The following is a 288,358-nucleotide window of genomic DNA, read 5'->3' as shown; positions in this document are numbered from 1 at the left end:
GCACGGTTGCTTTTCTGATATGGTGCAATTATTAGAGGAAAGAGACGTGCGGACGACATAGTAGTGAAGTAACTGTTTAAAGTATGCAAATAAAGTACGGGCGTTGCTTCAGCACTTACAGTACACAGAACGATTCATTATTATTTATCTGTCACAGTCATCCTATTCGACTTGGTGGTCTTTCTAGTGTCGGGTTCCAGGTTGAATCCTGCCTCCTTAGGTCTCCATCACTTTTCTTACCACCTATATACGCTGTTTCTAGTAGCACACTCTTTTGCATGAGTCCTGGAGCTACTTCAGCAGTTAGTTTTTCCAGGTTCCTTTTCAGAGACCTTGGAATTGTGCCCAGTGTTCCTATGATTATGGGTACATTTTCCACTGGCATATCCCACATCCTTCTTATTTCTATTTTCAGGTCTTGATACTGATCTATTTTTTCTCTTTCTTTTTCATTTACTCTGGTGTCTCATAGTATTACGACATCAATGAGTGATACTTTCTTCTTGATTTTGTCAGCCAACATCACTTTTGGTCTATTGGCACGTATCACCAGAGGATCTTTGCCTGGTCGTTTTCTATCACTCCCTCAGGTTGGTGTTCGTACCACTTATTACTGCACGGTAGCTGATGTCTCTTGCACAGGCTCCAATGGAGGGCTTTTGCTACTGAATCATGCCTCTTTATGTACTGGTTCTGTGCAAGTGCCGGACATTCGATTGCTTTGTGGTTTATGGTCTCGTTTTTCATGTTGCACTTCTTGCATATAGGTGAGGTGATATTTCCATCTATAGTTCTCTAACATATTTGATTCTTAGGACCTAATCTTGTGCCGCTGTTAGCATCCCATCTGTTTCCTTCTTGAGATCTCCCCTCTGTAACCATTGTCATGTTTCATTGCTGGCTAGTTCTTTAGTCTGTCTCAAGTAGTCCATGCATTGGTTTGTTGTGCCATTCCTGCGTTCTGTTTGCCATTGCCCTGTCTGGGATATTTTTGGGTCTTTGTCTGCTTTATCATTCCTTCTTCCCGTGCACTCGTTAGCCAATCGTTTTCTCTGAATTTCATATTTTGCCCCTCTGCTCTGCTGTCGATGCTGACGCAATCCTCTATGCTTAGCAGTCCTCTCCCTCCTTCCTTTCATGTTATGTATAGTCTGTCTGTATTTGCTCTTAGTTGAAGTCCTTTGTGTATTGTCATATGTTTCCTAGTTTTCTGGTCTGTGCTGCGGAATTCAGCCTTCGTTCACTCCACCACTCCTGGGCTGTATCTGATTACTGGTACTGCCCATGTGTTTATGGCTTTCATTATATTTCCGGCGTTAAGTTTTGACTTGAGTATCGCCTTAAGTCTGCATATATATTCTTTCCTGATTGTGTCCTTCATCTCTCGGTTTTTTGTATCCTCTCCTATTATTCCGAGGTATTTGTATTTTAGTATGTTGACCAAGACACACATTTATCTATTCCAGACTTCATCCTGATGTCCCCAGATACAATCCTTACAGTCTGGATTAGGGTATCTATTTCCTAGGTGCTCTTCGCATACAGCTTGATGTCGATTAATATTATTAATACGTATGGTTATTATTATTAGCGAGATACTGGGGAATAGTATTCAAAACATTGCAGAATAAAACCATATAGACCTGGGAAACTTAAGTTCATAAAGAGGATCCCTTCTATTTAGAGAGCCAATAGGTGGCCTGTGTTATAATTGGAATGATGTAGCATAAGAAAAAAAAAAGTTCTCTAGCAAATCTTGCTATGCAAAATTCATGTTCCCCTGCTTAATTTAGGAGGAACAGGATCGGGCCGGTGTAGTTCTTAGTAAATGGTTAAACATCATAGAAAAGATGTTAGAACTCAATCAAATGATGTACTACGCATACATAAGCACTTTTTTGATGAATTTCAAGTACTAATAAGCGCATGTCTTTTGCTGAAGACCGTCAAGAAATAGTTATAATACAAGAATTGAAAGACGTTCTCGTGAAAATGTGTTCAAAGGGCAATTTCCTTTTTAATGAGGAAAGGTAATTAAAGTGCCGTCGAAGTGAACCAGATGAGGAAAGTTTACAATCAAGTACAAATTGCTCGAGAACCGGAGTAATTAACAGGACAAGGTTATATGTCTGAGATGGAAAATTAGTTAACATTTCAGCAATAGTAGAAATTGGTAGCGCCTCAGTGGCGTGGTTGGTATGGTGTTGGCGTGCCACGTTGGTGGCTGCGAGTTCGATTCTCGGGCATTCCTGACTATGTGTTCACTTTAATAACTGCAGTTCTGGTAAGTTTTTTAAGATGAGAAAATGTACCTTCATAGGGAAACTCGCAGTAGTCGTCCCTATTATGAGATTCATCGAATTAGTGCGCAAGTCGAAATGTCTACAGCACTGTAGTTTGGAAGATATGGATTGGAATTGGTATCAAAAGTTTGAAGACACGTATGTCTGCGTCTGCGGTACTGTGTTGGCGAGAATGTTCAACAGTTTTTAATCACTTCCTGGTCTTGTAGGTTAAATCCTTATTCTTATACTTTTCATCGTCGCTGTAGTATTGTGTAGATTGTAATGTTCGGAGGTTACAAGATATTTAAGGACAAAATATCCCAATGAGGTAGTATATTTTGCGGGGAATTTTGTTTGCACTTGAAGACTTCTTGCATTAATTTTAAGTCAGTGTATAGATTTTTAAAAAAATATAAAAAAAACAATCGGAAGTTAAAGGGCCAGGCAGATAGTGTGGTAGGCAGTCAGCTGTAATGTTCCGGATTAAATCAGGAATTCCAGGAAAGACCTGGATAAGCTAAATGTTGAAATTAGACTTTGTAAAGAATATTGAGCAAGAAAAATACGGCCATTTTCTCTAAGCACACAAAATCAAAGGAAAGTCGAAGCATAGAGTAAATGGGGTGATGAAGTAGATCTTTCATTATATATTTCCCTGCAAGAAACCAAGCCTATGAACAAGCTAACAAACTTTAATGCCCAGAAAGATATTACTAAACTCGACGAATCGTTGTGACTTGTATTATTTGCAGGCGAGCAATATGGTGTGAAAGGAAATTTCTTCAGCTTGAAGTGACCAAAACATGGCTTTCAATAAGGCGGTGGAAACAGAAAATAAAAATAGCAAGTAATAAATTTAACGCTTGACATCTTAAAGCATCAGATCCACAGGCTTTTCTCCTCACCAACATTGAGTTTAGAATCGCATTAGATTTCGGTTTCCATCGTGTTCTATGCCTAGAAAGTCATGCACAATTCTGAGAAAGTTAGCAAGTATGACATCTGGTATCTTTGTTGACTAGTGCTGGGAGAAATAAGTAAATTTTTTGGTTAACTGTTCACTTAACAAGACTGCGGGAGAAACAGCAAAAGCAGCCGAATTGTTGGAAGTAAGATTTTCTAATGGGGCGTCAAATTCGGTGCGGCTAGATTGAAGAGGCTGGTAATATCAGTGCTGTACTGTGTTTCAAGGAGTAAGGACATAAATATTCCAGATACAAAACAGAACAAACAAACAAACAAAGTAAAATGCTCTTGCAAATTTTACAATTCTTCAATTCATCTTTTTCAAATTTGGTTTGGTAAAAAGGCAAAGAATGAGTAAGAAAAGGCAGACCGTCAGCAATTTTTCATTTATACCGAGTTCAGATTTCAGCCAGCAGAGCAAACAAGCTTGAAAGAGTTCAAAGGCTGCAGCATAACAGTGATAAAAATATAAAAGCAACAGGATGAAAATCAGAGGAGACAACCTCAGTATCGTTGTAAGAGCCTTTCCCTAGAATTGGCATCGGTGAGCGCTTAACGAAGGTGAAATAAATAAGAAACAGCGGGAAAAATAACTTGGCGAGGCAGCTAAAACTAATTTATTTTTTAAATGAGTTGTGAAATTATTTTTATGGTCAGTTACGATTTCTGTCGCTGAAAAGAAACTTGCTCGAAAGAGACGTGAATTTTCAAGTTAGGTATTCCATTACCAAGGTGCTTATTGATAAGCAAGCGAAATGCCTAATATACCAGGACCCACTTCGAGATGTAAGTAGGTCCTGGCCTATACCAACCTTGTTAATCATCATCGATCTTCAGGATGCACTGTGATGAAAGACGTTGTCATCTGTTTGCGAGTACGTCTGTGCCAGCTATAATTTTTTTTTTCTTTTTTCTTCGCAGGCCACGTTTTGCTTATCTCCGTGGTTCGGTGCCCTGCAGTAATTCAGTAGAGATCTCGATGGTTTAAGAAAGTGCCATGGGGTCTTTCCAGCGTTACTGCTGGAGCATTTTTACCGATATATTCGTGTAATTATCGTTAATATTTCTGGTTATTAACTAATGTATATGTATGTTTAGCGGAGCAAATTCAAACTAAACTTCGAGATAAGGGATGGTTCCCAGTGTGATTTAGTCCTGGAAATACGCAAGTAACATCCTGTCCTTCCAATAGCCTAAATATATATATTTAGGGTGGAATTACAGTGATTATGAACGTTTTATCTTTCCTGAGTGTAAGGTCACTGGTTTGTTCTCGGTGTTGTTTTCGTTAGTACGCTGGGTGGTCATAAACTTTTATGACTGTCCATTCTACGAGACCCTCGACTAGGGCTCTTTGACCATGCCTCTGTGACCCTCAGGAATACTTGTCTCTGGCACCCCTCTCATGTCTCAAAAATAGCAAATGCATTCGCTCGCTGTTTAAAAATGTCAGCAAGTTTCGAAACTGGGGTTCCAAGGTTTCTTAGTGTCAAGGTTCTCTCTCTCTCTCTCTCTCTCTCTCTCTCTCATCTCTTATCTCTCTCTCCTCTCTCTCTCGCTCTCTGCTCTCTCGCTCCTCAATCTTCTAGCCAACTGGACTTCCCATCCCTTTTTTTCGGTCTTTTTTACCTCTCCCCTTTTTTTTTTTTTTTTCTTTTGGAATAGTTTTCCCCTTTTTTAAAACATTTTTTCTTGGTCACTATTAAGAACGATACAGCGAAATACATTTTTCTTTTGCCAGCAGACTTGACGAAGATTGTCCAGTTAAATGAGAAAAAAAACTGTATAACCCATCCCCAGGGGTATATTTGTTTAATCTTGCCTTTCTTTGGAACTAGAATTTCCGTATGAATAAAAGATTGCGTAATCGTTTCATGGGGTAAAAGAAGAAAAAAAAAAGCATTGATAAAAGGTCATGGTAATAAAAGTGGAGCATTGGGTACCACAGAATGGTGGCTCAGCTAGGCTTTCCCCTTTACATTACTAAAAGCTTCAGTCCCGCTCTTATTTTTGATAACTGCTCTCCACAGTACTTGCAAACAACGTACCTCCATGATCAAAGGGGGAAAAAAGTAGTGGTTTTCACTTTCTCATTTATGAATACTAAGAGATCTCCCCCTGATGGAAAAGTCATACTTTGCAGAGAATAGAAAATTATAAGTTTGAGCTGTAAAAAAAAGAAAAAAAAAGCAATCGGTAATCAGGAGTGGTAGGTTGAAATAATTGCAGAACCTTTGAAAAAAAAAAGTTTGATTATTGATTCCCAGGATTGGAAAAAATCAGCACATTGAACATAGCGATATTGAAATACATCTGCAAGTAACGCATAAAGTTTATTTAAAAAGGAGCCTGTATTTCGTAGTCAACGAAAGGCAAAATTTTGGTACTGATGAACAAACGCAAACGTGTCTAAGGGTATCTTATTTATTTTCAATATCATCCTTATCTGGCAAAACCAGATCTCTGAGGATGACTACTGGTTTTTGTTATCTTCTATAAAAAAGTCTCGTTGTATTGAGTACCCAACTATATGTATGTTGAAGAAATAGTCCTACTGTACAGTAGAACTGAGTGGAAGATATATACCATAATGTTGACAAATTTTTATGTATGGAAGACTACTTTAACTGAATTGTAAAAATGTTTCTTTTATTATCTGTTTTTTACAAGTAAAAGACAATCTTGGATGCTTTCAAAAGTTTTGTCTGTTGTCAGCCCCCATCGTCCAGATAACTTGAAATTCATACCACATTTATTATAGTGTGCCCAAATCAGTTTTACTAATGAGTGATAGCCCACTCACTCCTAATAGACTGGTAGGAGAAAGGTGGAAGTGGTAACAAATTCCTGCTTAAGCTTTCTTGGTGTCATTTGATGTTGAAATGTGTCTTGAATCACATATTCAAAATCCCCATTATTTCACTTTGGGGGGAATTTTGTACAGCGCCATAAAAAGTTTTTCACCATTTCCGCTCTTACAAGTTAGGGTTGCGACAGGGATAAGCAACATATTTTAAAAAGTTATGAACTGAAGTTCATGAAATTTAGTGGAACAGTAAGATATGTACCAAAGAGAATGTGGTGTATATTAGAAGATTATTGGTAGTGTGCATACCCCTACCAAGTTAAGGCCATCTCAAAGTTTTGAACCAATATTACAACATTTAGTTGACAGAGGAAAGGTTCCATCTATAATGTGGTTTGAATAAGGATGTGGTATATGGAGTACTTACTCCTCCTCTGTTCTGACTTAGAATACTGGTTTTACCCACCTTTACTCGTGGATTCAAGGCGTCCAGTGTTTGAATCATTTGCTTCTTTTTAATTTGGCACCTCCGTAGGACTGACTATTTAAGCCTCTATGTATCTCAAATCCAACAGCCTCAGTTTCATCACAATTGATAACATCACTAGCTGCCAGACTGCTGGATAGGGATCAGAGTTGGGGTAATGTTTTATCAAGTGGGTCATGGGAATGGAACTATTCCAGCGTCTAGTTCATGTCTCCCATAACTTGTTCTCGCCTTTTTGCTCCAAATTCCGCATGTTGAGGACTGATATTATGCTACTTTTCAGTCAGTGATGTCATGGCATTATGAATTGGAGTACAAGCAGGCATGCTATACACCCACTGCTGCCGTATGCTTTTTGCCATACCTCTTCCCCGTGATAAGTCCCCTCGACTTGTCAAAGACCTCATCAGGACTTGTTCAATTACCAAATCTGTCCATAATCCTGCCAGTTTCGCTCACTCCTTCAAACAGTATGAGACCCTTCCTAATTGAATATTGAGTATAGCCAGGGATGCTTAGTAGGTAGCTTGCGCATTTCTTGAACATAGAGACGGGCACTCTTAGCATAGTGAATGTGTCATGTTGCAGCAAAAAAGTTCAGCAATTTGTCAAAGAATTCAAATGACCATCCCACAATCCACTTCTCTCAAAATAGATGAAATCTTTTATAATGTTGACGTACTCAGAGCATCTTGGCCAGAGTTTTGCAGTTCGTGATGCCATACTTAATATATTCATAGAACTCTCCATGGCTTTGCATAGACTGCCAAGCTCTGGAGATTCAACTAATGAATCTGGTGAAAGTTTCTGGGCCAGATTTTCAAAAGTTTTTATCTGGTTATGGTCCAGTAAAGTTGAGTCTTCATCTACCCACATGGTCTCACTGTTATTCCCTGAAAGCGTCTCAGATTCTTCATTCATCTCTGTTTGTGTTCCTTTCTACAGCTTTAGGAAGTCATGTTGCAAGTACAACTTTTTTTGTCAATACTGCCTCAATTAGAAAGAGTCCATATAGGGTCCTTGCAATTGCCACTCATCATATGCGATACTGTTTTGTCCCTAGGTTTGCTCCAAAGCTTCTTCAATTCCTGATCATTTCATCATATGCAATGCACTTCCACAACACTCATCAGAAGATAAAATCACCATAATTGCAGAGCATTTTGATCTGTCTTTTGCTGTGACTATTTCCATTGCTTTTAGTCACAATGGTTGATCAAAAGTCACACAAGCTGATGGTAAGTTTAATCGACTTGCCTGACCTTCAATGTAAAGAAGGGTTGAGTAAATACATGTCATCACTAGGACTGAGATCAATGATAGGCAGGATAAGCACATCTGATTTCCTTGTGACTTGAAGATATGCTGCATGAACCCTGACCATTTAGGTGTTGATAGCTCTTCCTTACTAAACAGTCATGCAGACCACCAGAGGAGGTTTAATAGAAGAAAGATGGTAATATGTGTCTGGGAAACTGCAGTGTCAGTATTAGGTCAAATACGAGTCCATTCCAAGCAGGTGACTGGTGACCAGTGAATGGCCTAATTGGTATCCCCTTTTTGATGACGAGGTCTTCAGCAGTGATCCTTGCTTTTCGCTTGATGCATATTGTTGCACTTGCAGCCTGGCATTTAGAGTAAATGGCAATTATTCCCATACCATGAGTTGTTCCTTCACCAGGTTGCATACATGTACTATGGTCTACTTTATCACTAGCCCATTGTGTGAAAGTCTGGTCCAGAGGAGGCATTGATTTATTTATTATAATTCTCATCTTGCACCACAGTCAACTTAAACATGATAACCTCATCTTAAGAAATTGAAAAGCCAAGCTGATGCAGTTTATCAATGAGCCATTTTGATCCAAACACATAATCCGTCTCAACACATACGCCAAACATGATGGGTGCTAAAATTGTCTTTGGTCTCATGGTCTGTAGAATTATTTGGCCAATGCTCACTTGTTTAATATGACTTGATGACACACACTCGCCAGCAGTGCTTTTTAAGCTTGGTGGAATGTATTCTTTCTTCTTTTCATACCTCGAATATCACAGTCTGATGGGTGCTCCCCATCTGGGAAGGTAGCTACACATACTTCCTCTCTTATTAGTTCTGCAGCTGCAAGAATGATTCTGTAGGCTGCTTCTGCTCTGTCCGTCATAGTACCATTTTTCACTTAATATGGAGTTTGCCATGTTGTGAAAGCAACTTAATTCTTTCTCCCTTGTATTTCTGCAGAGAAAACATGATCACCATAGTAGTCTTGTAGTCTTTGTTTTAGTTGGTTTGGACAGTACACTTCACCACCGTCTGCTAATTCTCACATTTGCTCGTGGAGTTCGTCAAGCGTGTAAAATTCTGCATCTCATTCACTTTCAAGCCAGGTTCATAGTCTAAGCGCCTCAGTGGCATGATCGGTTTGGTTTGGCCTGCCACCTCGGTGGTCGCGAGTTCGATACTCGGCCACTCCACTGAGGGGTGAGAGATGTGTATTTCTGGTGATAGAAGTTCACTCTCGACGTGGTTAGGAAGTCACGTAAAAGCCGTTGGTTCCTTTGCTGAATAACCACTGGTTCCATGCAACGTAAAAACACTATATAAACAAACATAGTCTACTAGACGCGCCTAACATTGAATCATCATTTGATTACCCTACTGGTTTCCCAGATGAAATGTTAAGCATGAAGGAATACTAATAGCCATTGCTTTGGTACCTAGCTTCTGCAGCCACAAAGTCAATATAGCACTGAATTGTAGCATGAACCTTACTTCCCAAAGTGTCGTTTCTCATGGCAAATTGCTCGGCAATTTTGTCAACTAAAGGTAATGTTTCTGCTTGACAAACATGGTTTCTATCTGGGTGTTTCTCATCGTGGCGTGCTGTAATTCTGCACAGGAAACACTTTTTTTTTCCATCCAAAATCCCCTTCAACTTCTGATATTGAACGAAGTCGTTTTTGGCATGGAACATCCTCTTCTACTCTTGCCATACCTTTTCTGTGAGTATTTGCATACTTTTCCTTGCAACTTGCAGGCAGGAGAACAGGATCAGATCGGGCAGCATCAGAAAGATCATTTTGGAGACTCATTGCCATGAATTTCAGTTAATTGAATGAGGCTATTAATGCCCTTTTTCCCACAGTCACCGATTCTATACCAGTGAAAGGCTCAAGGCATATTGCACATGCACAGTCCTCTTTTATGGTGACTCCAGCTTCCTGCAAATCGTTTGTGTCCGTCAGTCAAATTTTCACTTTTCAGTTTACTCCAACTGGAAAGAAGAAACTATTTACATATATATATAATATATATAATATATATATCTATATAATATATATATATATATATACATACATATATATATATATATATATATATATATGTATATATATATATATATATATGATACATACATATAGTTGATGAAATTTTTCAAAGGACACTGCTGCTAATCAACCAGAGTTAAATATGTAACATCATACCATAACATTGTGAACCACTTATTTAAGATTAATCAAGATCTCGTTGAGGCATGCACTCCTCAGATCACCTCCTCATATAAATCTCATCGCCTTTGGCACACTTGTTATCAGTTAACCAATTTCGCCAATATCCAACCATCAACTTTGAAATTTCGTATTCACCTGTGATTAAAGAAACAATCACAATGAAGAAAACAAGACAAATACACTATGTAAGTTTATTTGGTGAGTTAACATGATGAACTTAAGTTATTGGATAATTTATCCGAAAAATATGTCCAACAATTCAGATATTAGTACTTGCAGTTGCAACCGTTTGAAAATGATTTCTTGTATAATGTTGTTAAAGATTTTCCCCAAAGTGAATGACGGGGTTTTTTTGTTTTTTGTTTCGGCATCATTTGACACCAAAAAAAGCTTGTACAGAAATTTTTTCCCTCTTTCGCTAAAAATTGGGGTTCTACCAGCCTATAATATGGATAATTTCTGGGTCGTTTTTAAAAACAGTATGGTAAATGATGATGAAAAATATGCATTGCAAATATGGCATTACAATACTTCTTTACCATTGTGTTTGTGAGAGGGAAATGAAAGCTGACAAATTCAAATCAGAAACAGGTTGTTGCAGCGTGCTTCCTATTTTGTGAAATATTTGATTTTTGAAAAGCTACTTCTAGATGCTCCGATTTTGACTTGCCTAATTATCAAGGTTTCTATGTCTTGGTTGACAACGCCAGATGTAACCGCATAATGGTAAATCTTAAAAATTACATGTTTATGACAGTTTTATGTGTAGGAATGAAGGACTTATTTGGAAGGTTTTTACATAATATTATAACTAAAGTACCCCCGTAGGGCGGTAGTGCTATTAGTGCACTTCACTTGGTGTAATGTAGGCATTACTTAAGGGTCATTGCAGTGTCGCTTTGGCCCCTAGCTGCAACCACTCTCATTTCTTGTACTTTACCTCCGTTCATATTCTCTTTCTTCCATTTGACTTTCCACTCTCTCTAAAAATTGTATCCTAATGCAACTGGGAGGTTTTCCTCTTATTACACCTTTCAAACCTTTTTACTGTCCATTTCCACTCCAGCACTGAATGACCTCATAGGCCTCAACACTTGGCCTTCGGCCTAAATTCTATACTCTATTCTGTTACTAAAATATGAAGATGTTAATGACCACTACCATGATTTTCCAAAAGCTCTAATTATGGGAGTATTTTGCAAAGAGCTGAACATTAAGGTCTATTAATACCTGGCCAATAAGTATGACAGTATTTTTTTTATGAAATTACGATTTTTTTAGGGTTTTGTCTTCAAGTATAATGTCTCATGTGCGGTTCATCACCTGAAAAACTAACTGCGAATATTCTTTTCATAATGAAACTATGTAATATATTTAGTTTGGTTGTTGATGTGTCTTAGTGTTATTGTTTCATGCCTTTTTCTTCCGATTATAACCTGCACTTGGTGCTCTCCCAGCAGGACTTGAGTACTGGAGCAACGTGTGACCGGTGTGGCAAAATGTTCCAGAACAAGAGCAATCTGAAGATCCACATGCTTACTCATTCTGGTGTCAAACCCTTCAAGTGAGCCTCCATTCTCTTTTCTTGCCCTCATTCCTCATTCATTACTTGTTTGGTTAATTTTAGTAATTTATTGTAAGTATGCCATTCACCTTGAAGTGAGAGAAGTATGTAATGTTTTTATGCTGTTCAAAAATATTACTCGAGTTTGTCTTTCAATAAAATGTTGGTTTTCAAAAGGATTTAATTGTCAATCAAATGCTGTGTCTAGAACCATCTCAGTTGTGAAATGCATCTTAAATTTCATCTTATTAGTGGTCATGTTATGTGCTCCCCTCTTCTGATGTTGATTAATGCCAAATAAATAATCATTCTTACATAATACTTCAAATTCTAAAGTCAGTGGTATATTTTGTATTTCTTCATATACTGTATATTATACCCAAGTACTAATGTCATTTTAGGCTTTGTAGAATTTTAGATATTTCTAGTACTATACTTATATCGTCTTTGCTTGTAGGTGTGCAGAAACTGGTTGTAATGCTGCTTTCACAACAAAACAGTGTTTGCAGTTCCACTACAAGAAAGTACATGGTTACTCAGGTGACAGCATGCCCAAGATAGAGCGATGCATTCCCTACACATTTGACTCCTACTCTGGAGGACTAGTGAACGACCCTGGTCGAGGGAAAGTACCAAATTTACCTGCTCAAGAAGGTGTAACAATTGACCAACAACCTACTCCAGCAACAACACCGGCTGAGCCACCTGCACCAGATGACTCATCACATAGTGCAGATCCTCCCTTGGGCTCAGTAAGCTCAGCAGAAGAGCCACCAACCCCTAGACCAGAGCTTTTGCTTGCTGCTGCTGCTGCTAAATTACCACCAGCAACAACATTACACAGCTATGTTGCGAAGTATGCAGCAGCAGCTACTCGACTTGTTAGTAAAGGCTCAAGAAAATGGTTAGGTGATCCACTGGATATGCAAGATAGAGATTATGATGCATCTCGTGATGTATATGATTTTGATGACAGATTAGAGGAGGAACTACTCCAAAAACGAAAGAAAGATGATGACTATGCAGGAGAAGAAAAATTGTACAGACGAGAATCTAATGCATCTCTTCTTGTGGAAGCAGCTCTTAATGTAGCAGAACAAAACATGAAAATGGATGGTCGAGGAGGAGTGGGGAGTCACGATCGACTTTTGGGCTACAGCGGTCGTTACTCTCCATTACCACCAACTACTGTGGTTACTTCTATGGAACAGATACTCCCACATGATGCAGCTTTAGCAACTCACATAAAGTACACAACTAGTGCTGCTGATGATGAGCGAGCACACTTAGAATATACCCTAGAGAGAGAGTATGATCCTCGAGACTTGCCGGAGGTCATGGTTGTACATGAGACCATTGGAAGCCGTGATTTACATGACCAGCTCAGTCATGACTTACAAGACAATCTACATGCTGCTTTGGACCACCTTCCCCCTACTTCTGTCAGTGATGAGTTGCATCACGCTCACCAGACTCAGCACTCAGACCAGGCTCATAATTTAACGCTTGTTAAGTCAGATGATCTACCACCACCCACTCCTGCTACTCCTGCAGATCCTGGTACACCAATGGCACCCCCAACACCATTAAGTTCTAATGGTGGGTTGGAACCATCATTGCATGTATTAGACCAACTTCCAGTTACTCAGGGTCTGCCAGTATCACTGTCATCTTCTCTTTCTGTTGGAGTGGATATGAGTTATAAGCATTACCGCCATGCAGAATTAACACCAGTAAGTCATGAGCAGGGATTACCAGGACAACTAGACGACTCAGAAGCTTCAATGGGGTTGGACCCTATGGGGGATGGTGGTCATCTCTCACCACGTAATGATCACCTGACTGATCAGTTACCTCTGCCAGAGTTACAGCCTCATGACTTCCGTGGGTTGGCAGCATTAAGATCACCAGAGCCTCCAAGATCACCATATTTGTCTCCGAGCCCAACCCCAGATGCACTGCGCTCATATTTGGTGACTACTGATGGTCTGAGATCTCCATTACCCCTTGATCAATGTGTTGATATGACAAGAGCCAATCTTTTCCTTCGTCCTGCTGACCTTGCCAGTCTTCAGCAGCGATATCATGGAGAAGTGAGTCACCAATCAGGACGTGCCCAATTATATGAGCTTGAAAGGGTACCAGCCCATTCTGTGGATTTCAGTGTCTCAGGGCGTACTCTTACTTATACAAGTGAGGCATTGAGGTCAGGTTCTGTATGCACTACTGTTTATGTGGCAGATTCTCATCCAGATGACCGTCATTCCTTGGACCTCACCCTTCCACGCCATGATCCTGATCTTCACAGGTCAAGTTCTCCGAGTCACAATCACCCTGCTGCTCGTGGAATGTCTCCGCACTCACAACTTTCTCCCCATAACCAGCTGTCCCCTCATAATCAGTTATCTCCTCACAACCAACTATCGCCGCACAATCAGGTATCACCACATAACCAGTTGTCCCCACATAACCAATTATCCCCACATACACAATTACCACCTTATTCACAACTATCTCCTCATGGACAGATGTCACCATTGGTCAATTTGGGAATGGTTGAACGAGGAGTGGGTAGTCCCCCTCTTTCTCCCACTGGTAATCCTTTACCCCCTATTAGTAGAATTGTAGCTCCTGCTCCCCACTCCCCAATTTTAAGTTCCCGCCAAATGTCTCCTGTGCCAAGACCTGAACTGTCTCCTTCTTTCACTACTCATACTCATGGGGAATTATTTGTGACAGGTGGTGCTGTACCTTTGCAATCAAGTACCCCTGGACCACCACTTACCCCTGGCCCACAAATAAACAAAGACAGATCTTCTCCATATTCTCAATACCCTTCTTCACCCTACCCTAGACATCAACATCATTCCTCTCCACCTCCGTCATACCATTACCAATACTACTGACCACGGCTTTCGCCAAGTCCCCCACGGCTGGTTGAAAACTCTGATGATCCCCTAGTAATTCAAGATTCCCATGTTTCCCCTGCCCTCTTTGCCCACTGTTCCTAGTACTCTACCAACGACGATACGCCTTCTTGACTTACCAGGTGCGGCCCTATCCACTAAACCATCATTGTTCATAACCCTTTTTCATATGTGTTACAACGACTGGGGATTACCTCACTGAAGGCCCAACACTCTTACGGCCATTTTACTCAATTACTTTTAAGTAATGTTGTTCATTGTGGGTATTTCCAGTTTAAACATCCATTTTCATAATTTATAAGCTCAATTCAACAATACTGTACTGATAACTCAAAGATTTTAATAGCCGTGATATAGAGTTAAATCCCAATGAATAGTTGTGCTTTTTTATATCCTATGGGTAATCATTATCTTTACAATTTGTAACTCACATTCCTTCCTCTCAATCATCTACATTGTCTTCCCTGTTCTGTCCCATTTTCCTTTATTGTGTAGGGCTGCCCTATATGAGATGGTTGCCCTATTGGGCATTTGAGTGAACTGCTAGAGTAATGATATATGTTAAGAGGGGTCTGTAAACGTTCATGTTTCATAAAAAAGGAACTCTCATTTCCTCTGTCTCTCTGTCTCCTTCTTTTTCTCCTTTCATTTCTCATATACCTAACCTTCTTGTCTCAGTTGTGATGTGACCTTAACTTTAATCGTGTATACATGATTGCCTCTTCCAACTCAGGGAGTGCTGTTTTAACGGAGTTCTTTCCAGTGATCTGAGAGGCATGACCCTCATGTGGGCCTAGATGGTCACAGAGCAGTAGACAAACTGAATTGCTGACACACTCCTCCTATGCACTCAACCGTAACATATGCAAACGCAATATATATGCAATGTGAAACGAAGTCTGGTCGTTGCCACAAGCTGTGTTTGTGTCCCAAGCAAAGCCAGGCATCAAGCTGCTAAGTCACTCTGAGAGGCTGAGTGATAATAACTGACTGATGATGTATGTGGGTTTGCCTTTTCTAATCTTCTACAATATGACTGCTATAATGTGGTTGGTGTGATGAGGAGGATTTGCCCACCTCCACATATGGCACCCATCACATCCTTCATATTTCCCATTTCGTGCCAAGACAAGGTACGAGGAGGCCAAGCCTCTCTTGTGCAGCAGTGGTCGCATTTCACAGGACCCTGGGACTGTTGTTTGAACCAAAGGTTGTAGTGAAAGGAATGAAATATATATATTTTGCTGTTACAGTTTTTTCTTAATTTCTTTGGCTAGTTTTCTGAACTGTGAGTTGTGTATATTTTAGATAAACGAGAAGTGAACTATGGAAAGTGTACCTTAAAGGGACTAGAATTCCCAGGGCAGCCTGTCCTTTTCTTTATTATTATGTACAAAGGGAGAGTGGAAAGCTCGATGTGAACCTTATGTGCCAATGTTTCTAGATAACACTTGTTAGCTACTGTGTCGGAATCATTCATGTTGATGATATTTGAGGTGTTGCAATTGTTTTATATGTGAAAATGGATTATAAGTGTCTCCTCTGGATATGTGTCCTTTCTGGACTGGGATTGAATTTAAAGCAATAACGTAAGATCGCTGTCAGTGCAACAGGACTTGTGCCCGTCAGTGACAGTGGACCATTGGCTGGGGTGAAATGCATTTCTCTACGAGGCAAACAGCAAAATGTTTCAATCAGAAAGCTTTACAGTCTAAATGTGCTAGTGGTTGGTTTGTAACACTGGTAGCAATGTAACGAATATTGGTTTCTTATTGTCATTTATTATTATTATCATTGATTGCCATCTTTACTAAATGTATGTAGTGTTTATTTGATTATTTGTTAATGTTCTGTTAACATTATTGTTAATGGAAATTTTGTTAATACGCACAATTTTCAAAACTTTATTACTGTTAAAAGTTAGACCAAAGAATGGGTATAATTAAATGTTTTTGAATGATATAGAGTACAGGTTATTTGTCTGTAGAATTATTGTCATGTATCTGAATTTTTGAATAGTGTATATTTGAATATTTTTCCTAGGCGTTTGAAATTTAACTACTCTATGTAGGAGTGGAAACTATTTATAGTTCAGATCCACCTAATCTCTACAGAGATAAAAGTAGTGTACTATTGTGCCATACCTAACAATGCATCAGTGAAGTTTCTGTGCTTCAGTACTGTTTCCCATCTGTGGAGGACTGATTCGAAGTGATATATGTGCAGGACTGATCTACTCATGATGGTAATAGTAACTCACAGTAACATGAACATGTTCCACTGCCTCTGATGAGCCCTATTCCGTGCGATCCCCCTTTACCAGCTCCTGTGGACGTTGTAATGCGTGTCTCTGCGTCAATGTTGCCCAGTATGCCCCTCCCTATCCCTATTGCCACCCCCACTTTTCCCCATTGCCTCTCCTTGGCAAGCAATGTCAACAGTATTAAGTGCTAAAAGTAGAATCTGTGTGTTCTGAAAGTGATCTCATCATTACGTACAGCTACATGTGATTATTATATATTCTTGGGAAGATTGAAAGTTTTGTACATTTTAATGTCTGTTTTTGATTCAAAGAATCATTTGCACTATGTGATACATTGTACAGTTACTTTAACGGCTATACTGTATTCTCGTGCTGTGAATGCGAAAATGTGTTCAGTCAGATGTGTCATATGCATTCGGGTTCATCATTCAAAATTAGAGTGATATGGATATATCACTAAATCCTTGAAGTTGACAGTCCTTGACCAAGGCATTAGTCCCCCATCAGTCCTCCCCCTAAGTCTTGGAAGTCATCCTCAGAAAGTTTTACATAGATAATGTCACTTTGGAATCTAACATGTCAAGATACGCGCAAACACTATGCCTAAGGTAATGTTAGGAATACTTTTGGTAAGGTCCTTTAGGACAGTCCCAAAATGTTTTCCTTCAAGGTGTTTATGGTAATGAAGCAATAAATATGCACCCTACAATTTGATATTTTAATAGTACTCATGTGTTGGGATTCCATGTGACCAAATTCTGGTAATGTGAGGCTTTAAATAAGGTCTGTAATGCATCCTAGTTGTTATTTGCACTCTGGCATAACAAATAGTTAGTAAGATCTGAGTGGCTTCCAGCTCACCTTTATCGAGTTTCGTTCTGCAGAGAATGGTCGTCAGTTTCTATGTTTTAGGAGGTTAGAAAGATCCTGTAGTTGAGCTCACCCTCAAACAAACAAACAAACAAACCTCATGGATCAACCAAAGGTTTCCCCCCCCCCCCCCACCCCCAAACCCTCAAATCCCCCAAAACGTAGGAGAAGGTCAATTTACAACATTTAGGTACAGTCTGACGTACTCAGCAGGTTTGTACCTTGCATGGAACCAACAAAATTCTTTTTTATTTTTGTGCTAAAGATTAGAATCGAATAGTGGTTCCTTGCAGGGCTGAAATTTGCAGACAGCGTCTTGAATTAGGAGTCTTTGTAGTTTCCTTTTGTGGTGTTTTAGCGTGATTTTTGTACCTGGCTGGGTGGTGAAACGCGACACTCTAAAATATAATGATAAAAATAATAAAAAAATAAATAACTTTGAAAATGAATGCAAGACTTTCTAGTTTTTACATAATCTGAATGGTTCAAAAGAAGTGTGGTGAGATGAAGTTAACATTATACACTGAAGTGAGAAAAGTTTAATTTTCTTGCTAAATTTAAAAAAAAAACTACAGGGAAACAAATACATACACAGTCATGTGTAGAACTGCCAAAATGAAAGTTTTGATATATCAGTGAAATGGCAGGCAATCTCAAGTCTTCTGGAGGATGCCTGGAATGGTCGTTTCTCTTTGTTCTATAATAGTAACAATGACAACGAGCCTTCTTAGGACTACGGTCAGCCTTGTGTTTCATTCATTTGAGTAGCTAATTCCTTAAAACAAACTTGTTTCTCTTCGTCTAAATTTATTCATCAATAAAGACACTCGACAGTCTTGAGATGTTTCTATAGTATGTTAATTAAATCATACTCATTGGATTCATGTAGTCTGTGTAATATTTTACTAATGAAATGGAGAAGATTTTTTGATTGTAAAAGGTATGACCACCACAGAATGACTTGGGTCGCAAAGCCCGTCACAATCAACCAACCTACCAAATGAATGAACATTTTTTCATTTATTTTCTTGGCCCATTGTACCCCTTATGCCAAGTTGCTCACGTGACACACCAAGCCAGCTGAGTGACCGGTGTTCGACTCTTTTTCCCGAGTTTAGGGAGACTCCTTACGAGCCGGGAAACTATTCTCAGCAGTGTTTGGTATATTGAGAGCTCTCGAACTCAATTCTTCCATGTTTTAGATTATGGAAATGTTGAAGTTTTTTGGATTTACAGATCTTTGTACCCCATGAATTTTTAAATGTTGTCATTAAATTCCCTCGAAAATGAATATTATTTTCTTGTCTAAAGTGTTCAGCATGACTAATGGATGTACTAACGAGATGTACTTCATGTTCTCCCAATGACATACACCCATGCTTGACTCTTGTAACGAAGCTCAAATATTTGAATTTTAATGTTAAATGATCTTTATACATTTTCCCTGCTATTAAGTGAACATTTTATTGTTTGTTTCTGTGATATAAGTTACATTAAACATTATTATTATAAAACTGACTGTCTGTTTCCTTCTCCTGAATGTTGGGGCTGATAAAAATGGCGAAAACCTCTTTGTTTTATACAGGAACAGTTTAATAAAGATTGTCGTGCTACATAACGTAAATATCTTGCACGGTATTAATTGCCATTCTGCATCTTTTAACAAATGAGCTCATTTATTTGTAGGCATGTTAAATCGTTCATTTCTTTCAAACTAAATTTTGTCTGTGGTGCTGTGTGATCATTTTCACATTAATTCTCTCTTCGTCTTGTCGAAACACGGATACAGTTCACCGTATTTGACTTAGCTTACACGTCATGGACTAATGTCATTTTTTATTTGGCATTTAGATGCACGCATTCACTAATTCCGTGAGCAGAAAAATCAAATTCATGGCATGAAATTTTTGTTACGTCAAACAAGACTGTACCTATCTCTGAAGATGACGGACTTTTTACCTTGCGCCAAGGGCATCGGTATTTGTAACATTTGTTGGTTCAGTATGATAATTTCTGGGAATAGATATTGAAGTATGAACATTTCTAGGAATATATGCCTATTTTAATGGGATTATTTTTAGGAATTAATATTTTAGTGTGAAAATTTGTATGAATAAATATTGTAGTGTAAAAATTCATAGAATAGGTGAAGCGTGAACTCGTGGATGCTGTACGTCGCCGAGTGACAGTCGCTTTCTTGGGAAATGTTTGTTTTCGCATCCGATTCCTTGTTCGTCAGTCATTGCTGTGTTGGTGGTGGTGGTGTGGTAAGGAATTATACCTGTTTAGTGTTTTCACTAAAACAGAATGTAAGTTTTTCATTCCGCTGTCATTCTGTTTTCTCATTAATTTGCTGCAGTGTGAGAAACATTTTTACCTTATGTAGGACTAATTGTAGAGTGTTTTGTGTTGGTTTTTTAAGAGACTGGCTAGGCCTATGCCATACCCTAACAAGCTAGCTCTCAAATCGTTAACATATAACGTTATGTATGATTTTTAATTTATTCCGGTAAATAATTTATGATTAAGTAACTGTCCCTAAATATATTTGTTGTTTACATACTAAATCTTACAGGTCACTGGTTAGGTTTATGATAACTTAGGTCTACCCTGCATGGTATGTAACTCGGACAAATTTAGGTATGTTCGTTTCCACTGGAAATAAATAATTAACCCACTTTACACCCCATGGTTGATGACTTTCATATTCATGCAGCTGTTTTCTTACAGTCCATGCGACTTAAAAATACCCACACGGTACAGTCGATTAGATAAGGATGTAGCCTATACCTATAATGCAGTACAGGTGGTATTGTTTGAGAAACTTCACTGCGTATAAGGAATAATTTTTACATTCATCCTCAAGGGTCTAGCACCCCTTTCCCTGTCTACTTTGCTCACAAGACTTGTTTTCCACTATCATGCCCCAAGTATTTAAGTAGCCTATATTTGAAACCAAAAAGTGAACTTCAATGGGTTACCACAGCAACTCAAAAAAATGAATGTCAAACTCATCGAAATAACATAAGCAATAAAATTCTTAATCACCTCTTGAGTAATTCTTATTTTCAGAACTTATACACATCCAAGTGCTCTGCTCTTTTATGAGTGTGCAGTCTTTTTGACATGAGACCCAGTCAATGAGTCCATAGACAGTCAATTTTTTGGAATTATAGTGCAGTGGCACCAATCTTAAAATTTAATAGGAAATTATCAGTTAATGAGTTGTTAATCAAATATTGTGGGCCCATGAATTAATAAAGATAGCTAATGCTCTATGATACTGAACACTTCCACTTAACACTTCCTAGTGGCCAAAGTGCAATAGGTATTGTATTCTTGTTTGGTTTAGAATAGTACATTTTAGGAAGCATGAATCACTGGCTAGATTTAGTTTGGCAAGTATGAAACTGATAATAAATGCAAAGCACTAAGTTACTGGCATTAGGCAGAAATTGCAGTCTTTCGTTTACCTATATATACATTGCAATATTTTGGAGATCTGTTCTCATGATTAGTTCAATAACCATTAGCTAACGACTGATTGCTGCCCAAAATGTTATTGTGAATCAACCAGTGATATTCATATGATTTGCCCAACAATTGGTGTTAAGTTTCACATGGCAATTGCAACAAGTTTGATGCTGAAAAGAAATATTATAGCATTGACTAAAATACTGTAGTCTTGCTGGATAGCAGGAATTCTTGGGTATGATGAAAAAACATAGATAAATGTAAAATGGCCGTTTCATAACCTTTTCCTAAGTGAAACTTGCCTCTCTATTATGCTAGCTGTATTCTTATGTTAGGCGGGAGGACGACAGAGTGAAAAGTAAACAAAAAAACAATAGTATCATTTAGTTTGAACCATCTCTTCTCCCATCCCTTTTGGGTGATTTGAGTTGCTATAGTTCTCCCTTCAGTTTTTTTTCTCTGTCGTTGCCCTGCGTAGACACATTTGAGATAGTTTACATGATTTCATTAATTAGATTGTTATCAGAACTTGGGTTAAGTTTTCTTGTGTTTTATATTTATTACATAGGATATCTTCCAAAGAGGGGAAAACTAGTACATACCTAGTTTCCAGTCTGTAAGGTAAGAGGATACATACCCAGCTTTACTCATCAATTTACGATGGTCACAACCAATGTGTTAAATGAAGGAACAACTATCACTAGATCAGTGTTGGTTGCCAGATGAAAACATATTTATTTAAAGTATAAGTTTGGTAGATGTGAGAAGCAGATAAGAATAGCAAAAGACAGAGAAGATTCTTCAAACTCTAGGACAGGAAGTGAGGTTAGGAGTAAGTTTCTCAGTTTTCACAACCTTTCATATAGCAGCTCTTGCTGCTCTCTTCGTTCTCCCTAGTAATGCTTTTCCTTAAAAATTTTTTCTTAAAGCTCCCCGTATTGATCGGGATATGAGGTTTGACGTTTAGAAGCGATGTACATATAGTTATAGTCTTAGGGATACTTGCTGCTATTTTGGCCCAATTATATTCTACCATTTTTGGGTTTCCCCCATGCGACAGAGGAAATGCCAGTGTCGTCCTTCCCTGTTAGCCATATCCTAGCCACACCTTGACGCTTCTCATATTGTTGGAGGTACTGTACAGGGAAGCTGGGTATGTCCGTAAGTGGAAGTGGTTTGTGCCTGTTATCTTCTTCCTCTGGCCAACCTGGCGCATGTCACATGTGTTGGCACTCAGTCACTGAAAGATAAGCACACCGAGATCAAATGTATTTCAGTAAAATTAATTTAGTAATATTCTTGTTGCAGAAAACGGTAATGTTCAAGGATTAGAATAAACTGACTGATTTTCTTCTTCCCCGCTGGTGGGGGTTCCGTTCCCAAGGTGGTGCCGATAAGCGAAAACCTCTGTTAACTGAAACTCGGCAATTTATAGTGCTTATGGCGCTTCTGTTAGGTATGTCATGGCGCCATCTTATGGTGTGCAGATAACTGGAACTCATCCTGTTATGGTGCCATAAATCTCCAATTTTATGGCGCTAGACAAGTGCCATAAAACCGGATCGGCGATAACCGAGTACGCTGATAACGAGGGACTGCCTGTAATGCTAAAGGCAACTTATTGTATAATAAGGGAGTTAGTTTCTATACATACTGTATTAACAGTATGAAAGAAAACTATAAAGTATAAAGCTGGGTATGTCCATAAGTGGAAGCGGTTTGTGCCTGCTATCTTCCTCCTCTGGCCAACCTGGTGCATGTCACATACAGGTTGGTACTCAGTCACTGAAAGATAAGCACAAGACCAAATGGATTTCAGTAAAATTAATTTAGTAACATTCCTTTTGCAGAAAACAGTAATGTTCAAGGATTAAAATAAACTGACTGATAAAATATTAAATAAAGTAATGCTAAAGGCAATTAATTGTATAATGAGGGAATTCAGTGTCTTAATTGTATAATGAGGGAATTCAGTGTTAGTTTCTATAATGTATTAAGAGTATGAAAGAAAGCCATAAAGTATAAAACTGTTTCAATTTATATAACTTTGCACATAACAAACAGTGTAGTGTGCCCACATCTGTTAGTGGAGTGGGCACTTGGGAACTAGGAACCAGACAGGATGTAGGTATGCCGAGTAAGGATAAGCACACTCACTCTATCCGATTTTGGATCCCATAAACCTTGCCGGAGGCCATGTATACTCCTAGCAATCCCTATCCGGGTTCTTCCTGCCGTCTTCTTATAGGATTTGCACCCTAACTTGGCAAGGTTGTGGAGGATGGCTTAGCTGAAACTGCTTTAGTTCATGGGCACAACTGTTATTCCTTAAGTCACCCACTTCTACCTCTACAGCTCCAATAACAACAACAAAAAGGCAGCAACATGCTGAGTGTTGCTGAATGTTCCCAATAATTACAGATAAAACATATTATAGAAAACTATTCCTTTTAAAATATTAAGGAACACGTACACTGCATCCCTCCCCTTGTACAGTATTCATATTACTATTTCAGAAATCATTGAAAAACTTACCTGTTACTTTCAATACAAAATAAAATCAGAAGTTCTTCAAAGAAAATATTACCACACTCCATAATAAGAATACATACACTGCACTGCATGTTACAGAAATCAATCTCTATGTACCTCATGTAGTACAACATCATACATGGATAATATACTGTACTGGATATATACAAAATAATGTACAGCATTACCTTACATAATCTCTTAAATAACTGTGTGGTTTCCTTAGTGTAGTAGACCTTTCAACATGAGTATCAGTGGATGTTGGTCTACTTAATTCAAGACTATCATCATGATTTTGGAGTACAGCATTTGGTTGTTCTTGCCCTGACTCAGTACAATCTAAATTGAATACATCATCATTTCTACCATGAAAATTGTTCTTCATAATTATTTCAAAACTTGATATATATGTCTCTTTCATTTTCAAAATTCATTTTTCTCATATGAATCACATTTCTCCTCCCTTGTATTTCCTCACTGCGTTCGACTTGCACACTGTTAATCCTATTTCTCAATAACTATAAGGTTTCCCGGAGAAATTTAGTAACAACTTATTTTTTCTACTTGTTGCAATACTACTAAGTCACCTTCACTTACTTTCCCCTCTCTAACATAAAATTTCTTATCATAATACTCTTTCCCCTTTTCTTTACATCTTTTGTCACTTATTCTAATTTCATCATCACAACCAGCATATATTTTGAACATATCTCGGGCAATTTTGTTCTAATTTTTCTACCATACATGAGTTGTACAGGGCTAACATTGGTTACAGAATGTGGAGTAGATCTATAAGATTTAAAAAAAAATATTAAGTTCCTTTCTCTAATCTTTACCTTTTGCTCTAGTGGTTTTGATAGCCTTCATGATTGGTCTATTTTGTCTCTTCACCATTGTCTTATGGTGAATTTTACTATATTGGTAGCACTGATAAAACATTGGTAGTACTGTTGGAATACAATATACTCCTACTTCAAACCGCTTAGTCTACTGCAACTAATAAAGTATCACCACTCGGGAAAGGACCACACATATGTTGCCATAGTCTTTCTGGTAAAGAAGTTGGTTTCAGTGGTTCTGTTTACATAATTTTTCACTTCGTTGTCAATACCAGACCATCAAACTTTGTCTTTAATCTACTTTTACACTTTGTAATGCATACCTTGATATCCCTCATGAGCCAAATCAAGAATCTGTCTTCTCAAAGATTTAGGAATTATGAGTCTTTGTCCTCTTAATAGTAAACAACTAAGGATACATACTTGCTTAAAAGCTGGAACTTAGTTCCAGTCACCAGTTCTAACAGCTTTGAACTTTACTCAACTCCCTATCAACACCAGACTGTTTTTCAATTTCCTTAGTAGTTAAGGCTATAGGTGTTGCACTTATGCCAAAAAAATAAGCATATTCCTCAGCTACATCGCTTTTAGGAATTTCTGTTACGGGTAGCCTAGACAAATGCATCAGCTGCATTAGTCCTTCCTGGCATGTATTTTACTTTAAAGTTGAAAGGCTGTACTCTCAAAGGAGGTTTTGACTTGGGAGAATAGATTACTTCAAGTGGTTTGTGATCACTTATCATTTCAAAATGAATACTACCTAAAACATAATCTAAACCTCTCATAAGCCCGTACAACAGCAAGTGCCACTTTTTCTGTCTAAGAGTAATGATGTTCAACATCAGCCAGTGACCTACTAGCATGCATTGCTGGTTTGAGATATCCATAGTTCTGTTCTTTTCACTAAAATAGCTCCAAGTCCAACTGGGCTAGCATCTACAATCACTTGGGTATGTAATACAGGATTAAAATATACCATGCTTTCAGCAGTTTAAGTTATTTTTTTAATTAATGTTCCTGTTCATTTCTCTATGGCCAGAATACATTCTTTTTAACTTTCTTAAAGGCTCTTCTGCAGTTGAAAATTATTGATAAACCTACCACAGTAATTTACAAAACCAAGGTAACTCCTAACCTCATTTACATTCCCTGCCCTTTTAGCCTCATTTACAGCTTTAACTTTATCATCAGCAGGTTCAATGTCATTCTTTGAGAGAACGTGTTCCATGAAAATTAACTTTCCATTCCAAAGCTACATATACTCTGGGCTTTCAGTTAAATTTCTATTGCACAGTGTTGCCAATACCTTTTACAATCTATTGTCATGCACATTAACATCATTACCACACAATTATGTCATCAGCTAATCCTACAAAACTTTTTGCAAAATATCCTGATAAGCTTCAGGAGGACAGTTAACTCCAAACAACAACCTTTTGTACTTAAACAACCCTTTATGAGTAACAAAAGTATTCCAATATCTACTTGTTGGATCTAATTCAATTTGATGGCATCTCCACTTGTTCATATGCGGAACAAACCTTAGGTCTTAACAGGATAATCTTCTAGTGCCAAGCTGGAAACTAGTTAAAAACAATCAAAGATTGTAAAACAAGGAATCTGTGGCATCTGGCAACTCATGCGTATACAAGGTGGATGTTGGTCACTGACCAGGCTTCGAACCTAGTCACTTTAAGTTAAGTTTGGAAATAAAATAGCCTCATTAGCTCTCCTTGTATCAAAATACAATCTCAATTCATTACTGTTACCTGGTTTTGGGAAAGCAACAGGAGCTGAAACCCTTTCAGTAGGACCTTGAACACTCAATAATATCTAAATCTAACAAATCATCAAGAGTTTTCTCAACCTTTTCCCTTATATTAAAAGGAATTCTCCTCAAAAGTTGTGCTATAGGTTTCTCATTAGGGTTTACATGCAATTTCAAATGGAAATCAGTCAACTCACTAAGACCTGAAAAACAAGATTTATACTTCCCCTTTAAATTTGAATAGATATCACATACAGTATGTATGAAAGGGCTGTTGCCTTATATAATAAGGTGCCCTATGAGGTTATGTTAGACTTGCGATAATCTTACGCTAAGTCGGTTGGTTATGCACTTCCATACTCATTGGAGTGTCTTGGGGTTGAATGATAACTTTCGAAGTCGGTATCTTCTTTGGTTATGACGACGATGTGTTAAACTCATGATGATATCTTCTTTCTGTTGTGAGGTTTCTAGTAGAAAACACGAAGTATAAAAAATATTTCTATTCTCTGAGATTACATGATGAAGATCAGAGAAAATTTGTACAGGTCTGCCAATGATGATGGCTAATTCAAATCTACATGATGAAGCTTAGATAAATATGTACAGGTCTTCTAATGACGATGGCTTGATCGCTTCTGCCCGTGATGATGGCTAATTCAACTCTATTCCGAGTACCATCTCGGTTACAAATCATAAAGGAAGCAGACAGTAGCTCGAACATATGAACATACATACAGATGACATAGTTACAAATCACGTAGGCCGTTTGAATTATAGGTCGCGGTAGTTGTCTCAAGCAGGAAGCTTGGACTAATGTTTTCAAAACAAATGAAGGACCGCAGGTGACGGCACGTCATCTTAGCCTACTTTATTGTATACGTCATCTTAGCATACTTTATCGTCTCTGGTCTGATCACATTCCTGCAAGCAATCTGGTTGACCTCATAGTTTTAGTTTTTTATATATATGGAATAACATTCCATATTTTCAAACATCTAACTCACCTGGTAGTTATATATATAGCTAATGTCCCTGACATCACGGCAGAATTTCAAAACTCGCGGCAATCGCCGATTAGGTAGTCAGGTGCACCACCCGTGCTCCCTATACTTAGGTACGTAGAACCATTCCAACTATTCCTCAGATCTTCCCTGCTGCCGCTACGGTGACATCGTTGGAACTTCGCTCGCTTAGCCCGTGTTTTTGCAGTATTATTTGGTGAAGTACACTTTGGCTTTGGCTTTCGCTTGATTTGGGTTTTGAATTTGGATTTCTCTTGGCTTTCGTTTGGATATTGTTGGTTTGACCTTTGCTTGCTTTTTTATCTCTCTTTTGGAATTCCCATCATGACTGACTCTGCTTCAAGTGTGAGAATGTGTGTGAGAGGTTGCAAGACTCGGCTTGCTAAAGCCTCGATAGACCCTCATTCTATTTGTAGTAAATGTAGAGGAAAAGTTTGTGAGTCGGGTGATAGGTGTAATGAATGTGTGGGCTTGCCTGAGACTGAATGGATTGAGTATTACCGCTATGTGCGCAAATTAGAGAAGGATAAGATAAGGAGGGCGAAGAGTACTTTGTCTCGCTCCTCCATAGATAGTCAAGGAATAGATAGTCCTCTATCCCTCAATAATCCTATTGATCCTCCTTCCATTGTAGCAGTACCAGATCCACTTACAGAAACAGTTAAAAGTCCATTATTACAAGACATGATGACGGCCATTCAAGCCCTTGGTCAACGGGTAGAATCCCTGCCACAAGACAGGGATAGATTATGGTCTAATATGAGAGATATCAAAGGGAATAGTGACACAAAAAGTGCAAGTGCAGTGGAGGGTGCGGCCGCTCGGACTTGTCGTGCTCCTAGTCCTAGACCACTTCCAAGCTCACCAACCCCTGTGAGAAGGAATGTCGACCGACGAAGGGAGGCGAGAGGTTTTAGCTCCCGAGCGGTCGTCCCCTCGAGCGTACCTGTTGACAATCCCCAGGACGCTCACCCTCGCTATTGGAAAGGCGAAGTTAAAGTGTTTTCTTCGTCGTCTGACAACGCAGTACCCAGACGGGGCTGGCGTCAGACTTCGAGATCTAGACCCATTAAAAGAAAACGTTCAATAGAGCAGGACGCCAGGCGTCTAGTGGCTGGACGCCGAGCGTCTAGAGGCTGGACGCCAGGCGTCAAGTGGCTGGACGCCAGGACGCCGAGCGTCTAGAAACTGGACGCCAGGATGCTAAACGTCAAGAGCTGCCAGGATGTAGCCATTGGAGCAGCCCGGAGCGCTTTCCTTCAAGCTCCGATATTTGCTCCCCTACCAAGCTAAGACGCAAGATGTCGCACAGGCGGCCGTCGTCTTTGGTAGGAGGCAAGGAAATATCGGACAGGGGGAGGCCTTCGGTGTGAACTGCAACTCCGGATCGTTTCTCTTTCGATTCCGATGCTTGCTCTCCTGCCAAATTAAGACGCAAGATGTCGCACAGGCAGCCGTCGTCTTTGGCAGGAAGTAAGGAAGTATCGGACGAAGGGAGGCTTTCGGTGCGTGCTGCAACTCCTGACCGCTCCCCTTTCGACTCCGATGTTTGCTCTCCTACCAAAATAAGACGCAAGATGTCGCACAGGCGGCCGTCGTCTTTGGTAGGAATAAAGGAAGCATCGGACGATTGGATGCCTTCAGTGCATGCTCCTGCTCCTCCTTCGGATTGGCATTCTTCAGGCCCTTCGTCTCAAGACAAACAGGACGAAGAGAGAGAGATTGACTTTGCGGCTTCCCCAGTCTGTCCCCAGCAGCAAGAAGCTCCAGAGATTTCCTTACTGCAAGATTTGCAGCAAAAGCTCTCCTCTCTTATGCAGTCATATCAACCTGCTACCCTTATAGACAAACATCGAAAGGATAACGAGGGTCAAGAGCCTGGACGCCAGGACGCTAGACAGCGAGATTCTGGACGCCAGGACGCCAAGCGTCTAGATTCTGGACGCCAGGCGTCAAGATTCTGGACGCCAGGACGCCGAGCGTCTTGAGGCAGGACGCCAGGCGTCAAGAGTCTGGAAGCCAGGACGCTGAGCGTCGAGAGACTGGACGTCAGGACGCCAGGCGTCTAGATTCTGGAAACCAGGACGCCAAGCGTCGAGAGTCGGGAAGCCAGGACGCCAGGCGTCAAGATTCTGGACGCCGAACGTCGTGAGGCAGGACGCCGAACGTCATGAGGCAGGACGCCAGGACGTCAGGCGTCAAGAGACTGGACGCCAAGACGGCAGGCATCAAGAAACCGGAAACCAGGATGTCGATCATCAGGTTTCGCGTCGACAGTACATCAAAGAAGATGGACGCCAGGACGACAGGCGTCATGAACGTAGACGCAAAAGCTACAGGCGTCAAGTGACTGATCTTCAAGACGCCAAACTTCATAAAATTCCGCACCAGGAAGGCGAACATCAGCATTCTCGACTCCAAGACTCCGAGCGTCAAGAATTTGTTTTGAATGCACAGAAGAAACATGACATCGCTACATCAGTTATGTCTCAATCAGAAGAAAGGAATGAAGACATCCCCCATTCTCCTTTTGGTCCGATGCAAGACGTTTCCGAGGAGGACATTCAAACAGATCTACAACCTTCGGCAGATGTTAAAAGACTTATGAAAGTTTTTGCGGAACTTTTTCCGGAAAACTTTGTTCCAGCTGCCCCTCGTTCCCCACCTTCAGAGTTCACTCTAGGGAAGGCTTCTAAAGAATCCGACTTCACGAAGATGGTATTATCGCGCTCTTCGAAGAGAGCCTTGAAAATCATGAGGGAATGGATGGACTCTAAGAAAGACCAGGGAAAAACAGCTTTCTTATTTCCTCCGGCCAGATTAGCTTCCAGATCCAGCATCTGGTACGAGACTGGAGAAGTTCTCGGTTTGGGAGTTCCAGCTTCTTCCCATGGGGACTTCTCTAGTCTTGTGGACTCTTCTCGTCGGACAGCCATGGGAAAGACGAAAGTTTTTTGGTCTTTCACTGAGATGGACCACCTCCTCAAAGGGATTTTTAGAGCCTTCGAAGTCTTTAACTTCCTAGACTGGACTCTGGGTTCTTTGGGGAAGAAAATTGAAAACTTGAAGGCTACCAAAACGGAAGAGCTCGTTCACCTTATGTCTTGTATTGACAAAGCTCTTTGAGACGGGTCGAACGAGCTAGCAGCTCTTTTCTCAGCTGGAATCTTAAAGAAAAGGGCCCAATTTTGTTCTTTTCTTTCAAGTGGGGTAACACCCACTCAGAGAGCGGTACTGCTTTTTGCTCCCCTTTCCACGCATCTTTTTCCTCAAGCTTTGGTGAAGGAAGTCTCCTCTGCGTTAACCCAAAAAGTGACACAGGATCTTATGACTAAGGCAGCAAGGAAAGTCGTTCCGTCGAGTTTTGGAGTGCAGAAACTCAAGGAAACTACTCCTCTGCCCCGTGGTTCTCAGCCCTTTCGAGGTAGATCCCTCAGGAGAGGGAATACAAGACCAATTGCAAAGAACTCCAAGAAAAGAGGCTTCAGACGAGAGCGTAACAAAGTCTGACAGCTATCCTCTTCAGACAGTGGTAGGAGCCAGACTTGCAAATTTCTGGCAAGCATGGGAGGAAAATGGGAGCAGATCTTTGGTCAATTCAGCTTCTCAAGGAGGGATACAAGATCCCTTTCTGGAAAAAAAACCCCCTTAGCAGAAAGACCGATCGATCTGTCAGCCAAATACAGAGAGAAGTCCAAGGCACTAGCGATACAGCAAGAGGTTTCTATGTTGCTTCAGAAGGAGGCAATAGAAAGAGTTCGGAATCTGGAATCTCCGGGGTTTTACAACCGATTATTCCTGGTCCCCAAGAACTCGGGCGGATGGAGACCAATTTTGGACGTGAGTTCCCTGAACTTTTTCGTGAAGAAAACAAAGTACACGATGGAGACAACGAAATCAGTTTTTGCTGCAGTCAGACAAGACGACTGGATGGTTTCGTTGGATCTCCAGGATGCTTATTTTCACGTCCCGATCCACCTGAACTCCAGAAAGTATCTAAGATTTGTTTACAAGACAGAAACATATCAATTTCGTGCTCTTTGTTTCGGCCTAAATACCGCACCTCAAATTTTCACGAGACTTATGAGCAACGTAGCAGCAATGCTACACAAGAAACACATCAGAGCCTCATTGTATCTGGACGACTGGCTCCTCAGAGCCCATTCCTACACTGACTGTCTGGAGAATCTTCAGAAAACAATTCAGTTATCAGAAGACCTAGGCCTTCTGATAAACCATCAGAAATCTCAAATGATCCCATCCTAGGAAATCCTGTACCTGGGTATGAGGATTCAGAGTCAGGTTTTTCGGGCTTTTCCGTCCACATTGAGAACGGAACAAGCTTTAGAGAAACTAAGAAACTTCCTAAGGAAACAGAAGTGCTCCGCAAGGGAATGGATGAGTCTGCTGGGGACCCTTTCCTTGCTAGAGCAGTTTGTCTCCTTAGGAAGACTGAACCTTCGCCCTCTGCAGTTTCATCTAAATCAGCATTGGGACAAGAAGAAGACACTAGAGTCAATGTGTATTCCCGTTTCGGACGACATGAAACACTGTCTACAGTGGTGGAACGACCCCGTCAAGCTCCAGGAAGGCCTCTCCCTAAAGCAGAGGAACCCAGACCTAGTGTTGTTTTCCCGGCGCCTCGGACTCGGGCTGGGGAGCAACACTGGGGAAGTTAGAAGTCTCGGGCTCCTGGAACAAGGAACAGGAAAAGTTCCACATCAATCTGAAAGAACTGACTGCAGTTTTCATTGCTCTCAAGGAATTCGAGAAAGCAGTACGGAACAAAGTGGCACAGGTCAACTTCGACAACACAACGGCGTTGGCCTACATCAACAAGCAAGGCGAAACCCACTCCGAGTCCCTGTACAGAGCATCAAGAGAAGTTCTTCTCTGGACGAAAGAAAAAAGCGTGACTCTGGTAACACACATCATTCAGGGAGAAAAGAATGTAAGGGCAGATATCCTGAGCAGAAAACATCAAGTCTTGGCGACAGAATTGACTCTCCATCAGGAAGTATTCAAGAGTCTATGGCGAACCTGGGGGCGCCCTTGCATAGATCTCTTCCCAACAGCGCAGACGAAGCGGATGGAGGCTTACTGTTCTCCAGTCCCAGATCCCGAAGCAATCCACATAGATGCGTTCCTCCTGAATTGGACCCATCTAGACGTGTAAGCCTTTCCCCCATTCAAAGTAGTACACAGAGTGTTGCAAAAGTTTGTGGCTCACGAAGGAACCAGGATGACTCTAGTGGCACCCTTCTGGCCGACAAGAGAGTGGTTCACAGAGGTACTGGAATGGATGGTGGACACCCCAAGAAGCCTTCCGTTAAGAGTAGATCTACTCAAACAGCCCCACTTGGAAAGGTATCACCAAAACCTCCAAGCTCTTCAGCTAACTGCCTTCAGACTATCGAAAAACTCACAAGAGCTAGAGGTTTTTCGAAGGAGGCAGCTAGTGCAATCGCAAGAGCAAGGAGGTCCTCCACCATTAAGGTATACCAATCGAAGCGGGAGACTTTTAGAGGATGGTGCAGGGACAACTCTATTTCCTCTTCCAGTACCTCTGTGACTCTGATAGCAGATTTTCTGCTATGTATACCTTAAAAAGAGACGTAACTTTTCTGCTTCTACTATCAAGGTTTATAGAAGCATGCTAGCAGCTGTCTTCAGGCATAGAAACCTGAATCTATCTGATAATAAGGATTTACAAGATCATCTTAGATCCTTCGAGACGACTAAGGAAAGACTACAATCCTCACCATCTTGGAATTTGGATGTAGTCCTGAAGTTTCTCATGAGTGACAGGTTCGAACCTTTACAGGAAACATCTTTTAAGGACCTCACCATGAAAACTCTCTTCTTGATTAGTCTAGCGACAGCGAAGAGGGTCAGTGAAATCCATGCCTTCAGCAAAGCTGTAGGTTTCAGACAGGGCAAAGCCATCTGCTCGCTACAGCTGGGATTTCTAGCCAAGAACGAACGCCCCTCTCAACCCTGGCCCAAGTTGTTCGAAATTCCGAACCTCTCGGATCTCACGGGTGAGGAAGCAGAGAGAGTTTCTTTGTCCGGTAAGGTCCCTGAGGCATTACCTGGAGAGAACGAGACAATTACGTGGCAATTCAGAGGGGCTTTGGTGCTCGGTCAAAAAGCCCTCTCTGCAAATGTCGAAGAATGCGCTATCCTTTTTTATAAGGCAATTAATTAGGGAAGCGCATTCAACATGTACTGAAGCAGATATGAAGCTACTTAAAATTAAGGCTCACGAGGTTAGGGCCGTGGCAACCTTGGTAGCTTTTAAACAAAATAGATCCCTTTAGAATATCCTGGACACAACATTTAGGAGGAACAAGTCAGTGTTTGCGTCACACTACCTTACGCAAGGGCAAACTTTTTATGAGGACTGCTACACACTGGGTCCGTTTGTAGCAGCCCTTTCAGTAGTGAGAAAAGGGTCTACCCCTTAAAACCCATAATCCAATACTCTTTTTCTTACCTTGGAACTATTGATAAGTTTATGGTTGTTTGTGGAGACTGGATGCAGTCTTCCACAATCATTGATCTTTAGTCAGGTGATCAGCTTGTTCCTTGGTAGCGTCCGGAACAAGAGTATTGTAGGGAGTCTAGTCACATAGAGGTTTGACCGGTTGACAGCCTCCAAGAGCTCTTCAGCCCCTGGGTGGATCGCTGGACCTCATAAGGAAAGCAAACATAATGAGGCAGGATATCATTGAAGTCACTTCCTTAACAGGTACGAACCCGTAAGTTTGTTTTTATTAACACTTATGTCAATTCCAACGATGATAGCTGTCTCTGACCCTCCACCAAAGGTGTTAATCAGCTATATATATAACTACCAGGTGAGTTAGATGTTTGAAAATGTTATTTTCATGATAAAATAAATTTTTGAACATATTCACCTGGTAGTTATATATAATTAAATTCCCACCCTCCTCCCCTCTAGAGACTATGGGCATGGAAGATCTGAGGAATAGTTGGAACGGTTCTATGTACCTAGGTAGAGGGTGCACGGGTGGTGCACCCGACTACCTAATCGGCTATTGCCGCGAGTTTTGAAATTGTACTCATATAATTGCATAGAATAAAGATTAACATGATAAAAATCATATTTTAACTGATAAAAATTCATATATGAAGTGATAAAAATTATTTATTTTTATGCTAACGGATTCATTGATTTTTATGCTAACTTTTATATAACTGCAGTTATTGCTAAGATAAAAGGTAACAGATTGATTAAAGGCTACCTGATTTATTTGTACATAATTATATATATATATATATATATATATATTTATATATATTATATATATATATATATATATTATATATATATATATATATATATATATATATATATATATATATATATATATATAAATATAAATATAAATATATATATATATATATATATATATATATATATATATATATATAATTATACATATATATTGATTTCATGTAATTATGATCAATATATGTGTGCACTTGATACAACTGATTAACATAGATGACTAATCTAAGTGATTAATCTAGGTGCACTTTAAATAGATTCCTAGTGCGTAAACGCACAGATATATTTCGATTCTGTATTATATATGGGATACGTGATACTTTATATATAGGATACATGACCGAGGTAATACCCACTACACATTCTAGCGTTTTTGAACAACTTTTCATCCATTACACAGTTCCAGACAACCACCCATAGCCAAATGAAATGGCCAATTCCAAATGGTTAAAAACAAGGGGAATTGCCTGGGCAGGGTCCAACGTTCTATTTTGCTCCCACATTTGTCCTCTGCATCCTATGCCATACGAATACGTTCGCGATGAATAAAATCATCCCCAGCACGAGTCCTGCGCCAGCAATGTAGAATCGAATATCCTCTTGGTCGTAATTGTTGGAAGTATGTCCCCTTGTAGTCAAATCCGCCGGAGCATTCCGCATTAAAAACGAGATTAACGACAGGATACGGGTGTCGGTCCAAGAAGTCCACGAAATAAGCTTGTTCACTTATGATGGTGCTTATTCCCTTCACATTGTAGGTGGTTGTTACCTTCACTGCAGTCGTCCACAGCGACAAACGATTTTTTGAAGTTGTAGACGATCTGTTCGGACGTGCGATGTGAAACTCTCGTACTGCAGGATACTGTAACCAGGTTCCATTAATCAGCCTGTAAGTGGAATTATACTTGTCACAAGGGCAAAGTAAATTCAGACAACATCCAAATACGGGAGGGAGAAAGCCATTAACCCTTAAACGCCGAATAGACGTATTAAACGTCGAGTCAAAATGTCTCCCGTTTGCCGAATGGATGTACCATACGTCGACTCAAAAATTTTTTAAAAAAAATTTGCGGAAAAATACTTATAGGCCTACCAGCCGAAAACCTTTGAATCACGCGCCTTGGGGGATACTGGGAGTTCACGGATCAAGGTGTTGTTTTGTTTACAATCGTTACGCAGCCGCGTAAGCGTGAATTTCTTTCTTATCGCACTAAAAAGTATCAGTGACACATCTCAAAAATTATTTTGTCACTTTGACATAATTTTTGCACCGTTTTAAATTATCCTTTACATGAAGTATTATATATGAAAATGTGCGCAATTTCATTTAGAATACAACAAAAAATACTCATGATTTTAGCTTTTATCAGGTTCGAAATATTTTCATATAAATAACGATGTGCCAAAATTTCAACCTTTGGTCAACTTTGACTCTACCGAAATGGTCGAAAAACGCAATTGTAAGCTAAAACTCTTATATTCTAGTAATATTCAATTATTTGCCTTCATTTTGCAACAAATTGGACGTTTCTAGCACAATATTTCGATTTATGGTGAATTTATGAAAAAACTTTTTCCTACGTCCGCGCCCTGGCGGTTGGGGTAACTATTTATGATAAATTTTTTTCGTCCTAATGTTTGCACCATTTTAAATTTGCCGTTACATAAAGTTTTATATATGGAAATGTGCGCAATTTCATGCACAATACAACTAAACACAACCCATGGTTGTAGCTTTTATCAATTTTGAAATATTTTCATATAAAAAATGATAAGTGACAAATTTTCAACCTTCGGTCAACTTTGACTCTACCGAAATGGTCGAAAAACGCAATTGTAAGATAAAACGCTTATGTTCTAGTAATATTCAATCATTTACCTTCATTTTGCAACAAATTGGAAGTCTCTAGCACAATATTTAGATTTATGGTGAATTTATGAAAAAAATAACATTTTCTTTACGTCCGCGCGGTAACTCTTCCGAAAAAATCATACGTGCGATTGTGGTAATGTTTGCACCATTTTAAATTAGCCGTTACATAAATTTTTATATATGAAAATGTGCACAATTTCATGTGGAATACAACGAAAAATAATTAAAGGTTGTAGCTTTTCTCATTTTTGAAATATTTGCATATAATTCACGATAAATAGAAAAAAAACCACGTTCGGTCAACTTTGACTCTACTGAAATGGTCGAAAAACGCAATTGTAAGCTAAAACTCTTACAGTCTAGTAATATTCAGTCATTTATCTTCATATTGAAACAAATTCGAAGTCTCTAGCACAATATTTAGATTTATGGTGAATTTAAAAAAAAAAAACTTTCCTTCCCTCCGCCCGCGGATTCTACGCCACAAATCTCCGAAATGCGTACGTCCCATTCTCGGAATATTTGCTCCGTTTCATATCAGGCATTTCATAGAGTTTTATATGAAAATGTGCGCAATTTCATGTAGGATAAAACGAAAAATATTTGAAGGTTGTAGCTTTTCTCATTTCTGAAATAATTGCATATAAAAAATATATATATATAAAAATTCGACATTCGGTCAACTTTAACTCGTCAGATATGGTCAAAAACTGCAATTGTAAGCTAATACTCTTACAGTATAGTAATATTCAATCATTTGTCTTCATTTTTAAAGAAATTGGAAGTCTCTAGGACAATATTTAGATTTATGGTGAATTTTTGACAAAAATATTTTTACGTCCGCGCGTTACGAATTCATGCATTATTTTGTGATAATATTTTCTCTGTGTTGCTTTTATCATTTACAATGTGTTATATACCAAAATGATTGCAATTTAGTGTACATTACAACGAAAAAAAAGTAACTTGTTACCTTTAACCGTTTTGCGCACAACGCGATTTGAATACAATTATATATGAAATTTCGTTTTTGCGCTATCATATATCGCATTATTTATATATGATAATGATAATTTTTTTCATTTCTGATGGTTGCAAACTAAACTTCAGCCAATGACAAAAAAAGGAGCCAAAAATGAACTCTTAATCTTGAAAACTAAGCGCGCTGTGATTTTTTGAAAAAAATATTTTTTCCGCTTCCACGCTCACTCTGAAACACCACCGGCACACGGGAGACAATTTTTTTTTACCGCTTCGGCGTTTAAGGGTTAAGAACCAGACTTAACCCACATGAATTCGCTGATATTTTATGGAATTCAAAAGAGTCAGCTGTACAAACTTTTTTATCCATGGCATTATAACAATGAGTGAACCTATCCAGGTCTCTGACAACCGTGAAAATATCCAGATATCAATACAAATCCCAAAGAAAATTCGTTTTTATACATTCAACTTCCCTGTCAGATATATACTTAGCTATCTACTCTGTCGTCCCCGACAGAAATTCGAATTTCGCAGCACACACTACAGGTAGGTCAGGTGATCTACCGCCCCGCCGCTGGGTGGCGGGAATAGGAACCATTCCCGTGTTCTAATTCAGATTTTCTCTGTCGGCCGGGACATCAACATTGTTGTTGTTCCTCCTGATTTGATTTTCGTGTTTTTTCATCGCTATTGATCTTCTAGACCGGTTTTATTGGTGATGTATTGGATCTTTGGTTGGGCATACGCTTTCGTGGACTGTTAATTGATTTTGAATTTGGATTTTTCTCATAATGTCAGACTCTAGCTTTTCAGTTAGAAGACTGTGTGTGAATGAGGGATGTATGGTGAGGCTACCGAAAGCTTCGGTAGACCCTCACATGGTTTGTAAGGGGTGTAGGCAGAATGAATGCTATGTAACTAACACCTGTAATGAATGTGTAGATTTGAATGAGGAAGAGTGGAAGACTTTAAATTTCTATTTAAGGAAATTAGATATGGATAGGGCTAGGAAGGCTTCCTCCAGAAGCATAAGTAGGTCTCGTTCTAACGAGTCAATTACTGTAGCATCTAATCCTAAATTTATAATTACTTCCTCATGTACTACAAAGACTGCAAATTCTGCAACGGAAATTGCAGATCTGAAAGCTGCACTCAAAAGGATGGAACGTCAAATGCAAACTATACAAGGTAAGCGGAGTGAAAGTGACGTAAGTGTCCCCAGTGCAGTGGATCAGCTTCATCTCGCTCCCAGGCCTAGACCTCTTTCAAGCTCCCAGGCCCAGAGGAGAAGGAATGTCAACAGCCTTACGGAGGTGATGGAGAATCCCCACTGATCAGGCGTCCCCTCGTCAGATTCTGTGGCATCCCGAACTGCCAAGGATAGCTATAGGAAAAGCATCCTAAAAAAGTGTTTTTCATCATCTGATTCTTCGCCTCAAAGAAAGGGCTGGAGTTCTGACGAACTTTCTCGCCCCTTGAAAAGGAGTTGGAAAGCTCCAACTTTGGATTCAAGTCCAGAGTGTTTTCCTGAAGAATCGCCATGCAAAAGGAAAAGAGCTAAGAATATACCAGCTCTCAACTCGGAGTCTCCTACCTCCTCTAGACCTCCTTTACCGACCTCGGACTAGGAAGAAGAGAATGCTGCTACTAAGATTCTCTTAAAAATGCAGGAACAGATCTCCTCTTTAGTAGGAGTTCTTAAAAAGGATGCTCCTAGAAGAAAGGACTCTTTCCTGCCGATAAAGAGATCGACGGGAAGAACGGACGTTTCTGGCACAAAATTTGCGTACTCTACTCCTCGGACAGGAAGTAGGAGAAAAGCGCCAACCTGGCGCAATGCGCCAGAAGAGCCAGAAGCGCCAGCCTGGCGCATCCAGCCAAGCGCCAAAATTGACATCCAAACGACAGACACGAGGATCTTCAATTGTTCAAAGAGACATTAACCAAGAGGCTTCTTTTAGTTTTGAGCAGGATCAGCCTTTACCTGACAGGGACTCTAGATGTCGCACGGGCGGCCGTAGCCCCTGTCGGGATAGAGCTTTTCCTGTTAAGAGTGATTTGAGAGGACATCCTTCTTCTGACAAGAGAGAGAGATGTTGCACAGGCGGCCATCGCTCTTGCCAGGAGAGAAATTATGATAGTCTTTTCGCAGGATCAGCCTCTCCCTAGTAAGGACGCAAGTTGTCGCACAGGCGGCCGGCTCTTGCAAGGGTGGTTTAGATGTTGCGAGAGACTCGTCCCCTATCGATAAGAAACAATCCTCTTCGGTTGCTCCCTCTTCCCCCATGGAGATTGAACAAGAGTTAGAAGATGTTTCGGACTCTGAAGATCATACAACTGCGGGCTTATCTGACTATAAGACGTTAGCAGTCCTGTTACTTCAAGAGTTTGGAGATTCTTTAAGTCCTGCTGCTCCTCCTTCGCCTAGATCTTTGTTCACTAGCACCAAGATCTCGAAATCGTCCTCTTTCTTAAAGATGAAACCGACCATTTCCATGAAGAAGGCTCTGCGGTTTGTTGGAAACTGGCTTAAATCCAAGGAGGAGGCGGGGAGAACCGTCTTTGCCTGCCCTCCTTCCGAACTATCAGGAAGGAGAGGTATTTGGTATGAGACAGGAGAATCGTTGGGTCTTGCTCTCCCGACCTCGGCCGAAGCAGACTTTTCGAATTTGGTTGACTCTTCGAGGAGGCAAGCTTTGTCATCAGCTAAAACCACATGGGGGACTTCAGAAATGGACCATCTCCTCAAGGGATTGTTCCATGTCTTGGAAGTTTTTAACTTCTTAGATTGGTCCCTTGGGGTTTTGGCCAAGAAAACTCAGGATACGGAGTTTCTGAGCCCAAAAGTCCTTCATAGTGTCCTGTCCTGTATGGACAAAGCAGTTCAGGACGGATCAGGAGAAGTGGTCTCTCTCTTCGGAACAGGAATCTTAAAGAAAAGGACTTTGTTTAGTTCTTTCCTAACAAAAGCAGTCACTCCTATCCAGAGGTCGTCCCTGCTTTACGCACCGCTTTCGGATCAACTGTTCCCTTCTCAGTTAGTAAGGGACATTTCCCATTCATTGACTGAGAAGGCCACACAAGACCTTTTGGCCCAATCCGCAAAGAAAGCGAGGACCTCCGTTCCTACTATGAAGAGAGAGTCACGTACCCCTCAACAGCCCTTTCGAGGGAGTTCCTCTTCTCGACCCTCCTCGAAGAAGAGAGGAATGGCGAAAAGAGGTAGGTCTGCCTTCAGACCTATCAAGAAATCTAAGTGATATTTCAGTCCTTCAAGCACCGGTAGGAGCCAGACTTTTGAAATTTTCGGAAGAATGGACAGTGAGAGAGGCAGACAGCTGGTCCCTCTCCTTAGTGAGGAAAGGATATCTTATCCCCTTTCGAGACAGACCTCCCTTAACGACGACCCCGAGGGAACTGTCGGCGAAGTACAGGGACCCTGCCATGAGAGAAGCACTTTTGCACCTTGTAGAGGAAATGTTGCAAAAGGAAGCCATCGAATTGGTCCGGGATCCGCACTCCCGGGGATTCTACAACCGTCTTTTTCTGGTTCTGAAATCCTCGGGGGGGTGGAGACAGGTTCTGGATGTGAGCACATTGAACCGATTCGTAGAGAACACAAAGTTCTCTATGGAAGCATCCAAATCAGTTCTTGCGGCTCTCCGTCCCGGAGATTGGATGGTCTCCCTGGATCTACAGGATGCTTACTTTCATGTCCCCCTGCATCCCGCATCGAAGAAGTATCTTCGCTTTATGATGCAGGACAGAATTTTCCAATTCAGGGCCCTGTGCTTCGGCCTATCTACAGCTCCTCAAGTTTTCACGAGCCTAATGAGGAACGTTGCAAAATGGCTACATCTGAAAGGGATAAGCATATCTCTTTATCTAGACGATTGGCTCATAAGAGCAAAGTCGGAACATCAGTGCTTGAAGGACCTGGAGACGACATTAGAACTGACGCAATCACTCGGACTACTCATAAACCTCGAGAAATCACAATTGATCCCCAGACAGAACATGGTCTATCTGGGGATTCAGATGGATTCTCGGGGTTTTCGAGCTTTTCCATCGCAAGATAGAATTGCTCGAGGCTTGGAAAAAGTCTCGAACTTCTTAGGGAAAGAACGAAGCTCGGCGAGGGAATGGCTCAGTCTCTTGGGTACCCTTTCCTCATTGGAGCAGTTCGTTTCCCTAGGGAGATTGAACCTCAGACCTATGCAGTTCTACCTGAGAAGAATGTGGAGTCAGAAGACAGGAGAATTGTCAGATTCATTTCCCATTCAACAGGAAATAAAGTCGCACCTGAAGTGGTGGTTAACCCCCTTGAGAAGAAACGAAGGAGTGTCCCTCTTGATTCGGAACCCTCTCCTAGTGTTGTTTACCGACGCCTCGGAAACAGGATGGGGAGCAACATTGGGTCCAAAGGAAGTGGCAGGTACCTGGACAAAGGAACAGGTAACATTGCACATCAATGCAAAGGAACTCCTGGCCATCCATCTAGCCCTGGAGTACTTCGAATCAGAAGTCAGAGGAGTGGTAGTCCAAGTCAACTCGGACAATACCACGGCTCTGGCTTACATCCGAAATCAGGGGGGCACTCACTCTTTCTCACTATACGAGATCGCAAGAGCTCTATTGATTTAGATGGAGGAACGGGGCATAATACTCCGAACAAGATTTGTTCAAGGAGTGAAAAATGTAAGAGCAGACAGGTTGAGCAGGAAACCAAGTACTTCCAACAGAGTGGACACTCCACTCAGAAGTCTGCAAAGAACTTTGGTCCCTCTGGGGAAAACCTCAGATCGACCTGTTTGCCACGTTCCTCTCCAGGAGGATGGACAACTTCTGCTCTCTAGAAGAAGATCCCAGAGCCATAGCAATCGATGCTCTCCTCATGGACTGGTCAGGCATAGACGCCTATGCCTTTCCCCCATTCAAGTTGCTGGGGGAAGTGCTAAGAAAGTTTGTTGCATCGAAGGGAACAAAACTGACTCTCATTGCTCCCTTCTGGCCTTCCCGAAGCTGGTTCACAGAGGTACTGGAATGGACGGTGGACTTCCCCAGATCTCTTCCAGAAAGGAAAGATCTGCTCAGACAACCCCACTTCGAGAGGTTTCACAAAAGCATCCACGGTCTCTCCCTGACTGCCTTTCAACTATCGAAAGACTGGTCAGAGCGAGAGGCTTTTCTAGGAAAGCTGCAAGTGCAATCACTAGAGCCCGCAGGTCCTCTACCCTGCGGGTCTACCAATCAAAGTGGGAAGTCTTCCGTAGATGGTGTAGGTCGAAGAAGCTGTCCTCTTCCAATACCTCTGTGACCGAAATCGCCGACTTTCTTCTTTTCTTAAGAGAAGAGTCGAAGTTGGCTGTATCTACTATAAAAGGATATAAGAGCATGCTTTCAACTGTGTTCAGGAACAGAGGCCTGAATATAGAAGAGAATAAAGATCTTCATGATCTCATTAGGTCTTTCGAGACCACCAAATTGAGATCTTCTCTCCCCCCGAGTTGGAACCTGGATGTGGTCCTCAAGTTCTTGACTTCTGACAGGTTCGAACCTCCAGATAAAAGTTCGTTTAGAGATCTTACGAGAAAGTGCATATCCCTTTTGGCCCTCGCAACTGCCAAGAGGGTCAGAGAATTGCATGCTTTAGATACTCGGGTGGGATTTAAAAAAGACTCTGCAGTGGTTTCTTTTCAACATCTATTCCTAGCTAAAAATGAGAACCCTTCTAAACCTTGGCCTAGAAGTTTCGAAGTCAAGGGACTCTCTCCCCTCGTAGGTAGAGAGTTGGAAAGGTCTCTTTGCCCAGTCAGGGCCCTGAAGTTCTATCTAAAAAAGAAGACACAACTTCAGGGATGTCGCCAGAGTCTCTGGTGTGCAGTACGAAACCCCAAGAGACCTATGTCAAAGAACGTACTGGCGTTCTTTGTCAGGAATGTGATAACAGAAGCTCACATGAATTGCCAAGAGAACTCCTTAAAGCTGCTTAGGGTTAAAGCTCACGAAGTCCGTGCAGTTGCAACTTCCCTATCTTTTAGTAAGAATATGTCGATGAGGGACATTTTAGCAGCAACATATTGGAGATGTAACTCAGTATTTGCATCCCATTATTTAAAGGATGTAAAAGTAACATACGAGAAATGTTTTCCTCTTGGTCCGTATGTATCAGCGGATACTATGCTGGGGCAGGGAGTGGATACTGATCCTTAAATAATTTTTGTTTTTGTTTTCTTTAATGATTATTTGTAACAAAATTGGTGTTGAGTTTTTTTTGGTTGTTTGAAAGGATGTTGGGGGATGACTCCTTTCAATCGTAGTACTAACCCCGGTGATAGGATCAGGTGATCGGGATCAGTGTCGTGCTCTTTGATAATGCCATTAGGCAAGGTGTTTTGTCTTGTAAGTGGATAGGACCCCATTGACAAAGATCCTAAGGTTCTGTCGAGTAAGTGGATAAGACCCCTTTGACAGACCATCAAAAACTCTTAGCAAGAGGTCACTACCTCGCTGAGGCTCTTGAAGCGATGCAGGCTCCTTGGCAGTAGCCATGAAGTCTTTCGCTAACACAGGTAGGAACCAAGGTTTTTTATTTTTATTACCTACAACGTATGTTGTTTACCTGTCTATTCAGTAAATAGCTGTCTCTTACCCTCCGCCAAAGGTGCCAATCAGCTAAGTATATATCTGACAGGGAAGTTGAATGTATAAAAATGTTATTGTCATGATACAATAGAGTTTTATACATACTTACCTGGCAGATATATACGATTAAATGGCCCACCCAGCCTCCCCTCAGGAGACAGGTGGAAGAGAAAATCTGAATTAGAAAACGGGAATGGTTACTATTCCCGCCACCCAGCGGCGGGGCGGTAGATGACCTGACCTACCTGTAGTGTGTGCCGCGAAATTCGAATTTCTGTCGGGGACGACAGAGTCTATAGCTAAGTATATATCTGCCAGGTAAGTATGTATAAAACTTTATTGTATCATGACAATAACATTATTACTGGTAGTAAGTTACTAGACAAAGAAGTGTGAAACAGAGCTATTTGTAAGATTGCCAGGCAACATAAGAGTCAAAGAGAATATTAATCATGATTCTGTATTTCTCTATGCTTACTGAAATTAAGCTGTGATAAAATCCAATCCTATGTGCCCCTAAAAGTTCTTATTCAATTTTCTCGTGCGCATCCTCTGAGGTTAATTTTTAAACTTTAATAGGCAGGAGATGCAACGAAAGAACCCACTATGTAACTAATTTCTATATAAACTTTGGGTTTTTCAAGAAAATGTGACTTTTCCCATGAATGTGATTTACTTGAATTGTAATAGGCTATTTTTGCAAGTAAATTTTTCATAACCATGACCTGATACTTCTAAATATCCGTTTACCAATGTTATAAGCTGATTTATTGACTCTAATTGTCTATGAGGTTCAGAAAAATTATTTCATTTTGATGTTATAGAAATTCTGTTTGCTTATTTTGTTCATTAATTTTAAAACGATTGCAATTCCTTAACCCTCTTACGTCGAAGCGGTAAAAAAAAATTGTCTCCCGTGTGCCGGAGGTGTTTCAGAGTGAGCGCGGAAGCGGAAAAAATAGTTTTTTCAAAAAATCACAGCGCGCTTAGTTTTCAAGATTAAGAGTTCATTTTTGGCTCCTTTTTTTATCATTGGCTGAAGTTTAGTATGCAACCATCAGAAATGAAAAAAATTATCATTATCATATATAAATAATGCGATATATGATAGCGCAAAAACGAAATTTCATATATAATTGTATTCAAATCGCGCTGTGCGCAAAACGGTTAAAGGTAACAAGTTACTTTTTTTTCGTTGTAATGTACACTAAATTGCGATCATTTTGGTATATAACACATTGTAAAACGATAAAAGCAACACAGAGAAAATATTATCACAAAATAATGCATGAATTCGTAACGCGCGGACGTAAACAACTATTTTTTTCAAAAATTCACCATAAATCTAAATATTGTCCTAGAGACTTCCAATTTCTTTCAAAATGAAGACAAATGATTGAATATTACTATACTGTAAGAGTATTAGCTTACAATTGCAGTTTTCGACCATATCTGACGAGTTAAAGTTGACCGAATGCCAAATTTTTATATATATATATTTTTTATATGCAATTATTTCGGAAATAAGAAAAACTACAACCTTCAAATATTGTTAGTTCTATTCTACATGAAATTGCGCACATTTTCATATATAAAACTCTATGAAATGCCTGATATGAAACGGAGCAAATATTCCGAGAATGGTACGTACGCATTTCGGAGATTTGTGGCGGAGAATCCGCGCGCGGAGGGAAGGAAAGATTTTTTTTAAATTCACCATAAATCTAAATATTTTGCTAGAGACTTCGAATTTGTTTCAAGATGAAGATAAAAGACTGAATATTACTAGACTGTAAGAGTTTTAGCTTACAATTGCGTTTTTCGACCATTTCGGTAGAGTCAAAGTTGACCGAACGTGGTTTTTTTCTATTTATCGTGATTTATATGCAAATATTTAAAAAATGAGAAAAGCTACAACCTTCAATTATTTTTAGTTGTATTCTACATGAAATTGCGCACATTTTCATATATAAATCTTTATGTAACGGCTAATTTAGAATGGTGCAAACATTACCACAATCGCACGTATGATTTTTTCGGAAGAGTTACCGCGCGGTCGTAAAGAAAATGTTATTTTTTTCATAAATTCACCATAAATCGCAATATTGTGCTGGAGACTTCCAATTTGTTGCAAAATGAAGGTAAATGCTTGAATATTACTAGAATATAAGCGTTTTAGCTTACAATTGCGTTTTTCGACCATTTCGGTAGAGTCAAAGTTGACCGAAGGTTGAAATTTTGGCAATTATCGTTATTTATATGAAAATATCTCAAAACTGATAAAAGCTACAACCATGGGTTGTTTTTAGTTGTATTGTGCATAAAATTGCGCACATTTCCATATATAAAACTTTATATAACGGCTAATTTTAAAATGGTGCAAACATTACCACAATCGCATGTATGATTTTTTTTCGGAAGAGTTACCGCGCGGACGTAAGGAAAAAGTTTTTTCATAAATTCACCATAAATCGAAATATTGTGCTAGAGACTTCCAATTAGTTGCAAAATTAAGGTAAATGATTGAATATTACTAAAATATAAGAGTTTTAGCTTACAATTGCGTTTTTCGACCATTTCTGTAGAGTCAAAGTTGACCGAAGGTTGAAATTTTGGCAGTTATCGTTATTTATAAGAAAATATCTCAAAACTGATAAAAGCTACAATCATGAGTATTTTATTGTTGTATTCCACATAAAAATGCGCACATTTTCATATATAATACTTCATGTAACGGCTAATTTACAATGGTACAAAAATTATGTCAAAGTGACGAAATAATTTCCGAGATGTGTCACAGATACTTTTTAGTGCGGCAAGAAAGAAATTCGCGCTTGCGCGCCTGCGTAACGATTGTAAACAAAACAACACCTTGATCCGTGAACTCCCAGCATCCCCCAAGGCGCGTGATTCAAAAGTTTTCGGCTGGTAGGCCTAAAAGTATTTTTCCGCGAATTTAAAAAAAAACTTTTGTAAGTCGACGTAAAATACGTCCAGTCGGCACACGGGAGACAAAAAATGTTGACGTAAAATACGTCCAGTCGGCGTAAGAGGGTTAACTAAAGTTGCATTGCACACACGGATAGACACTTGTACCTAGCGACCTGCCTTACCCATGAGAAGTTCGTGCTAAGCATTCCTCTCTCCAGGCAACCTGCTTTGCAAGCGGTTTATTGAGGTTAAAAGCAACAATGATGATTCGGCAAACGCGCCAGGCACCTTCAGGACTGATGACGACGTAACCTGGCAGGAGATTGCTCTCAGCCAGCTAAGAGTTACGTTACTTGCTGTAATAAATACGACTTTAGTATAAATTGGGTATTTTTGGTTTTAATTCTCCCCTCACATGAGAAGAATGTCTGAAAAAAACAGTACCAAAATTGGACAATATATTAGTTTCATGTTGGAAATCTGCATGATTGTAAAATAAATGTAATTATGTTAAATTAGGTATTCCTTATTCAAACTAATGAAAAGGGTTTCCATACAAATTTTATATATACTATTTACCCTGAAAGATCCATATAGGATTATTCCATAGATATACATTTTCACTCCTAGACTTCCTGACTTTAAAATCTCTTTTATTTTATTTTATTTTATTTATTTATTTATTTTTTTACTACAAATATAAATCACCGGGACAAACAATATGCTAGTAGGTTTTGATATGTGTTTGAACTTTTAGCTGATTTGTCGTTACTAAAGCGTTAAGTTAGAGTCCAAATCTTTATGCATATGTTTTTGGATATTTTATATAAACACTTGCTGCATATGGTTACGTTTTGCTTATTGATTTTATCGTGATTCCTTTTTTATTATAATCTGCAACCCTTCCAACTTCTTACAGAGTATATTATATCGACTCCACTTGTATCCATATTTTTTATTTATTTATTTTTTTTTTATATATATTTGATAAATTAATGGCTGGCTTGAATATGTGGAAAAGTGTTCTAGCGGCGTACCGTATAAGGCTACTTGCGGTATCAATTCTATAGATACAAGATATGAAATATAAAGGTATTTAAAACCACGAGAACCGCTATAATCCAGTTCGGATCCAATATCACGAGTTTAACTCGTAAGATATGACACTTTCTTATTTATCCGCTCTACCAAACCTATTGACTCTGGGTGATAAAATATATTATTGGTTTTCTTAATGGAAAGGAATTCACACAACGAGTTAAGGAGATTATTATTGATTTACACCACCCGAGTCAGAGATTATCATGTGTTGAATTCCATGTTTACTAATTTAGCACTCATAAATATTCCTAGCGCACTCAAATGCGGTGTTTGTTTTTTAGTGCTATTAATTCTATATAACGTGTCAAGGGAACTATTAACACTAAGAAGTGTTCATTTCTTCTGTCAGACTCGTAACTGTTAATAATTCTACGTGTATTCTTTCAAGGATTGATTTGGCACGGGATAGGCCCTTAAACTGACAGGTGTCTTAGTGTGTCCCTTGTTTTCATGACACGTGTTACGATTAGATATGTGCTTTTTATATCTGTAAGCATTGTAGGCCAGTAAAATAGTGATTTTGGCTTTCTGTGACATAATAGAGAACCCTGGATGACGAAATGCAACCAGTTTATGACGATTGGTATGAAAGAGATTACTACTACCTGATCGTTAGTCACCTGCTGTGTTCTTCGGGTTTTCCTCGTCACGGACCTACATACGATATTACATTTGATTACATAATTCTGATACACATACTTTAAATATACTTTTGCTTTAGGGTTTCCGTTCGAAGTGTTTATTGTTTTGCTTAGCTGCTGACCCTGTTTCCGTTCGAAGTGTTTATTGTTTTGCTTATTGCTGTTGACCCTTGTTTTGTTCAGTTTGTAACAGTTCAGCGCTCCAACCCAGGTATTCAATGTTCACGATCTCTTGGGTTAATGAATTTTTTTGTTTAGATACGGTTTTAACAATAGGCACGGATGTTCCTATATCTTTTAGTCCAATTAATGGTTCTTTGCAGTATGGTGCGGGATTGCGGGATAATGCGTCAGCTATGATATTTGCTTTCCCAGGTAGATATTGTATCTTGGCTCCAAAGACCTGAATGATCATATGCCGCCGAGTTCCTTTGGGACTTTGATTAAAGCCTTTGAAAAACTCGTTAAGGGACTAATGGTCAGTAAGGACTTTAACAGGATAGCCGTAGATTATGAACTTAAAATGTACTAGTGAGTTAACGATACCTAGCCCTTCCTTGCCTATTACTGCATATTTACTTTCAGATGGCTTTAGTTTACGTGAATAAAAAGCTAGAGGGAAGAACTGTTTATCATATAGCTGAAGTAGTACCCCTCTTACCCCTTGGTCTGAGGCATCTGTTGCAATGAAAAAAAAAAAATCCTTATTTAAATCAGGGATTTTTAAGTTAGGTGAGCTGCGTTATTCCGCTTTTGAGATATCGAACGTCTGTTGATGCTTTTCAGACCATAATAAATCTACGCCCTTCTTTGTAAGATCTGTTAAAGGAGCTGTCATGATTGAAGAGTTACTTATTTACATACGATTGTAATACCCACTACAATGCAAAAGTGCTGTATCCCCCTTATGTTAATAGGTACCAGAAAGTTATGAATAGCCGACACCTTACCATGGACTACTTAAGACCTTGACTCTACACATAAAACCTAAATAAACATGTTCGGTTTTTAAAACTCACATTAAATATTTTACTCTGAGATTATTTGTCTTTGTCTCTGTAGCACTAGCTCTAGTTTATGTGAATGTACTTCTAAGGTATTAGAAAAGATTACAAGACTAACTATATAGGCATGTATGGTATCCCCTAAAAGTCTCCAAACACTATATTGTAATTGGGGCGCAACGTAAGCCGGAGGCATACGTAAAAATTGATTATGTCCCCTGAGTGTGCTGAAGGCGGTGTATGAGGTACAATCACTTAGGTCATGGTATCTGGTGAAAGCCTTTAAGTAAGTCCAAGCTGGTGAAAAATTTATTCTGACCTAACAAAGATAAGATATCGTCGGTACATGGCATTGGAAAACGATCGGGAATCGTTTCCTTGTTTAAGCGACAAATCTACGCAGATGCGCCAAGTCCGATCTTTTATGGCATGACGTTTGAGGGAAAAATTATATGGGCTATTTGATTTCCTAATGACTCCTATTACTAACATTTTTTCAACTTCATCATTTATCTCTATTTTGAAATTTCATTGAGAGTCTATATGAAGGTACGTATATAGCTTTATGTTTGTCCTTAGACTGTATTTTGTGTTCGATGACATCCGATTCCCCCAGAGATCACTCGCTAGTGGAGAAAAACATCCTGCTATTCAGATAAAGGATAAAAAAAATTTTGCTGAATCACCTCTGCTTGAATGACTTTACAGATATTACTTTAGATAGAGTATAAGAGAGATTCATCTACGACTGGTTGGGCGTGATTAAAAATGAGCAACAATAAAAAATGCGATATTTATAACTTCCGTATCCACGATATGTATAGGTTTTGTGTTAACTTGTTGCTGCGAGTCAACCGTGTATAGGGCTTTGTTCGCGGAAATCGTTATATTTCAGTGTCAGGAAGGATTAAAATTTCAGATCCCAGCAAAGTCTTTTTACACGCACTAAGACATTCGAGGGTGCATGCTTCAACTGTTTCTGAATCTGCATCAGCTTCGCCGACGTTGAATCCCTCGAAGTCTCGGGTGGATACGGCATCAGGCCAGAGTTTCATCCATGAAGAATTCAAGGTTCACCTCAAAACCTCCTGCCAAGCTTGGTTGATGAGTCGGATGCATATCACAATATCAAAATGGTCCTTGCAAAATTCACGCAAGGTGAGGTTTGTGGTACTGGTGATGTCGAAACATCTCTTGAAAAGATGTTTTGTATACAGCTTCTTGAAGTTCGATATCACTTGCTGGTCCATGGGCTGGAGGAGAGGGGTGGTGTTAGGCAGAAGATAAAGAACCTTGATAAAAGAATACTCCATTAGGATATCTTCCTCGAGGCCAGGAGGGTGAACAGCGCCATTGTCCAACAACAGCAGACATTTCAGAGGGAGGTGCTTCTCTTCCAAGAATTTCTTCACTGTCGGGCTGAAACAGAGATTTACCCACTCGGTGAACAAAAGTCTCGTTACCAGGCTTTCGCATTAGCCCTCCACATCACTGGAAGCTTCTCCTTTAGCACTTTGTGGGCCCTGAAGGCTCGAGGAGTCTCGGTATAATAGACAAGTAGGGGCTTCACCTTACAATCCCCACTGGCGTTGGAACAAACTGCGTATGCCAGGGTAGCTTCTTCTCATGAAGACTTGCTGAGAACTGTAGCCTTCCATGATCATCATCTCGTCGAACGTCTTAATAAAGGCTTCGGCCGCTTTCATGTCCAAGCTGGCAGCCTCCCCATGCTGCACCACCAAATGGATGCCAATTTATTTACGGAATTTATCAACCACCCCCCGAGAAGCCTTGAAGGCTGGGGTTGCCGTCGATGTCCCTTCTCCTCCGTCGTCTCCAGCCTGGGCAATCAGATCACCGAAAATAGCGCTGTCCTTGTGGGAGATTGCCGTCTCGGTTATCATATCGCCAGCGATTTCTTTGTCTTTAATCCATACAAGAAGTAGCCTCTCCATCTCATCATGCACGTGGCTCCTCTTGTTGGACAAAATAGTCATGCCCTTGGAAGGTGTAACTGCTCTGATGGCTTCCTTCTGCATAAGGATGGTGCCTATCGTCGACAAATTTCGGCCGTATTCCTTAGTGATCACACTCAACCACATGCCAGCTCCATACTTCTTAATTATCTCCATCTTTGTTTCCATAGAAAGCATCCTCTTCTTTCCGTGAATTTCAGCAACATTTTTGGGACCCATGGCTAATTAAGTTAATTAAGTTCACACACAACATGATAAAGTAACTTACTACGAAGAAAGTGAAATCACTTAACACGAATTTCTGTTAACAAACGAAATCTACGTGAATGAACGAATTCCACGTGCGTACGATAACGCTGATGCGACAAAGTGGTCGAAGGATGCCTTTACGTACAGGGATGATGGGACAGATGCTGACCAATAGGAGAGCAGGATCTTACGGTGGTGACTAGCATCAGGAACCAATGGGAGAGCGGGAGGATGGTGGCGAGTCTACTCAGTTGGCGGAGCGCGAGTTTTAAAATTGTTCTCGGCAGTCCGGGCGAATCTCTGACTTTCGCAACCTGAACTATTCGGATTTGCTTTCGTAACCTGGATTTTTCGTAAGTAGGGGCTTTTGTATGTAGAGGTTCCACTGTATAGGGAACCAAAGAGAAACTTTGACTCTCCAATAGCAAACCAATACACCAGGGTTTGTACTACTCCCAACTCCTCCTTGCCAAGGAGTGGAGCATATGCTACCGAATAGAGAGTTTGATATTTGTATATTAACCCTCTTACGCCGGAGCCCTAAAAATCAAAACCTCTCCCGTATGCCGGGCCTGGTTTGGAGTGAGCGCGGAAGTGGAAAAAATAATTTTTTCAAAAAATTACAGCGCGCGTACTTTTGAAGATTAAGAGTTCATTTTTGGCTCCTTTTTTTGGCATTGCCTGAAGTTTAGAATGCAACCATCAGAAATGAAAAATAATATCATTATCATATGTAAATAATGCGATATATGGTAGCGAAAAAAAAAAAATTCATACATAATTGTATTCAAATCACGCTGTGCAGAAAACGGTCAAAGCTAACCAGTTACTTTTTTTTGCGTTGTATTGTATACTAAATTGCGATCATTTTGATATATAATACATTGTAAAACAATAAAAGCAACACCGGAAAAATATTATCACAAAATGATGTACGAATTCGTAACGAGCGGACGTAAAAAAATGTTATTTTCAAAAATTCACCGTAATTCTAAATAATGTTCTAGAGACTTCCAATTTGTTTCAAAATTAAGACAAATGATTGAATATTACGATACTGTAAGAGTTTTAGATTAGAATTGCAGATTTCGACCATTTCGGACGAGTTAAATTTGACCGAATGTCGAAATTTTAATATATATATTTTTTTTATATGGACATATTTCGAAGATGGAAAAAGCTACAACCTTCAATTATTTTTTATTGTATTCTTCATGAATTTGCGCACATTTTGATATATGAAACTCTATAAAAAGGCTAATATGAAAAGGAGCAAATATTAGGATAATGCCATGTACGTATTTCGGAGACTTGCGGCCGCGAATCGGCGCGCGGAGTGAAGGTAAATATATTTTTCAAAAATTCACCATAAATCACAATATTGTTTTAGAGACTTCAAATTTGTTTCAAAATGAAGAAAAATGACAGAATATTACTAGGCCGTAAGATTTTTAGCTTACAATTGCGTTTTTCAACTATTTCGGTAGAGTCAAATTTGACCGAACGTGTTTTTTTTTCTATTTATCGTGATTTATATGCAAATATTTCGAAAAAAGAGAAAAGCTACAACCTTCAATCATTTTTAGTTGTATTCTACATGAAATTACGCACATTTTCATATATAAAACTTTATGTAACAGCTAATTTTAAATGGTGCAAACATTTCGACAATCGCACAAAAAAATTCTGATTTTTTCGGAAGTTACCGCGCGAACGTAATGTTTTTTTTTTTCATAAATTCACCATAAATCGAAATATTGTGCTAGAGACTTCCAAGTCGTTGCAAAATGAAGGTAAATGATTGAATATTACTAGAATATAAGAGTTTTAGCTTACAATTGCGTTTTTCGACCATTTCGGTAGAGTCAAAGTTGACCGAAAGTTGAAATTTTTGCACTTAACGTTATTTATATGAAAATATTTCAAAACTGATAAAAGCTACAACCATGGGTTGTTTTTTGTTGTGTTGTGCAGGAAATTGCGCATTTCCCATCATATAAAACTTTATGTAACGGCAAATTTAAAAGGGTGTAAACATTAGGACAATCGCACGAAAAAATTTATCGGAAGAGTTATCGCACGAACGTAAGGAAAACAAAAAGTTTTTTCATAAATTCACCATAAATCGAAATATTGTGCTAGAGACGTCCAATTTGTTGCAAAATGAAGGCAAATGATTGAATATTACTATAATGTAAGAGTTTTAGCTTACAATTGCGTTTCTCGACCATTTCTGTAGAGTCAAAGTTGACCGAAGGTTGAAATTTTGCACTTATCGTTATTTATAGAAAAATATTTCAAAACTGATCAAAGCTACAATCATGAGTATTTTTTAGTTGTATTGTGCATGAAAATTGCGCACATTTTCATATATAATACTTCATGTAAAGGATAATTTAAAATGGTGCAATAATTATGTCAAAGTGACGAAATAATTTCCGAGATGTGTCACTGATACTTTTTAGTGCGATAAGAAAGAAATTCGCGCTTGCGCGCCTGCGTAGCGATTGTAAACAAAACAACGCCTTGATCCGTGAACTCCCAGCATCCCCCAAGGCGCGTGATACAAAAGTTTTCGGCTGGTAGGCCTATAAGTATTTTTCCGCGAATTTTTAAAAAAACTTTTTTGAGCCGACGTATGATACGTCCAATCGGCATACGGGAGACATTTTGACTCGACGTTTAATACGTCCAATCGGCGTAAGAGGGTTAAGTGACCGCACTATCAGTATGACTACCTTACTCACCTGTATCAGACCAGTCCAGCAAATGATGTGACTATTCCTTAACCCGCCCAAAGGAAGAAGGAGAGGTACAAGAGAAAGGAGACCAGCCAACTCTCTCATTCACACAATCATCTTAGGTAAGATACAAAAGTGCCCTGTTAGGGCAACTATGAGTTACATAACCTGTTGGGCAGCCACCACAGGACCCAGGGAAAATGTGTCCGCAGGTCTGTGGGCAACATCCTTAAGATAGAAAGAGGTGAACGTGGACTGGCGTAACCAAGTACCAGCGCTTAGCACTATGTACAGCCAAGTTCTTTTTGAAAGCCAGAGAGGGACCAATACCCTTAATGTCATGTGCTCTAGGCTGCACAGATGTGGTGGTGGAATCATCAAGAGTCAAGTATGTCTGTCTGATGGCTTCCCGTATCCAAAAAGAGATAGTATTCTTAGACACACCTTTTTTTCGTACGGCCTGTGCTAACAAAAAGTCTGCGGCAGCCTGGTCTAAGGTGCCGAATCCTTTTAAGATAGCAACACAGGGCAAAGACAGGGCACAACAAAAGCTCTTGAGCATCACCACCCACAAAGTGATGGAATGGAAAACGAAGTGAACCTGGCATTGTGCACAGAGGGATTTTGGGTCTTTGCCATGAATTTCGGGACAAATTCGAAGGACACCGACCCCCAACCCCTGGTTTGCTTCACATCATAGCTCAGACAGTGGAGCTCTCCTACCCTCTTCGAAGATGCCAAGGCCAGAAGGAAAACTGCGGCAGCCTGGTCTAAGGTGCCGAATCCTTTTAAGATAGCAACACAGGGCCCAGTCAGGGCACAACAAAAGCTCTTGAGCATCACCATCCACAAAGTGATGGAATGGAAAACGAAGTGAACCTGTCATTGTGCACAGAGGGATTTTAGGTCTTTGCCATGAATTTCGGGACAAATTCGAAGGACACCGACCCCCAACCCCTGGTGTGCTTCACATCATAGCTCAGACAGTGGAGCTCTCCTATCCTCTTCGAAGATGCCAAGGCCAGAAGGAAAACTGTCTTGAGCGTCAAGTTCCTGTCAGATGAGGCTTGAGCTCTCTAGGATAACTCAACTGCTCAAACCCCTTAACTAGCAAGGAAAGTTCCCAGGAAGAGGAGATGTTGATACCTCTAAGGTGTAACACCAAACTCAGGGCCGCCCTGTAGCCTCTAATGGCAGAAACAGACAAACGTTTCTCATCTGTGAGGAAGGTTAAAAAGTCTGCTATTCGCTGAATAGAGGTTGTGAGTGGAGAAAAATGATCTTGTTATGATACAATAAAGTTTTGTACATACTTACCCAGCAGATTTATACTTAGCTATAGTCTCCGACGTCCCTGACAGAATTTCAAATTTCGCGGCACACGCTACAGGTAGGTCAAGTGATCTACCCTCCCGCCTCTGGGTGGCGGGACTAGGAACCATTCCCGTTTTCTAATCAGATTTTCTCTTCCACCTGTCTCCTGAGGGGAGGCTGGGCGGGCCATTAATCGTATATATCTGCCGGGTAAGTATGTACAAAACTTTATTGTATCATAACAATATCATTTTTGTACATGCAACTTCCCCGGCAGATATATACTTAGCTGATTGGCACCCTTGGTGGAGGGTAAGAGACAGCTAAATAAATATATAAAAAACAGGAAACAACACATGTTGTAGGTTATAAAAACCTTGTTTCTTACCTGATTGGGCAGAAGACTTCATGGATACTGTCTATGAGTTTGTTTTGCCTCAAGAGCTTCAGCGAGGTAGTGACCTATGACTGAGAGCTCTTCTGGATCTTGTCAATGGGGGCTTACCTACTTACACGACAGAACCTTTTTAGGATCTTGTCAGTGGGGGCTAACCCACTTCCATGACAGAACCTATGCCTCTAGCAATATCAAGGAGCACAAAAGCATCCCTCAAGGCACGTGATTAAAAAGTTTTCGCCTAGTAGGCTATAACTATTTTTCCGCGAATTAAAAAAAAAAAACTTTATGCTAGGACATCTTGGGTGCTTGGTCCCTCACCAGCATCCAAGCCCATAATGTCTCACACGATCCCTCCCGAGAGGTAAAATGCACCTTTCGCGCTCCATTCGACGTTCAGACATCTCTACGTACGTCTTGTACCACCACAAATACTGAAACTCTCGCAAAAGTTCAACAAAACACGATTGCGGCAAAAGATCGCTCTCGGACGATGCTTGCTGGTGCAAGAAGAAAGCATTTCGCACATGCGCACCTGGGTAACGCTTGTAAACAAAACAATAGCTTGATCTGTGAACTCCCAGCATCCCTCAAGGCACGTGATTAAAAAGTTTTCGCCTAGTAGGCCTATAACTATTTTTCCGCGAATTAAAAAAAAAAACTTTATGCGTCGACGTAGCATACGTCAATTAACCCTCTTACGCCAGAGGTAAATAAAAAATTGACTCCCGTATGCCGGAGGGGTTTCGGAGTGAGCGCGGAAGCGGAAAAAATATTTTTTTCAAAAAATCACAGCGCGCTTAGTTTTCAAGATTAAGAGTTCATTTTTGGCTCCTTTTTTTGTCATTGCCAAGTTTAGTATGCAACCATCAGAAATGAAAAAATTATCATTATCATATATAAATAATGCGATATATGATAGCGCAAAAACGAAATTTCATATATAATTGTATTCAAATCGCGCTGTGCGCAAAACGGTTAAAGGTAACAAGTTACTTTTTTTTCGTTGTAATGTACACTAAATTGCGATCATTTTGGTATATAACACATTGTAAAAGATAAAAGCAACACAGAAAATATTATCACAAAATGATGTATGAATTCGTAGCGCGCGGACGTAAAAAAATATTTTTTTTAAAAATTCACCATAAATCGAAATATTGTTATAGAGACTTGCAATTTGTTTCAAGATGAAGTTAAATGATGGAATGTTACGATACTGTAAGAGTTTTAGCTTACAAATGCAGTTTTCGACCATTTCGGACGAGTTAAAGTTGACCAAATGTCGAATTTTTGTTTAAATTTTATTTTATATGCAAATATTAAAAAAATTAGAAATGCTACAACCTTCAAATATTTTTTTTTATATTGTGCAATGTTTTTGCGCACATTTTCATATATAAAACTCTAAAAAAAGCGTAATATGAAAAGACAAATATTAGGAGAATGTGACCTACGCATTTCGGAGATTTTCGGCCGAGAATCGGCGAGCGGACGGAATAAATTTTTTTTCAAAAATTCACCATAAATCGATATATTGTTCTAGAGACTTGCAATTTGTTTCAAGATGAAGATAAATGATTGAATATTACTAGACTGTAAGATTTTTATGTTACAAATGCGTTTTTCGACCATTTCGGTTGAGTCAAAGTTGACCGATCGTAGTTTTTTTCCTATTTATCGTACTTTATATGCAAATATTTCAAAAATGAGAAATGCTACAACCTACAAATATATTTTGTTATATTGTGCATGATTTTGCGCACATTTTCATATATAAAACTCTAAAAAAAGCGTAATATGAAAAGGCACAAATATTAGGAGAATGTGACCTACGCATTTCGGAGATTTTCGGCCGAGAATCGGCGCGCGGAGGGAATAAAATAATTTTTTTCAAAAATTCACCATAAATCGAGATATTGTTCTAGAGACTTGCAATTTGTTTTAAAGTGAAGATAAATGATTGAATATTACTAGACTGTAAGATTTTTATGTTACAAATGCGTTTTTCGACCATTTCGGTTGAATCAAAGTTGACCGATCGTAGTTTTTTTTCCTATTTATCGTACTTTATATGCAAATATTTCAAAAATGAGAAATGCTACAACCTTCAAATATTTTTTTGTTATATTGTGCATGATTTTGCGCACATTTTCATATATAAAACTCTAAAAAAAAGCTTAATATGAAAAGGCACAAATATTAGGAGAATGTGACCTACGCATTTCGGAGATTTGCTGCCGAGAATCGGCGCGCGGAGGGAATAAAATAATTTTTTTCAAAAATTCACCATAAATCGAGATATTGTTCTTGAGACTTGCAATTTGTTTTAAAGTGAAGATAAATGATTGAATTATGTAATTTGCTTACCCAAAAAAAATACCAATATTTTTATGTATATAATATATAATACTATATATATATTATATATATATATAATATATATATATATAGATATATATATATATATTATAATATATACTATGGATATATATACATATAGAAAATTATATATTTATTACATTTTTTTTCGGATTCTGGTACCAATACATAAATAAAAGGAATGCAGGTGACACTTCTCTTTTCGCATACAATGAAATGTCTTGTTATTATTTTATCATGCATAGATACGGATATATAAAAAATTTTAATAAATATAAAAATAAATATAAAATAAATGCAGAATACTCACTCGTAATCCTGACTCTTCGTTCTATTCTTGTTTTCTCCCTCCTCCATTGAAGACTCTTGCATTTTTTTCCACTCGACATGACGAGGTACAGGTGGAGGAGGGAGACGCGCGCCCTTACTGGTGATGGACCCGGCGGCCCCGTGCGCCCTCCGCTGTCGGTTTAGGGGGCGCGCTCCAATACGTGACCTTAGTGTGGTATTTACGGTCACAGTCCCCTATCCCGCAAAGAGCAGCTTTGCAGAGACGACAGAAGAACCGGGTGTCTCTCCTTCTGCCATTCATATGGCACATCCGGCACCGTTTCTGCCTTCGCCCTTCTAAGGCCTCCAGTATGTGATCCCCTGGCTGCAGCCGACACACAGGGTCCACTACCCGACGAGAAGCGGTGATGGCGGGGCCGGCACCAAGAGGGGCGTTGTCAGCAGGGGCGGCGGCAGCAGGGGCGGCGGCAGCAGGGGCGTCGTCAGCAGGGGCGTCGTCAGCAGGGGCGTCGTCAGCAGGGGCGGGGGCAGGTCGACTGAAGTTGGCCCTCCTATCTGCCCTTTCCGCTAGGAGCAGATCTGCAGCTCGGGGCAGGGGGTCAGTCATGGAAGGCCACTCATCGGGATCGAAGTTGATGAGGGCATTCCCGGCTTCCTCTAGGAACTGTAAGTGGGTCAACCTCGGAAGATTGTCACCGCGGTACCCACAGTACAGTATGTAGGCATTTTGGAGGGCCAACTGAAGGATGTATTTGAGGAGCTTCTGGGTCCACCTTCTGGTTCTCCTAGCAAAGGGATAATACTGGATGAGCTGATCAAAGAGATCAACTCCTCCCATGTGCCTGTTGTAGTGCCCAATGACGGTAGGCCGCTCGATACGAAACTCCTCAGACACAACTCGTCCTGTCGACGTGTCTTCTTCCGCTGTACGATCTCTTCTTGGATGGGTTCATGACTCGTCGTAATCATGGGGACGAGTCGGACACCTTTCCAACAGATGACGAAGACAGCGCCCTTCCGCCGCCACTCTGTCTCCCCTCTTGCCAGGTGTTGCGGATGACTAGCAAACCTCTTGAGGGAATTCGGGGCCCCACGCACCAACCGAAGGGTACCACTGACGTGCACACCAGCTTCATACAGTTCCTGGGCCAGGGATACTGAGTTATAATAATTATCCATAAACAGGTGATATCCCTGGTTACGGAAACGTCCCACAAGACTGAATACAGTGTCACGCAGCGTGGAGAAGACCCTGGAATACACTGAAAAGTCCACAACGTATCCAGTGTTGGCCTCGGTAATAAGAAAAAATTTCACACCATATTTCTTCGGCTTCTTGGGATTATACACTTTTATACTAAGACGTCCTTTGTAAGGCATCATCCCCTCATCCAAAGAAAGGTTCTATCCAGGAATCACGAGATTTCTACACCGATCACGAATATAATCCAACACTGGGCGCACTAAAATGAGGCGATCACTGTTATTCCGGGGTATGGCCCTTCGGTTGAAGGCGTTGAAATACCTGTCCAACGCCAGGAAATTATGACGGGACATAACGCCAGGCACATTGGGCATACATAAAAAATTATTCCTCCTCCAATATTGCCTGACGTCGGAAGCAGGTGTCATACCAAAATAAATGTGGAGCCCCAAAAAATGCGCCATGTCAATGAGGTTGCAACCCCGCCAGTAATAAGACAAGGTCGTCCTTAGTTCATACCGGCAGTACCGAGCGTAGTCCACCGTCTCGTGTACCAGGTATTCCAGCAATTCCCGCGTAAGGAAAAGCTGGATGAACCCCAAAACAGTCAGGGGTACTGGTACGGTGAGCCCAGGGGTTGCCGTGAAGGGGTGCATGTTAGGAGGGGTGGGGTCCTCCGTCCACCCCTCGTTGCTCTCCGACGACCGACCTTCACCTTGGCTGGCGCGACGAGCCGACCTTCTACGTGCACGCGCACGGGCACGATATTGCACACTACCCTCCCCCGTTGGCCCATCACCCTCACTCAGGCCTTCGCTTTCTGTATCGTCCTCCGCGATGAAACTAGACCCCATATCCCCATCCTCCCCCTCCTCAGATTCCCACTCATAAGCACTGAAGCCACTGAATTCGAGCTCACTTTCGGGATGTGAGCCTTGAACGGACATTGGGGGCATATATTCGTCCTCACTTTCATCGGGACTGATGTCCTCATCACTCTATGACCATCCGCCATCAAAATGAGGACTTGCGACATGTTCCCGATCAAGCTCCGAAAGATATTCATCTATGTCCCTTGGTTGGAGGCCTCCCAAATGCCTACGAATGCCCCTAAGGACGCCCACATGCTTCCTAGGGGTAACCAAAGGCATACGATGTGTTCCTGAAACACTTACATCCACACGTGGCCGCACAGAACGGCCTTGAGGGGTCATGCTGGGTGCTTGGCCCCTCGCCAGCATCCAAGTCTAAAACTCTCCTTACACGATCCCTTCCGACGGGTAAAACGCGCCTTTCGCGGTTCACACGTCGTTGAGACATCTCTACGAATGTCCTGTAGCAACACAAATGTTCAAAGTCTCGCACAAGTCCAGAAAAACACGCTTCCGACAAAAGATTGCTCTCGGACGATGCGCCGCTGATGCTGGCTGGAGCGAGAAGAAGGCATTTCGCGCATGCGCACTTGGGTCACGCTTCAAAACAAAACAAGGCCTTGATCCGTGAACTCCCAGCATCCCCCAAGGCGCGTGATTCAAAAGTTTTAGGCTGGTAGGCCTATAAGTATTTTTCCGCGAATTTAAAAATAAAACTTTTGTAAGTCGACATAAAATACGTCCAGTCGGCACACGGGAGACAAAAAATGTTGACGTAAAATACGTCCAGTCGGCGTAAGAGGGTTAAGCACCCGACAGACAATTTTCGTCAACGTTAATACTTCCAATAGGCGTTTAAGGGTTAGTTAGGTTCCAATGAAAAGTTCGCGCTATTGTGAATTCGCGCAAATCGAATCGCGTAAGTTCGGGGTATTACCGTATTCACGATCATGTCTTGAAGAATTTCCTTGAGTTTCCTAAAGGTTATCAAGAGGGAACAGAGCCGGTCTATTTCTTTCTCTAAAATCTATGGCCTCTTCTGCTGCTTTTTTGAGTTTTCCTTTCCACCAATTTTTTCTAAACCTCCTTCTAATTCATTACACAATCTTCTTTATCTGGTCATTCTTCAGAGATCGCTTCAGAGTCTTCTCTCGTTCATCCTGTTTCTTTGCCATTAAGACATTATTGGTGCAGTCCTGCAATGTTGGGGTTTCGGCGGCTCCGTCTCTCCCTTTGGGGTTGAGGGAAGGTGTACCTTTGGCAGGGCTGTCTTCTTAAGCACCTTTTAAGTACTGTACCAGTTGGTATGTTCTCCACCTGTCCAATGTCGATGGTAAGTGTTCCAGTGGTTACTCAGAGTGTGGCTCCTTAATTTTTCTCTCTGTCTTCTACTTCTTTCTCAACTTTCTTGAGGCTATTTCTGTTCCTCCTATGGTTTTTAATGTAATCAATGCCACTTCAGCTCCGGATACATGTCTGGTGTGGCGTTGGTTCAGCCGGGGTTGGGTGGATCGAGTGTTGTGGCCTCACCGCTCTGAGGGGTGGACGTTGGTTGCCCAGGTGTTACGTCATCATCGCTGGGTGGTGTGGGGTTTGCTCAGTTGAGTGCAATTAGCTCAGGAGTTTTATCATCGTCTTTAGTTGGTACAGGGTTCAAGCATCCAGGTGTAGCGAGGTTCGGGTTTCGGGTGCAGCTCTTGCAGGTTGGTCAGCCTGCCTCTCTTCCTGTTCCGGTTCAGTTGGACCTGTCTGGCATAGAATGGTCTTTTGTAGAAGAGGAACCAGTACCAGTTGTAGTTTTTTTTTTCTCCCTCCAGCGAATACTATAAGTGGATGGTGGACTCTATCCATTCTCTCTATCCGTAGCCAAAGACTCCTGAGGAACTTACACAAACAAATCAAGCAATGTTTGAAACATTGTATTCTACCTTGCTTCTTAATCGGAAGGGGTTCTATGGGGTAGCGGGCAATCCTTCTGCAGGTGTCAGAGTTCCACTCTACAAATCTGTTGAGGCTCTTCTCTCTCGGGTGCCTGTGTTGAATCGTTTGGTAGTTCCCGGGGTTCTTTGGGGTAGTGGGCAATCTTTCTGCTGGTGTCAGAGTTCCACTCTACAAATCTGTTGAGGCTCTTATCTCTCGGGTGCCTTCGTCAAATTGTTTGGTAGTGGTTACATCTTGTGTGACTTGTATTTTAGAAGACACCTGACACCTTTCGCAGCCAGTCCGAGGCCTTGTCCCACTCTATGTGGATGTTGTCTGGGTTGATGGGATTTCTTAAACAAGATAGATGTACTTCTTCCGATCATGTACTGTTTGACAACCTCATCACTTTCACTTCGATGGTGTTGGCATACCAGGCTAACATTTTGGCTGGCTGTACAACATTCTTTGGCAAGAAGAGGTGGGACTTCTTTTTAAATCATCACTGCCTCACTACCTGGACATTTATAAGAGAGTTTTGCTGAGGGCACCTTTTGTGCTCTGCAACAGTCTTTTTAGGGAGAACGATGTTTCCTTGATAGTCAATTTCTTGTCGTCGTCGTCAACAGTGAGTTGCAGCAGGCTAGGATTTGTGTTGCGGCTCAGGGTTAAAGATCACCTATGGATCCATGATACCATCTCCAGCTAAGCGATCGAGTTCTAAGTATCCTGTAAGATCGCTGAAGAAAGTCTGTTTTGCTGCTTAGGGTTTGGCTTTTGCCTCTAGTTCAAAACCTTCTTCTTCCAGGAGGGGTTGTCAGAAATAGGAGATATTCCCTTTGCTAGGACCAGTAGGAAGTTGCCTTGCTCCTCCCTTTTTTTTTTTTGAATATCTGGAAGGAGTGGGGCACAGAGTTGGTTGGTGGAGGTGTTCAGGAAGGGGTACAGAGTCCCGTTTCATTCTCATCCTCCTCTGTCCAGCTCCCAGATTTGCCTTCCCAGTTATTCCCCATCCTCCATCAAAGGGATAGCATTAGCTGTGGAGATCCAAGCCCATTTGGAGAAGGGAGCAATAGAGCCCACTCATCCTTCTCCGGGGTTTTACAGCCGGATCTTTGTGGTTGCAAGCAAGAGAGTTTTGGAGACCCATTATAGGTCCTTTAGCTCTCGACCAGTTTGTAGTTTCAACAAAGTTGCACATTGAAACTTTGCAGTTGATGCTGTGGTCAGTTCAGAGAGACAATTGGATGGTTTCAGGGGACCTCAAGGATGTGTTATAACAGGGTTATCAGAGAACAGTGACGAGATTGGAGATGACGATACTGCCAAGGTTAAGAAGGTATCGAGGCAACTGGCTATGTGGACGACATGGAGATGGAGCCGGAAAAGTGGCAGATGAGACGTTTGGCAAAGGAAAACGATCGGTGGAGTAGACCCATTCATGTCGTGCTTAACGACCGGCAACAACGGAACTGTATCTTGGAGAGAGCAAAAAATCTGAAGAACTGTGAGGGACTCTTAGCTAGGATATTCATCAAGAAGGATCTACATCCTGCAGTAAGGAAGGAGATGGCTTGACTTAGAGAAAGAGAATGAGAAGAGAAAAATAAGCCAGAAAATGCTGGTACTAATAGTATTAGATATGATTGCGTTCTTCTTTAATTCATTGGCAAAATGAATTAAAGATATGTTCCTGGAATATTGCAGGTGTGAAAGAGAAGTTGCAAGATCCTGATATTTTGCAGTTTGTCTTGAATTATGACATTGTGTGGCTTTTAGAAGCAAAAGTAGTAAGCAATTTGAGTGTGCCAGGTTTATGTTTATATCACAACCCTTCTCAGAAAGGCAAGCATAGAGGTGGTGTACTTTTGTTGGTCAAAAGCAACATCATGAGATTGATAAGACATGTAAAGCTAGATTGTGAATGCCAAATCTGGGTTCAGTTGTCTTGTTGGCCAGGTGTCTTTCTCAGTGGTGTATACATTACACCAGAGGATTCTCCGTACTTTAATTTATTGCAATTTGGTAGTCTTAAGTCTGTGATAAATGATCATGAAAAAATAGTTGTTATGGGAGATTTTAATGCCCCGTGTAGGCTATCCTAATATTGTTAATAAAGGTGTTCCTTATGTCTATGAGAATATTCAAGATAATCATGTTAATAATAATGGAAGAAATCTTGATATTTGTATGTAACAATAGATCGTTAGTTGTAATGAATCATCTCTCATATGAAGGGAAAATAACGGGTGGAAATCTGTCATATAGAAAGAGAATGGGTATCACAAATTGGATTTGTGTATAATATCAAGAGAGTGTATTCAATTGATAGAATGCTTAGAAGTAAATCAAAGCATATGAGGGTCTGATCACTCCCCCTTAGGCGTGGCACTTAAGACGGGTGTAAAAAATTTGACATTTAAATTTTTGTTCGAAAGGGCAGAAAATTTGGGACACGTACATAAAACCTGGTAATTATCTGTTGATTAAAAAAAGTATTCCACATAACAGTGTTAATGTTGATAAATTTGTACAGTACACGAGTCAAATTCAGCCTCCGACTGTGAGTAATGTAGACAGGGACTGCATAGAAATTATGACTGAAAGCTTGGATACGATCAGTAGAGTTGCCGAAAAATGTAAAGTGAGAGGTAGAAGTGTTGATTGGGATGTGACAAAACCTAGATGGGAGCGTTTACTTGAGTGTAATGATTCTAAAGCAATCTGGAGAGCTATAGACTGGAAGGGACAGATATTAGAGGCAAATGCATTGCAACCAGTCGACAGGAAATTCAAGACCCATTTTGAATCGCTTTTAAATCCAGGTAATACGAATAATCAAAATGAAGGTGTAAATGATCTTGATGACGCCCCTTATATCCCTGTCCTTGACAATCCTTTTACTTCACAAGAACTAGATGGGGCTCTAAAGGACATGAATATGAATAAAAGCCACTGTGGCTTATGCCCCGGATTGTTTGTTCCCCTGCCCACCTTGTGGCTGATGTTTTTCTTGACCATTTAATGCTTTGTTTTTGAGCTTGAATGACTTTCTCATTATGGGGATACAGTAAACTTGTACTTTTTAAATCTGGAAACAGAATGGCATGTGGAAATTATAGAGGGATAAGTATCATGGATACGATAGGTAAGATATATGACGTATTGCTATTGAACAGACTGAAATTATGGTGCTGTATAGATAAGTGTCCAGCTGGAGCACAGGAAACAAAAAAAAAAATGTTTAGAACAAATATTGTCATTAAGATTGTTAATTGATATAGCTATTTTTAAGAAGAAAAAACTCTATGTAATGTTTATAGATTTCAGTAAAGCTTATGATAGAGTTCCCAGAGGAAAACTGGTAAGTTTTTTGAAAGAGCTAGGATGTGGGAAAAGAATGTTGTCTGCAATTAAAGAGATATACAATAGCACTAAGAATGTTTTAAGAACAGCTGTGATAGATAGCTCTGTCTGTGTACAGCAGGGAGCTCCCACTAATTGTTCGCAGTTTGTCATTTATATGGATAAAATGTTTAGGATGTTAAAAGATGCAATACCAGTGGTCAGTTTTTTGGGTAATTTACATGTGCTTTTGTTGATGGATGACACAGTGATTGTTGCCACTTTGCGAGAAATGTGTATTAAAAAATTTGCTATTATGATGAATTATTGTAATGTATATGGCATGCAGATAAATGAAAAAAAAAGAGCAAATTTTTCGTGATAAACAAAAGTGTTGGTGACCAGTTTTCAATAACAGTTCAAGGTCAAACTATAAATTACTGTGACCATTATCTTTACCTTGGAACTTGGTTCACAGATGACGGGAAGTTAAAACCTTGCCTCTCTCTACATCAGCCAAATTGGCAATCAACCTTATAAGTTCTCAATATTCTGTAACACGAATATACTAAAATGCCATTCTATTTCGAAAAGAAAGTTTTTGAAGCAGCAGCAACTTCATCCTTGTATTATGGGTCAGAAGCATGGTTCACAAATGCATGACAAAAACCAATAAGTAATTACAATCATTTAGTAAAAAGTCTTCAATGTGTAAGAGTAAATATACCTGTACACATTTGTTTGAGTGAGTCTGGGATACCCCCAGCACAATTCATCATGGCATCAAAACGAAAAAGTTTTTTTTATGTCCAAGTTGCCTGATCCTGATAGGAAGAGCCTTTTCATATTGTATATGCAATGTGTAGGGGGCAGACTCCCCTGGGTATAGATTTATTCAAGATTCCCTAGCCTTTAATGATCAAATTGATCCACTAGTTGACATCATAACATCAATTAGAAATAGTCCAGCTTCAGCAACAAAATATGTGACTTACAGAGACAAACAGAATCCAAACTTAGTAATGCATAAATTATATACTGATAAATTATATTTCTCTAATTATATCTGCGTAGCTTTCAGTCGTTAACGACTCGTGTCCCTTAGCCTTCGTATAGAAACAGGTAGGTGGAGCGGACCTCCTCCAGAATTTAGTGTGTACACTAGTGATAATAGCTCTATTCAGGACAAGTCACATGTTCTGATCAATTGTCCTCTGTCAATGCCATGTAGGCATAAATATCCAAACTTATATTACGAGTCTATGAGTACTTTATTAAATGGAAATGGTAATATTGTTGATTTGGGTACATATGTTTAGGAAGTTCTTTGTATTTATGAGTTATGTGTGGCTTTGTCTTCTGTGTTATGGTTTTCTTCATATGAACTTTTCATTTTTTTCAAGCATTATGTGTGTTGGGACTTGATGCTGGATAGTAAAGGACTACGTTTTTTTTCTCTATAGTAAGTTCCTTTTTTTAGTTTTTTGTCTTATGGGCTTATGTGATTTGCACGAAGTTGTTTTTTGATGTATTTTTTCTTTGTAGGCCAAGTACCTGCAAGAATAGAAGAGATTACTGTCCACTTAGTTTATTTGTACCAATAATTGTATAATTTTGTCAATAAAATAACTATCTCCAGGTTCTGATTCGTCAGGAATATCGGAGGTTCCTTCGTTTCTCAGGTCCAGCTGGAATGTTCCAGTCCAAGGCCCTCTGCTTTGGTCTCCTATTTCGGATGTAATGCATTGTTGGGGATTTCGAATGGGGAGATACCTCAACGATTTGTTGGTTCAGGCTTTGTCTGTGGGTGGTGTTACAGGCAAGGACTCTCTTACTGAACCTATGTCAGACCTTATGAATTCGAAGCAATTCAGACAACACTCCCAATTAGGGAGTGTTGTCTGAATTGTCTTTACCAGCGCAGGTAAAGACATATTTGGGATTGAAGATTCAGACACATCTTTTGAGGGTTTTCCTAACAGAGGAATGGATTCTTGTGGTTCTAAGTCATCTAGAGGTATTCTCGTCAGACAGGTCTCTACTAGTGAGCTTGTGGAAGAGCTTGTTGGGCCGAATGTCCTCCCTCTCGCTACTAGTTCCAGAGTTCCAGGGTCTCGTCTCCAGATGCGTTCTCTGCAGGTGTCTCAGGAATTGCTAGGGCTTTCAGGAAGAGAATGCAGTTGTGGTCTGGGATGATTCTGGACTGAAGTATCTTCGGTGGTGGTCAGAACATCATCTGACCATTGCCGTAAGATTGGACTCCCCTCTTCCAGATGTTCATCTGTATGCAGATGCCTCAGATTGGGGTTGGAAGGATCTGGATCAAGAGGAGTCCACAAATTTCTGGGATTTGAGAGCAGTAGAAGAGGTTCTAAGTTGCTTTTCGGAGCAAGTAAGCAACACGGTGGTAGCTCTCTTTTGCGACAACGTTACAGCTGTCATATCTAAGAAAGATGGAGGAACAAGATCACAAGTCTTAAATAACATAGCATAGAGTTCTTCATGGGTGCAAGGAACACGAGGTTTCTCTTATCCCTCAATTTGTGTCGGGGAAGTTCCATGTTCCAGCAGATGCATGGAGTTACTCTCATGAAGTTCTTGGGGAAGAATGATTATGTTGATGGAAGTTCCAGTATTCCCTCCTCTCTGGAAGGATTACTGGAACTCCGTCACCATGTCTCAGACAGACTAATTTCCATTTCTTCCATAGGAACTTCCGCATGCTGAAGACTGCCCAGTGAGCAGCTCACCATTCAGGACTCTCAAGGCAGTAGCTTGCCAACTGTTTTTCTGTCTAAGATGATCAACTAGGAAACTATACCAGACTAGGTTGGCTATGTACCATAGTTGGTGCCATAAGAGGGGCATAGGATTTCATTTCCATCAGTTGTGAAAAGTGGCAGATTTCCTCTTGTTTTTAAGGAAGAAAAGAACTTGTATTCTACGATTGCTGGATATAGATAAATGCTCAGTAGCACGTTGAGGTTTCACCTGTCTGAGCTTTAGACCAGTAGAATTTTGCACAATCTATTAAGATCTTTTAGGGTAGAATGTCTAGTTTTTCACTTCAGGCCCCCTCGTGGGATTTAGTGGCTACTGTGAGACTGTTGAGCTCTTCACCTTTCTAGTCTTTGGAGTCATTATCCTGAAGAGAGCCAACGAGGAAGGTATTATTTTTAGATGCTTTAGCTACAGCAAGATTTGGTGAGATTCAGGCAGTAGTGTGGAAGGTATCTTTTCGGGCAGGATATTTTTCTTTCTTTCTTGCCAGAATTTGTTGCGAAGTCTGAGTCTGAAATGAATCCTCTTCCTAGATCGTTGAAAATTTCATCATTGGATGATTTTGTAGAAGGTAAGAGATATGCAATGCTGCTGTGTCCATTTTGAGCTCTCAAAGTTTGTCACTTTCTAAGAAACTTTTACCTCATCTGAGAATCTTATTTGTTTCCCTTGGTTGTCCATCTTGTTCCATTTTCAAAAATGTAATTAGCTTTTTCTTGCGAGAAGTTATTAGTAAAGCATCAGATGGTTCTCCATCGCTTTCGGAGCCTTCGAGTTCTTCCAAGGGTGAATAGTATCGGGTATGGCTACTTCTTCAGCTTCTTTAGGAATCTTTCATTGTCAGCGATCTTGGAGGCAGCTACTTGGAAGTCTGTGTCGGTTTTCACGATATTCACCTTAGGGGTATTTATGTATGTTTGTTTGTATGGTGCTTTTACAATGCATGAACCAGTGGTTATTCAGCAACGGGACCAATGGCTTTATGTGACTTCCGAACCACGTCGAGAGTGAACTTTTATCACCAGAAATACACATCTCTCACTCCTCAATGGAATGGCCGAGAATCAAACCCGCGACCACCGAGGTGGGACGCTAATACCATACCAACCACGCCGCTGAGGCACTTAGGGGTATTCAGTTTTCTTCTGAGAATGGTTACTTGCTGGGTCCTTATGTTGCGGCCAACTCAATTTTATAATTAACTTGGTATTGTTAGTGTGTTAGGTGTTTGGGTAGTCAGTGGTAGTTTAAATATTTAAACTTGAGTCTCTCTGTTGGTCTGGGTTCTTATTGAGTGTAATTTTTATTTATGGTCTTTGCAGTTAGGCAGATCCCGATGGTCAGGTTAGAATATCTTTAACCAGTGGTTATTCAGCACAGTCATTTGCGTCAGCGAGCAGTAGAGAACTTGAAGGTCCTGCGCACTCAGCTTCTCCTCCAGACATGAGAGGCTGGATAGCCACATGGGAGGTTCGACTTTTCCCCTCCATCCATGTGAGGTATAGAATACCACATGGGAGGCACTTCTGACTCACACGGTACCTTAGATACGAGACTAATGTTGGGGTACTCTCTTTGCAGCATCCTCACCTACAGAGTTGGACAACTAGGTGAGGACACACAGTAGGTTGAAAAGGAGTTACCTGCTTATGCTCCGTTGACAGGTTGAGTTGAGTAATATTGATCCCACCTCCATTAAAATTTTGTTAATTGGGCTAATTCAGGTGTTCAGGGAGTTAATGCAATATGAATTTTTCATAATGAAAGTAATATTGTAATACTTACCTGAACACCTGAATGATTCCTACCCTCCTCCCAGTTCAATTTTAATAGCGACTCAATTGGGGATGTTGGCTTCTGCGGGCTGATATTTGCAGCAGCATTGCCAAAAATGGTACCTCAGATAACTCATTTGACAAAATTTTACCTGCAGTGTTGGTGGGGCTGACAGTTAACCCTTAAACGCAGAGCCGGTATTTCCGAAAGTGTCTCCCGTAAGCAGGCGGCGTTCGCGAGTGAGCGCCAAAGTGGAAAAAAAGTAGTTTTAAAAAAATCACAGCACGCTTAATTTTCAAGATTAAGAGTTGTATACCAATCGTGCTGTGAGCAAAACGGTTAAAGCTAAATAGTTCATTATTTTTTCGTTGTATTGTACACTAAATTGCAATGATTTTGGTATAAAACAAATTGTAAAACTATCAAAGCTACACAGAAAATAATATCACAATATGATGCGTGAATTTGTAACGCTAAGACGTAAAAAATTTGTCAAAAAATCACCATAAATCAAAATTTTTACACATTCAACTTCCCTGGCAGATATATACTTAGCTATAGACTCCGTCGTCCATAGCTAAGTATATATCTGCCAGGTAAGTATGTATAAACTTTATTGTATCATGACAATATCATATTGTGCTAGAGACTTCCAATTTGTTGCAAAATGAAGGAAATTGATTTAATAATACTAGACTGTAAGTGTTGTAGCTTACAATTGCAGTTTTCGACCATTTCGGTCGAGTTAAAGTTGATCGAAGGTTGATTTTTTCTATTTATCGTTATTTATATGTAAATACTATTTCAAAACTGATAACAGCTACAACCATGGGTTGTTTTTGTTGTATTCTACATGAAATTGCACACATTTTCATATATAAAACTTTATGTAACAGCTAATATAAAATGGTGCAAACATTACGACAATCGGACAAAAAAATTTCAGATTTTTTCGGAAGAGTTACCGCGCGGACGTAAGGAAAAATTTTTTTTTTTTCATAAATTCACCATAAATCGAAATATTGTGCTAGACTTCCAATTTGTGGCAAAAGGTAAATGATTGAATATTACTAGAATGTAATAGTTTTACCTTACAATTGTGTTTTTTTACCATTTCGGTTGAGTCAAAGTTGACCAAAGGTTTAAATTTTGGCACATCATTATTTATGTGAAAATATTTCAAAACTAATATAAACTACAACCATGGGTTGTTTTTTTTTGTTGTATTCTACATGAAATTGCGCAAATTTTCATATATAAAACTTTATGTAATGGCTAATATAAAACGGTGCAAACATTACGTCAATCGGTCGAAAAAATTTCTGATTTTTTCGTTAGAGTTACCGCATGGACGTAAGGAAAGAGTTTTTTTTTTTCATATGTTCACCATAAATAGATATATTGTGCTAGAGACTTCCAATTTGTAGCATAATAAAGGTAAATGATTGAACATTACTAGAATGTAAGAGTTTCGGCTTACAATTGCGTTGTTTTTACCATTTCGGTAGTCAAAGTTGACCGAAGGTTGACATTTTGGCCCTTATCGTTATTTATATGAAAATATTTCAAATCCGATAAAAACTACAACCATGGGTTGTTTTTTCTTGTATTATACATGAAATTGCAGACATTTTCATATATAAAACTTCATGTAACAGCTAATATAAAACGGTGCAACTATTATGACAATCGGACGAAAAAATGTCTGATTTCTTCAGAAGAGTTACCGCGTGGATGTAAGGAAAGTTTTTTTTCCAAAAATTCCCCATAAATCGAAATATTGTGCTAGAGACTTCCAATTTATTGCAAAATGAAGGTAAATGATTGGTACTACAATGTAAGACTTTTAAACTTACAATTGCGTTTTTTTTTTTACCATTTCGGTCGAGTCAAAGTTGACCGAAGGTTGATATTTTGGCACTTATCGTTATTTATATGAAAATATTTAAAACTGATAAAAGCTACAACCATGGGTTGTTTTTTGTTGCATTATACATGAAATTGCGCACATTTTCATATATAAAACTTCATGTGACGGCTAATATAAAACGGTGCAGACACTACGACAATCAGACGTAGATGTAGGAAAGTTATTTTTCAAAAATTCACCATAAATCAAAATACTGTGCTAAAGACTTCCAATTTGTTGTAAAATGAAGGTAAATGATTGAATATTACTAGAATGTAAGTGTTTTAGCTTACAATTGCGGTTTTCGACCATTTCGGTCGAGTCAGAGTTTACCGAAGGTTGATATTTTTACACTTATCGTTATTTATATGAAAATATTTCAATACTGATAAAAGCTACAACCATGGGTTGTTTTTTGTTGTATTCTACATGAAATTGCGCACATTTTCAAATATAAAACGGTGCAAACATTACGACAATCGGACAAAAAAATTTCTGATTTTTTCTGAAGAGTTACCTTGTGGACGTAAATAAAAAATTTTCAAAAATTCACCATAAATAGAAATATTGTGCCAGACTTCCAATTTGTTGCAAAATAAAGGTAAATGAGATTGAATATTACTAGAATGTAAGAGTTTTAGCTTACAATTATGTTTTTCAACCATTTGGTTGAATCAAAGTTGACAGAAGTAGATATTTTGGTACATATTGATATTTATATGAAATTTTTTCAAAACTGATAAAAGCTATAACCATGGGTGGTTTTTAGTTGCATTCTACATAAAATTGCACACATTTCCATATATAAAACTTCATGTAACGGCTAATATAAAGTGGTGCAAACATTACGACAATCAGACGATAAAATTTCTGATTTTTTCGGAAGTTACCGCGCGGATAAGGATAAAGATTTTTTCATAAATAGAAATATTATGCTAGAGATTTCCAATTTGTTGTAAAATGAAGGTAAATGACTGAATATTACTAGAATATAAGAGTTTAAGCTTACAATTGCGTTTTTCGACCATTTCGGTAGAGTCAAAGTTGACCGAAGGTTGAAATTTTGGCTCATCGTTATTTATATGAAAATTTTTCAAAACTGATAAAAGCTACAACCATGGGTGGTCTTTTGTTGTATTCTACATGAAATTGCGCACATTTTTATATATATAAAACTATGTAACAGCTAATATAAAATGGTGCAAAAATTATGTCAGTGACGAAATAATTTCTTAGATGTGTAGCTGATGCTTTTTAGTGCGAGAAAAAAGAAATTCATCCTCGCGCGCCTGGGTAATGACTGTAAACAAAACAACAGCTTAATCCATGAACTCCCAGCATCCCTCGAGTGCGTGATTCAAAAGTTTTCACCTAGTAGGCCTATAACTATTTTTCCGCGAATTTAAAAAATAAAATTTTTTGCATCGATTCATACGTCAATTCAGCACCCAACAGACAATTTTCCATGACGTCCATTAGGTGTTTAAGGGTTAACTACCGTAATTTTATGGGGCTATAGTTCAGGCTGGTCAGTGACCAGGGCTAATTCAGGTGTTCAGGCTTATATTACAATATTGCTGAGAACAATGTATCTGTTTAAGAGTGGGCAGGCAATTCACCCTACTTAAACCTAATTGAAAATACCTGGTGCCTGGAAAGTCATTAAAGACAAAGATGGACCCTTAAAATTCCATGATCCTTGCTGATTCCATGCCTAAGCGTATCCAGGCTGTATTGCAGGCTAAAGGAGAGATGACAAAGTATTAATTCATGTACAGTGTATCTGAATATTTAAAGTACAGATTACTGCTTTGTTTATTTATCCACAGTAGTTTGCTATTATGTATTTTGTGAAATGTCAACATTATTTTTGCTGCCACTGTAGTTTTAAGTAGACACTCAAGAGTACAGAACAGGAATGGTTGTGGATCACTCTACTCTTTGGCAATTAAAACAAGCTTTTCTTCATGTTCTCTCTTTAATTTCATCAACTCAATGTTATTGCTTACTGTATTTAAAAAAAGAAGAAGAAAAAAAAAAAAACTTAAAAGCACACTTTCATAGTTTTGGCAGGAATTCTACATTTGCTTTGTGACCTCGCACATCCAAATGGAAAAAAAAAAAATATTAATTTGGTTTAGTTGACTAGAAGAGTATTTCTGCTAACATGACAATCCTGCAAGTATAACGTTCATAAAACTAAGACTTCAGCGAGTCAACTCCTACCTCTCGCATAGTAAAAGAAAATGGTATGAAAAAAAAAAAAAAAAAAAAAAAAAAAAAAAAATGTAGCATTGAAATAAGAGAGAACAGGGATCATGTTTTGGGGCTCATGTCAGTAAGGTCAAAAGTCAGGCAGCTTCATTATGTGCCAGCACCACAAACTGGGATAAACACAGCACTATTGTCCTTGTGTGGCTTACCTCGTACACCAATCCAGCTCAAGTCACATTCACTCGTTCTTTGAGAACGAATTACAGTCTTATTTTTCAGTTATAACATTTTCTTTTCAGTACATCAAATCCTATACAATCAAATACCACACAACATATTTCACATACTAATCCAAACTCACTGAGCCCGTTCTAAACATAAGCAAGGGACATGATCACCTGAGCCCTAGCTTCTGCATCATCAACCTTCATGGTTACATGAAGAGCTGGAAAACTGTCCCTGGGTTAGAGCAAATATCCCATTCCTATTGACAAACAGGATGTCATACACATTCCCTTACGCCTTTTAAATTTAATTTTTAAACTAATTAAATTTTTTTAACCTAACCACAGCATAAAAAGCATGAGGCTAGGCTAGCCATGTGGTTATTTCATGAAAGGCAGCAGGGGATATAGTGCATGACTACCCTAATGGACAGCAGTTAAACAATATGGTTGCAAGCTGTCTACTGTTTAGGGGTCACTGAGACCCATCCCCTATTGCTGTAGCTCGCCCTACAACACGAGAGGCCAAAGAAAAGTTAAAAGGTACGTTTTGTTCTCTTTTTTTTATAATTTTATGCTGTACCTTTAAAAAAATGGAACTTACTGTACCTTCAAAAATAAATTATTCTGCCTCAAAAATGTTTGCTCATTTTCAATACAGCTACTGCTGAATATAATTATTAGTGTAACTTACCAAGATAGGAGCAAACAATGAACTTATCATTGCATAAACAGAGGAAGGTAACAGACTGTAACAGGTTGTACTGGCCACATGATTAGGGGAGATATGTACAAACTCTGTACTAGACTGGGCCAATGAAAATTAATAAGGATTACTAGCTACTGTTCACAACAAATAAGTACTGGATAAACACTTTGAAAGTGAAAATTTTCAATCGTCATCTGCCAGGTTCTGAATAGCCGATCAATCAAAGAGAATGGCCATTACAGGCGTAAAAAGTTTGGCAAAGAAAAATAAATTATATGAAAAGAAAATAAAGCATAAAAAAAATTACAGCAATTTGCAAAACTTATGTGAACCAAAATTGGAGTGTCCCTACAGCTTTATATATAAATAAACAAAACCTATGGTACACTGAAATATTGTATAAAAAGAAAATGATCAAAGTACAGAAATTACAGTCCTGAAAAACATTTTCTCTCAGATATCATACCTGCAATATTACATGCTGTAAAATAGGGTCACAACTTTATAAATACAAAATGAATTTTACTGAAAACACTGTGTACACAGCCAAACACATTGCTTACTACTCATGTAATTAATCTTACACTATACATCCACTTCTTTAAAAAGAGAAATAAATAAAATATTTAATCCTAGTGAAGTCATAGAAAAAAATTCAGCTACTGCTGTTATAACAAACCACGATTGTAATGATAATAAAAGTGTGGTGTCCTCACTGGAGTTCAGGTTGGCACCACTGGGTAAAACGATACAGTACTGTAAAATATATATAAAAAATAAAAATCAGATTTACAGTACTATAAATTTGAGAATAAATTTCAAATACAGATTAGCAACTAATGAAGAGTACTGTGATTATTTAGTTGAATTATTACAAAGATCATTGCAGCAAAACAGCATGTCCATAACTTGAGGCAAGGAGCTTGCACATGAAATGTAAGCATACTGGGTTATCCAATTTTGCATCAATTTTTGTTAAAAAAAATTTGGCTTGAATAAGTATAAATTTATCAAAAAAGCTTTTTATCATGTAAATTAGGAACTCCATGCCATGCTTCTTCAAACTTTGCTTATACAACATTCAAGACATACCTTGAAAGGTTGCAGAAATTCCATATATTAAATGTAGTTGTTAAGATTCTGTACTATTAATGCTTTACAAAATATGAGCACCTCAGCCCAAGGTTACTTTGTACAGCTGCAGCCTTACACCAAGAACAATTAATTCTACTTCTGAGACTTCCATCAATAGCATATTTTCATTGCCATTTCACCGTTAATAATCTGATACTGTGCCATCATCATGTCCAGAGGCTGAGGCACGGTGCCGTTCAGCTTTTCTACGCGAGTTGGGATTACGTTGCTTTGTTGATGGTGCTTCTGTTGTAGTGGTTGATGAGGCATCAGCTGTAGAAGAAACTGCTTCAGTGTGACGTCTACGTCGTTCTCTTCTTGTTGGTAACCTGCGGCGGAGAGCTCTTTCAGCTTCAACACTTCTAACCTATAAAGACAAAATACTGTGATAAGGGGGCAATCATGAAATGGACATATGATCACTTTTTTCCCCTCAAAAAAATATAAATGCCCTAAATGTTTTTGGAAGGGCTTCATATTCTCAATAGTAACTGGCGAACAAAAAAATATAAATGGTTAAATTCCATATTATGTTAACCCTCTTACGCCGACTGGACGTATTTTACATCGACATTTTTTGTCTCCCGTGTGCCGACTGGACGTATTTTACGTCGACTTACAAAAGTTTTTTTTTAAATTCGCGGAAAAATACTTATAGGCCTACCAGCCTAAAACTTTTGAATCACGCACCTTGGGGGATGCTGGGAGTTCACGGATCAAGGTGTTGTTTTGTTTACAATCATTACCCAGGCGCGCAAGCGCGAATTTCTTTCTTGCCGCACTAAAAAGTATCTGTGACATCTCGGAAATTATTTAGTCACTTTGACATAATTTTTGTACCATTGTAAATTAGCCGTTACATGAAGTATTATATATGAAAATGTGCGCATTTTTATGTAGAATACAACAATAAAATACTCGTGATTGTAGCTTTTATCAGTTTTGAGATATTTTCATATAAATAACGATAATTGCCAAAATTTCAACCTTTGTTCAACTTTGACTCTACCGAAATGGTCGAAAAACGCAATTATAAGCTAAAAATCTTATATTTTAGTAATATTCAATCATTTACCTTAATTTTACAACTAATGGAAGTCTCTAGCACATTATTTTGATTTATGGTGAATTTATGAAAAAACTTTTTCCTTACGTCCGCGCGGTAACTTCCGAAAAAAATCATACATGTGATTGTGGTAATGTTTGCACCATTTTAAAATTAGCCGTTATATAAAGTTTTATATATGGAAATGTGCGCAATTTCATGCACAATACAACTAAAGACAACTGATGGTTGTAGCTTTTATCAGTTTTGAGATATTTTCATATAAATAACAATAATTGCCAAAATTTCAACTTTCGGTCAACTTTGACTCTACCGAAATGGTCGTAAAACGCAATTGTAAGCTAAAACGCTTATATTCTAGTAATATTCAAGCATTTACCTTCATTTTGCAACAAATTGGAAGTCTCTAGCACAATATTTAGATTTATGGTGAATTTATGAAAAAAATAACATTTTCTTTACGTCCGCGCGGTAACTTCCGAAAAAATCATACGTGCGATTGTGGTAATGTTTGCACCATTTTAAATTAGCCATTGCATAAAGTTTTATATATGAAAATGTGCGCAACTTCATGTAGAATACAACAAAAAATAATTGAAGGTTGTAGCTTATCTCATTTTTTGAAATATTTGCATATAAATCACAATAGAAAAAAAACCACGTTCGGTCAACTTTGACTCTACCGAAATGGTCGAAAAACGCAATTGTAAGCTAAAACTCTTACAGTCTAGTAATATTCAGTCATTTATCTTCATCTTGAAACAAATTCGAAGTCTCTAGCAAAATATTTAGATTTATGGTGAATTTAAAAAAAATCTTTCCTTCCCTCGCGGATTCTCTGCCACAAATCTCCGAAATGCGTACGTTCTATTCTCGGAATATTTCATATTAGGCATTTCATAGAGTTTTATATATGAAAATGTGTGCAATTTCATGTAGAATAAAACGAAAAATATTTGAAGGTTGTAGCTTTTCTTATTTCCGAAATAACTGCATATAAAAAATATATATATAAAAAAATTTGACATTCGGTCAACTTTAACTCGTCAGATATGGTCAAAAACTGCAATTGTAAGCTAATACTCTTACAGTATAGTAATATTCAATCATTTGTCTTCATTTTGAAAGAAATTGGAAATCTCTAGGATAACATTTGGATTTATGGTGAATTTTTGAAAAATTTGTTTACGTCCGCGCGTTACGAATTCATGCATTATTTTGTGATAATATTTTCTCTGTGTTGCTTTTATCGTTTTACAATGTGTTATATACCAAAATGATCGCAATTTAGTGTACATTACAATGAAAAAAAAAGGAACTTGTTACCTTTAACCGTTTTGCGCACAACGTGATTTGAATAAAATTATATATGAAATTTCGTTTTTGCGCTATCATATATCGCATTATTTATATATGATAATTTTTTTTCATTTCTGATGGTTGCATACTAAACTTCAACCAATGACAAAAAAAGGAGCCAAAAATGAACTCTTATCTTGAAAACTAAGCTCGCTATGATTTTTTGAAAAAAATATTTTTCCGCTTCCGCGCTCACTCTGAAACACCTCCGGCACACGGGAGAGAATTTTTTTTTTACCGCTTCGGCGTAAGAGGGTTAAAAATAAGTTAAACCTGTCATTTACATATTGAGCCTGAAGAACTACAGCACAGGCAGCCACTGGTTATCGGTGTTTCGGTTTTAAGGTGCTTGTCAATTATATTCATAACTGGTTTACAGCGCCGTTATCCGATTATTGGCAGCTTAAGCCCCGTGAGATCCTCATAAAATACAAACATATTAAATATGCATCTTTTCAATGGATCTTTTAAAAAATTATGCTTTATTTCACTGTAATAATAATTATGCATTGAACTTGGGAACCCCTGTAACGAGGCTATAATACTGACAATTAGAAGCCATGGTAGTGTTAAAATATATATATTTTTGTAGAAGGTTAAAAATGACTAGGAGAGACTTTTTGGATACTGCTCCATATCCCTCTTCAGTCCTACTGATGGTAAAACTATAGAGGGAGTGTTAGGACAACACAAGAAACTGGTTCAAGGCAGATTCTTATAACAATGTTGTCAGGTAACCACTGTTGATTGTTTCTGTTGGGGAATGGCTGGAAGGATAAAGTGGTCATTCAGGTAATTCCAACTCGGCACTCTCTCCATTGGTCCAATGAATTTCAGCTATAGCAGCATTAGTCATCTGGGATAAGAGAGGTGGGAGCAGCAACAGGGTCTCAAAATCACCGGACACATGTATCTTAAAATCTTCGACAAAGTGGTCAATTATTAACGAAGGTTTTGTTCCGTCAAAAGCAATCCCCTTTCTTAAAGCAGCCCTTTTAACTTAGTGATGAATACCAACATATCCACTCTTAAATATGAGAGGCACCATTCCAATTGATGTTGTGACCTGGAACGAACGAATGTGAAACAAGGGCATTATTCATTGCATGGAGCTCATAGTGCCTACAGTGTTCAGAAAGTCTTACATCCAAATCCCGCCCACTTTCTCCCAAGTATTTTGGAGGGCAATAGGCACAGGATTTGGTAAACAACTGGCATTTTCCTAATACCATTGTTGTTATTATTACACACTAACCTATTTCTGATTGTATTTTTAAAATTGAAAGCAATTTGAATATCCTTTTGATGACTATTGCTAGATAGCAGATATTTTCCAATTTTGGATTACGTATAAGCAATAAATAAATCTAAGTATTTTTTTACCATATTAGGATTACATGTTGCACTCACACTGTAACATATTCGTTTTGCTTTAGAGATAGCTCTTTCTATAATGTGAGTGGGATACTTCTAGCTCTTTCTATAATGAGTGGGATACTTCAAACCCTTAATAACATTGTAGATATGCTGAAGCTCAAGTTATAAAGGTTCAATATCACAAATACGAAGGGCCCTAAGACAAAAGTTGACCGTAATAGTATTCACTTTTACGCTCAACGAATTAAGAGCATAAGATAATAGAAATGAATACAGTGTGCCCCTGTATTCGTGTTCTCCAGATTCATGGTCTCGCAGATTTCTCTCTGGACCATATCTACCCATTATTCACGGGAAATTTGCCTATTAGCAGTATTTTTCTACGAGAAATATCCAGAAATTCCTGGTTTCTTCATCAATTTCATCATAAAATGCACATTTTATGATAAAACTATTAAAAAACCAGGTATACAAATTTTTAGTGGTTTTTTTCTTGACTTTTACCTACCAAAATAGTCTGTTTTCAGCACTAGTACACATCCCCCACAAATACAGGGGGCCCACTGTATACCCCACAGCATTAGTAGTTTTACTTAACACCAACAGTAAATTTATTAGATGGTACAATGCTATTGGCACGGTCAACCAGCTGTTTCAGCTGTGTGTCGTACTCTTTATGCATACTCATTAATGCCAAAAAAGGTTCTAAAGTAATGGGGATGTGTAATTATTCTTCTAAAATTATTACCCTAAGGTTATCCAACACATATTCCAGAGGAACATGGGGAAAAAAACTGTGACGACTAAACTAACTATTTTGCAGTCGGTGTCAAAAGTTGTTATTAACCTTTCAATAAAGTCATATGAGTGGATCAATTGTGGAGACTTGCCAAGCCCAAGACAATTTAGCCGATGGCTAGCTTTGATTTTTGGTTGTTTTGTCAGAAAAATTTCCAACTCATTTGATCTAATTAAATGACTTTATTGAAAGGGTAAGGAACAACTTTGACACCAACTGCAGAATGGTTAGACATCACAGCTTTATTCACCAATGTTCCTTTGGACTATGTTTTGGATAATCTTTGGGTAAAAATTTTAGAACAACAATTACATATCCCCATTCCTTTAGAACCTTTTTTAGTATTAGACTGCGCATCTACTAATTATTTTTATTTTTAACAATGGTATAAGCAATTGTTTAGTGTGTCTATGAGCTCAAAATTACCACCCATCCTGTCTAATCTGTGCATGGAGTTCATGAAGAAGAGTATTTTATAACATTGTGATCCACACATCAAGTCATTAGTCTGGGTCAGATTTGTTGATATTTTCATTCTTTTTAAAGGGGACAACACATATTCCATCTCATCGTGCATGTGGCTCTTCTTGTTGGACAAAATAGTCACGCCCTTGGAAGGTGTAGCTGCTTTGATGGCTTCCTTCTGCTTAAGGATGGTGCCTATCGTCGACGGATTTTGGCAGTATTCCTTAGCGATCACACTCAACCACATGCCAGCTTCATACTTATTGATAATCTCCATTTTTGTCTCCATAGAAAGTATCCTCTTCTTTCCGTGAACTTCAGCAACACTCTTGGGACCCATGACTATATATACTGTACGTAATTAACCCTCTTACGCCGAAGCCCTAAAAATCAAAACCTCTCCTGTATGCCGGCGCCGGTTTGGAGTGAGCGCGGAACCGGAAAAAATAATTTTTTCAAAAAATCACAGCGCGCTTAGTTTTAAAGATTAAGAGTTCATTTTTGGCTCATTTTTTTTTCATTGCCTGAAGTTTAGTATGCAATCATCAGAAATGAAAAATAATATCATTATCATATGTAAATAATGCGATATATGGTAACGAAAAAAAAAAAAAATCATAGATAATTGTATTCAAATCACGCTGTGCAAAAAACAGTCAAAGCTAACGAGTTACTTTTTTTTTCGTTGTATTGTACACTAAATTGCAATCCTTGTGATATATAATACATAGTAAAACAATAAAACCAACACCCGAAAAATATTATCACAAAATGATGTACGAATTCGTAACGCACGGACGTAAAAAAATGTTATTTTCAAAAATTCACCGTAAATTTAAATAATGTTCTAGAGACTTCCAATTTGTTTCAAAATTAAGACAAATGATTGAATATTACGATACTGTAAGAGTTTTAGATTAGAATTGCAGATTTCGACCATTTCGGACGAGTTAAATTTGACCGAATGTCGAAATTTTAATATATATATTTTTTTATATGCACATATTTCAAAGATAGAAAAAGCTACAACCTTCAATTATTTTTTATTGTATTCTTCATGAAATTGCGCACATTTTGATATATAAAACTCTATAAAAAGGCTAATATGAAAAGGAGCAAATATTAGGATAATGCGATGTACGTATTTCGGAGACTTGCTGCCGCGAATCGGCGCGCGGAGTGAAGGTAAATATATTTTTCAAAAATTCACCATAAATCACAATATTGTTTTAGAGACTTCAAATTTGTTTCAAAATGAAGAAAAATGACGGAATATTACTAGGCCGTAAGAGTTTTAGCTTACAATTGCGTTTTTCAACTATTTCGGTAGAGTCAAATTTGACCGAACGTGGTTTTTTTTTTCTATTTATCGTGATTTATATGCAAATATTTCGAAAAAAGAGAAAAGCTACAACCTTCAATCATTTTTAGTTGTATTCTACATGAAATTGCGCACATTTTCATATATAAAACTTTGTGTAACAGCTAATTTTAAATGGTGCAAACATTTCGACAATCGCACAAAAAAATTCTGATTTTTTCAGAAGAGTTACCGCGCGAACGTAATGTTTTTTTTTTTTCATAAATTCACCATAAATCGAAATATTGTGCTAGAGACTTCCAAGTCGTTGCAAATGAAGGTAAATGATTGAATATTACTAGAATATAAGAGTTTTAGCTTACAATTGCGATTTTTCGACCATTTCGGTAGAGTCAAAGTTGACCGAAAGTTGAAATTTTTGCACTTAACGTTATTTATATGAAAATATTTCAAAACTGATAAAAGCTACAACCATGGGTTGTTTTTTGTTGTATTGTGCATGAAATTGCGCACATTTCCATATATAAAACTTTATGTAACGGCAAATTTAAAAGGGTGCAAACATGAGGACAATCGCACGAAAAAATTTATCGGAAGATTATCGGACGAACGTAAAGAAAAAGTTTTTTCATAAATTCACCATAAATCGAAATATTGTGCTAGAGACGTCCAATTTGTTGCAAAATGAAGGCAAATGATTGAATATTACTATAATATAAGAATTTTAGCTTACAATTGCGTTTCTCGACCATTTCTGTAGAGTCAAAGTTGACCGAAGGTTGAAATTTTTGCACTTATTGTTATTTATATGAAAATATTTCAAAATTGATAAAAGCTACAATCATAAGTATTTTTTTGTTGTATTTTACATGAAATTGCGCACATTTTCATATATAATACTTCATGTAAAGGATAATTTAAAATGGTGCAAAAATTATGTCAAAGTGACGAAATAATTTCCGAAATGTGTCACTGATACTTTTTAGTGCGATAAGAAAGAAATTCGCGCTTGCGCGCCTGCGTAGCGATTGTAAACAAAACAACGCCTTGATCCGTGAACTCCCAGCATCCCCCAAGGCGCGTCATACAAAAGTTTTCAGCTGGTAGGCCATTAAGTATTTTTCCGCGAATTATTAAAAAAACTTTTTTGAGCCGACGTATGATACGTCCAATCGGCATACGGGAGACATTTTGACTCGACGTTTAATACGTCCAATCGGCGTAAGAGGGATAAGTTATGTAGTATACTAATTAAGTTCTCACACAACACGATAAAGTACAAAGCGAAATCACTAACACGAATTTATGTTAATCGTATATGTGAACGAACGAATTCCGCGTGTAAGATAACGCTGGCACGACAAAGTGGCCGAAGAATGCCCTAGCGTAGAGCATGATGGGAGATGCTGACCAATAGGAGAGCAGGATCTTATGGCGGTGACTAGCATCAGGAACCAATGGGAGAGCGGGAGGATGGTGGCGAGTCTACTCAGTTGGCGGCGCGCGACTTTTAAAATTGTTCTCAGCGGTCTGGGCGAATCTCAGGACTTGACAACAACCACCTTTCGTAACCTGAATTATTTTCGTATGCAGAGACAAAAAAATCTTCGTATTTGCTTTTGTAACTTGAATTTTCGTAAGTTGGGAATTTTGTATGTCGAGGTTCCACTGTATCATATTACTACTGTAACTACACTATCACTGAAATTTCTGAAAGGTTACCGAAATATAAAAGGTTGGTGCGAGCGCAACCGTAACTTGATGTTTACAGTTTCTCAGTGAAATCACATAGACAAAAGTTTCATTGATATAGAATTATTCCTCAAATAGGCATTTGTTATGGAGATATGCCAATACAGGCAGTCCCCGGGTTACGACGCTTTTCAATTATATTCATCAGACATTATTTCCAGGGTTATGACACCTACAACGCTCATCTGGCAGATGAAATATGACACAAAAAATGCAAAGTAATCAATATTTGAAGGTTTTTAAGATGAAAAATGCCATAAGAATGCAGTTTACATAGTTTTCAATGCACCCAAAGCATTAAAAGTGAGGTTTTCTTAGGATTTTTTTGTTCGGGCTTACGACGAGTCTCAAGAACGGAACCCCGTCGTAACCCAGGGAATCCCTGTAATATGTAAGGTGAAAATGATTTTATTACCTCTCTTCACAAACGACCGCTAAAAACAACATACAATGTACGATAATTATTGTTAATATAGCTGAACTGTTTTAAGTTACAAACAGCTTTGCCCGCTGCCTCACTTCACGTTGGCTGCAATTTGATTAAAAAAGCATGGGGGAATATGAAAGTAGAGTCTCATAAAATAATTTTAAAAAATGCCATGGATGGCAACAAAGATGATTGGTATGAATAGCGATGACGAAGCCAAAGTCGACTCCAGAATCAGACGGGAATCCCAATGCTGGTGGCATTACGTGATGCATCATGTGATATGTACAAGACATTTAATGAAAAATGAATGTTATCCTAAATGTTACTACTATTGTAACTCCACTATCATTGAAATTTCTGAAAAGTTACTGAAAGGTAAAGGTTGCTGTGAGTGCAACCGTAATGCTATGTTTACAGTTTATCAGTGAGATCACATATATAAAAGTTGGTTTCATTGACATAGAATTATTCCTCAAATAGGCTATTTGTTATGGAGATATGCCAATAATATTAAGGTGAAAATGGTTTTATTATCTCTATAGTCAGTTGTTCTCATAATGTGAATCTTCATGTATGTTGGTGGTTATCGGGCCGAGGTTAGCCTAGCAATACACATCTTAGAATTGAAAGTTTGATTTTTAGAATTGTAGTATAAGACAACCCCAAATTTTTAGGAGAATTTTAGAATTTAAAGGTCATCTTATACACAGTAATATATGGTATCTATAATTCTGTCTTTCTCTTGCAGTCAATTCTGTCAAACATGAAATGTAAATTTGTCTAAGTTTATGACAATTGCAGTTATGCATCTCTCTCAATCTCAGAAGTACTTATCATGGGTGAATTTTCCTATTTTAAGAGAAGTTGGCATGTGTCACTTTGCTTCTATAAGTTACCCATATTGAAAGTATGAACTTTATATACTGTACAGCCTTGCTCAAATGTGATGTAACAATCTTATTGCATCATCCAAAATATTGTGTGGTTGCCAAACAGTGTTAAACTTTTTTTTTCCCAATGTCATCTATGTTGGTAAGTATGTGAATTTAAAGCTAACATTATTTCCCCTATGGATTAATAGATATTATATCTTTATTTCCTGGTATCATTCATATTAATACTTTCTTTGCACTGGTTAGCTTAAAGCATGGTGCGACAAGGTTATAAGTGCTGCCATAGCCAACTGACACACTTTCTACAAAAAGTGTGCATCATAACAACCACTACAGCATGTAATAACACATAGGCCTAATAGGCTGGCCTGATAAACTGTCACTATCACCCAGTGACGTCATTTCAGTTTTTCAAAGTGAGCCCTATCAGCTTGGGGTAAGTGGGCACTGTAAGCCTTATGAGAAATTTTTGGAAATTTGTGAACATTTTGGAGGAATTTTAAGCCATATAAGATTCACCTTGGACGCTAGAGGGCCATCAGTCTTGGGAGGGTTGGCAAGTGGCCCGACCAAATGATGCCCCTGCTAACACTTTGCTTTAATGTTCCTGAGATAGGGATGGGAGCACATACGTCTACTTGCTTAAGTCAATAGCCATTTACTTACTAGCCTAGGCACTGATCATGTGTTATCTTCAGTCTTTATGGCATTTTGTGACTGTCCCTCAAGGGTTTTGGGGAATAGCAACCTTTAATAGTTTATACTCCTTAGGACAATACTGATGATTTACAGAAATGCTACTCAAATCTGACTTATAAGTATACTTTTCACTTACACATCTACATTGCTGACTAGAGTTTAGTACAATGTGCCTGATAATACTTTGGCTAAAAGCTTACCAAACCATGTACGTATATAATGCAAAATTTTTACAACCATTGGATCATCAAATGGAAGAACCCAGCACTACTCAAGCTTAAGTAAAGGCACTTACTGACCTATGTCACTGCATATTCTACCAACACAATAGACAAATTGACTGTGGATTTTGCTTTAACAAGTGTGGGTTTAGGATAGTGGTGACTGGGTTGAAAGAGTATGAGAAAGCTTGGTTTGGTAAATAAATGAATGTGAGAAATACATATAATTTCTTATTAGGTATTTGCTAGGATACAGCTGGGAGGATGTTCGTTCTCACTACGAAGAATGGCTGGTGATGCTTGAATAAAGGGGATATCAATCTCCGAGGCCTTCAAGGAAGATTGGATGACGATAGTGGTAATCATAGTAACAAACCACATTTGATGAGACTGCTAGTATCAATATCCAAGACAATATCACAATCTGGCTCACTAGCAGAACAAGTTAATGAGATCCTCTTGGTACACCCTCCATGAACAGGAAGTGTACAAGCCCATATCTGTGAAGTCTTTTTAAGATTTATTGACTGCTTTGTTGACTTTATCCTTAAACCCTTAAACGCCTATTGGATGTATTAAACATCGACGAAAAGTGTCTGTTGAGTGCTTAATTGACATATGAAACGTCGACGCAAAAAAAGTTTTTTTTTTAAATTCGAGGAAAAATAGTTATGGGCCTACTGGGCAAAAACTTTTGAATCACGCACCTTGAGGGATGCTGAGAGTTCACGGATCAAGCTGTTGTTTTGTTTACAAGCGTTACCCAGGCGCGCATGCGAAAATTTTTCTTCTAGTACTTGAAAAGCATCAGCGACACATCTCAGAAATTATTTCGTCACTGACATAATTTTAGCACCATTTTATATTAGCAGTTACATAGAGTTTTATATATGAAAATGTGTGCAATTTCATGTAGAATACAACAACCACCAACCCATGGTTGTAGCTTTTGTCAGTTTTGAAATAATTTCATATAAATAACGATAAGTGCCAAAATTTCAACCTTTGGTCAAATTTGACTCAACTAAAATGGTTGAAAAATGCAATTGTAAGCTAAACCTCTTATATTCTAGTAATATTCAATCATTTACCTTCATTTTGCAACAAATTGGAAGTCTCTAGCACAATATTTTGATTTATGGTGAATTTTTGAAAAAAACTTTTTCCTCATGTCTGCGCAGTGACTCTTCCGAAAAAATCAGAAATTTTTTTCGTCCGATTGTCGTAATGTTTGCACAGTTTTATATTAGCCGTTACATAAAGTTTTATATATGAAAATATGCACAATTTCATGTAGAATACAACATAAAACCACCCATGGTTGTAGCTTTTATCAGTTTTGAAATATTTTCATATAAATAACAATAAGTGCCAAAATATCAACCTTCTGTCAACTTTGACTTGACCGAAATGGTAAAAAAATGTAATTGTAAGCTAAAACTCTTACATACTAGTAATATTCAATCATTTACCTTCATTTTGCAACAAACTGGAAGTCTCTAGCACAATATTTCAATTTATGGTTAATTTCTGAAAAAACTTTTTCCTTACATCTGCGCAGTAACTCTTCTGAAAAAATCAGAATTTTGTTGGTCAGATTGTCGTAATGTTTGCACCATTTTATATTAGCCGTTACATAAAGTTTTATACTGGCGACCCGCGGTTAACCCTCTTACGCCGATTGGACGTATTAAACGTCGAGTCAAAATGACTCCCGTATGCCGATTGGACGTATCATACGTCGGCTCAAAAAAGTTTTTTTAAAAATTCGCGGAAAAATACTTATAGGCCTACCAGCCGAGAACTTTTGAATCACACGCCTTGGGGGATGCTGGGAGTTCACGGATCAAGGCGTTGTTTTGTTTACAATTGCTACGCAGGCGCGCAAGCACGAATTTCTTTCTTATCGCACTAAAAAGTATCAGTGACACATCTCAAAAATTATTTCGTCACTTTGACATAATTTTTGCACCATTTTAAATTATCCTTTACATGAAGTATTATATATGAAAATGTGAACAATTTCATGTAAAATACAACAAAAAAATACTCATGATTGTAGCTTTTGTCAGTTTTGAAATATTTTCATATAAATAACGATAAGTGCAAAAATTTCAACCTTCGGTCAACTTTGGCTCTACCGAAATGGTCAAGAAACGCAATTGTAAGCTAAAATTCTTATATTATAGTAATATTCAATCATTTGCCTTCATTTTGCAACAAATTAGACGTCTCTAGCACAATATTTCGATTTATGGTGAATTTATGAAAAAACTTTTTCCTTACGTTCGTGCGATGACTCTTCCGATAAATTTTTTTGTGCGATTGTCCTAATGTTTGCACCTTTTAAATTTGCCGTTACATAAAGTTTTATATATGGAAATGTGTGCAATTTCATGCACAATACAACAAGAAACAACCCATGGCTGTAGCTTTTATCAGTTTTGAAATATTTTCATATAAATAACGTTAATCCTTGAACGCTGACTGGACGTATTTTACGTCGACATACAAAAGTTTTTTTTAAAATTCGTGGAAAAATACTTTTAGGCCTACCAGCCGAAAACTCTTGAATCACGCGCCTTGGGGGATGCTGGGAGTTCACGGATAAAGGTGTTGTTTTGTTTACAATTGTTACGCAGGCGCGCAAGCGCGAATTTCTTTCTTGCCGCACTAAAAAGTATCTGTGACACATCTCGGAAATTATTTCGTCACTTTGACATAATTTTTTTACCATTTTAAATTAGCCGTTACATGGAGTATTATATATGAAAATGTGCGCATTTTTATGTAAAATACAACAAAAAAATACTCATGATTGTAGCTTTTATCAGTTTTGAGATATTTTCATATAAATAACGATAAGTGCCAAAATTTCAACCTTCGGTCAACTTTGACTCTACCGAAATGGTCGAAAAACGCAATTGTAAGCTAAAACTCTTATATTTTAGTAATATTCAATCACTTACCTTAATTTTTAAACTAATTGGAAGTCTCTAGCACAATATTTCGATTTATGGTGAATTTATGAAAAAACTTTTTCCTTACGTCCGCGCGGTAACTCTTCCGAAAAAAATCATACATGCGATTGTGGTAATGTTTGCACCATTTTAAATTAGCTGTTACATAAAGTTTTATATATGAAAATGTGCGCAATTTTATGCACAATACAACTAAAAACAACCCATGGTTGTAGCTTTTAGCAATTTTGAAATATTTTCATACAAAAAATGATGTGACAAATTTTCATCCTTCGGTCAACTTTGACTCTACCGAAATGGTCGAAAAACGCAATTGTAAGCTTAAACGCTTATATTCTAGTAATATTCAAGCATTTACCTTCATTTTGCAACAAATTGGACGTCTCTAGCACAATATTTCGATTTATGGTGAATTTATAAAAAAAAAATTAAATTTTCTTTACGTCCGCGCGGTAACTCTTCCAAAAAAATCATACGTGCGATTGTGGTAATGTTTGCACCATTTTAAATTAGCCATTACATAAAGTTTTATATATGAAAATGTGAGCAATTTCATGTATAATACAACAAAAAATAGTTGAAGGTTGTAACAAAAAAAACCACGTTCGGTCAAATTTGACTCTACCGAAATGGTCGAAAAACGCAATTGTAAGATAAAACTCTTACAGTCTAGTAATATTCAGTCATTTACCTTCATCGTGAAACAAATTCGAAGTCTCTAGCACAATATTTAAATTTATGGTGAATTAAAAAAAAAAAAAAAAACTTTCCTTCCCTCCGCGCGCGGATTCTCCGCCACAAATCTCCGAAATGCGTAAGTCCCATTCTCGGAATATTTGCTCCGTTTCATATTAGGCATTTCATAGTTTTATATATATGAAAATGTGCGCAATTTCATGTAGAATAGAACGAAAAATATTTGAAAGTTGTAGCTTTTCTTATTTTCGAAATAATTGCATATAAAAAAATATATGAAAAAAATTTGACATTCGGTCAACTTTAACTTGTCAGATATGGTCGAAAACTGCATTTGTAAGCTAATATTCATACAGTATAGTAATATTCAATCATTTGTCTTCATTTTGAAAGAAACTGGAAGTCTCTAGGACAATATTTATATTTATGGTGAATTTTTGAAAAAAAATATTTGTTTACGTCCGCACGTTACGAATTCATGCATTATTTTGTGATAATATTTTCTCTGTGTTGCTTTTATTGTTTTACAATGTGTTATATACCAAAATGATCGCAATTTAGTGTACATTACAACGAAAAAAAAGTAACTTGTTATCTTTAACCGTTTTGCGCACAGCGCGATTTAAATACAATTATATATGAAATTTCGCTTTTGCGCTATCATATATCGCATTATTTATATATGATAATGATAATTTTTTTCATTTCTGATGGTTGCATACTAAACTTCAGGCAATGACAAAAAAAGGAGCCAAAAATGAACTCTTAATCTTAAAAACTAAGTGTGCTGTGATTTTTTGAAAAAAATATTTTTTCCGCTTCCGCGCTCACTCTGAAATGTCTCCGGCACACGGGAGACCTACCGCTTCGGCGTTTAAGGGTCAAGTGCAAAAATTTCAACTTTCGGTCAACTTTGACTTTACCGAAATGGTCAAAAAACGCAATTGTAAGCTAAAACTCTTATATTCTAGCAATATTCAATCATTTACCTTCATTTTTCAATGACTTGGAAGTCTCTAGCACAATATTTTGATTTATGGTGAATATATATATATATATATATATAGACAAAAAAAAAAAAAAAAAAAAATCCTTACGTCCGCGCGGTAACTCTTCCGAAAAAATCAGAATTTTTTTTGTGTAATTGTCGAAATGTTTGCACCATTTAAAATTAGCTGTTACATAAAGTTTTATATATGAAAATTTGCGCAATTTCATGTAGAATACAACTAAAAATTATTGAAGGTTGTACCTTTTCTCTTTTTTCGAAATGTTTGCATATAAATCACGATAAATAGAAAAAAAACCACGTTCGGTCAAATTTGACTACCGAAATAGTTGAAAAACGCAATTGTAAGCTAAAACTCTTACGGCCTAGTAATATTCCGTCATTTTTCTTCATTTTGAAACAAATTTGAAGTCTCTAAAACAATATTGTGATTTATGGTGAATTTTTGACAAATATATTTACCTTCACTCCGCGCGCCTTTTCGCGGCCGCAAGTCTCCGAAATACGTACATCGCATTATCCTAATATTTGCTCCTTTTCATATTAGCTGTTTTATAGAGTTTCATATATCAAAATGTGTGCAAATTCATGAAAAATACAATAAAAAATAAGTGAAGGTTGTAGCTTTTTCCATCTCCGAAATATGTGCATATAAAAAAATATATATATAAAAATTTCGACATTCGGTCAAATTTAACTTGTCCGAAATGGTCGAAATCTGCAATTCTAATCTAAAACTCTTACAGTATCGTAATATTAAATAATTTGTCTTAATTTTGAAACAAATTGGAAGTCTCTAGAACAATATTTAGAATTACGGTGAATTTTTGAAAATAACATTTTTTTGCGTCCACGAGTTACGAATTCGTACATCATTTTGTGATAATATTTTTCCGGTGTTGCTTTTATTGTTTTACTATGTATTATATATCAAAAGGATTGCAATTTAGTGTAAAATACAACGAAAAAAAAATTAACTCGTTAGCTTTGACTGTTTTTTGCACAGCGTGATTTGAATACAATTATCTATGATTTTTTTTTTTTCGCTACCATATCTCGCATTATTTACATATGATAATGATATTATTTTTCATTTCTGATGATTGCATACTAAACCTCAGGCAATGACAAAAAAATGAGCCAAAAATGAACTCTTAATCTTTAAAACTAAGCGCGCTGTGATTTTTTGAAAAAATAATTTTTTCCGCTTCTGCGCTCACTCCAAACCGGCGCCGGCATACAGGAGAGGTTTTGATTTTTAGGGCTTCGGCGTAAGAGGGTTAATGGCGAAATCGCTCAACGGCGAATCAGTTTTACAGCTGTTGTCAAAAATATTTATTAAAAAAATAAGGCATTTTAAAGGTATTTTTACGGCACAATTTTCAGTTAACGGTGCCTCCAGCGCTGTTGTCTAACGAGTTCATACATTTGTAGAAATTCTGTTCAGACCATAAAGGTTATGCAAGTTATATTAACAAATTTTATGGAGAGTTATTACATAGGTATTAGGGTAAAACATATGCCTCTGACGCTGTTCTATGCCAAAAATATAGTTACATAAGTGCAAATTTAGCTATGGATGTGTCGATTTATAAATGTTCATGCTTTTGTTTAAAATGTGTATGAAAATGTATGACGTAAAAGGTATTTTTATTTCTGCACAAAAATATGATACAAAGGCAGCTTTTGAAACTGCCCTTCTCGTTATCAAATAGGATTTTTTTTCATGTTCTTTCTTGTGAGCCGCTGCCTGCCGCTCTTCCAAAAATATAATTTTAAAAATGTGCAAATTAGCGATCGATGTGTCGATTTTACAAATGTTTATGCTTTTATGTTTAAAATGCGTATGAAAATATGTATTACGAATAGGGTATTTTTATTTCTGCATAAGAGGAAGCTTTTGAAACTGCCCTTCAAGTTATCAACTACAATGTTTATTCATGTTCGTTCTTGTATGCCGCCGTCTGCCGCTCTTCCGAAAATATAGTTAAAAAGAGTGCAAATTTAGAGATCAATGTGTCGATTTTTTAAATGTTTATGCTTTTATGTTTAAAATGTGTATGAAAATATATTACATAAAGGTATTTTAATTTTTGTACATAAATAAGATACAAATTAAGGCAGCCTTTGTAACTACGCTCCAGGTTGTAAGGGGATGTTTTTTCATGTTCATTCTTGTCCGCCACTGTTCCGAAAAATGCTTGGTGTTATTTTATAAATTATTCATCTTTTCCATACATCCTTTAAAAAGTTATACATTATTTCACTGTATCCAAGAATATTGTATGTATTCCCATATTATTGTATTATAAAATACTACGGCAAATTTAATCCAGAATTCCGCAGAGCGGCCAATGTTGTGGTTTGAATTCACCTGATGAATACCACACTGAGTTTGTTTCACCATAACGCAATTCTGAGCAAATTCTCTTGCTTCTAGTTAGCATAAACGAATATCTAGATACTTGACTTATATGAGACAGGGTTAGTTTTCCTTACACGACGTGTTTTTAGGTGGAAATATTTATTGAATATGTCTTGTGAATGTGAACTAATTTTTTTTTTTTTTGTTAACAGATTACGTTGGCGGCATGTTTATTGCATAAAAATTTACGTGATTCTGTTCGCAATAATTCTTTACATAATTGTAATATGAACTTTACGTTATTTATCTTATATCAGTGTGAAACCAACAGTAAAATGTGTTCTTTCAAGCACAGTAGTTTTGATTAAAATATTATCCCAATTTTATCTATGGTTGTGTTTGATGGCATACGTTTACTGCAGTTTTATCCTTGTTGCCGATGTACGACAATAGTCATTAGCAGCTTGAACAGTTTTCTCAGCTTCAGTTATAACTAGGTTTAAATTTAACAGTATATTTCCCGATTGATCTTTGATCTATACCGATCTTTGATCTATAGTGAATAAAGTTATTACATTAAGATATCTCAGTTCTATTCTATACATAACGCCATTTATAACAACTACGGTAACAGTGTACTGTAGTACGATGATTGAAATACAAGCCAAACAGATGTTATCCAGTTCGGTTGTACTTAGAAAAAAAAAGTCGTTTCTCGTTCGGTTGTTCATGGCTGTACACATTCGCACAATGAGTATAACGTTAAAACCATACTTTCATCATTCTCTTTTGCTGTTATTGAACTTATGTAACTAGAAGATGGACAAAGTTAGGCCATTGTAATTTGATCTCTCATAAAATCGGACTATTGTAAGACTAATGATCGTAACTTGAACACTAGCGCTACCTGTACACTGTATAAACTTTATTATATCTTTACATACTCTAGACACCCAAAGGATTAAAGCTAGCCTTTTTTCCCTTTACAGTATTTACAATGCTATAATGTACTACTGTACAGTAAATTATATACTAATATACTGCATAAATATAATTTTACTTATTGCGCCATTGTGGCATTTCGGCTCCTTTGACTGGTCTTGAGTTTTGAAAGGCGTGCGGTGGAACCCCTGCCGCTAACCGAGGGCCGCTTTTATATGAAAATGTGCTCAATTTCATGTAGAATACAACAAAAAAACAACCCGTGGTTGTAGCTTTTATCAGTTTTGAAATGTTTTCCTATAAATAACAATAAGTGCCAAAATTTCAACCTTCGGTCAACTTTGACTCTACCAAAATGGTCGAAAACCACAATTGTAAGCTAATCTCTTACATTCTAGTAATATTCAATCATTTAACTTCATTTGGCAACAAATTGGAAGTCTCTAGCACAATATTTCGATTTATGGTGAATTTAAAAAAAAAAACTTTTTCCTACGTCCACGGTAACTGCTGAAAAAATCAAATTCTTTCGTCCGATTGTCGTAATGTTTGCACTGTTTTATATTAGCCATTACAGTGGTCCCCCGTATTCGCGGGGGTATACCAGACCCCCCTGTCAATAGTTAGAACCCGCGAATGTTTGGAACCCCTATAAAAACGCTAAAAACAGCCTATTTTGTTAGTTAAAACTCAAGAAAAACCACTAAAAATGTTCATACTTGGTTTTTTAATAGTTTTATCACAAAAAGTGCATTTTATGATAAAATTGATAAAAAAAACCAGGAATTTGTGGATATTTCTCAGAAAAATACCGCTTATGCGCGAATTTTCCGCGAATAATGCGGGGAAACGTCTCCCAAGAGAAATCCGCAAATCCGGAGAACGCGAATACGGGGGGCCCACGGTACATGAAGTTTTATATATGAAAATGTGTGCAATTTCATGAAAAAAAAAACCATGTTTGTAGCTTTTATCAGTTTTGAAATATTTTTAAATAACCAACGATAAGTGCCAAACTATCAACCTTTGATCAAATTTGACTCGACCGAAATGGTCAAAAAATGCAATTGCAAGCTAAAAGTCTTACATTCTAGTAATATTCAATCATTTACCTTCATTTTGCAACTAATTGGAAGTCTCTAGCTCAATATTTTGATTTATGGTGAATTTTTGAAAAAAAATTTTCCTTACGTCTATGCGGTAACTGCCGAAAAAATAAAAAATTCTTTCGTCACAGACATAATTTTTGCACCGTTTTATATTAGCCTTTACATAAAGTTTTATAAATGAAAATGTGTGCAATTTCATGTAGAATACAACACAAAACAACCCATGGCTGTAGCTTTTATCAGTTTTGAAATATTTTCATATAAATAACGTTAAGTGCCAAAATTTCAGCCTTCGGTCAACTTTGATTCCACTGAAATGGTCGAAAAACGCAACAAATTGGAAGTCTCTAGCACAATATTTCGATTTATGGTGATAAAAAAAAAAAAAAAAAAAAAAAAAAAAAATTCCTTACGTCCATGCTGTAACTGCCGAAAAAAAAATCAAAAACTTTTTTGTTTGCAGAGTTTTATATTAGCCGTTACATAAAGTTTTATATATGAAAATGTGTGCAATTTCATGTAGAATACAACGAAAAATAACTCGTGGTTGCAGCTTTTATCAGTTTTGAAATATTTTCATAAAAATCACGATATACAAAAATTTTTAATTCATGCATCATTTTGTGATATTTTCTCTGTTGCTTTGATCGTTTTACAATTTGTTATAAACCAAAATCATCGCAATTTAGTGTGCAATACAACAAAAAAAATAATTAACTCATTAGCTTTAACTGTTTTGCTCACAGCACGATTCGTATACAATTATATATGAAATTTTTTTTTGCGCTGTCATATATTCCAATATTTATATATGATAATGATATTTTTTTTATAATTTCTGATGGTTGCATACTAAACTTCAGGCAATGACAAAAAAAGGAGCCAAAAATAAACTCAATCTTGAAAACTAAGCGTGCTGTGACTTTGAAAAAATAAAAAATAAAAATTTCCGCTTCGGCGCTCACTCCCGAACGCCGCATGCATATGGGAGACACTTTCGGAAATACCGGCTTGGCATTTAAGGGTTAATACACTTGAACATTTCTTCAGGATTACTACCACACAGAACCCACCTTCCCTTGAGTATGATATTGTTAGAATACAATAAAGTTTTGTACATACTTACCCGGCAGATATATACTTAGCTTATGTCTCTGACGTCCGACAGAAATTCGAATTTCGCGGCACACGCTGCAGGTAGGTCAGGTGATCTACCCCCCTGCCGCTGGGTGGCAGGAATAGGAACCATTCCCGTTCTAGAACCAGATTTTCTCTTCCACCTGTCTCCTGAGGGGAGGCTGGGTGGGCCATTTATCGTATATATCTGCCGGGTAAGTATGTACAAAACTTTATTGTATTCTAACAATATCATTTTTGTACATGCAACTTCCCCAGCAGATATATACTTAGCTGATTGACACCCTTGGTGGTGGGTAAGAGACAACTATTTACTGAATAGACAGGTAAACAACATACGTTGTAGGTAATAAAAAAAAATAAAACCTTGGTTCCTACTTGTTCAGGCGGAAGATTCCATGGCTAATGCCTAGGAATCTGCTTCGCCTCAAGAGCCTCAGCGAGGATGTGACCTATGGCTAAGAGTTCTTGTGGGTCTGTCGATGGGGTCTTATCCATTTACTCGACAGAGCCTCTTACATGACAATATGCCTATGCCTAGTGGCATAATTAAGGAGCACAACACCGATCCCGATCACCTGATCCTAACACGAGGGTTAGTGCTTAAGTTGAAAAGAGTTATCCCCAAACTCCTTTCAAACAACCCAAAGAAAAAACACGACGTTAAATAAAATTTAACTCACTAGTTAAGGATCAGTATCGGCTCCCTATCCCAGCAATGTATCCGCAGACACGTATCAACCAAGAGAGAAGGATCTCTCGTAGGCTATCTTGACATCCTTCGGATATGGGAAGTCAACACAGAGTTGCATCTCCCGTATGTGACAGCTAATATGTCCTTATGACATATTGTTAAGGAAAGAACAAGAATTCAGAAAAGCTCGCACTTCATGCGCTTTTAATTCTCAGCAGTTTGAAGGAATCATCAATGCACTTGTCAAGTGCTTAGGAGATCACATTGTCTCAAAGAAGGCCAGGGCATTCTTTGATATAGATCTCTTCTGGGTGAAGCCTGGAGCCTGGCTAGCGCTTCGTGCCTGGCAGGCGCCTAGCGCCTGCCTAGCGCCTCGCGTCTGGCTGGAGCCTTGCGCCTGAATGGCGCCTAGAGCCTGGCTGGAGCCTCGCGCCTGGATGGCGCCTCGCGCCTGGCTGGCGCCTGATTGGCTCCTCCCTCCTGGCTAGCGCCTCGCGCCTGGCTGGAGCCTTGCGTCTGGCTGGAGCTTGTCAGAAGACTTCATGATTACTGTCTATGAGTCTGCATGCCTCAAGAGTTTCAGCGAGGTAGGGACCTATGACTGACAAACCCTTCTGGATCATGTCAATGGGGGCTAGCCCGCTTACACGACAGAGCCTTCTCGGATCATGTCAATGGGGGCTAGCCCGCTTACACGACAGAGCCTTCTCGGATCGTGCCAATGGGGGCTGACCCACTTACATGGCAGAGCCTTACCTGTATCATATCAATGGGGACTAGTCCTCTTACATGACAGAGCTTTAGGTTTCTCTTTACTGGAAGGAGCCTTGCGCCTGGATGGATCCTCAATCCTGACTGGAGCCTAGCCTTGAAGGAGCCTGGCACCTGGATGGCGCCTGGCTGGCTTCTAGAGCCTGGCTGGCTCCTAGAGCCTGGCTGGCGCCTCGCGCCTGGCTTGGCTCCTCCACACTTGCTGGAGCTTCGAGCTTGGAAGAGTCTCTAGGCTGTCTGGCGATGTCCACATCGGACACTCTTATATCTGTCCGATTTGTTCGCCTCTGGCGCATTTGCGCCAGGTTGGAGGCCCGCTCCTTCTCAGTATCCGACCATGACAGAGTTCCTTGGAACTGTCCGCCTCTGGCGTTTTTCGCCTGTATTGGCATTTGGCGCCTGGCTGGCGCTACATTGTCCGAGAGTCCTGAACAACCACATAGTCTATCAGGAGACTGGAGAAGGGTGGAAGAAATTCTTCCCCTTTGATCTTTTGGCCCCTGGCAAGGGGAGGTGATTGTAGTCAGCTACATCCAGTAGACGACAGGATATCTAACAATACGAGAGAGAAGAGTCTTCCTCCGAGGAGGATCCTTCGTGAATACTTCCTTTGCTAACGAGATCCCTTCTTACATGTTGATGAGGTTCCTCGTTGCAGAATCTTCCCTATCCTTGCCCGAAGGAAGGGAAGGAGTCTGGAAGTCGAAGGAGACTCCGAGCTGAAATTGGGCGGAACCCTGATTTCTAGCTCTTATTGTATCCTTCTGAATACCTTCTGGGAAGCATTTCGAGCCCTCATCGCACCCCGAAGACTCTGTAGGCAAACGTTTAAACCATCTCTTCTTCTGTAGATGAAAAAGTAAGTACCCTGCCTGGGCAACGAAACTTCTATCTGAAAGCGTTGCGTCAGGAATAGAGGGTTTTAGTTCTTTTGCCAGACATACTATGCTGGCAAGAACCCATTGCCGAGTCTCCATTGAATCTGATGCGAGATTCCAATGCACAAAAAATTCACTTGTCTTCTTGGTCGTTTAGGGCTAAGAGAAACAAAGAATTCCTTCATAAACTTTCTCAAAGAAGTTTGATGAGGAGCAGTTCCATTTTGTCGGAACACGGAATCTGTGGCCACAAAAAGATCCCATTCGAAGTACCTGATATCCTACTCTTTGTCGTATTGCGGTATCGTATAAGATCCCGAAGATCTTAATCTTCTGTTATCTCTAATTCCCCTTGTAGAGACAGAGTATAGCCTTTTACTGCGTTCTTTGATAGCAGATATATACCTAGGTGATTCTTCCCTCTGAAAGTGAAGAAAGAACCTCGCTATGTGGTTCACAGAGGTATCGGAAGAGGACAGTTTCCTCATTCCATCTAGCACGATCTGCAGCAATTCTATGTCTTAGCCATGACTATTGTCATTTACCTGAAAAATCCTCTCATTCATGTCCACTTCTGGTCAGTCTGCACGCGGAAAGACTCAGAGTGGAGAGGTTTTTCAGGTCTATTTATAATAGATTCTGATAGAATATCCAGATACTCTTGGAAAAGCCTTACGAAACATGCTGTGAGAAGAACGTGACTTCTGTGAATCCAACTTCTCTAAGGCCAAAATGAGGCATTCATCCTCTCTTCCTTTGACGCCCATTTATCTTAATATCTGTTAAGAATTTATAACTAGGGGAAAAAAGACTAAAGTTTATTCCCCTTCTTTAAATTAAAGATGTCGTATATTGCTACCTCTCTTGGTTCGAGGAAAAGGAAGCAGTCTATAGGAAGCCTGTTCGTCTTCTACCTTGCGAAGAGATCTATGAAGAAGACTTCCCGCAGGTTCTCAAAACTCTTTTCAATAAATGTTAGACATACGTTAACAGTTATTATCTTCGATCGAGAAGGTTCTCACGGACATGCAAAATCTTGCATCGAACCTTTAAGGATCGTTACGTTCCGTGTCTGTTCCCAAATAGGTTCTCTTTTGTTAACGCGAACAGGGGCGAAAAAAGAGATTCTCGATGCTCTTTGCGATATGAGAGAGTCGTGGAATTGGCCTAAGTGATTAAAATAAATCATTTCATCATTCCTTGTAAGCGACCCCTTTCCGATTAAATGGGTAACGAAATCAGGAACGAATCTTGCCGTTACCGAGCCTCCGAGAGGCTACTGGTTTGTTTGTTTGTTTGTATGTATGGTGTTTTTACGTGACTTCCGAACCACGTCGAGAGTGAACTATCACCAGAAATCCACATCTCGCACTCCTCAATGGAATGGCCGAGAAACGAACCCGCGACCACCGAGGTGAGAAGCAAACACCAAACCAACCACTACTGGACTCTTAGGTTAATAACTCGCTAAAACGAGAAAATATCTTGGATGGCGCTTCTGACGCTTTGCGCCAGGCTGGCGCTTCCTTCTAGTTCTTTTAAGGTTATGTGCCAGAACATCTGTGCCCTTATGGTACCCGACATCCTTCAAGTGTTAATTCCGTTCTTAGTAGGAAAAAACTTTTATATACGTAGTATAGTCCATTCAGGGAAACAACTTCTGCCACTAAGAGAATGTTTCCCATCCGACTCACCCATCTTCTCTTGAGCAATATCCGATTCTAAAAAGGTTGTGTGCGTTTCTCGAAAGGATGAGAGAATTATATTATATCGTGCTCTGCCGTATTAGAATCCTTTATTATACTGTCACATTGTGGTAAACAGCATTAATCTAGGAAACCTTTGTAAGGATACTAGGAATTCTGTAGTTAACCTCGGTATGTGCATAAGACTTGACCATACCGTAGTCTAAAAATGAATTCTCTTCTACTACATTCATCTTCTCACTAAGCATGTACTCTAATAAGCCATGCTTTCGTAAGCATGCGAGCATCATATAATATAGAGTTCCGCTGCGTTAGAATCCTTTAATAATGTTACCTACGGTAAACAGCATTGAAATAATGTAATATCTTTCTTATTGAAAGCTTCTTAGCAAAAGGCAGACAATATTTTATTTATGTTTGCTTAACTATCCCCTCAATCCGAGATTGTAGGGGAGAGACACGGTTAGTTATTCCATCCCGCAGGAGAGAGACATGTAACCAACCACTCATGACCGACACCTACATGTTACTGCGTTGGTCTCTAACTCTAAGGCGCGATAGTAAGGCGCGATAGCAGTCTCCGTTAGCCGTCTGGCCTTACTCTTCCAGAGTTGCCAGCTACTCCATTAAATAAAGGAATCTTATAAAATTATCGAACTTCAGGAAGTTCTTATTAATGCATATTTAAGCGAAACAAGACTTCGATAAATCTAGAAGCTAAGTAGGTGTTGTCTTAACAATCCCTTTAAGCGTAGTCCTTCCTAGGAAATTCCTGGAAGGATACTGATAATTGAGTTGCTCTACAAAGAAGTAACTACGGTATGTGTGATTTGCCGTATCGTATTCTCATACAGCAGATACTCAACTACCTTCTTTCCCTGCCGAGGCAGATAAAGGAAAAATTTTTACTGTCTTCGTTCTTTTCGTTAATAGAATGATAGAAAGAGTATATATATCTCCTTAAGGAAGGAAGTTAATCCAGGAACTCTTTAAATCTTCGTGATTTCCTCATAAATCGAAGGAAGAGACAGAATTCCTGTTCGTCTGTAGGGTTTACGGAAGGAAGTAGATATTTCCTATCCGCCATCATACCCAAACGTCGATGAGATTCTTATAAGAAAAACTCCCAAAGCGCTTGCCTCTTCATAACGAGGGAAGAGCATGAATGAAGGAGTGTGTCCGCATTACTCAAAGAGGAGCCTCGCGACTGACCTCTCTCTCTTAAGAAGATTTGGAATATTCTGGCGCCTGGCTCCTTGCGCCTGGATAGTTCCGCGCGCCTGGAATGTTCCGCACGCTAGAAAGGAAACTCGCTCCTGGAACGTTCGCTTGTGTGGAAGGTCCCGTGCGCCCTGATAGTTCCGAGCGCCTACTAGACCCCTTTTAGAAAGAACCTCTTGCCCGGAAACGTTCAATGGAAGGATCGTTCTGATTGCCACTGTACTATAAGGCTCCTTGCTCTAGCCGTCTGTTTTTCTGTTGCAATTTGCGCCAGGCTGGCGCTTCGTCTCTTTGAAGGCGCCTTGCGCCAAGAAAAAATTTTCTAGAACGCGGCTCGCGCTCAGTTGCTAGAACGCGGCCCGCGTTTGGTTGTAGGAACGCGGCTCGCGCGAGTCTGTTTTCTGGAACGCGGCTCGCTGCTGGCTGTTGGAACGTGGCTCACGCTAGCTTGCTGGAACGCGGCTTCCTAAGTTCCTGGCTGGCTCTTGCTCAGTGTTCTCTTAGTTTTCAGAGAACGCGCTAGATCATCAAAACTATACCTTCTTCGTCTTTTCGGATGTAAGATGAAGAGACGCACTTTTTTAAGGATGCCTTTTCAATGGCTATCCTTGGCAGTCTGGGACGCTCTACAGAACCTGCCGAGGGGACGCCTCACCGTGGGGATCTCTGAAACCCCACCCCCTTACGGCTTTCGACATTCCTTCTCCCCTGGGCTTGGGAGCTTGAAAGAGGTCTAGGCCTGGGAGCGAGACAGAGCCGATCAGACGCACCCTCCACTGACTGCAATGGGGAACACTAGTAATCACTTCTTACCTTTCAATAGCTCGCATTTTGAGCCACAATCCTTGTCTTCAAATTGCAATTATGAATTTGAAGTTTCTGCGAAGTAAGAAGGTGATGAGGATGCAACACTACTAGTACTGTTAATACTCTAATTGCTCGTTAGTACGAGTTTCTAAAAAACTTTTAAAAGAAACTTATCTAGTTACATGCTTTACTGACTCCCTAAAGTAGGAAGTCAGTATATTTCCTCAATCAATTCTAACACTTATTACACATATTAATGAATAAATATTAATATTTCCCTTTCTTGCAAACTATGTGAGTGTCTACCGAAAATTTCGGTAGTTACACGTCATATATTCTTCGAAATTTTCGAAGCCAAATCATTAAAAAGTTAATAAAAGCGTATGCCGAACCAAAGACCCAGTACTTCCCTGCAAAAGACAGCCCAGAAGATCGATGGCGATGAAAAACGAAAATCAAGTCAGGAGGTAGCAACAACATATGTTGACACTACCGCGACAGAGAAAATCTGGTTCTAGAACGGGAATGGTTCCTATTCCTGCCACCCAGCGGCAGGGGGGTAGATCACCTGACCTACCTGCAGCGTGTGCCGCGAAATTCGAATTTCTGTCGGACGTCAGAGACATAAGCTAAGTATATATCTGCCGGGGAAGTTGCATGTACAAAACATAATTTTACCTTCGTTATCCTGGGATTACACTTTGTGCCAGTGTTGACTGGGACACCACATGGCACTGAAGCAGTGTATAAAGCCTTCATGTTACCACTAGGTTTACTTAGGAAAATTTCTCCAACTGGATGATCAATGGAACACCAATTATCTAGAATCATCTAGAGTAGCACACTTTAAATGGCAACATCACCCCTGCCTACAAAAAAAAAAAAAAAAAAAACTAAAAAGGCAAATAAGCCCCAATCAAGGGGAAAAAGAGAGAGAGAGAGAGAGAGAGAGAGAGAGAGAGAGAGAGAGAGAGAGAGAGAGAGAGAGAGAGAGAGAGAGAGAGAAATGTCAAGTATTCTAAAACTACTCTAGTAGTAGCTCTAAACATCACATTTTGCAAGTCAACTTTGAGAAAAGCCTATTTCTCTAACACACACCTTCTACTGCAAATTAAGGTTTGGTAGTCTGATGTACTCACTCCAAGTCATCAATTTCTTTATATAAATTGATATATCATTGCTGAAATTGGTTGGCAATATTTGATTTAAAAATATCTGCCTGGTTCATGCAATATTTTAACCCTGACTGCCAGCCCCCTCTCAGTTGCAGGCCTAGAGCCACTTCACCAAAATGCACTGTGAAGACCTTCAAAAAAGTAAAAGGGCCAAGAAACTCTTCTAGTTTCTAAATCCTTTAAAGATTAAAATTCTTCAGCATACTTCCACTCAGTTTTTTTTAATCCACCTATCCCATCACTATTGCAGCAGAATACTTCAATCTTGGTAGCTTCTGCAGTCCTTGTGCAGCAGCCAACAATGAAAGAAAAATATATAAAAGTTGAAAAATCTCCAATGCAACTACAAACTGCTAATGCAGAACACTTGAAATTATGGCAGCTTCTGCAGGAACAGCTAACATTTCATCATAACTTTTATATTTCTGAATGAATGTGTACCTTAATCCCTCCCAACTTAAAGGTTAATACTGCAAAACCAAGGCAGTAATTTAAAGTAAAATAGTCACCCTTCCAAACTGTCCTTCAATTATTCATGTTTGTTCTTTGTATTATGAGGTGACAATTGTTCTGTTACCGCTCCTGATTACTGTTGAACTTTGATTCATAACCATAAAACCACTCCATCATACTACTGATTTCTTTGCTTTGTGTTTATTCAGCAAACTCCTAAAATATTAGTTTGATTAAAAGAAAAATAATAATCTTCTATTAATAAAGATTAAAACTTAACACTGACCTGGCCTAATACATTCTTTGTAATGGTGATAAATTTTCGTTTCTTCTTCTTTGTGGTTGTATAATGGCTGGTATTTACACTTCCACTAGATCCACAGCTGCGTTCTTCAGCGAACCCTGCCTGAAATGAAATAATGTTTATTCTCCAGTCTAGTAATTTTATGAAATTAAGACTCGATTACTCAAGTTTAAAATGACAGCCCTTATGTCAAGTGCTAACTCAATGAGAATTTTATAAAATCCAGATCTTCCTCAAAATCATTGTCAAGCATGAACTTACTATAACAAAATCTATTTTGCAACATCAATAACCACTGAAATAATTCATATTTATATACATAGAACTTTTGAGAAACCCAACTTTGCTATAAGTATACTTATTTTATAAAAAAATATCCAGTCACTTCTGGACCACCTTACAATATGATTTTTCACAATCAGACAAAATGCAAGATAAGCTACTTCTGACACCAAATTACTACTTCAGTCTTCCCAAATGAGCATTAGTTTTGAAAACCCGCCAAAATTTCTCTGCTTTGCATGGTTTCAATGAATGGACTAGAGGCTAAATTAAACACGAGCCAATAGTCCCTTCAGTATACAATTATTTTAAACTTTACTGGTTTCCAGCTGGCACTGAGTATTTATCCTAATGTTAAGACCGAAGGTTTGTTTCGTATATGAACAAAGATTAATTCAGTGAACTCTAATCAGGCAGGAAGGAATACACAAAGTTTTGTAAATGATATAGAAATGACAGTAATTAACTCTACTTATTTATTAGAAACTGTGCCATGGAGCTACTGATATGAAGAGAGGACTTCAAGGGGTTGCTGTCCTACCACCCCCCTGAATGGCTGAAAGTGCTTGGTTTTATACCCACAATTTACTTAGTCAAATCAAACAGTAGGGTACACAGCAAATCCTGTGCATGAAAACTTCCTCCCCAGCATTCAGTGATGACAGCCAGGCTCCAGTGTCAGTATTGTAGCCCACTTAATTTTTTTTCCCTAAGTCTGCTGATGATGTTGACAAAGTCAGGGGGTGGAACACATGCAACTTCAGTCCACATAATTATTAATAAAATAAACATAGGTGAAAACAGACATATTAATATCTGTCAAAAAGAGAGATGGGTTAATAACATCAGAAAAATGACAACACTGGGCAGAATATTTTTTATAAGGTCAAGAATAACATTAGGCATCACTTGACTGATACACTAAAATCTGACAAAGATCTGAACGTACTTATGAATGAATTCACAGTTCTTAAAGTGGAATTAACAATACAGGAACTGTGATGGAAAACACCAAGTTATGATAAAACCATTGATAAGATTGTTTTGGTTGAAACTGGAATTACATCTTATATGCTAACTAGACAGTTTTGCAAAGTATGGAAGTTAGAAAGAGCCTGAAGATGGGGAATGGAAATCACAGCAATGGTACAAAAGAAAAAGGTGACCTTTCAATGGGGTAACTATACAAGGATTGCTCCTGCTTTGTTTATGATGAAAATATTCAGCCTATTCTTAATAGGTTGGAAAATGAATAATAAAAAGCTTAGTGACGTTCAAGTTGGTTTTATAAAAGGCAAGAGTTACACAGCTTAAATACTCGAGACATAAGCAACAGTGTATGAACTATTATAAAATCTTCCACTGGATCTTGTTAATTGTGACAGGCAGTACAGTAATACCTCAATCTTATGTTGTTCAAATTTACAATGGTGCGAACTTTACATTGGAACCTAATTATCATACACGAGTTTTTCACACACACATTAACACTTGCGAATCCTTGAGAAACTTGCAAAAGTGTTTAATTTTTTATGTAACTTATAAGTTTTTAAGCTTTTATGTATAAATTAAATACCATTAATAAAAATATTAATTCTCTCTCTTTTACTGAGATAAGAGAATTTTTAATGTACTTGGGTGATCCGTAAAATAAAGTTCCCAAGGAGCTGCAGTCGCGAGGAACGCTGTTACGCAGGATCTGGCGACACTGGCGTGTAGCTTGGTTCCCCCTCTCCCAGTCCCCCCCCTTGGTGAGCTGTCTGCAATGTTCAGTCTTGGCTTGCCAGATTTTAGAGATGGAGCTCCCACTCGCTTCTCCCGCCATGTGCGAATTACGCTCTGATTCGTTTTTTGTGTTAAAAAAAACACTGCGCTGGTGGACATTCATTCCCAACTGTGTGAAGACTACGGAGAAAAGTGTATGAGCATACAACACATGCGCAAATGGTGCAGAGAATTCAAAGACGGACATACAGACGTCCACGACGAACAGCGTTCTGGACGGCCATCGGTTTCAGACGAAATTATTGCGAAAGTGCAAGAAACAATGCTGAAAGATCAAAGGGTGACAGTTCAGGAGCTCTGCAAGATGATCCCTGATGACAGCAAGACCTGCATTTTGAAAGACCATTTAGGGTATGCCATCTCTTCCCTGAATTGAAGAAACACCTGGGTGGGACGCATTTCAGAACCAGAGAGGAACTGAAAGAGGTTTTAAGCTACCTTCGCAGCGCGGCGGGAGATTTCTACAATTCAGGCATAAAGAAGATGGTACTCCGCATGCAAAAATGCATTGATCTCAACGGCGATTATGTTGAAAAATAGGAAGAAGTCTAAGCTTTCCAAAAATGTATTATTCATTGCCAATAAACATGTTTTTCATTGTGAAAAATCTTTGGAAATCTTATTTTATGGACAACCCTCGTACATGTATATGTTCATTCTTCTTCCTGGCTTAAACCCATTTTTATATGGGGTTGCCATTGTGAATGAGTCGTCTCCATCGATTTCTGTCCTGTGCCTCGTTCTCATTTACACCTTTAAATACCATATCTTCCCCTACACAATCACGCCATCTCTTTCTTGGTCTTCCCTTCTTCCTTCTACCCCGCACTTCCATTTCCATGGTATGTCTTCCACCATGACGTTCCTCTCTTCGTAACAGGTGTCCATACCATCGAAGCCTTCCTTCCTGTATTTTCTTCGATATTTCAACTATACCTTTGTCGATCCTCTTATATACTCATTTCTAATCCTATCTTCCCTTGTTACTCCCGATATCCATCTCAACATTCTCATTTCTGCTACATCGATCTTCTTCTCCTCTGTTTTCCTCATACTTGCTGTTTCTGTTCCATATAACATTGCTGGTCTGACCACCGTCCTATGGAACTTTCCTTTCAATTTCAGAGGGACCTTCTTGTCACAGAGGACCCCTGATGCAGACCTCCAGTTATTCCATCCTGCCTGAATTCGGTGTCTCACCTCTTGGTCCATGCTTCCACTATCCTCAAATACGAACCCTAAGTACTTGAACTTCTGTACTTTCTTTATTTCTTCCCCACCCAATCTTATGCTACTTCCACCGCCCTCAGCAATACTGGAACACACATATTTGGTTTTTGATCTGCTTATTCTCATTCCTCTTTCCTCAAATGCTGCTCTCCACCTCTCCAACTCCTCCCTCCCCTCTGAACATAACACAATGTCATCCGCATATAATATGCACCATGGCACTGCTTCTCTAACATCCCGGGTCATTACATCCATCACGATGTTGAAGATGAATGGGCTAAGTGCTGACCCCTGGTGTAATCCAACTCCTATCTCAAATCCATCCGTCTCTCCAACACTGCTCCTCACTCTAGTATACACATTCCTGTACATCTAAATAATTCGGACATACTTTTCCGGCACCATCTTCTCCCTCAAACATCTCCATTTCTTGCCTTGGCACTCTGTCATAGGCCTTTTCAAGGTCTATGAATACCAGATGCAGGTCTCGCTGTTTTCTCTGAATTTCTCCTTCAGCTGCCTTATGCAAAATATTCCATCCGTTGTGCCGCTTCCCTTCATAAATCTTAACTGTTCCTTCCCTATTCTCACTTCCTCTCTCAGCCTGCTATCTATTATTCTTTCCAAAATCTTCAACGTGTGAGACATTAGTTTTATACCTCTATAATTACTGCATTCCTGGACATCACCTTTACCTGTAAATATGTGTATCAATATGCTTTCCCACCATTCTTCTGGTATCTTTCCCTGTTCGAATATTTTTACCATCAGATCATACAAGATGTCTACCCCTTCCTCTCCTAAGGCTTTCCAAACTTCGACTGGGATTAAGTCAGGTCCTGTTGCCTTCCTATTCCTCATTCTTTTTAAGGCTCGTATCACTTCATCCCTAGATATCCCCATTACCATTCCCATGTTTATTTGTCCCTCCTCTCTTACAAGTCTTTCATTTTCTTCATTTAGCAGTTGTTCGAAATACTCTTTCCATATTTTCAGGACGTCTTCTTCCTTTTTTATGACCGTACTATTCCTATCTTTCATTTGCTTAATATGGGCGATGTCCTTTGTTCTTTCATTTCTTACTTTTGACAGTTTGAGCATCTTACTCAACCCTTCCTTGGTTTCCAGTTCATTATAAACCTCTTCATATGCCCTTGCCTTAGCTTGAGCTACTACCCTTTTTACTTCTTTGTTTCTTTCTCTTAATCTTTCTCTGTCCTCCTCCAGCTGTGACTCTTCAAATCTCTTCTTTGCCTCCCTTTTACCCTTCACCACTTCCCCACCTCTTCTCCCCACCACCAGCTCTCCTTTTCCTCCCATACTACTCCAGATGTTTCACCTAGTATCTCTTTTCCATGTCTTCTAATCACTGATGCATTATGCCTCAACCATTCTCCCAAATATCTTCACTCTCATAATGCGGTCATTCTTTCTACTCACTTCCGTCACTGCATTCTTCATTTCCCCCGACAACACTACACCAACGCCATTCCTACCCTGCTCATTTGCTCCACAATAGATTAGCTTGTAGCCTTCCCACAGTTCTTTGGCTTTATTACCCTTCCATCAAGTTTCCTGCACACACAAAATATCCACTCATTTTATCCTCATCAACTCTGCCAACTCTCTTCCTCTTCCTGTCATAGACCCAATATTGAGCTGGCCTATTCTGATCACATTTAGAGCTCGCTTCTTTAGCTGCACCCGCTCATGATGGAGTAGCCCTCGCCTTGTCACAGAGTTAGGGCGATGTGTCTGTGCGTCGTTTACGGAGCACGCTCTAGCAATATTCTCATCAATATCACTACTCATTTCATTGGTTCTGGAGTGGGTTTTTACAGTCGGATGCCCTTCCTGACACCAACCCTCCCCATTTATCCGGGCTTGGGACTGGCACCCATTGAGGCTGACTTGCCCCCACAGATGGCTAGATTGTACATGTATATGTTCATTAATATTCTTAAATATTAATAAGATTACATAACAATAGTAATAACAATAAAACTGTAATTTCCAAATTTTGTATGTGATACTATTTTCAAGAAACAAAATATCCTTTTCATTATGTTTTGCTCACTGGAAGCCAGAGCTATCAAATATGTCGATTTAATGACAGGTGGTGAGTGTTGGATTAGTAAGTCACAGGATTCTTGTAATTCTCTCTCTCTCTCTCCATAATAATTCATAAATAATTTCACTCTTAAATAAGGCCAACTCTCTATGTAATAATTTATAAATAATATCTCCTCTCACCGAGATTAAAGAATTTTTATGGTACATGTATATGTTTATTGACATTTAAAAAAAAAAAAAAAGTTTTATTAAAGTTAATTGCTGCATCAACTGCATTAATTTTATGAAGGTTCTTCTCTATTTTTCTAATTATGCTTTTCTCATTGTTACTCAAAGTGGTGAGCAACACACCGAGGTTGGCATGTTGAAAGAATGTAATTATTAGCGTAAATTTTATTCAAGCACCGGGGCATTAAATAAACTTTCAGGGTATAACCCATAAATTTTCTTAAGTGTAATGTCAATTTTGAATTTTGAATACTCCTTGGTAGAGGCCATGACATTTTGTCTGAGACTTCAGACATCCTCTAGGCCAGAGGTAGGTGATGGAATAGGGCTGAAGGGTGAATTCATCTGCTCATGTACCGGCAGTCTTCATGCCACTGCTTTTTCATTGGCTGTCGACTGGGAGTTGATTTATGATTGGCTGCCGAGCTGTCTGCTCAAACCAGTGCCCGAGTGTGCATTGCAGTCGTGCTGATCTTCTCAGTAGTATGATGTTACGGCGAGCTAAACTTCGATTGGCCAGTGGTTGATCAGTTAAAACATTCCACTTGTGTGGGATATAACTGAGATAGTTTGACAATACAAAAAATGCCCACTCATGCACCTGCACTTCAAATTAACGAAGAGGGAGACAAATTGTACCTTCGTTTTGCTTCTTGTTGGCTTATGGCCCCACAGTTGAAATGAGCTGCTCAATAGTGGACCATCGCTCTGCTAATGAGAGCCAGAACAGAAACCTCTCTGCTGATGAGGAAGGGTTCAATAACTCCACCAAGAAGGGTTTTGTCCTCTGTCCACCAAGTGCGATCTTCCTTCACTGCCCAGTTTAACAGAATGGGGGAACATCAAAAATGCTATGACAAGTGACCAGTTGCTGTCGAACTTCTCAGTTCAGAGGTCCTTTATTCCTCAAACTGTTGGACTATGGAACAGCCTCCCAGAGGAAGTCATGCAATTGGAACTTGAAAAGTTCAAGTGAAGGCGCAATACATTAGTACCCTAATACGATTCTCCTTGCTTTTTAATACTTTTTTTTTTTTAATAAGTGGGGGCTCCTCATTCTATATTTCCCTTTACCTCATCATACTTCTTCCTAGTGAACACCATATTCTTTGGAGACTTGAATTCCTAGTCATTAGCCCCTGTGGACTTGTTCCATATGAATAGATTTCATTTTTGATCATCATCATCATTATTAATAAACTAATAATAATAATAATAATAATAATAATAATAATAATAATAATAATAATAATAATCATAATATGCTATTCGATGCCCGTCACACCTAACCATTAACCCTCTTAGGCCGATTGGACGTATTATACGTCAAGATAAATTGTCTGTCGGGTGCTGATTGGACCGTATCATACGTCGACATAGAAAAGTTTTTTTTTTTTAAATTCGCGGAAAAATACTTATAGGCCTACCAGCCGAAAACTTTTGAATCACGTGCCTTGGGGGATGCTGGGAGCTCACAGATCAAGGCGTTGTTTTGTTTACAATCGTTACGCAGGCGCGCAAGTGCGAATTTCTTTCTTATCGCACTAAAAAGTATCAGTGACACATCTCAGAAATTATTTAGTCACTTTGACAATTTTTTTGCACCATTTTAAATTAGCCGTTACATGGAGTATTATAATATGAAAATGTGCGCAATTTCATGTAGAATACAACAAAAAAATACTCATGATTGTTGCCTTTTTTTATCAGTTTTGAAATATTTTCATATATATAAAGATAAGTGCCAAAATTTCAACCTTTAGTCAACTTTGACTCGAACGAAATGGTCGAAAAACGCAATTGTAAGCTAAAACTCTTATATTCTAGTAATATTCATTCATTTACCTTCATTTAGCAACAAATTGGACGTCTCTAGCACAATATTTCGATTTATGGTGAATTTATGAAAAAAACCTTTTCCTTACCTCCACGAGGTAACTCTTCCGATAAATTTTTTTGTGCGATTGTTGTAATGTTTGCAACATTTTAAATTAGCCATTACATAGTTTTATATATGGAAATGTGCGCAATTTCATGCACAATACAACTAAAAACAAGCCATGGCTGTAGCTTTTATCAGTTTTGAAATATTTTCATATAAATAACGATAAGTGCCAAAATTTCAACCTTCGGTAAATTTTGACTCTACCGAAATGGTCGAAAAACGCAATTGTAAGCTAAAACTCTTATATTCTAGTAATATTCAATCATTCACCTTCATTTTGCAACAAATTAGAAGTCTCTAGCACAATATTTTGATTTATGGTGAATTTATGAGAGGAGGAGAGAGAGAAAAACAAAAAAAATTCCTTACATCCGCGAGGAAACTCTTCCAAAAATAATAAGAAATTTTTTCATGTGATTGTCATAATGTTTGCACCATTTTAAATTAGCCGTTACATAAAGTATTACATATGAAAATGTGCGCAATTTCATGTAGAATACAACAACTAAGGATTGAAGGTTGTAGCTTTTCTCATTTTTGAAATATTTGCATGTAAATCACGATAAATAAAAAAAACCACGTTCGGTCAACTTTGATTCTACCGAAATAGTCGAAAAACGCAATTTAAGCTAAAACTCTTACAGTCTACTAATATTCAGTCATTTATCTTCATTTTGAAACAAATTGGAAGTCTCTAGCACAATATTTAGATTTATGGTGAATTTAAAAAAAAAAACTTTCCTTCCCTCCGCGCGTGGATTCTCCACCGCAAATCTCCGAAATGCATAAGTCGCATTCTCGTAATATTTGCTCCGTCTCATATTAGGAGTTTCATAGAGTTTTATATATGAAAATGTGCACAATTTCATGTAGAATACAACAGTAAATAATTGAAGGTTGTAGCTTTTCTCATTTTCGAAATATTTGCATACGTATAAATAAAATATAAATAAAAAAATTCAACATTCAGTCAACTTTAACTCGTCCAAAATGGTCAAAAACTGCAATTGTAAGATAAAACTCTTACAGTATAGTAATATTCAATCATCATTTATCTTCATTTTGAAACAAATTGGAAGTCTCTAGAACAATATTTAGATTTATGGTAAATTTTTGAGAAAAAAAATTTTTACGTCCGCATGTTACGAATTCATGCATCATTTTGTGATAATATTTTCTCTGTGTTACTTTGATTATTTTACAATGTGTTATATACCAAAATGATCGCAATTTAGTGTACAATACAACAATACAACTCCGAGACCCCCCCCGGTATACGGGAGACAATTTTTATTATACCCCTTCGGCGTAAGAGGGTTAATAGCAAACACAGTCAATTGTCATGGAAGTAAAACTTAGCCCATGTTCATCTGTGCCCAAAACATTCACTATCTATCTTCCAAAGGAGGGATTATTCACACTGCATCATATATCGCAAACACAATAAGCACAAGCTGCAAATAAGCCAAAGCATTCAAACAAGGTCAAACAAGAATTACCAAGTTTCGAAAAATAACCATGATGGCTGAGTTGGTGGCACTCCATACTGAGTGACTGGACTGACTTTTGCCAAGAGTAATCCACACAAAAGATTAAAAATTAGTCATCAGTTTAACTAGGCAAAGTAACTACTGCCACCACTACATCACCACCAGAATTTCTTAATGAAAATGCTCCATTGAGTTAACTCCAGTTGGGGAAAGTCACAAAGAAAAGGCAAACTTGATTACAATGTACCTGGACCTTATACATTACGCAGATGGTCATCATAACAGTTTGTCTGATTAAATTTCACACCATCAAATGTTGTAATGGATCAAGTACATTTCACCACTGGCAGATCAAATTCCCAGAATGTGACTCCTATTCATCATTAGGCCTAACTTGACAGACAATGCTTCTTGTGGTTTAGAAAGGCATTCCAATTTTAAAATGTCACAAACTCAGCCCAATACCTCATGGAATCCCAGAGACTCAGCCCAACACCTAATGGAATCCCAGAGATCCTGCGATGGATGGATGGAAGGAATTTTGTGCCCTATCTCAAGGACTGGAACCCTAAGCTGTTCAGCTCTTTGTATCAGATGATTTGGGTATGTTTAACAACCTAGCACAAGGTTCTCCATACATTGAAGAATGTATGTCAGCTGTCTGTTCCTATGGGTGAACTGATGGTCTGCAATGACAATTCCCAAGTACATCTTGCCAAGCAGAGTTGGCTTTGGATATGAAAGATTAAACTTGTAGTTAAGGGAAAAAATTTTCAATTTCTTCAAGTGAGAAATAAAGTGAAAAGGCACTGGTTCTATACCTGCAATAAGAGCAGTCTCTGTGTTGGGACAGCTCCTTGGAAGTCCACAGTCCAACCAATTAAAATACCAAATTTGTAACTAATTTGTATTTTTCATAACTAACAAACCTGAGGTCTTAACATTAGGATTTACTAGCGCCAAGCTGGAAACCGGTAGAATTAAAATTACACTTGTGAGAACCAGGGACTAATGGCATCTATACCAGGTCACGGGGCATGTATACCCAGAATGCCCACGGCTACCTGTGACCCACCAGTTATTTTCCTACCGCCTTTAAGATAAGACGTGTTACTGTCTATCTCATTTAACGCCGGTTCTTCAGTTTGCCCGTTCTTTATCCATTTCATTTTTTATTTTTCATTCCTTTTCTTTCTCCAAGTGTGATCAGTGTGTGGTAAGAGTGTATACGTGGTATGATGGAGAATTTTGCCTCAACATCGGGATCGTCTACCGTTTCGAAGAGGAGACAAAGGAAATGCCCAGGAGTCAGTGGCTTTCCATGTTCTAGGTTCCTAACTTCGGTGTCGACGGATCCTCATCCAACGTGTAGTAGGTGCAGGGAAAACGTATGTACGGTTACTAATCCGTGTTCTGTTTGTCTCGGTTGGTCGGTGGAACAGTGGAAGAAGTTCTATGGGAAAAACCAATACAAAAGGAAGGGGGTGACGCCATCTTTGGATGACCAAACCTTACCGGCTTCTTTTGTATCGGTAATAAACCAGGCTGCTCCATATGTTTCTCCACCTGCTTTTGATTTGTCTCATACCCCTTCGGTTTCTCCTAGCGGTTCTGTATCGGAAACGTCAGGAGGGGCCTTGGGTAATTTTATGAATAATTTGCACTCTCCTTTGTTCCCAGCAAGTAGAGGGGGAGATCCGCCATCTTTGTTCCAGGCTCCTGCTACTCAAGCGCATAGGTTAGATGGTACGTGGTCAGCGCTAGGCCTACCAGGCGTACCAACCTTGGATGGTCTGCTTGCGCATTATATGATGTCACGGTTCCAGCAGGGTCCGGCAGCGCTGAATGTTCCTCATCCCCCGGACTTGCAATTAATGGGAATTAATGCCGCGGCTTCACCATCCCACTCAGCATTTACAGCGATGCAGAACGTGGGAGGTAGTTTGGCAGCAAACGTGCGGTTGCCAGCAGAAACCTCTCAGTCTCTCCCTACGAGAGGGATGACGTCACAACATACGTCACACTCCGATATGGCAGGCGTGATGACGTCACAGACCGATTCTCGCCCTTTTTCGCTGCACCCAGACGCTAATACGCCTTCTGACCTGTCAATGCAAACTGTAATGCAGAAATTACAGGATATAGAGAATTGAATGAATAAGAGAGACAAAAAGAAAAAGTGTGATTCGCCTTCTTCGTCTTCTTCCTCTAGTTCGGCGTCATCGCTAAGTCCGATAACGTCACGGCGAGCGCCAGTCAAGCGTTGGAGTAGGATTCGGGAGTTCCTGGCGGATCCTCGGGCTAAGAGGAGAAGAATCAATTCTTCCTCTTCTTCGGACCAAGACTGTCATTTCCAAGTCAGTAAGAAGGTCGGAAAGTCAGTGGCTATTAAGCACAAGGTTGGCAGACGAAGCCGTTCGCAAGAATCCGAACAAGCGAGAGAGGTGACGGCCGGCGAGCTAGCGGCCGGCGAGCTAGCGGCCGAGGCGGAGTTGCCAGTTCGGATCGCAATAACTGCGATACCTCTGGTAAAATCGACGTTGGCGGCGAAAGGTGCAGCAGAGGATGGAATGCAGGTCCCAGTTTCGCCCGTAAGGCCGTTCAAAATACGTACGAAGGACGATAAGGCTCCTATTAAAAGTACGAAAAATAGAGAGTTGGCAACCTCTGCGGATACATTCGTGGAAGGCAGTGTCCATCTGGATAGAAGGTCGAGGCCGGGCTCGCCGACGCTCGAAAACGATGCCAATACTAATATGTAGAGACGAACTTATCTCTGTCTTAAGGGAGCCTTCATCTTGGAGATCTAGACGAGATTCTCGCTCTAGATCCGTGAGCAGAGAAAGAGTGAGACGTTCTCGTTCCCCTGCTGACTATCCAGGATCGAGCCAACAGCGGCCAGCAAAGATCAAAGAGACCGCGGCCGTAGGGGCAGGCGGCCGTGGAATTCCGGGCCGTCTGTCAGAAGATAGAGGCGAGACAACATCCCTTGTGACGGAGATTGGTACACTAGAGCCGGAGGAAGGAGAAAACCAAGAGTTTCTGGCCTCGTATGCAGAGGTGATTGATTTGATTCGTCAATTCAAAAGCCTTTCGGAGAAGACAGAAACACCGGCCAGTATGCTTCCTCCTGGAATTGACATGGCATTTGGACTAAGGAGGGATACCAAGGTGTCGTATGAATTGCCTTGTTCGAGTCACGCGGAATCAGTCTTGCAACACGTAAACGCAAAGATTGCAGGGAGGGATAATTCCTTAAGATCTAATAGATCATTTAAATTTATTCCCCCTCCAATGATAAAGCAAAGGAAATATTATACGACACCGAAGGTCCCTTTGCTGTCTAGACAAATGAACCCTAATGTTGTAAGGTTAAGGCCTGGATTAACCTTGGATCAGGTTAAAATGGAGTGCCCTTCGATGACGTACCAAGAGGCTGCTACGTTAGAAGCAACAGCTTCTTCTGTCTTTCAGGCTGCTTCTTGGTTAGACCTTTGGTCAACAGCAGTGGTGAAAATTGCATCCTCGGAAGCAACAAGGAAAGTAGTGGATGAACCATTGTTCATTAGATTACTAGTCAGGTTCCAAGGCGATTGCGTACATGACAAACGTAAGTGCCAATGTTTGGGCAAATATCCTGCTAATGAGGAGAGATGCAGCATTGGCTAGACTAAGCCGCAATGTGGATTTGGATTCCCTGTTAGCAATGAGGAATGGGGATATCTTGGAATCGCAACTGCTGTTGCCAGAGGTCATACTGGAAGAGGCGATAGATAGAAGAAGGATGGACACTAACGATAGGTTGGTGCAACAGGCAGTTAGGAAAACGTCTAACAGTCAAACTACTCCTTTGGAGGGAAGACAACAGCAGATGTCTCGAAAGAAGACAGTGAGACATAGCATCCCTAATAGAGTCACAAGACCCTCTTCCCCAAAGAGGATAACTCATCGGCCCTTTCACAATAGAAACAACAGAGGAAGGGGCAATAGGGGAAGAGGGAGAGGCTCAAGAAGATAGGATGGGCGCCTCCCATCACTCGGCCACACCAGTGGGGGGTTGCCTGGCAAATCACTGGAAGGTGTGGCAGGAACTAGGGGCAGAGCAGTGGGTGGTGGATGTTCTCAGGATCGGGTATTTGATCCCGTTCGAGGTAACCCCGCCCCTGACAGATCAACCATTACCCCACGTCACTTATGCCCACAAATCTCAGAAGGCCACTATTCTGCAGGACGAAGTGAAGATGATGATGGAAAAAGGAGCTGTGCAACAAGTATGCAGTCCGACAAAAGGCTTCTACAGCAGGATTTTCCTGGTACCCAAAGCCAACGGGGAGTGGAGGACAGTAATAGACCTGTCAACGCTGAATCTGTTTATAAGGAAAACCAGTTTCAAGATGGAAACTCCGAAAACGGTTCTACAAGCAGTCAGAATCGGAGACTTTATGCTGACAGTCGATCTAAAGGACGCATACTTACAGATACCAGTCCATCAGTCTTCAAGGAAATTTCTCCGCTTCAGTCTTGCAGGGAAAGCTTTCGAATTCAAGGTCCTGTGCTTCGGATTGACAACGTCTCATCAAGTTTTTACAAGAGTGTTCACCCTCGTGTCGGCGTGGGCGCATGCTCAGGGGATCGGGCTAATAAGATATCTGGACGATTGACTGGTGATAGCAAAGTCCAGGGAGAAATTACTCAGGGACAGGGCGGCCCTCCTGCAGCTTTGTCACAGCCTAGGTATTGTGGTGAATCAGCAGAAGTCGCAGTTGGATCCAAGTCAACGTTTGGAATATCTGGGAATGGTGATAGACACAACGCAAGCCAAAGTATTCCCGACAGATCAAAGAGTAGAGAAATGCAAACAAGTGGTGAATGCCTTTCTGGGAAAGCAGACACAGCCAACAAGATAGTGGCAGGTGGTGCTGGGAATCCTAACCTCCCTGGAGAAGCTAGTACCACAAGGAAGGCTTACACCTTCCTGGGGTCCTACAATGGAGGATGAAGGTAGTTTTTGGGCACACCAAACAGTAGGATCAACCCGTTACCAAGAGCAAATTCCCTTGGGTCGGCAGAAGTGAGGAAAGACTTGCTGTTGGTGGGTGAACGACGACAATCTGACAGTGGGTGTCCCCCTTCAACAATCCTCCCCAGACCTCTTGCTGTTCTCGGATGCGTCACTAGAAGGCTGGGGAGCCCAAATGGAGGATTTGATGGTGTCAGCAAAATGGAGTTGCAAGGACAGAGAACTCCATATAAACATGCTGGAGTTGAAAGCAGCTTTTCTGGCTCTACAGGAATTCAGGGAGAGAGTAAAGGGACACTCAGTGGTATTGATGTCAGACAACACCACAGTAGTAGCTTATATAAACAAGCAAGGAGGCCTAGTTTCTCTGCAGTTACATGTGATGACAGTTCAACTTCACCAGTGGGCTATAGAGAACCTGGTAGACATCAAGGCCAGGTATATTCCAGGAAAAAGAAACATAGTGGCCGACAAGTTGAGCCGCAGGGATCAGATTCTGGGAACAGAGTGGTCCCTACACCAACAGGTAGTGGACAGGATGCTCATGTTGTGGGAAGGACCGATCATAGACCTATTCGCAACCAGGTACAACAAAAAGTTGGAAGTGTATTGTTCAGTAGTCCTGGACGCAGAGGCAGTAGCAGAAGATGCGCTACAACACCCCTGGGACAATCTGGACGTGTACGCATTTCCTCCATTTTGTCTAATCCGTCAGGTTCTGAACAGGGTAATGCGGTCTCAGAACCTCAAGATGACCCTGGTAGCCCCGTTATGGCCGAAAGCAGAGTGGTTTCCAGACCTACTGGAACTCCTAGTAGATGTGCCAAGAGAGTTACCTCCATGGAGCAACCTTCTGTGTCAGCCTCACATGGAGAGGTACCACCAGTCGGTGAAGTCCCTATCGCTTCACGGGTGGAGACTGTCAAGTATCTCCTCCAAGCGCGGGGGTTTTTGCAGAAAGCAGCAACTCAGATGGCAGGTAATATCAGAAAATCATCTGCGACAGTATACCAAGGAAAGTGGTCAGCATACTGTGATTGGTGTCGTAGAGGGAACGTGTCTCCACTTGGTACCACTATTCAGCAGTTAGCAGACTTTCTGATATATCTCAGAACAGAAAAACATATGTCTGTATCTGCAGTGAAGAGGTACAGGGCGGCTCTAGCCTCAGTCTTACGAATGAAAGGAGTGGACATATCGTCTTCATGGGAGTTGGCCATGCTGATGAGGAAGCTTTGAACAGTCATGCCCACCAAAGGAGCTAAAAGCCCCAGATTGGGATCTGACCAAGGTACTGAGGATTTACTAGCGCCAAGCTGGAAACCGGTAGAATTAAAATTACACTTGTGAGATCCAGGGACTAATGGCATCTATACCAGGTCACAGGGCATGTATACCCAGAATGCCCACGGCTACCTGTGACCCACCAGTTATATTTCTAACCCAGTTTAGACTGCTAGAGGGGTGGTTCGAGGTGGGCCTTTTAAATTAAGTGACAAATAGATTCTCAGCCCAGTACTGTAACAGCCAATCATCTTATTGAAATAAGGAATGGCAACTATCCCTCCTCTTCTCTAGCAAGTGAAATGACAGTAGCAGCCATGGTCCCAATGTCTACTGGGCTTTCTGCTTGTTCCTTTACACACAGTACCTGACGACTTGTACTCTAATAAAAGCCCATTTTCTAATAACAACCAATGGGCCAAGTAATTCTGAGGCAAATGTGGAAAATGATATTGTTAAACTACAATAAAGTTTTGTACATACTTACATGGCAGATATATACTTAACTATAGTCTCCGACGTTCCCGACAGAATTTCAAATCTCGCGGCACACGCGACAGGTAGGTCAGGTGGTACTACCACCGCGCTGGGTGGCGGATGTACGAACCACTCCCGTAAGCTTGTCAGATTTTTCTCTTCCACCTGTCTCCTGAGGGGAGGCTGGGTGGGCCATTAATCGTATATATCTGCCAGGTAAGTATGTACAAAACTTTATTGTAGTTTAACAATATCATTTTTGTACATGAACTTCCCTGACAGATATATACTTAGCTGATTGGCACCCTTGGTGGAGGGTAAGAGACAGCTCAATAATACAGGTAAGACGGGAAACAACTAATGTTGTAGGATATAAAAACCTTGGTTCTCACCTTTTCAGGATGAAGACTTCATAGATACTATCTCTGAGTCTGCATTGCCTGGAGAGCTACAGCTAGGACGTGACCTGATGCTGAAAGACTCTCGGATCTACCACTGGGATATGTGATCCCCTATTGTGGTAGAATCCAAGTCGGATGCTGTTAGAGGGACCTTGTCCGCTTACCTAACAGATCCTTACCACTACCTCTGCAAGGAGCCAAAACCCACCAGACCACCTAACCAAAATACAAAGGGTTAATATTACGACAAAAAGAGGTGCCTCCTGCAACCTCTTTCAGACAACCAAAAACAACAATATAAAATATAGGGTAACATATAAAAAATTTACACAGGATAAGTTTCAGCTCCCTGCCCCAGCACCGAATCCGCCGATACGAAAGGACCCAAGGCGAAGCATTTATCATATGTGATTTTTACATCACGTAGGTAGTGGTTTGCGAAAACTGATTGGCATCTCCAAAAAGTCGCCTCCATCAAGTTCCGCACAGACATATTTTTTCTGAATGCAAGCGAAGTTGCGATGGCTCTCACCTCGTGAGCTTTCACTTTCAGTAGTCTAAAATGATCTTCCTTACAGGCAACTGTGCCTCTGTAATAAGGCTTCTCAGAAAAAAGGAAAGAGCATTCTTCGACATGGGCCGAGTGGGGTCCTTTACGGAGCACCAAAGCACATCTTGATTAGCCTTAAGTTGTTCCTTCCTCTTAAGGAAATACTTCATAATTCTCATAGGGCAAAGAGTTCTTTCAGGCTCTTCCCCTACTAGAAAAGATAAACTACGAACTTCAAAGCTCCTGGGCCAAGGGCGTGATGGGTTTTCATTCTTTGCCAGGAAACTTGGAAGAAATGAACACACCATAGAATCTTCCTTAAACCCTACATTGCCCTCAATAGCTTGGAGCTCACTCACTCTCTTAGCTGTAGCTAGGGCCAAAAGGAAGATAGCCTTCTTCGTCAAATCCTTGAAAGAGGCTAAGCCAGGAGGTTCGAATCTAGACGATCCAAGGAATTGTAGGGACTACGTCTAGATTCCAGTTCGGTACTACATGAGGACGCTTAATGGTTTCAAATGATCTAATAAGATCATGCAGGTCCTTATCATCGGATATATTTAAGCCTCTATGGCGAAATACCGCCGCCAACATACTGCGGTATCCCTTAATAGTTGACACAACCAGATGACATTCTTCTTTGAGGAAAATAAGGAAATCTGCAATTTGGGTCACAGAGGTACTGGAAGAGGAAATGTTCTTCCTCTTGCACCAACGTCTGAGACATCCCTCTTTTGACTGGTATACACGCAAGGTGGAAGGTCTCCTCGCTCTTGCGATTGCTTTAGCAGCTGTTGCTGAAAAGCCTTTCGCTCTGACCAAACTTTGGACAGTCTGAAACCAGTCAGACTGAGAGCGAGGAGATTTTTGTGGTACCTGTCGAAGTGGGGTTGTCTGAGTAGATCGCTCCTTAGCGGGAGCGATCTTGGAAGGTCCACCAACCATTCCAGTACCTCTGTGAACCATTCTTGGGCCGGCCAAAAGGGAGCGATTAAGGTCATTCTCGTTGAATCGGACTCTACGAACTTCTTGATGGTTAGCCCCAGGATCTTGAAGGGGGAAACGCGTAGACGTCGAGTCCGTTCCAGTCTAGAAGAAGAGCATCTATTGCACTACTGCCTCTGGATCTGATATCGGAGAGCAGTAAGGATCCAGCCTCTTGTTCTTTGACGTGGCAAAGAGGTCTATGTGTGGCCTGCCCCATAACTTCCACAGGCTCTGGCATACATCCAGATGAAGGGTCCACTCTGTGGGAAGGACCTGATCTTTCCTGCTGAGGAGATCTGCTCTTACATTCCTTTCTCCCTGCACGAACCTGGTGAGAAGCTTGATTCCTCTTCTTCTGCCCACAGAAGAAGGTCTCTTGCTGTCTCGTACAGGGAGAAGGAATGCGTCCCCCCCTGTTTCCTGATGTATGCCAGAGCTGTAGTGTTGTCCGCATTGACCTGCACTACCGATCTTCTGACTTTGGGCTCGAAAGCCTTCAGAGCCAACCACACAGCCATCAACTCCTTTCTGTTGATGTGCCAGGCTACCTGGTCCCCCACCCAGGTACCTGACACTTCGCTGGTTCCCAGAGTTGCACCCCACCCCATGTCCGACGCGTCGGAGAACAACACCAGGTTGGGGGTCTGTGATTGAAGAGACAGTCCCTTCGCAAAGAGGTTGGGATCTGTCCACCATAAGAGATGTTTCTTGATGTCCTGGGATAACGACAGGGAGAACGTCAAATCCTGAGAACGACGACTCCAATTCCGATGAAGAAAGAATTGGAGTGGTCTCAGGTGCAACCTTCCTAGGAAACGAATTGCTCCAGAGAGGAGAGCGTCCCCAGCAGAAGACTCATCCACTCCCTCACTGTGCATACTTCTTTCCCTAAGAAGGTGTTACTGCTCTCGAATCCTCGGGCTATCCTTTCCTGCGAGGGAAAAGCCCGAAAACTCAGAGAGTTCATCTGTATCCCGAGATACACACACTCTTGCTCGGGAATTAGTGATGACTTCTTGAAATTGACGAGAAGTCCCAAAGCCTTCGTCAATTCTAAAGTTACTTGTAAGTCCTTCAAACAACGATCTTCTGAATTGGCCCTTATTAGCCAATCGTCGAGGTACATGGATATCCTCACCCCTTTCAAATGAAGCCATTGAGCCACATTCCTCAAAATCCCCGTGAACACTTGAGGGGCCGTCGAGAGGCCGAAACACAGAGCCCTGAACTGAAAAATTTTCCCCCCCATCATGAATCTGAGAAACTTCCTCGAGGAAGGATGGATCGGTACGTGGAAGTAAGCGTCCTGTAAATCCAAGGAAACCATCCAGTCCCCTGGACGAAGTGCTGCCAGCACTGATGAAGGCGTTTCCATCGTGAACTTCTTCTTTTCTACGAAGAAGTTCAGGGCGCTTACATCCAACACCGGTCTCCATCCCCCTGAGGACTTCGGAACTAGGAAAAGGCGGTTGTAGAAGCCCGATGAATGATGGTCTGTCACTAGTTCGATAGCCCCCTTCTCCAGCATCTGATCTACTGCTAGATGGAGAGCTTGATTCATGATGGGGTCTCTGTACCTGGCCGTCAGTTCCCTTGGGATGGCCGTCAAGGGAGGTCTTTCGACGAAAGGGATGAGGTAACCTCTCCTCAAAATAGAAAGGGTCGAAGGATCCGCCCCTTTTTGGGCCCAGACTTCTGCAAACTCTAAGAGTCTGGCGCCCACCGTTGATTGAAGGACTTGCAAGTTATTTGGGGGCTTTAACAGACTTGGCGAAAGTCTTACCCCTTCTTGAAGGTCTACGACCTCTAAACGTAGAGGTTCTTGATGAAGATGCCCCTCGAAAGGGTTCTCGAACACTTGCCTTTTCCTTCTTAGCCTTGGTAGGGAAGGAAGGGCGAGGTTTCTTGCCGACTGTGCCAAAAGGTCCTGGGTGGCTTTGGCCGAAAGTGACCTCGAAATGTCCTGCACTCGATGTTTCGGGAACAACTGAGTAGACAGAGGAGCAAACAGCAAAGAAGACCTCTGAGCATGGGAGACCGACTTCGTTAAGAAGGAACAATAAACCGACCTCTCTTCACGATCCCGGCCCATAAAGGGAGGCGATTTCACTCGCTCCGTCTCTTACCGACTTGTCCATACAAGACAAAACACACATAAGATCTTCTGGCGAAATTGCCTCTGGCACTTCAATTTTCTTGGCTAGGACTCCCAACGACCAATCAAGGAAGTTAAATACTTCTAGCACTCTAAACATACCTTTGAGCAAATGATCCAATTCATTCATTGCCCAAGTCGTCTTAGCAGAGTTAAGGGCAGTTCTCCTTGTCGAATCTACCAGTGCCGAAAAATCCGAATCAGCCGAAGACGGTAGACCCAATCCTAAGGGCTCTCCTGTTTCGTACCAGAAACCAGCGCGTCCTGATAACTTCGAAGGAGGAAAAGCGAACATCGTTTTCCCCGCTTCTTCTTTGGAAGCCATCCAGGAACCAAAACTCCTCGGTGCCTTCTTCATAGAAAGAGTTGGCTTCATCCTCACACAAGAAGAACTCTTCGCTGTCTTCGCCGTTGAAAAAAAGTGAGTGAGGAGAAGGAGGAGCCGTAGGCGTAAGGGAATCCCCAAAAACTTGTAAAAGTAGCTCTGTAAGCTTCTTGTAAGAAGAGACAGCAGCAGAAGTGTTCGGTTCCTCATCCGAACCTTCTAGGACGTCTTCTCGAGGCGAGCGCGGAAGATCCTTATGTGACGAAGGGATCCTGAGCGAGAGGTTGGAGAACGCCCTCTCTTAGAAGAGTTCACATCCACTGGAGAACGATGAGAAGATCTGGGAAGTCTACGATGAGACTCCCTCTTCGAGGTATACGGAATCTCAGCCGAAGGAGAGGTAGGGCTCCTACTCCGAGAATCCTCGGAAACATCCACAGGGCGCTTACGAGGAGGCGAGCGCCTACTATACTCTATGCGCCTATCCTGAGGCGAGCGGCTGCCAGGAGAAGAGCGCCTATCGAGAGCAGAGCGCTTGCGCGGCTCTCCATACCTGTCCAGTTGCGTACGATCAACGGAAGTCCGACTGGAAGGCGAAATGCGCCTACTAGGAGAAGGCTGCTTGCGAGACTCTTGGACGTCTAACAAGAGGGTAACATTCAGGAGAAGGGCGCTTCAAAACTAAACGAGCGCCATACTTGTTGAGAAGGGCGCTTCCGGGATTCCTGGTGCCTACCAAGAGACAAACGGTCAGGAGAAGTGCGCCTAGAAGCGGGAGAGCGCCTACACGGAGAAGGGCGCTTGAAAGACTCTTGTTGTCTGCCCCTAGGAGAATAATCAGGAGTATGACGCCTTAAAAGAGACGAGCGCCTACTAGGAGATCTATGTGCAGTAGGCTCTTGGCGCCTACCTTGCGGGGAGCGGCTAACAGTAGGCCGTCTATCATGCACACGACTCCTACCAGACTCTAGATGCCTGTCAGGAGAGAAGTCACGATCCGACACTCGAGGAGAGTGACATCTGGAAGAAGAACGCCTACTTGTATAAGGGCGCCTTCTAGAATCTTGAGGCTGCTGAGGAGAAGTTTCACGCGAGGGAGTTGAAGAAATCGCGTGATGAGCAGGTGCAGTGCGCTTACCGGAAGCGGGAATCCAATCTGGAGAAAAAACTTCTTTCTCCATAGAGCGTCCTACCGATGTTTGGCGTCTTGAAATCGAAAGAGAGCCAGGCGAGCGAGGGCGCTCACTCGAGCGAGGGCGCTCACGCGAGCCCCCACCTTCATACGAAACCTCCCCATATGAAGGAGAACGATCCTCTGAAGAGCGGCGCCTAGATCTCTTGATCGGAAGAGAAACGTCCTTCTTCCTACGTGATCTAACTGCTAGAGAGTCTGCTAGCGCCGTGATCTGAGCTTGAAGTCCCGCGAGTACTCTCGTAGGAGAATCTTCTTGTTCTTCCTCGGAAGCAGGCGCCAAGAGCGCGGAGCGCGAGAAAGAAGAAAATAACGATCACAGGATTTCTTGGGTTTCTTCGCCTCCACCGACGATTCTTCCGGGAAAACCTCCGGACTAGAAGCCAAAGGACTGCAGGGAGCCTTCCAAGCCCTCTTCAACGGGCGCGACGCATCCGGGGAGTTCCAACCTCTCTTCGGAGAGGGAGACGACGAAGAGGAGAAGCATTGGCGTAGGAGCTCCTTCTTGTAGCGATCCGAGGCAGCCTGGGAGCGTACTTCAGGATCTGCCGAGGGGACGCCTGACCGGTGGGGGCTCTCCCTAGCCCTCCTGCGGCTTTCGACTTTCCTACTCCACTGGAACTGGGAGTCTGGAAGAGGTCTAGGCCTAGAGGCACTAAGGAGCCGGTCAGACGCACCCTCCACAACACTGGGGACACTGCACTGATCACTAACACTCTCCTTACCTTCCAACTGACGAATCTTCTGATCCATAGAACGATTCTTGGCTTTCAGAGCTGCCGCCTCCGAAGGCGAATCTTCGGCTTCGGTGCGGGGAGCCGGGGCTGCAACTTGGGAAGAAGGTTCTAATTCTACGTTAGTACTATTAGGATCCACATCCAACTCACTCATTCTAGATCTGCTAGAACTTCTAGAGGAAGCCTTACGCACTCTATCACGTTCCAACTTCCTAACATAAGAAGAGAGAGCCTTATATTCTTCTTCATTCAATCCCTTACATTCATTACAAGGGTTAGCAAAAGCATTCATTCCATCCTGCATTTCATGCAAACCGTGTGGGGGTCTACCGAAGCTTTCGGCAACCTCACCTTACATCCTTCATTCACGCAAACCCTAAACAAAACCGAAGTTTTAACTACCGATTCTAGATCAGACATCGTTAAAGAAAATCAAACTCAAAATCAAACCGGTCCACAATCAGCGTATGCCAAGCCAAACAAAGCGAATACGTCACCAAAAGAAGTCCAAATTAACTCCAGGCAAGCGAGAATCGAAAAACTATCGAGAGGAACCGACAACAGTTGTTATCGTTCCCGCGACAGAGAAAAATCTGACAAGCTTACGGGAGTGGTTCGTACATCCGCCACCCAGCGGCGGGTAAGGTAGACCACCTGACCTACCTGTCGCGTGTGCCGCGAGATTTGAAATTCTGTCGGGAACGTCGGAGACTATAGCTAAGTATATATCTGTCAGGGAAGTTCATGTACAAAAATGAGGAATACAGAGGTGACTTGCATGTCCTCTTCTGAGCAAAACAGTAGTAGTGTTTGATACTTCCCATAGCTGTGGTCCATGCAATATGACTGTGCATGGCATGAACTGTACTTTAGGTAAGAGTCAAACCAGTGAAGAAATGAAAGCTCAGAATAGTTTACCAGGGTAAGTACACAGCAAACATACAACACTCACAAAATGTCATGAGGGTATACTCAAATACTTTAAGGTCCAGCAGCAAAAAAACACTAGAGCACTAACCAAGAGACAAGAAGTACATGGTACTACAGGGAAAACCAGATGCAAGATTGCAGAAGATAATTTCCAGAAGCAAAAACCGAATAAGGCATAATGTATACACACAGGTATTCTTCAAATTAATAATTCACACCTCATTATGTAATTCGTAATTCAAACCTGGAAACACTCAGGAACTAAAAGAATCAAAACATGATCACAAAATGAAAAGTATAAAGGCAATAATAGTACAACCCTGTAGTTAAGCTCATAGAAGAGTGAAATAGATGAATGCACATAAAATCTTCCAGTCTGATGAGTAATATTTTTGGGACATAAAATTAAGACATTTTATGATTAATAGGGTTGTGATGGGGAAAAAACATACCTACCAAGCTATTAAGGGGTTACATATACATTTAAGAGCATTTAACATTTATGATTAAGGTAACCAAACTTACTTTGCTTTCACATGATGACCCTAGCGTAGGAAAATCCATTTCAGAATCAATTTCAAAGGATGAGCCATGATGGTCTAACTTTTCTCCAACATTGTGCACGGCTGCACCTTCACTCTTATTACGACGGCGTCGCCTGTAAATGAGAATTAAAAAGTAAATTAAGATATTTTACAAATAATAATCATAACTTGAATGCATTTATATCAAAACATTTCACAATATCATATAAGATCATGAAGGATATCTATTTAAGGTGAAAAAATTTCCATGGATGTTAACCTAATCTATCATACTAAGTTTGTTAGTAAAAGGCATCTTTTACATACAAACCCAAGTGGAAATGTTACAGTGGAACAAGCAAGAGAGGGATGAGGGGAGGGGGAGGTATTAGTAATAACATACAGGGGGTAACCGTGCAGGAAGGGGCAGGTGATGCCCTTCAGGCAAGAGCCCTCTTCCCAGAACCTGCAGGTGATGGATGCCAAGTCGTGGGAGAATTTGCAGTCACTTCGACGGCAGCTTCCCTCCATGAAGAATGTGCAAGGGCGGCGTGAAGGAGGTAACCATCTTCCTGGTCTTGGTTTTCGTGGCAACTGAACCTGCAAGTATAATCATTTGGTAAACCCAACCATACATTCTATACAAGTATAAAGGAACATGAAATATTAGTCTTACAAATAAACATTTACCTAAATTGCTTTATGTGTAAAAGTAAAAATGGTCACATTTCAAATAATTCATAATTCACAATAAATTTCTTGATTCACACAGGAGTTTCCTGAACTATTTGTTCTTTGTTAAAGGTAAAAATTGGAGCATAGTAGCTACAGATCAAAAAGAATGGGTGAAAAGTAAAAGAAAGTAAGCAATTAGATGCCAAGGTTGAAGAGACACAGCAGAGAACCTTCAGTATCATCTACAATGTGCACCAACTGGCACTCTTGGAAGTGGTAACCCGTAGAAATTTAAAAATGTTCAGTGTATATTACCTTGTAGGGAATGCCACTCTTCTTCCATTCTTCTTCTAATTCACATGAAAAATGTATTTTAGAAGGGTGTCCAGATGGAAGATCAGGAAGTGAGCCACCCAAAACTTGATTATCAGAAGGATTTGTTCCAAAGATCTGATCATACAAGGAATCATCTAGGTATTCCACAGGGATAGTGTATGTTGTACCATCAGCAGATTCATAAACGAGGATTTCTCCACCCTCTCCATCATCATCATCACCAACATCTCCAAGTTCCTGAAAGAGATGAAATGTTGATTTCTGTTATGCAAGATTCCCTTACAGCAGCAAAATGCAGTTTTTTCCTTAAAGAAACACATTAATTTTAAATCTTATCTTCAATCCTTATTTATTTTTCTGCAAACAACATTACAGTACCATACTTTGCTTTAAAATGACACCAGAGTGAGTATCATAGCATGATTAGTTGCTTTGGCTCTGGGGAGACATGACATGCGTAAGGATTAAACTCTAGTAACTCAATGTTTTGGATGGCATGAAGTTTTTGTAAAATTTCTTATGCCATTCTAAATGATTACCGATACTACTGTAACAAAATTACTTAGGTTACCGATACTACTGTAACAAAATTACTTACAGTAATTATGATTAGTGATTTATGAAATTTATGCACTTTTGGCCTTTCAACATTACAGTAATCAGAGAGAGAAAGAGGGGGGGCCCAGGGGGTCATTAAGCAATACTATTCACATGCACACAATTTATATAACAAATTTGATAAATGTTTAGCGCCTTTTTAATCTGGTTTGTCTATTTGCTGGAAACAAGATGAAAATTATATTTCCATAATAATTAAGCTTCATACTATGTAAGTAGTAATACCCCAAACTTACGCGAGGTTATGTTCCAGACCACCTTGCCCAAGTTTGTCACAATACCCCAAACCTACGCGAGGTTAGGTTCCAGACCACCTTGCCCAAGATTGTCACAGTCTCAAAAAAAAAAATGCTAACAAATGCTTACTTCTAGAGTTTGAACACTAATTATAACCCTAATCATGCTCCCTAAACACCAAGCTAACTTTCAAATGAAATTAGAGTTACTGCAATTTCATTTAAATGTTAGCTTAAAACATTATCCCCTTTGAAAAATTAGCGAGGGTGACCCCCCCAAAAGTGTAGGCTAACTTTGCAAGGGGCCAAAATCCCAAATGGCCGTTGAGGGCCATTTTAAAAATTACTTTTTCTATGGTTTGGGCTACAGCATTGATCAACATATGCTTTCTGGGGGGTTTTTGTGGTCAAGGAATTCATGTTTGACATCAATTTTATGATGAGACCTTGTTATGACTAAGTTATTTGCATGCCATTGGTTAGACTGCACACCTGCACTTCATCTGAACCATTTAAAAATACACTGCAATGTGATAGCCTCTCTTTGTTTCTGATTGCACTTTGTTTTACTTTCAGGTCTGCCTGTACCTTGCGTCATTATGCACCACTGCTGCACCTCGTAAGTGATGTGATTTGACAATGCAGATGAGTACCACTTCGAAGCTGTTCTTCCTGTAGTTAGCAGTAGCCCAAATCATAGAAACATAATTTTTAAGATGGCCCCTGGTGGCCATTTTGGATTTTGGCCCCATGCAATGTTAGCCCACATTTTTGCAAGGGTCACCCTCTCTTAATTTTTCAAAGTAACCCTCAAAGATGACAAATCCATAGAAGAACTTTTGTTTGGACTCCACAGTCACGGAAGTGCCAGAAATGACCCAACTACTTCCACTATAGTTTTCTTTTGGAGAGTTAGGCAATTTCCTCCAAAAGGGTCAAATGTCTCTCTGAACCTCTCCAGTAAGCCGTCAATGTGATAGGAGAAGTGACTACTGGTGAGCTTTTCAGGAATGGGATGGTGTAGGCCTCCTCAGGACCTTGATGTTCTACAGCTCTGCTCCACTGATCACCCACTTTTCCCAAAACTCTAGGAGTCTGGCTCCTACTGGCACATGATGGATTTTGCTTTCACTTTTGGGCATTATCTTGGTTGAATCCTTCTACATGGACCTTGCTGTGAATCATACATTGGAACATCTTTATGGGAGAGACCGTATTGGGGGAAAAGGCAGGCAATTCTTTGGAATGCTTGGAGGAATGAGCCACCATATCTTGCGTCAACTTCTCCTGAAGGTTAGATGCAATTTTCTAAAGTGTCCTGTGGAAGAGGTGATGTTAGTCCAGGGGAGAAAATAACGGCCAATTTCTGTGTCGGAATGATTGCATAGTGGTAAAGGAGCACCAGAGCTCTCTCTTCTTTAGTACTACTCTCAAAGTAGGACAAGACTCCTAGCCAGTCCGAGGCACCTGATAATGCTAAGAAGTGAACAATCTCCTTAGCCCATTCTCCCACTGTCCAGTTAAGGAAGCTAAAAACTTCAAAAAACACCTTGAAGATATTCTTAACAAGGTGGTTTAGCTGCGCCAACGAAAAAGATTATCTTTGCCGACAAGAACACACAACACCAAGAAGAGTTGATGAGAACAGAAGTCCCCCTTGGGAGGAAGGGCGACTCTCAAAGAAAGTGCTTCCATGGTGACGACAGGAGGAGGAGGAAAGGTGAAAGACTTTCCCTTGCTCCTTTTTAGTGGAAACCCAATCTCCCATCTCCTTGAGAAAATTCTGGAGGACAAAGAAAGAACTATTTTGAGTCTAGTCCCGTCCCCCGGATGTCTCATAAAAAAATTCAAGGCAGGGGAGACGGGGGCCAGCAGATCATTATTCCAGCTAACAATTGTCGCTCACAAACAGGCACGCCTAGATAGATTTAGCATAATTTCAGAAAGAGTTTAGCATCAAATGCATTTAATGTGATCTGATAACACTGCGCTGGGGACTCATGAGGTTGTGGGCTAGTACTGGGTGGTGCCATGTCCCATATGGTGCCATGTCCCATATGGTTACAGAGTAACTACAAGAAGGATGTGTAGCACTGGCCTTCTTACATTGCTTAACTGGAATTGGATCTGAAAGCTGATCCACATCACCTAAAGGGTCTGAAGCAGCCTAGAAGAATCACAGAACATTTTATGAAAATTCAATAAAAATTCAGTTTAGATCAGTTTTCAATTTAGTCCACCCAAAGCATTAAAAGTTTTCTGGCTTATGAAACCGTGTTGGCGGTTCTGCCTTATTTATGATGCTTTTGTAAGTATCAGTACGATAATTTGGTACACTACTAATTCATTATTACACCTACATATATTACTTGCATTTATTACCATATTTCACAGCTTGTAAAATGCTCCTCAAAAAATTTTCATTTTTAATAGCATCAAAGAAAAAATTACTATAAAAATATTTTGACTCAATAAAAACAAGGGCATGGACAGCTAAATCAACAAATCTAAGAACTTTTCAGCTTACCTTCTCCCAACTGCTATAACTAGAAAAAGCCCCCCAACGGAATACAAGTCTAAATTTAAGTGTCCCATTTATGATGATATACTTGATATTATAGTAATACCCCGATCTTGCGCAATTCGAATTATGTGAATTCACAGACAAGCAAACTTTTCATTGGAATCTAACTACAAGGTAATTTGCATACATGATTTTTTCTGACAGGCAACATTTACGAAATCCTCCAGAAACCTACAGTAATTTATAAGATTTTATGCTTTTATGTCTAAAATCTGTACAAAAATGTATTATTTTTATTACTGTACATGCATAAATAGTATGATGAAAAGGTAAATAATTGCAGCAAGTACACAGACAGTGTGCTTTTACAAGATGTAAATCCCCATACTCAAAGTTACTGCACTTTTCAAAGATACCCATGCAGAAAGCTTGTTCAATTTTTGAAGTACATTTTATAAGTTTTCATGTGTTTAAGTGTAACATTAGTATGAAAAATTTGTATTATTTATATATTTAAACATAAATATGACACAAAGATAGTACAGTTATTGTATTATGCCCATTCGCAAAGTCTTTGTCACTAAGACCACACATGACCTTGAGATAGAGGTGGTTCATTCGCGCTAGTTTGATACAATGAATTCGTTAATGTACTAAAACAAGAGACATAAGAGTTGTAATGTCTTTCTGCAAAAATTACTTAGTTAACCTCGGAGAAAATTGCTGGTGCAATCTGTATTACATGTAATTACAGCACTTTTCAGACATGATACCCCTGCAGAAAGTGTTTGTTTAATTTTTGAAGTATTTTACTATAAGTTTTTGTGCTTTTTAAGTATAAAATCAGTATGGAAATTTTGTATTACAGTCAATATTGTTAATGCCCATATTTATTTCACTCTATAATTCGTAGTTAGTGCTCACACACATTTTTACAACTTATTCTATCTGTAAATCTTATGTACAGTACATAATTTTGAACCGACATACCTTTGCCCTCTACATACAGTATGTGAAATAGAAAGGAAACGTGGGCACAAATCAACTGGCTTGGAAGAAGAGCAAAAGCGTAGCATCTACTCTCCAAGGTGGTTAAAGAAAAGATTGACACATTACGGAGTGCAGTGCGCAGTCTCTGACCAGCTCTCACCTTGTATGCACAGGAGTTGCCAGAGCTCACAGATTCCTTGCTATACAACCTGATATTTTTTAACCGGTTTCCAGCTGGCACGCTAAGATTTATCCTATTGTTAAGACCGATGGTTTGTTCCTCATAAAAAAATAAATAAATAAATAAATAAATAAAAAAAGTATATGGATAATTCAGGATAGGTCCAAGTGAGTTACGGACAGTTTTCGACAGTTTTATGCATAAAATGACAAATTTTTAAAAATAATTTGTATTTTTCATAGCTAACAAACCTTTGGTCTTAACAATATGATAATTATCAAGCGCCTAGCATGAGGGGTTCTGGAACCTAACCTCGCGCAAGTTTGAGGTATTACTGTACACCCTTTCTCATGCAAATAATTTCTTAATTTTACATCTCTTATTCAAGACAGCAACAACAAAAATCTATCCAGATATCTAATGTACATTACTTCAAGATACTGCAGTAATTATTAATTGTTTCAATACAAAACAGAGACTAGCACAAAAGGAATACACTAGGGGATAGCCAAAGAAACACACAAACATATTAGAATGATGAGGTCTTGTTGGATTCACTCAGCCACATGGTAAGTAGCAAGATTTCCTTGTACAACAAACTTACCTCATCTTCATCTGCAGCATGTGGTTGGTGCTCCCATTCAAATCCATCATTAAATTCCCACCCAGGTGCTAGATCATCTAAATCTTCACGTTCACCTTCCCTTTCCTTAACATTGACAAAGTTACTACTGAAGACCATCTCTCTCCTTGTACAATTATTAAACTGAGCACTCTTTTTCATTCGCTCATGCAGAGGCCTAGGTGAAGGGTTTTCTTGAAGACCCTCACATGAACTTCCAAAAACAGCTGGATTAATAAAGAGCTGTGTTGCATCACTGACAGTCTGAGCATGAACTGCTCCTAGTAATTCATCTGCTTCGCGATCAACTTCAAGTCGTAATTTATTACAAACAGCTGGATTTTCACTGACTGGGCCTATGCACGCATTTCTGAAAAACATTCGAATGTTAACATTTAAATATACTTTATATGGTCATATTTTTTTTTCTAACAAAACTGATTGCCCAAAATCAGGTTAGACTTAAGCACAGCCCCAAGGTGGCATAATATATACAAAATGTGAGAGTGGGTTTTAAAATTTAATGCAAAACTTCCTCTTACCTACTGTCCTCTTGAGTCTCTCTCAGTTGGATATGTTGGCTATTAAAAATGGACTTTTCTCTACATAGCTTGTCACTTCTGCCAACATCATTTACAGACGAAAGCTGCTTCCAAGGGCCTATTTCAGATAAAGAGGATATCAATTGACAACTTTCTTGAAGTTTACCTGGGATGTATGTAGTTGGATTTGTGATAACATACATTTTGCTACGACCATTGTCAGGTCCAGTATCCTCATTGTACGGGGGTTTAAAGCCAGCCCAAAGAGCTTCAAGATTGTTAATAGATGCTGGATTTGATGGGGATGATGGGGGACTATGATGATGCCATAATGATGCTAATGATGTTGGTATTACAACAGCTCCTGACTTTTTATGACAATCTATTTCTACAGGTACAGGAAAATTATCATTAATCCATCCAGTGGCTCCTTCATTCTCTCTTTCTATCCAGGCTCCATCTGACGCAGCAACACAACTGTGCTCAACATCATTAATTTGTGACCAAGCATCTGGTTCACTATCAACTTGTACTTGCCATATATTACGAGGATGAGGAGCCTCTGACACCCTAGGATTATTCTTCCATATGTTTGCCAAGTTGCCTCCTGCATCAGGGAAATCTTGGTGCTGGAATTCAAAAACATCAGGATCCTGATCATCATCACAAGTAAAATGATCAGTGAAACACAAATTCTCATGAGCTAAATCCTCCTTAGGTTTACAAAATGATTGTATATTTGTCACACTTTCCTCTTCAGTCTGACAAAACTTTTCGTTGTTAACAACTTTAAACTTTGGAACTAGAGCAATAGCAGGAATACTTTCATTGGGATTCACTTCTTGGTCATCTTCAGTTTGAACAATTTTTGGAGGTGGTTCTTTATAAACCATATATTTCTTTGGTGAACCTTCAAGAAGATCACTTTCCAAAAACAAAGCCCCACTACTTGTTCGCTGAAACGGCAAGTCTGGACGTTCAGAATTAATAACAAACATGGTACCGTCTTCATAATGATCATCAGCAGTACTACCAAGGCTTTCTTGTCGAATGGGTCGGAAGTGTGTGCGTGGTGACGTCAATAAATTTTCCTCCTCTTGGCCTGGGGGCAGTTCATCCACATTCCCAGCTACTGCTCCATGATTAGTACCACCTTCTAGATTTAAGTGTAATTTTTCAGACAGATGTTCCACGGAATTACGTAGCTCAGCACTTTTACCCCTTGGAATGACCATTGAAAACCCACTATTTTCTGTGTGCCTGAGATCAGCCTGTGGCCCACTAGGTCCTGATGGTAACTGCTTGAGGAGGGATGTGTTTGGAGCATGCTCCTCCTCTTGGGATTCATAGCTCTTACATACATCTTCAACTATAGCCACCATCTTCTCATGCTCTGAATCTGTCTGATTACTGTTGTTATTAGTGATATTATTATTGTTTTGAACTTCTTCACAACTCTGATCTTCTGGCATAAACTCTAAATTGCCATTACTTAAACTTAAATCAGCAAAAATACTTTCCAAGCCTAATGTATTTTCCCACAGATTTTCTAAACCTAATTTCATGTAAGAATTACATAAAGTTCCCTCAATTTCACCTGTTGATGTGCAATAATCATCATTTTTGTGTGAAATAACCGGATTGATATTATCTCCCCTGCATGATATAAATGAGCCCTCACCTCTTGAAATATCATTAGCATTACAATCTGACCAAACTGATTTTTCTAAGCAGCTGTTTAGATCAAAGAGGGCATTAGAATCACTCTCTTCCCTTAAATTACTTGGGGATTTTTGATTTGTAATGCCACATAAAAGGGAATCATCCTGAATAACACTGCTGGAAGGTTCCCATATCTGTTTCTGCTGCCACTTATTGCTAGTGGAAGACATTTCATCTTGAATAACTTCAGTAATGTTATGATCGTTGGGCACAGACTCCTTGGCAACATACTGGTCAGGAACTTCATATCCCCATATTGTTGTGTAAAATGCAAGTTCTTGCATAGCAGGAGGATCCCAAACATGTTCTCCTCGACCATGACCAAGAGATTCACCAGCTTGCCCCCAAACTTGAGCTACAGAGTCTGAAATCTTTCTCTCTAATTGCCGCAGACTTTCAAGGTCCTGGTCAGGACCAGAAATAGCAAATGTCTCCACATCACTACTAGAGCCGCTTGTCCCACCAGAGGTACTGCCCCTTTCAAACAATCTATTGCCACTACTTCCTTGCAATTTATTTCCCTCTGTATCACTGGCCTTCACAAGAAAATCTCCCATACATTCCCATTCCTCTTGGTTATTCTTGACTTTCCCAGACGAAGGTACCCCTGAACCTTTATCATGTCGGTCATCTTTTACCTTGTCAAACTCTTGGTCACCCTTGTCACGATCCTCTGAACTCTCGCGTGAGCTAGTATCACCAATGTAACCTTCGCCTATATCTTCATCTAACAGTGGCCCTGTAAATCTCTTACGTCGTCTTTCAACAACTCTCTCAGCATCTGAGGCACTATCAGTATCATAACTTTCACTCAGCAAAGCTTCTTTATGTTTTGACGCTGCATGCCAAGTAAAAGGAACATGATGCCTTCGGCTGCCTTCTGAACTCTCATTCCCCTCTGGTTTAGCTTCCACATCTTTTCTCTTCTCCTTCTCACGACACTTCTTTCGAAAAGCCCTTGGCATCTTTGAAGCAATGGCTGCAACAGATGCTGACTTACGAACTTCCCAGACACAAGAACACAGAGCATCCCCAGACCTCCAGACCTCCTCATGGGTGCAATTCTCCTTGCACGACCCACTTAGAGGTGGAAAGGCTGCATAATACCTGTAGGGAAAAAATAAGATATATTTCAATATTACAGGATAAACCATGTTCAAGTACTTAGTATAAATGTCCATTACCATCAGAGCCTATAATCCCACACTTGAATCCTACTTTGATACCAAATAAGGCATAGAAAAACACATACAAGAACTGGAGTTTAGCACTATTTCAACACAAATTTAATATTGCTCTAATATCTTCACATTAGAAGAAAGAATTGGCAAGACCAATTTAAATTATTAAATAAAAAGCAATTTCATTTATCTACATTGTCAGTGCTTATGATTTCAATTCACATTACCATGATTTCCCTCTAGTTGGTTATATTTCTGACAGTTCCTCCCATCCTCTGTTGTTTGTCCTTGTACTCAATTTGGTCCTAGATCATACCTATAACCTTTCCCTGTGATTTTCCGAGCCATTATACTGGTCGACACGCTTTCACTTCCTATAACTGACACTCCCATCACATCACATTCCCAAATCATCAGAATCTTTTTCAAACTCTTTAAATGCTGCTTTTCTACTTCTTCCTCATCTGTAATGTGATTTTCAAACCACTTACAAGCCCTAAATTTCAGCACCTTTTTAGCTGGGCTCTTAAAAGAATTTCCATCGCACATTAACGCATGTCTCATACTACCATCATGGAGTTTAAACTCTTTATTTACTATCTAACATTTTTTATTTACTCTTTCACATTACTCACTACAGTCCAGTTTCTCTCCACTTCCTTCAGGCTGATGATAGGAAATTATTATTGTTTGCCTGATTCAGCCTTTTCAATCCAGCATGGTAACAATATTATTTGCCAAAGGTAGTTTAAACTGACTGAGCGAAGATTTTTGAACTGAGGGCTAGCGTGAAAGATTTGCTCTTACAAATAAAAATTAATTAAAATAAAAAATAAATAAAGACAATGAAATACAATTGATTTGTCTATAAATTAAATCTCTGTACACCTTTCACAGTAAAATATTAACCCTCTTACGCCAGAGGGGTATAATAAAAATCGTCTCCTGTATACCGAGGGGGTCTCGGAGTGAGCGCCGTAGCGGAAAAAATATTAAAAAAAAAAAAAATCACAGCGTGCTTAGTTTTCAAGATTAGGAGTTCAATTTTGGCTCCTTTTTTTGTTATTGCCTGAAGTTTAGTATGCAACCATCAGAAATGAAAATAATATCATTATCATATATAAATAATGCGATATATGATAGCGCGAAAACAAAATTTCATACATAATTGTATTCAAATCGCGCTGTGAGCAAAACGGTTACTGTAAGATTTTTAGCTTACAATTACAGTTTTCGACCATTTCGGACGAGTTAAAGTTAACTGAATGTCGAATTTTTTTAATATATTTTTTTTATATGCAAATATTTCAAAAATGGGAAAAGCTATAACCTTCAATTATGCGTAACGATTGTAAACAAAACAACGCCTTGATCCATGAGCTCCGAGCATCCCCCAAGGAGCATGATTCAAAAGTTTTCGGCTGGTAGGCCTATAAGTATTTTTCCGCAAATTTTTAAAAAAACTTTTTTACGTCGACGTTTATTACGTCCAATCGGCACTCAGGAGACAATTTATCTCGACGTTTAATACGTCCAATCGGCGTAAGAGGGTTAAAATACTGAGGACTTTAAAAAAATTTTCCCAAGGGCTTTATGAGTTGTCAATACAGTCTTTTGCTGTCAATTGAAATCAGAGAACTTAAAATTTTTTTTTATTGTCAGTAATTTCTCTACTGATGTGAATAATGTCAAGAGGGGTACCCATTTGGTAGTTTATGAGTGTCCAGTTCATATACAGGATAATATTATTACTGTAATACAAAACCTAAACATTTTTTATTCATACATCGTATGTATTATTATTACATATTTTTTATTATTATTTGGTGGTTTAACTATACCATACAACTGAAATGCTCACCTGTCACAAAGTTGGACAAAAGGGTTTGATTTATATAGATAAAATTTCAATTTCAATTAAAGCAATGCAAGTCTTTAAAATGAAGTAATTGGATAAATACAAAAATTTGCTGTAAGTTTAAGGGAAGCGCTAACTCCAAAAGGACCCATTATAAAATAAGTGCTTACAGTCACCTTATGATGAAAGGGAATTGCTTCAAATTTTTACCAACTAATAATGAAATTTGTCAAAGAGAAAAAGTTAGAAATTTTACTTCTAAGAAATTTTTTTTTGCATTAGAAAAAAAATCACATTTAAAAAATAAGCCCAAAAATATTTTTCACAGAAAAATCTGTTCCACTCTGAAAATTAAGATACAGTGGTACCTCGACATACGAAAGGCTCAACTTACGAAAACCTCGAGATACGAAAGCAAATACAAAGATTTTTTTGGCTCTACATACGAAAATAGTTCAAGTTACGAAAGGTTGTTGATGTAAAGTCCCGAGATTCGCCCGGACCACCGAGAACAATTTTAAAACTCGCGCCCTGCCAACTGAGTAAACTCACCAGCATCTTCCTACTCTCCCATAAGATCCTGCTCTCCTATTGGTCAGCATCTACCCCTTGTGCTCTATGTATTCTATTGGTAAAAGGATGCTGTAAATTGAAGAACTTATTCATGCAATACATTTAATAAAAAAAACCATTAGGTAAAGATAGAATAAAGAATAGAAATGAATGGTTATTATACAGTTTGGTAGTTTCAGTAGCTGAAGAGAGATAATGAAAATTTATGGCTTACTGTGTACTAGGAAAAGTGATTGCTTGGCGATCGTTTGGTACTCGTAAGTGCTGGATGTAAACAGAAGTTTGGAAGCTTTTTTTTTTTTTATTGTTTATTGTAGTTAATGGTTATTAAATAACCATTAACTATTGAAATGAGTACATGCAATACATTTAATAAAAAAAACCTATTGAAATGAGTACATGCAATACATTTAATAAAAAAAATTGTGAATTAGATATCATAAAATATAAAATAAATCAGACTGCTATCATCAAAGCCAACAAATACATATTTTTTAGAATTCTTCTTCCGTTTTAATATTACGTTACATTTGTTTCATTATAGCTGTCAGTAACTCTGTATCTCCATTAGGTAAAGATAGAATAAAGAATAGAAATGAATGGTTATTATAATGTTTGGTAGTTTTATTAGTTGAAGAGTGATACTAATGAAAATTTATGGCTTACTGTGTCCTAGGAAAAGTGATTGCTTGGCGATCGTTAGGTACTCGTAAGAGTTGAACATAAACAAACGATTGGAAGGTTTTTTTTTTTTTTTTTTTTTTTTTTTTTGTGTATTATAGTTAATGATTAATTAATAATTATTTGAAATTAGTACATACTGATTATTTATACATTTTATTGGCATATTCTAAACTTTTAGCTTCTTAGGTTTAGATGTCAGAATCATAGACTAGGCTACAGTAGCAACTGCTAACATAGGCTAGGCCTATTGCTAAGGGACATATGCTAAAGTCCTAATATATGCAGTAAAAATGGGGTTGAACATGACATGCAGTTGAATATTACTCAAGTATGTACAGTATTTTGCCTTTTTGGAGCCATATTTCTTCCATCGGATCGGCGTCGTAAGCCTAGAACATGTTGTAGGCCTGGAAATATAATTTACTGGGGTGTTTTTGTAGGGCTTGGAACGGATTAGGCATTTTACATGTAAAATGCGGTTCAAGATACAAAACAACTTGGAACGGATTAATTTCGTATTTCGAGGTACCACTGTACATAGTTATACTACACTGTAAAATTTAATCGAATTTGGTTCAGTCTCCTTGGTGTTACAAGAATTTATTTTTAAAAAAGTTTTGAGAAAATGGCAAAAGAAAAAAAATATTATGCATATTTTGTAATAACTATGAAACTACTATCATAGTTAGAAGGCTGATTTTTGTCCTGACACTATTTCTCCTCAGGAAACAGCAATAGTAGAGCAATAATTTTGGACTCTAAACCAAAAAAACAATCAAGATTATCTGGTTTCCTGAAGGCAGTTATCCTTATATCATTACATATAAGCTATTTTCTTCAACACTAGAGAAAATGGGATATTTTAATGGGGAACAACAGAGACTGACTGTTCTACAAGTCTTTTTCATTCACAGTAAAGTGATGTACAAAATTGTTCACGGACCAATCGAAGCATTTTTTTGCACCAATAACATTTCTACATTTATGTTTATTTACAAATAAAACTGTCAAAAACAGTCCACAAGTCTCTGGGACACAATATTATCCTGAATTATTCATAGACTTTTTCTTTTTTATTCTTTGTACAATCTGTGGCTTAGTGTCATACAAGTGATGAATAAAATTGTCAATAAACCCATAGACAAATTTTTTTCAGCATTATTGCTTCAGGATATATCTACTCAAGACTTAAAACAGATGAAAACTCTTAATAACTAAAATTCAATAATTCCTTGAATTCGGCAGTCGGAGCACCCCGAAGTTTATTACTATTTAGTTCAACCAGACCACCGAGCTAATTTACTGAGCTCTAACAGGGCTGATACAAAGGATTTGTCTTTAATACTCTTTAAAAATATGTAAATTTAATTTTAAATTACAGTATTCTAAAACTTAATGTTAATGGTAGTAAGATATGTTTAAATCTGATTACGCACAAGAATTGCAATGTGTACCTGTTATATTTGATTGTTATGATAATCGACTTCTACAGTATCATTTGTTACTTATTATTCTGCACCTCTCATTATGGATTTATTGACAACTGTCGATAGTACATCACAGATATTCATTCAATTTTCACAGTACAAGTAAGTAAATTTGTAGTTCCACAATATTTCTGCTCACTACATCCTAATGGAGCCACAACATCATGCCTCACAAAAATTGGATATAGAGCTTGGTGATAAATGGGGCATTGGCCTAGCTTTCATCCTGTCACTCCCTACCAATGAACTATACTTTTTTTTTTCAAGGTAATTTTCATGCTTAGAAAAGGTTCAATTAAATACTAAATGATCACATTGCATGACTAAAACCAATACAGTATCAGCAGAACACCTCCATTGACCTGTCCATATTATTTTGGTATGTATGTATTACTACTGTCACAAGTAGTTTAGCAAAATTACAGTCCCATTTCCAGACCCTGACAATTGGCCTTTTTTTTTTTTTTATCTTATTTTTTTTATTTTACAAAAGTACTTGCATATGTATCACACCTAAGCATAAATACAGCACTGAATGTCCCTTACTTTTCAGCCTGTTCCTCTGGTGTAGATGAAGATGCATACTCCTCTGATTCGTTGCAGCTTTCTTGCGAGTCTACAAGGTCGTTAACTTTTTCTTTATTGCCACATGCAGCATTACTATTAGCCACATTATGGTGCTTGTTCTCGGCAGCTGTTTTCAGACGTGTACAAAGTTCTTCCACCAGCCTCTCTAAGTCATAACGCTGCAAAGCAAACACTAATTACCTTACACTTTTCATACAAGATTCAATACAAATTCTAAACAAAGCCATACTAGACAAACTCTGTAATGACTTAACTTTACCCTATACCCCAGATTTTGGTATAAGAGATGAGAATCATGATGGGTAATACTCAAATGATAAACTTTACCACTGTAGCATTACATAGACTAAAAAAAAATTGAATGCCAAGGAAAAGTAATTTTTTTCTTTGCACTGTAACAATGACACCAGAGTTACTATGGAGATCTGAAGTATACAAACTTTTAACATTAATCAAAATTATTTTGGTTTTACCCACATCTCAAAGTTTTCTTCCATACAAATAAAGCATCTGATCCTTACTGCCGCAACAAATGCCCAATTTTACAATATTGTTTATTTCTTCAGTTTGGTTATAAGCAAAAGTAACTGACAACGAGGCATTATCTTGGGAAGGACAATTTTTATGAAGGTTTGTCACTGTTACAGAGTAGCTGAATTAGATTACTGAGTCACCCTGTTGACACTATTCATCCCACAGGATTGCTATTATATGAACACTGGAAATGGAAAGTTTGGAAGTCTGACAGCTTAGAAAAAAGCCAAAGGTATTAGGTGAAAAGTACATGGCAGAAAACAATGTAGATAAGGCCAAAGGGATGCTGCTAAAAACCTTCAAGTGTCACACAAGGCAAACACTATGAGGTAACCAAATTTGGGGGATCAATACAGTGTCACAATAGCAACCAATGGGAAGGCTCAGAAAATCATGAAAGGTAAAGATCTGGTCCATTTATGAATTCAAGCAGAGGGTGCATAACACAAAATTCGGGAATTAAATCAGCAAAAAGATGACATAATGAAAATATGTTAATAAGAATATTTTTTAAACCTTTTCATTTCATTCCAACTTGCAACAGCAAAAATGAAAACTGAATGGAAAACTCAGGAAAAGGTTTCAATACAGACACTTGAATAAGAGGTCAGAAAAACAAAAAAGCCACTAGTACCTATGTCACAAACTGAACGAAAATAGCAACCTAGCAACGTTCAACCTACAGTTATACGTAAAGGGTCTTGTTACTTAATAAGGAATTAAAGCTTTTGTACTACAAGGGAAAACCTGCATGTGAACATATGAGCACTACCTGCCATTAAAATACTTATACAAAAACCAGTTCCATAGGACTGATCTCAGTGAATATGAAGATTTTATATATATTATATATATATATATATATATATATATATATATATATATATATATATATATATATATATATATATATTATATATATATATATATATTCGATCCTACTTTCGATCCTTAATTTTTCTATTCAATGAAATTGGCAACCTTTTATTTTAGCCAATGAAATATGAAGACTAGCACATAATACCTGAACCTAAGCAAAAGCCTTACATCTACAAAGTGAATTTACCCATATTTTTTTCTTATACCCTACTGCTCATAATATCAATAGGCTATAAGAAAATTGTTGGGTTTGGTTCACCGACATTTTTACCTCATCAGAAGCAGACATGAGGCACTGGATGGCTGCCACCTTCTGCAGTTGCTCCGAGGTTAGCACACGCTGTTTTTGGCGAACCTTATAACGTTTACGAGCACGGCGACTTCCACCACGCTACAAGGCATGAAAACCTTTATTTACATTTGCTATATTAATCCCAACTAAAATCCTACTCATCACATACACCCACACAGATGACTTCCAAAATGTAGTTGAGAAAAAATTTCCTGAGAATAAAAGAGTACACCAAAAACCAATTCCACCTTTTGTATACAGTCACCATTAATTAAATGTATAACCAACATACAATATGTACTAGCAAAGGTGCACAATCAACATAATTACAAGAATGTCCTTATGCCCTGCAAGGTGCAAGAAAGCAATTATCATGGGTCAACTGTACCTACAATGTAAATTTAAGCTTTGACAATTGAAAAACTTATGACTATAATTATTCGCTACACTGACATGAGTATTGTATGTTAACCTGTTAAGCGTCATCCACGTAACAATACGTTTACTGCAATCTACTTGGTAGCGCCTTCAACGGGATATTACGTTTAAGACTTTACCTGTGCTTGTCAAACCGTCAGTCCCGTAATAATACGTTTACTCGTATAAAAAGTGTAGGAACATCATTTGGTAACACTCTCAGCACATGTAAGCTGTAAATGGAAACTTATTTCCTGCCTGGCAACTCTTTTCTGGTGGTCGCTTGATGCTAGAAAGCTGCCTGGTTTTCTTTCAGTACGCTTTGGGCGTTTATCGAGACAAGTCGACTTTTGTCTTTCACAATAAATGTCCCAAAGAGGAGGTGTATTCCTTCAGGTGAGATCAATCAAATACTAGATGAGGAGTCAGATATTGATGACCTATTTGATGATGAGACCTCTAGTTCTGAATCCTCCAGTGATGAGGATATTGAGGGAACAAACTTTTCTTCCGATAGCAGGAGTGAATATGACTTTTCATTGCCGAGTGACTGGACTCAGAGAGGGGGAGAGAGAGAAATCCCTTTACTTTTGTTGCTGATCTCAGCATGAAACTTACAGTCGAGGATAAAGAGGACCCATTAGAATATTTTGAGAAATACTTTGATGATGAAATCATTGATTACCTCGCGAAAGAAACAAACAAATTTGCAAATCAGTTTCTAGATGAGAATGTAGAACATTTGTCTCCACAATCACGAGTACATATAGAAGGATTGACACTAGTAGGATTGTGTGTAGCCCCTTGGTTTAGAGACTGGCATACGCATGAATAATAGTGCATTTATGTATAATATTTTTCATTCAGCATTATCAAGTCTTTTGAAATAAAATAATAGCATTAATTATTTTTTATTCCAACATTTAATAAAATTCCTACACTTAACTACAGTATAAATTATAAGTCTAATATCAATATTAACTTTGAAAAACTATCATCAGTGCTATGATCGCTAATTACAAAAGAAGCGTATCAGTACGTTAAGCAGCGAGCTCATCCGGGGGGGACGCTTAACATTTTTATGTAGTAATTACCTCAGGATAGCATACTGTATCTCTCAAGTTATATTTTAACTGAACTACTGAGAAATTTCACAGAAGATAGGGGAAGGAACATACTATTTCAAGAGTAATTAAAAAGTTGCAGTAAGTGTATTAAGAATTTCTTTATTCAGACAGATTATAAACATTAAATTAGAAAATTGTATTTGACCTCAAGCGCAGTTCTCTTTTTCATACCTGTAAAACTTCCTACATTATATATTTATTTATATACATATCAAAATGTGTTCCATATTTACCTGCTGTGCAGTAAAGGAGGTAATTTCTGGAAGATCGGCGTCTGGGTGTGGAGTGTGACCTAGCAGGTCATCCAGGTCCAGGTCGCGTAAGTCGAAGTCATCAAGGTGTCGGCGAGAGAGCGGATGATGGTAGCGACCAGAAGTATTGGAAGAGCAGGTGGTAGAAATGGGTGTTGGAGGAGCAGGATGGGGACAATAGTGGTGGTGGAGAAGGGAGAGTAGCGTGTGTGCATATGTAGGGCCAGGGATTCCTCGCTCCTCCAGTTCCCCACACAACCACTCCACCACCAATGATGGTGCCCACTCACAGCGCACAAGCTTCATAACAACTGTGAAAGAAAAACATTTGAATGAGCTCACAATATTACTTGTAGCTGCTTCAATATTTGTTATTAGAACTTATTCATGATACAACTGAAAAAGCAACTGAGAAAACAACAGTAGTGGAACTTCAAGACCAGACTTTCAACAATTGCAAACCCATTTAAACAACTTTTTCAAGCACTACTATTCAAGGAAGATATCCTAACAGTGTATTCTACTTCTGTAAGAGTATTGGAACATAAATGGCAATAAAGAAGACTGTGGACATGCACAATCAATAAAGTTAACTCCAAGTACAGGTGACTTCATTTCATTATGTCCCATTATATGTACATATACATATGTAAAAAAAAAAAAAAAAAAAAAAGCCCACAACTTTTAACTAGGCATCCCGAGTTGGAATGAAGATAAAAGTTAAATGGATGTTTATTCCACGTGCAATACCTTTACCATAACCTATATTAACCCTTAAACGCCTAAGGGGTATAATAAACATCGTCTCCCGTATACCTAGGGTGTCTCGGAATGAGCGCCGAAGCGGAAAAAATATTTTTTTCAAAAAATCACAGCGCGCTTAGTTTTCAAGATTAAGAGTTCATTTTTGGCTCCTTTTTTGTCATTGCCTGAAGTTTAGTATGCAACCATCAGGTATTCAAATCGCACTGTGAGCAAAACGGGTAAAGCTAAAGAGTTAATTTTTTTTCGTTGTATTGTACACTAAATTGCGATCATTTTGGTATATAACACATTGTAAAATTATCAAAGCAACAGAGAAAATATTATCACAAAATGATGCATGAATTCGTAACTCGATGATATAAAAAAAATGTTTTTTTTTCAAAAATTCACCATAAATCTAAATATTGTTCTAGAGACTTTCAATTTATTTCAGAATGAAGATAAATGATTGAATATTACTATACTGTAAGGGTTTTAGCTTACAATTGCAGTTTTCGACCATTTCAGACGAGTTAAAGTTGACCGAGTGTTGAATTTTTTATATATTTTTTATATGCAAATATTTCAAAAATGAGAAAAGCTACAACCTTCAATTATTTTTTTTGTATTCTACATGAAATTGAGCACATTTTCATATATAAAACTCTATGTAACGCCTAATATGAAACGGAGCAAATATTCCGAGAAAGCGACGTACGCATTTCGGAGATTTGCGGCGGAGAATCCGCGCGCGGAGGGAAGGAAAGATTTTTTTAAAAATTCACCACAAATCAAAATATTGTGCTAGAGACTTCCAATTTGTTTCAAAATGAAGATAAATGACAATATTACTAGACTGTAAGAGTTTTAGCTTACAATTGCATTTTTCAACCATTTCGGTAGAGTCAAATTTGACCGAACGTGGTTTATTTTTTCTATTTATTGTGATTTATATGCAAATATTTCAAAATTGAGAGAAGCTACAACCTTCAATTATTTTTTGTTGTATTCTACATAAAATTGCGCACATTTTCATATATAAAACTTTATGAAACGGCTAATTTAAAATAGTGCAAACATTACCACAATCGCACGTATAATTTTTTCGGAAGAGTTACCACGCGGACGTAAGGAATTTTTTTTTTTCTTTTTTCATAAATTTACCATAAATCAAAATATTATTTTGATTGTGCTAGAGACTTCTAATTTGTTGCAAAATGAAGGTAAATGATTGAATATTACTAGAACATAAGAGTTTTAGCTTACAATTGCGTTTTTCGACCATTTCGGTAGAGTCAAAGTTGACCGAAGGTTGAAATTTTGGCACTTATCGTTATTTATATGAAAATATTTCAAAATTGATAAAAGCTACAACCATGCGTTGTTTTTAGTTGTATTTAGCATGAAATTGTACACATTTCCATATATAAAACTTTATGTAACGGCTAATTCAAAATGGTGCAAACATGACAACAATAGCACGTATGATTTATTTGGAAGTTACCGCGCAGACGTAAGGAAAAAGTTTTTTTCATAAATTCACCAAAAATAGAAATATTGTGCTAGAGACTTCCAATTTGTTGTAAAATGAAGGTAAATGATTGAATATTACTCATATATGAGAGTATTAGCTTACAATTGCGTTTTTCGACCATTTTGGTAGAGTCAAAGTTGACCGAAGGTTGAAATTTTGGCACATCATTATTTGTAAGAAAATATTTCAAAATGATAAAAGCTACAATCATGAATATTTTTTTGTTGTATTCTGCATGAAAATGCGCACATTATCATATATAATACTCCATGTAACGGCTAATTTAAAATGGTGCTAAAATTATGTCAAAGTGATGAAATAATTTCCGTGAACTCCCAGCATCCCCAAGGCGCGTGATTCAAAAGTTTTCGGCTGGTAGGCCTACAAGTATTTTTCCGCGAAATTTAAAAAAAACTTTTCTATGTCGACGTAAATTACGTCCGGTCGGCACCCAAAAGACAATTCATCTCGACGTAAAATATGTCCAATAGGCGTTTAAGGGTTAAATTTTCCTGTTATTCTTCACAAAAGGTCATCCTTTCAAAGGAAACAATAACAAGGCCAAGATTCAAGCATGGAAAATGACTAACTTTTGCTGGTCTTGCAGACTGAACAGTATTCCCAGAAAGGTGGGAGTCTCCTACCAACAGCAAGCCTCATCTTACAAATGACACTAATTCTAATGTGCCCATTTCTCTCATCTTTCTCAAGACCTACCACATATCCAATCAACTCTCCCATTTACAGTCAACTTATATTTTTGGTGTAATTTGCCTTTTCATATCTTTTGTTTAACTCATGTATGCTAGGCTTGTTAAATTAAGTTTAATACTTTTATTATTTCTTGTATTTTTGTAGATCTGGAACAGATTAATCTAACTCCCATTATTTCTTAAAAGGAAAATTTTGTTTGGTCTGAGAAGAAACTGGTTCATGGACAACTGAGGCATAAGAAAATTTGAAAATTTATAATATATATATATATATATATATATATATATATATATATATATATATATATATATATATATATATATATATATATATATATATATATGTATATATATATGTATATATATATATATATATATATATATATATATATATATATATATATAAATATATATATGAATAACTTGATCACAAAGTATATAAAACGTGATGCTATGTATAAATAAAGGTTTTTTTGCCACGAAGGAAAAAAATGAAAAAGCGAGATAGCCAGGTATTTTCAGTCCTGTTCAGACCCTTTACTGAGGCAAACTCAGGGTCCGAACAGGACCGAAAGTACTTGGCTATCTCGCTTTTTCATTTTTTTCCTTTGTGGCAAAAAACCTTTATATAATATATATATATTATATATATATATATATATCTATATATATATATATATATATATATATATATATATATATGCAGCCCCCAGCTTAAGCCCCGTACACACTATGCATCATGATGCTCGCAGTGTTAGATGGATGCATTGAAAAACTACTTTTTCAACACGAAGCTGCATCACCAACGTGTTGATGGGTTGGAGCCATTTCATTACTCAGCTCAGTGTTGCACCATCATTCTGAGGGGGAGGACGTCCGCTCTCCACCACCCGCCAAACCCCTTGAGTGGACAAGGACAAACAATACATTTTATTGAATTACTGAAGGAACATCCACCTGTTTGGAACATCAAATGCAAGCATTACAAGATGAGAAACATCAGGAGTGCAAGCTTGGAAACCATAAAATCAGTTATCAAGTTTTGTAAACTGTACATTGCGGAATGAAGACATTACTAAAAAGCTGCACACCCTGAAGACACAATTCTACAAGGGAATGTCTGCAATCAAAGCATCACAGAATTCTGGAGCTAGCACGGAAGATCTCTACACCGAAGTTATGGTGTTTTGATGAGCTGTGTTTCCTGTAATAAAAAAATATTTGTGTACTTTGTACCTATATTTGAACCTTAGTCTCAAATAATCCTCCCTAGGGATATTATAGATGACTTCACAGGTTTTGGGGATGATTAGACCGAGGCTCTATTTTGAAATCCTGGTTGAATATTGGAGGCTTGCATACGATCCTCCAGCTGCAAGAACGAGCTCCTGGTGATATGCTGTCTCGAAAGCTGGTGTCCTGCTTACAAATGTATGGTTCAATTTTTCCAACAATTTATAAAATGCAAGGATTGGCATTCTTGTGTAATTTTCAAAGTCTGTTGGATTTCCAACTTGTACCTCCAAAAATATTTCATTGAAGCTTCCCTTCAAAGGTCGCCGAGAAAGCCATTGCTTACACCACAAGGTTCTACGTTTCTTCCTCAAAAGTTTCTTTTTTGCAGCACACAGGGCAACTACACCCCACAGTAGTCTCTCCTGGCAAAGAACATCATCAGCAGACATCCTGCCGTTGAAAGCTGAACTGCGAGAACAAGTGAACAGTGTTGCAATACAGTTTGGCTGCTATTAATTTTATTCAACACCACTACTGTATCATGTAGCTGATACATGATGGCATAGTGTGTTTCCATTCTTGAGACACGTAGCAAGCCGGAAAATCATCAAAAATCCTAGGAAAACCTTACTTTTGATATTTTGGGTATAGTATTACAAACTATGTAAACAGTATTTTTATATAATTTTTCATATAAAATAAAATTATTTTGCATTTTTGGAGTCATATTATTTCTGCCAGATCGACGTTGTAACCCTGGAACATGTCAAACCTGGAAATAATTTCTGATGAATATAATTGAAAATCATCATAACCTCAAAACATCGTAAGCCAAACCCGTCATAATCCGGGGACTGCCTGTATTAATAATTTATGTGTATATATAAGATATATATATATATATATATATATATATATATATATATATATATATATATATATTATATATATATATATATATTTCTGGGTCGTCCTGTGTTCGCCGGTGAAATGGATCCTGCTATCCACTTTCCTGATATAAATAGTTATATCAGGAAAGTGTATAGCAGGATCCATTTCACCGGGCGACACAGGTCTCTCCCCAGAAATAGATTTTTCCTTCCTTCGTCAAAATCCCTTATATATATATATATATATATATATATATATATATATATATACTATATATATATATATATATACTATATATATATATATATATATATATATATATATATATATATATATATATATATATAATATATATACACACATATATATTTATACAGGCAGTCCCCGGGTTATGACATGGGATCCGTTCTTGAGAAGCGTTGTAAGCCGAAAATCGTCGTAAGCCTGAACATCGTGGAAAATCATAAAAAAAACCTTACTTTTAATGCTTTGGGTGAATTAAAAACTATGTAAACTGCATTCTTATTGCATTTTTCATAAAAAAAAAAAAACCCTTCAAATATTGATTATTTTGCATTTAAGGAGTCCTATTTCTTCTGCCAGATCAGTGTCGTAGGCACCTTAACCCTGGAACATGCGTCGTAAAACTGGAAATAATTTCTTATAATTGAAAAATGTTGTAACCTCAGAACGTCGTAAGCCTAACCTATTGTAAGCCAGGGGCAGGGGAGTTTGACAGTGACGGTAGTCTCAGAGCATCAGGGGGATGAGTAGCCACCTTCTCCACTGCACCTGCACAGATTTTATCAATAGGACATTTAACAGAAGTCACAATTTGGGCAACAGTATGTACACATTAATTTCATGATCCACCCTAGCTTCTAAACTGGCAATGGTATTGGGATCAGAAGGTTGGGAATTAGGTAGAGGAGTTAGAGGATGAGGCCTGTTAATAGGAGAGCAATTCGTCAAGAGGTGTTGAAGGAGCAAGAATAAAAGGAGAGCTCTGGCTAACAGACCCTTTAGCTTCGGCCTTAGCGGCCACCCTTCTGTCTACTTTTCTCTAATTTGTCCAGATTAGATAAGTTGTCCACATCCCTTGATCCCAGTCTTTACATTAGTCACATGTGAGATTAACAATACAATTTTGTCCCCTACATTGACAAAAAACCGAGTGATATTCATATTTAATGGAGGTAATCCTGGTATTGCAGTCTACTACAAAGCCAGATACTACATGAACTGGATTCAGACATCCTAAGTCACAATCAGTTATAAAGTCAACTAAGCCAATATAACTAGCAAGAAAGCTACCAAACTCAAAGAGTACTTCACCAAACACGGCGTGAAAAACAACCATCCGGTGAAAGAATTTCAAAACCTCAGATGACCGAACCATCGGCATGAAGTCGTTGGACGGCAGAAATTAACCCTCTTACGCCGACTGGACGTATTTTACGTCGACATTTTTTGTCTCCCGTGTGCCGACTGGACGTATTTTACGTCAACTTACAAAAGTTTTTTTTTTAATTCGCGGAAAAATACTTATAGGCCTACCAGCCTAAAACTTTTGAATCACGCGCCTTGGGGGATGCTGGGAGTTTACGGATCAAGGTGTTGTTTTGTTTACAATCGTTACATAGGCGCGCAAGCGCGAATTTCTTTCTTGCCGCACTAAAAAGTATCTGTGACACATCTCGGAAATTATTTCGTCACTTTGACATAATTTTTGTACCATTGTAAATTAGCCGTTACATGAAGTATTAGATATGAAAATGTGCGATTTTTTATGTAGAATACAACAATAAAATACTCATGATTGTAGCTTTCATCAGTTTTGAGATATTTTCATATAAATAACGATAATTGCCAAAATTTCAACCTTCGGTCAAATTTGACTACCAAAATGGTCGAAAAACGCAATTGTAAGCTAAAACTCTTATATTTTAGTAATATTCAATCATTTACCTTAATTTTGAAACTAATTGGAAGTCTCTAGCACAATATTTTGATTTATGGTGAATTTATGAAAAAACCTTTTCCTTACGTCCGCGCGGTAACTCTTCCGAAAAAAATCATACATGCGATTGTGGTAATGTTTGCACCATTTTAAAATTAGCCGTTATATAAAGTTTAATATATGGAAATGTGCGCAATTTCATGCACAATATAACTAAAAACAACCCATGGTTGTAGCTTTTATCAGTTTTGAGATATTTTCATATAAATAACGATAATTGCCAAAATTTCAACCTTCGGTCAACTTTGACTCTACCGAAATGGTTGAAAAACGCAATTGTAAGCTAAAACGCTTATATTCTAGTAATAATCAAGCAGTTACCTTCATTTTGCAACAAATTGGAAGTCTCTAGCACAATATTTTGACTTATGGTGAATTTATGAAAATAAATAACAATTTCTTTACGTCCGCGCGGTAACTCTTCCGAAAAAATTATACGTGCGATTGTGGTAATGTTTGCACCATTTTAAATTAGCCGTTACATAAAGTTTTATATATGAAAATGTGCGCAATTTCATGTAGAATACAACAAATAATAATTGAAGGTTGTAGCTTTTCTCATTTTTGAAATATTTGCATATAAATAGTGATAAATAGAAAAAAAACCACGTTCGGTCAACTTTCACTCTACCGAAATGGTCGAAAAACGCAATTGTAAGCTAAAACTCTTACAGTCTAGTAATATTCAGTCATTTATCTTCATCTTGAAACAAATTCGAAATCTCTAGCAAAATATTTAGATTTATGGTGAACTTTTAAAAAAATCTTTCCTTCCCTCCGCGCGCGGATTCTCCGCCACAAATCTCCGAAATGCGTACGTCCCATTCTCGGAATATTTGCTCCGTTTCATATTAGGCATTTCATAGTGTTTTATATATGAAAATGTGCGCAATTTTATGTAGAATAAAACGAAAAATATTTGAAGGTTGTAGCTTTTCTTATTTTTGAAATAATTGCATATAAAAAAATATATATAAAAAATTCGACATTTAGTCAACTTTAACTCGTCAGATATGGTTGAAAACTGCAATTGTAAGATAATACTCTTACAGTATAGTAATATTCAATCATTTGTCTTCATTGTGAAAGAAATTGGAAGTCTCTAGGACAATATTTAGATTTATGGTGAATTTTTGAAAAAAATATTTGTTTACGTCCGCGCGTTACGAATTCATGCATTATTTTGTGATAATATTTTCTCTGTGTTGCTTTTATAGGTTTACAATGTGTTATATACCAAAATGATTACAATTTAGTGTACATTACAACGAAAAAAAAGTAACTTGTTACCTTTAACCGTTTTGCGCACAGCGCGATTTGAATACAATTATATATGAAATTTCGTTTTTGCGCTATCATATATCGCATTATTTATATATGATAATGATAATTTTTTTCATTTCTGATGGTTGCATACTAAACTTCAGCCAATGACAAAAAAGGAGCCAAAAATGAACTCTTAATCTTGAAAACTAAGCGTGCTGTGATTTTTTGAAAAAAATATTTTTTCCGCTTCATGGGAGACAATTTTTTTTTTACCGCTTCGGCGTAAGAGGGTTAATGAAGCTCTTTAGCTACGTTGTACCTATTCGTCCCTGAAAGTGGGCAGGGCAGTTACCAAAACGAAAAACAAAAGAATTGCTACCACAAATTTTCAGATTTAAGCTGCTGCAAAAGGAAAATTATAGCTATGTAGTTACTTAGTAAGTTACTTATATAAAATGACTATGCCTGAACATAGGGGGAATTTGGTAAGTTTTCACACTTATTTGCGAGCCCTATTTATATAAAATGACTGTGCCTGAATATAGGGGGAATTTAGTAAGTTTTCACACTTAGTTGTAAGCCATATATTTTTAATGATAAAATGTTATAAGTCTTACAACATTTTATCATTAAAAATTTAAGATGACTTTGTGATGCGAGATGGAGGGTAGGTATGGCTATTGGACGAGTAGCAGAGCAGTTGAATGAAAGACTTGGAACAATAGGAGGAATGATATCTATGAGATTTCAGATTTGAGGAAAAGGCACAGGATGAGAGTAAATTGGGTGTCATCAAGGATAGAGAGGCAAGGGGGGGGGGGGGGGGGGGGGTATGTATGGCTATTGGATGAGTGGCAGAGCAGTTGAATGAAAGACTGGGAAGAAGAGAAGAAAAGGATACAGGCAGTCTTCGGTTATTGGCGGGGGTGCCCTGATAAGCAAAACCGCCATTGACCGAAACTCTGCGATTTATGGCACCAATAACCGGTTATCGGCGCCATATGGCTGAAGCACCATTACGGCGTGCCGCCGAAAACCGTAACGGTGCTAGACAAGTGCCATAAAACCGGATTGCCAATAACCGGGGACTGCCTGTATCTATAGACTTCAAACTTCAGGAAAAGGTAGACACAGGATGTGGGTCAAGTGGATGCCATTAAGGATGGAGATGGAAATACAGGCAGTCCCCGCTTATCAGCATGGTGCTGATAAGCAAAAACCACTACTAACAGTAACTGCGATTTATGGCACTTAGGGTGCCAAGCTGTTTTGGTTAATGGGACTGATAACTGGTTAATGGTACCTCTGTTAGGTATGGTATGTTATGGTGCCATAAATATTATCATGGATATGGCGCCAATAACTCCCACAACAAAAACTCAGCCTGTTATGGTGCTGGACAAGCGTCATAAAACCGGATTTCGTCAGGATAGTCTTCAACTATTATATTACATAACTTCTCAAGGCAGAGTTTTCTCGGAAATTAAAAAAAACAAGGAAAATAAAAATTAAAGAATATATTTATTGCATTTTCATCTATATTTTTATTTTCATAATTCTTCAGTATAATCAAATAATCACACATGATAAATGCAGGCTGTGTGGGAGAGGGTGGTTTATCATCTGAAATCATTATTCTTTGCCAGCCTTGGTTATCAGGAATATTATCATCATCATCTTCATCTGAAGTATCAGAGTATTCTGACATCGTATCACCATCACTTTCGCTCCCTGAATCGTCCATTCCATTATAATACTCTGTATCACTCTTACTTCTCATGATAGTTATATCAATAATAAAATAAAAATCCACAAAAAACACTAAAGTCCTGACTGATGAAAGGATGCATCTCAAATGGCCAAGCGACGCCAAGATAGCTACAATTTTCTATAAGAAGGCACTTATATCCATAGAAAATGGCTTTCTGATGGTGGGAGACAAATACAAAAAACAACAACCGAGTTTATTCGGAGTTGCTAGGAAAGATATAACAGAATTTCAAGTATACTTGGGCTTACTGAAGTATGACAGTTATCTTAAACCCGAGAATACACAGGGTTGAGCGGGTAGAGGTTAATGCTTTGGGTGCATTCAAAACTATGTAAACTGCATTCTTATTGCATTTTGCATAAAAAAAAAACCTTCAAATAATGATTATTTTGCATTTTTGGAGTCATATTTCTTCTGCCAGATCAGCGATGTAGGTGTCGTAAACCTGGAACATGCGTCGTATGTATATATATATATATACAGTGGGCCCCCTGTATTCGCGTTCTCCGGATTCGCGGATTTCTCTCTGGAACATTTCCCCGCATTATTCGCGGTATTTTTCTATGAGAAATATCCATAAATTCCTGTTTTTTTTTTATCAATTACATCATAAAATGCACTTTTTGTGATAAAACTATTAAAAAAACAAAGTATGAAATTTTAAATGGTTTTTCTTGAATTTTAACTAACAAAATAGGCTGTTCTTAGCATTTTTATAGGGGTTTCAAACATTCGCGGGTTCTAACTATTCACGGGGGGGGTCTGGTACGCATCCCCCGCGAATAAGGGGGACCACTGTATTATATATATATATATATATATATATATATATATATATATATATATAGATATATATATATATATATAATATATATATATATATATATATAATATTATATATATAATTACTAGCTGCTGAACCCGGCATTACTTGGGATAAAAAGGGGCATGCCGTCCATTGTGACAACCTCTACAAGGCGGATTATGCAAACATTTTCAAAAGTCTTCACTTGGGATCCTGTCAAGCCCAAGAACTGCAAGAAATCCAAGTCTACAGATTCCTTATAATACAATCTTTTATTGTTTTTGGCTGGTTTCCAGCTGGGACACTAAGATCTAACCTTTTCTTAAGACCGAAGGGAAGAGATACTGAAGTTGACAGCAGGATAAAAGCTTCGTGGGGGAAGTGGAGAGAGGTAGCTGAAGTAGTATCCGAGAAGAAAATGTCAATCAAGCTAAAATCAAATCTACAGCACAGTGATAAGACCAGTGTTAATGTATGAATCAGAAACATGGGCTCAAAGAAGAAAAGAGGAAGTAAAGCTTGAGAGAACATTCATGAGAATGCCGAGGTGGATTATGGGAATATCACTGCTTGAGTGATGGGAAAACCATGAAATAAGAAGGGCAGGCTTAGTCAAGATGACAGATGTGATAAGAAGCACAATTCACATGGTATGAGCATGTGTTGAGGATGGATGATGAGGTAGTGAAGAGGATTTGGGAGGAACCTGTTAGTTAGAGGAAGAAGATTGAAAAGGAAAACAGAATTAGATGGCATGATAAAGTGAAGGAAGATATGGAGAGAAGAGGTCTGGTGGAGGATGATGCCTTTGATAGAAGGCAGTGGAGAATGCACATCAGGCAACCAACCCCTTAATGTAGGGATAAAGGTGGGAAAAAAAAATGACATATTACGTAAAATGTTTTAAGATGATAGTTTAATATATATTTGGTTTATAATGATAGTTTAAGATATATTTAGTGCTTTAACTATTATAATGGGCAGTTATAAGCATTTTTAGAGGGGGGGTACCAACTTATCATGGGTTCAAAATATTTCAGGTGGTTGTGGTCCCTAACATCCGCGCATACTGGGGGTCGACTATACTTATGCTCATAACACTGTACAGGCAGTCCCCGGTTGTTGGTGGACTCGGTAATCGGCGATCCAGTTTCATGACCTTTGTTTAGTGCCATAAAATTGGCAATTTATGGCACCATAATGGGACGAGTTCCGGTTATCGGAACCATAAGAGGGTGCTTATGGCATTGATAACCAGTTACCAGCGCCAAAAGCGTCATAAATCACTGAGTTTCGGTTAATGGCGGATTTGCTAATCAGCACACCCCCGGGAAAAGAACCCCCGCCGATTTTTAGTGTCATTTGAGGGTTGCTGATTCCAAATATACCAAGCAGTTACCTGTGGCATGTCTCAGTTTCATGTAAAAACCTCAAACACTTTTATACTACACAAATTTTAATACAGTAATACCTCGAGATACGAAATTAATCAGTTCCGAGGCACCCCTTGTATCATGAGGTTTTCATATCTTGGACCACATTTTACATGTAAAATGCCTAATCTGTTCCAAGCCCTCCAAAAACACCCCAGTATATTATATTTCCAGGCCTAAAACACATGTTCTAGGGTTACGACGCCGATCCGACGGAAGAAATAAGACTCCAAAAAGGCAAAATACTGTACATACTTGAGTAATATTCAAATGCATGTAATGTTCAACCCCATTTTTACTGCATATATTAGGACTTTAGCATATGTCCTTTAGCAATACGCGTAGCCTATGTTAGCGGTTGCTACTGTAGCCTAGTCTATGATTCCGACATCTAAACCCAAGAAGCTAAAAGCTTAGAATATGCCAATAAAATGTATAAATAATCAGTATGTACTAATTTCAAATAATTATTAATTATTCATTAAATATAATACACAAACAAAAACAAAAAAACCTTCTAATCGATTGTTTACATTCAGCTCTTACCGTCTCACGAGTACCGAACGAACACCAAGCAATCATTTTTCCTATGACACAGTAAGCCATAAATTTTCATTAGTATCTCTCTTCAACTAATGAAACTACCAAACAGTATAATAACCATTCATTTCTATTCTTTATTCTATCTTTACCTAATGGAGATACAGAGTTACTGACAGCTATAATGAAACGTATACGTAACGTAATATTAAAACAAGAATTCTAAAAAATACGTATTTGTTGGCAGTCTGATTTATTTTATATTTTATGATATCTAATTCACAATTTTTTTTATTAAATGTATTGCATGTACTCATTTCAAATAATTATTATGTAACCATTAACTATAATAAACAAACAAAACAAAATAAAGCTTCCAAACTTCTGTTTACATCCAGCACTTACGAGTATCGAACGATCGCCAAGCAATCACTTTACACAGTAAGCCATAAATTTTCATTATCCCTCTTCAACTACTGAAACTACCAAACAGTATAATAACCATTCATTTCTATTCTTTATTCTATCTTTACCTAATGTTTTTTTTTTTATTAAATGTGTTGCATAAATAAGTTTTTCAATTTACAGCATCCTTTTACCAATAGAATATTTACAGCACAAGGGGTAGATGCTGACCAATAGGAGAGCAGGATCTTATGGGGTGACTAGCATCAGGAACCAATGGGAGAGCGGGAGGATGGTGGCGAGTTTACTAAGCTGGCGGCGCGGAAGTTTTAAAATTGTTCTTGGTGGTCCGGGCGAATCTCGGGACTTTACAGCAACAACCTTTTGTATCTTGAAAACTTTTCGTATGTAGAGCTGTAAATTTTTTTGTATTTGCTTTCGTATCTCGAGTTTTTCGTAAGTCGAGCCTTTCGTATGTCGAGTTACCACTGTACAAGGCTATAAATTGAGGTAAATTTACAAATTATACTAATTTTTACCATAAAATAAGTAGAACATATCCATTTTCAAACATCCTATCAAAATTAATGTAAAATGTAACAAGAAAGATCAACATAAATATTTTCGTTGTCATTATGTTGTATATTTGGTTTGTCACGAATCAGATTCCAACATAAGTCTGCTAACATGGCCAGGCTCCATTTCCATTTGTACCTACTTTCCATTCTCACTATATCCTGATGGAACCTCTCTCCATGTTCATCACTGACAGCCCCTGTGTTCTCTGGGAAAAATGAAAGATGTGAATTCAAAAAATTTAGTTTGTGACATGTCGCAAGTTGCAACCCAGCTGTTGGTAGCTTTAGATAAGTTCATCAACTAAAACTTCATGGTGAGGCGCCTTGTGCTTTCCCAGAAGACCATTGCAGACACCCTTAAATGCACACAAAGCTCTTAGCTAACTTTCCTCCACTGCTACTTGAGTCACTGTCAACCTGAGTTGACGAATTTGTGGTCCTACAATATGCCTTCTTTAATCTTTGCATCACATATTTTAGGGAATTTCTTCTTGAGGTACACGAATGCTTGTTTGTCATGCTTCAGGACTTTCACAAACTGTTTCATTAAGCCTAGTTTTATATGTAGTGGTGGGAAAATTATTTTCTCCTTTTTCACAAGTGTTCATAAACAACATTGTGAGACCCTTGTGTCACTGAATATCTTGGTGGCCATTCTGATCTTGCCCAGCTGTACCCACTTACATAGAAAGCACATGTACTTTATATAGCCAGTTTGCAATCCATTAAGAATGGCTACAACTTTCAGATCTGCACAGAAAAGCCATTCATGTACAGGCGGCCCGCGGTTAACAGCACAATCGCTCAATGGCGAATCGGTTTTACAGCTGTCGTCAAAAATATTCATTAAAAAAATAAAGACTTTTTAAGGTATTTTTACAGCACAATTTTCGGTCAACAGCGCCGCTATGTCTAACGAGTAAATACATTTGTAGAAATACCGCTCAGCCCATAAAGGTTATGCAAATGAGATTAAAAAATTGTATTGAGAGCTATTACATAGGTATTAGGGTAAAATATATGCCTCTGACGCTGTTCTATGCCAAAAATATAGAGTTAAAAGAGTGCAAATTTAGCTATGGATGTATCGATTTATAAATGTTCATGCTTTTATGTTTAAAATGTGTATGAAAATATATTACATATAGGTATTTTTATTTCAGCACATAAATATGATACAAAGGCAGTTTTTGAAACTGCCCTTCACGTTATCAAATATGATGTTTTTTCATGTTCATTCTTGTAAGCTGCCATCTGCCACTCTTCTGAAAATATACCGTAGTTAACCCTTAAACGCCGACTGGACGTATTTTACGTCGACATTTTTTGTCTCTCGGGTGCCGACTGGACGTATTTTACGTCGACATACAAAAGTTTTTTTAGAAATTCGCGGAAAAATACTTTTAGGCCTACCAGCCGAAAACTCTTGAATCACGCGCCTTGGGGGATGCTGGGAGTTCACGGATCAAGGTGTTGTTTTGTTTACAATCGTTACGCAGGCGCGCAAGCACGAATTTCTTTCTTGCCGTACTAAAAAGTATCTGTGACACATCTCGGAAATTATTTCGTCACTTTGACATAATTTTTTTACCATTTTAAATTAGCCGTTACATGGAGTATTATATATGAAAATGTGCGCATTTTTATGTAGAATACAAAAAAAAAAAATACTCATGATTGTAGCTTTTATCAGTTTTGAGATATTTTCATATAAATAACGATAAGTGCCAAAATTTCAACCTTTGGTCAACTTTGACTCTACCGAAATGGTCGAAAAACGCAATTGTAAGCTAAAATTCTTATATTTTAGTAATATTCAATCATTTACCTTAATTTTGCAACTAATTGGAAGTCTCTAGCACAATATTTCGATTTATGGTGAATTTATGAAAAAAAGTTTTCCTTACGTCCGTGCGGTAACTCTTCCGAAAAAAATCATAAATGCGATTGTGGTAATGTTTGCACCATTTTAAATTAGCTGTTACATAAAGTTTTATATATGAAAATGTGCGAAATTTCATGCAAAATACAACTAAGCACAACTTATGGTTGTAGCTTTTATCAATTTTGAAATATTTTCATATAAAAAAGGATGTGACAAATTTTCAACCTTCGGTCAACTTTGACTCTACCGAAATGGTCGAAAAACGCAATTGTAAGCTAAAACGCTTATTTTCTAGTAATATTCAAGCATTTACCTTCTTTTGCAACAAATTGGAAGTCTCTAGCACAATATTTCGATTTATGGTGAATTTATGAAAAAAAATAACATTTTCTTTACGTCCGCGCGGTAACTTCCGAAAAAATCATACGTGCGATTGTGGTAATGTTTGCATCATTTTAAATTAGCCGTTACATAGTTTTATATATGAAAATGTGCGCAATTTCATGTATAATACAACAAAAAATAGTTGAAGGTTGTAGCTTTTCTCATTTTTGAAAGATTTGCATATAAATCACGATAAATAGAAAAAAACCCACGTTCGGTCAAATTTGACTCTACCGAAATGGTCGTAAAACGCAATTGTAAGCTAAAACTCTTACAGTCTAGTAATATTCAGTCATTTATCTTCATAGTGAAAAAAATTCGAAGTCTCTAGCACAATATTTAAATTTATGGTGAATTTTTAAAAAAAGCTTTCCTTCCCTCCGCGCGCGGATTCCCCGCCACAAATCTCCGAAATACGAAGTCCCATTCTCGGAATATTTGCTCCGTTTCATATTAGGCATTTCATAGAGTTTTATATATGAAAATGTGCGCAATTTCATGTAGAATAAAACAAAAAGTATTTGAAGGTTGTAGCTTTTCTTATTTCCGAAATAATTGCATATAAAAAAAAAATATATAAAAAAAATTCGACATTCGGTCAATTTCAACTCGTCAGATATGGTCGAAAACTGCATTTTTAAGCTAATATTCTTACAGTATAGTAATATTCAATCATTTGTCTTCATTTTGAAAGAAATTGGAAGTCTCTAGGACAATATGTAGATTTATGGTGAATTTTTGAAAAAAATATCTGTTTACGTCCGTGCGTTACGAATTCATGCATTATTTTGTGATAATATTTTCTGTGTTGCTTTTATCGTTTTGCAATGTGTTATATACCAAAATGATCGCAATTTAGTGTAAATTACAACGTAAAAAAAAGTAACTTGTTACCTTTAACCGTTTTGCGCACAGCGTGATTTGAATACAATTATATATGAAATTTCGTTTTTGCGCTATCATATATCGCATTATTTATATATGATAATGATAATTTTTTTCATTTCTGATGGTTGCATACTAAACTTCAGGCAATGACGACAACAAAGGAGCCAAAAATGAACTCTTAATCTTGAAAACTAAGCGCGCTGTGAATTTTTGAAAAAAATATTTTTCCGCTTCCGCGCTCACTCTGAAACGTCTCCGGCACACGGGAGAAATTTTTTTTTTTTTACCGCTTCGGCGTTTAAGGGTTAAAAAAAGTGCAAATTTAGCGATCGATGTGTCGATTTTATAAATGTTCATGCTTTAATGTTTAAAATGTGTATGCAAATGTATTATGTATAGGATATTTTTAATTCTGCACAGAAATATGATACTAAGGCAGCTGCTTGCCGCTCTTCCGAAAATATAGCGTTAAAAAGTGCGCAAATTTGGCGATCGATGTGTCGATTTTATAAATGTTCATGCTCTTATGTTTAAAATGTGTATGGAAAAATATTATGTATATATAGGGTATTTTTATTTTTGTACATAAATATGATACAAATTAAGGCAGCTTTTGTATCTACCCTCCACGTTGTTAGAGGATGTTTTTTCCATGTTTGTTCTTGTCCGCCACTGTTCTGAAAAATGCATGGTGTTATTTTATCAATTATACATCTTTTCCATAAATCCTTTAAAAAGTTATACATTACTTCACTGTATCCAATAATATTGTATGCATTCTCATATTACAGGCAGTCTCCGGGTTACGACAGTCCCGGGGCTTACGACGTTCCGAGGTTAATCAGAAATTATTTCCAGGGTTACGACGCCTACAACACTGATCTGGCAGGTGAAATATGACACCAAAAATGCAAAATAATCAATATTTGAAGTTTTTTTTATGAAAAATGCAATAAGAATGCAATTTACAGAGTTTTCAATGCACCCAAAGCATTAAAAGTAAGGTTTTCTTAGGATTTTTGACGATGTTCCGGCTTACGACGCGTCTCAAGAACGGAACCCCCGTCGTAACCCGGGGACTGCCTGTATTGTATTATAAAATACTACGGCAAGCCTAAGCTAATATTCCCCGGAGCGGACAGAGTTTTGTGATGGCGAATAAGAGTTTGTTTCGCCATATTTAACGCAATTCTGAGCGAATTTTCTTCCTTCTAGTTGGCATAAACGAATATCTAGATACTTGACTTATATCAGACAAGGTTATTTTTCCTTATACGATGTGTTTTTAGGTGGAAATATGAATTGAAAATGTCTCATTGTGATTGTGAACTTTTTTTTTTTTCGTTTACAGATTATGTTGGCGGCATGTTTATTGCATGAAAAAATTACATGTTTCAGTTCGCAATTTTCCTTTATATTATCATAATACGAACTTTATGTTATGTATCTTGTACGTATTGGCGTAAAACCAACAGTAAAATGTGTTCTTTCAAGCCCAGTAGTTTTGATTAAAATTATTTTATCTCAATTTTATTTATCTATGGTTGTGTTTGATGGCATACGTTTACTGCAGTTTTATCCTTGTTGCCAATGCACAACAATAGTCATTAGCAGCTTGAACAGTTTTCCCAGCTTCAGTTATAACTAGGTTTAAATTTAACAGTATATTTCCCGATTGATCTTTGATGTTTAGCGAATAGTGATTACATTAAGATATCTCAGTTCTGTTCTACATAACATCATTTACAACAACTATGGTAATAGTGTACTATAGTGCGATGATTGAAATACAAGCCAAATAGATGTTATCGACTTCGGTTGTAAAAAAAAAAGTAGTTTCACGTTCGGTTGTTTATAACGTTAAAACCATACTTTTGTCATTCTCTTTTGCTTTTTTGAACTTATGTAACTAGAAGATGGGATAAAGTTAGGCTATTGTAATTTGGTCTCTCATAAAATCGGATTATCATAAGACGAATTATCGTAACTTGAACACTACAACTACCTGTACACTGTATAACACCTTATAATATCTTTACATAATCTAGACATCCAAAGGATTAAAGCTAGGCTTTTTTCACTTTACAGTATTTATAATACTATAATGTACTGTACAGTAAATTCTATAGATCTATACAGCATAAATATAATTTTACTTGTTGCGCCATTGCGGGATTAAGGCGTCGTCTGACTGGTCTAGGGCGCTGTTAACTGGTCTAGAATTTTGAAAGAAGGTGTGCTGCGGCTGTAGGCTTTAAAATAGCTTAGCGTCGGCGGCCAGTAACAGACCCCTGCTGCTAACCGAGGGCCGCCTGTAGTACTTTATATTTGATGCGATCTAGAATGAAAGAACATCTAAGGAGAGTGTGAAGTGGTGCACCTGTCTTGACCACCAACTTTGAAGTCAAAGTGAAGATGATATAGATGTTTGGTGTTAGAGATCCGCAGATATAACAGAAACTGTCAGGGGAGTTTTTAAATTTCATAGGCATTGTAGCTAGTCTCTGTTAGACTCATGCTGACTAACATGCACTTCTGTATCACTTCAGCAGAATAACAGGAATAGGAAATGAAATAAAGTGTTTCTTTCTATGCTAGAGCTCACTTTGAAACTATTGTGGAAACAATACTCAACTATCCAATTATCAGAAAATGGGAGGTCACAGTAAAACCAGTGGTATTTTCATGAATGAAACAAACTACCTTTAAAAATTATAGTCATTTCCAATTTTTTTTCACTGTTGTACAGTGTAACAGTTTTACTAGGCCATTTGATCAAATCACTGCAAGTTGTGTGTGTACAGCAACATTACCAACATGACACTTACAAGGGCTGTTCTACTTTTGTCCAAGGGAAAAAAAATAAAAAAAAACACAAACACACACACCAAATTCCCCCTATTAATGAGTCTGCCTTTTATAATTTTAACTCATCAATTACAGTCTTCATCACCAAGTTGACATTTGCAAGATATGATGTTCAGCCGAAATGTTTTGGGGTTTTGAACAAAACTCCTTTCATTCCAGACAAATATAATAGTTAAGATTATTTACCCAGTGCTCTGGTTAATTTGGTTAAAACTATATTTTCATGCTGATGGGATTAACTATCATTACTATAACTACATAATTTTTCCAAACTTTAGCAAATTTTGACAGTATTTCAGTGACACAAAATTTCATGCTGATGGGATTAACTATCATTACTATAACTACATCAATTAACCAAACTTTAGCTAATTTCGACAGTATTTCAGTGACACCCAAAAAACTAAAGTAAATAACTAAACCCAACCTCAACTAACCTTGGCCACTTCAGTTGCTTGAAGAATTTCAGTCGTTTTCATGTCGTTATCGAGAAATATATTAAAGTATGGTAATAATTATAGGATATGAAGGAAAGGGAACTCAACTATAGCTGGCAAAGAATCAAAATGTTACTGATACACTGAAAATGTTAAGTAACACTGTAACCTATTACAAAAAAATAAAAAGAAAAAAGAAAAATTACCCCTTGATTTCTTAGAGCTGAGGCATTATGAATTACTGTGAGAAGTTCTCAATCTAGAGCCCTTTTACGCAGGCTCTAGACGAGAAGCGGTCGTTCGGTAACTACGAAAAAAAAAAAAGGTTCTATGATGATTATCTCAGGAGTGAATGACACAAGGAAGTTGTACAATATGTGAAGTAGCACAACTCTCAGTGAAATCCAACCAAGAGATTAAGTGGTCAAATATATGGATATAGCACTCAAACTTTATTTGAATGTTGTAGCTGATTATCAGCATGAACAAAAAGTGTATACTACTGCAATGCTGAAACCAATTACAAACTACTTTTTTTTAACCAAATATCCTTTCGAAGATAAATAAGGCTGCCAAGTTATACAAGCTAGTGGAGGGAGAGGAAAGCCAGCTAAGGAATAAGTGACTGTGGGGTGTGTGTGGGAGAAAAGGGAATCAGGCAATGGTCATGGCGGTAAGGAGTGTTACTGGGGGCGACGGCGACGACGACGGTGGCACAAAGGGTGTGGCGGCAGCTGCTGAGGGGGGCGGGGACCTCGAGCGCTCACCACACCGCCTCCACACATCTTGCCTGTAATTACAGAATTTTCTAATCAGTACATGGGTTTAAGAAAGCTTATGTCATAAAGCATAAAAACTACAAAAAGGTGTTACAGTATTATAGAATACGAACTCCAAATAACCACGTCATAGCTCTTTACATTAAACTTAACTAATAAAAATAAGAACACTATACAGGGGTTTATTACTCCCTATATGAAAGAATATGCTCCTAAACTAAAGAGAGCCTTTACTTAAGAAATGAAAATACAGTTTAGCATTTACTGAAGGAATATTTTTTTTAACTAAGGATTCAACTTTACAAGAAAGGCAAGTCCAACACATGATCACTTGAAGTCATCTGACTAGCTACCAGTAGCCTCATTAAACTTATCAGCTGACCCACCATACTTAAAGACAACAATTTACAGCAATTTACCGTTTCTAAGTTTTTAAAACGGATTATGAAACTATTTATGTGTATAAAACTTAAGTGCAAAGAATGGGTTAATTAGGGTGAAGTCAGACAAAAATCTCTGTAATGGATCTTTTCCATATAACCATGTAGCCTTAATCCAATACAGATTATTCAATACAGGTAGTCCTTGAGCTACGATGGGTCAAGTTATGATATTTCAAAATTATGATAACAATACCAGTTAATATGATGATACTGATGCAACCAAAATTCTAAAACTCGCACGAAGGGTTCAGGCAGCAATGTATGGTACGATATGTTGCCCCAGAGGCTGGGAGGTGCGAATCTCTCGCCCTAACCCATTCCTCATTCCCATTTACTGTCTACAGAGTAAAGTTGGGCGAGTGTTAGTGATTTTTTCCATTTTGAATTGTTTAAAATGCAAATTTATGTACAATCAGCATGTTTTCCAAATGCCCAAGTGACTATGCTGCTGCTGGTGTGACGAAGTATGTAGAGGCATTCCATCAGTTTAGAACACAAAATGAAAATTATCAACCAGCATGCCATGGGAAAGGTAATTACGGCCATAGCAAATGAAGAGTATCTATCGCAATCAACAGTATCCACCCCATTAAAGACAAGAAACGGATGATGGACACTGTAAAGGCGGCCGCTTCGATTGATTCCATGACTATAACAAAGATCAAGGCCTTTGGAATATATTTTTACAATAAAATTAAGAAATGATTACTTGGCTATAGTTTTCAGTCTTGCGGCACACATAAATTTGTAAAAATCACGTTAGCGCTTCTGTTTCAAAGTTTAGGTGACTAAATCCCCTCCCCCCTAACTATACAGGTTTTGTGATAACCAATATGTTGCCTGGCTTCATTCTGTTTTTTGAGAAGGGAAGAGGGAGGGCTCTGACTCTGTAATTACTTGGTAAGTACATATATATGAATTAGTGTATATTTCTGCAAAAAAGACACCCTTTAAATCCTAAAATTCACCCCTAAAAATTGGTAGTCACCTTATACTACCATTCTAAGACTTAAACCTTGAATTCTAAGCGATGTTTATAGGTAGGATAGCCTAGGCCTCCCTGCGATAACCACCGACACGAAAAGATTCACATTAAGATGTAAACTGATAGTAAAGATAGTAAAACCAATATTACCTTATACATTATTGGCATATTTGAGAAATAGTTCCATATCAATGAAATCAGCTTTTATGTATGAGAGCTCACCTGAGAAGATATAAAGTTATAGTTGAGCTCACAGAAATACTTATCTTTTGGTAACCTTTCCAAAATTTTATGCAATTACAGTAGCAATAACATTTAGGATAATGTGACGATCTTTTTTCATTAAATATTCATTAACAATTTGGTGGTACAGTAGAGCCTCAGGATATGAAATTAATCCGTTCCGAAGCGGCCTTTGTAACCTGATTTTTTCGTATCTCGAACTACATTTTACGTGTAAATTGCCTAATTCGTTCCAAGCCCTACAAAAACACCACAGTAAATTTTATAATAAAGTTATATTGACCAATAAACAATGAAATATGAAAAATTTTCTAAGACAATTTGTATTTTTCATTGCTACAAACCTGAGGTCTTAACAAGAGGATAATTTCTAGCACCAAGCTAGATCCGGTTAAAAAGCAGATGAAAGCAAGGAATCTTGTGATATCCGGCAACGCATGGGTAGCTTGGGTTAGGAGTGGTCAAGGACGACGACGCTACGCCAGTCTTTCCCAACTCAGGATGACTTAACAAACAGAGGGGTGGCTAGAGGCGGGCAGTATAACGTTAAGAACTCAGGTCTGTAGCGATGAAAAATACAAATTGTCTTAGAAAATTTGTCATTTGTTCATAAGCGAACAAACCTTTGGTCTTAACAGTAGGATAGACTCATACTTGAAGGGAGGTACAAGACATCCTAAACCAGCTGGGGGCCTACCTACCACTCCAGTTCTCAAAAGAAATGGTTCTTGGAGGGGGACTGAAGCCTATTGAGAAGCTAGATAAATTGCTATCTAACCACTCAGAACCTGAGTGGCGTACAATGATATATGGGATAACCATTGTATAGGGAACCAAAGAGAAACTTTTGACAGTCCAATAACAAACCAAGACATCAGGGTTTGTATTACTCCAAACTCCTCCTTGCCAAGGAGTGGAGCATATGCTACCAAGCGGGTAAGATATTTGTATATTGCACGACCACACTATCAGTATGACTACCTTACTCACCTGTATCAGACCAGTCCAGCGAATGACGTGTCTATTCCTTAAACCGCCCGAAGGAAGAAGGAAAGGTACAAGAGAAAGGAGGAGACCAGCCAACTTACTCACTCTCTCATCCACACAATCATCTTAGGTAAGATACAAAGGTGCCCTGTTAAGGGCAACTAAGAGTTACTTAACCTGTTGGGCAGCCACCACAGGACCCAGGGAAAACGTGTCCATAGATCTGTGGGCAACACCCTTAAGATAGGAGGTGAACGTCGACTGGCATAACTAAGTACCACCGCTCAACACTATGTACAGCAAAGTTCTTTTTTAAGCCAGAGAGGGACCAATGCCTCTAACGCCATGTGCTCTAGCCTGCGCAGACATGGTGGTGGTGAATCATCAAGAGTCAAGTATGCCTGTCTGTTGGCTTCCCGTATCCAAAATGAGATGGTATTCTCAGACACTTCTTTCTTTGTACGGCCTGTGCTAACAAAAAGTTTGTGGCAGCCTGGTCTAAGGTGCCGAGTCCTTTTAAGATAGCAACGCAGGGCCCGGACAGGGCACAACAAAAGCTCTTGAGCATCACCACCCACAAAGTCTGTCAAGTGATGGAATGGAGTGATGGAATGAAAAATGAAGTGAACCTGTCATCATGCACCAAGGGATTTTGGGTCTTGGCCACGAATTCCAGGACAAATTCGAAGGACATCGACCCCCAACCTCTGGTGTGCTTCACCTCATAGCTCAGACCGTGGAGTTTTCCTACCTTCTTGGAAGATGCCAAAGCCAGAAGGAAAACTGTCTTGAGCGTCAGGTTCCTGTCAGATAAGCGACTTAAGGACTTATATGGACTCTTAGTGAAGCTCGTAAGAACCAAAGAAACATCCCACGTTGGAGGCTTGAGCTCTCTAGGAGAACTCGACTGCTCAAACCCCTTAACTAGCAGGAAAAGTTCCCAGGAAGAGATGTCGATACCCTTAAGGCGTAACACCAAACTTACTGCCGCACTGTAGCCTCTAATAGCAGAAACGGACAAACTTTTCTCGTCTCTGAGGAAGGTTAAAAAGTCTGCTATTCGCTGAATAGAGGTCATGAGTGAAGAAAAACCCCATTTACGACACCAATCACAGTAGATCGTCCATTTGCCTTGGTAAACTGAGGAGGTCGACTTTCAAAGACTGCTGGACATATGCCCAGCTGTTCTCTGAGGAAAGCCTCTCACTCGGAAGAGATACAAGGAATCTACTGACTGGTGGAACCTTTCCGCATGGGGCTGACACAGATGTCACCAAGGGGGAATCTCCCTCGGAACCTCTGACAACGACGACAGCAGATCTGGAAACCATTCCCCCTGAGGCTACAGAGGGGCTACCAAAGTCATCCCGAGACCCTGTGAACTCATCAGCCTGTTCAGAACCTGATGGATCAAACAAAACAGAGGGAAGGCATACACCTACAGGTTGTCCCAGGGATGTTGGAAAGCATCCTCTACCAATGCTAAAAGATCTGGGACCACTGAACAGAACACCTCCAGCTTCCTGTTGAAGCATGTCGCAAAAAGGTCCAGCATGGGTCTCCCCCAAAATCTGGAAAAGCTTGTCTACCACCACTTGATGAAAGGACCACTCTGTGCCTAGGATCTGATCCCGGCGACTGAGTTTGTCTGCGACCAAGTTCCGTTTCCCTGGGATATACCTGGCTAAGAGCTCTACCGAATTGCTGACCGCCCACTGGTGAAGCTCGACGGTCAAGGCGTGAAGTTGATGTGAAACCAGACCTCCCTGTTTGTTCACATAGGCTACCACCGTGGTGTTGTCTGACATGAGAACGACGACCCTCTACCTTCCCCTGAAACTCCTTCAGACCCAGGAAAGCCGCCTTCAACTCCAATACGTTGATATGTTGCTTGCTTGTTCTCCAACCTCCAAACACCTGAAGCGATGAGGCTGCCTAAACGAGCGCCCCAATCTGCGAGGGAGGCGTCCGAGAACAGAAGGAAGTCCGGTGGGAGAGAACACGGAGGGACACCCTTCAACAGATTCTGGTCGCCCAACCACCAACGAAGGTCTTCTCTCACTTCCAGAGACAAAAGAACCATAAACAGGGGAGAGTCCCCTGCCGGAGACCAGAATTCTCCCAGTCTCCATTGCAGAGACTGAAGATGAAGTAGCCCATGAGGGACCAGCTTCTCCAGGGAAGACAACACTCCCAAAAGATCCTGCCACTGATGAACTGACTGATGCGACTTTGACAGGAAGTTGCGCACTACCGCCTCAACTTCTCCAATCTCTGATCGACGGGAAAACTTTTGCCACTGCCATATCAATGACCATGCCCAGGTAGAGAATCCTTTGAGAGGGTACGAGGTTCGACTATTCCTGGTTGACTAATATGCCCAGGTCCAGACAGAACCGAAGCAGACGATCCCTGTCCTGCAGCAGTTTCTCCCTGGAAACTGCCAAGACTAACCAATCGTCGAGGTACCTTAGCAAACGGATCCCCTGAGCATGGGCCCAACATGACACAAGAGAGAAGACCCTTGTGAACACTTGAGGGGCCGTCGTCAGCCCGAAGCACAAGACCTTGAACTCGAAGATCTTGTCCGCTAGAGAGAAGCGAAGGAACTTCCTGGACGTGGGATGAACAGGGATTTGGAAGTGTGCGTCCCTAAAGTCTATTGACACCATGAAGTCGCCTTCCCTCACAGCTGCCAACACTGAGTGTGGGGTCTCCATCTTGAACCGTGTCTTCCGGACGAAGTGATTCAAGGTGGATAAGTCGATCACAGGCCTCCATCCTCCCGACGCCTTGGGCACCAAGAAGATGTGACTGTAAAACCCCGGGGATGGACGCACTACTCCTCTATCGCATCCTTGTCCAGCATTTTCTGCACTTCCTCCCTAAGAGCCAAGAACTTCAGAGAATCTGGAGGATATGCCTTCCTGAGCTGCGGCTTGTCCGACAGAGGAGGAGAGAAATCGAATGGCAGTAGGTATCACACCCGAAGGACATCTACCACCTACTTCACCGCCCCATAACTCTGACACTTGGCCCAATGGCCAGCCAGGCACACACCCACCCGTGGCGCAGGAGAGGGAGAGGCGCCTAACCTACCGACGATCCGCTTTACCTCTGCCCCTTGGGCCCCTTCATGGCTTAAAGGAACGAGAACGAAAGGGGCGTTGATCTTCTGACTTGGGCTGTGTCGAATGGGAAGGCCCTGCCGAACTCGAGGTCCTCAACAGCCTACCAGGCGATGATCTCCTTGACTGCTGCTGGACAGGGAGAGGAGGAGGAGCCGGGTGTCTCCAAGGACGAGACTCCGACTTAGACACAGCCTGGTGCACCAGTCGGTCTTTGGTGTCAGCCTGGTGCCGGTCTACCGCATTTTCGAGTTATGTCCGAGGAGACAAATATTGGGACTCCAACAGATCTCCATTCCTCAATGCCTGCAAGGACTCAGTGTCGAGCGATCTCTCCATCCTAGACAAAGCTGCGTCCCTTCTAATCAGAAGATTAACCCAAAATTGGCACTGAGGTGAGCCAAATATGAAAACACCTTGCCCCCGGACTGCAACAGACTGGCAAGCGAGGAGGCACTCACCAACCCTTCCGGGGACCTGTCGGAAGGTATTGTCGCAATAACCACAGACCAGAGGTCCAGCCAACAAACTGTCTGCAACATGGAGGCCGCCGTAGATTCCAATGCAATACCTAACATAACCTTTATTGTAGTACTTACCTGTAAATAAAGTGTATTAGTGTACATGGTACAAGAAATACTGTACATGCATATGTAGTAAAATGTGGAACCTTACCTTTCGAGTGAGGTGATCTCCGAAAGTGGTGACAGAGGAGGAGGAGGACAAATGGCAGAAAACATGAACACTTAACTTTACAAAACACACTAAAATGGAAGAAAACATTAACACTAAACTTTACGAAACACATTAACAAATAGCAGAAAACATTGACACTTCTTGATTATCTCCATCTTCGTTCTCCATAGAAAGCATCCTCTTCTTTCCGTGGACTTCAGCAACATTCTTGGGACCCATGGCTAATAACGTAAGTAAGTTCACACACACACGATAAAGTAACTTACAGTACAACAAAAGCGAAATCAATCACACGAATTTACGTTAACAAACTAAATATATGTGAACAATTGAATTCGTGTTTACGATAACACTGCCACAAAAAATGGTCAAGGAACGCCTTTACATAGAGGCATGATGGGACAGATGCTGACCAATAGGAGAGCAGGATCTTACGGCGGTGACTAGCATCAGGAACCAATGGGAGATCGGGAGGATGTTGGTGAGTCTACTAAGTTGGTGGCGCGCAAGTTTAAAAATTGTTCTCGGTGGTCCGGCCGAATCTCGGAGTTTACCCTTTCACAACCCGAATTATTTTCGTATACAGAAGCAAATAAATCTTCGTCTCTGCTTTCGTAACTTGGATTTTTCCTAAGTAGGGACTTTCGTATGTCGAGGTTCCACTGCAAATATATAACTTTTCCAAACAATGCAGCCATTGTTTTTTGTAACTGGCGACGAAGCGTTAATGTAATAAAACCATTTTTACCTTATAGTATATTACTGGCATATCTTCATATGTAAACATCAAGTTACGATAGCGCTCACAGCAATTTTATCAATCTTTTGGTATCCATTTCAAAATTTTAATGGTAGCAATAACATTAAGATAACTAATGTTCATTTTTCATAAAGGATTCATAAAATTTTGGCAAAATAAAATCGGATTACATACAACTGTTTAATACAAATCAGTCATATGAACGATACCTAAACTCTTTGACTCCATCTCTTTATCCTATCTACTAGTTAAGTTAAAAGTAAATGTATAAGAAAAAAGTATCATTAGTAACTGTACGCTTGTTGCATAAAAAAAAAAAAAAAAAGCTGCTTTGCTATGATTAACCAAATCATATAACACCAGCTGTTTAGATTGCATTTCAACCATTGTACAATGACAAACAATTACATATATATATATATATATATATATATATATATATATATATATATATATATATATATACACATATATATATATATATTATATATATATATATAACTGAATCACGAAAGTTAGGAACGTAATAAATCCATAAATAAAGATATATGCTTAGTTTATTTTTGCTTCGTGGCATATATCTTTATATATATAATATATATATATATATATATATATTATATATAATTATATATATATTATATAATATATATATATATATTTTGTATTTATTAAAAATATATATATATATATAATATATATATATATATAATAATATATATATATTAAATAAAATAAATATTAGATATAAATATAGAATACTATTCTAAATAAAAATAAAATATATAATATATAATAATGCTATATTATAATCATAATATATAATAATAAATATATATATTATATATTATATATATATATATATAATATATATATAACTATGATATATATATTATATAGATATAATATAACAATATATATATAAAAATTATATATATAAAATAAATAAGATATATAAGAAAATATTAATATATAATAATAATAAAAATATAAATATATAATAATATATAATATATTTAAATATAATATTATAATATATAATATATATATACATATTAATAATATTAATATACAAATATTAATAATCATATATATATATATATATATCAGAAAAAATTTCTGACTCATATCAGGATCGAACCTTGGTCTTTCAATTGAAAGACCGAAAGACCTAGGTGGGTTCAATCCTGATGCGAGTCAGAAATTTAATTCTGTTCAAAGAGAGAGAGAGAGAGAGAGTGTGTGTGTGTGTGTGTGTGTGTGTGTGTGTGTGTGTGTGTGTGTGTGTGTGAGATGGTTGAATATTGATCCTAATTACAAGTACCTGAGTTCGACAGTGATTTGTAAAGTCGCAATCAGTATCAACTTATAACCTCACTTGTTGGCCGAATTGATAACGTCCCTGTGGTCCTGATTTCTCCTTAGTCCGCTGGGCGCTGGTTTGAACCCACAAGAGGACGAAATGATGACCAACTAAAATATTTCCCTTCAGTTAACATAATATATATGAAAATATATTACTTCCGAGGTAGAGTGAATTGGATATTAAAGGACTGTTGTAGCTTAATGCATGTGTATGAATCATGGTGATATGATAAAAATTCATAAAATGGCTACGTGAGGGAAACATTCGACTTGGTTGACATGGTAGAGGGGGCTGGATATCTATTCTAATTACAAATACTGAGTTTGACAGTGATCTGTAAGGTTGCAATCGATATCAACTTATAACCTCACTTGTTGGCAGAATCGATAACGTCACTGAAGCCCTGATTTCTCCTCAGTCCGCTGGGCACTGGTTTCAACCCATGAAAGGATGAAATTAACTAAAAAATTTGCCTTCGGTTAACATACGAAAATATATTAATTTTGAGCTAGAGCTAATTGGATATTAAAAGACATTTGTAGTTTAATAAATGTACAGGCAGTCCCAGGTTATTGCCGGACTCGGTTATAGGCGATCCGGTGTTATGTCACTTGTCAATCACCATAAAATCGGCAATTTATGGCGCAATAACGGGACAAGCCCTGGTTACCAGCGCCATAAATCACAGTTTCGGGTAATGGAGGTTTTCAATTCAGCACAAACATGAGAATGGAACCCCTACCGATAACCAGGGACTCCCTGTACAGTAGTACCTTGCACTTCGAACTTAATCCGTTGCAGAAGACTGTTCGAAGTAAGATTTGTTCGAAATATGAAACAAATATCCACCCATAAGAAATGTTGGGAATCAAGATAATTTGTTCCAGCCAACCCAAAAAGTTCCCCCTTTCACATTTTTTCTATAATTAATGTGTTCAAAAGTTAAATTAATTGTGTAAAGTAATGAAACAGTACGATATATGAAGTAAAATTTTCTCAATTTTATTTTTTCTATGTACTATTTACGAAGTTTGGTAAAAATGACGCCGGCTAGCTGGAGGATGGAGGGAGGAGAGACGGGAACCCTTTGAGCAGACCGAACTGGTTGCAGTATGCAAAGGTTGATAAAATCAGTTTTATTCACATATTAGGTACAAAGACAATCGAAGGAATAGATAGTGTGTGTGTCCGATTGAGAGAGAGAGAGAGAGAGAGAGAGAGAGAGAGAGAGAGAGAGAGAGAGAGAGAGAGAGAGAGAGAGAGTAACTGGTGTTTACACTTGGATCTTGAGTTCACGAAAAAGATTTATTATGCCACAATACATCAACTTACTGTTGGCAAACGGCAGACTTTTAAAACAAGCATGAGGATTTTTGCAAACAAATAAGTAATAAGTCAAGAATGCAAGAAAAGGAAAGGGATAAAATAACTTTTCACAAGGAAGCCATTTCAAAGGCATGCAGAAGCTGAAAGCGGCGCGAGTTTGTTTATCACAGAGCAGAGTTACTTGTACAGCAGTAAAATATCATAAGCATTTGTCACCAGTTTGGTTTTTTACCGTAAGAAAAATAAAAGTGATTTGGTATAATCGAGTGTACTAAGTGAAAGAATTAGGCGAATAATCATCCCAGATCAACTAAGTCAGTGGGAAGCAGAGTCTCTCTCTCTCTCTCTCTCTCTCTCTCTCTCTCTTCTCTCTCTCTCTCAGTGCACCGAAAACGTACTAGCAAGTTTTTTTTTTCTATTTATTGTTTGCATTTTTTTGCGTTTTATCATTATGTTAAATTTATTGTGAAATAATTTTATTTTTTATGTGAATTGGTACTGCTTTTACATACATATTATAGTAAAGATTTTACTCTCTCTTCTCTCCTCAACAATACCATGACGCATAACAACTTAAAATTGTACTAAATTCTATTGTGAAAAGCTTTGTTCTTTCATTTACTATTTTGTTAATATTGTTTACATAGACCGTCACACTCGGGGCATCGAATTAAGACACTTTCTTTTTTTTCTATATTGCATTTGTTTGTTTTCATATTCTATCATTACGTTCAATTCATTGGGAAATTACCTTTTTATGTGGATTGTTATTGCTTTTACATACATACAGTAATATTTTAACTATCTCTTCTTCTCCCTTCAACATATCAACGCTCCCTCGTTCAGTCTCAAGTCAGCATGACATGACTTCACCGGGGTTACGTACGATTATAATTATACATCTTTTATGCTAGATGTTATATTGAAAGCTATATTTTATATCAAATGCTTTAGACTTTTATTTATTTTGTCGAATATTATCATTAAACTATATATTGTAAATGAATAAAAAAAAAACAATACAGTTTAACTTGTAAGAACCAGTAGGCCGTCGAATACAAGTATAAACTAGATAATCAGTCAGTTCGAAGTACGAGCATTTGTTCGACAAACTATACAAAATTTTCTCGAAAATTTTGTTCGAAAAACGGAAAGTTCGACATAAGAAACGTTCGACAAACGAGGTATCACTACATGAATCACGGCGATATGATAAAAGTTCATATATATACAGGGTGTATCAAGAGTTTATGCAAATATTTCGAGAAATGACAGAAAAGGTTATTCTGAGCAGAAAATGTTCTAAAGACATAAATTTTCAGGCTTCATTTATCAGTGAGGAGAATTGTTTAAATAACTGGTTTTCCTTAATGCTGCCCTCGGCCAACATGGCGTACGCAATGTCTGAGTAGTCAGGGAGAAGGGAGTTGGAGGGGAGGGGTTGATGAAGTGCATTAGGCAACTGGATTGCTATATAGTCTTTTAATTATGTTTTTTTTCTCGCAGGTTTTTGACAAATGTAACATTCCGTCCCTTCAATTAATAAATCACCCGTGAGCAGACTTCACTGTAATCTAATTTTAACGATTAACGTATCAAGAAAGTAGTGCAAATGTCACAGAATTGTTGAATCAGGAGTCAGGACTAGGCCTATGCTGAATGAGTGATAGCGACAGCAATCATGATGGCGAGGGAATGCAGGTAGGGAGGTTACTGCACTTTGAACATTGTCAGCTTTTTTACCTCTTTCACTTACTGCATAATATCCATACCACCTTTTTCAGGGAAGATTGAAGAAAGTGAATTTTCCATAATGTTCCCATTCTTTTTCATCTGACAGAGACGAAACCATTTTCTTAAGTGTGTTTTTCCCTTTGAATGGTGTATGATAAATACTTTCGATGGAGAACGAAAGATTTTTGAAAGCATATTTAAAATCTTTGATCGGCATTTAATGAATAGGCCAATCTTTGATGGAGAAGAGATTCCGGTCAACTTCCTTGTCTTTCCTCTATCGGATTCCAGTGATTACCATTGACGGAGGAGGAGGTTTCAAAAGATACTTGCTTTCCCTTTGTTCATTATGTAAAGAATACATTTGATTCGAAGTATTTTATTCACATCGCATCGGCCTAATCGCCGTTTCCTGTTTTTTAATGACTGTGGAATTCATTGTTGCAAAACCCATAAATAAACATCATATCTGCATATTCCATATTACTAGCACATTAGGGCATTGTCTCCAATTTCTTGTTCACAAAATTAATAAGGAATCTGACACTTGTAACCCTAACACACTCTTGGCAGAAAAGCAAGGCAAGAGTAACAACTAACACGTGAAGTGACCAACCCCCTCCCCCATCCCATAGCCGTGCGTACTCTGACATCCCGAGCACGCCATCTTGCTTGGCCATTTAATGATGACGGTTTTTTTTTTTTTTTTTTTTTTTTTCCTCACGGATAAATGAAACCTTAAAATGCATATGTCTGTAGAACATTTTCTGCTCGGAATGACATTTCCTTTTATTTCTCCAAAAATTTGCATATACTCTTCACCCTGTATTTTATATATATAATATATATATATCTATATATATAATATAAATATATATATATATATATATATATATGTAAAAGTTCCATAATGGCTACAAATAATTTGAACGATTTACTCACACTAAATAGAGTGATAGTTCATCAAATCAAATAACACAGTAATGCTGAGCGTATTCATTTATATGTAATCATGAGTACACACTTCTACACATACAAATGTTAATTATTATATAATATATATAATATAATATATATAGATATATATATATATATATTATATATGAATATATATAATATACTTATAATATTTATATATAAGTATAAGCACGAAGGACTGCTGAGTAAAGGACGTCGAGTCGAAAGATCTTGCAGAAGCGCGCCGTTGTTTTTTTTTTTCCTTCGTGGCTTATACCTTTATGGATTTATCACGTTCCAAACATTCGTGATTCAGTTATACACACACACACCCATATATATATATATATATATATATATATATATATATATATATATATATATATATATGTATATACCATTGTGTATATATACATTTGTATATACATATATGCATATAATATACAGTATGTGTGGATGTGTACTCATAACTATACATAAATGAATACGCTCTGTATTATGTCATTTGACGCTGTTTTATGTAATTTGATGGACAATCATCCTTATTCATTGTAAGTACAACATCAAATTTTGTTATGGTCATTCTGAAATAAATGAAGAACGTGGATTCATATTTCTCTGTTTTGGACAGAGAATTTTGTTATTTCCTCCACTTTGATTGACCGGCGCGATTAACAGTCATAATGTGTAGTCACCATTCTTTGTCATCGTGACATCGTAGTAGTTCTCCGGCGCATTTGATTTCTTTGTATAAATATATATAGGAATTTCCCTCATCAACTATAAAACACTTACCACATCGAAGAAAAAAACGTGTCTTCCTACTGAACGATTATTACATCAACATTTGTCACAATATTGGCCCAACATAACTCCCGTTATCCTGACACGTGAACAGATTAGATGTGGATAAGTTACATGAAGCATCAATGAGAAGCAACCTTGTGATAACGCCTTCGCTATTACAGTTTAGCTGCCTACTATATTAGTTAATCAAAAACTTAGGAAACCTAAGGTCCTTAAGATATCGTCTTGTCATGTTTCCACTTCAACCGATACTTCCCCTACAAATTTGCCTTTATTTTCATTGCGTGACTTAATGGCAAAACAAGCGAGTGAACTGATACAAGGACACAGCTGTTTTCATGTCCGAAGCTTTTTTTATAATCACTGCTAAAACTGAAATCATGGAAACTTTTCCCATATACCTGTAATCATTTCTATAGGTTCCTTTATGCCTAAAATCTGGGACAAACCATTTTACGTCTTCCTGAAAATACGTCGTTGCATCATTCTGAATCATCTTTTACAACAAAGGACAAATTAAAAACACACACACTTGCCTCCTTCTCAAGGAATGACACTGGTACTGTACGCACAAACATTAACCTCACTAAAGTAGGGCAAGGGACATAAGGATAACGCTTCTCATCGGAGCCACCTGGCTGTTCTGCAAAGTCAAGCAGGCGATGGTAAGATTCTCACTTCGGACCCAGTGTGGGGGCCACCGTTTGAACCAAATTGACTCGACGTGATGCAATAAGAGACTGCAGTTCGACAAATGGTAGTTAGCCTTCGTTCTTTTTTCTTGTCATGATTTGAAAGATTTCCCCTACACATTTCTGTTAAAATTTGACTCTCCCTTATGTTACTGCTTTTTGTCAAGCACAGGATATGTACTAGAACAGTCGGTTCATAAAAGTTTATAAAATTCTTTTAATTCTTCGATCTATTAGTTGGGAATCTAAAAAAAGATACCAAGAGCAAAAATATAAAAAAATAAGCCTACATTTACATAAATAGTACCACATTAAGAAATCTTAGCGGATGCCAAGGCGGCTAAAAAAACAGTCTTAAGACAAGATAAACAAAAACAAAAGAACAGAAACTTCACGTACGAAATCAACCTTACAAACTTTATACACAAAAATTAAGTGTCCACAGTACCGTAAGCTTACGGCCTACTTGTGAAATTCTGAGGTACTGTCCAGAGAATATAGATTATATTCACCACAAAAATCCCCCCCCCCCCCCCTCTATGGGCATTTCCGTAACAAATATACAACAAATACCTAGTAAATTTTTGTTCAATAAAAATCACACACTATCCTTCCAAGATTAAAAAATCCATTTGAACTTTACCAAATGAGGGGGCCCCCACCCAACAAAAAACTATAGATATATATGTACATTGCTCACTTAAAACACAAGTTCCTTTATCTCTCTCTCTCTCTCTCTCCATACATACATACATACATACATACATACATACATACATACATACATACATAATAATATATATATATATATACATATATATATATATATATAGATATATATATATATATATATATATCTATAATATATATATTATATAGCAAAAGTCGTATATTAAGAAACAAAAATCCCAAATGGTGGTTAGCAACAATTTCTAATGATCAAAAGTGAACCTCAAAAAAAAGTGCTTGGTATACGTATAAAAAAATTTAATCATAATTCGATTGCATTTAGCCAACAGCTTCTTCGTATCCATATCTAACACCAAGGGGGGGGGGGGGGGGTTCAGATCAAGAGTGTAAGGGTCGAAAGTAGCCACCTCAGTGCACAAAAGTAAAATAAATGGCAAACAGCCAGTGCAACATAAACAAAGCATTAGGTAATAAAGTCATAGGAAGAAAAAAAATGAATCAATCGGCAAATACCTGAAACGTGAAAAACACCCACAGAGTAAGTCTAAACTATAATAAATGAATGCTATTTATCCTTCAACTGGACACCTACAAGTACTAGGGCAGAGTTCCTACCTACAGTTACTTCAATCATGTCCGACTACAGAACCATTCGGTGTCCCTAATTCGCTGTTTGTCTCCGACTACTGTTATACTACACATACCAACAAGTTTATCAACAAACGAAACCATCTCACTTCACATGCAAGGTTACTGAAATCAGAAATTTCCTCCTCCCAAACAGAATAGGGGCCGAGGCAGATAGAATAATTAAGGTTAGATCCCGAGTGTATAGTAAACCACAAAATGGCTGGTCATAAATCAAGTCACACAGAATGTTGATACAAAAAAGGTGTAAAAAGAAATATCGTTTAGAACACAATCACTAAGGACCGATGCACCATCATTTTGTTTACTTTACAATGGAAATTCAGCATCCTTTCGTTTCACATTCCTTCTTGTTTCTGCTTCCCTGACAGCCTTTTTAAATTAGCGGACATACCCTACTGACATTTGGTTTTGTATTTATATACAACAGAGAGTAAACACTAGAATTTTTTTTTTAAATAAACCCTTAGCCATCTCTGACAAAACACTAATTAATGTGAAGAGTAATTTTAATACTAGCACGGCCGGGAGGGAGGGTGCTCGCTTTAAAGAAAATACACCTCTCTACATAGCTAACCTTGGCTACTGATGAAGTTCGGCACATCGATTTCCTGCCTCTTCAGTAACTTAACGATTCATAGGTTGGGGATAGGTCCGTCCAAAGGAAAAGTACTATAAACCAGGTACTGGTTATTAGCTCACTACCATCGATAAATAAAACGACTGTTATTCTTTCTTTCCATTTTGTCTTATATTTTGTTGCATACTTGGTTGTTTTTCCTTTTGTCTTATATTTTGTTTTATAATGTTTGGTTTCAATACAACACGGGCGCAAACTGTAAAACTGAGTCAAATGAATACCCAAGCAATAACTCCACTTAATGCAAAAACTAATATGAATTAAAGTACTAATGCTGAACAGCAAACTTCCGTGGGACAAATTAATAACGCGTTATCGAGATTGACAAGTATTATCTAGAAATGTAGTAAGCCCTTGCATATGTTTAACACTAAATGAAAAGGAAACAATTCACGTTGAAACTTTCCCGGTAAAAATGAAATCAACCAGATGGTGGCAGGTGAGAGATTAAAGATAAAAAAAAAATTAATTTTCATTGATCAGTCAGACGTCACGATCTCTATACGTAAGCCCTTTAGTTAAAAATAAACCACCAACATATTGTCACAGCAATGCAACAGAGCTCCCTAAAGAGGAACACCCTGGATGACGTAGTGAATTAATCATCCGTCTAGTCTACCCGTACGACTTCTTGTCGCGGAGGGACGGGACAAATGAATATTGAAAATATGGAGCCCCACACCACAACAAATCTCAAAATTAAGAGTGCACATCGCCTATGAAAGACCATATCATTGGTGACATCTGTTCCCATAACAGAGAAAGTGAAATGATGAGAGGGGGATGAAAAGAACATCTTTTGAATTTTATGGTACTACCTGTTAGCATTAAGGTGAAATGGTTTTTGCGTATCTAGACAAGAACCCAACAGTTCTTTTACAAGATCAATGAAGGCTTCGTGAACATGGCTGGGCTTGAGGCAAGATCCAGTCATTCAACTTAAGTCACAACAGATGCGCGTGGCGTCAACGAGCACCAAAATAAAATATCTAGTTGTCACTTTTGTGAAAATACCAAGTCAACTTTTTTCTTACCAAAAGAGAAAACTTGACATTAACATGAGATCAGGATATCTGTGTATGGGAAAGTAGTTTGTCCTCGAGAATAAACTAACACCCAACACTAAACACTTGAAAATCACCATAATATGCCATGCCCTATCAAGCGAGGAGCGGCACTCAACGTGGCTTAAGCCGAACCCCCTGTAATTGCAATTTCATCTCTTCTACGCTGCTTCAGTTCCGTAAAACCCCAATTTTCCCACCTTTTCGCTCACACGTCTGTACGCCTTTATATGTTCAAAATAATCTATAGTGCTAAAAGACGGTGTTATTTCAAGATATCACCCGCTTATTTCAAAACCAAACACTGCGTAAATCATTATCACCCAGTTCAAAAACGTTCAGCAGAATTGCACTACCCATACGTAGGGCAGACACGGGGTAAATCAGAAGACTTTGTTGCCAGGCCGCACAACACCATTTGCCCGGCCCATAATGCCATTAAGAAATAATTTATCATAAGACAATCCAAGTCACCCTGAGATATAAAAAAATCTACATCTATATCTTAAAACGAAAAATTGTAATGAATAGATATGAGTCAACCGTAACTAATTACTTACATATATCTAAATTTCACCAGGATACCAGAGTGGGAACGGTTAAACGATCGACCTATAATTACATACCTTGGTCTACGCTCCATGCATAATTTACCTATTAAAAAATAAAAAATAAAAAGTATACAAGGTACTATGTTCTCCCAAGTTACAATTTTGAAAAAAAAATGTAAAACAAATAATAGACAGGTTGAATAATTTTCCTGGTGGTAAATTATAATATAAACACACACACACACACACATATATAATATATATACAGTATATATATATATAATTTACCATTAGGAAAGTTCCTCGTTGGACGAGTGGTTTTCGCGCTCGGCTGCCAATCCGGTGGTCCGAAGTTAGATTCTCGGCTCTGCCAACGCGGAAACAGATGAATTTATTTCTGGTGATAGAAATTAGTTTCTCGAGATATATAATGTGGTACGGATCCCACAATAAGCTGTAGGTCCCGTTGCTAGGTGACCAATTGGTTCATAGCCACGTAAAAATATCTGATAATCCTTCCGCCCAGCCCTAGAAGAGCTGTTAATCAGCTCAGTGGGATGGTAAAACTAAGATATACTTAACTTTAACCATTAGGAGAATTAGCTTGAGTGTAAAATCTGACCGGTATGAAGCAGTCTTTCGATAATGCTTAGAATAAATCTAAAAGTGTTGGTTTACAAACAGTATGTAATTTACTTAGTGATGATGAGAGAAAAAAAAATCAGGGAGATTATATTCAAAATATATTTAATCTGAATAGACGTCATATCAATTGTTTAACATTGTCTTAACTGGAAAAGAATGTCGACCAAATGACGGCCAGTTTCTACCGGATAATGGGAGCCATTAACGTTATACTGATGGATGAATTTAAATGAGAGAAGCACAAGCATACAAAGTAAATCACAAAGGAGAACGAAAACAATATTTTCAATCTGAACACCAGTAAGTCAACACTTCAAACAAATCGCTAAAACTTTGAAGGGAAAAAAAAAGAACAACAACAATACATGTGGCCTCAATTTCTTTCAGAATAGTACTTACAAAACTAAGTGCATGTTCATTTATACAACAAAAACCATAAATGTGTTCATTAAAATTTAAAAAAGGGCAATATCCTCTTAAGCTGTAAAGAAATAATAAAACCATGTTGATATAAATAAAATTTTACGTGAAATGAGGATTTTCATACATACGACCTAGAACTTTCGAACCCATAGTGAAAAAAATCTGTCTTAAATGACTATGTTAATACCTAGACCTGCAAACAGCTAACAAATCAATCCCGCACGTACTTGACAAAAACTCCTCTCCCGAATGCCATCAAAGTTATTTCGCCCCCAACACGCAATATTGCTAGAGTTGCACTCACCGTACCCTAACATGAAAGTGACTGCAATACACGTGGGCGAGAACACGTGCAGTTTTCCTCTAAGCCTCTTGATGTCGGAGTACGACGCACCTTCAAATACTCTTACGGACATTCGCCATTCTAATTATTTAAGATTAAAATCCAGATATTTGTCCTTTACCCCCTCCACTCTCGCAACAAAAACGCCAATCTTAACATAAACAAATTAGTGTTAACTTAGGAGGGGCCTTGGGCTATACCTCCCGCTTCATGAAAGAATCTTTTTACGGCAATCTAAACTGTAGAATATTCATTGCCTTCCTTAAATGATGAATATCGCCGGTCTTCAACTATGGTAAAAACACGGTATTTGAAACTTAATTACGTCTATAAGTGAAGTGGATTCAAGGTTGAATTTCTTACATTTCATCCTTCGAATACGCGTCTTCATCGTAGTATGCCTTGTTACACTGAAGGTTTTTTGAATGATCTGAATTTTGTTTATTTTTAGCAAGAATCCGGTATAACATGCCACAGACATCTTCAGACGATTTAACTTTTTCAAGCAGCAATTGGCGTTTACATATATAATACAGATCTAATGAAAGAAGCCCATAAAAACGCCAAATATAGAAATTAAGTACTAATTTCAGAGACTGCTGTCTCTCTCTTCAGGTAGGTAATGAATGAGAAAAGTTACAGAAAAGACGGTATTTATACCAAGAGATCCCATCCACAGGTAAGAAGTTTTTACTAAGTCATCCCCCACTGATAATTCCTCTTTAATTTTACTTATGAAGATTAAAGAGGAATTATCAGTGGGAATGACTTAGTAAAAACGGCGTATCTATGGATGGATCTCTTGCTATAAAGACCGCCTTTTCTGTAACTTTTCTCATTCATTACCTACCTAAAGAGAGTACCTGAAGTGAGAAGAGCAGTCTCTGAAATAGTACTTATTATGTTCTATATTTTGACATTTTTATGGGCTCCTTTTATTTGATGGAATTATATTGTAACAACATTTTTACCAATCACACACACACACACACACACACACACATATATATATATATAATTATATTATATATATATATTATATATATATAGATTATATATATATATATATATTATATAATATACATAGATTATAATTTTTGTTGGACTGAAATATGTAATGTAAATATTAAAAATGAAATACACCATGCTACCTGGATGGCAAAAGTTTCAATCAACTAGCATCGCCAATATGCTGTGCCTCACAGGTAAAACCGAAAAGGGAACCACGATCTTGACGGTGTTTATTTTTCAAAGAATTCTTGTTAAGTGACTACCATAATTCTGTTATAATAAAGACAAAACAAAATACTTGACAGTTACAATGTAATGGCTGATACCAAACATATTACTCTCGCCTTTAATTGAATTCATAAAAATTATAAGCATACGTCAATAAACAAACCATTCAGGAATAAATGCAATGTCCCTATCTAGCAATACAAAAATTATCAGTGAAAAAAAAAAAAAGGGGGGGGGGGGGCAGACAAGAACTGAGTCCGTATTCGGAGGCATAATCTAGCAAAAACATCAACACAAAGCGACGACGGCAGCTAGCCATTCTTTCACGTTTTAAAATATTATATATACCTGGATCCTGTAGTACATTACATAAACGTGGAATGCAATAAATAAAAAAGACGCGACATTCCTCAAACCAACCTTTGGAAAGAAATTACACCTGTGGAAATCCTGCAATCATCATCGTCGACGAACAGATAGGACAAAGACCTTGCATCGATTCATATGTTAGGACTACGGACTGTGAGGTGAATAACCTCTTGCCTATACACACAGGGATGGTTCCCTACGTACCATAACATGTATACCCGGTAGTAGCTGAAGCTGCAGCAGACGACAAGTGAGGGGACGACTTATCACTTCTAGAGAACGCTTGCCTCGTAAAGGTACGTCGGGTCCTCCTCGAGGAAGGAGGAGAGGCCCAACGAGAGCTGTCTCGGAAACAAAGACATGCCGACGACCACGACCACACAGCAGACAAGACAGAGAGAGAGAGAGAGAGAGAGAGAGAGAGAGAGCTAAGGTAGTCACACGTAGCGCTCTCTCTTTCTCTTGCGTCGACGGTCGCCTCATAGCCCCCCGCCCCCTCCAGTCTGGTACCTCCCCCCTTTAAGCGCCACGCCACACACGAGTCGGTCCGACATCTGCGTGTGTTGCTCTACTGCCGTTGCTGCTCTTCCCTACACTGGGTCGAATCGATACCTATGAACGAACCCAGACTTCCTACACTCTCCCTTTCTCTCGATTTATTGTTATTCTCTCTCTCCTCTCTCTCTCTCTCTCTCTCTCTCTCTCTCTCTCTCTCTCTCTCAGTGGGGGGTAGCTTACGGGGCAGTAAGTGTGTACTTAAAAAAAAAAAAACTCCATTTTAACAGTTTCGACAGTCCATTACACAGTATCAACTAACCAATCAACAAAAACAGGAATATTCAGAACACGACCCAGAGGTGTCACGAAAGGAAACTTCACCAAATTCATCAAAATTCTTCCACATTCGTCAGGCGACAGCCTTGGCCAAACGTCTCCTAATTCCTGACCTATTGCATCCACCAGCCGTTCTCCCTCTTCTCCAGAGCATCCACAACTTATACGTCGTCCCCAGGAGTTCGATCGCTCTCTTCGAACCATTGCGTACGGCTTCCATGCACAGATATTAACATTATCTTGACCTGGAAACTTCTAACTTTGCCCAGAAACTCTATTTTCGTAGAAACATGACACTAGTTTAGCACCAATTGTCACACTACACATCACAAAATTTAATGAGATTCTTAAGCTTATGGCTAATGGAGAAGGGCAAGACTAGTGTTAGGCATACTTTAACCCCCATATTCTAATTCTAATACATTAGCAACTAGTCGAAAAGGAAAATCCAGCCCTGTTTACATAATTTCGTGATAGTAGCTTACTGCACAATAAATTATTTCGATAATTCTAATTTATGTATAAGTTTTCTTTCTCTATTGCTGCCATTATTGTCAACCTGTAACAAATACTACTGACAGCTCTCGAAATTTCCTACGAGATACACTGAACATTTTACAATGATCATGCCATATGAATGATAATGCTCTTTTGTAAATGTAATAATAAAAAAAAAAAATATTTAAGGATTTGTTAGACCTCGACATGGATGGAAGCAATTCCCCAATGGCTTTGGATACTCAAGAGCGCTCTGTTCATAACGAAGTATGTAATGAGATGTGGAAGGCGACACACTAGTATACAAACCAGAAGACGACACTCAACATCATGCTGTCAGGTACGCGTGATCTCATATTCCCCTCCTAACCACCCACATTCCATGAGCCCAAGAAAGCCCGCACATTACGCCACAAACAGTTTTAAATACAAGGGTGGTTCCACTACATGATTCCACCATTTTCGGCACTCTTACTATGCATGCACTGCTCAAGTTGCCAAATCCTCTCGCAGGATTACAGGATATCCGATAAATTTCAAACTTATCCTCAAGAGTAAAATCTGTCTGCGCTCACCAAGCAGTGCGTCTTGCAGTGACGTATAAAACAACCCAAGCAGCACATTGTGTTCTCTCGTGATTAAAACCAACCCCGTCAAGTGATGCGCACGTGTACCTTCGCTGCATGAACAATAAGCCATTAATTGACACAGCAAACTCAAGATCAACACGGCAATTCCTCGTGGCCATTTTCAATGCACATTTGAAACTCAGTAACTCTAAAAGATACCTTCCTTGGTTAAAGAATTACTTGACAAACACAATACCAAGGAATGTTTCCCTTCTTGATTTCAGTTTGACTTTGTACCCTTTTAACTCTTATTACGGCCTCTTCGACCTCAATTCTACTCCGGTTATGCTTTCATTTACAGAGCTTATATAAACAAATTATTCTCAAAGAAAAATAATTAATTCCCGAAAAAAACACATTCAATAATGGGTTATTTGTTTTCCTAAAAGCGCTCTTCCCCTCCAAGATGGCTATTGCCAAGACAGCAAATTCAATTATCTTACTCGACGTCGATATTCATAAAAATAATATATTCGGTATGCATAATGAATGTAGAATCCCAATTCATTCTTTCGACAGCAAGCTTGAATAACATATGAGGCAAAGCACAAAAAACTACGCCAGTGTTACAGAGCCACCAGCAATGCCCAATGAGGTCACCTTGGTCAAAACGTATACTCTTGACCCCACTATCCTGGACGGAGTCTCAAACACGTTCAAGCTTACTTTGCATTCTATTGCTACTTTCACGCCTTCAAATCTACATTGATTCAATAAAAAAAAGTGAGGATAATAAGACATGAAGAGGAATCGGGCTGCAATCACGAAAAACACTTTCTCTGAATCCCTTAATGTAACCAGCAACTGTGCTATAAATAAGTTTTTACAATTGTCACGGCTAAGGTCGCTTCCGCCGAGTATATTCCTGCTGACACTGACACATTTACGGAGCGCGAAGGCAAGAAGGCCACAGTGTACACATAATAGCCCGGTGTTCACATAATCATCCAGTACCACTAACAAACTTGTTAACAAATAAAAGGAAGCGACCTAGACTTCTGAGCTACATGGCCTATATATGGTGTGTGTGTGTGTGGTGTGTGTGTGTGTGTGTGAACATATGACATTATAATTACAAGTAATCAATAATGGCCCATCAAGTCAATCCTTGTTAACGTGAATCAATAACTACTAATGAGCAACAAACACGATTAACCTCGGTATAAAACTGGGTGGCGGCTACACCAAGCAACTAAGTTTTCTTATGATGTACTTCTCAAAAAACATAAGATTTTATACACCTTATCTTCACACTTCATTCACAGGGACAGCCGCTCCTATAAAATGTCAACAAAAAACCGGAAACCACAGAGGGCTAATGAAATTCACAATGAGAAATGACATTTGAGAATTTACCCACTATCCAAAACCATGTTTACAACCATAATAATGGCATGAAGCAACAATTACTGAACATATACACGAACTAAGCAATCATCCGATGAAGGGTCACATTGTATTCACCCAGAAACTTAGGGCTTAAAATGAATTTCTGTAACTACCTTTTGATGAAGTTATCGACTGGGATGTTTTACAATGATCACCTTGAATAAACGCATTACCTCACACGCATGACAGAGACTGACCGATTTAAATCGCACATCTGCATGTTCACTCTCATAAGCACTGAAATCGAAGGTTTCTTCTGTTCCCGAGTAACTTGTATTCGCGTAAAAAAATTTAAAAATTAAAAAAAACTTTCCATCGTCTTCTTCCCTTGTAGTGACAATATGAAATTTTGAGATATGCAAAAAATATAACATTAAAATCATTACAGGTTCAAGGCGTGACCTTCACTTAAATGGATATTTCAGTAAATAAACTTCAACATCGGATTCATTCATTCTCTCTCTCTCTTTGTTATCGCTTTAACTTGTGATCGTCATTTTCTTCAGTTTCGCTTTTGGATCAAGCGCTTGTGCCACCGAGTGAAATGATCCTCAGATCTTGCCAGCATGGTCTCATCGACGTGTCTCTCTTTCTCTCTCTTCGTACTCCCTGGACCACTCCACCTTCCAACGTGAGTAGGGACTCGGGGAGGGAGGAAGCGAGAGGGCTAGGACGACTGCGGAAGACTTTCAAAGAACCTCCGAGAGCCAAGGCGTACCTACCCTTTCGTACCCTAACACTCAAAACCTACCTTTCACCACTCTCCTGGTCTTGGTACACACTTGACGCTTTATTCATTTTCATTAAAGATGACTTGCCACCATTTTTTAAAACCTAACCTTCACAAATACCCAGTTGTAAAAAAAAGCTAAATACATCAACAAAAACCAACACACCCATTACCCATTTCTCCTATCTTGAAAATTACCACCGATAAAACTGAAAGCATCCTCTTAAACTAAGATTTAATTTAACGGTAAGTTAAAAATGCTATAGCAGCATCTTTAAGGGGGGGGGGATCTGTCTACTCTGAAAATCGAATTAATTTGGCATTCAGTGTTAAAACGACGATCAGTGGTGGGCTTGTGCACAAATCCGAGCATATTATAATACATATTCTGGTGCATGTTGATAGCGAAGTTCGCAAATTAGCTTGGTATCAAAATCCCTTGTCAATACCAGACTACAAACGACAACGAAATTTCGACTCACTAGATACCTTCGATCAAGAGGGTGCTTAACTTTTCATTCGCTACCAAGAATATAATGAAGCGAGTCAGTGAACTTAAAGATATGAACGACGCAATATAAGAAAAAACTAAAAAAACATGGCATCATACGCCAAGCAGCAAGCAAACCCAACCATGACATGCTTGGTGCTCTCGACGGGGGTCGTTCGGTTCGATGAAACTTCTGTCGTGGAGTTTCGAGTAAGCCTTAATGATGGATACTTGTGTTAAGATTTCCCCCTTTACTTTGACATGCGTTTACGCTTTACGCACACGGAATACATACGTACATCTTTGCTGATGAAAGGAACACCCCAACACACCTCCTCTGGGAATAATTTATCAGCGACAACTAACCCCAACAGATGTTAAAATAACAGAAGCTAAACAAAATGCAAGTTGGCAATATTGATTTCACGTATTTATAATTCGCGGAGTTGAAATTTTCTCACTAACGATCTCATTCAGCCTTCTGCAGCTCAACCCCATACCTATATCAATGATAGCAGGTGCTACAATATTCCAGGTGGTATCCTCTCCGTTGAGAACAGATGGCGGATCCAGAACTCGCCCGAACTCTCTCCCCCATAACACAAAAGGCCTTAAGGAATTTGGTTCTGCTCTCAAAACTAGGTAATATAACACTGTGTACTTTAAAATCCTTTCTTACAGCGAGTATTACTGTCAAGAAAACCGGTGGTTTCCATGGATACACGTTGTAAACACGGTTTAGTGTTAAGGCTGCAGTAGTTTAGCAACTAGACTGTTAACTTATCATTTACTACATATTTATTGCACAATGTAACAAATATCTGACGACTATTTTATTAAAAGCAAATCTTTCAATGGTATCAAAACTAGTTCCAATTTAGAAGTTGTTAATTATTAAAATATAAATTGACACAAAAGACAATCCTGAATTATGTATGATTAAAAGTTTTCTAGCGTTCCTCCTAAATTATTAAATTTCCACCTCTAGACCCATAGCGTTATTATTCTGATAAAGGTTCACTCTTTGTAATATGTCAAGGAAGATTGCAAAAATATATATATATATATATATATATATTATATATATATATCTATATATATATATATATAATATATATATATATATATATAAATATATATTCCCGGGATAGCCTACGAATGTAAAGCATCGATCACACCACAGGTAACAGGTGGGTACTCACAGAGAGAGAGAGAGAGAGAGAGAGAGAGAGAGAGAGAGAGAGAGAGAGAGAGAGAGAGAGAGAGAGAGAGAGAGAGAGAGAGAGAGAGAGTTGCAGGGGCTCCACACGTGAGCGCGGAGTTTGCCAACCTCGCAGAACTGATATGACATCTGTCCTCGAGCCAATCTCAGTTTCTTTGACCTGAAAGGATGTAGTCGTAACCTTGGCTTTGAAAATTGCTCAACAACTACTGTCATAGATTTCTTGACTGTATAAACGACCAGCGTGAACCCCTAACTCAAAAAACCAGACCATCTAATTAAATAATGACCACGATAAAAACAAAATATCCTTGAGGTCTAGCAAAAAATTTTACCTCTCAATTTTGCACAGTAATGAACTATTCTCAACGAATATTTCAAGCAAAGCTGAATTTTATTCCCAATTACAAATAGTAAGTCTACAGAATCCACATGATTAACTCCGGTGCCACCGAAGAAAAAAAAAAATGCCTCATTCTGGAAAGGGGACGCTTCTATCAAGTTCTAGGCTAGGGGCTTCCAAATCAATTGGGAAAAAGGCTGAGAGCAAGCAGAAATAGCAATGGCGTAAGAGGGATCCAAAGGATAGTGGCTGGGGCTATTTTTAAAATGAATGAGACTAAACGGCGAGTGAGGAGGGTTAGAACCAAGCAAGCCACCTTCACAGGTATAAGAACCTTAGCAAGCGTAAATAGGTAAGTTGTATGGTTAGGAATTTATAACACAACCATTCACCAGACCGGGCGAAAATGGCCCACACCGTGAAACACATCAAACACCAATGAAGAGTCTAAATTACAACTTCCATTAATCTTACTACACGGAAGCTCTTCTGCCCTTGGTAACCAACAACTGTACATTTACATACCACAAATAACAAATGCTGCAACAAGGTAGCGCACCTAACAACAAGCTCTTCCTTCCGAATACTCACTGCAACTAACGCAGCAAGTATTGGCACCGTAGCTTGCAGGAGTGGTTCCAAATAAACTGAAGGGCCTTACAGCGGCCCCCTCAACAAAGAGGGAGATTCAGCCTGAACTTACATTATAGAAAACAGTGGGGATGATTATACCTATATCTATTTTCGACAAAAGAAAAGAAGTACCTTTCAAACTTGGCAGAATGACACTTGTTGGGCTAAGCATATTCTTTTTGTATTTTAATACCCATTAAAATTACGTAACATTTAAGCTGCACTCCAAACGTCCCCTGCGAGCATACATGGCTCACTACCAAAAATACCAAAGGGAGACAACGGAAAGGGGGAAAGAAACGGAAGAGACAGGAAGGCAAGACTTCTCCAGAAACCGCCCATGTTGCTCACAGCCAGATTTGGTAAAATGAAGAATAATAAAAGTGTAAAAATCTTACTACACGGAGGAAGAAACTACAAAACAAATGGATAAAGAAGGAAACGGAAGGGGAAGGGGAAGGGGGAGGGGACGCGACAAGTTAAAGCGCATCCTTAAGGGTTGATGACCGTCTGTCTAGTCGACGGCACGAAAAAAGAACACCCACCCTTCCTGCCTAGCCCTTCCCAACGATCACACACACCTGAGCGAATAATATTAATAGTCCGTTAAATACTTTTTTTTAACACGCCAGTCGCTAAAGAGGCCGTCTGTAAGGATCTGTACTTTTAAAGTAGCTATATGTCAGGGGAACGGGCACGGAAAACACAAACGAAAAAATATTCTAATTACGTGTCAACAAGTTTTGTGTCCTTTTCTCAAATGTTACGTCATAAAATCTCTTTGGGTCAGTGACCAAACCTTACTGGTGACTGGGTACAGTCGCTTCCTGGCTCTCGATCTTAAGCTTCTTCATGAAAATGCGAATAAATACTCGCAAGCAAGAACCCACAAGCAAAAGAATGCATGTTAGCCTATGACCTTGAAATCACTAATTCTGTAACAATTACAACTGGTTGCACTACTTGTTAACGTTATATCAAGCAACTCGCTAATTCAACCCAGACAATTTGCTATTATATAAACCCAAGAATTTGTAACCAATGCAGTGCCTTACCTACAATCATCTGTAATTTTAAAACATGAATTCACAGCAACACCGGATACAAACTTTCACACAATAATACCTATGCCACTAAGTGGTTCACAGATTTCGTTTATTACAAAATACGTTCTCTAACTTCGGCTGTTCTCTAGGAACCCCTGTCCAGTAAAACAAAAACTTAAAAGCCGGGCACTTTTAAAAGTGCTGTGAATCTCACGATAGTCCACCAGAGAGAATTCAAATTCTTCAATGATTTCAAGCACCTTTTACAATAAATGCTCTTACCTTGGGCGGTCCCACGGTTGCGATACACAAATGACTGACGATAATATCCACAAAATCCTATGTACAGAAGCGATAACTACAAAAATAAAAAAAGCCGACGAGTTTGTATGTATCAATCGAACAAGTCCACGACATTCACTACCTCTCCTCACAGTGCTTACTGGCAACTCTGATTCCAACTCGCTGCCACTGCTCCTCGTGGACGTGGAGGCTTCTTCTCAAACCTTGGTTTCAGCCCCACTGGTGCGCGCCAACGCTCCCCCACCAGCGCTGAGATGCCGATTACCAAAATTACTATTACAATTTGGCATCAAGATCTCATGATTACAAGCCAATTCAAGTGAAAAAAAGTACCCCGATATCCGGCTTTCGAAGGAAACAATATAGCATCTAAAGAGAAAGAACTCAAATTGACACAAACAAACGCATCGTAAAAGAATTTAATTGCGATGCTGCAAGTTATCCAGCTCGTGAACAGGCAGGTGGGGTGCTGTGACGTCACAAACATACTAAAAGGCCCAAACGTCACATTTCCATGCGTACAATGACGTAACAGGATATTAATCTACAATAAGTCAAAATACGTCAGAACGCATTTCGAGCGTCATTACAAGCAACATAAAATATCCCAGTCACCCGGCATTAAATTGTTAAGCACCAGGATAGCAACCAATCCCAGAATAACATTATGCGTTAAGGGCCCGATACACTGAACGATTGTCGTTATCGAGACACACATACTATTCAGACAGTATGAACGATCTCCTCACCTATTTCAGTCTGAAACTCTGAACAATGATTTTGTCTCGGGAAGACGTGGCATCACCTTTAAAGGAAACGCGCGCGGTAGCTTTATATCGGCAGACAAACACATTGCACGATCTGTGTATGACAGACACAAGTCGCAACCTGGTCGTGACAGATTCCCGCCGAGATCGCTCAGACCAGAAACTCCGCCCATTTTGCATTCAGACATGCCCATACACAATGTTTTTGCGAACGATACACACAATCGTTCAGTGTAAAGGGACCTTTAGACTTTAAGTCATTGACAACTGACTAGAAGTCAATTAATATGAATGTTATGGGCTTCACAATCTAATTCATCGAATCGTACATGTGACAGAGCTGGCACAGAAATTCTTCAACCTATAAGTGCCCATTCCTTAAGGTTGACTAATCACAGCTCGGACAGGTGGGCTACAAACTTCATTTCCAAAGAGAATCGAAAAAAGCAGCATATTATGAAACCCATATCCACGTACTTTGTGACTTCACGTTATCACTTAAGATTAAACAGTTAACAATACTCCCTTGATCTTATCTTTCGTGATAAACAATTTTTCCACTTATTACTGATATCGGTCATTTCCATTTCTTATCCCTAAATGCAGAATTAACGGAACTGTTGAAATTCGTCGTATCATTCCTGAATCTGTAGGCATAGCTTGTCAGGAATATAAAAAAAATTGGATATTGTCAATATCCCAAATAAGAAATAACAAAGCCCTGTGAAGATAATCATACAGCAAAACAATATTACATGCTAAGTGACATTCTTCTTCTTCCCAGCCTTATCCCTATTCGGAGTCGCCGTTTCTAATGAGTCTCTTCCATCTACCTCTGTCCCGTGTCATTTCCTCCCATACTCCCTTCTCCCTCATATCATCTCTAATGCAATCTCTCCACCTGGTCTTAGGCCATGTGTTGCTCCTCTCTTCTCATCAGGTGGCCATACCATCTTAACCTTTGCCTCTTGCACTCTCTTTGCCACTGGGGGGAAGGCTAGCCAGCCCAACTCAGTGCCGGTCCCAAGCCCGGATAAATAGGGAGGGTTGGAGTCAGGAAGGGCATCCGTCTGTAAAATCTCCTGCCAAAACTTTTATGAAATGAGTCTTACATGCTAAGTGACATTAATGCCTATATTTAAGATTACAAGTATAAATAAAATTAATTTAGATCAACTGAAGCCCGGCCAATGAAGAAATGAAATTTTACCATCCAAATTTATTTTGATGGAAGCAACCCAATGTGATGATGACCTCCTATGGTCCATCGGGAGGGTCCCTTAATATTTATCAGATACGCCTTGTGGCTTTCATAAATACAGTTCTCTTCTTTCTCAAAAAAGATACCGAACCAGATTTCTATTTTTTCGTTACAACACATTTTCCCCAAGGTGATGTATATCAAAACCCAATTAATAAGACAAACCCGTGAAGGCCGCGTTTTTGGAAGGCTAAGTCACAAGCAAGGAAATTTCAAAAAGTGCAGGCAACTGATGTATAGGCAAGACAGGGTTAGGCGCCTTGAAAAACAGTCACGGTTATGTATAAGGAAGGTAAGGGAACGGTAACTGCCAGCCAACAAAGAAAGGCGACCCTTACGGGGCAATGGTGTGACAAATCGCCAACCTTCACATTTCCGTATCAAACGACAATGATAAACGCGTAAGGATGAGGACAAAATCAAGGTAAATGTCCGTCTCAATAGGAGACCAATATAACCAGAAACATCATACTTTTGATGTTTCTCACTGGTGGTAATTAGCCCTAATTGCCATAAAAACTATCCTCAAACAAAAATAAAAAACAAACTTAAAAATCTATTTTCATTGCGCCCGTCGTTGAAAATGAGAGAGAGAGAGAGAGAGAGAGAGAATAGAAGAGAGCGAGGAGAGAGAGACGAGAGAGAGAGAGAGAGAGAGGAGAGAGAGAGAGAGAGAGAGAGTAGAATTCACAAAATCAAAGTGCCGCGTAGAACTATCGAAAGCGTCACTTCCTCATATCTACATATTTTCTTGGCCATGATGTAAAACAAACATATTTTTACAGAAAGACACAAAGTGTTGAAAGGACTGGAGTTACCGACTTGTTAATGGAAGGAAAAATTACATTACTAAACTGCCAAATGTGCAATGTCCGTCGACATTCACCTTCTTCCTTCGTGACTCATCTCACTTATTCTTTGGTCAGAAAATTCTCCAAGTCCTTTACCAGCAACCTTGTTATTGCCGCAAATTCCGCTTCTAATGAAGGAGGTGCAATGTCAAACGTGGTGGAATCGTAAACGCACGCGTAGACGGTATCTCTCCCAACTCTCTCAGCCCTTGGTGGTGAACAATTATTAGTATATATTATAAAAAAAAATTATGTCAACTTCCAGCATAAGCAGCTCGAACTAATTAACCTTCATCTACACATCCATCCTCCCTTCAATCAAGATTTGTTTATGAGATAGCACACGCGATTAACAGGAATAACATGAAATTGAATGAGATACACAGTTGTGTGTGTGTGTATATTATATATATATATATATATATATATATATATATATATATATATATATATATATATATATTTATATATATATATATATAAACGATGAATAAAAGTTGCAAGGGAAATTCAGAAAAAATAGTCTTGTATCACTTGGGTGAGTATTTTTAAAATTATTTCGAAGAGTTCTTGAATGTCGAACATAGAATTAAAGCAGAAATCAGTGAAGCACATAAGTAAAGGTGAACCCGAGAAAACATATTGAGTTCAAATAATGGAGCGGTACTAATGAGATAATGCGATAATAAGCGAGATGATCAAAATATAGTTGAGAAGAAAACATACAAAAGACTACACGGTGGAGCAGAAATGTGTATGCAAGAGACAAAAGGCAGAATATTTACAGAGGTAGTATATAAAACGGTTAATGATTTAGAAGATTTCTATAAAGCTACCCACAACTCAGCAATTAAAAGAAACTGACAGTACATATTATGAATAAATTTATATGTGTATGTGATATATCAGCACTCAGCAATTTTTTAGTTGTTGACTCAATAGAAAAATCAACCCAAAGATAACTGCAACAGTCGAACTTTGAACAACTTTACAATGGATGAAACCCCCAGTGCTGAACACTTCAAATTTACCTGCTTCATACTTCTGCATGGAAGGCTCACCAACAGTACATCACAAAACGCATCATTCACCTCTATGTTGCGTGCTCATTCACACTTTCTGGATATAAAGGCTCCCCTTTCCCTAGTAGCTGTTTTATGCCATCAACCCTAAACTTTCAAGGAATCCTCCCTCATAACACTTGCATTATGTTTTTTTTTTTACTTACCTACTACCGTCCATTCTTTCCAAATGACCAAAGCATCTGAAACCCCACCGATGCACGCTTTCCCAGTGTTAACTTTGTTACTAATGCCTTCAATCCTTGCACTTTCACCCTTTCAACTCCTCTTCCACACCATCTGCAAAATGAGCTTAAGTCAACAACGTCAGCCTTCTTTTTTCATACACATTCAAAATCCCTCATTCAATTTCAATAAATGAAGGGGGTAACAACTACTTCATACCCACACCTTCATTGCCGTTGACAAATTCCAATAAAGCGACTCTGCCAAATTCAGCTCCGCATCTCCTCTAGCCTCCACATAAAACAAATTCTCGAAATACTCTACCCATTAAAGAGCATCTTTCTAAACAAAAAATTTATGCTGAAAACCACTTTTTTTATTAACTCTGCATGCGTATGTTTATGTGAGTGGTGTCTGTGTTAAGGTCCTGGAACATTAGCCAAATCAAGTATATTGTACCATGGAATTGGACTTCTTCCCTTACTTACTCTGATATATATATATATATATGTATGTATGTATGTATGTATATATATATATATATATATCTATATATATATATGTATGTATGTATGTATGTATGTATATATATATATATATATATATATATATATATGTATAAAATACATGTTATACAAAAATAACATCCTAATGTAGGATTAACTTAATTTGCCTATAATTACAAGCAGACCACTAGACCTGAAAACACAGTAGGCAAGGACTGAGTTTTAAGACAGGAGTTATGTCAGATTACAACATCATTATTAGCTAAGTAACTTTCATGCACATGAAATTTTGCAAAAACATCTCTCTCTCCTTTGGTATATTTTACGCAATAACGTCAACATTCATGGTCATTCCAGTGGAGTGACAACTGTTATCTACTCATTAAGTCAAGAGTCTTATACTTACATAATAAAACTTTTGAGGGGAATAATGTTCATCATCCCCAGCTCCGTGTGAACATGCTTGCAGTCCAAAAAATGTCAGTAATATTCAAGCAAGCGCATTTTCCGAAACTGCACTAATGGCGAGAGACAACTTGAAATTGACTGTAAAGGAAATTACGGTATATACTGTACCAGAAAATTCATGATGCATGATCTCTCCCCACATTAAAAAAAAATAATAAAAAATAAATCTCAATTCTTTATGTGATATCTTGATTTTCATTTCCTGTGAGCTGTGAAATAAATTTCCCAACTCAAATTCTACTGAAGTTTCAACATCATTAAGAATATTTTATAGTTGTTGGCTCGTATTCGACTGGAAATGACAACAATTTACCCACTTATCGTCAATTCCATGATATTAAAAAAAAAAAAAAAATCTTCCAATATTCTAAATAAACGCTTAGTGCGTTCCTAGGCTTTTAACTGTACCCTTAATCACTCCCTCACACCTAGTTCCAAGTTATACCAAGAACTGTTTAAGTCATCTGTAAAAACCAATCCATCACAATCAATCTGCGAAATGCGTATTTGAAATTCACCTCGCTTTTCTTATTAAATACCATTCTTCCCCATGACATATAAAGTATAATGCGAAACTAGTAAAACAATCCCTGAGCAACTACAATTAAACCCCCAACAACTTTGAAGACCGGTTAATGTAACTACGTCAAACGTACTTCAAGTAGTACTACATTTTCATGTGAAATGCGTAGGTAACCTCCCTGTAAAACGATTTAAACATGAACACTTTATCATTTCAAACGCTGAACAACGTTATTGTTATGACGAATTATGGTCCTCAATTTCGTTTACCTGTCACCGTAAAACGCTTTCATGAGCAATTCAATGACCTTGGTTTCCTTCAGTTTACAGATAGACCCAGAATTGCAATTTGTGTGTGTAGTTCACAAAATACAAAAATCACATTAGCCAAAGGCGTAAAAATTGTCTAACGTATTGCAGGAGACGGAAGAAATGATGCTGACAAAAACACCATGACGCCGTCAACTACCAAGAGGACTTTCCGATGAACACGGAAAGAGGTTGACACAGTTGTTTGGCGTGGAGTGGCAGCGGCACCAGGCATCAACCATGGCACTGGGCAACACGCCAGCTGCAGAGATCAAGAGAAAGAAAGACTTTCTCTCCTTACCTATAGCTAGAGACATGCGTCACACTTCTCTCACCCGATTGCCTCAATGAATCTCATTAAGTGAACTTTGCTTCACCTTCATTCGTTGTTCGTTGGAAATCCGCGTGCAATCGATTAACTTCTATACGGTAAAATAGAAAAAATATCCAAATAAAAACCACCTGTACTGTATTATCATGTTTAAATAACGCACATGCACGCCAGATTGCAGTCTACGGTAGTTTTTCTTCAGTAAGAATGTCTGCTTTGGATACACAGACCTTGAAAATGATCCCAATGCAATGTTCGTATTCTACCGTCCTTGTCCTTGATAAGTCGAACGCAACTGAACAAAGAGCTACAGATCGCATAGTCCCTGCACACACAAGCTCTAAAATGTCAAGCACATTAAATTTTCGGCATTCACTACAATGGCAATGAATCGATATTTGCGGGGGCTCTACGCTGTACGAAGAATGAAGCAAGCATCCAAAAATAGTCCAAGCAGCATCACAATGGATTCAGCATTCCAAGGTCGGAAAATACTAAGGAATGATCGACTGCGTCTGCTTATAACAGAGACAGAACTACATAATTTCTATCCACGCATTCTCAACGAATGTTTTCAAGGGTAGCTCTCAGCGATGTAAACTGCATCAAACATGAACTCGTAGCATTTGAGTGCAATTCTAAATTGATGAACTTTAACACATGCAACCAAATACTGCAGATTTTTTTAAGATGACATGGACAAACCTTTAATCCATAATTCATTACCAAGAACAAAATAACGGGTGAAAATAAATATGGACTTGTCAGCGTTCTTAAATTAATGGATGCATGTGCGTTCGTGTGTGAGTGCGTGAACGTGTGTAAAATCTTAGCCACTCGCGTCGAAAATAGACTCCACTAAGGCTGGCTCGACGGTACCTAACTCTCCTACTCCCCACCAATCTCCTTGGACCACCTAATGATCGACCTTGCAGTAATAGTCACCTGTTTGCAATCAGTTCCATAAGCCAACCATTAGCGCACAAGCTTAACTTTCGTAAAGCATAGAGTGAGTTTACCACGAAATGTTTAACACAAGGTATTAAAATTATGCATCCCGGAGGGCTGGTAAGTGATATGTTTACGACCAGATAGTCAGGTGGCACATTCTACATTCACGGTACCATTCCAGGGTGCTGTAAATACTGGGGTTTTGCTTAAACTCTTGGAAGACTGGAAAACAATGCATCCAGAGAATGAAGAGCCCCAGGTTTAAATGCTATGGAAATGTACTTTATAGGCAAATGAACAACTTCACCTGTTGTTATCGATCCAATTATTTCACATTTATTTATAACGATTTACACAAGCTTTCTTCCTTTCATAATTCTAGTAAACTGAGTAAATCAAACTTCACACTTGCACGAAAATTTTATCTTATCACAAAGTATTTAGGATGGTGGATCTATCCAACATAAATGATATACGTACTTACCTACTTCATGAAAAAATACATTTCAATTACATTCATTTTTTTTTTAGAAATTATGTATTCCTATAAAAATCAATAAAATTTATCCAATAAAACAATTCGCCAAGTTGGAGGCAACCAGTGGCCTTAACACACCATGATATTCTAAGGGTAAACATAATATACTTAAAAGATTGTTGCTTTAAAAAAAGGTATATCTATCATATAAAGGTCTTTTCCTATGCAAGTTTTTCATTTGTGTAAAATTGTTAAGCAAACTTATCTATCAACTGCTATAAGACTGCTTGAGCTCGCCACCTACCAGGCTGATATCACCATTTGAACCTGGAAGAACAAGGGAAACAAATGGTCTGGTTATTTGCTGTCTTCCTCCTCTGAATGGTTCCATACGATTTTCTATTCTTTTAAAATAACCATAATATAATAATAATAATAGCACAAATACATATCAGCTCTTGATGAGTAACAAAGTGCTTGCTTTTTTCAATAGCTATTAACTTTAATATGTAATAATAATTATAATAATAAAAATATTAATAATAAATTATCTTAGAAGAAGACCTTCTTTCAAACGTATTCTGTTAAAAAGAATGGCAGTGTTTAGCATATTATCATTTAAAATTAATTCGCTAAACAGCCACTCTTTTTAGAATAATAATAATAATAATAATAATAATAATAATAATAATAATAATAATAATAATAATAATAATAATAATAATAATAATAGCACTGAAAGTGTCAGCAGTGACTTTATTTTCCAGGTAGCAAAGTGCTGATTCTTCTAGAGCAACAGAAAACAAACAAATAATGAGTAATGATTATAGGGGTAGTTTTTTCCACTTAGCTCTGGAAATTGGGGCAGGATGCAAGATGTCTGAAAGTAAATATTTGGCAAGCAACCAATGTCTTGTTTTTGAGTCTGATGTTGGGGGCCTGACCACTATCATATGTACCGGCTTGTAGTTTCAGGTTTTAGTGAAAAACACTTTCTTTATCATAATTCCCCACTACTTTCTCGATCACTGTAAAAGTCAAGGTCCAAGTGGTGGCAGCATCAAAACTATAAAATGTTTGATGCATACAATTTCATTCATGTGTGCTCTATAGCAGTACTACTAAATTAAAATTAGATCTATTCAATCACATTTTTTTTGCTTGATTCTTCATCATTCCATGCATATGTTAGATGCTGAGTAACAAGGTCGACTTCAGAACTTCAGGAGTTTTGGAGGGTGATACTGAAACCAAGAAAGAGCTTACCAAATTAAAGACAGACAACCTGGTGGTCATGGAGGTTAGCTTATCACAAAAATGATTTTGGTTTAACAATGGGGGTTTGCATAAACCTCAACCTTGAGACAATTTCAAGATCAGCCAACTAATATGAGTTCAAGGGCTTTATCCAAACTGAACTGGTAATAAGCTTACTATCATTACATGAGATGATGAGCAACAACTCAAATTACCCTGATATATACTATATGTTTAATCAACTGAGCCTACAAATACTCCTCAACTTGTGTCTACAGTGGGTTCCTGACCATGGTCCTGTCTTGGAATTGATGAAAGTAGGAGAGGTACGTCTTATCTCTTTTTCTTTTTATATTTAATCTCTAAAATTTTATCAATAAATATGGCTATTAAAACTTCTTACTTGTATTTTATCACAACTAAGTCAGGTGAGACATATTTTCTGCCTCCCAACCACTTCCAAAAAGCTTACAGCAATCAGTCTCTGAAAATATCCTAACCCCCTACAAAGTTATCAGCAAACATACTTTGAAGTGATCTTAACCCTTTACAAAGCTAGCATCAATCAGTCTTTGAGGTGATCCCACCCCCTACAAATATTTGCAGTAGTGTCTCTAAAGGTGATCAAAACTCTTGAAAAGCTTTTCGCATCTAGCCTGCAAATTAATAATCAAAATGTTATTGTTATTATACAATTAAGTTTGTTCATACTTACCTGGCAGATATATATATAGCTGTATTTTCTGAAGTCCGACAGAATTTCAAAACTCGCGGCACACGCAGTGGGCGGCCAGGTGGTAGTACCCATTCCCGCCGCTGGGAGGCGGATATCAGGAACCATTCCCATTTTCTATTCATATTTTATTAATGCCCCTGTCTCCTGAGGGGAGGAGGGCGGGCAATTTAATTATATATATCTGCCAGGTAAGTATGAACAAACTTAATTGTATAATAACAATAACATTTTGTTCATGCCACTTACCTGACAGATATATATATAGCTGAATCCCACCTTCGGAAGAGAAAAAAAAAGGGCGAATGGTTTGGGAAAGAAGACAGAATAGGATTTTTTAGGAAACTTAAATTAAGTAGATGATATACATCTTGGTTCCTCACCTGTTAGCAAAGTAGACTCTGTGATTACTGTCACTTAAGGCTGCTTTTGCTTAAATCAGAGTTGCCAGCCAGGTGGAGACCTGTAGTGCTGGTGCGCTCTGGATGATCTGTCAACGGTACGTTAGGACCTCAACGTGACAAGACCATCGAGCCATACATATGAGGGCAACGAAGCAACTGACCACCACCTGACCAACTATTCAAAAAAACCCTTAAAACTAACTAAAGGATGGGAGATCTTCACATAAGACTCACCACAACCTAAAAACACAACAATAAAACTAACTAAGGGATAGGGAAAGAGCTACTTCCGGACCCCAAGACTGTGTCCGCAGAAACGTATGGCCCCAGTGAATTACAGTCGTCATAAATCGTTCTCACATCCCTTAGGTAATGTGAGGCGAAGACGGAGTTACTCCTCCAAAAGATGCAATCAAGAATGTCCTGATTGACATATTCTTTTGGAAGGCAAGAGAGGTAGCGACAGCTCGAACTTCGTGAGCTTTCACTCGTAAGAGGCTCAAATCAGTCTTCTGGAAAGATAAATGAGCCTCCTTAATGACGTCCCTCAGAAAGAAAGCAACAGCATTCTTAGATAAAGGTAACTCTGGTCTCTTCACAGAGCACCAGAGATTACCTGAGGGACCTCTTACCTCTTTTGTTCTATGTACATAGAACTTGAGAGCCCTGACCGGGCACAGGGCTCTCTCTGGTTCTTGGCCCACCAGACTTGACATACCCTTGATCTTGAAAGTTTTCGGCCAAGGATTCAAAGGATTTTCATTCTTCGCCAAGAAAGTTGGGTTCAAAGAGCAGACAGCATTGTCTCCTTTGAATCCCACTAAATTACTAAAAGCTTGTATTTCACTAACTCTCTTAGCCGTCGCAAGAGAAGTTAGGAAAAGAGCCTTCCTTGTCAAGTTTCGAAGAGACGCTGCCTGAAGAGGTTCGAAAGGACTTGACATTAAGAACTTAAGAACCACGTCAAGGTTCCATGAAGGAGGTCTCATTTGAGGAATCTTCGAAGTCTCGAAAGATTTTAAAAGATCATGAATGTCCTTGTTGTCAGAAAGGTCAAGGCCTCTGTGCCTAAAAACCGCTGACAACATGCTCTTATATCCCTTGATGGTAGGGACCGCTAATTTCTGCACATTCCTGAGAAAGAGCAGAAAATCAGCTATCTGGTTCACAGAGGTCGAGGAAGAGGAAACTCCCTCCTTTTTACACCATGCCCTGAAGGAAGCCCACTTCGATTGGTAAACAGCTCTTGTAGAAGCACGTCTTGCATTTGCGATTGCTCTCGCAGCTGCTTTCGAAAAACCTCTCTCGCTCTGGCCAACTTTTCGATAGTCTGAACGCAGTCAGACTCAGAGCGGAGAGGTTTTGGTGAAACCTTTCGAAGTAAGGCTGTTTGAGTAGATCTTTCCTCCAGGGCAATGTCCGCCTTGGGAAAGTCTACAAGGAAAGACATGACCTCTGTGAACCATTCTCTCGCTGGCCACATCGGAGCGATCAGGGTCAACCTCGTCCCTTCTGAGGCCGCAAACTTCCTCATGACTTCCCCCAAATCTTGAATAAAGTGGGAAGGCGTACAGATCTAGACCCGTCCAATTCCAAAGCAACGCGTCCACAGCGATCGCTTCTGGATCCAGGACCGGGGAGCAATAAAGAGGAAGTCTCTTGGTCCTTGACGTCGCGAATAAGTCGACCAGAGGGACGTCCCCACAGAACATCCAAAGGTCTCGACACACGTCTTTGTTTAAGGTCCATTCCGTCGGTAGGATTTGTTCCCGACGACTGAGAAGATCGGCCCTGACGTTTTGCACTCCTGCAATGAACCTCGTCAGGATCGTCACCTTTCTTCTCTTCGCCCACAGCAGAATCTCCCTCGCCAGGAAAAACAAAGTTCTGGAGTGTGTTCCTCCCTGATTTTTCAAATAAGCGAGTGCTGTGGTATTGTCTGAGTTTACCTGAACAATCTTGTTCTTCAAACTCCTTTCGAAGAACTGCAGAGACAGAAAGATTGCTGCAAGCTCTTTGACATTTATGTGCCAGGCTACCTGTTCCCCTCCCCAGGAGCCTGACACTTCCTTCCCTCCTAGTGTTGCTCCCCAGCCCGTGATGGAAGCGTCGGAGAACAACACTAGGTCGGGGCTCAGAAGACTTAGGGACACGCCCTCCTGTAGCTTCTGAGGGTCGAACCATCATCTTAGATGGTTCTTTATAGGAAGAGATATTCTCAATATGGCATTGAGATCGTCCTTGGCCTTCCACTCGTCCGCAAGGAAAAACTGGAGAGGCCTGAGGTGCAGTCTTCCCAAGGAAACAAACCTTTCTAGCGAGGAAATGGTTCCCAGCAGACTCATCCATTCCCTCGCCGAGCAAGTCTCTTTCCCTAAGAAGGCAGAGATCTTTTCTAATCCTAGCCGCTGACGTTCCTGGGACGGAAACGCTCGAAAGCCACTGAATCCATCTGAATCCCCAGATACACGATGGACTGTGTCGGGGTCAGATGCGACTTTTCGAGGTTGACAAGAAGTCCCAGGGACTTTGCTAGGGCTAAAGTGAACTGCAAGTCCTTCAGACACTTTTCTCTCGACGACGCTCTGATCAGCCAGTCGTCGAGGTACAGGGAAACTCTTATCCCCGAAGAGTGTAGCCACCTCGCCACATTCTTCATGACTACGGTGAACACCATTAGAGCCGTGGTCAGGCCGAAACACATAGCTCTGAACTGCCAAACTTTTTTGTCTAAGACAAACCTTAGATACTTTCGTTGAAGAGGGTGGATCGGGATGTGAAAGTACGCGTCCTGCAAGTCTAAGGACACCATCCAGTCGCCCGGTCTCAAGGCTCCCAGAACAGAATGAGGCGTCTCCATCGTGAATTTGGTCTTTTCCACGAAAAGATTGAGCCTGCTTACATCTAGAACTGGACGCCAACCTGGACGACTGCTTCGGTACTAGGAAAATCCTGTTGTAAAAACCTGGAGACCCCAGGTCCGCGACTTGTTCCACCGCTCTTTTCTCGATCATTTGTTGAAGAAGATCGAATAACACTTGCTTCTTCTCTCCCTGATAGGATGGAGAAAGGTCTCTGGGAGTCGTAGAAAGAGGAGGAAGATCTAAAAAGGGGATCTTGTACCCCTGCTCCACGATCTTGAGGGACCAAGAGTCCGTGTCCCTCTCTCTCCACGCTCCCGCAAAAATCTTCAGTCTGGCTCCGACTGGTGTCTGAAGGACATGCTTCTCACTTGGAAGGCTTTGATTTAAAGGAAGCTCTTCCTCGTGAAAAACCTCTCCCTCGAGGAGCTGCTCTCGAGGGGGGAGCCCCACGAAAGGGCTTAACCTTCTTCGGCGGTCGAACAAAAGCAGAAGTTGAAGGTACTGCCGAACGTCTTGAAGACTGGGCTAAGAGGTCCTGCGTTGCCTTCTCTTGCAAACTGCTAGTCAGGTCCTTTACTAAAGTCTGGGGGAAGAGATGGTTCGAAAGAGGAGAAAAAAAATCCTGAGCAGAGGTCTGTAAACAGTTGTTTACCGACCGGCGACAGAAAAAATATGAATAGAAAATGGGAATGGTTCCTGATATCCGCCTCCCAGCGGCGGGAATGGGTACTACCACCTGGCCGCCCACTGCGTGTGCCGCGAGTTTTGAAATTCTGTCGGACTTCAGAAAATACAGCTATATATATATCTGTCAGGTAAGTGGCATGAACAAAACTGTCTTTGACATGATACCTAACCTTTCCAAAGCTTGCAGCCATTAGTTATTGAAGTGATCCCAATCTCTTGAAAGAAGTACATATAGCCAAAGAGAAAGTTACAAATACCCATAATAATCAAATGCACATCACAAAGAGACCACATTACATAGTAACAAATGCTGAGGCAATTACAATAACAGAAATGACAATTTGTCGAAAATTGCATTTTTCCTAACTATACAAACCTGAGGTCCTTTAACAATAGGAAGTAGCTAGCGGCAGCTGGAACGGTCGTAAGCTTCGACCGAGGGGAGAAAACGGTAGTTAACTGCTTGTCCGATCGTCGCGCGCCGCGCGACTGGGAGGTAAACAAATCACTTTTGCTTTTGGCCCATGCAAAATACGCAGAGTGAGGGGTGGCATGAGGAGGGACTTTATGTTAAAGGACCTCAGGTTTGTATAGTTAGGAAAAATGATATTGTTATGTTACAATAAAGTTTCATACATACTTACCTGGCAGATATATACATAGCTAAGACTCCGTCGTCCCCGACAGAAATTCAAATTTCGCGCCACTCGCTACAGGTAGGTCAGGTGATCTACCGGCCTGCCCTGGGTGGCAGGACTAGGAACCATCCCCGTTTTCTATCATATTTTCTCTCTTCCACCTGTCTCCTGCTGGAGGGGAGGCTGGGTGGGCCTTTTTAATTGTACATATCTTGCCAGGTAAGTATGTATGAAACTTTATTGTAACATAACAATATCATTTTCATACAATCAACTTACCTGTCAGATATATACATAGCTGATTGGCACCCTTCGGTGGAGGGTAAGAGACAGCTACTATATGGAATAGACAGGTAAACAACATATGTTGTAGGTATAAATAAAACCTTGGTTCCTACCTGATAGGTGGTAGACTTGGTGGGTGTTTGCCCAGTAGTCTGCATCACCTCAAGAACTTTAGCGAGATATGTGATCTATGGCCAAGAGTTCTTGTGGGTCTGCCGATGGGGTCTTACCCACTTACTCAGCAGAGCCTAAAAGGACTTTGTCAATGGGTGCTGATCCACTTATATGACAATACACCTTATGAAGGAGCACACAACCAATCCCGACCACCTGATCCTAACCATGTGTTAGAACTAAGGATTGTTACGAGTTATCCCCGAACTCGTCACAACAACCGTAACTCAAAAACCACTACGCACACATACATAATTTTTCAAAAAAAAATTATACTCAACTAATTGGATATGACGAGAATTCTCTTATGACAAACATAGACGGCCGCCCGTGCGAGCCTGAATCCTCCATTGTTCGAAGAGATTCTCGACCATATCCAAACAGAAGAACAGTATCATACATTCTAAGGATTGGTGTCGGCTCCCGTACCCAGAATCGTATCTGCCGATACGATAGGACCTAGAGAAAAGCACTTCTCATACGTCACACGCACGTCTTTTCAAGTAATGAGATGCAAATACCGAGTTGCATCTCCAATATGTCGTATCTAATATTTTTTAGTGACATATTCTTATAAAACGAAGAGAGACGTCGCAACCCGCTCGTACTTCATGAGCTTTTACTCTCAGAAGTTGTAATTGTTCGTCCGGACGGACAGACCTTGTGAGCGTCCGTAATGACGTTCCTTACAAAGAACGCTAGAGCGTTCTTTGACATCAGTCTTGTGGGGTCTTTGACCGCGCACCAAAGACCTTGTCTAGAGCCTCCCAAACTGACGTTTCCTCTGAAGATAGAACTTCAGAGCTCTAACAGGGCATAGAGACCTCTCTGCTTCTCTGCCTACGAGACTAGACATTCCTTTGATTTCGAATGACCTAGGCCAGGGATTCGTGGGATTCTCGTTTTTCGCTAAAAACAGAGTTTTAAACGAGCAAATCGCCGAGTCTTCCTTGAATCCTACTTTATCCTGCAGAGCTTGTAACTCACTAATTCTTTTTGCCGTTGCTAACGATAAAAGAAATAGGCATTTTCTAGTTACGTCTCTAAATGAGGCCTGATGAGGAGGTTCAAATCTATCCGAAGACAATTTTGAGGACTACGTCCAAATTCCAGTTCGGAGGTACTGGTTCTTTAGACTTTGACGTCTCAAAAGATCTTATGAGATTCGTGGAGATCTTTGTTATTTGCCAGATCTAAACCTCTGTTCCTGAAATACAGCCGAGAGCATACTCCTGTATCCCTTTATTGTGGATACGGCTAGATGCGATTTTACTCTCAGGAATAGCAAGAAATCAGCAATTTCCGCTATAGAGGTAGAGGAGGAGGACACTTCTTGGCTCTACACCACCTTCTAAAGACCTCCCACTTCGACTGGTATACTTTCGAAGTGGAGGTTCTGCGAGCTCTCGCGATCGCGCTTGCCACTTCGCGAGAAAAGCCTCTCGCTCTGACAAGTCTTTCGATAGTCGAAAGGCAGTCAGAGCGAGAGCGGGGAGGTTTTGATGGTACCTGTCTTGAAGTGTGGTTGTTTGAGAAGATCCGTCCTTTCCTGGTAGGGATCTTGGAAAGTCTACGATCCACTCTACCACCTCCGTGAACCATTCCTGGGCCGGCCAAAAGGGGGCTATTAAAGTCATCCTCGTCTCTTTGACGCCACAAACTTTTTCAATACTAACCCCAGGATTTTGAATGGGGGAAAAAGCGTACACGTCCACTCGAGACCAGTTTAGCAGGAAGGCGTCTACCATAATTGCTCTTGGGTCTTCCACGACCGAGCAAAACACCTGGGAGCCTTTTTGAAATGTATGTTGCGAATAGATCCACGTGAGGAGTTCCCCACAGAGACCAGAGATCGCGACATACTTCCTCGTGCAGAGTCCATTCTGTATGAAGGACCTGGTTCCTCCTGCTGAGCCTGTCCGCCCTCACATTCCTTACTCCCTGTACGAACCTTGTCAGCAGGGAGATGTTCCTGTGAGACGTCCAAAGTAATAGGTCCCTCGTGAGTCGTAAAGGAACGAGGAGTGAGTCCCTCCCTGTTTCCGAATGTAGGCAAGTGCGGTGGTGTTGTCCACGTTTACTTGTACTACCTTGTCTCTCACCAGAGGTTCTAGGCTCTTCAAAGCCAGGTGAACGGCGAAGAGTTCTTTGCAATTTATGTGCCAGGACACCTGTGCTGGTTCCCAGGTGCCTGACACTTCCTCCGAGCCTAATGTCGCTCACCCCCAACCCGTCTCCGACGCGTCGGAGAACAACACTAGGTCTGGTTTCTTTGATCTTAGAGAGACCCCTTTGTTCTCTTCCAGAGGCAGCAACCACCACTGTAGGTGTGCCTTTACCTCCACTGGAATGGGGAAAACGTCCGACAGTTGTCCGTTTTTCCAGCTCCAAGACTTCTTGAGGAAGAATTGAAGTGGACGGATATGAAGTCTTCCGAGAGGGAAGAATTGTTCCAGCGAGGAAAGCGTCCCCAGAAAGGCTCAACCATTCCCTCACTGACGTTTGCTGTTTCTCTAAGAATAGAGAGATTATCCTCAAACCTTTTTCGGTTCTCTCTTGCGAAGGAAAACTCGAAAACCCCGAGAATCCATCCGAATCCCCAGATAGACTAGGTCTTGTCTGGGGGTCATCTGAGACTTCTCGAGGTTCACAAGCAATCCCAACGCCTTGGTCAAATCTAGAGTTAACTTTAGGTCCTCCAAACACTGTCTCTCCGATCTGGCCCTGATGAGCCAGTCGTCTAGGTACATCGAGACATTCACTCCTTTGAGATGAAGAAATCTCGCCACATTCCTCATCAGGCTTGTGAAGACCTGAGGAGCTGTGGACAGCCGAAACACAAGGCTCTGAACTGAAAGATCCTTCCCCCCGTCATGAAACGGAGGTACTTCTTCGATGAAGGGTGGATCGGGACGTGAAAGTAGGCGTCTTGGAGATCTAGAGACACCATCCAATCTCCTTGTCGTAATGACGCTAGACTGAAGCGAAGTCTCCATGGAGAACTTCTCCTTCTGAACAAATTTGTTCAAGAGCACTGACGTCCTAGTACTGGTCTCCAGCCTCCCGAGGCTTTCGCCACTAGAAAAAGGCGATTGTAAAAGGGGAAAATACCCCGGGGAGTTTTGATCCAGTACTAGTTCTACTGCACTCTTGTCCACATTTGTTCCACCATTGATCGAAGAGTATCCCTCAGCACAGGATCCTTGTACTTGGCTGATAGTTCCCTTGGTATAGACGTTAGGGGCGGAGTATTCAGGAAAGGGATACGATATCCCTTCCTTAAGATCTTTAGTGCAGAGCGTCTGCGTCTATCAGTGTCCAGGCTTCCACGAATTCCAGGAGCTGGCACCTACTGGTGTTTGGAGGAGGAAATGTTTTCATTTGCCCTTTTTAAAGGACGAAAGGCGGACCTACCTCTTCTCTCTGGAGCCTTCCTTCTTGCGGGAGGTCTGGAGATCGGACCACCTCGAAAGGGCTGCCTAGAAGTGCTAGGTTCTTTCTTGTCCGACACTAAAGCAGGTTTCTTCTTCGTAGCTGACTGCGTCAGAAGATCCTGTGTCGCCTTCTCAGTTAAAGAGTGGAGCTAACGTCCTTCACTAACTTAGAAGGAAACAAATAGTCCCGCCGAAAGAGGAGCATATAGCAGAGCTGCCCTCTGCGCATGCGAGACTGCCTTTGTTAAGAAGGCGCCATAACACTGTCCTTTTCTTCAAAAGACCTGCTCCAAATAATGCAGAGACTTCCAAAGATCCATCCTGTACTGCTTTGTCGATGCACGACAAAATGCATAACAGGGCTTCAGTTCGATTCCCTGCGAATCGTGAGCTTTCTTGGACATCACCCCAAGGGACCAATCTAAGAAGTTGAATACTTCCAATACATGGAAAAGTCCCTTGAGGAGATGATTCCAGTTCCGAAATACTCCAAGTTATGCGGGCAGAATTAAGACTAGGGACGCCTTGAAGCGTCAACTAACGTTGAAAAGTCTGCCTCTGTAGTAGAAGGAGAGCGATACCCATATCCTCCCCCGTCTTGTACCATATGCCTCTTTTCCCAGCTAACCTTGCTGGAGGCATGCAAAATACTGTCCCTGGTTAAGTCTTTCTTCGACTCATCCAGGCGTCTAAGGCGTGTAAAGCCCGCTTCATCGAGATGGTGGGCTTCATCTTCAGAAAAGACGAAGTCTTCTTCGCCTTCGCACTCGAAAAGAGCGAGCGCGGAGAAGGAGGAGCAGCCGGAGTCAACTCGTCTCCGTATTCCTCCAGAAGCATGGTTGTCAACACCTTATAGTTGGACAAGCCCTCTCTTCCAAGATCGTCATCCTCCGAGTTTCGTTCGAACTCGTGATAATCCTGAGTTTCTGTTCTCCTTTCAGAATGTTCCTCTTCTGGGGGAGACAAACTCCTGATCGGAGAGGGGCTAAGGGAATGAAAGTCTTTCCTTTTTCCCATTCTGATCGACTTGGAAGCCGTCACAACAACCTGCGGCTTCTCTCGCGCTTTAGAAGACGTCATGTATGACGCTTCCCGCTCTCCGAGCGTCATGTATGACGTCTCTTGTTGACGTTTAGAAGACGCTTCGCGTCCGGAAGACGCTTCGCTTTCTAAGGGCTTCCTACTCGGCGTCATCAATCTTGGACGGAGCGTCACGTCTAAGATCCTCTTGATTTGACGCTTCACTTCTAAAAGACGTCTTCCGAGCAGGTGCGAGAGGACGAGACTTCTTAATAGGAAGCGTCACGTCCTTCCGACGGGGCGCTAAAACAAAACTCCCACAAGAGATGATAGTTGTTCTTGCACCGCCATAATGATCTCCTTGACGCTTCTCCTACGTCTAGCGCCTGACGCCCTTCGTCATCACTCGGGGAGGGGAACGAAGCATGATGGGGTACTTCCTCATAAGCGTCAGGTGACGTTGACGCCACCTTCGCCTTCTTAATAGCAGACGGGGCGTCATCCGAGAAGCGCTCCGGGCTAGAATCAATGTCTTGCTTCATATGACGCTTCAGCGGTCTCGATAAGGTCGACTCCTTCCACCCTCGTTTAGGTGAGGGAGAGGGAGAGGACGAGAAACACTCGCGAAGGACGCTTTTCCTGTAGCGCCCTTGAGCTGGCTGCCATGAAGCAAGCTAGCTGAAGGGACGTCTGACCGTTGGGGATTCCCCACGACCTCCTTAAGGCTTTCGACTTTCCTTCTCCTCTGGGCATGTGAGCTTGGAAGAGGTCTAGGCCTGGGAGCGCCGCAGGGACGATCAAACGCCCCCTCCACAACACTGATAGGGCTCACTTCACTAAAATTTTCACATTCACTAGCCTTACCTTTCGAGTCCGCCATCTTGGACTTCATGTCTCGAATCGTCGCTTTCAGATTGGCGATTTCCGATGCCGAATCCGAAAAGACACTCTGAGAATGAGATTTATAGGGAGATTCTCCAGAAGTAGGGTTAGAATTATTATTTAAAGGCTCAATAGGCCTTGAATTCACACCTTTCAGTCTTCTAACTCTATCCCTCTCTAACTTCTTCAAATAAGAAGTCAAAGTCTTCCATTCTTCTGCATTCAAACTCTCGCATTCCTTACAAGTGTTTAGTAGCAGAACACTGCACCCCCCTACATTTACGGCATACAGTGTGAGGATCAACCGAAGCTTTCGGTATCCTCACCCTGCAGCCTACATTCACACACATTCTCACACTCACATTAGAATCAGACATCCTGAGAAAAATCCAAAAGAGTTATTCCAAAAACAGTCCACAGTAGCGAATGCCAAAACACGATCCAAATACGTCACCAAAAGTCGAAAAAACGTTGATCAAATGTTGAAAAAAAGAATCCAAGTCAGGAGGTAATAACAACAATGTTGATACCACCGGCGACAGAGAAAATATGATAGAAAACGGGGATGGTTCCTGAGTCCTGACCACCCGAGGGCAGGCCGGTAGATCACCTGACCTACCTGTAGCGAGTGGCGCGAAATTTGAATTTCTGTCGGGGACGACGGAGTCTTAGCTATGTATATATCTGACAGGTAAGTTGATTGTATGAAAATGCAATTTTCGACAAATTGTCATTTGTTCCGATACGTAATACAAACCATCGGTCCTTTAACAATAGGAAGACTCACTTCTTGGTGGGTGGAATCTGAGTCTTTTGATGAACAGACTGGTGTTCGTCCATCCCTGGAATGCCTCCCTGGTCGTAAGAGCGAGGGAGGGATCCAAGCCTCTGTCCGATTGATCGGGGTGTGCACCGCAGGATCAATGGTCAGACCTCTGGCCGAGTACTAAGAGAGAGGCAAGCGTATCTCTTCGTACCAGCATTGTAAGAACTTTGTCCTTACATGAGCAAATGTAAAGTAATGGGTTTGTCTCATGTTGGCCTCCACTTTCTCCCCCCTTTGGTTGGAGAAAGTGGTGGATATTTACTCCTATCTCTAGTTAAAGAGATAGGATGGAGCTCTGTTGAATAGCTTACCTGCATCGGACTCCTATCCAGCAAGGTAACGACCGTATCCCTCTGCCCACAGGTAGTAGTTTAGGTAGAAAAAGTGTGGGAAGAGAAGCCAAAAGTCACTCTCTCATTCACGCATTCATTCTCCCAGTCATACAGGAATCGATGCTGTTCTGCCTGCTCGGTGCTGGGTAAGCTTACACAACGTGTTGAGCAGCCACCACAGGTCCCAAGGAAAAAGTATCCAAGGTGACTTGTGGGGGCAATATCCCGAAGGTAGAAGGACGTGAAGGTGGTCTGGTTTGGCCCAGACACCTGCCTTCAGGACTGCGCCACGGAGAGATAAGTTCTTACGGCAACGCTAAGGAGGGTCCGATACCTCTGACTTCGTGGGCTCTCGGACGGAGCGTACGGATGTCGTCGCTACCATCAGCTTCGTACGCTCTCCTGATCACCTCACGTAGCCAGAAAGAAAGCGTGTTCTTGGAGACTTCTTTCTTGGTGACCCCAGTGCTAACGAAGAGGCTGTCGACACTCAGGCCTGAGATGTCGAGTTCTCTTCAGATAGAGCCGTAGCGCCCTCACAGGACAAAGCAGCATCTCATCCGCATCGTTATCTGTAAAGTCCAGCAGGGGAGGGGATCGTGAAAGACTCGAACCTGTCGTCAGGGATCGACGGATTCTGAGTCTTAGCTACGAAGTTCGGGACGAAAATCGAGTTCGCAGATCCCCAGCCTCTGGTATGTTAACATCATAAGAAAAGGCCATGTAGTTCCCCTACTCTCTTCGCCGATGCCAGGGCCAGCAAGAAGAGGGTCTTGAGGGTCAGATCCCTGTCTGACGACTCTCGGAGTGGCTCGAACGGTGCTCGAGTCAGACTCCTAAGGACGAGAGTCACGTCCCACGCAGGGGGGGGGGCCTGAGTTTCCCTGGGTGGGCAAGACCTTTCGAAGCTCCTCATTAGCAAGGATATCTCGAACGAATTAGTGATGTCCAGTCCCCTCAGTTTTAGGACGAGAGCCAGAGCGGCTCTATATCCCTTAACTGTGGGTACTGAGAGAGCTTCTCTCGGCGAAGAAACACGAGGAAATCCGCTACCTGCTGAAGAGCTGGCTCTGAGAGGAGACAAAACAAACCTGTCTAACGACACCAACCCACAGAAGACGGGGCCCACTTCCCCTGGTACACAGCTGCAGAGGGACTGTCTGACGTGTCCAGCCATCTCTGTTTTTTGCTGCGCTACGAGAAAAGCCTCTCGTTCGCAAGAGATGGTGGATAACAGCCAGCCGTGAAGTTGAAGGACTGGAACTGCCGCGGTGGTACCGTTCAGTACGTGTGGCTGGGCTAGAAGGTTGTGCCAGTTGGGTAGCTCTCTCGGTGCGTCTGCAAGAAGTAGCCAACAGGTCCGGATACCAAACGGCTTGAGGCCGTTTGGGAGCCACCAGGATCATTCTGAGATTGGGAGTGACCAGCGCTCGACTGATCACTTTCCGAATCAGACAGAAGGGAGGAAAGGCGTAAGCGAAGAGGTTGTCCCAGGGGTGTTGGAGAGCGTCCTCTGCAGCTGCCCATGGGTCCGGCACGGCCGAGAAGAACACCTGGATCTTCCTGTTGTGCCGGGTGGCGAACAGGTCTACGACCGGTCGCCCCCACAGGTTGAAGAGCCTTTCCGCCACGTCTTGGTGTAGAGCCCATTCGGTCCCTATCACCTGATCCCGACGGCTGAGCTTGTCCGCTACTACATTCCTCTTTGCCTGGAATGTAGCGTGCTGACAGCTCTATCGAGTGAGCCGTGGCCCACTCGTGCACCTGCACCGTCAAACTGATGGAGCGGAAGAAGAGCACTAGACCCCCCCTGCTTGTTGACATATGCCACTACTGTGGTGTTGTCGCACATCAACACCACTGAGTGTCCCACCAAGCGGTCCCGAAACTCTTGGAGAGCGTTGAACGCCGCCTTGAGTTCCAGGACATTGATGTGAAGGTGCTTCTCGTGATGTTTCCCACACACCTGCAGTCAAGCAACTCCTCCAGGTGTGCGCCCCATCCCTCGGTCGATGCGTCTGAGAACAGAAGCATCTCCGGGGGGGAGTGCGTATGGGCACTCCTCTTAAGAGGTTCTTGTCGTCGAGCCACCAGGCTAGGTCCTGCCTCACCTTGTCCGTGATAGCCACGGGAAAGTAAGGAGGATCCTTGGCCTGAGACCAACTCTCCCTTAGCCTCACTGGAGAGACCGCAGGTGAAGACGCCCGTGAGGGGACTAACTCTCGAGTGACGACAGATGGCCGATCACGACTTGCCATTGCTGTGCTGCCTGTTCCCTGCCGCGACAGGAACCGGCGGGCTGCCTCCCTGCATTTGCTGATACGCAAGTCTGCGGGAAAGACTTGCCCTGCTACCGTATCTATCAGCATACCCAGGTACTTCATCTTCTGCTTGGGTTGGGCGAGATCGGACTTCTCGTAGTTTATCACGATCCCCAGATCGCGACAAAACTTGAGGAGTCGATCTCTGTCCTGTAGCAACTGCGAGCGGGAGCTGCCAGGACCATCCAATCGTCGAGATACCTCAGAAAGAGTATCCCGTTCGAATGGGCCCAAGCCGACACCAGAGTGAAACACTCGCGTTGAACACCTGTGGGGCTGATTGGGGCGGTTGAGAGAACCGAAACAAAGTTGCCCTGAATTGGTACACCGTCCCCGTCGAAGATGAAGCGGAGGTACTTTCTGGAGGACTGATGGATGGGTATTTGAAAATACGCGTCCTTCAGGTCCACCGAAAGCATGAAATCGTTCCCCCTGATCGAGTCGAGCACTGAGCGTGCCGACTCCATCGTGAACCGCGTCGTGCGAACGAAGCGGTTCAGGGGAGAGAGGTCTATCACCGGGCGCCAGCCCCCCGATGCCTTCTCCACTAGGAAGAGGCGGCTGTAGAAGCCTGGTGACTGGTCCTCCACGATTTCTACAGCTCGTTTCGCCAGCATGGTCTTGATCTCCTGTCGAAGAGCGTTGTCCTTTGCTGATCCCCTGGACATAGGTCTGTAGATGGACCGGTTTTTGGAGATGAGGGGGGCCGAGACTCGAAGGGTAGTAGATATCCCTCCCGAAGGACGTCTACTATCCAGTTCTCGGCGACCGTAGCGCTGCCAAGTCGCCCAATTGGGGGGGGGCTCGCGCAGGCACCCCCCCACTTCCGGCAGCAGGTTGGGAGGGGGAAAACGCCGTCCCTAGCGTTTTCCCTCCTCGTTTCGACTTCTTCCCAACCCACCTCCTGGGGAAAGGAGGGCGGGAGGAGGGCTGGTTGCGGCCTCCTCTCGCAGAAGTCGAAACAACTGGAGTCTTCACACGGGGTTTGGAAGACGGTGCAACCGTCTTCGCCGCCGTGGCAAAAAAAGCGCTAGCCAAGCTCTTTGGTTTTGGCCGCAGTTACTCGAGGGTTGCCCAGAAACCTTCGAGACTGCCTGGTGAACTAAGCGGTCACTCTCGTCAGTGCGCCGCCGTTCCACCGCAGCGTCCACCATCTCTCCAGGAAAGAGAGCTGGGGAACTCCTAAGAGGTCCATTTCTTAGCCCGAGTGCCGCCTCACGCCCAGCCCAGCCCCCTTGGTCACTCGGGTAAGGACTGCGTCCCTACGCCGAAGAAAACCAAGTTGGCCCCAGTTAGCAGTCTGATGGGCGAGGTAAGAGATTGCTCTTCCTCCAGACTGGCACAGTCTCCTAAAAGAAGCGTCGTCTTCGAGAGCACAACTCCCGGAGCCGGCCGCTACCTTGGATATTGTGAGGGACCACAAAAAATCCAAACCAGGAAACTGCTGGAATGCTGCCATAGCGGTAGATTCCAGGGCAAGTGCCTCCTGCTGCGAGAACCATAGGTTCTCCGACAGGAGCTGCTGCAGGGACACACCTGAGTCAGCCTCGCTAACTCCGGGTTAACCTGTTTCGGCAGTATCGGGTCTTCTGATGGCACGTAGAAACGCCTCTGCCGCTGTAGAGGAGGAGGAAGCAGCTTAGAGGACCGTCCGGATTTTAGCGAGTCCTCCCGTCCTGAGACGAGATTCTCCACCTGATCCAGGACTGAGTCCGCAAGCTCTGATCGTGGCAACCCCATCATCATTTTGGGCTCCCTCTTGGGACCCCAAATGACTCGAGCCGGGACGTGGGCTCCGATGGTGGTAGCGGCGATCCTTCCGCGAGGCCATTATGCAGACGCATCAGCTTAATGACTTCCGCGAAGTTCCTCTGTATCTCGGGCGTCACAGCGTCTTGTGGAGTAGGACCGTCCAGTCCCTCCAACAAGAGCATATCCCTCGATACTCCTCCTTCAGAAGGAGGAACAGCGACAGACCCCTGACGGTCGCCTCCAACTACTTGCGCGTACGTCCTGGTCGGTCCTAAGACCGTGCCTGAGCCGTACGGCGTCATAGCCGGGTCACGAGCGGACGCAAACCTGCTAGTGATCGCTCCCTTTGGTACCTCGCTCCTCCCGGTATAGCCCGAGGAGGTTGAAGGTATAGGAGAGGCAGACCTGACGCTCCCCCCACGCTCGCTGGCAGGACCAGCGTGCGTAGAGGGCTGCTGCCGATCGTCAACACGCGGTGACGGTCTAGCAGTAGCCTAGCGTCGCCGCTCGCCTGGGGCGATTGGCTCGGCTGAGAACGTCGAGACCGCTCTCTAGCGTCAGGCGAGCTGCCGCTGGTCACCGTCTCCGCCCGGGTCCCATCGGGAGCGGCGGACGGGTGACCTGCTAGGCTCCCTTTACGCGTCGAGACCGGCCAGCGTCCTCTCGGCGCGTCAAACCGCTGGTACCAGCCGTGGCTGGTACCGGCGGCCGTGGGGACTCCTTCCTCGCCTCAACCCGTGGCCGGTCAGTGACCGTGCACGTCAGCCCGAGCAGCCGGTTGGTCGCTGCGAGAGCGTCCACTGGCCTGGCGAGAGTCGTGTGCACGACTCTCGCCAGTCTTCTGCTCCGTGCCGCTGTCTTGACGGCGAGCGAGCTCGGTCGTCGAAACTTTGGCTGGACGGTCCTCTTTAGAAGAGCGTCCACTCGGTGCTTCTCGCGAACGAGAAGCAGCCGAGACGGAACCTGGTTTAGCGGCAGAACCACTAGCACAGGTGAGGACGCACCAGCCGAGGCTGATGCACCTCTGGTCCCCGTCGACTTCTTCTTTGCAGAAGAGAGCGACGGGCCCGCACCCGAGGAACAGGAGGACCAGCAGAAGAGCTCCCCAGCTCGCCTGAGCGAGCCGGGCCCTTAGAAGATCCCGAAGGAGTCTTCTTAGGGGGGAGGAGGCAACCTTCTTCTTTCTTCGGCTGTTTGGCCTTAGAAGTCGAAGGGGAAGGAGAGGCAGCAGACGACGAGAAGACGATGAAGACGATGACGACAACCTTCTTCCTCTTCCTCTTCTTCTTTCGCCAGGCTCCGCAGGACAGACGTCAGGTCTTCCATCCAGGAGGGAGCCGGGGCAGTTGCCGAAGCAACAGGGCCCGACTGCACCTGTCCGGAAGGACCTGAGACTGTTACAGCAACACCAGCAGACGGGAACGGCAGGAACAGGTCCGGGAACAGCAGGAACAGCAGGAACATCTGAAAGGTATGTGTACCTGAAAGGGAAAGAGTCGCTGGAGCGGCCACAGGTACGGCAGGCACGGCAGGTACTACGGGAGAGCCAGGCGTCCTGTCGACAGTCATCGTCATCCGTGGCACTGGCGGCAGGTCCAGGGGGGTACTCTTGGGGCAGCGGAAGTCCGGGGTCGGCAAAGGAAAAAAAATCCAGGTGGTGGTGGCATCGTCCTCTTTGGAACGGCGGCAATTGGTTTTTGTACTGCCACCGTGGGTGTCACCGACATTATGTGAGGCGTATATACAAGAGTGGTGGCATCTCATACGCAGGGGTAGTTAATGTGGTCGTCGTGGTGGTCACCGCACCATGAGTGACCACGGCCGACCCCGCCAACCGCTGTAGCAACCCCTGGATGCTGGGCATTCCCTGCGTCCCAGCGACTCCCACACCTGTCCCAAGTCGTCCTTCGCTGCTGGCACACCTGCGGAAGCAACAGTCGGGTTAATAGGAGGGGCTTCCCCGCGCCTGGGGGGCGAAATACCCCCACAGAGCGGACAGAAGACCCCGAATACAACTGTACGTCCGGGTAGCGGGCGCCCTCCTCCACACTCGACGGATCGAGAGAGGAAAAGGACTCCGCTACCCCCCCGCAGGGGAAGGCGCAAACCGTGGGGGCTGGCCGGGAGGCAGGAAAGAGGACGAAGTGTCCGTCACCAAAGGAGTCACTGGACTTTCCGATGACTTCTTTCTTGGCCGGCCTAAGTCTCTTCCTGCCCTCGTACAGCACCCACTGCGCCTCGGACCAATTCATACAAACCATACATGGCTCGTTGCGAGAGCACTCGGTCCGCGTCCCTCGACAACGAGAACAAACCTCGTGGGGGTCCACCTCCACAAAAGACCTGAACCCCCCACATTTACGTCCCTCCAGCCCGGGACACACTCTACGGGCGACTGGAGGGCGCGGTGAAATCTCAATCTCCTCTAATTCACTCATTGCACATCAATTGAATAGAGAAAAAAGTACTTACAATCACTCCTGATATACAGAAAGAGAAAACAAATACTCAAAGATGAAGCAAACGACAAGCGGGCAGAGCGATGGCGAACACGTCCTTCCACACACGGCCGAAAGCAAAAGTGATTTGTTTACCTCCCAGTCGCGGCGCGCGACGATCGGACAAGCAGTTAACTACCGTTCTCCCTTGTTCGAAGCTTACGGGACCGTTTCCAGCTGCCGCTAGCTACTTCCTATTGTTAAAGGACCGATGGTTTGTATTACGTATCGGAACAAACAGGCTTTCTTGATCATTATATATAACTGACTAGATGACAATTTATTTTCTATTCTCAACAAGCAGTTACTATTTGTATAAGCTGTATAAAGATGCACTTGTATGTGTGACCAGATAAGAACCCCATTGTAAACTACCATAGTAACAAAATTCCAACCAAGTAAACAAGATAAACACCTACAATGGTAAAAAATTAGTATTTGTGGTCTTCAAGAAGTAACTAATAAAGTGCCCACCTGTAGTCTACAGAATAATATAGAGGAATAACATAACAGCAACCCCCCCAAAAGAATAAAAATAAAACACCAGATTTTGAGCTAAAACTATTAAAATTAATATAAAGATACATTTAACTGTTTGTTACCTCAAAAGAATGTGAAGTAACTACAGATGAAGATGGAAAGTTCCTTGCATGTACTTTTATACTGTATTCTACAATAAATTTATTGTTATTGAGTTGTTTGCAGTACCTACAGCATTTAAAAATCCCTCTAATTAAATTTCATTTGCGCTCAATGACTAACATGAATCCTATGGTACCCTTGGGTTTATGCAACATGATATCTTTTCTGAATTGGTGTTAAATGTTGTAGTAGAGGCATGTGTAAGAAGCTGGGTCTACAAACTTATTAATCTATTCAGAAAACAAATAGACAGGTTTGTGAGTGGAAATGTAGTGCCTGACATGAGGTGAACAAAACAGAGGTCACAATATACAATCACTTGTGTATGTTGAAGGATGGGAAAATGTATATACAGGCAGTCCCCGGATTACGACAGGTTCGACTTACGACATTCGGAGGTTAAGGCGCTTTTCAATTATATTTATCAGAAATTATTTCAAGGGCTACGACGCCTACAACGCTGATCTGCCAGAAGAAATTTGACCCCAAAAATGCAAAATGATCAACATTTGAAGGTTTTTGGGATGAAAAATGCAATAAGAATGCAGTTTACATAGTTTTTAATGCACCCAAAGCATTAAAAATGATATTGTAATGATACAATTAAGTTTGTTCATACTTACCTGGCAGATATATATATAGCTGTATTTTTCCGAATCCGACAGAAATTTAAACACTTACGACACACGCAGTGGGAGTCAGGTGGTTAGTACCCATTCCCGCCGCTGGGAGGCGGGTATCAGGAATCATTCCCATTTTCTATTCATAATTTTTATTTCCACTGTCTCCTGAGGGGAGGTGGGTGGGTACTTGATTATATATATCTGCCAGGTAAGTATGAACAAACTTAATTGTATCATTACAATATCATTTTGTTCATGAAACTTACCTGTCAGATATATATATAGCTGAATCCCACCTTTGGTGGTGGGAGTAGACAGAATAGAAGATTTTAGGAAACATATATATGCAGATAATTGATATCTTGATTCCTTACCTGTTAGCATAGCTGACTTCGTGGTTACTGCCGCATAAGTCTGCTTGTGCTACTAGAGTTGCCAGCAAGGTAGAGACCTATAAAGCTGGTGCACTCCAGATGATCTGTCAACAGGGGCGAGACCACGACGTGACTAGACCATTGACCATACAAATGAGGGCAACGAAGTAAAAACCAAACCACTGGCGTAGCCTACCAAAAGTATCCCACATGACTAAGCTAATGGAAGGGAGATCCGCCGCAGGGTCAACCCCACAACCATAACACAAGTTAAAAACTCCCCTAAACCGTTAAAGGATAGGATGAGCGCTACCTCCTGCCCCCAAAACAGTGTCTGCAGCGACGTATGGTCCGAGCGAGTAACAATTTTCGTATGTTGCTTCACCTCCCGCAGGTAGTGGAAGCGAACACCGAATTGCTTCGCCAATAAGTGGCGCCCAAAATATCTTTGATTGCCATATTTTTGTGAAAAGCCACCGAAGTAGCAATAGCCCTCAACTCGTGGGCTTTCACTTTCAGAAGCTCCATGTCACTTTCACTACACTTTTCATGGGCTCCCTTAACCGTACTTCTTAAGAAGAACGCCAGTGCATTCTTCGACATCGGAAGATCTGGTTTTTTCACAGAGCACCACAAGTTCTCCGAAGAACCTCTGCATGCTCTGGTTCTCTGCAAATAAACTTGAGAGCCCTGACAGGACAGGACTCTCTCAGCTTCAGGTCCCACTAGCTCCGACAACCCTTTGATCTCGAACGTCCTCGGCCAAGGGTTGGAAGGGTTCTCGTTCTTTGCTAAGAACGTAGGACTTAAGGAACAAACTGCACTATGATCCTTGAACCCAATATGCTTGCTTATGACTTGAATTTCGCTAACCCTCTTCGCCGTCGCCAGAGCGGTTAGGAAAATGGTCTTCCGGAGTAAGATTCCTAAGCGAGGCTAAATGGAGCGGTTCAAATTGACTCAACATGAGAAAACTTCAGTAACCCACGTCTAAGTTCCACGATGGTACTTTAGGTTGGAGAACTTTCACAGTCTCAAATGATCTAATGAGATCATGAATGTCTCTATCATTTGCTAAGTCAGTCCTCTATGTCTGAAGACCACAGAAAGCACGCTTCTGTAGCCTTTAATCGTGGGAACGGCTAGTTTCGCTTCTAAGGTGAAGAAGGAAATCTGCTATCTGGCTCACAGAGGTTGAGGTGGAGGAAATGCCCTTCCTTCTGCACCAACTTCTAAAGACGAGCCCACTTTGATTGGTAAACTGCGATTGAGGAGGGCCTCCTTGCGGTGGCAATCGCCGTTGCCACAGGTCTTGAAAACCCCCTCGCTCTGGCCAACTTCTTGATAGTCTGAACGCAGTTCAGACTCAGAGCGGGGAGGTTTTTGTGGTACCCTCTCGAAGTGGGGCTGTCTGAGTAGATCTTTCCTTAGGGGCAGAGTACCTTGGAAAGTCTACTAGGAAGGACATCACCTCCGTGAACCAGTCGACCGCTGGCCAGAAGGGGGCGATGAGGGTCATTCTCGCTCCTTCTGATGCAGCGAACTTCCTCATTACTTCCCCGAGGATTTTGAATGGGGGAAAAGCGTAAATGTCTAGTCCCGACCAATTCCACAGTAGGGCGTCTACTGCCACTGCTCCCGTCCCGGGTCCAGACTGGGGAGCAATACAGCGGAAGTCTCTTCGTTCGGGAAGTTGCGAAAACGTCCACATGAGGACGTCCCCACAGCTTCCATAGCGCCTGGCATACTTCCTGATGGAAGGTCCATTCCGTCGGCAGAAGCTGTCCTTGCCGACTGAGAAGGTCCGCTCGCACGTTTTCCACGCCTGACACAAATCTTGTCAGAATCGTGACGTTTTGCGACTTCGCCCAAATCAGGATATTCCTCGCGATGACGAACAGAGAAGGAGAGTGAGTTCCCCCCTGTTTCCTGAGGTATGCCAAGGCTGTGGTGTTGTCCGAGTTTATCTGAACCACTTTGTTGGAGCTTCCTCTTCGAAGAATCTTAGAGCAAGGTAAACCGCTGAAAGTTCTTTTAGATTGATGTGCCAGGACACCTGTTCCCCTCTCCAGGTGCCTGACACTTCTCTCCCTCCCAGTGTTGCTCCCCAACCCGTGGAGGACGCGTCGGAGAACAACACTAGGTCGGGGTTCCGAAGCTTGAGCGAAAGTCCTTCCGCCAGCTTCTTTGGATCCAACCACCATTTGAGGTGCTTTTTCACTTCTTCCGTCAAAAACAAGACCTCTTCTAGATCCTGTTTGCGTGACCAATTGCTTGAGAGGAAGAACTGAAGTGGTCGGAGGTGCAACCTTCCCAGAGAAACAAACTTCTCCAGTGAGGAAATGGTCCCCAGCAGACTCATCCATTCCCTCACCGAGCATGTTTCCTTCCCTAGAAAGGCCGACACTTTGTCCAGGCAATGAAGTTGTCGCCCCTGGGACGGAAAAGCCCGAAAAGCCACTGAGTCCATCTGAATCCCCAGATAGACTAAGGATTGAGAAGGAGTCAGATGCGACTTTTCGAGATTCACCAGAAGTCCCAGGGACTTCGCTAACGACAGAGTCGTGTGAAGGTCCTTCAGACACCGGTCTTGCGATGAGGCTCGAATAAGCCAGTCGTCTAGGTAGAGAGAGATCCTTATTTCCGCAAGATGGAGCCCCTCGCAACGTTCCTTCATAGAACGGTGAACACCATCGGCGCCGTGCTGAGACCGAAGCAGAGTACCCTGAATTGGAAATCTTCCCTTTCAGGACAAACCGCAGGTATTTTCCTTGATCGGGGATGGATGGGGACGTGAAAGTATGCGTCCTGAAGGTCTAAAGAGACCATCCAATCCCCCGGTCTTAAGGCTGCAAGCACGGATTGAGGTGTCTCCATCTTGAACTTCTGCTTGGTAACGAAGCGATTTAGACTGCTGACATCCAGAACGGGGCGCCACCCCCCTGACTGCTTCGGCACTAGGAACAGACGGTTGTAAAACCCCGGAGAACTCCGGTCGCAGACCTGTTCCACTGCTTGCTTCTCGATCATTTGATCTAGTAGCTCGTGAAGCACTTTCTGCTTTTCTCCCTGATACGAAGGAGACAAATCCTTTGGTGTCGAAGACAGCGGGGGTAACATCAGGAAAGGAATTCTGTACCCCTTCTTGACGATGTCCAGAGACCAAGCGTCGGCACCTCTCTCTTCCCAAGCTTTCGCGAAATGTAGAAGCCTGGCTCCTACCGGTGGCTGAAGGACTTCCCTCTCACTTCTTGCTCTTGGAAGGAGCGGGAGTCTTGCTCTGAAGAGCCTCTTCCTCGAGGGGCTGGCTTCGAGGAAGAAGCGGATCGAAAGGGCTTCGATTTCTTCAAAGCAGAGGACCCAGAAGACGAAGAAGTAGTAGGCTTCCTAGAAGACTGTGCCAGAAGGTCTTGGGTTGCTTTCTCCTGGAGACTGGCAGCTATGTCCTTTACCATAGACTGGGGGAAGAGATGTTCTGAGAAAGGAGCGAAAAGAAGATCCGCTTTTTGCGCTGGTGAGACCGACTTTGCAGTAAAATTGCAAAAAAGTGCTCTTTTCTTAAGCAGTCCCGTGCTGAAATGAGCAGCCAATTCCTCAGAACCATCCCTGACGGCCTTTGTCCATGCAAGACAATACACTGGACAGCTCCCCCAGACTGATGAATCAGAACTCCTGGACCTGGCATCCAATACTCCAAGGCACCAGTCAAGAAAATTAAAGACCTCTAGTGTCCTGAAGAGGCCTTTAAGGTGAAAGACTAACTCACTATGCGTCCAAGAGACTTAGAGGAAGACAGAAAAGATCTTCTGGCGGCATCTACAATACTACCAAAGTCTCCTTGAGCTGAGGCTGGAAGCTTAACTCCGACGTTTTCTCCCGTCTCATACCACATACCAGCTTTGCCACCAAGTCTTGAAGGTGGTAAAGCGAAAGAAGTCTTGCCTGAAGCTTTCCTCTTTCCCATCCAATCATGGACCTTTCTAAAAGCTTGCTTCGTAGAAAGCGACTTCTTCATTCTCACAAAGCCCGAGATCTTAGTAGCTTTGGATGACGAAAACTGAGAGGGAGGGGAGTACGTGGAGCTTCAGGTTGGAAAGTGTCTGCAAAGACTGACTGTAGCAAACGAGTCAAAACCTTGTAGTCCGTCGAAACTGGAGCCAACTGCTGTTCTTCGTCCGCTTCGACGAAAGCGTCACTAATTTCCTCTTCAGACACTGAAGAAGTCGGAGGAAGTAAAGAAGAGTCACGAGCTTTCTCAAAAGATTAAGAGCGGCGAACAGGAAAAGTTCCCGCTTCCGCTTGCGCTTGCGGAAGTGGAAAACTGACGTCCGTAGGCGCGCGCTTGGCGTCCGAAGCCAATCTACTGGCGCCGACTGAAGCGCGCTCGACCGCAACAGGTGTACACCTGGCGTCCACTGGTGCTCGCTGAGCGTCCACTGGTGCGCGCCGAGCGTCCACTGTTGCGCGCCGAGCGGTCCACTAAAACGCGCTGAGCGTCCACTGGCGCTCGCGAAACTTTGCACACCGAGTCACGCTCGGCGTCCACTTAAGCGCGTTTGACTTTCACAGAAGCGCGCTCGGCATCTAAAGAAACGCGCTTCTTATCAACAAGTTTCGTAGCAGCGGAAACAACCGCTTCACGAGAGCGAGAAACGAATTTCTCGCCTCCTCTAGAAAGTTGCTGGGGAGCAGAACGAACTCTAGAGGGAGACTCAATCGGAGAGAGAGACGAGCGAGGAGAGGGAGAGGGAGAACGCCTCGACCTCTTCACAGGAAGATTGTCATCCTTCTTACGGCGACGTGGAACAGTCTCTCTCGAAGAAAAAACATCTCGAAGTTGCTGCTGAAGAGACTGGAGAATCTTGCTTGTAGTGAAGCCTCCTTTTCTGGGGAGGGGCTGATCCTGTGAGCAGGCGAGTGGCGAGGGGACGCCTTCTTGCTACTCCCAGGAACCGCCACTTCACGCACCTTAGAGCGACTGCGGCGCTCGAAAGAAAGGTAAAACATCTAGGAAAGACTCCGCCTCCGAATAATCCTTACGCTTCTTCTGCGGAGGAAAAAGCAGCAAACGCACTATCAGGCGACGAGCAAAGTTCCGGAGAACAACTTGGACGTGAAGCGTCCCGAACGCGAGCCGTCCATTTTCAGCGGACGTGATGCGGTATGAGAGCTCCACCCCTTGCGCGGGGAGGAAGCTTCAGAAGAAGAAAAGCACTCCTTGAGAAGACGTGCACGCGCACGCTCCTTGGCAGTCTGGGTAGGTTCGTCAGAAGCTGCCGAAGGCACGCCAGATCGGTGGGGGTTCCTCGTAACCCTCCTTCGACTTTCGACATGCTCTCTCCCCGTAATCTGGGAGTCAAGCAGAGGTCTAGGTCTAGAGGCGGAATGAGGCCGATCTGACGCACCCTCCACTACACAAGGGGCACTTTCACTGCACTTCCCTTCACTTTTGCTCTCCAGAGCTAACACTTTTGATTCTAAGTTACGAATCGATTCAAGAATTAGCGATAAAGTATTACCTTCTACCGACACTGTTTCAGGGGCCGGAGGCAACACTACAGGGGTAGGAGCATAATCTACAGAAGGAGGGTTAGCAGGAGAATAATTTAAATCTTGCCTACTGAAACACTCCTGGAGGAAGACCTCCTTAACCTATCTCGCTCAAGTTTCTTAAGATAGGTTTCATACGCCTTCCATTCCGACTCTGTTAATCTTTCACACTCCTTACAACGACTTTCAAACGTACATTCATTCCCCCTGCAAACTTTACAAACAGAATGTGGGTCTACTGAAGCTTTCAGTAGCCTACCTCTACATTCGGACATAGAACAAAATCTAGCGCTAGCAGAACTAGACCCTGACATCTTGATCAAAGAAAAATCAATACCAAATTCAAATCAATCCAAAGTCAACGTGTGCCAAGCCACCGATCCAATTCAGATACCAAAGAAAAACCAAAAGGGATACTCAAGTAGCTAGTAAGTTTCCAAAATCTGGACGGAGGTGCTGCAAACAGGTGTTTTCAGCACCGGCGACAGAAAAATTATGAATAGAAAATGGGAATGATTCCTGATACCCGCCTCCCAGCGGCGGGAATGGGTACTAACCACCTGACTCCCACTGCGTGTGTCGTAAGTGTTTAAATTTCTGTCGGATTCGGAAAAATACAGCTATATATATATCTGACAGGTAAGTTTCATGAACAAAGTAAGGTTTTCTTGGGATTTTTTTATGATGTTCCGGCTTACAACGCGTCTCAAGAACAGAACCCCCATCAAAACCTTGGGACTGCCTGTACATCGATGTACAAGAAATGTCTGCAGCATGGTACATAAGGCTGAAATGCTGACAATGTAATCCAATTTGGTATAATGACACATTTAACATAACAATAACAAGAATGTCAATATATGTACAAAACATGCATGACGTATGCTGTTTCTTGTATGTATACACGCGTTTGGTGCGCAGAGATGTTTGTTATGAGATTAGCTGGTAAGGTAAGATGGAGGTGTGGGGGTCCATGTGGGACCCTACAAGGTCATACATTTATGTATCGTACAAATTATGCATGTTAGCAGTTTTTATACAAATATATTAGCTCCATTTTATGGTTTAAAAATTTATGAATGAAATGTGGTGTCCTAAACTAGAAGAGGCTTGAAAACTTTTTTAATATACCCCCCTAACCATCAAGGTGTTACTGAAAAATAGCATGCTTATGAACTACATGCTAGTTAATATATATAAAAAAAATAATGTTTTGATGGCTAGCGGGTAAAAGTACATAATAATGTTTTTATGGCTAGCGGGTCTTCACTCAACACAACAGGGTGGTAACGTATCACACCTTCACTTGAACTTCTGAAGTTCCAATTGCGGGACTTCCTCTGGGAGGCTGTTCCACAGTCCTCCGGTGTGAGGAATAAAAGACTTCTGGAACTGAAGTTTGACAGCAAGGCACATTTATTGCATATTGGTGTTGCTGTTCTGTGAATCTGGTTGCTCTCTAGAAATGAAGGGGATCAGGGATCAATTGTGAAATATGAAAAATCTCTGTTGAAGCCCAACTTATGAATTTGTGACAAACAGGAGACCATCCATTGATGGTTCAAGTCATAACTATTACTACATATTATGATATGGAAACCTACCACTATCTAAAAAGAGTTAAATCTCTGGCAGAAGTAGACATCCATACCAGAGAACAGTATTCTAGTAAAAGGAGTACAATGACCTAAAACAGGTTACATTGATTTTATCACCGTTATAAATACATATATGAGGCCTTATGAACAATACCTAACTTTTGTGTGGCATTTGCTGAAAATGTCATCAGAAGTTTCTTAAAAGATTGATGCGAGTCAAAGGTTACACCTAGAATTGTTAAAACTTCAGACTCGTTCAGCAAAGTTCCATACACCTGAAGGGGAGGATAGGATGGGATATCTGTATGAGATCTGCTAATCAATAATTTTTGTTTGACTGGTGTTCAGCCTCATACCCCAACGACTACACCATTCCCTGATCCAGTCATGTCCCAATTGAAACTGCGTCATTTCCCATATGTGGAGACTATACTACACTCAAAAGTGTTGCATCATCGGCAAACTGAACTATCTTGTTTTCCAGGCCAATAACCAAGTCACTTGTATATACTAAAAATAAGTGGAACAAGAACACTTCCCTGTGGAACTCCAGACACAATAGGTCTTGATTCACAAAAGATCCTGTCCACAGCAACTCAGTGCTGCCTACCTGTAAGGAAATCTTGAAGAACATAATCCTAAAACATATCTACCAACTCCCAAGAGTCTGAAGTTTATAAATAAGCGCCTTGTGATTTACTAAATCTAAAGCACTACTAAAATCTATTTGACTTACTAGTACTCCTTACCTAGCTGCTTCCTATATTCATGGTGACTATCAGCTAACAATCCTTTAGATTCAACACCCTTACCTAGTGGCTTAAAAATAAGTTTTTCACCAACTTTAGATAGCTCAGGGAGAATACAGATTGGCCTGTAGTTACTGCAGTCTGCAAATATGCCACTCTTTGGAACAGGCACTGTATTACTAAGCTTGCGCTTCTCCATTAAGATACTAAGCTAGGTAAGTACGTAAATGTAAAAATCTATAGAATCTACTAAAATTGGAATACAACACACTAGAAACTTACCATCTCAGTAACAGGACCCTTGCAATGGATTCCAGTATGGTAAGAACACTAAAGATTGCAACATGACAAAACATCTTGGGTAATTCTACAGAATAGTTCCGCACGGACTGCAAGGAACGTAACCGCGGATACGACATCCACTAGGGATTGGGGCGTCCAATGTATTTCGCCGTGTTTAGTACTGGCCCCTGGGGGTTAATTACAGTCATCCGAATAAATATTACTTAAAATTCTTGTTCAGTAGGTAGAACAGCATAGAAAAACCGCAACTGCCATAGTCTAGGCCGCCGCGGAATAGTACCCTAGATCCAGGGTGACCAGATATTGAAAATTGAAATACGGGACACTTAAATTGAAGAGGTAGTTGAACAATATAGACACAACTTATGTGAAGTTATGCACACAGTGACGCAGGCAAAGTCCTTCTCAGCCTTCTTTATTGACTTTTCTTTTGTTTTAAAGTGCATTCGTTGTAGATTTTGTTACAAACAGGTGTTCATTACCTGTGTCAAAGCATTAAAATATTGCAATCAAGCATGTTTTGTAGCTTTGAAGGATATTAATAACAAATGTGACTTGCCATAGTATATTGAATAAATTGCAGACAATAAAATACATATGATGAAAACCTTTTAATAATCCTTTTAAAATTATTTTCCTCATTGTTGCTCAGTTATTTTTCATTTGTCATATTTTGCACTAGATCTAACTGCTCTCAAGAGATGGTGTTTGGTTTGAGCATATGTGATGAACTCTGAACACTCGCTCCACTTGAGAGTTTGAAGGGGGAATACTCAGTACAAATTTCGCTAGTTTATTGTATTTTTTTTTTTTTTTTTTTTTTTTTTTTTTTAGATATTGAAAATACAGGACAAAAGGCATCCCGGGGAGGGTTGATTCGGGACACAGGACAAATGTCATAAATACGGGAACGTCTGGTCACCCTGCCTAGATCTACCACATCTTGTGATGTTTTACAGTAAAATACCATTTTACATACAAATTAGGCCTAGCTACTTCACTCTTGTTGGTATCATATCTTATTGCACTTGGTAATATTTAATATTCTATTAGCCTATTCACCAGTTTTCTAAATGGTAAACATTGAATTAATAAAGATGAACCACCACCAAGGGGCCAGGAAAAGTCTTCCCAGGTAATTTTGGTGTTTTTGCATGAATTTCACCTTCATTTCCATCGGTAATGAACGATTTTGAAGATAACCTCCCTCTAGGGGCATCAAACTGTTAAAGTCTTGTATGGAAAAATTGAAATACTAAGGACATTATGGGGAAAAATAGTTAAGAGTCCAACATCAACATTAAAAGAATATATATAGTAATTATATTTCTTTAAAGGAAACCTAAAATAATTATCATAGGTACTAACATAACCTAGTAAGCCGTGTTACCTGGCCCTTCCTCTTCCTTCTATTTCCACTTTCTTCTTATACCTACTTATTATTATAGCCTTATGGGAATAAATAGTACATTTTTCTTTCTCATTTTTTCCTGTATCACATTCTTTTTCTTCATCTTTTAAGGAGAAAATTGGTATGCAATAGGTATTATAAAGTATATCCTTACTAGGTAATATAGTTTGTAGTTATTGAAATCTTAGGGAGGAAATGACTGACCATTCCTTTTGTCAGTACTAGGTAGTAGTTAGGCTCCTCCATTATTCTTCATTTCCTTCCATCTCCTAGGTAATACTAGGCTACCTACTACCTATTCATCATCAATTTTGGTCTCCCTAGTATTATTTTTTCCTTTTTGAGATTAACACTATGAATATGAAATATAATTATTTTTCCTTTGCTGATATCGGATGTCATCTATTTTCCCCCATAAGGCATTAACAGTTAGCTATAGGTATGCCCTCAGAGGAGGGTTATCCTCAAAATCGTTCATTTCCGAAATGGTGAAATTCGTGCAAAATAGGTAGGTACATCAAAATTACCAGGGGAAACACATTCCCTGCCACTTTGGAAGTGGTTCCTCTTAACATTTACCTTAATTGCTTGGCACGGATGGGCTAGGCCTATGTAATCGCCTACTACCTACTAGGTCTTCTGAGACTTCACTGCCAAGCACTGGCTACGTACCTAGCCTACTAGGTAGCTAGTACTATATACCTAGGTAGTTGGAATTCGACCAGAGGGCACCTTGTCTAGCTTCAATGTTTGTGACCTCGTTTGTGCATCAAACGTCTAATGGTCTGAGCTTCGTTAGCAAATAGAAGACCTAAGTAATTTGAGCTTACCCTACTTAAGAGAGTGCTGTCATAACCTAGCCTACAGTGGCGGTTTAGGTGCTTGGTGCGAGTAGGTAATCGAGGCCTACCTCTCGCCACAACTTTCTTTCTCAAGTCGAAGTTAGAAACAACAAAAGGGATGCTCACCTATGACCCAGTTCCCCAATTAGACGTTGCTCATATCTTGCAATTGATCGTCGTCGGCCTCACTGAGAAGAATCTTTGGCACATTTGAGAGAAGGAAAACCGATATGACAAAATCGAACCCCCCGGGAAAAAAAGTCAAACAAGTCTTAATGGAGCATCTTGAACTGAAAATACACACACACCGAACTACACGTTCTATATTGTAATTGTCTCACTGCTCCAGGGGGTTAATTGAGCCGAGGGAGCTTTTAAAATGAGGAGGGAAATGAGAACCCCCGCCTCCGAGCTGCTCGTGACCAGCTGATCGAGCCGCGCCACTCCCTCGATCGATCCTCACCCCGCCCTCACCTAACAACTAGTCCCTTCGTCCTCGACGGTGCCATTTCGCATAGGAATTTCCCGGGCGTCATTAAATGTTAGTAATAACAAAATCATGCAAAAATATTCGTCGGAGAAGCAACGTAACGCTAAATTGCTCATAAAGTTATAACGTGTTCGAAATAACGATATCAAATTATAGACGACCTATTTGGTGATCGAGGTACAGAGTTTATAGAGGGAGTCGAGGAGCTATAGAGCATTCAATCTTTTCATGAGAGACAACATCTTTATTTAGATTCTCTGATAGGTAGGATTACCAGAAGTACGAAATCGTATTCCTTATCCTATTGTTATTTGCTCAAAACTTATAATAATTTCGTGAGGATCAGCTGGTGCTGAAGTGTCAAGAATAAGGTAACCTCTCAGTAGTGACAGAACGAAGGATTTCAAAGAGATTATTTCAAACCCGTTAATTTTGGGATAGCGTGCGTTCCTTTGTAAGTTTATGTTCTTCTATTACTGTTTTCAAATAACAAATCCTATTTTTGAAGTAGTCAGCTTAGACAAGATTGTACAAAATAACCTAAAAGCTTACAGACTTGCATAGATAAAGTATGTTAGTCGAATGACACGCTAACGGTTACAATTTTGATGACTAGGCTTATTGAAAACATATTGCTTAAATAGCACCAAATTAGGAAATAGCTATTATCCAGGCTGGCTAGTTTTGTAATAGCCTAGCCTTAATATTTATGTAAAATTCGGCCTACCTATTCTAGCATTAGCTACTAGGTAATTAGCTACTACTACTTAGCCTAGGTAGGTAGTATACTAGCTAGTAGTACGTTTGGTGTAACCAAAGCTGAGGTAAACGTAGGCCGTTTATAACTACCCGTTGACAGTATTACCCTATTCTAATTTTATTCCCTAACTTTAATTTAAACTTATGCCTGTACGAAATATGCACAACGTAAAATATGCCAGTCATTTTCTTTGAACCCAAGCAGTAAGGCCATAACTGGATTTAGGTAACCTTATGACAAGCTTGTGATAGGCCTACCCAATATGTAATACCTATTACCCTCAAACGGTACCACCCCATATTTTTATACCTAACTGCTTAGGCTTAGTTTGTTTTATTTTTGCCTGTTTAACAATAAGGTACTAGTAAATACGCATACCATAGCCTAGGTAATCTTATCCTTGAATCTTACAACATGGAAAGTCAAAGTATGTAGGCTATTTGGGAGGAGGGGAGGACCAGAAATGATCATCTTGAACAGGAGGGGTACAATAAAATGTGCAAAAGCGGAGAAAACAAAACAAAAAAAACTAAGGAAAAATTACATCCTTGAAGAAAGATAATAGATGTGTTACTTTTAAGCCTAAAACAAGATTCAAGTGAAGGGTAGATCTAAGTAATTATTCTATATATATATATCATAAAGAGTTGCTAGTATTTGTGTTCTTCTCACACACACACAAACTCATTTGTGTGTGTATATATATATATTGATGTGATATATTGTGCGAAAATAGAAAATATCAGCATATTGAAATAAATGAAATAGCTAGAGAGAGAGAGAGAGAGAGAGAGAGAGAGAGAGAGAGAGAGAGAGAGAGAGAGAGAGAGAGAGAGGATGATGGTCCTTAAAAAACATAATGTGGAATTTGAATTTTGAAGGATGGGTGTCGGTTGACCCGCCAAATCAAACTCATTTTCTTGGTAGAGTGATTGCAGTCAGGTCATTCTTTTGGTAACTCTACGTAGTTTCTCCTCTAACTTTTACCTTTCGTATACTGTACCATATGTACAGTTTTCGAGAGTATGCCAAATAATTGCAGTGTGCTTTTCTAGCAAAAAAAAAAAAAAAAATGATTGTAGGATCTATTTACTTACACACGCAAATGATGAGTCTTAGTTTATGCATTCGTGGTTCAAGGACTTCATGAGAAATTACAGTTACACCTAACTTTCCTAAGCAGAGCAATAAAGTAAGTACCTAGAAGATTATGTATTGCTTTTTGAGTGTTTTTTGTTTTTTTCAAATCGTACGTACATCCTTTTTTTTGGGGGGGGGCTGAATAGTGTTGGTAAAACATTTGGATCTCCCTTTATAATGTTGGTAACACTAAACTCCATGATTATACCTTCTGGTAATAAATAATGTTAGTTTTTACTAGTAAACTATAGCTTGTTCTTCATGTTGTCAACGGACTCATTGTGGTACAGATCCAGAATCCTTAAGATTTATTCCATGACAAAGGATGCCATTTTCTGTGCTTGCCCTGGGCGCCAGCCCTAGTTACGCCTTTGGTGTCAGGTATTTCCTTGGAAATTGACTTTTTTTTATATTGTTTTGGTTGCTTATTAAGAATTTACTGTTATTATTTGTCTGTTGGCTGTAATTACCCCCAAGGGCTAGTGCTAAACATGCTGAAATACATTTGACCCCAGTCCCTTGTGGCTTTGATATTAGCGGGACCATTCCTTGCAGTTTGTTCCCGAGTTGTTGCTTAGAAATACCAAGTGAAGTTATGGCCTATAGATAACAAAAAGAATGATAGTCAATCTGAAACTTTTACCATGGCTTCCTGATTTAAATATAGTTATTGGGGTTGTAAATGTCAGTGACTTTTAAAGACTAAAGGCGTAATTTTTTATGAGAATTGACTTTTAAGAAGCATAAATGTAATAGTGCTTCCTCTGTTTCTCAAAAAGTTGGCAACTTGTGGAAATAATTTTGAATTTTTTTTTTGGGGGGGAGGACAAATCTAATATATCTAACTGTTGCAAAACACTTTTCTTCTTCCATGTTCAGAGTACTGTTCTTCATTGTGGTGTTTGCATGCATTACTTTCATTTCAAACTCTTGGATAGAGTTATGTAATCAATCAAGTTATGCCAACGCTCAAAACTGACTTGTGCCATTGATGATAAGTAAATTTATTACAATGACAAGCATCCTTTGGACTCTACTTGACTAAGTTGTTTTAGCTTCCAACACTAGGCAGGCTGCTGCAGCAAACAGTGAATTGTTTTATAGAATAAAGTTATTAGGAATTTTTTATTTTTTTATTTTTTTTTTTTTACGGGGTGGGGGTTACAACTAAAATGTGGATAATTTGCCCAGTGCAGTTGTAGAGTCATCTGATCTCCAAATGTTTAAGTGAGGATTGAGCAAGTTCATTCCAGCTTTCTTTTGATGTCTCGTGAATTCAAGTGTATAAGATTTATTTTTTATTCCCTGATATTTATTTACAGCGTTTTCCTTTAATATGCCACTCTCTGCAGGCTGATTTTTCTTTGGAACCCTCATGGGTTTATAGTCTCTTGACTATGTCTGTAAGTGTTTTCAGCTGAAAATTTACAGAAAAATGTATCCCTGCATTTAAGAGAGTTCTTAAATGTCTTTTTCAGTCTATACCAGCCTTAGTACTACAGTTATCATTAACTACTAATGCATGCTTGTCACACCTTTTCTTGGCTTAGTCCCTGTTATGTTTCCATTTATGTGTTGTTGGTTGACTGCTTCTTGAAGTGATTGTTGCTAGAAGGTTGTATGAATTTCATAACAATATATTGAGGTTCACTGCAATTGTAGATAAACCATGTTGTAGGGAGAGAGTGGTCCTATGTCTCCATGTATCCTAGTGAAAAAGCTGCTCTGGGTTTAGGGAACTTTGCTATTCATTTTGTTTGCTACAAAGTCAAACAGGAAGCTCCTAGTGTTATACTTAATAGTGCAGATTTCTGGGCCACATTAATACACCCTTAGGATAATGTTGACATGCTTTTCTGCCATTCTCAGAATGATTGGCATCTCCTTACTGGCCACAAGTCAGATGGGCCTTCCCATCAAGGCACTCAGAGAACTACCCCTATACCCCATATTGGTATGACAGCCACATCTGCTATGTATGAAAAGTAATGGAGTCACTTGCAAGACAAAGGGTTGGCAGGAAATCTTGAGTACCATCAGATCTACCCAGATGTCTACCAGGCACAGTGGGCGATCTCCTGTGGTTGATGTCATGAGAGGTTCTCTCTCCAGTTGGAACCACTAATCAGCAGATCACAGTTTTTAATACCATCCTTTAGACTAGTGCCTCAGTTACTGCATTAAAAGGCTACTGCTGAATCTTTTTCTAGGTCTTTTGGTATAAGGGCTTTAAACTCTGCCTCAGTAGAGGTTTCCATGCTCTGAGGAGTTTCAACGGCCTCACTTTCCCTAGGATGTGGGATGTGAATTGTAACATCAGTCTTACTCAAGTGCCATACAAGCCCCTGAAGAGGCTGCAGAACTCTACCAAGATACATGGTAATTACATAACAGAGCTACTAATCTCTGACTTTCAGTAATCTGTAGGTATGACCCCCTCCACCCCTCTTTTCACTGTGGATGGCTGGTTTGTTAGACTATACTTAAATGGGATTCTATTGTAATAGTATGCCACCTTCTGAGCTGGTCTTCATGTCCTGCACAAGAAACTTAAGTTCTCGTTTCATAGAGCAGAAGGTTACAAACAAGCTATACTCTAGCATCCTTGACATCACATATGCCTAGAATTATATACAGGTGTCCTACCCTACTCATATATATAGTATATAGGGGAGCAACACTAGTTATGATCTCTAGACAATACCTCCTGCCTAAGAAGGGAGTCATAGGAACAACTACAAATTTTCAAGAATTGCATATTTTGTAGATATATAAATCTGAAATCTTTTATCAAAATCTCACTTTATTTGACCCTATTGCAGAAAGGGGAAAAAAGTGTCATTAATAGCTGAGTGGGTGGGTGGGTAATTGACCTGCTGCCAGTTAAAAACTTTTTGTTACGAAGCTTCAACGTCCAGACCACCTGTTACTGAATGTCTGGCCATTACTAAAGGCTTCAGGCTTGTATACATTGGAAAAATTCTAATCATCTTAAACATTTGCAATATTTTTACATGGAAAGATTTCAGAATAACCACTTGAGGTGTCTTTGGAAGCTATGGGATTTTTTTATGCCAAAAATATAGGATTAATGAGCATGTGTAGTTTAAATGTTATTGGATATGTATAGTGTCATCAGGCATTATATTTTATGTCATCAGGCATGTATATACTTCATTTGTATCAATATTTTTTTGATAATATTTAGAAAGTATTAAAATATCTATAATTTTTGCATACACACTTTTAACAAGGATTTTAATTCACTGAGGGATTCAGAGTTGATGAAACAGTTTTAGAGCAATAACGTTTTATCAAAGCGTCAGATAAAGGTGAAAGCTGGCAAGTGTATATTTTATAACCCAACCTAATGTGACAAATTTTTAATCAATTTGTATTTTTCATAGCTAACAAACCTTCCGTCTTAACAATAGGATAATCTTCTAGTGCCAGCTGGAAACCGGTTAAAAACAATCAAAGATGATAAAGTAAGCAATCTGAGGCATCTGGCAACTCCTGCGTATACAAGGTGAATGCTGGTCACCGACCAGGCTCAGAAACTCGTGATGCACCGTTCTTTCTTTAACTGCCTTGGAGAGTTATTTTTCGCTTCGCTCTCCTTCCCCCAAGCCAGTTTTTGGATCAAAGCCTGAGCTTTGTTTCATTTTTATTCAGCCCAGAAGTTTCGTGAATGTCAACTTTTTAGACGGCCTTCCTTGTTTCCCATGTTGACCTTCCGTAGGACAGATGCAATTGCAGTAGATGTGCCTTTGCTTCGTCACTGCTTGTGTTATGAGTGTGCTGGCTTGTCTCCCAAAGGTATATTGCCCCCTTCAGGGAGAGGGTACCTAGCTACTTTTTGTTCTTTAGTATTTTGCTTTTGTTATATTGAAGATATTTTGAAAACATTTGTATTGACATTAATGTTTTATGTATCTTTCATTTTATCTTCTTACACATTTACAGGTAAAGGTTTTGAACACAATACATAGTGACGTCAAGGTGCTGTTACATATGGGGAAAACGTCTCTTCACTGTGGCTCTGCCCACTTGCTGATGACATATTCACTAATTTTTATTAGAACCCACTACCCATCACTAATTTATATTAGAACCCACTACCCATCCTAGGCTTCAGCATTATCAGTGATGGCGAGCAGGATTTTGTCATCTTCCCCTTGATTGTATTATCATTCTCAATAATTTTATTATTATTATTATTATTATTATTATTATTATTATTATTACTTTATTAAAAGTAATGGCTACTTCAGCAGCGTTACACTTGTAGAGATTCTTCTCTATTTTGCGAATAGCGGCTTTTTCGGTGCTACTTAAACAGGCTAGTAGAGCGCCTATAGAGGTCATGGTAAAATACAGGGTCAAAATAGGTGTATATATTTGAATTTTACAGATAAAACTCTGATACCTAGTCATCAAAGTCATTAAACAAATTTTCTCTCTCTCTCTCTCTCATCTCCTCTCTCTCTTCTCTCTCCTCTCTCTCTCGCTCTCTCTCTCTCTCTCTCTCTTTCTTAAAGCAAGCTTTCGTCTGGAGCTGCCAGACATCCTCGGGCTGGGAAACTGAGGGTGGACTGATCTTAGTGCGGTGTCCGTCCTCGTTATATCTGTGGTTGACAGCAGGGGGTCTGCCCCATGCTTGTCTCCTATTGGCTGGTGGCAGTGAGTCTTGTTTTCATTGGTTGCCTGAGCCAGATCTCAAGCCACTTTCTTCGAGCCGATGGTTGCGTTGCAGCATATCCTGCAGCCGCCTGGACCTCCTAAGCGGCGCTGTAACATTGATGGGCATTGCGCTACGCTGTGGGACGTCACAGCGTAGCGCAACGCCCATCAATGTTACAGCGCCGCTTAGGAGGTCCAGGCGGCTGCAGGATATGCTGCAACGCAACCATCGGCTCGAAGAAAGTGGCTTGAGACCTGGCTCAGGCAAACCAATGAAAACAAGATCACGCCACAGCCAATAGGAGACAAGCATGGGGCAGACCCCCTGCTGTCAACCACAGATATAAACGAGGACGGACACCGCACCAAGATCAGTCCACCCTCAGTTTCCCAGTCCGAGGATGTCTGGCAGCTCCAGACGAAAGCTCGCTTTAAGAAAGAGAGAGAGAGAAAATCGTTAATGACTTTGATGACTATGGTATCATAGTTTATCTGTAAAATTCAAATATATATATATATATATGTACACCTATTTTGACCCTGTATTTTACCATGACCTCTATAGGCGCTCTACTAGCCTGTTTAAGTAGCACCGATAAAGCCGCTATTCGCAAAATAGAGAAGAATCTCTACAAGTGTAACGCTGCTGAAGTAGCCATTATTTTTAATAAAGTATGCTTGAGAGAGTGTCTGCTTCCTAAGTATTATTATTATTATTATTATTATTATTTTGTAGAGGTTTCATCACAACTTCCATAGTAGTTGTGGGACCAAGATCAAGAGAGACAATGTCTACCCAATTGGGTGGGGTCACCTCCCACCTGGGGTAACTTGTAGACAATAACCTATCTTAGAGGTACCTGCTCATTACGGCAACTCACCTGATGATGCAGCACTAAGGAGGTAGGCAAAGCTCCGCCTATATGGGAATTTTGGGGCTAAGTGACCAGACTTTGTTGGGACAGTTGTTAGCTTGGAATTCATCCATTTTCTTGATATTCATATTGTTTCTGCTTTCCAAATATAATTCAATGTATATAATTCATCCACATAATGAGCCAGTCTAGAGCTCATCTGTTAGATCTACAGCTATTTGGCCGAGAATACAAAAAGACAATCTGTTTTGTTTTACTTCAGGTTTTGACACTGTAGCCTCCTGTTTGCTGCAGTAAGAGATGAGTGTTGCCGCCAAGTAACTATTACCCATTATAGAAATAGGTAATTACCTATTCATGCTATAGTAAATCTTGCCACGGGTCTTTTTGCTTGTATAGAAAGTGGCAAGCTATAGCACAAATGCAGTCTTGCAACCACAGGAACAATTCCATATCCTGCTGGCCATTGTTGAATTTGTTGAAGCCTAGACTGTGTTAGTGACTTATTGTCTACTTGGTGGATGGGCGGAGCCTAATGACATCATAATATGTTTATGTCATGAATGGTTTTTGGATCCTTTTCCGCGATTTTCCCGGTTCTGGCATCGGCAACTTCATTTTACTGTATAATTATCAAAACTAACAAACTTAGTTGCTAAATACTAATTGCAAATAAGGTAGGGTTATAAAATATACACTTGCCAACTTTCACCTTTATCCAATGCTTTGATAAAATGTTACTGCTGAAAAAGAGTGTTTTTTTGGCTCTAAATCCCTTAGTAGAGTAAAGTAGTTGTTTTCATAACAATATAACAAAACATTGATTAGAACTATTCATAAGTTGTCAAGTTGTATTAAATGTGCTAATGATGTGTGCAGTGAGTTGGTAATATGTTTTTATGATTGTTTCATAGCAGCGTACATGCACCCTAATGCATAGCTGCATTACCTGCTACATACAGTATTGCTAATTAGTTTAACTCCCATTGCTTAATGTGTATAAAGTTACATTTATAATTGTGCAGTTGCCTAATTCTATACATATTTCTCTTTGCAGATACCATATAGTGATTGCACCTATTCAGAATGGTGAAGTTGTTTGCAGTTAGTGTTTTGTACAAAGGTACAGAGAGTGCTCATCTTCTCAAAGCAGCTTATGATCTACAACAGTTTGGATTTTTTCAGCGTGGATCAGTGCAAGAATTCATGACTTTTACAAGCAAGATTATCACAGAAAGGTGTAATGCTTGTTCACGGCAGTCTGTTAAAGAACAAGGTGAGGTGTAGTGGCTAATAGCCATGAAAAGGCATTTAAAATAATTATATATGAAGAATTTATAAGATTTTGAGTAAATACAGTCCTTGTTTCTTACCATGAGACAGAGAGGTTACTACACTATTATGTAGTAGTCTGAGCAGTTTCCCTTTAGCTAGAAAAAAAGCACACTTCATTTTTCCAGTTTTCCATGTTGTTTTTGTGATTGTTGTTTGTACTGTATTAGTTACCATTATCAGTAATTATGAAAGTCTTTAGAAATTTTTGGCTTTACCTTTTGTTTGTAATTATTGGTATGGAATATTTGATATTGTATTAATAGAACCATTGCCACCCTTTGAACAGATTTTGCTAGCTGAAAGGGACTTTGTTATTGAAATACATTCAGTACTTAAATTGGATCAGTAGCATTATGTAAGGTTAATCTGGAAGTCAAGACATCAGAAAGTGCAAAGATTACAAATTGTCATAAAAAGATAATGTATAAAAGATTTTTTTGTGAAACGAACAGATGCTAGTTTTCCACATGAAATTATTTAGCCTGATCATATGTAGGGTTGGGTATGGATCTTAGGGATTGGAAAAATAAGATAGTGTTGGTTAAAAGAACCAAAAAAAGGTGCTCTGAAAGAGTATATAAAGTGAAGCAATATAATTTTTCTTACAATTGTTTTGAAATTAAAGTATTCTGTAAAATTATTTTACAGAATAGAATTAGCATTTTACTCTTTGCTAATGTATGGACAGGTTGCGTAAAGGAAACAAAAGTTTGTAGTCTGATTTTCATTGTTAGACTACACTGATTGTTTTTTGTGCTTTGAAAAGGAATCTGGTTGCGTTTCATGTACTAACACATTATGGAAGATCAAAAGATTTGATGAGATTCTTTAGACTTTTCTAGATGGAATATTTCAAATTTGCTGAAGGCAGTCTTTGAGAAGTGTGGTTGATGGAAAAGTACATATGTGCAAGTGTATGGTGGAGAGCAATTGATAAATAGGCAGGACTCATTGTACAGCACTATTGTGGTAGATGAGAAGCAGGTAGAAATTGGAATTATCTTGAGAAAGGTATGAGAAATTGAATGGCAGGGTAAAGTAGTCGACAAGAGGACTACATATCTCACATTGACAACATTGTACAGGAAAATTTCACTGATCTGAGCTGAGAGGTTGGGGACCCTGGTTGCATATAGTATATGCCAGCTTATCGCCTATATGCCTTGTTTCTTGTTTCATTTATTCATAAAATATAACAATTTATGTACTTTGTCTCTTAATGAAGAAATTGGTAATAATTATGAAGTGAAAATAAGTGATATGCCAAATTTTAGTCCTACCTGACCATCAATCATTTCTTTCAGTTGTTCTTTGGAAGCCAAGAGAAAGAGATTGGGTGCTTTCCATTGAATCTTCATTGTTAATGAAAATATGTGGGAAGGGGGGGTCACGGTTGAGCAAAGTCAGTGTCTTTACCTTGTAATTTGCTTAAAGAGCTAACCCTATCATTCATTGTGTATAGTGCCCCCAGACCATGTGTATACATTACTCATGGGTGCTGGGAAACACTACTACACTGGACCCCTGATCTGTTAGTGATTTGTCATAGACCCTAGAGGTTTTACATGATAGTGCTTCTCCCAAAGTAGTTGTGGTAGTACTGTTTCCTTCTCGTTTGATGTGTGCAGTCCCCAGTCTGTGCATGGGCTGACACAGTGGGTGCTCAGTACCCCAAGCTCCCTTGTCTTCTAGGTTGGAGTTATGAAGTGCCTTGTGCACCTGTGCTTCTCTTGAAGCTTGCAGGATAGTTTCCACTACCATCTATCTCGGTGTGTGCATGCACAAAGCACACGCTATACAGTATTTCCCTGTTGTAAAGCACACACAAACCCTGGGATGTTCTTGTATGAACCATGAATTGCTGAGAACTCTTGATATGTATAGGCATAAGTTATCCCCAGGTCATGTGCATGCAGCAGGTTTACAACATCATGGCAAGTCATGTACAGGTGATTAGCCAAAAATTACACAGTATGTTCCTAGTTCATCCAAGCTATGGGGCACTTGCACCATCTTCTTCTTTCGACCTTATTAATCTCATTGTATAGCAGGGCCAGCTGGTCAAGGAAACTTCCTCCATCTATTTCTAATCTTTGCATCATCTTCCCCCAGTCCCACCTCACCCATATTCCTTCTCACCACATCCATCCATCTGATCCACTGATGCCCCACACTCCTCCTCCCCATAACTGGCATGTTCTTAGCTCTATTGACTGGTTCCACCTCCTCTCTTCTTATACATGGCCATAGTGTCTCAGACAAACTTCCCTAGCCTTCTCCTTTACATTACATATACCACTTGTATGTTAATATGTCAGAACTATAATTTATAGCTTTTAGTTCAGTTTCGACCATTCAAGAAATCTTTGGGATATGAACCATTATTTTAAGAGGCTACAAGTTAACATCAAAATTGTTATAATACATAAGAGTACTACAGGATTGTAGATCTCAATTTCTTCAACAGCACATGGCCCTGCTGGGTTTAGTTGTTTGTGTCCACTGCCTGAGAAGAGAATCTAACTCTTACTTAGAAAAACTGTTAAAACCTGAGGGTTTTGTTTTCCCAGTTCAGAACCCCTTTACCTAAGTTGGACAGAGATAAGTAACAGTGGCTTTTGGTAGGTCTCCTCAGCTACCTGTTGTAGTTGGGAAAGTTTCTTCCACAGAGGTAACTCCAGCTTGCCCACATCAATAACAAATGAAGGAGGACTGATCAATTATATGTAGGCCATCCTCCCAGATTGGTTCCTTGAGTGGATAGATCAGTGAGGAACTCACAAGGGGCTGGACAACAGGAACCTATTTGGGGAGTTCCATTGAAATCATCTGTTCACAAATACATAGTACTTTAGAGGATTACTGGGAGCCCACCTGAACATCTCATTCATCTCAGGAGGGCAGAAGACACATCATCAGCACATAAACATCTGAAATGCAAGTGACTGCTAACCCAGCAGTCATTTCTAGAAGGTATGATGAGTCACTCTGTAGCATTGATAGCCACAACACGACCATGGTGGTTAATGTCAGAGTGGGATTGGGGAACATTCACTGTATCCGAGACATGTTAATCCCGTAAATATAGTTGAAAGAAGTTATAACCAAGATTGGGTACATTAAAAACTTAATACATTATCTATTTAAACACAAAAAATTATTGATATAGAACCTGAAAATGCAACCATTCACTTGTCAGAATATAAGTATAGAGAACCTAGAAATGTTAGACATGTAAATAGTAGGTAGAAATTTGAAGAAATGATTACATCATTTGCAAATTGATCTCATTCTTCCATAAAACTAATACACAATGTAGTGAACCTTCCAATGATAGTTCTCATTCTTGCCTTGTAGAACAGAATTCAGCCTTACATCGTTGATTTAGGACCTGGTCTTGATTCATTCTTTATCATTTAATATTTTTACATTCAATTAGCAAACTCATAATTGGTAAGGGAAAAGCTCTTGATTACTATTTCTATTCATGTGATTGACTCAGACAAGGGTGTCTTGAGCCTTTCTTAACATCTAAGGAAACAGGGCTGAGATCACAGTGGAAAGAGACTCTACAAGGTTGGGTCAGGCCATAGGTCTGGGTATTAGGATTTTGCTTCAAGTCCAAATAGCTAAAAGGTACCTTGTGTAAATAACTCCTTATACGAAAGTGTTGGTTAGTATCCTAGGAAGAATACAAATTACATACACTGAAAATTTATTTTATTACGTAATTAGTTTATTTTTCTCATGTAGCAAATGCACATTTTTTATCTCACATTTAGCACTTTCGCAAGTCGATACAACTTTCATTCATATTTATTTAGAATATAACTAGAAAATAATTTCGGTTGGTTTACAATGTAAAGAATAAGTTCTTTGCTCTAATAATGAAGAACAAATACTGGCAGGTAGTACATTATTTTAAAATGTTTAATCAAGTAGAGAATTACAATGTACATTTGCAGCAATCTTCTTTTGTTTCTTGTAGCTGGTGATAGACTTGAAATGCATTATTACATTATCATATTTTAATTGCAGAATATATGTGTCATGTTTACGTGCGCTCGGACAACCTAGCAGGAGTTGTGATTTCTGATCATGAATATCAGTATCGAGTAGCACACAATATGATAAATAAGGTAAGAAAGACACGTTACAAATCTCAAAGTGATCTGAACTTGATGCTTGGTTCTTGGTAATTCACCAATGGTACCAAGTTTTTATTTCTGAATACTTGTGGCTTGCAACCAAAGGTGTACTGTTGCATTTAATTTTAGTTTGCTTATACAGTGGTACCTCAAGATACGAAATTAATCCGTTCCGAGGCGGCCTTCGTATCATGAGTTTTTCATATCTTGAACCGCATTTTACATGTAAAATGCCTAATCCGTTTAAAGCCCTACAAAAACACCCCAGTAAATTATATTTCCAGGCTTACAACACATGTTCTAGGGTTACGACGCCGATCCGGCGGAAGAAATATGACTCCAAAGAGGCAAAATACTGTACATACTTGAGTAATATTCAACTGCATGTAATGTTCAACCCCATTTTTACTGCATATAGTATTAGGACTTTAGCATATGTCCCTTAGCAATATGCCTAGCTTATGTTAGCGGTTGCCACTCTAGCCTAGTCTATGATTCTGACATCTAAACCTAAGAAGCTACAAGCTTAGAATATGCCAATAAAATGTATAAATAATCAGTATGTACTCATTTCAAACCATTATTAATTAATCATTAACTATAATACACAAACAAACAAACAAAAAACCTTCCAATCGTTTGTTTACATTCAGCTCTTACGAGTACCGAACGAACGCCAAGCAATCACTTTTCCTAGGACACAGTAAGCCATAAATTTTCATTAGTATCTCTCTTCAACTAATTAAACTACTAAACAGTAAAATAACCATTCATTTCTATTCTTTATTCTATCTTTACCTAATGGAGATACCAAGTTACTGACAGCTATAATGAAACACATACGTAACATAACATTAAAACAGAAGAAGAATTCTAAAAAATTTGTATTTGTTGGCTTCGATGATAGCAGTCTGATTTATATTATATTTTATGATACCTAATTCACAATTTTTTTGTTAAATGTATTGCATGTACTCATTTCAAATAATTATTAAGTAACCATTAACTATAATAAACAAAACAAAAAAAAAAAGCTTCCAAACTTCTGTTTACATCCAGCACTTTATGAGTACCAAGCAATCACTTTTCCTAGTACACAGTAAGCCATAAATTTTCATTCTCTCTCTTCAGCTACTGAAACTACCAAACAGTATAATAACCATTCATTTCTATTCTTTATTCTATCTTTACCTAATGTTTTTTTTTTTATTAAATGTATTGCATGAATAAGTTTTTCAATTTACAACATCCTTTTACCAATAGAATGCATAAAGCACAAGGGGTAGATGCTGACCAATAGGAGAGCAGGATCTTATGGGGTGACTAGCATCAGGAACCAATGGGAGAGCGGGAGGATGGTGGCGAGTTTACTCAGTTGGCGGGGCGTGAGTTTTAAAATTGTTCTCGGTGGTCCGGGCTAATCTCGGGACTTTACAGCAACAACCTTTCGTAACTTGAGCAATTTTCGTATGTAGAGCCGTAAAATTTTTCGTATTTGCTTTCGTATCTCGAGTTTTTCGTAAGTTGAGCCTTTCGTATGTCGAGGTACCACTGTATTTATACATCTGATTTATCTTTTGGTCACAGTTACCTAAACCTGATTAATAGAAAATGGAATTGCAAGAGAACAAACGTAGTTCTCTAGGTTTGAAAATTGTTAACAAATTGAGTTGGTCATTATCTGAGTGCTTCTAGCATATAAGTACATAGTCTCTGTGTATATTTTTTTTGTAAGTTTTGTTATCAATGAAAATATAAACAAAAAAACAAGAACACCAAGAAAACCAAACTATAAAATTGATATAGTAGTGTAAAGTTGACTGCACAACTTAATTCCATTTTTTTTATACTCTGTTTTTCTTAATTTTTGTATAGTAATTACAAAATGAGAGGCCCCATATATGGCTTTTACATGCTGCTTATTGTTTAAAAAAATTCACTTGGTATGATGCATATCACCATGCACACAGTAACCCGTTGTACTGTTTTCCCCTTTTGATTACAATTGAGAATTGATGACCAGCAGTGCCAGCACATTTTATATCCTCCAGTGTATTAGAATTTCATAGTAAGAGTTTGAATATACATATTTCATTATTTTTTCTGTATATACAAAAAACCACTCCCTTCCAGGTTTTAGATGATTTCACTGCTAAAGTTCCATCACATTTATGGCCAACAACAGATGAAGGTAATATCCCTTATGCGGAGTTACCGGTTACTCTGGCAAGATGGCAGAATCCAAGAGAAGCAGATTCTCTCACACGTGTTCAAGAGGAGGTAGAAGAAACAAAAATCATATTGGTACGATACTCAGTCTTCTTAAAAATTGTTCTTTGGTTTGGTTAATCATAACATTAAATTTACTATAGTCAGATATTGCAGGTCATTGCAATATTTTAGAAATTAATTACAAAGGCATCTTATTTTTATGTCAGTGATTCAGTTTGATGGCATCAGTACATGCACAGCTAATAGACAGAGTTTCTTCCTTACAAACGTAATGCTGCATATCATCAAACCCCCTCAAATGCAGTCACCCTAGTTATTTATCTTAGTTATCCTAGGGATTACTGATGTTTATTTCATAAACATCAGGAAAGGTAAAACACCAAACCTGTCCCATGGGACAGGTATTTTACCCAAAGTCAGCTATCATTACGTATTTTTTTTCCAATTGAAACCAGATTTCAAGTTCGTGACTTACAGTATTAAAATAGTAGTCTCTCTCTCTCTCTCTCTCTCTCTCTCTCTCTCTCTCTCTCTCTCTCTCTCTCTCTCTCTCTCTCTCTCTCCATCATCATTGCAGCATAAATGTATGGTATACTGCCTGGCTGTTTTAACTTTCAATTTTCTAAGATCTTCAAGAGGACTGATGTATAGTGCACATGTCAAGTTCAACATTTTCCTCTTTCTTGAAAAACCCCTGCTAGATTTTTAGTTGGTAACTTCCTGTACTAAAAAACCTTTTGACTTAGGCTCCCAGGTATATGACGTTAATATATTTTCCTGAGATGAAGATTGTGAACAGAAATTCCTTTTTAGTAAACTCCTTGTATCTTGTATTTAAATAGCCAGAACTCACAAGCCCATTTTCTTTCAGATGACATTAAATCATGAATTATCTAGAGAGAAAGAGGGAGAAAGGCATAGTGATTACTTATTTCTAATGACATAGCAAATACATTTTCTTTTGCCTTTCCATGGACAACACTACTACTGTTGCGTAGGTTAGCCTGCATGTTTATAGGCACTTATTCATCATATTAAGGTAAACTACACTAACTGCTGCCCCACCCCCTTTCTGTCTCCCTCTGACATTATTTTTATTGACATTTATTTAATGCAGCACAGTATTATACTTTCTATATTAATGCTGTGTTACATCAGTGTATTGTGTATATGTACCAGTACTGTCTGCAAGAAAAGTGAAGATACACATTTTATTAGATTTTGTTCATCAGATTTAAACTTTTTTCTTACAGAAAACACATAATGTCGGTAAATTTACTCTAGTATGTTAAAATACAATGCAAATTATATCTGTTAAATCTGCAAAACAAAAACACTCAGATACTTATAAACTTATAACAACCATGTGTGTCCCAAGTAATTGGAATGTCTTACATGGATTTGTTAATAGAGATCTGGAAGATATAGCAAGGACAAGCTGGTTGTGTTACTCCGTATCACAACGACAATATTTATTAGTTTTCCCCCTGTGAACAGGATTATTATTGCATCATCATTCGCAGTAATGGTCATCATTTTAGTTTCTACAATTTGTTTATATTTTAAAGTGTTTAATGTTAGCTGTCATCAATGGATAACAATGTAACAGCTTTCACACTTTGATGACTTTGATGTTGGCATCGATCAAATACTAGTAGCTGTTGACAAAGTTACTGTTATTTAAAGGAAACCTTTATGAACTCAGATTTTCTGGCTAAGCTCCCATTATAAGCAAGTTGAAGTTAGCCTACACAGCTAACACGTCTGCATTACTTTGCCACAAGACTGAAAGGTCTCCCAGTACATTAGCATTTAATGTATGACACTTACCTGGCAGGTATATATATAGCTATATTCTCTGTTCCACCTGGCAGAAATTTTCAAATCTCACGGCAAACGCTAGTAACCTATTAGTAGTTCAGGCAACCACCACCCCGTTACCGTGGCGCTAGCACCAGGAACCGTTCCCACTTGGGCCAGATTTTCTCTGCCAGCCAAACCGGCAACATTGTTGGTGGTTCCCTGCTAGGATTTTCCTTTTCGTTGCTGACTTTTCATGGATTTTTGGTATCGTCCTTGGAAACGTTAGCTTGGCATTCGCTTTGGATTGTTCTTTAAATATGTCTGACACTGGTAGTTTGTTTAGAGTTTGTGTGAAAGAGGGGTGTAAGGTAAGGTTGCCGAAGACTTCGGTCGACCCTCATACTATTTGCAAGAAGTGTTGAGAAAACAAGAGAGATCAGAGGGAATTCTGATGCTCTTTGGGGTTCAGTCAAAGACCCCAGTAGACCCATGAGTTTAAAAAGAATTTAGCCCTCAAAGAGATTATTGAATCTACTTTTTGGAGAACTAATTCAATATTTGCGTCTCATTATCTTAGGGATATTCAGACAACCTTTGATAATTGTCAGACGCTAGGTCCATACGTGTCCTTGGGTACAGTGTTGGGCAAAGGAGTTACCACCCCATAACCGAAGGTTAAGTAATTTTATCAGGTGATGGTGTTTGTGTTTGTTGGTCGTCTGAGAAAAGTGTTGTTTACTTTTATCAGTCTGGTTTGCATTATCTTGGTGTAGTGTGTGTGTGTAGTTCAGGTAATGATCTATTACTAGCTTGAATGCCGTGGCATAAGAGGGCTGTAGGGTTCTGTCAACACATTGGTCACGCCCAGTTGTCAGTTCCAGTCTTAGCTTCTTCAACATACAGGACACTTCCTTGTTGAGAGCTCCTAAGGTTTAAGCAGGCTTAGAGGCAGGACCTATGAAGTCAGCTACCTTAGCAGGTAAGGAACCTAGAGTAAATTGATAATTTTAATTATTTATACTCTAATAATGTTGCTGTCTTTGACCCACCTCCAAATGTGTCAATCAGCTATATATATACCTGCCAGGTAAGTGTCATACATTAAAATGAAGTTTTTATGTTAAAACAAAGTTTAATGTATACTTACCTGGCAGGTATATATAATTTAATGCCCACCCTCCTCCCCTCAGGAGACAGGGTTCAGAGAAAATCTGGCCCAAGTGGGAACGGTTCCTGGCGCTAGCGCCACGGTAACGGGGTGGTGGTTGCCTGAACTACTAATAGGTTACTAGCGTTTGCCGTGAGATTTGAAAATTTCTGCCAGGTGGAACAGAGAATATAGCCATATATATATACCTGCCAGGTAAGTATACATTAAACTTTGTTTTAACATAAAAACTTCATTTTTTTGCACAACATAAAACTTTAATTGCCGGTGCAGTAGATATCAAGTTATTTGTGGCAATAAGTATTTTTACTTTACACACATTCTTTCGTGAATGACTTATGGATGAAAATCAATTTTCAAAAGTAGAGACTATATCAAGAAAGCAAAGCAAGAATGACCATAGCTTATGGATGAAATTTTCCACTTTTTACAATCGGAATGTTACAGCAACTGTCTAGTGGAATCAAAATTAGGGTATGAATTCCTTAGGGAATTAACTTAAATACAATGGTCCCTTCAAATTTTATCTTAATACAGGACAGTAAAACACAGTCTTGACAAACATATCTCTTTGCTTCCCTGGAATTTGTGCACCGACTCACGCACTTTCCCCTGCCTTTTTCCATCACGAGTCCACCACCACTACTCTAATTCTCTCTCTCCTCACTTCTAAAACATACTTAAAAATATATTATCAAGCAATCTCTCAAAGAAAATACGTATATGAATTAAGTAGCTATAAATAGGCCTATGCTTTCATGTAAGCACATTTTGCTCTCTCTCTCTCTCTCTCTCTCTCTCTCTCTCTCTCTCTCTCTCTCTCTCTCTCTCTCTCTCTCTGCTTCTAAAAGGTATTTTAAAAATATATCACTCAGTCTCTCAAAGCAAATATAATGAATCAAGCTATAAATAGGCCTATGCTTATGCCTCTCTCTCTCTCTCTCTCTCTCTCTCTCTCTCTCTCTCTCTCTCTCTCTCTCTCTCTCTCTCTCTCTCATCATAGTATTGCATTCATTGCCGTATTGCTTCTCATGATTTCCACTGGACACTGCCTAGACTCTACAACATTTTCTCTCATTATTTTAAGATTCTGTTTCAAATTACGCGTGAATTGTATGTCATTTTAGTGTCATAACATTACTTGTTAGTAAGGTTTCATGGTAGGTTTTATAGTAGGATGATCGATATTGTACTATGATATGACGATACCAAACCAACTTAACGAATAATAAAGCAGTTGTTACTGCATTCAGCTATAAATGATTATAGGACTTATACAGAATCTGTATGGTTTAAAGTTACTGGAAACCTAGGAAGCAACTAACATGATGACTTTGTAGAGTTGCCAGGTGTTGTATTATTGAGCAATATGTACAGTTAGAAGATTTAAGAAAACTGTATCTTCACTTTTCCTGTTGATAGTACATAGTACTATATGAATCATGTTAAGGCAAACTATGGTTACTGTGCATTTGCTTCCCTGTCTCTCTTGTCAAAGAAATTTTTTTTAATAAAGAATAATAACCCAGAGTAGAGAGGTGAGAAAACAACGTAGCAAAGAGCTCCAATTTGTTTCTGCTGGCTGATGGGTGAAGTCCAGTAGTTGGCTGCAGTTAATTTTTTGGAATTCAATTTTTTCTGAATGTTCAGTATCGCATCAATTTGTGAAGTACTTCCCCCCCACCCCCTCTCTCGGCATATTTAGTTAACGAGAGGGGTTTTTAAACCTCATTATGAGATTAAGACCTATTTTTTGTGTACCTGATTTTGACTAATCATGATGTCCGACTCTTTTAGAGGACAGAATTGCTCTATTGACTTAAGATATCAAGAATGAGTAGACTAGGACATTAATAAGTGGAAAAAACTAGACTCTCACTTGGAAAAATTGGATTGGGACAAGAGAAAAGCTTTAGCTAGGACAGAATAGTAAAATCTGAGCTAGTCAGGAACAATCTTTAGCTAAATCTGCCTCTGATGTTCCTGTGATTATTTTAAATCCTGTGATGCACTTATCTGTCCCTTCACCTCCTTTACCCAGCTTACTAGTTTTCCAATCCAACACCATGGCAAGCCTCGAGTGCGAAATAGATACAAGGTTTGAGTTAGTTGTAGAATCGATTGAACAGTTAGTGTCATCAGTAAAGGTCCTTTTGGACAAGAAAAATTATTTTTGAGGAGTGCTGCTTGGTCCGCCGATTCTCCTAGGCCAAGGTCCCTGACATACTCTGCAAAACCTGGGAGGAGTCAAACTGGGAGCCTAAGGAAGGTCGGAGGGATCTGCCCCCGGGTAGTCGCCCCCTCGGTTCAACCTGTTGATGGTTCCTAGGTTGCAACCAAAGTCCACTGGAAAGGGCTTTCAGTGGAGGTTCATCTAATGTTCATAAAATATTGTCGAGTTCAGAAGGTTCGTCTCCACCTTGGGCGCTTTGGGTGAAGTCACATCCTAATGAATCCAATAATCAACATACAAATACAACAATTAAAAGCCACAAATCAGTTCAAATGCATATAAACTTCAAGACAAAGTAAAATCAGCAGTCAGTTTACAGAATTTAACACCAATTCCTCCCAGTAATGAAATATAAAATTTTTCAATGGAATATGAATGGCCTCTTAACCTAACTATGTCTAGGTGAATTACAAAGAATCCTACGAGACCACAACCCAATATGTATATGCCTACAACACATAAGATCTAACCCCACAAACATTCAACAGTACAAAATTGCTTGTTATCCACCAACTTAGGTGAAAGACTTGAGTGGAATGTCATGGATGACTTACATACCAATGGCCACTTTCCCATAGTCCTTAATTATTTAAATAATAATTTAATATTGCCACCTGTAAAATATATCCAAAAAGCAGATTGGGACATTTACAATCTACATGCCAGAAATATACCATTTCTGCATAACCAAAACCGCAATACAGCATGTAAATTCTTCACAGATTTCATAATAAATGCTGCTTGTAAAAGCATACCTAAAACAAGGCCACACCCAAAAAAATCCCCTGTCCCATGGTGGACTCCAACCTTAGCAACTTAAAGTAAAACCAAACACGTATTAAGTCTAAATCTTAGCAGACTTATGACACGGCTCGAAGCCCTTAACAAATTGCTCAATCATACAAACATTCTAAACAAGATAGTAGTAATCAACATAACAATCAATTATATTAAACCATTATACAATAAATATAATGCCAAATTCCGAAAACTTATAATATCTGATAAAATATCATCATGGAAAAATTATGTACCATGCTTGTCAACAAATGCATCTATGAAAGATATTTGGAAAAAAATAAGGAAAATTAACGGAAAATATATAAGACACCCAAGAAAAGCAAAAACCAAAATGGGAAACTATATCATGACCCATATGAAATCTTAAATATAATAAGGAAACGCTTTGAAAACATAAGTGCCTACTCCAATCTAAATGAACATTTTCAAAATATAAGAACACAAGGAAAAATGATATTGTCATGATACAATAAAGTTTTATACATACTTACCTGACAGATATATACTTAGCTATAGACTCCGTCGTCCCCGACAGAAATTCAAATTTTGCGGCACACGCTACCGGTAGGTCAGGTGATCTACCGCCCTGCCCTGGGTGGCAGGACTAGGAACCATTCCCGTTTTCTAATCAGATTTCTTCTCTTCCACCTGTCTCCTGCGGGGAGGCTGGGTGGGCCATTAATCTTATATATCTGTCAGGTAAGTATGTATAAAACTATATTGTATCATGACAATATCATTTTTATACATTCAACTTCCCTGCCAGATATATACTTAGCTGATTAGCACCCATTGGTGGTGGGTAAGAGACAGCTAACTACTGAAATAGACAGGTAAACAACATATGTTGTAGGTATTAATAAACCTTGGTTCCTACCTGATTAGGCGGAAGACTTTGTGGCTACTGCCCAGGAGTCTGCTTCGCCCCAAGAGCCTCAGCGAGATATTGATCTATGGCTAAGAGTTCTTGTGGGTCTGCCAATGGGGTCTTATCCACTTACTCGGCAGAGCCTAAAGGCCTTTGTCATTGGGTGCTATTCCACTAACATGACAATACACCTTGTTCAAGGAGCACAACACCGATCCCGATCACCTGATCCTAACATACGTACACTAATAACAAAACACAAAAAAAAAAAAATTTTGTACCCCCCTACTAGCCATACATACCCCTGGTCCCCTACCAGCAATGACACCAGCCGTCCGTGCGACATCAGCACGCTTGCTAATAGGAAACCAAGCACATATCTGACAAGAGGGTTTATGTACATTTAATATAAAAAAATTTAAGGATCAGTCTTTGCTCCAAGTCCCAGTACTGTATCTGCTGATACAAATGGACCGAGAGAGAAGCATTTCTCATAGGTCACTTTCACATCCTTCAGGTAATGAGATGCAAAAACTGAATTGCATCTCCAATATGTAGTCTCAATAATATTTCTTAGAGACATATTCTTTTGAAACGCTAGCGACGTTGCTACTGCCCTTACTTCATGAGTTTTAACCCTTAGAAATCCGAAGGATTCATCCGGGCAGTTCTTGTGTGCATCAGTAATTACGCTTCTCACAAAGAAGGCTAAGGCGTTCTTAGACATGAGTCTTTTGGGGTTCTTCACAGCACACCAAAGACCTTGTTGACAGCCTCCCATCTGCTTCTTTTTCTCCAAATAAAATTTAAGAGCTCTAACCGGGCAGAGAGACCTCTCTATCTCTCTGCCTACCAGGTTAGATAGGCCTTTTACCTCAAAGCTCCTGGGCCAAGGTTTTGATGGGTTTTCATTTTTCGCCAGAAATAATGTCTGGAACGAACAGATAGCCGCATCTCCTTTAAACCCCACTTTAGAGTCCAGGGCGTGCAATTCGCTCGTCCTCTTGGCCGTCGTGAGAGACAACAGGAATAAACATTTCCTAGTAATGTCCCGGAAGGAAGCAAGATGTAGAGGTTCGAATTTGTCCGAGGCAAGGAATTTCAGGACCACGTCCAGATTCCAGCTAGGTGTTCTTGGAGTCCTTGATTTCGAAGTCTCGAAAGACCGAATCAAATCGTGGAGATCCTTGTTCTCTGCAATCTCCAGCCCTCGATTCCTGAATACTGAAGACAGCATACTCCTGTATCCCTTGATGGTAGACACAGAAAGGTGCGATTCCTCTCTAAGAAAAAGGAGGAAATCGGCAATGTTAATTATAGAGGTACTGGAGGAGGACAGCTTCTTTGTCTTACACCATCTCCTAAAGACTTCCCACTTCGATTGGTATACTCGTCTCGTTGAAGATCTGCGGGCTCTAGCGATAGCGCTTGCAGCTTTGCGAGAAAATCCCCTCGCTCTGACGAGTCTTTCGATAGTCGAAAGGCAGTCAAAGCAAGACCGGGGAGGTTGTGATGAAACCTCTCGAAGTGGGGTTGTCTGAGTAGATCTGTTCTGCTTGGCAGAGACCTGGGGAAGTCCACTATCCACTCCAGTACCTCCGTGAACCATTCTTGGGCTGGCCAAAATGGGGCTATGAGGGTCAACTTCGTGCCCTTTGAAGCCACGAATTTCCTGAGTACTTCCCCCAGGATCTTGAATGGGGGAAAGGTGTAGGCGTCTAGGCCCGACGAATCCAGGAGAAATGCGTCGATTGCAAAGGCTCTTGGATCTTCTACTAGTGAACAAAAGATCTCTACTCTTTTGGAGAGGAACGTAGCAAATAGGTCTATGTGAGGCCTCCCCCTCAGGGACCACAGACTTCAGCACACTTCTGCGTGTAGAGTCCACTCTGTGGGGAGGACCTGATTCCTCCTGCTTAGCCTGTCTGCTCTCACATTTCGTATCCCTTGCACAAATCTTGTGAGGAGAGTTATACCTCTTTCCTCTGTCCAGGTTAACAGATCTTTTGTTAACTGATAGAGGGAGAATGAATGAGTCCCTCCTTGTTTGCGTATGTAAGCCAGAGCCGTGGTGTTGTCCGAGTTTATCTGAACCACCCCGCCTCTGACTACCTCCTCGAAGAATCTTAAGGCCAGGTGTATGGCTACTAGCTCCTTGCAATTGATATGCCAGGACACCTGTTCCTTTGTCCAGGTGCCCGACACCTCCCTTGCTCCTAGCGTCGCTCCCCATCCTGACTCCGAAGCGTCGGAAAATAACGCTTGGTTTGGGTTCTGCAGGGCAAGTGACATGCCTTCGTTCTTCTTTAGAGGAAGGATCCACCACTTTAAGTGATTCTTCACCTCCTGTGGAATCGGAAAAGAGTCTGAGAGTTGCCCCGTCTTCCAACTCCAAACCTTTTTCAGAAAAAACTGAAGAGGGCGAAGGTGAAGCCTCCCCAGAGAGAAGAACTTTTCTAGCAAGGACAGAGTCCCTAACAGGCTCAAATACTCCCTCGCTGAACTGTGTTCTCTCTCTAAGAAGCTCGAGATTCTTGACAAGCCTCGAGTGATTCTCTCTTGCGAAGGAAATACCCGAAAACCCCAAGAATCCATCTGAATCCCCAGATAGACCAAGTTCTGGCTGGGGATCAGTTGTGACTTCTCGAGGTTCATGAGTAATCCCAGAGACTGTATCATATTTTGTGTTATCATCAGGTCCTCCAAGCACTGGTTCTCCGACTTGGCCCTGATCAGCCAGTCGTCTAAGTAGAGGGAGATGTTTATTCCCTCTAGATGAAGCCATTTTGTTACATTCGCCATCAGGTTGGTGAAGACCTGTGGAGCTGTAGACAGGCCGAAACACAGAGTCCTGAATTGAAAAATCTTGCCCCCTATCATAAACCGAAGATATTTCTTTGACGAGTGGTGAATGGGAACGTGGAAATATGCGTCTTGTAAGTCCAGAGAGACCATCCAATCTCCTGGGCGTAGTGCTGACATCACCGAGGAGGACGTTTCCATTCGGAGCTGCTTCTTCTGAACAAATCGGTTCAGCGCGCTTACGTCCAGTACCGGTCTCCACCCCCCCGATGCCTTTGGTACTAGGAAAAGGCGATTGTAAAATCCCGGGGAGAGTGGATCCTGTACAAGTTCGATGGCCTCCTTTTCCCACATTTGATCCACCATTTGAAGGAGCGTATTTTTTATTACAGGGTCTCTGTATCTCGCTGACAGTTCCCGAGGAGTAGAGGTTAGGGGAGGACTGTCTTCGAAGGGGATGATGTATCCTTTCTTGCGCCCAGGCTCCTGCAAAGTTCAGGAGTCAGGCGCCTACTGGTGCTTGGAGGATAATCAAGTCATTTTCCTTTCTTGAAGGGCCTGAAGGAAGACCTTCCTCTCTTATCAGAGCTCTTCTTTCTGGAAGGGGGACGAGCCGTTGCACCTCCACGAAAGGGCTGCTGAGGAGGACGAGAGTCCTTCTTACTCGTAGAAACTACAGGGCGACTCCTCTTCGTAGTCTGTACAAGGAGGTCTTGTGTCACCTTCTCAGTTAGTGAGCGAGATATATCTTTCACCAACTGAGAAGGAAACAGATGATCTGACAGAGGGGCGAACAATAACGCGGTCCTCTGACTAGGAGAAACAGCTTTTGACAAAAGGGATCCATAAACCGATCTCTTTTTCAGCAAACCAGCTCCAAATAGGGAAGAAACCTCTCCCGAACCGTCTTGTACCGCCTTGTCCATGCATGCCAGGACGCTATGGAGAACTTCTGGGTTCTTAAGAAACTCCGAGTCCTGAGACTTCTTAGCAAGAACTCCGAGAGACCAGTCCAGGAAATTGAACACTTCTAATATGATGAACAATCCTTTAAGAAAGTGGTTCAATTCTGAAATGCTTCAAGTAGATCTGGCCAACCCTAAAGAGTGTCTTCTGGAGGCATCAACCAGATTAGAGAAGTCCGCGTTTGCCGATGCTGGGAGAGAAAGACCCATAGTCTCTCCTGTCCCGTACCAAATACCTCTCTTTCCAAGGAGTTTGGAAGGAGGCATGCAGAACACTGTTTTGCCCAACTCTTTCTTAGTGCCCATCCATGAATCCAGAGACTGGAGGGCCTTCTTCATAGAAATTGCTGCTTTCATCTTCAGGAAAGCAGAGGACTTTACTGTAGCAGTACTCGAAAAGAGTGAACGAGGAGAAGGGGGAGCGGCTGGACTAAGAGAGTCTCCATACTCTTGAAGTAATAAGGAGGCTAATGTCTTATAGTTAGAGAGCCCCTCATTTGTAGGGAGCTCGTCTTCTGACACCTCTTCTAAAACTCGATCAGAAGAGGGAGAACTTTCTCGTTTGGAGGAAGAGTCTTTCCAAGATCTCCTACGATCTGAAGGAGAGGTGCTTCTGTCTGGAGAAGAGTCACCAATTTCGGATACGAGTCTAGTCGAATCTTGCCTCCTGACTCCTGCCTCCTGACTCCTGACCCCTGCCTCCTGACTCCTGGCTCCTGCCTCCTGCCTCCTGCCTCCTGCCTCTTGGCTCCTGCCTCCTGGGTGACTCCTCACTCCTGGGTGACTCCTCACTCCTGGCTCTTGGCTCCTGCCTCCTGGGTGACTCCTCACTCCTGGCTGGCGCCACACGCCTGATCGGCTCCTCGCACCTGGTAGGAGTCTTACGTTTGGTTGACTCCTCACTCCTGGAAGGTGCCGCACGTCCGAACGACTCTTCACTCCTAGCAGGAGCCTTACGTTTGGTTGGCTCCTCGCTCTTGCTAGGAGCCTCGCTCCTGGCGGCAGGGACCTCCATACGTCTGGAGGACCTCTTGATAGGAAGGGAAGTATCTTTCCTTCGAGGAGGTTCCTTTGAAAGCACTCCCACCAACGATGATATCTGCTCTTGCATAGATAGGAGAAATCTCTTAGTAGCCTCCTCTTTATCCTCTTCGGGAGGAGAAGGAGGAGGGGAGGAGTCCATGGGCTCCACTCCAACTACGGGTGACAATAGGGCTCTCTTTGCCCTCTTAACATCCAAAGGAGACTCCTCAGGGAAGCGTTCCGGGCTCGAGTCAAGAGTCGGTGCCTTCCAACTCCTCTTCAATGGTCGCGAGCGATCAGAATCCCTCCAATCGCGTCTAGGAGACGAAGACCCCGACGATGAGAAACACTCACGCAGGACGCTTTTGCAATAGTGATCCCTGGCAGTCTGGGGTGTCACAGAGCCTGCCGAAGGGACACCTGATCGGTGGGGAATCTCCACAACCTCCTTACGGTTTTTGACATTCCTTCTCCTCTGGGCATGGGAGCTTGGAAGAGGTCTAGACCTGGGAGCGTTGTGGAGCCGACCAGATGCCCCCTCCACTACTCTGGGGACACTCACATCACTGTCCACTGTACAATCACTAGCCTTACCTTGCAGAGAAGCCATTTTGTTTTCCATGATTTTGAAGGCTGCTTTTAGATCCGCAAGTTCTTTTGCCGAATCTACAGGATCTGCAATAGGTGAAGAGGCTGAAAAGGAAGGAGAAGTAGCAATTCTTACAAGAGGGGAAGATCCCAAACTAGGAACTAGCTCATTAGATCTAGAACCACTCAAACTTCTAGAGGAAGCTTTCCTCACTCTCTCTCTCTCTAACTTCTTCAAATAAGTAGTTAGATTCTTCCACTCTCTCTCACTCAAATTCTCATATTCCTTGCAAGTATTAGTAAAAGAACATTCATACTCTCTGCAACCCTTACATACGGTGTGAGGATCTACCGAAGCTTTCGGCAACCTCACCTTACAGCCTACATTCACACAACGTCTCATCACCATTCCGGCGTCAGACATTCTAAGAAAATTCCAAAGCAAGTCCACAAAAACAGTCCACGAAAGCGTATGCCAATCCAACAATCCAGATAAGTCACCAAAAGTCGGCCAAGAAGATCAATTGTCGATGAAAAAAGAAAATCCAGTCAAGAGGAACCAACAACATTGTTGATGGTCCGGGCGACAGAAGAAATCTGATTAGAAAACGGGAATGGTTCCTAGTCCTGCCACCCAGGGCAGGGCGGTAGATCACCTGACCTACCGGTAGCGTGTGCCGCGAAATTTGAATTTCTGTCGGGGACGACGGAGTCTATAGCTAAGTATATATCTGGCAGGGAAGTTGAATGTATAAAAACTACCATACTCAATTTTGAAGCTATTGAAGATCTAAAATATAGTTATGCATTTAATATAGATGAATTAAACAATGCTCTCGATTCATGTCATCCATTGGCCCCAGGCCATGATAAAATATCATTTGAAATGATGCAAAGACTAGCCCCCCATTGCCAAATCATATTTACCAAAAGTCTATACAATGGATGAAACATGCTTTTCAGATAAATGGAAACAATCATTATCACAAAAAACAAACCTGGAAAAGATTCAAGTAATCCATCCAATTATAGAACCTATATTTTTGACAAGCTGTCTTTGTAAAATATAGAAGAAATGATTAATTCATGACTAACATGCTATTTCATAGCAAAACAAATCAGTTCTGACGCCAACGCAATCAGAATCAATACTAGCTGGTTAATCAACCCTTGATCCACTAACCTGCCAAGAGGATCATATCAAAAAAGGATTTGGTCAGAAAAAATTAACAATGGCAATATTTTTTGACATAGAAAAAGCATATGATACAACATGGAGACAATATCATGCAAAAACTTCACTCTGAAGGAATAAGAGTCCATTTACCAATTTTTATTAAAAATTTTCTATCAGAAACTTAATTCTAATAGAAAATTCTTATTCAAATATTTATAAATTAGAAAAAGGAATCCCTCAAGGTAGTGTCTTAAGCTGTATTCTATTTGCTTTAGCAATCAATATTACAATAAATTTACCAAAAGGAGTGTTAAAAACAGCTTGTATGTTGATGACTTTGCCATATATTATACAACTAGCATGCTAAGACATGCCCAAATAATCCTCAATACAGCCATCACAAATATTACCAACTGGCCAAATTCATTAGGATTCTAATTTTCAATAAATGTAGGGTCAAGCTTTTCATCAAAGTTATCTACAGTGGCATCCGGGATGTCGTGTAGAAGCTGGGGAAAATGTATTAATTTCTGTAAGTTGTTGAGCGATATGTTATTCCCATATACCCATGTGGATTTTTTCAATTTCTATATCCATTCTCCCGCTGAGTCAAAAAGTTTTGAGCTATGCTCAGTAAGGCTTGTTGTCCCTTTCCTAATCTTGTACAATCCTCTTAAATCTCTCACCATGTTTCCGTGTTCCTTTGTTTCATATGCTGCCCTCAGAAATGCTTGTAACTCAGTCCAAGATCGACATTTTGTGTATTGGAAACTACGGCAGCTATAAGCCAAATCCCCTTTATTGAAATCCAGCCAGGCTTTTGCCTCTGTGAATGCCTCTACATCATTTTTAATTCCCTTGGCATTTAAGTAGTTATTCACTCCCTCAATAAATATCTGTACTGGCTGGGACAGAACGCCATCCACCATGCCTCGAAAAGGACTGACTCCTGCATTGGTGTTAGTTATGTTATGCACCAAAGTTTGACAGTTACCTGCTTCAGCCACTTTGCCCTCTTCAGACGGACTCTTATAATTCAGGATTCGTCTTGACCTCAATAACATCAATATATTTATCCCCCACACAAACCACCAACACCGAGGTAAAAATGTATCAATCACCAACAAAAGAAAATTGCAAGCATCAATTCCCAATAAACTGCTACTCCTCTCAGTTACTGCCTCTCAGATTCAGCTGATCCAGTGTGTCACTATGCCCAACAGATAACAGGGAAGAGCGAGAGGGGCACCAAAATGAAATACACTTTTGAGCAAATTGTTAACAACAACAAAAAAAAAGGCCCGGTAAAACAAAAGTAAACTTTAACACTTATGTCCTCATAGGTTTCAGCACATGAACACAAAGTTATCTGCTCTCGCCTTAGCGCATAATATTTAGTTACACTTACAACTGCACGTAATTAATTTGCCGTTATCACTTCCACCTTGAGGCACGTCATATCCTTACGCACTAACGGCACTGCGAAGCCCGGCTGACACCCAAATTCTGCTGACTACAACTTAAATCCTGTTTTGTCAGCAACAGAGTGTCAGTTGTCAAATATACATAATTATAACCACTTTAACCTACTACCTAATCTATATATGTAACCCTAGTCTCTCCAGAAATGTAATCTATAGGCCTAATTGCCTGTACCATTGCCACCACTATTACGAGGGTCAAAATGACCCGTCTAAATAGTATTAGGAGAGAATTCCTAACTGGAAAGCATAACCTACCTTCGATGGTCCCTTTGAGTGTCATCTGTAGCTAGCTGAAAATCAATTATTAAAACTCTAGGCGAATTCAAACTCCCGCTATTACAAAAATATAATCTTTATTTCCCAAAATAGCTAACATGAAAATGCAATAAAATGAGTTGAAGAACATCCCAGAAATTGTTAAACTACCATTACTCTTCCACGAAATCATATTAGATAAGTACCCCCCCCCCTTATCTACTTCTGTCTGATTATTCATAAGTCCTTATCAATAACTGTTAACACAAGTCTAGAGAATCCATTTTTAAGCAGCAACAACAGAATCCATCTGATAATGAGAATACAATTATCAAACATTGAAATGCTTCAACATGTATAATGGATGAAAGTCTTGTAATCCTTTTGTACAGTTCCCCTCTGTAGAAGCTGAACTCAGTGTCACTAGTAGTATATAAAATATATAACTTTTCCAAAATCTTTTCGCTTTACCTTACGACAGATCTCCAAGCGCCTTCCTCTATGGCGAGTGTCCACACTTAATGAATATTGTATAATGTCCCCCTTAATTGCCTCACTAGGGATTTTTTATTCCATCCATTTCGTCTTACCAACATATGTATGTATGCCCACCAACAGACGTACGGATACACTCCTCAAGTCTTTCTCCGCCCCTGTGTTTGAGAGTCTACCATTTCTCATGTCCACGTCTTATCCAGCATACGTATCAATGACCTAAAATAACCTTTCTTTGCGGTTTACTTCATCTCTCCACAACTTGGTCATTTGCACACCCGCCATCTCATCACCGCAATTGGCGTGTTTTCGACTTGTGTCTCATATCAGCATCTTGAAGAATTCACTGTTTTGCACCTGTCTCCAAACACCAAGCGCTAAGGTTATCAACCCCATTTATTTCAATATATATCCACTTATACATCTGTCCAGTGCCTTAACAAATTAAACAAATGCAATTATTTTCTATAAAGAAAAAGATGGTTAAAACACCAAACAATTAAGCTATATCTATATATGTAATACCAAAAGTAAAATCTGCACAAATGTTAAAAATTCCTAGGAATGGTGTTTGATCAGCACCTGAACTGGAAAGCACACCTCAAATGTATTAAAGCAAAAGGCATAAAAGCCCTTGCCACATTGAAAAAACTATCACATACCAAATGGGGAACTAGACGTAACACCATGCTTATATTATACACAGTACTATCTGTAATAGATTATTGTTGCCCAATATAATCATCTCCCTCAGAAGCTACATTAACAGCACTAGATGCATTACATCATGAAGGAATACATTTGTGCACAGGAGCATTTCAATCATGCCTATAAACTTCCTGTTATTAGAAGCAGGTATATTACCTCTAAATCATCACTGCAACTTAATAACTACACATTGGGGCCTTTCCCTTCAAGCAGGAACATCTCTTGCTGCTACCTGCTTTCTGAGTTATAATAAAAGATTTGAAAACCATAGTGGTAGCTCTTTCCCACAAAGAACCAAATATTTAATGAATTCACATAGTAGTACACCAATTTTCCATCCAGCAATAGAACTCCTACCTCCCTGGACTTTGAAAGGAGTAAAAATATGTACTGCTCTAGCAAAGCTTCTAAAAAGAAATATGGCGAGCACAAAGATGTACCGCCAACATGCGTTAGAACACATCGGAAGAAAAGGAGATCGACTTAGGATCTATACAGATGGATAAAAAACAACACTGGAGTAGGAGCTTCAGCATTCTTTAAAGATAAATTAGTTAAAATAAGTCTTCCCCCAATATCATCAGTATATATGCAGCAGAACTTGCAGCCATACGAATGGCACTAGACATAATATCTGAGAAGAGAGCAATTTCCACCACAATATTCAGTGACTATTGATGCTATATAAACAAGTACATGTCTCCAAATCACCTTGTACAAGAAATCCAAATAAAAATACATAAACTTATTCAGTCAAAACTATTAATAAAAATATGTTGGATTCCAGCACATGTAGGAACTGAAGGAATTAGAAATGACAAATTTTCTAAGACAATTTGTATTTTTCATAGCTACAAACCTGAGGTCTTAACAATAGGATAATTTCTAGGGCCTAGCTGGATCTGGTAAAAAGCAGATGAAAGCAAGGAATCTTGTGTTATCTGGCAATGCATGCGTTGATCGGGTGAAGAGTGGTCAAATGCCAATCATCTACGCCAGTCTTTCCCAACTCAGGATGACTTAACAAAAAGAGGGGCGGCTAGAGGTGGGCAGTATAATGTTAAGACCTCAGGTTTGTAGCTATGAAAAATACAAATTGTCATAGTAAATTTGTCATTTGTTAATACGTGAACAAACCCTCGGTCTTAACAATAGGATAGACTCATACTTGGAGGGAGGTACAGTGGTACCTCGACATACGAAATTAATCCGCTCCAAGGCGGCCTTCGTATCATGAGCTTTTCGTATCTTGAACCACAGTTTACTTGCAAAATGCCTAATCCGTTCCAAGCCCTACAAAAACACCCCAGTAAATTATATTTCCAGGCTTACAACACATGTTCTAGGGTTACGACACCGGTCCGACGGAAGAATTATGACTCCAAAAAGGCAAAATACTGTACATACTTGAGTAATATTCAACTGCATGTAATGTTCAACCCCATTTTTACTGCATATACTAGGACTTAAGCAAATGTCCCTTAGCAATAAGCTAGCCTATGTTAGCATGCTACTGTAGCCTAGTCTATGATTCTGACATCTAAACCTAAGAAGCCGAATGCTTAGAATATGCCAATAAAATGTATAAATAATCAGTATGTACTCATTTCAAATAATTATTAATTAATCATTAACTATAATACACAAACAAACAAACAAAAAAAACCCTTCCAACCCTTTTTTTACATTCAGCATTTACGAGTACCGAACGATCGCCAAGCAATCACGATGAAACTACCAAACAGTATACTAATAACCATTCATTTCTATTCTTTATTCGATCTTTACCTAATGGAGATACCGAGTTACTGACAGCTATAATGAAACATATATGTAGTATTAAAACAGAAGAAAAATTTTAGAAAATACGTATTTGTTGGCTTTGATGATAGCAGTCTGATTTATTTTATATTTTATGATATGTAGTTCACAATTTTTTTTTATTAAATTTATTGCATGTACAGGCAGTCCCCGAGTTACGACGGGGGTTCCGTTCTGGAGACGCGTTGTAAACCGAAAATCGTCGTAAGCCGGAACATCATAAAAAATCCTCAGAAAACCATACTTTTAATGCTGTGAGTGCATTGAAAACTTTGTAATCTGCATTCTTATTGCATTTTTCATAAAAAAAAACTTCAAATATTGATTATTTAGCATTTTTGGTGTCATATTTCTTCTGTCAGATGAGCGTTGTAGGCGTCGTAACCCTGGAAATAATTTCTGATGAATATAATTGAAAAGCGCCTTAATCTCGTAACGTCGTAAGCCAAACCCGTCGTAACCCGGGGACTGCCTGTACTGATTTCAAATAATTAATTAACCATTAACCATAATAAAAATAAAAAAAAAAAAAAACTTCCAAACTTCTGTTTACGTTCAGCACGTACGAGTAACGAACGATCCCCAAGCAACCACTTTCACCTACCACACAGTACAGTAATCAAATTTTCATTATCTCTCTTCAACTACTGAAACTACCAAACAGTATAATAACCATTCATTTCTATTCTTTATTCTATCTTTACCTAATGTTTTTTTTTATTAAATGTATTGCATGAATAAGTTTTTCAATTTACAGCATCCTTTTACCAATAGAATACATAGAGCACAAGGGGTAGATGCTGACCAATAGTAGAGCAGGATCTTACAGGGTGACTAGCATCAGGAACCAATGGGAGAGCGGGAGGATGGTGGCGAGTTTACTCAGTTGGCGGCACGCGAGTTTTAAAATTGTTTTTGGTGGTCCGGGCGAATCTCGGGACTTTACAGCAACAACCTTTCGTAACTTGAACTATTTTCGTATGTAGAGCCCAAAAAATCTTTGTATTTGCTTTCGTATCGAGTTTTTTGTAAGTTGAGCCTTTCGTATGTCGAGGTACCACTGTATAAGACATCCTAGACTGGCTGGGGGCCTAGCCGCCAGTCCAGCTCTCAAAAGAAATAGTTCTTGGAGAGGGACTGAAGCCCATTGAGAAGCTAGATACACTAATATTTAACCACTCAGAACCTGAGTGACGTACAATGATGTATATGAGATAACCATTGTATAGGGAACCAAAGAGAAATTTTGACTGTCCAATAACAAACCAAGGCACTAGGTTTTGTAGTACTCCCGACTCCTCCTTGCCCAGGAGCGAAGCCTATGCTACTAAATAGTGGGTAAGATATTGTATATTGCACGACCACACCACCAGTATGACTACCTCACTCACCTGTATCAGACCAGTCCAGCAAATGACGTGTCTATTCCTTAAACCGCCCGAAGGAAGAAGGAATGGTACAAGAGAAAGAAGGAGACCAGCCAGCTCACTCATTCTCTCATCCACACAACATCTTAGGTAAGATACAAAGGTGCCCAGTGAAGGGCAACTATGAGTTACACAACCTGTTGGGCAGCCACCACAGGACCCAGGGAAAACGTGTCCATAGATCTGTGGGCAACATCCTTAAGATAGAAGGAGATGAACGTGGACTGGCGTAACCAAGTACCAGCGCTCAACACTATGTACAGCCAAGTTCTTTTTGAAAGCCAGAGAGGGACCAATACCCCTAACGTCATGTGCTCTAGCCTGCACAGACGTGGTGATGGAATCATCAAGAGTCAAGTATGCCTGTCTGATGGCTTCCCATATCCAAAAAGAGATAGTATTCTTAGACACCACTTTCTTTGTACGGCCTGTACTAACAAAAAGTCTGCGACAGCCTGGTCTAAGGTGCCGAGTCCTTTTAAGATAGCAACGCAGGGCCCGGACAGGGCACAACTAAAGCTCTTGAGCATCACCACCCACAAAGTCAGTCAGTGATGGAACGGAAAACGAAGCGAACCTGTCATCATGCACCGAGGGATTTTGGGTCTTGGCCACGAATTCTGGGACAAATTCGAAGGACACTGTCTTCCAACCCCTGGTGTGCTTCACCTCATAACTTAGACAGTGGAGCTCTCCCACCCTTTTGGAAGATGTCAAAGCCAAAAGGAAAGCTGTCTTGAGCGTTAGGTTCCTGTCAAATGAGCGACGCAAGGGCTCGTATGGACTCTTAGTTAAGCTATTAAGCACCAAGGAAACATCCCACGTTGGAGGCTTGAGCGCTCTAGGAGAACTCGACTGCTCAAATCCCTTAAGTAGCAGGGAAAGTTCCCAGTAAGAGGAGATGTTGATACCCTTCAGGCGTAACACCAAACTCAGTGCTGGCCTGTAGCCTCTAATAGCAGACACGGACAAACGTTTCTCGTCTCTGAGGAAGGTTAAAAAGTCTGCTATTCACTGAATAGAGGTCGCGAGTGGAGAAAAACCCCGTTTACGACACCAATCACGGTAGATCGCCCATTTGCCTTGGTAAACTGCAGAGGTTGACTTCCTAAGACTGCTGGACATGTGCCTAGCTGATTTCTGAGAAAAGCCTCTCTCTCGGAGGAGATAGTTGATAGCCTTCAACCGTGAAGAGACAGGGATTCTACCGACTGGTGGAACCTTTCTGCATGGGGCTGACACAGGAGATGCCGCCAAGGGGGAATCTCCCTCGGAATCTCCGACAACGACGACAGCAGATCTGGAAACCATTCCGCCTGAGGCCACAGAGGGGCTACCAAAGTCACTCTGAGACCCTGTGAACTCATCAGCCTGTTCAGAACCTGACAGATCAAACAAAACGGAGGGAAGATTGTCCCAGGGATGCTGGAATGCGTCTTCTGCAAATGCTAAGGGATCTGGGATCACTGAACAGAACACCTCCAGCTTCCTGTTGTAGCGTGTCGCAAAAAAGTCCAGCATGGGTCTCCCCCAAATCTGGAAAAGCTTGTCTGCCACCACTTGATGAAGGGACCACTCTGTGCCTAGGATCTGATCCCGGCGACTGAGTTTGTCTGCTATCACGTTCCATTTCCCTAGGATATACCTGGTTGAGAGCTCTACCGAATTGCTGATTGCCCACTGGTGAAGCTCGACGGTCAAGGCATGAAGTTGCTGAGAAACCAGGCCTCCCTGTTTGTTCACGTAGGCTACCATCTTGGTGTTGTCCGACATGAGAACGACAGAGTGACCCTACACATGCCCCAGTATCAGACTGGATAACCTTTATTAAGCCTTTAATATTCAAGCTGGCAAACAGTTTGGACATCAGTACCAACTACAAACAAACTGAGAAATATAAAAAGTGAAGCTCATTCATGGATGATGTCATCTCAAAAAGAAAGAGTTAAAGAAGTTGTATTAACAAGACTATGTATAGGCCATACTAGATTTCACAAGGTCATTTGATGTCAAATCCACATTGTCCCAATAAACTGTAGTAGTTGATAAACACCAATGACTGTCCAACACTTATTAGATGTTGTCCAATTTGGAATATTAGATAATTGTCCAATTTGGAACCATCAAAGACGCTTATATTTTCGAAACCCAAGCAAAGATTTCTTATGTAATAGGATCATCATGTTCCCAAGTAAAACTGGGTTTCATACATTCAACTTACCTGTCAGATATATACATAGCTATCGACTCCGTCGTCCCCGACAGAAATCCAAATTTCGCGGCACTCGCTACAGGTAGGTCAGGTGATCTACCGCCCTGCTCTGGGTGGCAGGACTAGGAACCATTCCCGTTTTCTAATCAGATTCTCTCTGTCGCGGGTGGTATCAACATTGTTGTTACTTCCTCCTGACTGGAATTCTTTTTTCACAACGCTTTTGATCATCTTTCGTCTGATTTTTGGTGACGTACTTGGATCGTTGTTTGGCATTCGCTATCATGGACTGTTTTTTGGACTTGGCTTTGGATTTTCGTGAATATGTCTGACTCTAGTGTTAGTTTCAGAGTGTGTGTGAATGAGGGCTGTAAGGTGAGGATTCCGAAAGCTTCGGTAGATCCTCACACTGCATGCAGTGGTTGTAGAATGGTTGAATGCTTGATTGAGAATACGTGTAACGAGTAAGAAACTGAGTGCGCAAGAATGGAAGAATCTAACTTCCTACTTGAAGAAGTTAGAGAAAGATAGAGAGAGGAAGGCGGCTTACAAAAGCCGGAAAATGTCTAGATCTCGTGAACTTTTATCTAGTTCTGTAGCTTCTTCTTCTGATAACTATGCCCATTCTATTTCAGCCCATTCACAAGTTGTTAATCCCTCTGATTCGGCCTCAGAAATGGCAGAATTCAGAGCTTCCCTTCAGAAAATGCAGGAAAAAATGGCAGCATTGGAAGGTAAGAGAAGTGAATGTGGTTTCTCAAGTGATTTTAGTGTCCCCAGTGTGGTGGGGGGGGGCGTCTGGTCGTCTCTGCGACGCTCCCAGGCCTAGACCTCTTCCAAGCTCCCTGGCCCAGAGGAGAAGGAAAGTCGAAAGGCTTAAGGGGGTTGTGGAGAATCCCCAACAATCAGGCGTCCCTTCGGCAGAATCTATTACATCTCAGACTGCCAGGGACAGCTATAGGAAAAGCGTCCTACGAGAGTACTTTTCGTCATCTAGTTCGCCTTCTCCGAGAAGAGGATGGAAGGAGTCGATGCTTTCCCGTCCGCTTAAGAGGAATTGGAAAGAACCTGAGCTTAATTCTAGTCCCAAGCGCTTCTCTGAAGAAGATGCGCCTTCGGTAATAAAGAAGGCTAGAAAGGAGTTAGATCCTTGGACTGTAAGAGATCCTCGAGCGCCTTCCAGATCTCCCTCTCCTGATTCGAATGAGTCCTCGACCAGGAAAATTTTGATGAATATGCAGGAGCAATTAGCGTCTTTGGTAGGAGTACTTTCTAAAGAGCCTACTCGTAAGAAGGATGATAGGCTTCCGATTAAGAGATCCAAATACCGATCTCCTGTCAGGCGCAACGAACCTTCCAGGGGAGGTGTCACACAGGCGACCATCTCTGGGGGAAGCGGAGCGTTAGGCAGGAGAGAAGTGGAAAAGGAAGTAACTCCTGCCAAGCGTCTGGCGCCAGCTAGGAGCCAGGCGCCAAGTAGGCGCAAAGAGCCTGAGTTTCCTGTAGATTGTTCAAGGACTGGAACTTCATCCAGGCAACAAGATACAACTGGAGAAGAGGGAACTCCTGATAGGAGTAAAGCGCCTGCTAAGCGCAATATACTTGCCAAACGAAATGCACCTTCCATGTGCGATACTCCTACCAAACTCCAGGAGTATTCGGAACTAGATGCGCCTTCCAAAGGTCAGGAGTATTCGGAAAGAGATACGCTTGCCAGGCGCCAGGAGTACTCTGATCTCGATACTCCTCCCAGGCGCCAGGAGTATTCTGAACTTAATACTCCTACCAGGCGCCAGGAGTATTCGGAGCGCGATGCGCCTACCAGATGCCAGGAGTATTCTGAACTTAATACTCCTACCAGGCGCCAGGAGTATTCGGAGCACGATGCGCCTACCAGACGCCAGGAGTATTCGAAGCGTGTTGCGCCTGCCAGGCGCCAGGAGTATTCCAAACACGATACTCCTACCAGGCGCCAGGAGTATTCTCAGCGAGATACTCCTGCTAAACGCCAGGCGCATTCTCCTCATGAAGAGCTTGATATCCGACAGGAGTCTTCCAGGCGTAAAACGTTTATGCACGACTCGCCTAATGATAGACGTAGAGAGAGAGTTACTCTTATTCCCTCTCCTAATAGAAGTGCTTCTTCTGCGGAAAGGAAGAGATCAAGGGAGGAGACAGATGAGAGAAGGGAGCCTTCTCCTTCCGAGCCTATTAATTTAGAAGACGTCTCGGAGGACGAAATCACTAACAAAGAAGGACTTTCAAATTATAAAGTTCTTTCTTCTCTTAGAAGAATATGGAGATGCCTTGACTCCAGCCGCTCCTCCTTCTCCGCGCTCTCTTTTTTCAAGCACGAAAGCGCACAAGTCTTCATCTTTCCTGAAAATGAAGCCAGCCATATCTATGAAAAGGGCCCTACAATCTCTTGACTCCTGGATCAAGACAAAGAAGGACTTAGGAAGGACAGTCTTTTGCATGCCTCCCGCTAAACTAACGGGTAGGAGAGGCATATGGTACGAAACTGGAGAGAATATGGGATTGTCTCTGCCCGTGTCAGCTGAGTCAGACTTCTCGAGTCTCGTAGACTCCTCGAGGAGACACGCCTTAAATTCGGCTAAAGCAACATGGGGTCTTTCGGAAATGGACCATCTCCTCAAGGGACTTTTCCACACTTTAGAAGTATTTAACTTCCTGGATTGGTCCCTTGGGGTTATTGCTAAGAAGTCCCATGAAAAGGAACAACTAAACCCCGAAACCTTACATAGCATCCTTACATGCATTGATAAGGCTGTTCAAGATGGATCGGCGGAAGTATGCTCCCTCTTTGGTGCGGGAATACTAAAGAAGAGGGCGGTTCATAGTGCTTTTCTCACTAAGGCCGTCTCTCCTTCGCAGAGATCCGCTTTATTGTTTGCGCCTCTCTCAGAACATTTATTTCCTTCTCAGTTGGTGAGACACATTGCTCATTCACTAACTGAGAAGGCCACTCAAGATCTTCTAAGACAATCCTCAAGGAAGAATAGACCTGTGGCCAGTGAGGAAAAGAAAGCCACTAGGCCAGCTCAGCAACAGCAGCCCTTTCGAGGAGGCCCTCAGGCTAGATCCATCGCCAGTAGGAAGACAACGGAGAGAAGGGGAAGATCTTCCTTCCGTCCCTTTAAGAAGAGAAAATGAGAAATCTTTCCTCCAGACACCTGTAGGAGCCAGGTTACAGTTCTTTGCGGGAGCATGGGAAGACATAGGATCCGATCCTTGGTCGATGTCAATAATCAGGAAGGGTTATTATATCCCATTCAAGGACAGGCCCCCCTTGACAACATCACCGAGGGAACTGTCCGCCAGATACAGGGACCCTGTTCTGATGGATACTCTGTCAAATGGTGGAACAGATGTGGGACAAAAGAGCAATAGAACTGGTACTGGATCACAGCTCCCCAGGGTTTTACAATCGCTTGTTTCTCATAGCGAAAGCCTCGGGGGGATGGAGACCAGTACTGGATGTAAGTTCGCTGAACAAATTCGTAGAACAACAGAAGTTCAGCATGGAAACGTCTGCCTCAGTACTTGCAGCACTCCGTCAAGGAGATTGGATGGCGTCCCTAGATCTTCAAGACGCATATTTCCACGTCCCGATTCACCATTTGTCGAGGAAGTACCTTCGTTTCATGTTCGAGGAAAGGATCTATCAGTTCAGGGCCCTGTGTTTCGGCCTATCTACGGCTCCCCAAGTCTTTACAGACTTGAAAAATGTGTCAAAACACCTACACATGAAAGAGATAAACGTCTCCCTATACCTGGACGATGGCTCATCAGGGCCAGGTCTCGAAAGCAGTGTTTGGAGGATCTGTCAACAATCCTGGAATTGACGAAGGTATTAGGATTAATCGTGAACCTCGAGAAATCTCAGATGGTCCCCAGCCAGAACGTAGTCTATCTGGGGATTCAGATGGATTCTCGGGGTTTTCGAGTATTTCCTTCTCAAGAGAGAATAAGGAAAGGCTGTTCCACAGTATTGAACTTCTTAGAGAAAGAGCGTACTTCAGCGAGGGAATGGTTGAGCCTTCTGGGGACCCTTTCCTCGCTCGAACAGTTCTTTCCTCTAGGAAGACTACATCTCCGTCCGCTTCAGTTCTTCCTGAGAAGCAGTTGGAGTTGGAAGACAGGACAGCTCTCGAACACGTTTCCAATCCCATCGGAAATAAAAGATCAATTAAGGTGGTGGTTGACCCCCTTAGAAGAAAACAAAGGAGTATCCTTGGAAGTACGGAACCCAAACCTGACATTGTTCTCAGACGCGTCGGAGACAGGTTGGGGTGCGACCTTAGGATCCAAAGAAGTGTCAGGCACCTGGTCGGAAGAGCAGGTGTCATGGCACATAAATTGCAAGGAGCTATTTGCAATTCACCTTGCGCTAAAGAGCTTCGAGAACATAGTCAGAGACAAAGTGATACAGATAAACTCCGACAATACGACCGCTCTGGCTTATGTCAAAAAACAAGGAGGAACTCACTCTCTCGCCCTATACGAACTAGCAAGAGATCTGCTGATTTAGGCGAATCAAAGGAACGTGGTTCTCCTAACAAGATTTGTCCAAGGGGAGAGGAACGTGAGAGCGGACAGACTGAGCAGGAGGTTCCAGGTCCTTCCTACAGAATGGACCCTCCACTCGGAAGTCTGTCAGAGCCTTTGGTATCTTTGGGGGAAACCGCAGGTAGATCTATTCGCCACGTTTCTCTCCAAAAGGATAGATACATTTTGCGCCCTAGTAGAAGATCCCAGGGCTTATGCAATAGACGCCCTCCTCCTGGAATGGTCAGGGCTAGATGTGTATGCTTTTCCCCCATTCAAGATACTGGGGGAAGTAGTCAGAAAGTTTGTGGCCTCGAAGGGAACCAAGATGACTCTGATAGCCCCATATTGGCCATCCCGAATTTGGTTCACGGAGGTAATGGAGTGGACAGTGGACTTCCCCAGATCTCTTCCAAACAGGATAGATCTGCTCAAACAACCCCACTTCGAGAGGTACCATCAAAATCTACCCGCTCTTGCTCTGACTGCCTTTCGACTATCGAAAGACTTGTCAGAGCGAGAGGGTTTTCTCGCAAGGCGGCAAGTGCAATTGCCAGAGCCCGCAGATCATCTACTAGGCGAGTGTACCAATCGAAGTGGGAAGTTTTCAGAAACTGGTGCAGGTCGAAGAAGCTGTCCTCTTCCAATACCTCTGTAACCGAAATTGCGGATTTCCTTCTTTTCCTGAGGGAAAAGTCGCATCTCTCTGTACCAACTATTAAGGGGTACAGAAGTATGCTTTCAGCAGTCTTCAGAAAGATTTGACGAATGATAAAGATTTGCACGATCTCATTCGCTCCTTTGAAACATCGAAGTCAGTAGAACCTAGGGTTCCAAGCTGGAACTTGGATGTGGTCCTGAAATTTCTGTCCTCCGAGAAGTTCGAACCACCTCATACGGCTTCATTCCGGGATATCACTAGAAAGTGTATATTTCTGCTATCTCTTGCTACGGCTAAAAGGGTCAGCGAGTTGCACGCCCTTGAGTCACGAGTTGGCTTCAAAGAAGATTCTGCGATTTGTTCATTCCAGACTCTCTTTCTTGCCAAAAATGAGAACCCTTCGAATCCCTGGCCCAGGAGCTTCGAGGTAAAAGGACTTACTAGCCTAGTGGGCAGAGAAATAGAAAGATCACTTTGTCCAGTTAGAGCACTGAAATTCTATCTGGACAGAAAGAAGCAGTTGGGAGGTTCACAACATGGTCTATGGTGCTCGGTGAAGGACCCCAAGAGACCTATGTCTAAAAATGCTTTGGCCTTCTTTGTTAGAAGTGTCATTACCGAGGCTCATAAGAACTGGCCAGATGACTCTTTTAATCTATTAAGAGTAAGAGCTCATGAGGTAAGGGCAATCGCGACGTCTATTGCATTCCATAGGAATATGTCACTTAAAAATATTTTGGATGCAACCTATTGGAGATGCAACTCAGTATTTGCATCTCATTACTTAAAAGATGTGCGAGTTACGTATGAGAAATGTTTTTCTCTAGGTCCGTTTGTGTCAGCACAGACGGTTCTGGGTAAAGGAGAGAGCACCGATCCTTAAATATGTGTACGTAACCCTCTTGTCGGATGTGTTCTTGTATTTCCTGTGCATGGGAGTGTCAGATGCCGCACTGGCGGCCTTCACTTCTCTTCATTAGGAAATCGAGTGACAACTGACTTTTAGAGGGGTACAAATTTTTTTTTTTGAATTTTGTATGTGTGATTATTGAGTTTTTGGTTGTTTGCTAAGAGTTTGGGGATGACTCTTGGCAATCTTAGAACTAACACGGGTTAGGATCGGGTGATCGGGATCGGTTGTGTGCTCCTTAAAGAAGGCGTGTTGTCATATAAGCGGATTAGCACCCATTGACAAATGCCAGTTAGGCTCTGCCGAGTAAGTGGATGAGACCCCATCGACAGACCCACAAGAACTCTTGGCCGCAGATCACTATCTCGCTAAGGCTCTTGAGGTGAAGCAGACTCCTGGGCAGTAGCCACGAAGTCTTCCACCTAATAAGGTAGGAACCAAGGTCTATTAATACCTACAACATATGTTGTTTACCTGTCTAGTCAGTAAGTTAGCTGTCTCTTGCCCTCCACCAAAGGGTGTCAATCAGCTATGTATATATCTGACAGGTAAGTTGAATGTATGAAAATGATATTGTTATGATACAATAAAGTTTCATACATACTTACCTGGCAGATATATACGATTGAAGACCCACCCAGCCTCCCCGCAGGAGACAGGTGGAAGAGAGAATCTGATTAGAAAACGGGAATGGTTCCTAGTCCTGCCACCCACAGAGCAGGGCGTAGATCACCTGACCTACCTGTAGCGAGTGCCGCGAAATTTGAATTTCTGTCGGGGATGACGGAGTCGATAGCTATGTATATATCTGCCAGGTAAGTATGTTTGAAACTTTATTGTATCATAACAATATCATTTTCTAAATAAATTCTAATTCCCCCCCCCCCCCCTTCCCCGGATTAATTCCTGGAAACCAGCCCGAGAAGAGCCATTGTTAGACTCAGGGGTCTGGATAAACTAATCCTTTATAATAATAAGTGGTTTTTTTTTATATTTTCCAATAATTTGCCGTTCTAAAAAGACAAGGTAAATTTTATATTTTCCAATAATTTGCCTTCCTAAAAAGACTGAAGATGTAATTACTGTTTTGACAGTGAATGTGGAAAATAGTAAATAAAACAAGGTAACTTTGAAGGTAAATTTTAGAAAATTATTGTGTAGTAATTACTGTTAGAAAATTATTGTAGTAATTACTGTTTTGACTATAAATGTGGAAAATAAGTAAAACAAGGGAACTTTAGAGAAAGCTGTATTAAGTTTATTAACTATATGCTTATCAGCAGCTATAAAGTAATCATATTGTGGATTCAGCACGTACTGTGCAGGTGGGTAGGTCTTAAGTGTTGGGTAGATATAGATTTGACTCTCATTTAAAATGAGTGATATATATACTATATATTGTTGTGAGAAAGTCAATAACATAATCAATACATGCTGTCAAACTGTAAACAATATAAAAAATTGCAAATTCAAGTAAAAGTATATACTATTTCTAATACAGTTTCAAGACATCACATCTTCAGTGGGAATTTTTCCCACACTGTAGGATGACATGAAGTCTTGAAACAGTGTGAAATATACAGTCTAACTGAAATTTGTTAGTTTTTTATTTTCATAATTAAGCGATTATAGTGTTTATCTTGATCTAAATTTTAACCTCCTTTACAGTTAACTTTTTTGAAGGCAGAATTGATATTTTTGAGTAATTATAGAATTTTTGATATTTTAGGTTAAGATTTTATTATTGTACTAAATTATTGTCCTGAAACTGTACCTCAAAATAATGTGTTCCTTATATTTTAGAAAAAAAATTCTCCATCTGCTTTGAAGAAACATGGTAATAATATTTTCCATTTATTTATTTTCAGCACAATACTATTGAGGCTGTGTTGGAACGGGGAGAGAAATTAGATGACTTAGTTAGTAAGTCAGAAATGCTAAGTATGCAGTCTAAAACTTTCTATAAGACTGCTCGTAAAACAAATTCATGTTGCACCTTTGGATAACAGGTCGTACAATATGTGTTTTGGAATGGACCTGAATATACTGTAAAATTAGCTGAAAGGGAAAAAGTATCATCGTCTTGTATTTGCCTATGGTATATAATACAAAGAAATCTCCATAAATAATGAAGAATTTGTGTTGGCCCTTGTGAATAAGGTAGTTTTTTATGTGTAGTACTGAAAAGCCCAAGTGTTATGATTTTTGTAATTACCTCATTTGCATAAGAAAAAAATTAAGTGTAAAGTAGATATATTAATTTTACATATCAGCATAACACGAGACTTGTTAAAATTAGGGCTACAGTGAGCTATTTTGACTCTGACCTTGAAAAATATTTTCCTCTATTAGGAGTCATCTCAGAATTGTTTTATTAACAGGACATGATAAGGCAAAAACATTAAAATTTTTATGAACAAAATTGTTAATACAGCTCCATTTAATCTGTATCTGTTTTAGAAGTCGGTCTGTTAATTTGTAAGTAGGTATATTTATTATCATCAGTCTGAAGGAGTTGATATTAGTATTGGTGGGATGAATTAAGATGCATTTAGTACAGAGAGCAAGTTAGACACTTAAAAAATGTTTGGAGACACAGCTTGATGGCCAATTAATTTGTGGTATGGTATATGGTACTGTTTCCAGGTGAAAATATTTTCTATTTTTTGACGTTTTTGAATAATTTCTTGTGATTGCATCTTATTTTTAAGTTTTGTTATTTATATACTGCACATGTGAATTGCAAGTTGTAATAGGGGTAAATTTTTCAGAGGAAAATAGCAATCATTATCTTTAGCATTTAAGAATTCAAGGCCCCAAAACAGTTACAGTTGTATCCAAAAGTTACAGAGATTGAGGAAGCTGAAATTGAAATCCTGTAACTTAGGCTAGTGTTCATACTTGAAAAAGTCTATACATAATTAGTCTAAAATGCTTGATGACAAATATTTTTTGCTTATTGATGTATACACATTAAATGTCTTAACAAGTATTTGCATATTTTAAGAAGTGCTTATGCACTTCCTGAAATGTAAGAGAGGCCATGCGGAGACATTTTAAAATATGCATCATACATACTATTTCAGTATGTTTTTTTAAATATTTTCTTTGGAAGTAAATTGTTCAATAGTATTTACAAAGTACCATACCTCACAGAAAAACCACTGAATATTTAATTTTTCAAAGTTTTTTTCATATTTTTATGGATGAAAACACTGATGGACAAGAGTAACCAAACCTCTTCATATTGGTTCATGGAAACTGATAATATAAAGCATGGAAGAGTCTTGTCGGCTCATATGCAGTAGTCACAGTATTTTTCTTAGCCTTATAAGATTAAAATTTGGAGAAAAAGTTTCAGCCATGTACAGGAAGTGAATTTCCTGTGCATTACTGTAGAAATAAATGCAACATATTGGTGGTATGCATTCTTTAAGGTGCTAATCATTCATACCTACTGTTTGTTCTTTAAAATGTTATTTAGAAAGTGTGGTTCCATTTTATATACCTTGTTTATGAACTCAACAGATATGAGAAGTGAATTGGTATCCTAATTCTAACTTGAAAATACAGATATATTACTATATTGACTTCCACTATTTGAGAAAAGAAATTACCCAAAAACGATAAGTACGTACTCTTTATTTTGAAAGCCACATATTTCACCCACATTTTTGTTCAATAGTAGGAGCTTATTAATGATTTGCATATCTAAAGCTAGTCATTTGATAAGCAAGATGTTAAAATGTATATTTTTATGTATTATAAAACAATTTCATTAATGTTGGCAGTGGCAGGTCATTTCATTTTACTGGCTTTCCATTTTGTGTTGTTTAAATGCCCCTTTATATGTCTTATATCCTATTTGAAGGTAATCATTCCAACCATTTGTATACATACTACACTGCTTTCCTGAAGTCCCAGATGTGACTCTATTAGGTAAAGTCACACCATGCTTTTTTTTTTCTTTTGATTAAGTTAAAACTGGTCAGTGTTAGAGAAACTTTCCTTGTGTATTGTGGAATTATGAAGTCAGATCTAACCGAATGACCTCAACAGGGCTTCCAAATTAGAGAACATTATTTTAATTTTGTTTATTCTGCTCTTGATATGTACTGTTTATTACTTTTTGGAAATGAATTAATTTAACATGCTGTTTTGTGTTTTCCCCTTGTTATGTGTTTAGAAAATTTTTGAATTACTGAAGATTTCAATTTTACTCCAGACCCTGTTATTATCGGTTAGATTTTTGTTGTCTCTCACTGTTCTCTGCTTTTTAGGATAGTATGTTTGAAATGGAACAAAAATTCTGTCATATTTTTAGGATACTCATGGGAATATCATTATTTTGAATGGTTGATTACTTTGCTAGCTTAGCAGTCAGCCACACATTTTTGTACTTGTTATCCATGACTGAGTATTATGTAAATTCTAAATTGTAGAGCGGAATGTGGTCATTTAGTACTATATGTTGATATGCTCAAAAACTTCTTTGATATTTTAAGTGCAATGATTCGTCAAGGTGTTCTTTATTTTATAGAACTGGCATCCTTGTTGAAATTTGTTTTTTTCTTTCTGGTTTCCATACAGTATGCATGTTAATCGGTGGTTATAAAGATGCCTTTTATGTTCATCCCTCTTAATTTTATTTGTACTTTTTTCATCTTTATTAAGTGACAGAAAAATAGCTTTTATAATTGTCTTCTCAGTATCTGTTTGCATGGAAGGACTATAGTATATATATACATCTTCCTTTAAATAATTAATTTCTTTATAATTGTCTTTTCACAAAAATGAAAGAATTTTTTCCCCCAGAAAACTAAATTACCCTTTGTTTGTGTATGGCATCTTAACACCCCCAGTCTTTTTAGGTTATTGTACCAAAATACTTTCCAAAAGTTGTCATGGTACTTATAATTCTGTGGTCAAGAAGACTATAAGTCTTGAACTGTGTCAGTTGAACATTGTATTGCATTATTGCTATTATTTTACAGTATGCTTGACACATCCCTTGTCAAAGCTGGCTTTAATATCTATTCAAGCTAGTAAGATTTTGTTTTATTAAGCATATGCTATTTTTGAATAAATTGCATGAGAATATATTATTTTATTTGAAAAATATCTCCCTGAAGATTGCATTCATAAGAATGTCATTGCTCTATTACTACCACAAATTCTGACACCTATATTGTTACAGTATTATGCTACTACTACAACAACAGTTTAAGTGTGTTTGTGTTCCAACCAGAAACTCGTTTTTTATTTTACTTTAGATAAATATCTTCACACATATATACTGTACATGTATATTCAGCCAAGTTTTAAAAGGGGTTTATAATTTTTTTAAAGGTAAATTTATAGAAATTAAGGTATAACATGTACAGTGTTATATCTTATTAATTTACTCTTGAAAGCAGGGCAACCGTCATTTTAAACATATTCTGTTTACAACCTGAAAACAACATACTAGCTCAACCATTTTGCATGAATGTGTTGCTTCTTCGCATGCTACAAATTACTTTCTAGTGGAATTATGGCCAAACTTCTTGGCACTGAGGTAGGTGAATTTCTCGATAATGTATGATAGTTGTAATTCTCTGCATTATTACCATAAAAACCTTGACATTCATTTGAACCTAAATATCTTACTGGTTCCGTTTACAGGAATAAACAGACCCTGTATCATAAGTCTTAGAAGCATAGAATTACATGTTAATAATGTTGCTTGTGTTGTTACTGTACTTTGTACATGGTATACCAGATAGTATTTGCTGTATGTGAAATGAATCTTATATCCTTGCCACCCTGTGAGGTATACATTAGTATTGGCCCATATATTTACTTTAAAAAAATGTAACAATGACTGCAATGGTTAGCCCTCAAGTGTTAGGTAAGTGAAATATTCAGTAGTAAAATACAAATTTATAAAACTTGGGACTTAACACTAAATTATAAATCTTGACAGATATACCATATTACTCAGTTATCATATTAATTGCCATCTGATGAGAAGCAAGATGAAATCACATTTGAAAATTATTGATTGTTCGAACACTACACATCTAGAATTTGTACAGTATGGTTAAGTCTAACAATGCAGAAAGTCATAGTTTACTTTGGTTGCTTTTTTTAAACTTTTTTTTACTTAAAATTATTAGTAAAATGAACATATAAGAGTGATAAATATATATATATATATATATGTATGTATATATATATATATATATATAGATATATTATATATTATATATATATATATATATATATATATATATAATACACAGGCAGTCCCTGGGTTACGACAGGGGTCCCGTACTTGAGACGCGTCGTAAGCCGAAAATCGTCGTAAGTCGGAACATCGTCAAAAATCCTAAGAAAATCTTACTTTTAATGCTTTGGGTGCATTGAAAACTGTAAACTGGATACTTATGGCATTTTTCATTAAAAACACCTTCAAATATTAATTATTTTGAATTTTTGGTGTCATATTTCATTTGCCAGATGAGAATTGTAGGCGGCGTAACCCTGGAAATAATGTCTGATGAATATAATTGGAAAGCGTCGTAACCTCGGAAAGTCATAAGCCGAGACCGTTGTAACCCGGGGACTGCCTATATATATATATATATATATATATATATATATATAGAAAAGCACCTTTCTGATGGTAATATACTGTATACAGTCAATCGGTAATTTGCACCAAAATGTCATCTGTGGCACCAAAAGCTCTTTCCTAGTTCATTTCCATTTGTTAGTTTTCCAAGTTTGTCAGTTAGTGGAGCTGATATGAGCATAGGAGGATATAAATTACTTGTTAGTATTCCTTTTGCTTTCTGTTGTACGTGTTAATCTATGTTAAACAGTAAGTCATAGAGTTGAAAGCATCTTAGGGTTATGAAAGACAAATGATTTAGGACTGTTCTCCTATTAAGATTAGTCACTATAGTGAACTTCATATTGAAGATCTTGTTTCTTCAGCAATGAACAGG

The 288,358-nt window shown here is 39.7% G+C and overlaps 3 protein-coding genes across 22 annotated transcripts in view; 2 read left to right on the top strand and 1 right to left on the bottom strand.

Moving 5' to 3' along the window:
• Positions 1–19,199, top strand: part of LOC135221806 (uncharacterized) — a 938,326-nt gene extending 919,127 nt beyond the window's left edge. For 4 of the 6 annotated variants that reach the window (XM_064259684.1, XM_064259685.1, XM_064259680.1 and 1 more), the window contains 2 exons: positions 11,515–11,621; positions 12,079–19,199. In XM_064259684.1, coding sequence (XP_064115754.1) covers positions 11,515–11,621; positions 12,079–14,527 — 2,556 coding nt within the window. In that variant the 3' untranslated portion in view covers positions 14,528–19,199. The remainder of the gene's footprint in view (positions 1–11,514; positions 11,622–12,078) is intronic. The other 2 variants (XM_064259683.1, XM_064259681.1) reach the window with 1 other exon arrangement.
• A 55,730-nt stretch (positions 19,200–74,929) lies between these two features.
• LOC135221803 (uncharacterized) lies at positions 74,930–238,344 on the bottom strand. Of its 13 annotated transcripts, XM_064259663.1 has the most exons (16): positions 237,860–238,344; positions 234,131–234,289; positions 205,839–205,861; positions 168,212–169,001; positions 167,063–167,244; positions 165,530–165,578; positions 147,796–148,124; positions 145,998–146,117; positions 144,272–144,471; positions 136,221–139,049; positions 135,661–136,048; positions 130,487–130,744; positions 129,900–130,096; positions 129,498–129,630; positions 105,864–105,983; positions 74,930–77,618 (listed from the first exon to the last, which is right to left on the bottom strand). In XM_064259663.1, the coding sequence occupies exons 5-16, from the start codon at positions 167,072–167,074 to the stop codon at positions 77,394–77,396; spliced, it is 4,860 nt and encodes a 1,619-aa protein (XP_064115733.1). In that variant the 5' UTR covers positions 167,075–167,244; positions 168,212–169,001; positions 205,839–205,861; positions 234,131–234,289; positions 237,860–238,344; the 3' UTR covers positions 74,930–77,393. The 13 variants fall into 13 exon arrangements, with proteins under 13 accessions (XP_064115733.1, XP_064115739.1, XP_064115730.1 ...); XM_064259669.1 differs by lacking the exon at positions 234,131–234,289 and having other exon boundaries at positions 165,530–165,583; XM_064259660.1 differs by lacking the exon at positions 234,131–234,289.
• Positions 238,345–238,500: 156 nt separating this feature from the next.
• LOC135221804 (synaptobrevin homolog YKT6-like) lies at positions 238,501–286,464 on the top strand. Of its 3 annotated transcripts, XM_064259676.1 has the most exons (6): positions 238,542–238,677; positions 245,543–245,709; positions 246,739–246,957; positions 251,055–251,155; positions 253,298–253,468; positions 283,235–286,464. In XM_064259676.1, the coding sequence occupies exons 3-6, from the start codon at positions 246,768–246,770 to the stop codon at positions 283,370–283,372; spliced, it is 600 nt and encodes a 199-aa protein (XP_064115746.1). In that variant the 5' UTR covers positions 238,542–238,677; positions 245,543–245,709; positions 246,739–246,767; the 3' UTR covers positions 283,373–286,464. The 3 variants fall into 3 exon arrangements, with proteins under 3 accessions (XP_064115747.1, XP_064115745.1, XP_064115746.1); XM_064259677.1 differs by lacking the exon at positions 245,543–245,709 and having other exon boundaries at positions 238,501–238,594; XM_064259675.1 differs by lacking the exon at positions 245,543–245,709 and having other exon boundaries at positions 238,522–238,677.
• Positions 286,465–288,358: the final 1,894 nt, after the last annotated feature.

The sequence above is a fragment of the Macrobrachium nipponense genome, chromosome 3 (assembly GCF_015104395.2).
Source record: "Macrobrachium nipponense isolate FS-2020 chromosome 3, ASM1510439v2, whole genome shotgun sequence".
Taxonomy (NCBI): Eukaryota; Metazoa; Arthropoda; class Malacostraca; order Decapoda; family Palaemonidae; genus Macrobrachium; species Macrobrachium nipponense.
Note: the sequence above shows the minus strand (reverse complement) of the source record. Positions and strands in the feature narration are given on the sequence as shown.

What these genes read in the sequence shown, in the direction of transcription:
- LOC135221803 (XM_064259663.1), bottom strand. An exon ending in CCTCCTTTACTGCACAGCAG is followed by an intron (nt 146,118 to 147,795) that starts GTAAATATGGAA and finishes CATGCCTTGTAG; the next exon opens with CGTGGTGGAAGTCGCCGTGC. An exon ending in GGTCATCATGTGAAAGCAAA is followed by an intron (nt 105,984 to 129,497) that starts GTAAGTTTGGTT and finishes ATTTCATTTCAG; the next exon opens with GCAGGGTTCGCTGAAGAACG.
- LOC135221804 (XM_064259677.1), top strand. Translation starts at nt 246,768, where the DNA reads ATGGTGAAGTTGTTTGCAGTTAGTGTTTTGTACAAAGGTACAGAGAGT. An exon ending in CACACAATATGATAAATAAG is followed by an intron (nt 251,156 to 253,297) that starts GTAAGAAAGACA and finishes ACTCCCTTCCAG; the next exon opens with GTTTTAGATGATTTCACTGC. An exon ending in AAGAAACAAAAATCATATTG is followed by an intron (nt 253,469 to 283,234) that starts GTACGATACTCA and finishes ATTTATTTTCAG; the next exon opens with CACAATACTATTGAGGCTGT.